Source organism: Tursiops truncatus, chromosome 6, assembly GCF_011762595.2.
Source record: "Tursiops truncatus isolate mTurTru1 chromosome 6, mTurTru1.mat.Y, whole genome shotgun sequence".
NCBI classification, from domain to species: Eukaryota; Metazoa; Chordata; class Mammalia; order Artiodactyla; family Delphinidae; genus Tursiops; species Tursiops truncatus.
Window position 1 is genome coordinate 12794646 of NC_047039.1, and position 288358 is coordinate 13083003.

At 42.6% G+C, this 288358-nt stretch overlaps 1 protein-coding gene and 1 pseudogene across 4 annotated transcripts; one reads left to right on the top strand and one right to left on the bottom strand.

Annotated features, from left to right (window-relative positions):
* The first annotated feature begins 1223 nt into the window (after positions 1-1223).
* EBF2 (EBF transcription factor 2) lies at positions 1224-194543 on the top strand. Of its 4 annotated transcripts, none has more exons than XM_073805827.1 (16): positions 1224-1758; positions 4202-4358; positions 5446-5509; positions 5782-5837; positions 6355-6428; positions 12529-12597; positions 136406-136487; positions 151740-151857; positions 153380-153510; positions 154422-154548; positions 174347-174435; positions 175990-176055; positions 176139-176316; positions 178567-178752; positions 186753-186920; positions 192445-194543. In XM_073805827.1, the coding sequence occupies exons 1-16, from the start codon at positions 1628-1630 to the stop codon at positions 192474-192476; spliced, it is 1728 nt and encodes a 575-aa protein (XP_073661928.1). In that variant the 5' UTR covers positions 1224-1627; the 3' UTR covers positions 192477-194543. The 4 variants fall into 4 exon arrangements, with proteins under 4 accessions (XP_073661928.1, XP_073661929.1, XP_073661930.1 ...); XM_073805826.1 differs by lacking the exon at positions 1224-1758 and adding an exon at positions 1771-3573; XM_073805828.1 differs by lacking the exons at positions 1224-1758; positions 186753-186920 and adding an exon at positions 1769-3573.
* Positions 194544-276770: 82227 nt separating this feature from the next.
* On the bottom strand, positions 276771-277148 carry LOC101317129 (cytochrome c oxidase subunit 7C, mitochondrial pseudogene; annotated as a pseudogene).
* Between the last annotated feature and the right edge of the window lie 11210 nt (positions 277149-288358).

Here is a 288358-nt window from a genome sequence, read left to right on the forward strand (position 1 = left end):
TGTTTTCGCGCTGGTGTTCTAGATTTCAGTAGCAGATCTATGCGCAGATCAGAATACAAAAGGAGAAGCAAGAAAATAACACCCAGCCAGGAGGAGTTTTAATAGGCACTGCGAGCTGCACGGCGTAGTTAAAAAGCCGCCTAGAGTTTCAGCTGTTTAGCGGAGCTGCAGCCGTCTCCCGGCCATCATCAGCCCGCGGCCAGCACCGCGGCGACCGCGCGCCTTGGGCAAAGTTTCCGCGACTCCCCCGCTGCCTCCCAGCAGCTCCTCTGCTGGCTCCCCCGGGTTTCGGGAACTGGGCGGGGGGTAGGGGTACTGGGGACAGGAGGGGGCTCCCGGGACAAGGCAGGGCAGTTCTAGCACTCAGCCTGCCACGATCTGTCAGCAACCTCTCATCTGCACGGGTGCAACTCCCGCTCGCGTCCGCCCGGGCGTATTTTCCTTAGCTCTTTGACCGTTTCCCCCGACACTCTGTTTATTTGAATAGCACTTGAGCCTTGTTCGTCCCCACCCCCGCCTTCATTCATATATCCTTGTCTCTCAACTTGTAAACCGCACACAAAACCTGAGTGTCACCAAGTAACTCCAGGAGACTTGGGAGAGCCGTCCAGGGAAACTGGGCTGCTCTCGGGAACGTTTGCACCAAACATAAGTACATGCGGTCACACTCCGCTTCTTCACAAACCTGCACACAGAACCCAAGCCCCGGGAATGAATACGCCTCCCGCAGGCTACAAAAATCTGCATTTAGAGGCAGGATCCATGGAAGCCTCCCGCTCCCGCGACCAGACTGAGCCGGCGCGTACCAGCCGGCAGGGCCGGGCTACCCCGCTTCAGTGCAGGATTTGCAGGCCCTCATCTCACGCACGCACATGGGGTTCGGGCTAGGACCCAGGGCCCGCAGCTCTCTGTCCCCTTTCACCTCCCGGACTCCAGGCAACGCCGAGCGGGGCGCGCGCCGCCAGAGGACGTCGGCCGGGCCTGCCCAGCGCCGGCCAATCCCGAGCGTCCATGCAAATGAGGCTCCTTATCGGGCCGCGGCTCCGCCTTCCGCGGCCCGGGCCGTAGTAACCCATTCATGGGGCAGGCGAGCGGCTGTAGCCCGGCTCCGCAGCGCTCGCAGCCACCGCCTCCTTTCGGCTCCGGGTCTTCCTCTTCCTTTCACAACTGATCCTGTTGGGGATTTTTTTTTTTTCTAAATTGGAGCGGTGGGGAGGAGCGGGGGGGGGGGGGGGTGGGGGACCAGGAGGAAGGGGAGAGATTAGGCAGCCATCAATCTCCTCCTGTTTCTCCCAGAACAGGTGATGCTTCAAAATTGTGATCACTTTCTTGAGGCAGCGCTGCCACTGGAAGGATGCGAGAGACCTAGGGCGGAGGGCCTGAGGCGGCAGATCTGAACTTGAGGAGGATATAACCCAAACTTTAACTACATCAGTCCGCACCTCACGCGTGGAAGCAAAGGACGGGTTATCTTTTTAAATTTTTTTTTCACCAGAGAGACTCAAACTTCGGCACTTGATCCCTTTTCCTGGATTGCTTTGGAGGAGACGGTTTGGTGACAACGTTGGGAACAGTGAGGACAGCGTTGTAACTCATTTTTAAAGCGACAGTAGATCAGACTTTTTAAATGTTTGGGATCCAAGATACTTTAGGAAGAGGACCAGCTCTGAAAGAGAAATCGCTGGGCGCCGAGATGGATTCGGTCAGGTCCTGGGTCCGGAATGTCGGCGTGGTGGACGCCAATGTCGCTGCGCAGAGGTAACGAGACGGCTGCACAATGATTATGCTCGCAATCTCTCGCTTGTTCGCTCCCTCTCTCTCACTGTCTTTCTCTGTGTGTGTGTGTGTCACCCCCCTCGCTGCTCGCGCTCGCTCTCTCTCCCCCGCATCTGTCGCCCTGGCCCCGCGCGCTAGGGCTCGCCCTCCGGCAGGCAGATCGCTGCAGTTAGGGGAATACTTATCCCGCAGCCAATACTCGAGTTTCTGAACTGCCTGTATGCCCCACTCCTTCCCCACAGACTACTCTTTGGGAGGAAAAATAACAAAGTAGTATCTGATGCCTCTTAGCTCAGCCCCTAGTTCTGCGAGGCGGGCCCAGCCAGGAGCAGAGCGTGAGGACCGGAGCCGGCAGCGGCGGCCGCTGGAGGAGAGCCGGCTTCCCGGCGACTCCCGGGTTTCGCCCAGCTGCTTACGAGCGCCTCTCCTCCCGCATCTTGCCGGCCGATTCTTGGAGGCCGAGAGCCCAAGGCCAGATGGTGGCTAGAGGAGCAGGAGAGGCCGGAGCGCCTGCCTGGGAAGGCAGAGCGGCCGGGTGCCCTGGGAGGAGGGCAGGCTGGAGGGTACGGGTGCAGAGAGAAAACAGTGGACTAGATGCACAGAGGCGGGGCTGAGGGTAGAGAAGAGACTAAAGAGAAAAGACGAAGGAGTAACAGTAGAAAGAGTCACGGAAGAAAGGAGACGCACCGCAAACGCAGGGATCACAAGCCTCTAGTTTTGCTGGTCCCTGAAGTTGACTTTGTTTGTGAGCATTCTCCTGCTGACGTAGTAAACGCCTTGTCTAGGCTGCCACCCCATGAAGACATTCCGCTTCCCCTCCCTCACCACCACTATTGCGCTGAGGTTTGTGATCTCCACGACCTTGTCTGCGAGAGACAGCCCCCTTACCCCCAAGACTTCTACCCAGCGCTGACGCCTCTCTATCCACTCTCCTGGCCATGCCCCTCGCAGTCCCGACATCACGCAGAGAAATTACTCCTTTCCAGGCCAGGACTCTAGGTGTCCCGGGTAGAGCGAACCGGGCCGCCACCCTTGGAGGAGAGGAAGCAAAAGTCGCATCGCTCAGGAGACCGGGGCAGGCGGCGGCTCCCTCCCTCCTGCCCGAGCCCGGGGGGCGCCAGTGTCCTTCAGCAGATGGCACGCCGTGGCGGCGGCTTTCCGCGGCCGTCTGGGGACTCGCTGGGCTGCAGGCTGAGGGAAACCAGGCAGCGCCGCAGACCGGTCTCCACGGCGCAGTTCCCTAGCCGAGCTCCTGAAAGACACCTCCCCTACTTTCCTCCTTTCCCAGATCAAGTAATTGTTAAAGTTGGAACAGGCTGTCCGTTGGGGGAGTCTAGTCAAAATTTTACACCCTTCAAAAGAGGGAGAGTGCTCGCGTCCTGAGGCAGGACGCCCCGCGACCCCAGCGCCCCGGAGCAGCTCCGTCCATCTGCTTGCTCGCCTGGACCCCGAGTCTCCCGTTAAATGTGATCTGGCGGCCAGTTTGTTCCCGGCCGCGACAGGTCGGCAGGGAGGTGTGTGCACATACTCAACACGCTTCAGGGCGCCTGCCGGGTCCTCCAACACGGCTTTCGCGGTCAGCGCGTTTGTCCGGCGCCGCCCAGAGATGCGGCTAGAGCGGGGAGACTCTCGGCCCCAGGCGAGGACGCGCTCTGCCTCAACTTTTCGGCTTCTAGGGCAGGGGTCCTCAGTATTATGTCGCCCGCGGTGGTCCTCGATCACTAGTACTGGTCGAGGGGGATTCTGCCCTGCCACTGTCCCAGGCGCAACTTTTCGGAAGAGCGAGGGAAGCAGGAGGTGAGGCCTCTCCCTGTAGGACCGAGACTTGGCCTCTGGGCTTCCCATCCGCCCCCAGGGGGTTCTCTCCCACCGCCTCTCCGAGATAGCTTGGGGGGTGGTGCGTTGTGGGCAGTAGTGCCAGGACAGGTCACTCCAATGAAGATGAAGGAAAAGGGTCACTTGTTCAAAAATAACGAGGCGCTTAGTCCCCTACCCCTCGGGCCCAGCTCCGAATCCTGACCCGGTCGGCGGCGGGAAGAGGAAGAAGATTGGGGCAGCACAACGACAAGACTTGGGCCGCCGTCTCCGGGGAACCCTCCGGGCTTCGGCCTGCAGTCGCGATTCCTTGGTCTCCACTAAAGGCCGGACATTGAGCTACTGGGCATGAGATGCCCGGAGGCTGGAACGGCTGGCGGTGGCAAAGTCCAGAGTCGTGGGCCCTGCTACCCGACCCCCGTGGCCACTGTGACTCCTCTAAGGAGTCCCTGCTTCTTAATCCTAATAGAAAAAAGTGCCCGAGGGGTTCAGAAGCCTGGACCGGGACATGGACCCTTGACCCTCTGAGATGTTGCGTGGGCGCGTTGGTAACTTCGTGTCTTTCTCTCCTTCCCCGTGTCTGGTGTCCCCCGTGTCTCTTCGTGCGCAGCGGAGTAGCCCTGTCCCGGGCCCACTTTGAGAAACAGCCTCCTTCCAACTTGAGGAAATCCAACTTCTTTCACTTCGTCCTGGCGCTCTACGACAGGCAGGGGCAGCCGGTGGAGATAGAGCGCACCGCCTTCGTAGACTTTGTGGAGAACGACAAAGTAAGCGGAGGTCCCCCTCTTCCCCTCGCGGCCTAATAACTACCTCCTTGCAAAGCACTAAAGATCCCATCTGTCACTCCCGACACTTTTCCGCTCACATCAGCAGGGATGATAAATCGAGGCTTCTCACCCCTAGCCCTTAAATCAGTCGATTTCCCCGCAGCTTCTCCCGCCGGCAACTCTCCGCCCGCACCTCCCGCTGCAGCAGCGCTTGTGGCTCTGCGCACCCGGCTTCTGGATCATTAGCAGAGCCTGGGCACGGACTGACGGCGGAGCAAAGTCCTTCCAACTAGAGCATAGTTTAAACGTATACTCAAAGCCGCCAGTGCCCTTCTCCGGGTTATTTATTATTATTATTATTTTGCACCTGCCAGCGCGGCAGGGTGGGTTACATAGGTACAAGGTTGAAACCCATAGCCCAGCCTTGCCCCTCCACCCCCAGCCTTCTCTTCCACTCTGGTTCCCAAGGCAGTGCCTGCCCCTGCCCAGGCCCCGGTATGGGCGCTGGATTTTATCCCAAACGAAGGTGATGTGGGAGGAAAGGAAAGTCTCTTGCTCTCTGGGCCTCCGTCTCTTCAGCTGCACCGTTCAAGCTTTGGAGCCGGCTCTGCCCAAGGTTCTTCTTGAACCCGGACCTGGGTCCCTGAGCTAGCGGCTCCAAGGCTGCGGTCCTGGTGGGACAGGGCCAAATGCTGCTCTTCCAAGTGACAGGTCCCTTCACCTTTCTGCAGGACGGGCAGAACCCGACAGGTTGGGTGGAGCCTGTTTAAAGGCAGCCTGGACATAGTGTCCGGTGGCCCCAGCTCCGGAGTCGCGCTTCTGAGGGCATTTTGAAGGGGGAGGGACAGACGGTTGGAGAGGGTCAAGTGACCGCCAGCCTTGGAAAGTTTTGGAGCTTGGACAGTGGCAGATGCTCCTGCCCTTTGACCCGGACCTGGGCAGGGGGCTGTTCAAAGCTGGGAGAAAGGCAGTGGGAAGTGGGTTAGGGAAGCCGCCTCTCTGGGAGAAAGGCAGTGGGAAGTGGGTTAGGGAAGCCGCCTCTCTCTCCTTTTCGGGGTCTGGAAAGCAAGGGACTCTGTCTTTTCAGGAACAAGGCAACGAGAAGACCAACAATGGCACCCACTACAAGTTACAGCTCCTCTACAGCAACGGTGAGCGCCCTGAGTGCCCGCGGCGCCCGCTTCTTCCTCTTTTCAAGGAAGGCAGTTGACCTTGTCGCGGTCACCGGCAGGCGGGCTCCAGGCCTGGGGAGAGCAGGGCTGCGGGAGGCTCGCTCAGGGCCGGGGGCGGGGGCGGGCGGGTGGTGTTTGCCCCCAGGACGGCTCCGCCTGCGCTCGGGCCCGGGCCCCACGGCGGGACAGGTTTGGGATGCCCGGGCGGGGCTCCGCGGCCCTCACCTCGCGCCCTCCTGCCTCCCCGGCAGGTGTCCGCACGGAGCAGGACCTGTACGTAAGGCTCATCGACTCGGTCACCAAGCAGGTGAGCCCGGCTGTCCCCTCCTCTCGCGGGGGTGGGGGGTGGGGCCCTCCGTCCTGCCCCCTCCCCCCTCTGGCCTGTCTCTGACCTCCCCCTACCCTCCGCGATTTCCTGGGTCAGTCTTCACAGCCCCTCCACAGAAACCCACACTTTGTCTGCTCTGGAAAAATAAATGTTCCCTCTCACTCCCCAATTGTCCTGTCTTTCTGGCTGGGGAGACTCTGGAGATGGGAGTAGGTGAGCAAAGGGATGAAGAGGGGAAACAATTATTGGGAGATTCAGTCCCCCCCCCCAGATATTCCCTTTTGCAAGAAATAAGTCCTCACCAGGGCAAACTTTTCTCTTACTATTTCGCTCGAGTTAACCAGGCCACAGCTCAGGTTCTGTGCTGCCAGCGGGCGCTCCCGAGGAAGTAGAGGGCAGAGAGAGGAAACCTGACTTTGTGCTTGCTCTTAAGTCCCCTTTTCTTTGTCCCTCCACTCCCTCGTATCTCCCCACCCTGCCCCCGCCTCCTTCGCAGCCCATAGCTTACGAGGGACAAAATAAGAATCCGGAAATGTGCCGAGTTCTCCTGACACACGAAGTGATGTGCAGGTAAGAGCCGTGTTTTCCTGCAGGCTTTGCCGGAGCGCGGGGCAGGTGAGCTGCGCCCGGCGCGCTGGCTCGCATGCGTCTCGGGCGCTGACCTTCGCGAGCGCTGGCGCGCGGAGCGGGCGGCCTCGCTCGGGCTTGCCTCCTTAAAAGACAGATTCTAAGAGCAAATCGGTTGGGAGTCGAACAGGAAACCCAGAACCGCTCAGGATTCCACCCCCAGGCGTCTCAGGAGTTTCCTGTGCTCCGTGGAAGGTTCGCTGTCCAGCGGTCGGCGGCAGCGCGGGGAGGGGCTGGGCAGCCGCGGGTCAAGTTTGGGATCGGGGGCTTTCCCTGAGTCGGTCGCGGTCCTAGGCCCGCCGGTCCGACCCGCTAGGGGTAGATGCACAGGAGGGGCCACTTGTGGAGTTACCAAGTCAAGGTCCTGGAACGACTGGCAGTCTGGGCGGGCGACCACCGCAGGGGATGGAACGGCCCGCTTTGGGGGCGCTACCCCTTGCCCCCCAGCTGAGGCACCTGTCTGTGCCGCAGAAGCGTTTTCTTCCTCCAGGGAAGTTGCTTTTCCTAGATTTCCCGAGCCACGGGAGTTTCTTAGGTCAGGAGGAACTACCGGCTAGAAAGACCAGTCGGGTTCACCACCTGTGGATGGGAGGAAGTGGGGGAGAGGACCCCAACCGGGGAGGTACGAGGTCTGGAGCAACAGCTGGATTCTGAGGGCCAAGTTGTGAAAGGTGCAGTCTAAGTCGAATTCCTGCACCTTTTCCCATCTTCTCTTCTGAGACCAATCCATTTCGAGTCCTTTCTTCTGCTGGAGCAGAAGAAAATTAAAAAAAAAAAATTAACCCGTACATTTATTCATTCTTTCAATAAATGTTTATTGAGTGTCTGATACGTGCTGGTTATGGGGGAATCCCACAGCAAAGGAGAAAAGCTATAGAAAGGAAACTCTGGGAAGAGGTGGTTATTTTATTATAAAAATTTAAATGCTATTCCATGCACGTTTTTCTTCCTCCAAAATCTCTGATTGGAGAGAAAGCCTCAATTCTTCCTTACTCCACTGTTGCTTCAGTGAATGTCTTCCAACTCCAGACTTTGGGTAATTGCAGGCAGTCTGATTTAGTTTGGACTGTTTTATGGGCAGCTCCCGGCAGCCCCGTCTCCCTCCTCATGCAGTCAGGAAGAAACCATAACAATCAGACATGTTTGTTTTGGTTTTGACCAAGTATTAGAAAAACAAACTTTGCCAACTGCAAAGTTCAACTCTGCCAGTGGCCTCAGCTGAGGGGACTCGAGGCTTCCTCTCCTGAGTAGCTGGGTGAGGTGTGGGACAATGGGGTAAGCAAATGGCTACACCGTTATCCCAGGGCCCCTTGATAAGTACATTCAGAAAGAAAATACAATTCCAAGATGAACTTGCATGTAGTACCTAGGTTAAATAGAACACTTTTATTTGGTTGGCTAAGTGAAAAGCAGGTTTTTTTTTTAATTTTTCTTTCTACTTTTAAATGTCTTTGTTTGGAGAGATTATCTTCTTAAAAGAAAACAAAACAAAACGTAAATCTGGCCCATTGTCTGACGAATTATACCTATCACTTTAAATAATACTTGCATGCCCTATCCAGCTGTAGTTAAGGCTGACATTTTTATTTTTTAAGCCCAATCAAATCCTCCTCATTTTATGCTGTTTAAGTAGCAGCATCAATTTTTAAAGCCTCTAGTTTAGTCTGCATTAGTAATACAATATAAAAATTTAATGTACTGTAACTTTTCTGCATTTGAGATGTGGGAAGACGCTCTGCTATTTTCTTCCCAAACTAGAATTTAAAACAAATATTAACTGTGGGTAAATAAATGATCCATGGGATGGGTACTGTGTCTGTAGTGTGTGTGTGTGTGTGTGTGTGTGTGTGTGTGTTTTGGGGGATGAGCTGGGGTGATGCAAGTATTGGATGCATCTAAAAGGGAAGTTCCCATTCAATCTGTCAGTCAGAGCTGGTTGACTTTTTTCAGGGAAAAAAGTTCCTTCTCTCACATTTTAAGAGTCAGTCATCACAGTCAGTGATTAAGGGATGAATCAGATGCTCTGTTTCTCAGTGGGTACTGCACACACTTAGTTTCATTTGCAAGGTGTTCTTGGGCATACCTGGGAATTTTCCTGAATGGTTTTGTGTTCTGTAATCTTTAGTAAAAAAAAAAAAAAAAAAGCTCATAAACTGGTGTTTAGCTTTTAGGCGGCAACAAAATAAATCTCTTTTAGGTACAACTTTTCTCTCCTTTCCCCAATGGTCTCCTCTCCCCTCTTCCCTGCTTTAGTTCATTTTGCCGTTTATTAGCAAGGAGAAGTCTAGTTGTTATGTGGCTGCCAGCCACCCCTGTGCCCTCAATGCTCAGAGGGTTAAAAGATATTATAATTTGAACAGAAGTCGTCTCAAGGCCTACAGCTGGCTAATAACAGAGTTGTATTGAGCGCGAGCAAACCCCACAGCTGTGACTTTTCGCCACAAGGCGCAGGCTAGACGGGGCCCTAATCAGATGGGCCAGCCGGGCAGTGAGGCCAGTGTCTTTATCGGCCAGATGGTGTGAATTTAGACACTTTTGTTATGCAATCGCAGGGAGGAGTTGGGGAGAAGAAAACAAAACAAAAGCCACCATGCTGTGCGCTTATTTGAGTTTGAAATTAGAGACAGATTTTTGAAAGTTGAGGGTTGAATTTTAAAAACGATTTTGGAGGGGAAAGGGCACACTGGCTGGTCTCGAGCAGGAGTTTGGCTGACTGGACACCCTGTGTCCGGGGCTGGGGCTTTTTTCCTTTGCATATCCCCCATCTTGATCCCTTTCTGAAAAGTGCAGGTAAGATTCAGGATTGGGAGAAAATTTCTCGTATTTCCCACCTCCCATCCCCAACTGGCTTGCTTTTTTTCTCTTTCCCTCTCCGAAGACCCCCACGAGGAGACAGGGAGGGTGGAAGAGGCCTGTAAGCAAACTGAGAGTATTTCAGGTAAAAGGTTCTCCAAATAAGGACCAGAATAAAATATGTCAAACCAAGCCAAACGAAGAGCTTTCATTTTCATTCATTAGGAAAAAAAGAGTACTTCTGAGCCTCCCCGTGGTAGTTAGGGACACAGCCTTAACCTAGTGCCAAATTCAGTTGCCTCTTCTCTTTCTTTGTTTCCCATCTTTTCCTATTTTTTCGTCTTGTTCAGTTTTTAAAAATACTTTCAGACTTGGAGAATGGCTTGATAGAAAATAACCCTAAAAAGCCTTTTCACGAAAGTAGCTGAACCTGAAGTTGGTCACTCAGGCTTTGTCTCTATAGCAAAGGAAGGGAGGTTTGAGCTTATTATCTGAGTAATTCAGGGACCCGGTTCTTCATGTCACCTCCCCACATCCTGATCCCAGAGCGATTGTTTGGGGAATGTGGGTTCATGAATGTCTTCTACTCTCCATTTCCCTTTGCTTATGTTACTATTGCTGGCTTGAGGACGGAATGTCATTTAAGAAATGAAATAAAGAATAACTAGGACATCTTGATGAGACCTTTCTTTTTAAAATAGAAAGAAAGAAAGAAAGAAAGAAAGAAAGAAAGAAAGAAAGAAAGAATTAGCTTTGGCTAACCAAGAGAAATTTTACGAAGAGCTCAGATGGGGTGAATACAGTCCACTCCTATAATTTTTATTCCTTCACTATTATAGTCTGACAGCCAAGTGTCTGCTACATCTTTTCTGGGTGTTAAAGTTAGAGCTTATACTTAAATATGTTACTGTTGGAAAATGGAAGATTGGGTCCTAAAGTTTCTCTGCATTTTTCTTGGAGTATCATTTCCTTCCCTGAGTTGATTCCCCACATTGTATTACACTGGCACCAGGCTTACATTTTTATCTGTTTTTCTTTTCCTCCAGAGAAAGTCCCCATGGAAAGCAGCTGAATTCAGCTGAGCAATTTTGCAAACTTACTCGGCCTCCTTAGAATCATTCCTTCTCAAGCTAAATAGATTGCCACGTCCTGAGAGTGCTCTCTTGTAATTAAATTGTACTTAGAATCGCACACAGATTTGGGTTAGGTTGACATGCTGGTGATGTCAAAGAGGAGTCTAGTTAGAAGGTCTTCAGATAACTAGCATGTATAGGGCTTTTTGAAATTGTCTTGCTAAGAAAAAAGGTTTGCCTGAGTTGCAAAGGTATTATTCTGCTGACTTAAGCAATAGAAACAGGAGAGCGGGGAGACAGGGATGGTGGCGGCAGGAGCAACGGGTGGGGTAGGGAGTTGGGAAGAGAGACAAAGGTTCTGGGAGAGCAGCCGGTCAGAATTTTTATTGGTGTTAATCTTGAGATGGAAATTTTAAAAGTTAAGACCTAATATAATTTCAAACGCGAACTTATTTCCGCGTCCCAGTGGCGAACTCTGGTATTTAAAAAACTTGAGACAATTTTTCTTTTACTTCTTACTAACTTGATTGAATGTCTTACAACCTCATTGTGCCCATTGGCTGAAAGTTTTTTTTAGCATCTCTCAAGGATTTTTAACTTTTTGAGAATGGTAGAATCGTTCACTGAATAATCCACACATCCCTGCATGAGGGAGATGGACTTAAAATTTTTAAAAAATATCTGTCTGTTTGTTGGTAATTCTGTAGAGGATGAGAGAGGGCAAGCACACTGCGCAGAACCAGAAAGCAAATCTAAGACTGGGATGGTGTTAGGCCTTTGGGTCCCTGCTGCCACAGTGACTTTGTCTTTTCCCTAATCTGTCACCACTTTGGAATCGAAGGATGCTCAGGGAATCTCATAGCCTGTGCCCTTCTCAAACCTAAAAGAGACTCTGGAGATAATCTAGTCCAACACTTTAATTTTATAGATAAGCAAGGCAAATCCCAGCGGGGCGAAAGAGATTTGACTAAATCCATGCAACTGGTTAGTGACAAAGTTGGGTTAGACGCCAGAGCCCCGATTCCCACTTTACCGGTCCTTCTATCGTGCTGCATCGATCTTAAACTATACAGAAACTATCACGGGAAGGGCAACACTTACATAAATTTGGTTATTGCTAACATTTATGACACATATTCTCTAACTGGTGTGGATGATAATGCTTTTCTTATAAGCCATGTCAAGGCTACATCCTTCACCAGCTCCTATTCATGGTGGACCACATGCTTGGATGAGCCGAGAGGTATTTAGAAGTCTTGTGGTCCTGACAAGCAGCAGACAGGCAACACAGGGATGTGATTTTCCAGTGCTTCCAGCCACCCAGCCTCCCTTGCCCTTTTCATATTTGTTCTCTTTAGGTCCTACGGAGCCCTTCCCATCTGTTGTATTTGCTCTAGGGCCCCCTCTTTCTCTCTTCCTCTCAGATGATTCCGTAAGCATTTCGCGGGTATCTACCTGAAACCCAGCACTTTGCCAGTGGAAGTCTTGGGACGCAGAGTTTGCAGGATGGGGCTTCCGTGCCGAGTCCCATTTCTGTTCTGGACTTGTTGAAAATTATTGGAGATATCACTTTACATCTCTCTGCCTCATTTTTTCCCTATTTGACAAGGCACACCATAGTTCCTGTCTTCTTTCTTCATCTTTAGAAAATAATGGAAATGAATGAATGAATAAATGGTTACAAAGTACACTGAGTTCTCTGAAGAAAGATATTATATAACTAAGGTTTATAGTAATCCAGGCAGCTCCTTGGGGTCTTTTTCATACATTTTCCTCTCTCCTGTTCCTTCAAGTATTTGTTAAGACACAAAGATCTAAAAATATATGATAAGAAATACAATAATAAAATCATTCATCACGGAGCTGGAGGTGACGTTCTGGATCTTAAAATCCAATTGTCCATCATTCAAATTATAAATATAGCTCTCAGAAAAGTTGTGATTTTCTGAGAATGACCCAGTTTATAAGTCGTAGAGGGAGAGTTTGAATGAAGAGTCTGGGTTTCAAGTTTAGCGTTGCTTTCGAACATGGCCATACATTCATGCTTAAGCAGCTGATAGTTGAGCAGTTCCCTAGGACGTACCCGTTTTTGTGAATGTTCTTACATTGTATGCTCATTGTGTTTTCTTGATTTTAACGCATTTCTCTTACTCTTTTGGCCCCTCCCCAATCTACAGTCGATGTTGCGAAAAGAAAAGTTGTGGCAACCGAAATGAGACTCCTTCAGACCCTGTCATCATCGACAGGTAGGGGGAAAAAGTGATTTAAAAAAAACTGTTTCTGGTTTCTTTCCTTTAGAATCTCAACTCTGAGTGTGGATCACTGGGCTTTGCCGTAAGGTTGGTTTCATTTTATCTTCAAGGCTTGGAGCTGGTCCAACATGTATTTTCTTGTTTTGGTTGGCCTTTCTTGGAAGAAGTCAGAACCTTCCTTTTTGAACATATGTCTCTAAATCTATGATGGGATTATTTTCCAGGTGCACTGACTTAAGCCTAATAAGGCGTGTGTGGATGGTAAAAGATGGTAAAGGATGACATCTCTCCCATCTGGCAGGATAGGGTCTCAATCAGTTTCCTAGAAGAGGCAGTATATCCCAAGTTACGCAGTAACTTTCTTATCATTCTCCGTGATTGTGCTGTTGGGCTTGAAGACTGTCAAATTAGATTATGGTTTAGAGGATGATGACAAGCTCTCTGTTGCACTGAGGGAGATTCCTTTCTACCATAGAGGGTTGCATTCTGGGTTCTATGTTTTGTTCAGAGTGGGAAAGATTCTTTGGGACAAGATGCTAATTCATTGAAATGTGATTTCGGCATCCTCAGCTGTATGTTTTTGTGATTGGAAACAGAACTTACAAACCAATGAAGGAATACCAATTTAACTTCCAGCAATCATGTAATTTTTAAGAAATCCCATATTCCCACCCCTCATTTTTTTCTCTTTCGTTAAAAAACGGAATAATTCCCTCTTGCTTCTTTCTCTGGGTTTTTGTGTTTCTAGACAGGTCCTGAAATGGATTGGAGAGACCACAGTCTCCAAAGTTGTTATTCCAATATTCCAATGAACTCTCAGTTGGGAGAATGGAACCTCTGGCATTCTTCCCAGAAAGCCAGCTTGCTTTCTTCGTGGAAAGTATAGCATAACCCTAGGAATGAAGAGGCTGGAATTCTGATCCTGTCCTAGCTTCTGACCTTGGACAAAGCACTCAACATCTCTGTTCAATAGTATCGTGAAGGGTATACCTGGAGGGTATGGCCTGTTGCTGTAGGTTTCAGAAGGTAGCTAAAATATCCATGGCAGTTTTGCAGTATTCTCGGAGATCTTTGCAGGATGATGATAGACAAATAGAGAATGTTTGCTGGATGTATATGCTGCCGGTCTTAGGGGGTTCAGGTGACATCAATTTAGGGAGCTCTGGAATTTTTTTAGTTTTTCTGAAAGCGCACAGAAGCTTAAAATTAATGAGTTGTAAGAACTCTTGGGGGCCAGCTGTCTTTCTCATTTGATGGGTGAAAAGACTGAACTCGGGAACGGTGACACGACTTGCCCGCAGTTGCCCAGCTGGTTGGAGCAGAGCTGGCCCTAGAACACAGCTGTCCTTACTTCTGGCCTGTGAGCCTCTCACTGCCACAAACTTTTCCTCCCAGCACTCTCTGTCCCAATTTATGTGATCACACTTGACATGATTTCCCAACTTCCTAGGATGCACTTGGATCCCCTGGGGAATATGGAGCCCATGAGGGCAGCCTAGACACGGAGGCCGTCCTTTCCAGCGTGTCCACTGAGCTCACTAATCTTCATCTAGTCTTTTTTTTTTTTTTTTTAACTAACTTTAGCTCCTCTTTCAAGAGGGTACTCTAACCTCATGGTTGTTACATCTTTTCTTGTAATCAACAACCCATAAACCAGCTTTAGAAATGTTTACAAACCTGTAAATGCTCACCTGCGCCTTACATCTCATAAGCACACATCCTGAAGGCTCTGCACCTCGTAGCAGTTCTTTCTCTCAGAAACTATGTAGAACCTGAACTCGGGGAGAGAGCCGAACATGCTATACATAATACACACGTTCATGTACATAGGCTTTTGGCATCTCTGGAGAGGAAAGATTCTCAGGTTGTGTACCTTCATTGTTTGTGCTAGAATGCTTTAAATTCTTCTGGGAAGGTGGAAATTGTATTTTAGCTGCGTCTTAAGGAGCTTTATGTGACTGTGGCATTTATTTTTACTAGCCTGTGCACCATAAAACAGCCCAGGGATGTCTCTGCATCACTTGAAATATGTGTTACTTCCGAAATGTTGTGCATCTGCACATGGAAACATACATACCAAAGGGTGCTATAAATTGACCCGGATCAAATTTTTAGAGAACTCATCTTATTATAAACAGATGCGTTGGTTCGGCTTCCTCGTTGTAGGGATCGTGTTTGAAGACACTGCTTGTTTCTTCACCGGAATCTTGCTTCTTGCTCCTGTCTTTTGGGCATTCCTTTGCCTTCTTCCCTTCATTTGTGGAAGGGAAAGGGGATTGAAGGCAGGGTTCCATTTGCCGGAGGTGGGATGGGTGTGTTGTGTCCTCCAGGGCTTGAGCGGTGCCTCTGGTCCCTGGGTTCAACACCTGCCGGCTTCGAGATGTTGAGGTGACCCATGAGCACCAAACGGGTGCTAAGTAGTCTGTTTTGGATTTCCTCTGAGTAAATATGTAACTCTCTTCTTTGCCCTTGTTCCTATAACGTCAACTAATTATCTCCTCCCCCTACTCGCTCCATCTAACCAGATGCAGTTAATTTACACTGTCTCTCTTTGAGTTTTCTCACGCAATAGGCATGTTCCACTCTGGCTCCAGGGAAGCCTGTTTATTCCCTTGGAATTGTGTATGTCCGGGGGAGGGGAAGGGGCGGATCAAAAGTGGTTCCCAAATATTCACCGCCAGGGATCCCTCTTATTTTTTCCTTTGGTGAGCCAGGTTCTGCAAGATTTTGCCTGCCAAGCTGCAATTAACAAGTAATAATCCAGCTGTAATTTCATTTTTATTAACTGAAGACGTACAACAGAATGGGAAGGAAAAAAATCTCATTCCAGAAATGCCCTTGACCTCGGGACTTCCCTGGCGGTCAGGATGGTTAAGGCTCTGCGCTTCCACTGCAGGGGGCAGGGGTTCGATCCCTGGTCGGGGAACTGAACTAAGATCCCACACGCCACACGCCGCAGCCAAAAGAGAGAGAAATACTTGAAAATTAAAAAAAAAGAAATGCCCTTGACCTCATCAATGACCAGTCAGAGTTTCTGATCTGGGCCAGAACCACCAGTGTTACCACACTAACTTGACGGACCGCCAGCTTAAACACGAAACAACTTGACTTTTCATTTAGCCCACGTGGCCATGTCTTGGGCAGACATTCCATCGCCAATAGGCTGTTTGAAATATGAAAAAGAGCTTTCACAACCTCGTGGACCCTTAATTGAAAATCACTGGATTGTACAATAGGGCGTCCCATCAGAGACTGAGTTCTCCATTTCCTAAGACTTAGCCCCAGACTGGGAATATTTTTTCCCCGTCTAAATGACTCCCTGCCTTAATCTCTCTAGAAACATAAATTTAATTTTTATTTTCAATTGTCTTTTCGGCATGCTTTTGTGAATTCTTGGGCAGCCACACCCCTCTCCAAAAACCCAGGCCAACACACAGCCCAGCAGGACTTGCTGCTGAATCAGGGGCCTCCAGCAGAGCCTTCCTTCTGTGCAGAAATGTGCGCCCAGAGCGGCAGTAGGGTTTATTCATTTTGAGTGTAAAAATTCAAAGTTCCTACCTGAAGAAAACTCAACAAAACAGAACAGAACAAAAGCAACAATGAAAACATAATCCATACCGAGGTCTTCAGCCTACACCTTGTGCATAAAGACCTCTGTGTGGTCAATAAAAATAAAAGGGCTCGAACGGATTTACGTTGGTGGTTTCAGAAGGAAGCACTAATTCAACCTTGTTTTTCATGGGCTGTGCTTTCTTTAGACTCTCTTTTCTCTCTGAAACTTCTTCTGAACAGCTACCACATCTCTGGGCTCAGGAGACTTGGTGGTCTGTGGGAAGAGGATTTTAGGGACAATCTCACAGACTTGGGAGAAGGAAAACGAGTCTTCACGGTTCCTGTTCTTGCAGCCCAATGAAAAGTCAGATGGGAGGAGGGGACAAGAGTTCTTTCTGAATCTTTGTAGGCTGTCCCTGCCCATGTGCACACGAGTATGATATTTTCTGTCAAAGGGCAGCTCCAACCTGTTTCTCACATGCAAAATATCCCAGACTTTTGTCTTCGGATCCTGGACTCCTATATTTATGAGCTCAGCTTCCAGAAGGACTGTTTTAAGTTTCTGTAATTTTTATTTTATTTTTCAAGAAGCCAGACAAGCATCAGAATGATCTTCATTCAGAAGGTTTACACAGAAATACCTGGTATTTATTTGCCCATGAGGCGTTTTCCTGATACTATCTCCCTTTTAAAAACAAATTTTTTTTCAATTGTGGTAATATATATATAACATAAATTGAGTATCTTAAACATTTTTAAGCGTACAGTTTAGAGGTATTAAGTACATTCACCTTGCTGTGCAACCATCACCAGCATCTGTTTACAGAACTCTTTTCATCCTCCCATATGGAAACTCTCTCCCCATCTCCCCCTCCCCCCAGTTCCTGGCAACCACCATGCTATTGATACTTTCTCTATGAATTTGACTCCTGTAGGTACCTCATATGATACTGTATTTGTCCTTCTTTGACTGGTTTATTTCACAGCATGATATCCTTAAGTTTCCTTAATGTTGCAATATGTATCAAGATTTCCTTCATTTTTAAGGCAGAATAATATTCCATTGTCTGGTTGTACTACATTTTGTTCTATTTGTCTGTCAATGGACACATGGGTTGCTTCAACCTTTTGGCTACTGTGAAAAATATTGCTATGAATACGGATGTACAAATATCTCTGCGAGTCTCTGTTTTTAATTCTTTTGGGTATACGGCCAGAAGTGGAACTGCTGGATCACATGGTAGTTCAGAGAACCATCATGCCATGTCCATAGCAGTTATGCCATTTTACATTCCCACCAGCAGTGCGCAAAGGTTCCATTTTCGCCACATCCCAAATTACTTGTTATTTTCTTGTTTAGTTTAGTGGGTTTTTTTTTTTTTAATCGTTGCCATCCCAATGAGTATGAGTTTTTTCTTTTTTTAGTGAAGCTTTCTCCTGCTACCATCTTGGAAGGCATCCTCACCTGCTGCTTTCCCCCACTCTGGTCCAGGCTTCTCGTTTGCCCTCCCCCTGCCATCTGGCACATCCTCGTCCTGCTTCTCTCTGCCTCACCAGCTACCTTGTTCTACCAGAGAAGTGTTTGGTTCCTCTTTCGTCTGGACCACACTTCCTATTCCTCTCTCCGTGTATCGCTTAACTCCAGAAAGTGTTATTGGTGGAATGGGAGCTTTCAGAGAATAACTGTGGGTAGTGAAGCCCTTATGGACCTTCCGTGCACGCTAGAGGGTGTGACATTAATCCTGAACACCAGAGTTTTTCTTTTGCTTAATTTATCAAATGAACTCCGTATTGATCTCTTCTTGATTTGTGGTGTAGATTCTGCTTTTAACCCCACTGTCCCTTTCAGCATAGAAGCAGTATTTGGATAGTAGTGAACTGTAGGTCAGATTTATGTTCACAAAGCCCAGTGGATTCTTACCATCCTAGGCCATTCAGGCTGGTTTTCGGTCTGTGACCGCTCCCTCCCTCTCCCTAGAAATGGACAAATCAGATATATCGGTAGTGACTCCTCCTGAACGAAGAATTCTGTCTCTGAGAAGGATGGATAAGAACAATACTCAACATTTATCTAACATTTAACTGGCACTTATGGTATGCTGGGCACAGTGCTAAGCAATTTGTGCTCACTAACTAATCTTCAACAGTTGAGAAAAGTCTTAATTTTACGGAGGAAGAAATGAGTCTTAAGGAGGTAGTTCACAAAGCCAGCTTCCATGGTGAAATTGGAGTGTCGTCAGCGGGTGGAAGTTATGGAGAAAAAGGGTTTGGTGTAATAGAAGGAGAAGCTTCCCAGAATTTAGAGCTGTTGAGGAACAGGAAAACCTGGTGAGCATGGTTTGAAGACCTCCTGATGGGAACACTAGAGAGAGGATCGGTTCTCTGGGAAGTGGTGGGCATCGCCGGCCTCTGAAGTATCATTTAACTCTGAGATTGTGCAAGTCACGTGCAACGGTGTGACAGGTTTGACGGAATATCGGTCCCCAGAGAGACAACATGATGTAGCAGGAATGGCCCTGAACTAGGATCAGGACACCTACTTCTGACCCCAGATCGTTCACTAACTAGCTGTCTAATGTCATGGAGGTCATGAGCCGCCTCTCTGAGCCTCAGTTTCCCTATCTGTAAAATGAAGTGCTTTGGATTAATGGGTGAGCTTTACATTACCTTCCAGCTCTAAATTCTCTGCTTGTAGCAGAGGCCCGGGTTTGGGTGTCAGGCATGCTCATTCATCATCCTTGCTCACCAATAATTTACAGGAGCTATTCACATGTGCCTTCTCTGCACAGACTACTGGGCATAGGGGAGCCCAGTGCTGGGAAGAGTCTACAAAACCCTGGCCTTGGGCTTTTTTTTTTAGTGAAAATTCCATTCCCTCGGAGAGGTTTAGATGTTCTCACTAAAAAACTCAGATTATTTAACCAAAGTGAAAACATCATTCTTTCATGTTCTCCTTCCCTCGTTTTCTAGTAAAACCTTTGCTTGTTTCTTGGCCATGTGGGGGGAGATACAGGTAGGAGAAGGGACTCTTCTAATTTCTGGTGCAGAAGAATGTCCCTTTGGGTTGAGACTCTTCATTGGATGACAACCTGAGGCCAGCGGGAAACAAGAAACAAAATTCCCTTTGAGAAAATCATTCTCCTCCTCCTAATTAAAGAACTGAAAAGTTGTGATTTTCATTTCTGTAATTGGTTTAATTTTTAAGAATTATACTGTCTCCACTAGACTGACCAATCTTCCTAGACTTCAGAACTTTAGCATTTGACACAAGCTAGCCTAGTTGTCTATACATCGATTCACTCCGTCATTCATTCATTGAGTAATTTTTTCTGTTGTTCAGTTATTAAGCTAATATTCGTGAATCCCTGGCACTGAGAGGCCATCAGGGAATACCACAGGCATGGTTCTGCGCTCAAGGAGCTGACAGTTTAAATAATCACACAGAGAAAAATACATTTGCAAACTGTGAAAGTGCTTTGAAGACTAGGTGAGTGAATGGTAGACAGGTTTCAACTTTCTAGTCCCATCATTTCTTTCTCTAAGAATCAACATGGAATCAAAATGTTTGTCCCATCAAACAGACCTCGAATATGCCCCCCGTCTCCCTCTGCACACATCAGTCCAGCCTGGAATCCCCACTGCCAACTCTCTGCCAATGTAAATCTGATTCCCTTTTCAAGACCTTGTTTAGATTCTACCATTTGAAACAAATCAATTCTTGTAGCCAAAGTCTTTTCATTGACACTGTCACATATACTCGCTCTCATTAGGATGTATGGGTATTGTTATCTTTTTCCCTATGTGGGCTTGCCTTACATTTCCAACTATATTATAATTCTTGGATGTCAGACAACATATGTCACTTAAGTCTTGACTCTAATATCATTAGCTCTGTGATGGTGTTAATAGTACTACCTCTTCCATTGAGTTGTTGTGTTAAATCATTAACGTGTGTATGGTGCCCCTACAGTGCATGACAGAATAGATGCTGTTAAAAAAATCATAGCAATTATTCGCCTGTGTCTCTCAGTGTCTAACCAGTGGCTTGGATACCACAGACACTCAGTAAATATTAGTTGGCAGATTAATCTCTGACTGCCAAGCATCAGAGAGTTTGGATGACGGAGTCTTTTGCCAGTTTATACAGGACCTTTCTTGTAAGTACCTGTATTTGACAACTACTTAGCAATCTTACCCCCCAGGGGCAGAGTCCTACAAAACAATGCCAAGAAGAGAGCGCTAGGGTTGTAAGGCAGAATGAACCATTCAGGAAATATTTATCTAGGGTCTGTCGTGTCATGGATGTTGCAAGGTGCTCTTAGGGATAATAAGATTGAGTAGACACAAAGCTCTCCCATCAGAAGCTTACAGTTCAAACGGAAAAAACAAAAGATGTGCAGAAATAACTGTGATGGAATGTAGAGTGTGAAAAGTGCCACAAAAGATGTAGAGATAAAAACTCTGGAAGAACCGAAAGTGGGAAGATGAATTTCATCTAGGCAGCGGTGTATGTGGTGAGAGCTGTAACGTGGACATAGGCAGGTGAGGTCAAAGGGCATTCGAGGAGAAGGAAAGCATGCAGGAAAAGGCATGTGGCAGGGAAAGAATTCCTTAAATCTGCTCGCTATTTTAGAGGTGCACGGATATGTGTAAAGGGGGACAGTAGGAGAGGTTGGAAAGATTCTTTGGGCCCAGATTTCCGAAGACTTTATATGCCTTTACAAAAGTGTGTTGACATTGTTGTGTTAGCAGTGGGAAGATATCAAAGGATTCTGAGTAGTACAATGAGATGAATGTAGGGTAACCTATTCGGAAGACGTTACGATAGTTCACAAATGCGTTTCTTTTCGTGGCTCTTTGGGAATATATGGGTTTACCTGCCAAAGCTTGGGCATTATTTCCATCACCCTATACCATCAGGGATTGGGAAGATGGGCACAGGCTTCAAATTTTGTGAAATAAAATGTTTCGGTTTCTGATTTTGTTTCTTTCAACTTCTTCTGGACATGTGAGCCTTCTTCCACCAGCAGCAGCTGGGAATCAGTTTTTTCCTTGCCAGATACCAGTCACGGAGGTGAAAGGCCCATTTTCTCACCTCTCCACACCCCACTTCCCCTCCCCCAATATACCCACCACTCCAAAGCTTCTGCTGGTGTTGCCACTCGTCCCCATGAGTATGCGTCCTTTGTTCACTGGAAAGCTCAGATCCTTTGCAAAGAACTGCTGTTGCACCATCTGGCAATCTGTGAATTTTTCAGTAGCCTGGATGTTTGTGAGAAAGCAGAAACTCGGAGGCCAGACCTGAACCATCTCTAAGTAATTCTTTAGAAAAGAGGGAGAAAGACCAAAACCAGTTCACCTTTACTAGCATCCTCTCATTCAAAGTACTTGTGCAGGTCCCCTGGATCAATGCCCATTGAAAGTCAGAGGGCCAGCTGGATGTAGGGGGTTGTTCAGAACACATAATGGTCCACTTCAACTTCCAGCTTCTTCCTCATAAAATTGTGTGATGTTGATTAAATGGCAGGTTTGCCAGGAAGTAGATGAGTCCAGAAGTGGAAGAAAAGTACTCTGAAATGGTGCTGTGCTGGAAATAAGAAATAGATATTTGTCTATAAGAAAGGTGTCTGTTTCCAAAGTTGTCTATCTGGCTTTCAGGGGAACAAAGGTCCCGGAACCTAGGAAAGATAAGACTACATGCTTACCCAGAGAGAACTTTCTAGAACTTCCAGTTCTTTTCTCTCCCTTTTTGTTTGAGCAAACAGGGCTGGATAAGTTCTTCTGGGTCTATTTTTGACCCAGCCAAGAGGCTACCAGACCAAATGGCTGGAAAATAGGACACATATCCCAAGGAGCTGACAAGGTCGTTATCCGCAGATGATATGCAGATTTAAGGATTACCCACTAGGGCTTGACTAGATTATCTATTGACTGAAATCTTGTAAAAGTTGTTCCTTTTGTGACTCTGTTCTGTGCTGCACAGTGACCTAGAGTTGCATTGGAGGAGGTATTTGATCAGAAAGGAAAGGTGTTGAGTGACAAGATGCCCAAAGCATGTTAGGCAGCCAAGACCCAAGTCTATAGGGAGTCAGCATCTCATCAGTCTGGACCAGGTAATTAATTAAATGATTGTCCTCCAGAAAAGTTCTGCTCTAATCTTAACCTTTCAGCCCCCTCAAGACCACCAAGGAGCCAGAGCTGGTGAGAAACACTGCAGCTGCTCCCGTGTAACAGGAGCTTTCGAGAAGGAAGTAAGGGAGAAATTCCTAGTCCCACTGAAATAATGGCAGGAATGGAAGACTTTGGAGGGGTGGAACCATTGGATTCAGGCCAACACTTTGGGGTTAACACCTCCATTTTTTTTAAGGCCCATAAGATGATGGGACTTTTAAAAAAAGAGAACTTGCAAAATGGTGGAACGCTTAGGGTCACTGCCCCTCTGAATGCTGTTATACGTAGCCCCTTCAATAAAACCTCTGAGATGGGTCGCCATGGAGACCAAGAATGAGCCTATTTTTTTGTTGTTGGCTTTGGGTCCAATTTGCACGATTGCACAGGATATTTTCATGATTGATTTAAAGCTAAGCACATGACTCATTATGGCTAGGTACTGGCTCTGTCATCCCATTTCAGATGAGAAAACCCACTTGAAGAGCAACTACTCCAGGGGCTGTGTAACAAGCAGGTCAAAGACTCAGTTGGGATTAGAGACAGGATCTCTAGCTCCCAAGACAAAGCTGGGATGGTCTATGAAAGCTGAGGGAGCGGGCGGGAAAAGCTATGGCATTCACGTCGATACACTGCTGCCGTCCTGCAAAGCTTCTAACCAGACTGAGCTTCGGAGGACTCATCCCCTTCCAAGTCAGGGGTCAGACTGATGGCATTTTAGTTGACTTCAGTAGTCAGTTTGTACGGAGCCAGTTTCTTCTGTGCAAAAGGTTTTTTCTTACTCCAGAAGAGGTGAGGTTGTACGGAGGACATAGATTCATGACCCTTGGGTCGAGTGTTTGAAGTGACTATTATTCCTGTCGTACGATAATGACTGTAGAATAATCTCAGACCTGGGTTTGACTACCCTTTTGCCATTCATGCATTCACCCATTCACTCATTCCTCCCTCTCACTGAATCTGGAGTTGCCAGATTTGGCGCATAAAAATATAAAATGCCCAGTTAAATTTAAATATCAGATAAACACGAATGAGTTTTCTTTTTAGTATACATAAGTCCCAGTTAAATTTGAATTTCAGAAGAACAACAAATACTGAGAAGTATGAGCCTTTCTCATGCAATATACTTACACTGAAAAAGTATTCGTCGTTTGTCTGAAATTCAAAATCACTTGGGCGTCCTGTATCTTATCCGGCAACGCTGCCTGAATCCCAGTTTCTTATCTGAAGAATAGGGAAGGCAGGGCTGCCTTACGGTGCTGGGAAGGGGAGAGAGATGCGTGAAGGAGCTCGGAGCCCCAACTGGCCCCAGGGCCAACCAGCACGTGTACGGTCCCTCCTGGTAGTGTGTTTTCTGTCTCCACCTGGGGCTTATCACCTTTGCCCCACATGTCCGTGTGGAAGTTGATTCACACTTAGGAGATTCAGTTTGGAGGCTGAGAGGTGAGCAGGAAGCTTTACTGGGAACCAGCAGCATTTTGGGGGCCCCTTGTCGTTGCCAGTTTCTCCCCCGCAGCCCCGTGTTCTGTCTCTTCTCTCTCTTTTGTCACCTCTCAGTGCCTTGGGCTCATGTCCCATCTAGTCCCTGTTTTATGGACTTGTCGCCTCCCCGGCATTGCTTTTGCTTCGAGTCCACCGTCCAGCGTCTCCTGTTCACTCTCTGCCTTTCCTGAAAGCCTTTGTTCGGTCTTTCCCCGAGTCTCTGTCTTCAATGCTTCACACATGTGGGATTGTTTAGGCTCAAGTGATAAATTGCATGAAGTTAAAGGTAAAAGGGAAGCTCCTCTCTCCCGACTTGGTCTGGGCTGACGTTTGAACAAGAGCCAGACTTTCCTTCGGTTTAACGCGAGCGGTCCACTTGGTGCTTGCCCAAGTCAGCGTAGACTGGCTCGTGCATTTTATCCCAGATGTTGAGTCGCAAGATGAAGTATAACCATCATGTAGACATCTATCTGGGTAATTTAGTGAACTTAAAAAAAAAATCTAACTTTGAAAATTTGATGTCATGTCGAGTCAGCCTGTGTAGAAAAAGGGGCAGCAGATTTAAAAATTCCTCTTCTGCTTCTCTCGCGCCCCACCCTTGTCCCCGTCTACCTCTTTCACCTTTGTTCACGTTCTTTTTCCTTCCTGCCTTCACCTTTAGGGTCTCCCTTGCTTTCTCCCCGCCTGCCTTGCGCTTTTTTTTTTTTTTTTTTTTTTGGCTGAGCCGCGCCGCTTGTGGGATCTTATTTCCCCGACCGGGGATCAAACCCGAGCCCTCAGCAGTGAAAGCGTGGAGTCCTAACCACTGGACCGCCAGGGAAGTCCCTGCGTTGCTTTCTAGTGGTGGGTCTGAACTTGAGTCCAACGCAGGTGGTCAGAACTATTGCCGTGAGCAACTTGTCCCTAATGCCTTTCTTTCTGATCCTGCCTTCCCCCTTTTCCTTCCCTGATGAAGAGTGAAATGCTGGTTTTACTGTAGGTGTTCCGTTTATAACTGTGGCTTGGTGGTTTTCACTTCGAGTGGAGTCCACTGAGCTTGTAAATGGTGTTGGATCAGTGAGCCCATTATGAGACCTCCGAACCCAAACCGTGCCAGTCTGCTGGGATTTTATTGTTTGTAAAGCTCCTTCCCTGGGGAGGGATAGAGTCATTAGGTGTGCACTGTGTTTAATATTTGGTCATGACAGGAAGCAATAATTTTCTATTTTTACGGTGGCTTCTGAGTTTTTAAAGCAATTGTCTAATTCCCATCACTGCGACTGGAAGCAAATAAACCAGACATTGACATAAGCCTATCCTGTGTATGGTTTGGGTTGGGGCCCATCTCCTTTAGCATCTTTCTCCTCCCTCTGCCTGAACTTCTGACCCCTGATGGCCGCCACCACCTACACATGGGCGTGACTCACGTGGAGCCCACCCCCCGCCCCAGCTCTTCCTTGTCAGGTAGAAACATTCTTTCGCTAAAGAGGAAGTGGAGCTGTGGGCTTCTCTTTGAGAAGCCCTGCCCTGTCCTTTAAAACACTCCCCTCTTTAGATGAGAAAAGTGCTTGAAATTTTAGATGAGAAAAGTGCTTGAAATTTTTCAAAACTGGCTCTTCGCTGAGAACGTTCTCCTCCTTTCTTAACCCCGATCAGGTAGGTGGTCTGAGTGTGACGCCTATTGTGAGAATTTCCAAACTAATGCAGCACCAAGGAAGCCCTAAGTCAAGGTGTAAGGTCTCCTTGCTTGGTGAGCGTGGGGATGCTTTAGCTTAGGAACTTCTACCACAGAGCCCAGGTTCTGCAGTAAACCTAAGTACTGGCAGACTAGAGCAGAGAGAGCAAGTTGGTGAGTTTGCATGATTTCTATCCCTTGGGACAGTGCGACCTGTGATACTGGACTACTAGGTGGGAATTTCCAAGGGCATGGGCTCAGCTGCTCCCCAGCTGCTCTATAGTTAAGGCATCCACAGAGGCCTTAACTAGTCGTTACCCCATAGGTCATGGGGCCAATGGTCCACTGACTTTTGGATGGTAGCCTACCCTGACAGCAGGATTCTGCGATGTCAAGGGTTGAGCAGAAGGCCAGTTGTTTTGAGACCCATTCCATCTGTAGACTATCTTGATCTCTTCAGCATTTTTTTCCCCCCTAGTAGGAAACTAAAAATGAGGCGTCAGTGACATGCTTCTTGGGGAAGTCACAGCCTACCATTTTTTCAAGTTTTACAGAGCTTAGCGGAAACCAGCTGGGCAAAACTGTGTTAGAAAAAAAAAAATTGTCATGTTGGATCTGACCTGCAAAACTGTGGAACTAGCTCTCAGCTGTTACTCAGATGCGATGACCTTGAGAAAAACTTCTGAAAGCTCCCTGGCATCTGAAGCCTAAACTTGTCGCACGTTAGAGAGTTCCAGGCGAGGTTCGGAAACCTTGGCCTAAAGGCAGACAACCCGACCCAGGGAGTAAATGAAAGAATCTCCTTTCCAAACTGAAAATTTTGCCCACCTCTCCTCTGAACTATTATGCCTGCAAAGGGGGAGGATGCCTAATACCTTCCCAGAATTCTGGAGTTCTAAACTGCGCCCCCCTCCGCCACTTTGTTTTTTAACCATGGAGCCCACTGATGGTCCAGGGAATCCTGTGGGTCTATAATACCGTTGGGGCTTATTGTCTACATTTAAAATGGAAGGAACTGCTACATTTAGGTAGGGGGCAGTGAAAATAAAGATCTAATGTTTACCCATCCAAGTTCATGGACCTCTTCCACCTCTAGACGCGTGGGAAGTACCGCCAATGGCACTGTCTGTCCTTTCTTTTATCTCATCTCCACCCTCTCCGTTCTCTTTCTTGCCTCTTCACTTTCACCTCACCCTTGTTCTTTCCTCATTTTCTCTTTTTCCTCTCCTCTCATTTTGTGTCTGTCGTTTTTCTGTCCCTCCTTCCTCTCCTCTCTTGTATCCCTCCCTAAGTTACCGAGGACTTCGGCGGGAGCTGGCTGCCAGGTGTTTGTCGGTAACTTCGTCTTAGCCGGTCTGTTGCTCTCAATGGCCCATTTATTTGCTCCTGTGAAGAAGAAGAAGAAAATAACAAAAAAACTTTTCCAACCTATGAGTTCCGTTGTCTCCCTAGGGATCCTTGTTTGAATCTTTGCTGTAAGATTTTTTTTTTTTCCCTATGAAGTACCAAAGAAATAATTGCCTTATCGTTAACAAACAGAACCTGGCTCTTATCACCCCATACCCCAGAGCCTTTGGTGCAAAAGTTGGGCCGTGCCAAGTGCATGCATTAACCTGATACGCGAAACCCCTTTTCAAAGCTAGTCCTTGGAGGACGCTCATTGAGGGCGTTTTTGTCGGGAGGTGGCACGGTGAAAGCACTTCTTACAGTACTGGGTGCCAAAAGAGATTGGCTGGCGTTTACACCTCTGTTACAACAGAAAAGAGTGTATTTTTCTGGGAGGAACATTTTCAGATTGTTCTAATTGTCACTGGCACCGAGCAATCCTTGGAACTTGCGTCTTGCGGGGGGCCTCACTGGAGTTTTAAAGCATCCCTTGGCACAGAGACTTTTTGGTTCTGTGGTTGAGCTTGTAGCCTGTAAAACGCAAACGGATCATGAAAGCCCCAGGCCTGGCTGCCCACCTCGCCCTGTGAGAGGATGTGGCATAACCTAGAACCCCGGCTGCACTGACAGTGTGGATTCCGAGTTTGTTTTTGGAGCCGTGGAGATCTCCCATGAGAGCTCATTTGCATCTCCTAACAGTCTCTTAGCTTCGACCTGTTCATGCTCTGTTTTATAAAGAGTGGAGATCTTCCTTTGGAACCTGGATAAATGGTGGTATCTTCTTCTCCCTTCAATCCATGGTATCATTTTCAGAAAAGCTGAATGTGAAGCTGGCCTCTTTCTGTTCCAATCCAGCATGGGAGCGATATAACTTCGAGTGTCTTTTGGATCTTTAGACAAGGCAGAAGCGCAAGGGACCCGGGGAAATGTTCACTTTGGGGTCAACTCGAATTGCCATCCTTTAAACGAAAAGTTTTCTCTATTGTGTCTTCTTTGTTCAAATAAAATAAATAAATAAGAAAACTGCACAACAAAACACCAAAAAGATATACGATGTTGCGTCGACATCAGATACTGACAGCAAGTCTCAAAAGATCCTTGGGGAAGCTTTTGTTTGGGGTGGGAGAAATCTTTCTCTTAAGTGTTTCCCAGCATTCTTTCAAGACATCTGGTTCTCTCATTTACTCTGCCTTCTGTGCTTTTTTTTTTTTTTAAGATAACTCTACTACTGTCATTATTTTTATTATTTTTACCCATTTAACTAAATGTGCTGAATGGTGATCCCACATGACAGCTTGTCTCAAACTTGTTTGACCTTCAGAAGTGATGACCTTAACCAATTTTTACTGGCAACTGTCGTGACTTTATTACTCAGGAGACAGTTTATTTTTGTTCCTTAAAGAGAGAGTGAACAAGAGAGAGTGAGCTTTTCCTAAGATCAAAGACAAGGAAAGAGTGAGGAGGTTATACTCACCCATCTCTGTGCTGGAGCAAAATTTTTCTCTTTCCTATCCTGTTTTATTATTATTCTCAGTGTCCTTATAAAAGCATAAATAAACAAGGTGGAATCTCACCCATGCCTCCTGCACCCACATTTCCTTCTTAAAGCATTTGGGAATCTCCTCTGTTTGCATTTGGAAATTGGGTTGCTGAAGTTGAAGCATTGTCTGAGGTAACCGTCATATGACTTTCTTTTGACCAATATAAGTAGAGGCCAAATCGATTAAATACAAAGAAAAATAAAATGAAACAAAATAAAAGGAAGCAAACTGGGTTGATCAGTTCTCTGCTCGGACTTGAGCAGACATAGGTCTGAGTGAGAAGAGTTAACTTTGCTGCCACCCGTCCCCCGCTGCCCTTAGCCTATATCACCAAAACCAAATCTACGTAGGCAGAATGGTAAAGAGGTCCCCAAGTGGAATGAGCACAGTAAATGAATTGCTCTTATCCTGGGGACAGGGTAGCGTGAGAAATACCAGAATAGAGCAGGACCGGCTGCTTCACCCGCCCAGCACCAAAGAGCGTATGTAGGTTTCTGGCATCATAAATCTCAAAGGCCTGCAAACCACTGTGAGAAAAGAACATTTACGCCGTAGCATCCTACCTGGAAATGGAACAATTCCCTTCTAGGTTATTTATGGCAGTCGATTGGGGAAAATATTAGGGCTTTGAAGTAGAGCATTCCTTCTGGTGGGAAGAAAAAGGCTTCTAGAGGTAGTAGAGCCATGGAGGCCATCGTGGTGTTGGGAAGGGGTCTTATCGAGTCCCCTATAGCTTAGGAGCTGCTGTCTGCTATCACCAGCATCCACCTATAGTCACTGCCCCCAGGGCTTCCTCTTCCTCGAAGGACTCAGCATGCAGGTGCCATTGGTCCAGCCTTTGCCACACATCAGGAAATTTCAGGACAGTTGTGCAAGGGCTTGACCAAGGCCCCAGGAGTTTGTGAAGAAACCTCCACTGACACACTGGGCTAGGGTGGAAATCTCCTTTATAGATGCAGTTTAAAATTTGGATTACTAGAGCATCAGTACGTACCACTGGCAATAAGAATGAGCGGCTTCGGGAATTCCCTGGCGGTTTCACTGCCGAGTGCCTGGGTTCCATCCCTGGTCGGGGAACTAAGATCCCACAAGGCTGTGCTGCACAGCCAAAAAAAAAAAAAAAAAAGTTCTTTAAGAGGGTAGATCTCAGGTTAAGTGTTTCTTACCACAGTAAAAAACTAAAAAAAAAAAAGAATGAGTAGCTTCTAGCAATTGGAGCCTCTGATGTGTTCTCCATGTTGTCACCCCACCCCACTGCCATGGCTCCCATACCGTCCCAACTGAAGGAAGTCAAGCCATGCTATTGACTCAGCTGATTAATCAAGCACTTGGTCAGCCCACAAACGTGTAGTGAGTCCTTAGTAGCACTCGGCACTGTGGTTATGCCATGGGGAAATAGGAGGACTTCTGGTCCAAGGTGGAAGGGCACAGGCTTGTAGCTGGGGAAAGGTGAGCATTTATACATTCCTGATTCTCTCAGCTTATGCACGCACCAAAGAACTCCTAAAATATGCTGGGTATCCCCAGGGCTCAAACTTAGCAAGCAGTGGGTTCTAGAAGTCACGTTGATATTGTTGCTATATTATTATTTTTTTTTCTTCTGTGGTCACTCTTATTTTCTTGGTCTACCCATCACGGGACAGAGGTCACAGCCTCGTGACCTTTTCCTAGTGGGATGGACCTCTGAAGAAATCACATGGCCAAGTTTGTATCAGGGGTCCACATTTGTTTCCTCCACTCTTTTAATCAGAATGCTCATTTAATTCTATTCCAGCACCTGTTCAGCAATTAACACCCTACGATTTGCATCTTACCCTGACATTTGCTATCTTTCCAATTAGTTTTTATATCAGTATAATTAGGCAGGGTTATTACAGTGCATCAAGCAGGGTCATGGTTATTCCCAAGCCTTTAAGCGCTTTCCCAGATTTGTTTAGGGAAGCCACTGAGGGCAAATGGTTGATTAGGATCGCTGTTTTTCTTCTTCATTCAGATCAGGAGAAAACTGTTTCCCCATGTGGCTCATGAAAGATCAGGGAAAGATGTCAACCTATAAGAATTAGTATTATGTAGTTCATGACTTTCGGGTGAATTTACAGAGGATTATAAGTAAGGTACGTAAGGTGGATGTATTGTGGCCGTTTTCTGTGCGGGGGGCCAAGGCAAGACCGTCACTTCACTTGCTTTGGCTTATCCGTGGCAGGGACAAAAGGAAAGTGAAGGGAAACTGAAACCTTCCAAGTCAGCTTTTTAGTCCGGTGGGGGTCTGGTGAAGAGAGGGGAGGGGAGCTGTTTTCTTCCTAATGGCACAAGGGGATAAAGAAAAGCAGTTTCGGAGTTCAGCCAGTATCTATACTAAACTTAAGCTTGGTGTTGTAATTTTTAACCCACGTTGGGAGTATCTGATGAACCAAAACCCCCAAATTTCTGCTGAAAAAAAAAGTCATTTTAGAAGGCGAGGCTTTGCTGGATCCATTAGCGTGTCTATCTATTGTATCCTTGACACTTGGAACATTGCCTAGATACTGTCTACAGGTGATCTATAAGTTTTCCACAATATGGGTTGGAGGGAATTATTACCTGTCATTAAATGGAATGTCCAGAATAGGAACTAATCTGTGATAAGTTAAGATTTAAAGTATATGCCATCTCATAATATATGATCATATTCTATATTATTATATTATAATGTATATATAGCATTTCTTCACATATGCTTAGGTCAGATTCATAGAGTGTTCTCATAAGTGTATATATAGGTCATACATTAATGTTTAGGTCAAATTCCATTACACCCAATACTAAAGTCCTGGAATTTGGAGAGTCGATCGTGGCTGGAAACCAATGAGGACTTTGAAATCTCCTGAAAGAGTTTAGATTTTGATGGGCCTGGACTTGTTTGTAATGGTATCTGACTCCCCTGCTGAATTGGTAGGATGACACAGCAATATCCAGGTGCCGAGTCTGATACAGTTGTTGGAGAAACAATACCATGATTGATGGGGGATGTAATAATGCCAGGTTCCTCTGGGAGAGAATTTTACACCGTCTGATTTCATATCGACAAGGTTTTCTTTTACCTGTGATACAGAATTGTACGGAGTCATCTTGTTGTGGCTTGCCTTGATTTTTTAATAGCGGGTAGAAATGCGATGTAAAGTCCCGTGTGTCAGAAAACCAGGGAATCTGAATTGTTGTAACCAGAGCACATCTATTTATAATTTGGGGGGGGCGTCTAGAATTTAAAAATTCCAAGTACTGAATGGAGATCCCTGCATGTTTTTGCCTTAAGAAGGAAAAAGGAGCAAGTAGCATGGGTGGGAGCTGGCGGAGTGGGTAGATGATGATGACTCTCGGGGAGAGAGCCGTGTGTGACATGATAGACGCTGCCTCTCGCCATCTTGATATTTCTTCCTCAAAATGTTGACACAGAGTAGGCGCTCAGCAAATATTGCTTAAAGGAATGAGGGAACCTACTGTTAGGACAGCAGGAACCAAATGGTGCAAGTTCAGTGGGAAAAGCAGAGTGTGGGAAATCGCAATCTGGCCTCTGGAAGAAAAATAGGGAGGAATACAGCTGTTTTACCATTGGCTGTGATTGGAATGATAAAAACGGATGGAGAAATTGCTGTCATCAGTTAATTCACATCTACTTTTTAACTGGAACTGTAGGTTTCAGGGTGAAGTTTTTGCTCAGCTGTCCTTTGGGTCGTGGCTTAAATGTCATCTAAGTGGACACTTCCTTCCCAATCCTGCAGTTCCTGGCCCTCTCTCCTGTTTGATTTTTCTCACTGCACTTTTTACCAATTAACATGCTATATATTTTGCTCATTTGTTTGTCAGTTGTCCCTATTGCCCTCCCTGACTCCCGCTACTAAGTCATAGAAAGGCAGAGGTTTTTGTCTTTCTGTTTAGTGGTTTATCCCTAACATCTGGAATAATGCCTAACACACAGTTGGTATCATGACTATTCGTTTCAGGAGTAATCAACAGAAGACCTGCATCTTGGAAAACTTTGCTTAATCTTTCACAGAGAAGGTCAGAGGTATTGGGGTCGCTTTGAGTATATACACCACACACTAAGCAAGAGACAGGGCCACTTCCTTTTACCTGGGTGCCTCACTTGTAGTACCTGTTTGAAATCTGCAAATACTACAAGTAGGGAAAATGTCTCAAAGGCAGAATATATGTATCCAAGTCCAGAATAAAAACTGTCACTATGTCCATTAGTGGAAAGGTTCAGAACCTCATCTGCCCATGTGGGTTCACACTTCATCTTCGTCTGAATTGATTTCATCTCAGAAGGCAAACAGAAATGAAAGGGCCTGTTGAATACACTAGATACATACTTCACACTTTTGGAAGAGAACAAGAGGGAGAATGAGAGCAAGGGGACAAACTTAGTATGTATCAGGAATCGCTTAGGTGATTCTCAATTTGGGATTAAGGCACATTTCTCAGTCTGTTGCAAGTTATTTATTTTTTATTGCATTTTTCTTTGTGTAGTGTTCCTACAGACCATTATTTTTATATGACTAGAAATACACTTATCCTAATGTTTCCTATACTCGTAAGTAGGATATGAAATTTACATACATGCCCTTATGTAAAACTGGCAGAGGCCACCTTCCCTAGAGGGTCCCTTTGACACATCTTCCCTGTGGCTTCCTTCCCTCCTTCCCCTGTGCCCCACCCTACACACACACCCCCTTTGACTTTAAAAACAAAAATAAAATCTCGTTCCTTTAACCAAGACCTACGACACAAGAACTCTAGGAAAATGATATGCCTGCAAAGAAGTGGGAGAAGTAGAAAAATAAACAGGGCATCATTTTTTCTTCTCTGTCTTGGAATGGGAGCAGACGGATTTGGCTCCCCGAGGTGATGAGGTTTCTTTCCTCGCTTCAGTTTTCTGAGCCTTTACTTCTTTCAAGGCTCCCTTTGTAAGTTACCACAGTGAGGTGGGAAAAGGTTACCAGCTCTGGAGAAGGAGCTCCGAGAGGGGGCGCTTGCCTAGGTATCAGTTTTCTATTGATATTATGCCCCTTTTGGCTACGCAAGTGTCCCAGAAATTTGATAACACGTTGGTTAAAAAAAAAAAGTCCAAATAAATGTTACACTCCCCTGAGAATACTGACAGAATGGCAAAACACACCTGGGAGGGTGCTGCAGAGTAGTAGCTATTTGTGGACTTGACTCTGCAAAGATGCAGTGAGGGTTCTTGGGCAGAGTCCTTTCTGTTGATGGTGCCATCCCATGGTCACTTCTGTGTCGTTGATTAAAGACCTTCTGGGATGTGGATTCCTGGGAGTTCTGAGGATATGTAGGCAGGAAACACTTCAGAAGACCTTCTGGGATGTGGATTGCTGTTTGGACTGAGGTGTGTCTGCCTTTGGCATCGTGCATGGGGACAAAATCAGACTGAGAGAGTATCTGGTCATTATTATTTATCCATCGGCAAACTTTAAGAGTTGAGGTGGGCAGAAAGAGAAGTGACCTGAAGACCTGGGTTTATTGGGAATACAGTGGGTGAGGACAGCATTTAGAGCCATTCAAAATGGAATTTAAAATGAGAAAACAAGGAGCTTGCTCGCAGCCCAGAAAATAAGCAAGGAAAATATTTCTTCTACTGTTCCTCCTCCTCTCTCTCTTCTCCTCCTCTTACCAGAACAAGTTGGTTGTTTCAGAAACACAACCTAAAGAGAAGACACTGTAGCGTGTGTGAGAGCGAGATTAGCAAAATAATCAATATAAACAATATCACCAACGGTATGCAATTTCCTTGGGAACCACCCCTGGTTACCAGGATGCAATTTCAGTTGCTTTAATAAATGTAGTTTGCCTTTATCCCTAAATAGCTCAGCTGATCAACTGCTGAGTACTTGTTTAGGGTGGGCAGCGGTGGGGAGAGGGTTAGTAACTTTTGCTACAAATTTGAAGGTGAAGCCTACCTTGGAGACATATATGCGTGTGTGTGTATATATATTTTATATACACACACATGCACATATATATACCTACATAAATACATATATACATGCACACACAGATGCATGAAACAAAGTCAACGTGCTTATTTTATGCAGGTAGTACAACGTTACGGACTTGCTGAGTGTGGGCAGGTAAGTGTCTACACATCAGTGCCTCTGAGCTCTGCATCCTGGGAAGGCATGTTGAGGAGGGACCGTGAGAAACAGCACCCTCAGAGTCTGATGCCTCAGGGAATATCCCCCCCCCCCCCCCCCCGGCGTCTCGCCCTTCCTGCGAGCAGGCATTCCGAGATGTCATAAATAAATAAATAACATTTGCCGTTGTTTAGAAATCAATTAATTTGTAAGTTGAAAGGTCAGGCAAAATATTTCGCGATTTCCGAGGCAGCGCTCAAGCTGCAGCGGGCGCCCGAGCAGTAGCTGTCAGGATGGGGCGCCCAGCTCAGCGCTCAGCTGCTCCGCGCCCAGAATTTTCTGCTGGGGGGACGGGTGACCGCTTGATTAGTCGCTACTGGGTTTTGTTCAAGGGAGAGCTCTGCATGGTTGCATTTTAACACCTTCTCCACGAAGCAGGAGGCCAGCACAGGGTGCTAAATTCCTGTCTGTGGCTGTCTGTGAAATAAATCTGTGTGTTGTGCCGTTCCAAGCTGTCAGCAGTGGTTCACCCTGATGGGCCCCTGAAAGGAGTTTCCTTTCTGTCTGTGGAACAGTGAGCAGCCACTAGGGAGCTGTCTTTAGCTCAGATTTCAGAGTTAGCTCATTAGACCAATAACAGCAGACACTCTCTTCAACATATTCACAAAGTTATATTATGAGAAGGGGAAAAATCGCCCGGGCCACCAGACAATGCTAATATTCGGTTTCCCCTGCCTCCTGGACCAGGCGAGATGGGAGATGGAAGGGCTCCGTCACCTTGGGCACCCCCTCCCCACCGCCACGGCCGTGCAGGTTCCCCCCTCTGCCGCCCCCCCTCCCCCCCACGCCACCTTTCCTTTCTGATGTGTGGCCTATCTCCGTGACAAGTTTATTTATCAAAGTTTCTTCCCTTCCTGGCTGGGTAGCATCTCTCATCCATTTTCTTGTTCCTTCTTAACAGGAGTCTCAGGCATTGGTATCTGAAGTGGAGGGCGGCCAGGGAAATGATTATTCCATGTTCTGGCTTCTCTGGCTCGTTCTTCCAGTGCATGTTTTTCCTCTTGGCTCTAGGATGTCAGCAATCTCCTCAGATATTTATGTGAGATTCATGACACGAAGCCAGGAACGACATTTCTGAGTGGGGTGTTTCCCTGCAAAACAGTTTTGGCCCTATCCTCTCCTGAGCTGTTCAACTCTTCTCCAATAAACATTCCAGGATGGCTATACCTCTGTGCCCCGCCTGTTATTGGCACACAGTTGCTAGGCTCCGTGAGATACCACACGGAGGCCGTTTGCAGAGACGCTCGGAAGCCTTTAATTTGGGGGCAGTATTTCTTAGAGAGTCACAGCTGGAGGACCCGAAACCCAGTCAACATCCAGCTGCCAGGCTTTTGCCGTATTTGTGTTTCAGTAAACGATCTCCTCCTTGTGGATGATTATTTCTGTGTTAAGCGCTTTAAAATAATTGGAAAAGTAGAATTCGTTTTTGGATGATGGATACTGAGTCCATGCTTGCTTTACTACTCCTGCAGTTATTTATCATTATGATGTGCGATCTGATTTGTGTCTGGTAATGCTCGTTTTACGGTTACACGTAGATCTGCCTTCAGAATTCCCTGGTGCCGCGCTCGTGTAGAACACGCTGAATATGTTCATACTTGGCTTTAGCACAAAGGCGATTCTCTTCTTTCCGAAAAATAAAAATCTTGGGTGAAGTATGTTCAGCCATTGTCAAGTAACTCAAGGGAAGGCAAAGAAAGAACAAAATAACTTTTTTCTTCTTTGAGGACAAATTCAAACTCCCACTTCATGTGCTGTTGTGTTTTTTTTTTTTTTTTTTCCTTTTCACTCATGGATAACTTAAAAATGGCTCAACTTGAAATTTTCCATGTGTCCAGGAAAGCTCCTGGGAGTTCTGAGGATATGTAGGCAGGAAACACTTCAGAATATATAAGCAATCCAAAATTTGTTTTTAGTTAGAGCATGCTGAATAGAATATCACAAACTCTGCAGCGTAACTACCTTTGCCTGCAATTTTACACACACACTGTGTGTTGTTTTTATTTTTGTTTTAGTTTAGTTTTGTCTTTGAGAGGTTGATAAATGGGCTTGAGAGTAGTTTGTTTATTCTGGGATGGACAGTTAACTATGTATTTCTATATAGAGTAGCTTTTTTTTTTTTTTCCTGTTCAGTTTCTAAGGGAACAGATGCCTGGGATATGAAAAGCAAAGGTGATAAAATGCTGCTAATTTAATTTCAGCATTAGAATTTCAGGCAAAAGGAAAAAATAAAATGTGAAGCGTAATTCTTATCCTCACTGCACTTTTTTTTTTTTAGTTTCTCTTTTTTTTTTTGGCTGCACTGCGTGGCTTGTGGGATCTTAGTTCCCCGACCAGGGATCGAACCCACACCCTCAGCAATGAAAGCACCGACTCCTAACCACTGGACCACCAGGAAATATCCCTCACTGCACTTTTCTATAGAGGATTCCCTTCCCCCCCCCAACTCTCCATTAATTACAGTTATCTCAGTGAGTATTTGGGTGGTTAACTGAGTAGATTGACGCACTGCATATCTTGGGCACCACCCCAGTCTGTCTCTGTGTGGCACCAGCAGGGTGCCTTTTTGGTCTTGAACAGTGGCTTAAACATCAATTTAATGGGCCTGGAATATGACCCCACTGGGTCCTCCTCAACCAAGGCTTCTCAGGGTGATAAAGGCAGAGCGTGTTTTGCTGTGTTATTGGTCAGATGCAGAATAGGAAGCGTGTGGAGGGAAGTGCGGTAAACGAAGGAGAAAATGTGTGAATACAGCCGTCGTGCACATTGTGGTTTTCCGTATTCTTCCTGAGGACAGGGCCTTAGAAAAGCGTCCCTGCCTCTAGCCGTATGCTGTAAATACCGCTTTATAAAAATAGACCCACACCCGTGTTTCACTCAAGTCCATCTTGTACGCAATTTGTGAAAACGAATATTGACCTCGAAGATGTCCCAGGCCCTGCTGGTCATGATGATTGCATTGGAATTGGGGACACGGTCTCCCAAGTGGATTCAAATATTAGCCCAAATGTAGGACATTTAAAACTATTTCACTTGGAAACTATGCAGCAATATCTTTCTTTTTTCAGGGAAAAACACTGAGATATCTGGTAAAATTATTTTTAAGTGAAACCTGTAATGTGATACTTTTCAAGTTATACCAGGCTGGGCTGAGGTGTGGAATTGGGAGCTCCTTCTCCGTGGTGTGTGTGTGTGTGTGTGTGCGTGTGTGTGTGTGTGCGCGCGCGCACGCGCGCATGCAAAAAGTTGCGAGCATGTGGGAAAGTGATGGTTCTTTAGGGGGTCAAGATCTGAGTCTGATCCAGGAATCCAGGACAATCCCAGTCTTGCAGCCCAGCCTCTGCTCTATGGTTTGGAGGCCCAGTGTGAGCCTGGGACCTCCATGCTGGGATTTAAAAAGTCTTAATGTCTTCTCCATACTCTCAGCATGACCTTTCCTGGCAGCCTCCACTTGCGCTTTTGTTTTCTAAAAGGGACTAATTTGGTATTTATTTCTTTGACTATCTGTTTTGTTGTTTGTTTTTACAAATTGACCCTGGATTAGATGATCTTCGATAAACAGCTCAAGTGAAGTACAGGAGAACAAATAGTAAATGACAATATTGGCAGGAAAACATGATGGGGCAAATTGCATCTCGAGCTTCCCAAAGGGAACTGATACCAAAGTGCCAACCTCTCTCCCTGTTCACCAAGTCATTTAAAACATGGTAATGTGAAATGATCAGATCAGTGAAATGATCAGATCACAATGAAGCCATCTTCATTGAAGAAACGTGGTTCAAGAGAGCAAGGATAAACGACAGTTCTCTAACTTATACTTCATGTCTCATGGAGAATATTTCTTAAAGCTTCTGTATGTTAACTCGATCAATTTCTTTGCTTTTACTATGGCTTCCTTGAAAGGCCTGCTCCTTCAGTAACAGAAAAAAATTTATTTAGCCTTTCTGGTGAGAAAGACTACGCTCTCGTCTTGGGCCACATGAAGGTGACAACATGAAGATGGTCAGAGGAGTGCTTTCTGATGGTAATTACATCAGATTGTGGGCTGCAAAGTATGTGCTGAGTGGGTACTGCTGTGTTCATATTGCTGAGTCCCACGACCTCTAAAGGGAAAAAGAAATTACTCTGGTTCTGAAGAGACACAACTCAGAAGTTAAAATACTATTTCCAGTCTCTTAGAAGCAGAGGGACGAGGCCTTGGCGGGATGCCATGTCCTACTAAAGCCAACATCAGCCTTGCTTGGGGCTTCTGAGTTTTGTTCTGAGAACACCCCTCCTGGGCACTGGCAAAGAGATGGTGTCAAGAAAAGGTAAGTAACCGGGCAATGTAGTTTTCTCACCAGGAAGTATATTCAAGATTGTTGATTTAAAAATAGAATCATTGGGGATCACATAACAGAAAGAAAAACCCTCTATCCATGAAGATGTTCACTACGTCATTTATTATCTAGAATTGCAAGGACCTGGGCAACCTAACTTGTTTCACAAAGAGGAGAATGACTAAGCAGAGGATGACACAGCAGTTTGATGCACTAGTATATAGCCACTGCAAAGAATTATCTGTCTAGCCATGTGGGAAAATGTTCGGTGAAAAATATAGAATGTATATTGTAGGTACCCTGGTGCTCTGTAAAATATGCCTGCAGAAATCAAGGAAAGTAAAAGAGTCAGTGGTTAAGGTGGTGTGATGATGGCCCTGGATCTGTTTTTTATGTTCTGCTTTGATTCTCCTTCCTGATATAATTAAAACACTCCTAAGAAGGGTCGCCTAGACCAGCCCTTTGAAGACTTGACTCAGAGTATGTTTTAACTTTTTGTTCCCACTCGGGACTCATCTAGGTTCAAGGATGCTTAGCTGTTTGTAAAAATGGGTTTTTATCCTGCAGGAAGGACTTTTTTCCCTTGTGCTGAGGAAGAATCAGGATGCCAATGGAGACACGCTACATGGAGGCCCTGACCATTTTAAAGTGGCAAATTAAGTTGTGGCTACTTTGGGGAAGACTCATGCTTTGATGTCACTGCTTATCCAATGGTCCTGTTCCTAGTAACTTTTAAACTCTTCCCGTTAAAAACACACGTAGGATGCTGTCTCTCATAATAAAGTTGTTGCTGTAGACATCAATATAGAAAACACCTCTTACAAAAAAATAGCCCAGCTGTTGTCTAAGTAACTCCTTAGCAACAGTCTGTAGGCTTTTCATGACCTGGTAGAAAACATGATAGATAAGGAAACCCTGCACTTTAATTTGATTTTTGCCATTAAGGTTGTGTTTCTGGGCAGATGGGTCTTCCTCTCTGTGCCTCAGTTATTTTCCTCGTGCCTCTTGTCTGCCTTGCAAGAATACCAGCAGCCCCATGGGATGGTTGTGTATGATCCCGTTGTTCTATAGGTAAATGAGGAAATTAAAGACAATTTCGTTTTCCTCTCTATAACCGGGCTCTATATTCTGGTTGAGGTGGGCTCAGTTTGAGCTATGACAGCTCTCAGCCCTGGTTATGAAGATCCCATTTGGAAAGTTGAGGGGCTCAAGTGCCTTTTAGGGGACAGTTGTGCTTAAAAAAATGATGGTTTTTATTTTGGTGGAGTAGTTTTTATAGCTAGCATTATATAAAGGACCACTTTGTTTTTAGCTCTAAAGAGTTGAAGTAATTTGCACTTGGAGTACAATTTGGAAGTTAGGTATCGATACAAATCATGAAAAAAAATTCTACCTTATTCATTTTTCTTGCAATAATTTTACCAAAAGTATGCTGGTTTAGAGACATTGGGGTTAAAAAAAAAGCCATGCGTAAAGGATTTATAAATGTCAAAGCCAATAGTAACAACAAACTCCACATGTTGGTTTTTTTTATCTTGAGTAGTTTTAATCCCCCCTTCCCCCCCCCACATGTCCCTATTGTCCTAATGCCTTTGAACATGGAGAAAATATTAATTCAACAATTAAATGCCACCTAGAAGCAAAAGTCCTCTGCACAGTGGAAGGAAAACACCTTACGAGATGGCAAACAAAGAGGAGGGAGTTGCAGAGACAAAGAGCTCCAGTACAAACTGGTCCTGGTCCCCTGAGAGTTCAAACTCTTGCTGGCAAGAGAGAACACTTTGGTTAATCCCTAATTGTTCTCTTGGTGCTTTGCCAGAGAGATGATTTTTTCAGGAGGAGATATAAGGGTTCAGATCAGAGGTTTCAAGAATTTGGTGGTGGGAGGGCCAATGTTTGCCTTCTCAGGACAGGGCTGGAAGCAAGCTGTCCATCACCTTCTCCTAGGGGGTCATGTCTGGGGTAGAGGCCAGGGAATCACTCATGCACCTGTACTGATGGCCCAGGGCCCTAAGACTTGCTTGTTATCCACCTGCAGGCTTCTCGCAGTGAGAGTTACCTCTCTGAACACCACCTACTGTTGCTTCTAAGAGGGCTTCAGATTTCAACCTGGGCTTGCCCAGGGTCAGGAAGAGGTCCCCAACGCCCCTGCCTACACCACTGTGCACCTCATAGAAATGACCCCAGCAGGCTTCATCCTCCTGAGGCTGGATCTGATTCTGGAAGTTCAAGTGCAGGAGATTGACCTCCCTGCTGCTTTAACCACATACAGTTGGCCCTCCAGGCCCTCCATATCTGCAGGTTCCACCAAACACAGAGCAAAACTCTCCAAAGAAAAAAATTCTAGAAAGTTCCAAAAAGCCAAACTTGAATTTGTGGCACACCAGCGACTATTTACATAGCGTTCACATTGTATTTACAACGATTTACATAGCATTTACATTGCATTAGGTATTACAGGTAATCTAGAGGTGCGCTGTAGGTTGTATGCAGATGCTACGCCATTTTATAGAAGGCACTTGAGCCTATGGGGATTTTGGTATCTGTGGCGGTCCTGGAAGCAATGCCCCTTGGATACTGGGGGATGACCGTACAAGTACTAATTGTAAATGACACTCATCGCCCTCTTTGGGGGAAAGGATTGGGAGTAGAGGGAAAAGACAGAGCTATCAGGGAAATTGTGAAAATTCTCACCCACAGAAAATCCATTGGCAGCAGTGATTGAATAGGGGTGGGGAAGAAGAGGTAGCAGGACTTTCAGCGCCTTTCTAGAAGAGCCTGGAAGTTTCTGGCCACTTCTGAGCCCGTTTGCCCACAGTCTCAGTGCCTGAGGATAAGCCATACCACTTCTGTATCGATTGCTCAGCACTCCAAACCTCCCAGCTCCATTTTTCTTCAAAGTTCTGAGAGACTCCCAGAGTGGGTGTAAAGGAAAAACCCGGAAGAGTATTCTTTTTTTTTTTTTTTCAGCACGCGGGCCTCTCACTGTTGCGGCTTCTCCCGTTGCGGAGCACAGGCTCCGGATGCGCAGGCTCAGCGGCCATGGCTCACGGGCCCAGCTGCTCCGCGGCATGTGGGATCTTCCCGGACCGGGGCATGAACCCGTGTCCCCTGCACCGGCAGCCGGACTCCCAACCACTGCGCCACCAGGGAAGCCCCAGGAGTCTTTTGCATACAGACTAGGATCAGATTTCTACCTCCCCCCAAAACAATCGGGCATTTCCTTTGTTCTCTGGGCAAAATGAGGCTGGACCCAGGAAGAGACCCTCCCCAGATGAAAGCTGTCTAGGGAACTGTCCCGGGCAGGGCTTCTTCTAGCCACCTGCTCTCCTGCCCAAGGCTGGCCCTCCTGTCGGCTTCAAGATGGAATCCAGAACCACAAGCAGCCACCCTCCAACTTTAGAAGACTCCACACCCAGGGGGAGAGGTGGAGCCAGGAAGAATTGGGCCCATTATTACCCTCATGATTTATTTCTCACTCAGCGCTCCAAAGTCTGCAAGGGAAAGAAGTATAATTCCCTCTGCATTTCAATCCTGCAATATTTACTCCAAGCTGGAGCCTCTGCCCGCTAATGTGCCCTCTGAGGAGCCCCACTGGCTTTGAGGCAAGTGCCGTGGGGAAATAGAGCACAGAAGGGAGAAGGAGGCAGAGGAGGGCTCAGACCCGGGCCTTCGCCAGAGAACTCGGGCTGTTATAATTTACACACCTTGCCTAATGCACAGCACATGTCTCGGCTACAAAAGGCGTTGGGTAGACGGGCCCTGTCTGCCTCGCAGTGGGCCTGCTGGGAGCGTGTCAGCAATACTCTTAACGATGACAAAGTAGTTCATCAATAATTTTTTCCCTAACACCCTTATCCAAGAGCCAAACAACAAAATAAAATCCATCTCCCATCAAGCCCACCCCCCGCCCCCAGCAGACTTCTTGACGTGGCCTCAGGCAAGGAGGCCATAGGCTTGGAAGTGGGGTCCCAGCCAGCTTTCACGCAAGGAGGACCTGAATCCCTAATTTCCTTTTCCTGATCACCTCTCTCACCTCATCTGTGCTAAAGTTGGGTGGTACCGAGGTTCTTCTGGCTATTAATCCTTGGGAAGGGAAGCTCTCTTCTTTTTCATAGTCATGTAGTGAGTTCAGTTTATTTCAGGTCACTTTTATCTGTCATCCTTCCTATTTCTGGGGCCCTTATGTGAACAGCACCATTAGGATCTGGAGGCTGTGTGGGGAACAGGGATGGGGGAGGGAAACCAGGTAGAGATGTTCTTTTTAAAAATTTAAACAAGTTTACTGTCTTTTGTACACATTCCGTGTGTAATGGAGAAAGATTATTTGAAAGTACAGATACTGTAAGAGAAAAAAAAGTCCACAGGTGAGGACTGACCACTAATAACCTTGGGTAAATATGCTTTCAGATATCTAGTCAGATCTCTTTCCGTCAACCTGTTTTCCTTCTTCCCTCCTTCCTCCCTCTTTTCTTCTCAATATATGAACATTTGTTGAAAGGTAGGAGCCAGTGTTAGAAGACCATGACCTATGTCTCCCTTCCCTTCCCTTCTGGTCTTGGGTGAACAGCTTGGCAGGATTTCCCTTTGAGAGGCAACAAGCCATTGTCAGGCACAGTGCCTGGCACTCTGTACGCACTTAGTGCTCATTGAGTTGCATTTTAGTACAATTTTTTAGGTGGCCAAATTGCCATATGGTTGCTTTGCATGCCAGAAATCATATGCTAAAGAAAGCATTAAATCTGAAATTTATGTTAGCGGTCAGGGGCCCTCCCTGAGGTGGGTCTCACTTTGACTCCCGCCTGCCCGCTCTTATTTGAATTCACTGCTCACTTCGCACGGTGGCATGACCATCGGCGGCCTATCCATAATACATGGATTTTTCTTTATTTATTGGATTAGCTCCTCCGCTGGCATTTTTATGGTATGTTGCGCCTGTTGATTGTTGTTGGCTAAAGAACAAACGCCTGGCTGATGTCCACGGGGACGAACAATTTGCACATTTATTTTATCCTTTTGTTGATATTTCAGTTCCAAAAGCTCAAGGTTAGTTTGCTTAACTAATGCGTTATCCCCTGATCCCAGGTGTTTCCATATGACAGTGTTGTCTGAGCTTGACTCCCTGGTGTGACATTCAAGCCTGCTAGAATGTACACATCCTGATGAAATACTAACAATTCCACTTATTAGGGATTACGGAACCAAGGTACAGCCAGTTGATTCAAGGAACACGTGAATAGTGCATTTATTTATGTGTCAACAGAGGCTAGTTATTGAATTGGACTGTCTGATTTTTCTCATGCGATATGGCCTCAGCGCTGGTGAACATTGCTGGTGGTGCCAGTTTGCAGGCTGGAAAGGCTGACACAGTAGCGACCACGACTCTCCATCTTCCCCAAGGCTTGGCACTCGATGCAAAATATGTCTGTGCTTCATAAATGCTACTTGATATGGATGACGGTGGCATAGGTAGCATTTGTGTTGCTTTGTCAACGGGGCGAGCCAAAAATGTGAAGCCTGGTGGCAAGTTATACACACCACCCCTTGTTTCTTTCCCTTGATGACGTAAAGCCGAACAGAAGACTGGGCCCATATCAACGCCTCAGTGGTAGCGTGATGGGGGGTAAGGACTCAAAAAATGCCAGGCTCTCACTTGGCTGTAATTTAGGAGGCTCCAGGACTCCAAAAATATACTGGGACAATACCATTGTGATTTCTGCAATCTTCATGGTTCTGGTTATGAGTTTCTGGCTACTCAGGAGTTTTTGGCCAGGGTGGACAGGCCCTCTGCTATTGCTGAAAGTTTTGAGGTCAAGAGCACAGGGGGAATGTCCGCTTCGAAGACTTTGTTTAGACGTCTTTGCCCAAATAGAGAAGGGTTTGAGCTGCACAGTGGGGGATGGAGAAATTTGGTGGGAGGTGGGAAGTGACAAAAAGGGTGAGAGAACTGAGAATTGCTGAAGAATGGGATGGTCCATAAACTAGACAGAGAAGAACTGGGTGAAAAGACTGAACATGACAAGTAGGAGGAGGGGAGAGAGAGCAGGAACTCTCACGGAAGAGAAAATGCAAGCTCACGGGAGAAGGTTTGGGAAATGAGAGGCAAAGAACCAAAAAGGAGAGAGGAACTCTAGAGTGAGAACACGAGAGAAAGCAGAAGATGCGGGGAGAAATGAAAGAGGAAATTAAAAACCCAGTTGGAGAGAGACCAAGACTGCAGAGGGAAGAGGAAGAAAGGGATGGAAAATGAATCTAGAAAAAAAAAAATTGGGAGTCCTCTTTGAGGGAGATAAATTGGGCATTAGTCAGATGAGACTAATGCATTTGTTAGCCGACTCCAGAAAGAGAGGGCTGAGAAATACAAATACATCTCTAATGAGTTTTTTTTTTAAATAATTTTATTTATTTTGGGCTGCATGGGGTCTTTGTTGCTGCACACAGGCTTTCTCTACTTGAGGTGAGCAGGGTCTACTCTTCGTTGCAGTGCACGGGCTTCTCATTGTGGTGGCTTCTCTTGTTGCGGAGCACGGACTCTAGGTGCACGGGCTTCAGTAGTTGTGGCACATGGGCTCAGTAGTTGTGGCTCGTGGGCTCTAGAGCGCAGGCTCAGTAGCTGTGGCGCACGGGCTTAGTTGCTCCACCGCATGTGAGATCTTCCAGGACCAGGGCTTGAACTCATGTCCCCTGCATTGGCAGGCGGACTCCTAACCACTGCGCCACCAGGAAAACCCTCTAATGAATTTTTAAACCTATTATTTATTTGTATTTTTACTGGCACCAGAACCAGGGGAATGCAGATACCAAGTCATCACGGAAAGGTGTTTTGGGCAGAAGAAAAGAGACAAAAGTGATGGTTGGAATAGATTGTTTTTCATTTTCCATTTCAGAGACAATTTAATAACGATTTGGCTTTGACGCTTTTATTTGTTTTGCTTTCTCTTCTCAAGGGCCTATTGGACCCCTGTCTATTTTGCTTGCTCGTTAGCATCGTTTGTTTACATCTAAGAGGGAACCTAATCTTTGACTTGAGTAACATCAACCTCATTTTCTCCAGGAGACCGAGTTTCTTTCTTTCTTCTCCAGCTCTTCTACAAGAAATTGGCTGCATATCAATCTTTCCTTTTCTTGAAAAGTGTTTTCTTCCCCTTCTGGTTACTCAGTGGTGCTGAGCGGACCCGCTATTTGTTTATGCAAAGAGATGGTGGTGACGAGTGTATTTCCTGTATTGTGAAATCGGAACTCATCTGTACTCTTGTAACGAGATATCAATCTTTTGTGTAATGCCAGGTACTGCGCTTAATTGCCCTCTTGTAATGCGTTATCCCTGAGATGATAATTTGAGTTATTTCTTTGTTAACCTTTACACAGCCAATAACAAATTAAACATCATTATCTGAGTTTAAAATAGGCTGTAAATCTCGAAGCCCTGGTAATACTCAGACACTTACAACCAGGGAGTCATAAAATGACATTAAATGACACTCTGAAACACAACCCAGAAAGTACTATGAATAAATGGGAAGAAAGCAGAACGTCACCAAGAGGAGTTTATGTGGGATGATCCCTCTGTATTAGGATGCAGAAATTCTTCAAATTATGGCAATTATGCTCTGACATGACCGCTTAAAATATACTTTTTTTTTTTTTTTTTTTTTTTTTTTGCGGTACGCGGGACTCTCACTGTCGTGGCCTCTCCCGTTGCGGAGCACAGGCTCCGGACGCGCAGGCTCAGCGGCCATGGCTCACGGGCCCAGCCGCTCTGCAGCATGTGGGATCTTCCCGGACCGGGATACGAACCCGTGTCTCCTGCATCGGCAGGCGGACTCCCAACCACTGCGCCACCAGGGAAGCCCAAAATATACTTTCTTCGTCTTTCTTCATGTTGCCTATGTCTCCTTCAAGACTGGACAATTCCTTCTTCGTGTATTGCTTGAAACAGTGCAAGGAAGCTTGAGTTCTGCTTCAGCTGTGGACTCAGCCTCACTCACTTCCCTGAACCTCCCATTTGGTCCCTGAATCCTCTCTTTTTTCTGCTACTGTTTGACATTGGCAGTCATATCTCCCTCATGACACTGTGAGGCTCTGGCAAGTAGAATTAGGTCTTGCCTGATTTTGCATGGTAGGTGTCCTGTGGTCTTCCAGATGGAAGTTTCTAGCTTATGTCCAGTATTGCCAGTGATGGTGATGGAGGATGAGGAAGGTGAGGAAGGGATGGGGAAGACAGTATAAATACGTGTGCCCAGGGAGCTGCTTTTGGAACTGGTATTGCTGTTCTTCCTTTTAGATTTGTTTGTAAACTAGACCCATGGAATCACAGCACATTCAAACCGAAGCTTATGTGTCAGCTGAGGGCCAGAGAGAGAGAAGCAGTCTTCTCCAAAATAGTTTTAAAACTGTGGTTAGTGGTAAAACAGGATTGGACCTCAAGCTTCTGTCCCCCAGTTTGAATGCTCTTTCTACTATGCTGTAGGTTTCATGGAGATGGTTACAACTGGTCTGTTAAATTAAAATAATTTTTTAAAAAGTTTACTGAGGGGCTTCCCTGGTGGTGCAGTGGTTGAGAGTCCGCCTGCCGATGCAGGGGACGCGGATTTGTGCCCCGGTCCGGGAGGATCCCACATGCCGCGGAGTGGCTGGGCCCATGAGCCATGGCCGCTGAGCCTGTGCGTCCGGAGCCTGTGCTCCACAACGGGAGACGCCACAGCAGTGAGAGGCCCATGTACTGCAAAAAAAAAAAAAAAAGTTTATTGAAGTATAGTTGATTTACAATGTTGTGTTAACATCTGCTGTATACCAAAGGGACTCAGTTATACATATATATATTCTTTTTCATATTCTTTTCCATTATGGTTTATCACAGGATATTGAATATAGTTCCCTATGCTATATGGTAGGACTTTGTTGTTTATCCATCTTATATATACTAGTTTGCATCTGCTTATCCCAAATTCCCAATCCTTCCCTCCTGCACCCTCCTTCCCTCTTGGCAACAAGAAGTCTGTTCTCGATATCTGTGAGTCTGTTTCGTAGATAAGTTTGTGTTGTATTTTAGATTCCACATATAAGTGATATCATATGGTATTTATCTTTCTCTTTCTGGCTTACTTCGCTTAGTATCATAATCTCTAGGTCCATCCATGTTGCTGCAAATGGCATTATTTCATTTTTTAAAAAATGTCTGAGTAGTATTCCATTTATTTGTAAACAATACTATTCTTTTTAAACATTTTATTTATTTATTTATTTATTTATTGGCTATGTTGGGTCTTAGTTGTGGCATGCGGGATCTTTCGTTGTGGTGCGTGGGCTTCTCTCTAGTTGTGGTGCACAGGCTCAGTAGTTGTGGCACGTGGGCTCAGTAATTGCAGCATGCGGGCTTAGTTGCCTCTCAGCATGTGGGATCTTAGTTCCCCAACCAGGGATCAAACCCTTGTCCCCTGCATTGGAAGGCAGATTCTTAATCACTGGACCACCAGGGAAGTCCCCTCCAGTTTAATATATGTACCACATCTTTTGTAGCCATTCATCTGTCGTTGGACATTTAGGTTGTTTCCATGTCTTGGCTATTGTAAATAGTGCTGCTATGAACATAGGGGTGCATGTATCTTGTCGAATTATAGTTTTGCCTACATATACTCCCAGGAGTGGGATTGCTGGATCATATGGCAACTCTATTTTTAGTTTTTTGAGGAACCTCCATATTGTTTTCCATAATTGCTGCACCAATTTACATTCCCACCAACAGCATAAGAGGGTTCCCATTTTTCCACACCCCCTCCAACATTTATTATTTGTAGACTTTTTAATGATGGCCATTCTGACCGGTGTGAGGCGATGCCTCATTGTAGTTTTGATTTGCATTTCTCTAATCACTAGCTGTTGAGCATCTTTTCATGTGCCTCTTGGCCATCTGTATGTCTTCTTTGGAGAAATGTCTATTTCGGTCTTCGGCCCATTTTTCGATTGGGTTGTTTGTTTGTTCATTTTTGGCTGCATCGGGTCTTCTTTGCTGTGCGCGGGTTTTCTCTACTTGCAGTGAGCGGGGGCTACTCTTCGTTGCAGTGCACGGGCTTCTCATTGTGGTGGCTTCTCATTGTGGTGGCTTCTCTTGTTGTGGAGCACAGGCTCTAGGAGCGTGGGCTTCAGGAGTTGCAGCACGTGGGCTCAGTAGTTGTGGCTCGCGGGATCTAGAGCGCAGGCTCAGTAGTTGTGGCGCACGGGCTTAGTTGCTCCGTGACATGAGGGATCTTCCTGGACTAGGGATTGAACCCGTGTCCCCTGCACTGGCAGGCGGATTCTTAACCACTGTGCCAGCAGGGAAGTCCCTGTTTTTTTGTTATTGAGTTGTATGAGCTCTTTGTATATTTTGGAAATTAACCCTTTTTTTGGGGGGGGGGTACATGGGCCTCTCACTGTTGTGACCTCTCCTGTTGCGGAGCACAGGCTCCGGACGCGCAGGCTCAGCAACCATGGCTCACGGGCCCAGACGCTCCGTGGCATGTGGGATCCTCCCAGACTGGGGCACGAACCCGTGACCCCTGCATCGGCAGGCGGACTCCCAACCACTGCGCCACCAGGGAAGCCCAATTAAGCCCTTTTTGGTCACATCATTTGCAAATATTTTCTCCTAGTCCATTAAATAATTTTTTAAGCCACATGAAAAATGGTGGTAATCAGAGAGGATGTAGCTGTGAGACCGGCTGATCTCAGAGCAATGAAACCACAGCATGAAATGGGATGTATTTTAGCATGGGATGGACAGGAGGGAGTGAGCTGTAGGTGCCCTCTCCAGGATCTCACGGAGACCCACCTCTACCCCCTCCATTGTGAACACAAAATCTTTGCTCACGTGATGCCTTTTGAAAACAGTTTTATAACAATCATTGGTCAGTGTACCTTTTCGACTTCTTCTTGAAGAAGTTTTATCCTGAAATTCAGCATTTTCCTACAACTCGTGGATTTAGTCAACATTTTTCATACTCATTAACAAGTAGTTCTCATAGTATTCTACAGTTTTAAAAATCTCCACTTCATCTGTGGTTAAATCCCTGATGTTCCTTGTTTCTGATGAAGTAGGTGCATTTATGTCTCTTTGCCTCTCACTCCCTCACCCTCTCTTCCTATTCTCCTTGGCAGAAGTTCGTCTAAGTTATACTTAGATTATTTATTTAAATTTATTTGTCAGTTCTACTTGATTGGGTCTGCTTTTATCTCTGGTAAGTCCATCTTTTTCCTTTGTGGCGTTATTTAACTTTCAAGTTTCCTTGATTGAAATTTTAGCTTATTTATTTTTAGTTTTTCTTTTCTTTTTCACCAAAAAAAAAAAAAAAAAAAAAGCATTTGGGGCCATGCATTTTTCTCTATGTACAGTTTTGCATGTGAGCTGCCATACTTTTTTTTTTCCCTTGTCATTCATTTATAAGTACTCAAACTGCATTTTTGATTTCTAAGTGAATTATTTTTGTTAACATCAAAGAGATTACCTTGAATTATTGCATTTTGATTAGAGAATGTGCTTTGGACCATTTCTACTTCTAGGGACCTAAAAAAAACCTTTATTAATGTTATTCACATCTTCTCCAACCTTGTTTATTTTTTAGTCTATTTTATCTGCCGAAGAGTAAAAGGGCTATGTTAAAATCGCTAGCTATAATGATCTTTCTGCAAAGTTATTCTTGGCATTCTAATATTTAAAGATTTATATATTTTGATATAGTGCATTTACATTCATGATTACTATGTATTATTATCAATATAAATGTTAACTTTTTATTATTATAAACTTATATATTTTTATTCAGTTTAGAACGTTTTGCTTTTAACTTTACTTTGTCTACTGTTAATTTTGTGACCTCTCCCTTGTTTTTGCTTACCTTTGCCTCATAATCCTTTGCAAGTCCTTTTATTTCTCACCTTTGAGTGTTCTTTTTTCTTAAACAGTTTTATTGAAGTAGAGTTGACATACTATAAAATTCTTCCATTTTCAGTGTTTAATTTATCATTTTAATAATGGAACATCAGAACATTCTTTTAAATAGCATGCAGCTGGATATATTTTTCATTTAATGTGAATATCTCATTCAGTCCCTTAAAAAATTTTTTTTAAGTTGAAGTATGTTTGATGTACAATATTATATAAGTTACAGGTGTACAACATAGTCATTCACAATTTTTATATGTTATACTCCATTTATAGTTATTATAAAATATTGGCTATATTCCCTGTGTTATACAATATATCCTTGTAGCTTATTTTATACATAGTTTGTACCTCTTAATTACCTACCCCTATATTGCCCCTCCCCCCTTCCCTCTCCCCAGTGGTAACCACTATAGTTTGTTCTCTGTATCTGTTTGTTTCTTTTTTTTATGTTCACTACTTTATTGTATTTGTAGATTACACATATAAGTGATATATACAGTATTTGTCTTTCTCTATCTGGCTTATTTCACTTAGCATAGTAATACCCTCCAAGTGCATCCATGTTGTTGCAAATGGCAAAACATCATTCTTTTTTGACGGCTGAGTAGTATTCCATTGTGTGTGTGTGTGTGTGTGTGTGTGTGTGTGTGTGTGTGTGTGTGTGTATAAAATACCACATCTTCTTTATCCGTTCATCTGGATGAAGCCTTAGGTTGCTTCCATGTCTTGGCAATTGTAAATAATGCTGCCATGAACATTGGGGTGCATATATCTTTTCATTATTCAATACCCCTTTAATAGGAGAGTTTAAGTTATTTACATTTATTTTTTTTAATTAAAATTTTTTTTTATTTTATATTGGAGTATAGTTGATTAACAATGTTGTGTTAGTTTCAGGTGTAGCAAAGTGATTCAGTTACTGTTATAGCTGATAATTTTGGCCATAATCTGTCATCTTGTTCCTTTTCTATTTCCTTGCTCTTTCCTTTGTCTGTTCTCTTTTTGTACATAGAACTTGTTTTCTTTGCTTTTACTCTTGAATATTCCTGAATAAATGTATCTTTTAAAATTTTACTATTGGTTAAATTCTTTTCAAAAACCTTCTTAGCCTATATTTTTCTTACTATCAGCCATGAGTGAAATGCATCTTTCTATTTAATACAAGTAATTTAGCACAATTTTGCCTTTACATCATCCCTTTCATCCTCTTTCTCCTTATGCTATTTCTTAGTCTTTTAAAATGATAAATTTGGCTTTTATAACCAGATTAATGTAATTATATAAAAATTTTAAATTACATAGCTTCCCTTTGAATAGCTATTTTTAGCACTTATATTTAAGTTTTGTAGCAATATTTGTATTGATTTTTAGGCTCACCTCTATTTTAATTGATCTCAGCGTTTCCACTCATTCCTTCATATTATAATATCTACACTTTTGAACTTTTAATTTTGCTTCAGTTTTCAGAAGTTGGATTACGTCCTCAATAATCTTCTCATGAAGGGTGCATAGGTGCTATATGTTTTGACACTTTGCATATCTAAGAGTCTTTTTCTGAGGTTTTCACTTTTAAAATATTGGCTGTAAAACTCTTGGGTCATACCCTTTTCCACTTAAAACTACTTAGACATTGCTTAGTGATTCTAGCATTTAATGTTGAAATGGGAAAGTCGGGTAATGCCTTGATTTTCATTGATTATTCCTGGAACACATAATGAGCTTTCAAAATCTACATATATTTCTTCAACTCAGAAAAAACATTCCTCTATTATGTTTTTTAATGCTTCGTCCATTGCATTTCTTTGTCCTTTCCCTCTGTTTTCTGGGAGAGCACCTCAAGCTTGTGGTCCACATCGTGGTTTCAGTTTTCTCCTTGGCTGCTGTATGAAGAATGGACTGGAAGGTAGTTGGGGATGGAAGCAGTTGGGAGAGCAATTAATGTGGCTCTTCTGACTCAGATCACAGAGGTGGCAGTAGAGTTAGAAAGAAGCAAATGAATTTGAGATACATTTTAGAAGGAAATGTCCATGTTGTTGTCAGCTTTCTTTTGTTTTGTTGCCTCTCTGGCTCTTGTAGTAAGAAGATAGCAGAGATGACATAGGGATCTGTTAGCTGGAGGCCATTTGGAACCAGAGGTTGGCTCACAGACTCTTGATGTGCCTATGTGGCAAATTTATAGGGAAGAGGAGTCCTAATTGTTGAGCATCTATGAAAGCCTTTAAAATTTATATAGTAATGCCTTAATTGAGCCTCTTACCCTAGAGTGGTTGACAGTGCAGATGGAGACAATAAAACTAAGACGCTGGGTCATTCAATGACTTGCTTGAAGTCACCACTTTGCGGTCGAATCATGACCTCATGTTCTGTTTTTTAATGCCATGGACTTTCTACTTAGCTAGTATATTCATGGCCTTGGAGATCTGAAGAGACTCTGGAATTGTCACTGGGGTGGGGTGAGGGGCAGTGAGAGGTAGTGGGTCAACTCAGCACCCAGGACCTGGCCCCCATGCTGCCGCAATGACCAGAGCATCGCCCCTTTTGCCTATCATATTCTTGTAATTTATAAGCATGAAATTGTTATCTAGAGAAATTCTGTTGCTGAACAATCGAGTTTGGAAAGCATTTCAGGATACCCTGTCGCCTCTAGTCTTTGGGCTTGATGGGTCAGTGGCTTTAATACAAAAGATGCTCAAATCCTCTCCACACTCTTAATCTAGATTCTGACCAAGTGTATCCCCACGTGGCAGTGGTACGGCAGCTATGAGACCGGTTGTACAAGTCACAGTTCAGCTCCACTGAGCTGGGTGGTTTGGAAAAGACCTGGGCTTCGTTTACCACCAGTCTGTACGCTGTCTTTCTCCATTCTTGCCTGTTTCTCTCACCTCATCTGCCCTTCGTTTCTTACTACATACGTGGCCCCCTTTCTTCTTATTTTTTTCTTCCCTTTCTTGTATATTTTCCTCCCATGATTTCTGTTGGTATTTTCTGGCATCCTCCAACTTGACTTCCTTCCACTTTTCCTTTCCCAGACTTCTCTTCATAACCTTCCTCTCCCATCCTTTTCTTTTCCAAGCCTTTCCTTCACTTTCCTTCCTAGTCTGTCTTTTCTCCCTGTCCTGCTATTTTCCATTTTATTATAAAAATATTAAAATACACAGTGTTGAAAGGATGTTACACTGATACCTCTATACTCACCATCCAGAGTTCATTATTATTATTATTATTATTATTATTATTTGCGGTACGCGGGCCTCTCGCTGTTGTGGCCTCTCCCGTTGCGGAAGCACAGGCTCCAGACGCGCAGGCTCAGCGGCCATGGCTCACGGGCCCAGCCGCTCAGCAGCATGTGGGATCTTCCCGGACCGGGGCACGAACCCGCGTCGCCTGCATCGGCAGGCGGACTCTCAACGACTGCGCCACCAGGGAAGCCCCAGAGTTCATTATTAAACATTTTGTAAAACTTGCCTTATCACATATTTGTTTATCTCTCTATCCATCCAGCAATCTGTATATTTTTGGATGATCTCAAAGTAAATTTGAGGTTATCAGTCAACAGTAGATTCTTTCCAAGTACTTCAATAAGCCTATCCCTAACTAGAATTCAGTATTTTTATACTGTTCCTGTTTTTCTCTTAAGGGAAAATGTACACAAAATAAACTCCACAAATCTTAAGTGTACCATTGGATGAGTTTTGACAGATGAGTACACCTGGGTAATCCAAAGCCCTCTTAAGACAGAGAACCTTCCAATCACCTCAGACGGTTCCTTGATGTCCCTTCTCAGTCAATTCTTGTCCCCACTCCTCCCTTGAGAGTCAGCTTCTGGTGCGATAATTTACCACTATGGGCGAGCCTATTCTAGAACTTCATACAAAAATGTACTGATTTCTGGAAGGCTTCTCTCACTCAGCAAAATATTTCTAAGATTTGTCCAGCTATCAATAGTTGTTCCTTCTTTATTGCCAAGTAGTAGTCCATTGTACGAAGACACCACTAGTCTGTTTTGCCCTTTTCCTCCTGATGGTCAGTGCTCACCATCATAAATAAAGCTGTTATGAATCCTCCCTTTTGTTTTTGCTGCCTTCCCGCCCGGTTACCTCCTCCCCCCTTTTGGGTTCCAGAGTACATTCAGGATGTGTGGGCACAATGGAGAGAATAATTCCTGTCTCATGGAGTTATGGGAGGACGAAGTGAGATAATGTGTAAAAATCTCTGAGATCTGTCCCAGGCACACCGTAGACACTCAGTAAGTGCTAGTTATGATTATACAGGGTAGCCACAAAGGCTTCTCTTTGAAAGACTTTTTACGATTCGATTTCTACATCATTTTCTAGCCCTACTACTTTGCCAACTTATGTCACCTCTATCTGCTTTCATTTATCTCTCTAACATCTTTCCCTTTCCCCATGAGTTACCTAAGGATAAAAATATAAACCTTCCCAGTATTATAGAAAGGGGATGATGAAGAAAAACGATGGCAAAAGAGTTTGCAGGAGAAATAGCGTCTACTTTTTTTTTTTTTTTTTCTCTTCACACTACTCGAGTTTTGTAAGAAATTGCTCCGAGATCCTTGGATGAGGAAACCTTATTCAAAAGCCAAGAGCTACAGTTTGAGGGATATCCTTTTCCCAGACCCATTAGCTGCCATTCAGCTAGGACTTAGTTTCCACTGGAGCATAAAGAAGTTTATTTTACCGTTTTAATTTCGTGCTGCTTTATTCACCCTGTTTGTGCTAACCCAAATTTGGCAGCCACGCTGTACTCCAAGTGCTAATTTAAGTGACATATTTCCGTTCTGCCTGGGAAGAGTACACAGAAGAGCTGAAAGACGTGTGTTTATAATTATAAGATACCCAGTCGGCTCAAACAACATCTCATAGCATATGGGAACTATGTGGGCTAGTTAGCAGAAGTTTATGCTGAAGCCTGATGCTGTTTGGCTGAGTTTTGTAAACTCAGAGTTGTTAAGCTGTGTCTAATAAAACATGGGTTGAGTCAATTTAATATTTCCAGGCGAGTCTACTGATGTGGTAGAGACAGCCCTTTCCCTTTTCTTGGCTTAAAAATGCAGAATATTTGAATTCAGTTCTGGGGATGGCAGATCTTGTTGAGGTAAGAACGACTGGCTATTTTTTTCTGAGGACCTGGACAGGAGGGCTTGGCCCCGAGCTGACTGAATTGAGCTTTTTCTTTTTCATTACAGGTTGACATGGAGGAGGGTTCTCAGATTACTCTCAACGTCGTATACCTTAAGCTTTCTGTTTAAAACTGTATATGATCTTGTAAAGTTTCTACTTATAGACCTTTTTGTTATCAATCTCATAATGCATATTTATTTTATCTTTCCCTTGATTGTATTATTTTTTTCCCTTTAAAAAAAATTGCAGTATAGCTGATTTACAATGTGGTGTTAGTTTCTGGTGTACAGCAAAGTGATTCAATGCATATTTAAACAGGATCTTTTTTTTTTTTTGCGGTACGCGGGCCTCTCACTGTTGCGGCCTCTCCCGTTGCGGAGCACAGGCTCCGGACGCGCAGGTTCAGCGGCCATGGCTCACGGGCCCAGACGCTCCGCGGCACGTGGGATCTTCCCAGACCGGGGCACGAACCCGTGTCCCCTGCATCGGCAGGCGGACTCTCCACCACTGTGCCACCAGGGAAGCCCTAAACAGGATCTTTTAACCTCAGAGGAAAGATGTGCTGTTGTAGGAATGGGTCTAATGATTATACATGTATAGATGTGTGTGTGTGTGTGTGAGTGTGAGTGTGGGGACACCCGGAGCACTGTGCTTTATGTACGCATGTGTATCAGGATACTTATTTCCACAATGTGACTGATTATGTAAAACTGGTTTGGGTGAGATGTTATGTATACCTACTGTGTGCAGAGGAATGGAGATCTTGCTTCTTGACCTTCCGCTTCCTTTTCTATCTGCATTGGGGGCTGGGAAGAGGAGATGACAGGAGAGAGTCCTCGGGGGCTAAATTCCCAGGCTAATCCTAATGCAGCTTCAGGCTCTAGCAGTTGACCCCTAGGCCAAGTGAACTGGCAGAGAGGGAAACCATTAACCCTCAGTGGAAGGCTTCCTGGAAAGTGCGCCCCAGCTGATCACGTGGACTTACTGGTAAGCACAGGAACTGGGCAACCCACGCGCCCTTTTATCCTGAAGCCAAGTCAACCGAGCTTGTGGAAAGGAGCCTCTCAGGCCCTTCTTCTCGTTATTTATATGGAACACACCTGGTCTTTCTGTTGCAGACTGGACCAGAAATACAGGGAGGGTTCTCTGCAAACACCTGCATTGTCATATGTCGGAATCACTTTTACTTCCAAGTGCCTCAGAGATGCGGGGCTGAGTGGCATAGTGCCTGTGCTCTCTGAAACCCCCTGGTCAGATGGATATTTCTTTAAAGAATCAGTTTCGTATGCCAAATAATGTGCTTTGCAAATCGTGTTGTTTTTTCATCTTCCTGAGTGGATCGGATGAGGTCTCGCTCTTCCACGAACTTGCTACAACATCGATCTTTAGAACCCAGATTTGAATGTGCTGTGAGCCAAACGGGGCTCCTCGTGTCACTTGGGAGGCAGCGAAATGTGCTTGAAGGTGGCGCTGGCCCAGGCGTGTTTTTAAAATTAATTTTTATTAGAGTATAGTTGCTTTACAATGTTGTGTTAGTTTCTGCCGTGTGGCAAAGTGAATCAGGTATACGTATATCCCCTCTTTTGTAGATTTCCTTCCCATTTAGGTCACCACAGAGCACTGAGTAGAGTTCCCTGTGCTGTACAGTAGGTTCTCATTAGTTATCTATTTTATACATAGTAGTGTATATATGTCAGTCCCAACCTCCCAGTTCATCCCACCCCCCTTCCCCCTTTGGTATCCATAAGTTTGTTCTCTACGTCTGTGTCTCTATTTCGGCTCTGCGAATAAGTTCATCTCTACCATTTTTCTAGATTGCATAGGCATCGTTTTCTCTGCCGACGTCCCCAGCTGAGGGCAGCCCCTTCCTGCCACGCCACCACCCATACCTAACAAGTCACACTCCTTTGTTCCTATTCTGTCTGTAGAGCATCTTCACAGACATCATTTCTCTTACACCCGACGCCAGCCCCCTGGGGTGGCTGCCGTTATCACCATTCTGTAGAAAACTGAGGCTCGAATTGGCTAAGGGATTTGCGTGATGTCATCAGAGATTCCCCAGCAAGTGACAGAGCATGGTTGTCTGCATCTAAGTCCAGGGTTGCTTTCTCTTCATCCCACCTGTCTCTCATAGTCGGGTCTCACCCGTTAATTTAATATAATTGGATCATATGATACTGTTATTTTAGTTTTCCTGGATTGGTCTTGCTTTGCAGAACCAGCGTGGTTTCTTGGAAAGAGCTGTGGATTTGGAGTTTGAAGAACTGAGTTGAAGTTCTTGCTTTTTCACTCTTTAGTTATGCGATTTGGGACAAATCAATTTTGAGTCTCCATTTCCTCATCTGCAAAATGGGGATGGTAGTAGATGTCCTGTGAGGCATGGGGGATGATGTTTGAGAAAGTGTTCTGTAAAACAGGGGCTATTTTGCAAAATACAAAATGTTATTATTCTAATTCTCTCTCCAACTAGATTGTACATTCCTTGCTGGACTATGTCACATTACTTTTCTATTTCTAGAACTTAACATAGTGCCAGCTACATAGAAGTTACTCAGTATATATAAGCTGATTGATTCATTGATTGAAAGCTGAGATCATGCTTTCCATTCTTTTGTTTCTTTTCCCCACTGCGTTATATGTCTCCATTCAAATGGAGACACCCAAGAGATAATTTTTGCCAGATTGAAAAATGTTTCTTAATCCATATATATGTCAACATTCATGTGTGTGTACAGGGGCTTTTAAAATTCATTTACATGTGTGCATGTATGATCAGGTAGAATATGTCTGCACATGTGTGGGGAGTGCACCATTAGTGGCGGGGGAGCTGGGAGGTGGTCACTAACAGCTGATGCACAGAGGCTAATGGAGCCTTTGCAAGGTCGAAGCTTGTCTGCTGGTCTCTGGTTGTTGAGGCTCTAAGGGCACCTCTTTGATGTGTCCAGGGCTCTCGGAGTGTGGCAAAGGCCCCAGGGTGGCAGTGTGTGTCCCCACCCCCTATCTTCCCACCTACCCACACTCCCAACCTTCCACCCAATGGCTGACGAAATGGATCTACAGACAAGAAGTACCAGGCTGGGAGGGGCAGGCAGTGCTAGGTAGTAGGAGCAACCCTTGAACACGACTGAGTTGTTCATGGAATGTACCTGTGAAAGAAGTCAGTGAACTGTAAGATTCCCTGTAGAGTGAAAACCCTAGTAAGTTGGTGTCCTCAAGAGATTTTTTTTAATTATTATTTTTTGTGTATTACTATAACATATATTTAAGTGGTTGATGATGTGTCTGTAGACACCCAGCTACTACCTGGATCCAAAGTTAGTGCTTGGAACCCCCTGGGAGGAGGGGCTTCCAGGAGTGTAGCAGAAGCTTTCTGGAGGGGCATTAAATGGGTGTGGGATTCTTGTGAAGTCTGGTTTAGGGAAGAGTCGTCTGATGTAGAAGCACTGAACTTAGGGGTCAGGAGATCTGGGCTTTGGTTTGGCTGTGTTATCTGGATAGAATTGAACCTTTGTGAGACTCAGTTGGCTCAGCTGAAGAACTGAAGCCATGATCCTCATACACGATAGTTGAATGTCTCAGACGGGACACCAGGCATAAAAGTTCTTAGAAAACTCTGAAGTGTAGTGCAAATAAAAGGTGGTTTGATTGTTGGTCTTTGAAGGCTTGAATGACCTGTGGAGACAGCTGTGGTGGAGTGATTAAGAGAAGGACTCTTGGGACTGAAAGTGGGATGAACTCCCAGCTTTACTAACTGCCGACTGTATGACCTTGGGCAAGCTACTGAACCTCTCCGTGCCTCAGTTTCCTCATCTGTAAAGTGGGGGCAAATAATACACACAGTTGAATACACAATTAAGGTCTCAATCAATGTTTTGTTTAATATAAAGCACTTATATATGATGTACATATACATATCATATCTTATATAATTTAGATTATTATCCAGTGAATGTGACCACATCATTGATTTCTCTCTCCGTGCCCCCTTCCCACCTCTTTAGCCTTCTCCTCTTCTGCTTTAATGAGAAAGATGAAAATTATTATGGATTTTTAAAAATTTGGGGTAAAGTCTAGAGTAGGGGTTTTGGAGTTGAGGGTCCAAGAGAAGGGCCACAGAGCTGGTGGGGGTGAGGACAGGATGGCCAGGCAAGGGCCTGGGCTCCCCATTTTGGCTTTGTCAGAGCCTTTATCCACATTGGGCTTCTCTGTAAAATTTTATTTGACAGAAGAGTTCAGCTGCTTGAAATAGTTTGAGACCCACTGGCTTAGAGTCAACACAGACTCAGCTCCCGTCTCAGGAACTTTCTCCATCCGTGTCTATTCCAGATCACGGAGCAGTGTTGGTGAAGCTGATGAACCGCAAAGTCACGTGCCTGCCAAACCCCAAAAACGCTAGTTTCTAAAAAATTTGTTTTTATTGATGTGCCCCCTTAAGAAAGTAGCCTACCGATCCTACTTAAAAGGATCAAACAGTAAAGGTTGAAATAAAAATTAACTCTCAGATAACCAGAAGACTGGCCCCTTAATTGAGATTTTCACACAGGTAAGCATCAAAGAACAGGTGTTGAGAAACTACTAAGTTTGGCACCATGGGGGATGTGACAAAAAGGGAGGCACTGTCCCTGTCTTTGGGGAGTTTAGAATCTAGTTAGGGTAATAACTTGGGGGCACTTAACACTAATTCACGAGTGATATGATTTCACATTCAACAGTGCTCGTTTAAGTACTGTAGCCCAGAGAAGAGCGAGGTCAGCGTAGACTGCAGTAATAGAGGAAGGCTTCACGAAGGAACTGGGAGTCGAAATACATGTGGGATTTAAATAGGTGGAGGGCATTGCGGGTGGGGGGCTGCAGAACGACCAAGGCAAAGGAGCTGGACCCAGCCCGGTACGTATAAGCTGGTACGTACCGAGAGGATGCTTGAAAGCTTCAGAGACAACTGCCACGCTGAAACATAAGCTTCAGGAGGGCAAGAACCATGGTGTTTTACACTCCAGTCTGTGTACCCAGCAGCCAGTAGTTGCTTAGCAAATACGTGTTGTATAAATGAATGCATATCTTAGGGCTAGGCAACATCACTGTTAAGCTCATGAAACTTTGCCAACACCTCACTTTGTTTTTCAATAGCGAGAGTCCCATGACTTCCTTTCCCCCTTAACTGCTCTCCCGCTGGACCAAGAATAGCCTTTCCGTGAATGTCAGGGACTTGAGAATGACCTTTAGTGTATACCTTTACAGAGGAGGAAACCAAAACCCAGAGAGGTTAAGTGACTTACCCAGGGTCACACAGCTAGTTAGTGGTAGCACTACAGCGTCATCTTCTGTTCAGAAATCTGGCTTCTCCAGTGAGTGCCTGGCTTTCTCATTAGGGCCACGTTGACTCAGGAAACTTTTCCAGTCCCCTGGACCATGTATCCTGCCTAGCTCTCCAGGGGCCTACCTCCTGGGTTTACTGAGAGAGTAGGCTGAAATTTTATGTGTATATCATGCGTGAAGAAATCTGCGGTGGCACCATATATTTTATATGCAGCCACTGGGTATTTCAGAGAAGATGGTGGCTAAATTCCCAGCCAATTTAAAGGGTACGTCTCATACAGTGTTGGCAGAAAAGAGGGGGCCTGCCACGTGGAGCCCCGGGGCATACCGAGAACTCATTGGCGGCCTGAATTGTACTGGTGAATTCCCATCTTGGTAACTTGCCTCTCCATGGCAGCCCATGCTTTGCTCAGTTCTGTTTTATCGCTTTTCAAATATCAAACAGTTCTCCCCCTTAAGAGCAGAATCTACTGTCCCTGAGATCTGAAGGCAGAAGAAAGATACCTTTTCCTTTGCTTATTGTAGAGGCGTGGGGTTTTTTTGTTTTGTTTTGTCTTGGCAGAAGTCTCTTTTTTTGAGATGTTTCTCAGTTTCAGGGAGTGGGTGGATAATCTTTGAGAACACCCAGGACGGGTAGCTACAGATCTGAGCTTTGCAGATCTCATTCTGTAAAAATCTGACGGCCTCTACCCAAAGAAAGAACCCTGGGCTGTTCCCAAAATCTAGGCATCAAGGAACACTGGGCAAATGTCATCGCCTGGAAACTGGGCGTGTGGGGTGCTGGGTGTTCTGAGGTGCTAGCAGGCTTGATGGAGCACATTGAGTTTTCCCAGGCTCTGTGCCTTGCTTGCTTGTAAATGTAAGCAAACCTGGATTTTGGAGTCTGTTTACATACGCTTTTAATTATATGGCTAATGCAACTGTGTGTGAATCTGACACTCAAATTTAGTCGGCCAAGACTGTTCCAGCGAAACAGACCCTTTTTTTTTTTTTTTTGCGCTGCTCTGTGAAATGCTCTAGCTGTTACAGTCTTCATAAATTTGCAGACCTAGCTCCTCCTCGATTTCACATTCCAGAAATATTTTTGGGGGGGATTCCAGTTTACATCCAAGTACCTACATAAACCCACAAAGTAAACCCACACCTTTTGGTTAGCCCCACACCTCTCCTTGACGCTGGTACCCATTACCACGAGCTCTCAGAGGAGAGAACCCAGCATACGGCAGCGTGGCAAACGTGGAGGGGAAAAAAAATCCACCATTGAAAAGAGTGCTTCGATTTTACTCTGTATTTTTAAAGCAATCATTGAGCAGTTATCCTAAGGTATCTTTTAAACAACACCCCACAGACGTGGAAGGATAAAGTTCACAAAGCAAAGTTTTTGGTTTTTAAATTGACATTGATACCAAGGGGGGAAATCCTTTGTTATGTCTCCAGCCCTCGGGTCTCAGCTGATCCAGATGCACCAGTGGGCACACCCAGAGAGCTTTCATAATTCATAAGCCCAGAGGCCCCTGATGAACGGGGACTACACACAGCCAAGAGCCGAGCCCAGAGCTCGGGAAGCTGGGGCTGAGGGGGTGACCTTGGAGACTGGAACTTGGGAGTCCTGACGTCTCCTTGCTTCCAGCTACCTAGGTAGTGCTGGGAACCCAAAGCCCAGTCCCAGAAAGGGGTGCCGGTGAGCGGCCAGGGGAGTGAAAGACATCTTCCCATGGGGGGCAGCACTGAGCTTGGATCTGGGGACATGTGTTTGATCAGTTTTCTTTTCAGTTATAAAATGAAATAGCAAAGCAAAATAAAAGTCTGGAAAATAGAAGGAAAAAAAATCACTGAGTCTCCGCACTTGAGCATAATGATTTTCACTCTTGTGTGTTCCCTTCAGTCTTCTTTATGGGTGTATTTTTATGCCTGTTAGAGTGCAAGTGATTTTGTATTCCGTTATTTCAACTTTCACATTGAGTGAAAAGCATTTTCCAGGCTCTGATATATTCTTTGTGCTTTTTCTAATGAGTAGATACTCTTCCACTGAGCAGATGAATGTGACGTAATATACTTAACCATTTCAGTGTTATTTTTGAGATCTAGAAGTTCTAAATGTCTTACTTCCAAAAATGCTGGGATGAACATATTCGTGCCTGTAGAGAAGATGAGGGTGTGAGTCCTTGTTCTGCTACGTATTAGCTGGGTGATTTGTAGAGAGCCGTTGAACTACTTTGAGTCTCATTTTTTCACCATAGAATCAAGATTATTAGACCTATCTTACCTATAAATATAAACCTTATAAATAGAAATGTATAAATGTAACATATTAATAATATATAAATATAATATATGGATATATACCAATACATTTATATACAATGTTTATATACATTATAATAACATAATAACATGGTATAACATAAACACAAAAAATTAGGTGCGTATGTCACCCTTGTATGTTTCTGTTGAATTTAAGGACCTGTTCCATATTCTGAAAACTGAAATAAGTTAAACCAATGTTGACTAAAAAAAAAAAGGAACAGGGGCTTCCCTGGTGGTGCAGTGGTTGAGAATCTGCCTGCCAATGCAGGGGACACGGGTTCGAGCCCTGGTCCGGGAGGATCCCACATGCCGCGGAGCAACTGGGCCCGTGAGCCACAACTGCTCACAACTGCTGAGTCTGTGTATCTGGAGCCTGTGCTCCACAACAAGAGAGGCCGCGATAGTGAGAGGCCTGCGTACCGCGATGAAGAGTGGCCCCCACTTGACCCAAGTAGAGAAAGCCCTCACACAGAAACGAAGACCCAACACAGTCAAAAATAAATATAAATAAATCAATACATTTAAAAACAAAACAAAACAAATCTAGAATTTGTAATTGGGCAACTTTCCCTTTAAAAAAAAAAAAAAGGAACAGAACACTTTTTCCCTCCATAGAGGTGGAGGTGAAAGGAGAGTGGCTGGTGAAATCTGACAGCACTAAGGGGTTACCATTCTCAAAAGGTTAGGAGCCACCCAATGGGCCTCTTGATGGTCTTGGAGGGCAGTGTAAACATAGATCAGGGAAATCCACACACAATCCCCCAGCCTCCTTTTAGGTGGCAGTTTCAGGCTCCTCCCCCACGGAGCCTGGCACTAAAACTCTTCTCCTGGCACTGATCTGAGTTTCACCTTGTACTTCTCATACCTACTTTTTGGTGGAGGGTCAGAGGCACTGCGGAAGGGGCCAGGAGTGAGAAGGATGGAGAGGATAAGGGTGAAGTTGTGGAGTCACCAGCTAACTGGGCGGGGGCTTTTGCTACGGAGTCCAGCTGAAGAGGGCTCAGGCTCGCAGCCGCCCAGCCCTTGTTCTGGGAACGGGGAGAAAGTACAGCTCAGTGTGGGTGTTCTGGGCAGTTTTCTCGCCACTTACCATTTAGCAGATGTCTGAAGGACTAGCTCATGGAGTTGGCAGTAGAGTTCAGAGAGTGTAGAGGATGAAGAAGGGCTTTAACTGTTTTTGAAGCATAAACGGGAACTTCAACCCAGGTCTCTGAGAGCAGGAGCTAAAAATGCCCATCCGAATCCCAACTCTAATTGGGTCAGCTTGATATATTAATATGAGGGGCTGGAACTCCTGGGACCTCCCTCTGGGACCAGTGCAGCCAAGTGCTTTTTATTTATTTATTTTCCAAGCTTAGTCCAGGAGCACCGTGAGACTACCTGAAAGTGTTCTGGTCCGTAGAAAACTGTATGAACCAATTGTGAGACTCCTAACTTGCATTTAGTTGCGAGATGATTTTGAACATCTAGATCCTTTGATTTAAGGAAAGGAGTACTGGGTACCTATTCTGTATACTGTTTATTGAATGGATAACTGTGCACATTTTTAAACCAGGAGGATGCAGATAGGTGCTCTCTGGACACACTTGGTTGTGCTTTTCTCCCCACTTCCGTTGCCCTGTACATTTCATTTTGGAACCCAGACTCTTCGTTTTGCTTTGCAACAATCGACATGGATGACAGAGCATCGACTGGGCATCCGTGACGGTGTGAGGTGTGGGAGGGTGGCATGGGGGCTGGGAGCTCCTGCTGGCTAGGAGATAGAAATAGGGAGATGGCCAAATGCATGCGCAGAGGGAGTGGGGCAGGACGGCCGAGCACTGAGGCCACGTGTATGGCTGCTCACAGGATGGTGGCAGCCGGAAGTGAGGGTCAGCAGCGGGTATGAGGCAGAAGGCTTGGGGGCATCATAGGGAGAGGGGAGGGCTCTGCCATGGGCAAGAGATGGAATAAGCAAGAAAGGCTCTTGGAGTTTCAGGCAGAAGATGAGCCATTCCGGGGGCTGGGAGCCCCAAAGAGTTGATACATAAATGAAGTTCTCCACTCTGGGACATTCTACCACTTAGCTGGACAAATCCTCCCAAGGACAAATCGCAGTTAGCAAGGGGGTCCACAGATCGTCCCCCACGCAATGCCGTGGTTGCAGTTTTCTTGTGGTCCCCAAGGCACCCTTCCTCCCACATCTTTCCTCTAAGACATTTGGCATCTTTTTTTTTTTTTAGTGGTGGCCTCCCAGTGTCATTAAGCAGGTCAAAGGTCATTGGTCTAGAAATTGACCCACTTGACCCATTTCCTTTCTGCGCTGGACCTTGAGTCTGGACCCTGCTCCCCCAGGGACCACGTGGAGGGCTTGAAGCCGCGTCTTCAGTCCTTTCTTCCCATGAGGTGTATAATTCGATATTTATTACCTCTCTCCCCAACAAGGTCTATGGTGCCACGGGGATCCATTCGGTAAAGAATGCTGATCCCCTTTATGAATTTTTGATGGTGGAGGAGGAGTGTTTGAGGCCACTAGGGGACCTTGTGAAATGGAAATGTTTTTTCTTTTTGATCTCTCTCTCTCTCACTCTCTCTCTCACTCTCTTTTCTTAATTTAAAGACGCACATACCAGTGTGGCAATGCCCGAACTCCCCTGAATGTGAGTGTGTAGTATCTTTGTAAGAAAGCAGAATCACAGCTCTTTAAAGCCAAAACCCCAAACACCCCCTTACATATCTATCAACTCTGTTCATAAGAACCGTGGAAACTTGATTCAGGAAAAGAGATGTGCAGGCCAGAAAAACAAAAATTAAAAATAAAACAAAGCAACAAACAAGATTCACTCTGGAGTGGGAGAGGATAAATGATGTCCCACCCACCACCCCACCCCTGGCCCCGTTGTTCCTTTTTTGGTGGTCTGAGGGGGTAGGACTCCAGGGACGGGGAGAGTCAGGATCTGTATTTCATTGCTGAGAATTTGACAGCTACAGTGCAAAGCAATACAGTCCTGCTTTTTATTAGCCTGTGTGAGTCCAGCACAGAATGAAGGGTTTTTTTTCCCCCTTTTCATTTTTCAGAGGTAGAAGTTTTTGCCAAACTATGAGATGATTTAACCACAATTTCCTTCCTGAATTTTTTTTTTCCAGAGGGGGAGGGGTTGCTTGGGTGGGTGTTATTGTTTAATAAGATTTAAACAGGGTCTCTATTTTGTGGCCGGAACAGCCTTTCATGCCCTTTATCTGTACTGGGATTTCAGCTGGGTTTTTATTTTGGTGACATATGGCCCATCGTATAATAAAAAGAGACGAACCATTCAGATTTAATTTAAGCAGCTAAGGACGTCAGAAGGGCTGCGAGGGGAGCCTCTACCTGAGCTTTCATTTGTTTAAAAAAAAAAAAATTGTGCAGAGAAGTTGAGAAGGTGACTTTTGGAATTAGTTTGGTTTGGAGGCATTAAGTCCCAGATCAAGAGAGAAGGTCAATTTGAAAGTTTGGGATATATGCCAGCTTTGCTCGCTCTTTTATTGGAGAATTGCCTGTGGGGCCTTTCAAAGTATCTGCCCTTCAGGGGTTCTGCTTTCCACCTGCTTCCCCCTTGAACAGGGAAATGGGCTTTTAAAAATATTACGCAGCATGCCACAGCCGTCTCCAGATCCAAATGCTGTGTGGCATGACACAAAGTGACTCGGGGGCCGGGGGCAGGGCTTGGGTCTGCAGCTGGCACATGGAGCCTGTCCGGCGCGGGGACTGCTCCTTCCCGAGCACGCATTTCCCTCCGAGGACACAGCCCACCTGGCCTCCAAACACCCCTGGCAGCTTTCCCCAAATCATTTACTCTCATTTCACTCCACTGTCGTGGAGGAGATGCCTTCTGCATCTGTGGGATAGACGGCAAGTCACCGGTCATGGTTCTGTGGGATACGGGTGTGAAAATGACAGAGTGAGCGGAGGATTGTACCATGCCGCGGGAGACTCACCATGACTCTCTCGGTGGATCCTTCATGGGTGTGTGTGTGTGTGTGTGTGTGTATGTGTGTGTACAATCCCACAAAGACAGGTTCAGGCCTGATATTCTGAGAACCCTCCACGGCGCAAGAAGATCAAAGGTGCCACAAGGTTTGAGCAGCCTGTTCTCCAGCCAGAAGCCACCGCAAGTTGTAGAGTGAAATCCCCCCTGGCATCAGACCTGTTATTTGCGCTCAGTGTCTAACAAGCGTCCTCGGCATCATCTTCTAAAAGCTTTCATTACGACATGAATTGTGCCCACCGTGCACCGAATCGCCCCTTTGTGCTGCTTCTAATTAACTGTAATGACAGCATTCGGTGCCACTCCAAGTGCAGAAGGGAGGTGCCTTGGTTGTGTGTCTTTGGGCAAAACACTGCCAAGGGGCAGGAGGAGTTCAAGTTCATAGGTGCCCTCCGGTTCTGAACCTGCAGTATACCTTTCCCTTTGACCCATTTGGGCCTCAGGGGGCTGCTGCCCTCTTTCCTTCAGCTGCAAGCTACAGCTCGGCTCGGACCATTGCTGCGATGCCCTTTACCGCCATCACGGAATGACCCGAATGACCATCCAGGCCACTCTCCAGACAGCTGCCAATAGCATTTTTGATTTATTTGCAGCAACTTGGAGATCCCTGCTAACAGCCATCTTGATGGGAAACAGCACTGTAATTGCTTAGGGAGAAAGGCAGGCGTTTAGCAGTCATAAAAGAAAAGCTGCCTTCCACCAGACCAAATGCCGCCGCTCCCCTTGCATGTGGCCGTCTCGTTTTCCTCATGCAAGCCCCCCAAGGCGGGTCGGGGGCTACCCTGACTTCTTAAATCCTCTCCCTTCTGAACCTGGGGGTTTGAGTGATTCTTTTCCACTCCTCCTGGGGGAGGCTGAGTGTGTGGGGTGGCGGTTACAGTATTCAATGCATGTTTTCTGGAGCTTCCAGTGTGACGAGAGTCCAGTGACAGGAGCTCCTGACGGGCTCTGGGGCTGCCCAGCAGCCTGTGACCACAGTTGATCAGCTGGGGACTCTTGGTGCTTTCTCTCCACCTCTTCAAAGTGACAACGGGGTAAGACAAAACAAAACAGGACAGGAAAGCCCAAACCAAACCCAAAACCTAGCTGGAGGGGAAAATTAAAAAAAAAAAAAAAAAAAAATCCTAATTTTTTTCCCTAACTCGGGCATCACAGAGGTAGCATCCTCCCCACATGGCCTCCATTATCTTTAATCTCTGTCCACGGTCTTCATCTCACCTAATATTTCTGTAACCTGAAAAATGTCTTTGACGTGTGTCATGGAAGAAACTGTCAGCCAATAGCGTTTGTACTTCTGCACTTTGGGTAAAGAAATAAAAACAGACTCAGATCGAAGTACCCTGTTCGTGCCAGAGGTCAGGAAGGACCGTCACTCCTTTGCGTGGGAATAAAGGCACAAGCAGCTTGGTGGAATTAGGTGCTCTCTCTATGCCCCTGACCTCCTTTCTGTTTCCTTCTCTTCCCTCGCCCTTCTACTTTCCTTCTTCTGTCGTGGTCCGCACATAGCTGGGGGCCAGAGAGAGAATTGAAGGCTTGTGGACCTGGCAAATCAATCGTCACTCATACTGCATTGATTGAGTGCCCTTCCTCATGCTCGGGTGCCGTGCCAGACAGTGTACAAAATCACATGCCCCGCCCCTTTTAACTGGGGGGAGGAAGCTTGTGTTGGATTGCGGAATTAGCCAGGCTGGGATGCCAGGGCTCCATCCAGGAGTCAGTGAGATAGCCTCGTGGAAGGCCTTGGCATAGGTGATGTGTATAAGAATGATAGATCTGAGCCCGCACCCTCCCCTTTGCTGTCACCTCCGAGCGCCTCTCCCTCGCGCTGAGATGCCTGATGGTCAGAGATCGGTGCCAGGGAGTCAGGGCAGGCTCTGGGTTTGGAAATGCCTCTTTGCTGTATTCCCTAATCAGATCTCAGGCAGATAACAGCTCAAACCTGGGAACATGAGATTTTAATGTGAAATGAATAAGTACCCTGAGACTGAAGCTTGTCACTGCAGAGCATCTGGAATCACTTACAGCTGGGTAAATTCACTGGGAGCTGCAACTCAAGTGAACATGGGGTTTAAAAGGAGGCACACAGCGCGTTCCTTTTAATGTCTAAACAATCTGATGTTGACAAGCCTTTCACATTAACCCCAAAGTGGCAAAGTTTAAACCCTTTATTATCTGGTTCGGCCTGGCAAATCATTTAGAGGCTTACGAGTCCATATTTACAGGGAAAGGCCAACCTTCCTTTCTTTTTTTCTCTTTTTGTTTTTTTCAAAGCAAGCACCACTAATATATGCACAGTTATGTTTACTTGGAAGGCTTAAGAGACCTTCAGCATGAAGTGGGACTCAAGCTAGGGAAAGTAAGTTGATTTTTTGGTCTTTTTCAGGAAGCCCCTAATCTCTTTTTAGAATACAAAAGGCATGAACATTCCAAACCCTGGAAACTATATCAGGTTAACAAATAAGTAGAGAAGAAATACAGGAAATCATTTCCAAATATTATTAGTCTTCAGTAGAAATATATTGTATCTTGGCAACTAACTCTAACTCTGTGTCATTTTCCTAAGGTTTTGCCCAGAACATTACGAATTATTCTAAAGATGGAGAATGGTAGTTTGCGTTCTGTAGGGGACTACAAAATATTATGAAAGTTAGAAAGCTTAACAGTTGAGCATTGCTTAATAACCATCTATGGGACCTGTTGCCAAATTGGCAAAATTTTAGGGATCTCCATTGTAACATGTGGAAAAACATGGAAAAAAAGCTGCAAGTGGTTTTTGAGAACTAGATTTAATAATAATTTAATAATTTTAACCACATGCTTTAAAAGCAATGAAGACATTTTAATTCATCTTTATAAAAAAGCATGATGCAACAGAGTTGCATTTTTAATTTTCATCTGAGGAGAGTTTTAATGTAATCAAATTTACTATTATTTTATTTGCAAGAAGACCCAAACCTTAGAACATGGTAACTCTGACTCATTCTGTGGAAGGAATCTCTGGATAATTTTGGCATTGGTTTGAATCCTATCAAAGAAGTTCATAAAGATTAACATTGCAGCATAATTTTGACCACAGCTGTTCATCCTTTAGATGTAATTTTAACTTTCCTTTGGCAGCTGTGCAAAGTCAGATCTGAAATCACCAGTCATCAGCTCTCCCTAAACAGAATTTTCAGATTCTGTGATGACTTTCCACCTATTAATCCTCTTCGGTAATTGTGTACACAATGCCAGTTTTCACAACTCAGGATAAGTTTGAGTTACTGTAGAAGTGAAAAGAAAACTTTTTTTTTTTCTTTAAATGATGATTGGAAATATAAACACTCATTTAACCTAATCCTGCAGTTTTGGGTTAGGCAAGAAAAAGATGAAAGAAACTTAGAATCTTGTTTATATAAGAACTTTATATAACACACACAAAATATATGTCTTGTTTACATAAAAATATAGAGCACAATTTAAAAAATGAAATAAAAGGCAGACCGTGTATTTCAGATATTTCGTTTAATAAAGTCAGTGTGTATGATCATCATATTAATAATCTGCAGAGCATATTACTTAACTTATGAATGCTTGGATGTCTCCTATAACCCTGTCACATTATTTAACTAGTAAAAAATTTGCATCTGAATTTTATCATAACGAAGCAGTGGGAAAGGTATCTGATATTGCTTCCATGTTTGCCTACGTTACATTGTGTGCCTGTGGCCTGTTTTCCTGGGACCTCACTGATTCTGTACTGACTCTACTTCAGTGAGAATGAAACCTCTAAGGCCCTCTCAGTTTTGCATGATGTAAACTGCTGTAAGTTTTGAAACATGTATCATTTCTTTCATTTTCCCCTGTAGTCCCTGCTCTCAGAGTTGAGCAGAAGATGTGAATTTCAGTTCAGTGGTAATAGAAGCTTCTGAGACCATGACGTAAAGTTTCATTTTATTTTTTCTAACCTGGGCACATGGTGTTTAAGGAACAGTACTTAGAGCTGAGTCTGGGACTGCTGTCACTGCGTCATGTCTCTGATTCATCTTTTTGCCTTGTGTGTCTGGTAGAAAACAACAACAGAAAGGTAACGCTTCCTTGAGAAATGGATGTCAGCTCGTAACGAGAGGGGCGGAGCGCCCAGTAGCGGGATTGTTCTGGACGAACTCTCAGGGTTCTTCGGGGAATACTGGTGCCTTGACCCTGCTGGCCCTCAAAGTGCTGAGTGTGGAAAATGGGAAGTCTCCCTGGACCTCAAAAGGCACAAGATGTCAGAAAAATGCAGTTCTTGGAAAACTGTATTTTTTGGCTGGGGTGGGAGCAGAGAGTGGAGGGGCGGAGAGGGAGAGTGGGAGCTCATAATGTTTTACACTTCAAGTCCTACTTACTTTACTGTTCATATATTTGTGTACCGTCAGATACATATTTTTAAAATATTAATGAAACTGCATATTTAAAGATGCTCGGTTGAATAGCAAATTTTTAACTCAGTTGTTTGTTTAGTTCCCACGACATTCAAAGTTCAAACTAAGATCTTACTCAGTTTCTGGCTCTCGTCACTAGTTATTCTCCAAATCAGAGACCTTCCCAAACCGGCATAAGGGTGGAGGTTTTCACTTTGATAACTAGGATATTTCTCCAGCAATGTTCTCAGCTTGTATTAAGTATAATTGGATGCACTAGGCTTTGATCAAATTTCTTATGTACTCTTGTTTTCTGGTGATCGTCAGGCCTGCAGAATGAAGTCACTGGTTGCTCAAACCACGAGTCGGGTGCTAGACAGTCAGTGGGAGGTGATGGCCAGAGTGCTTGGCGAGGAGTCCGGGGACCGGGTCCTGGCCTCGGTCCTGCCCACTCCATCTGGGAACTGTGCCAGTTTACCTGGGTGTTCAGTGAGCTCACCCGTAAAATCAGGACTGGAAAACATGATCTCACCTACCTCTCCCCGCTGTTAAGTTCTTATCTTTAGCAAGAATTTAGAATCTCTCAAATAGTGTCCATTTGGAAACTGTAATCAATAGACAGAGATATGGCGCTCAGACCTCGCCCTCTTTGGAAAGGAACAGATTCCTGTGCATTTCCTAATGCAGCTGAGAAACTTCGACAAGCTTCAAGGGGGTAAAACAATCTAACTGTGTGGACAGATGTGAGGATGAAAATGGAGGGATTTGAGAGTGTTTTTTTTTTTTTTAAAGTCTGCTTGAATGGAAATAGAGCTCCCCCCCCTTTTTTTTTTAAAGTTAAACTGGTTTCATCAATGATTTTACACACTGTTGGAAATACCACCTTCTCCTAAGTAAATTTTCAACGGGAGGTCAAAACACTGCTTAACAGAAACGGGTTGCTGTGCAGTCAAGCCAGTCAAATGTGGTAAAAAAAAACAAGGTTCAGCCCGTAAATATGGTCTAAATTAGAACAGCGTCAGAAGCACTGAAATTGCGTAAATTATATTCTGTTTAGAGGACTGAAGTCGGGCAGGGGAAAGAAAGGTACTTAACGAAAAAGAATGGAATCAGCATTTAAAACTCCCTAAATACCTCTTTTAATGTTTACCTTTTTTTTTTTTTCTTTCCTTTTTGAGTCTGCCCAAGTTCATATTTACCTGAGAGACCCATTGGCACCGAAGGACGGCCTGGGTCTCACAGGTAAATAACAGACACTCTGCAGACCGCCTACTTGTGTTCCACACTCTGGAAACGGCAGGCCTCTGGGTAGATGGTGTGCTTTGGAAACTCAAAGAAAAAAGGAACGTGAAGACGTGTCTTCGAGTTAGAGCGCAGGGCGGAGCCCAGCAGAGGAGAGGAAAGCAGAAGCTCCCACCCTTGGAGCTGGGCGTCGGGGGGCAGATTTTGAAGCACAAGTCAAGCTCAGACATGATTTATGAAAAAGGTGATTTAACAAACAACACCCAAACGGCATTCTATTGCATATTGGATCCGTTTATTTTATTTATTTATTTATTTTTGTGGTACGCGGGCCTCTCACTGTTGTGGCCTCTCCCGTTGCGGAGCACAGGCTCCGGACGCGCAGGCTCAGCGGCCGTGGCTCATGGGCCCAGCCGCTCCGCGGCATGTGGGATCTTCCCGGACTGGGACACAAGCCCACGTCCCCTGCATCGGCAGGCGGACTCTCAACCACTGCGCCACCAGGGACGCCCTGGATCCGTTTATTTTTATGGGAACATCCTCTCCCAGTCATTGTTTAAAACTCGCACACCTTATAGATCCTGTGATTCTGCACATCCCCGGCACACTCGGAGCCCTGCCACGCCATGCATTCTGCTGGTGGCCGCCCAGGTGGTGCAGCAGAAGGCTGGCCCTCGGTGCTGGATCCACGTCCTCCCTCATGTGACCTTGAGCCTTGAGCAAATCACTTTTCCGCCCTGGCCTTCTTTTGGTCCATCTGTAAAATGCGGGGTGAGTTGCAGGGGTGGGTGGGGACAGAGGCGGTTTCCATAGTTTCTTTAATCTTTTCCAGCTCTGACATCCTAGGAAGTAATCCGTGAAATTCTGTGTCCAGATTGAAAATCTTATGCACCCATTAGAAATGTTCCTGAGCTGCCTGCCTGGGTTCCAAAGTTTTATTCCACTCATGACAGATGTGGGCATCTGACCCTCCCAGGCTTTGCTCCCCCGACCCTGCAAATATCACCTAATCACCCCCAAAGGAATTCACTGTTTATTGGGGAAAGTCAAGTCGGGGTGCGGTGTGTGTGCGTGGGAGCTCTTTTGACCTCAGACTGATGGAGAGCGACTGTCCCTCGCTCCAGCCTTGGTCGTGGGTGGACCAAGGGTGTATTTTTCGGCTTGTCTGCAGGCCCCGTGAAGGAAGGGCCCTGAGACCCATGACTCTCCCCACTTCATTTGTGCAGCCAAGGTTTTTCCTTTGCACTCCCTTGTGTTCCCTTCCGAGGGAACAGCCGCTGCGTCCTCGCTGTTCAGTATCCTTGGCCCCTGTCAGCTGCAGCCACTCGGCCACCCCCTTGCAGAGCGCTAACCTTTTGATTTAACTTTATTTGCCACAGCAGGACTATCACCGAAAAGGGAACAATATGCCCTCGCCATCTGGCCCTGGCTGCCCGAGGCTCCCTGAACAGCCGAGGGCCCTTGGAGGGGCCCGCTGTGAGCAGTGACTGTGTTCCCACCAGCCTCGCTAGACGGGTGCCCTGTTTTTGTTTTTTTGCAAATCAACCTTTTAGAATCCACATACAGGCTACAGCCAGTGACTCAGAAGACCATAAATAATACAGCAGGCTTTGCTCAAGGAAAAAAACAAAGCAAAACAAAACCACAAAACCAAAAGAGGTGTGTATCTACATTATACTTAGCCGGTACCAAGTCGAAGATAAAGCTTGGTGTTTTTTTTTTCCCTGTGACCCTTAAGCAAGTGTGACAGGCATTAACCTATCAATATTAGTGAGTGATTTAAAATACCAACCAACATTGGCCTGCAATAATTTCTGTTGTAAATGACTCCTCCTGGGCCCCTCCTACCACTAATTCAGGGCTCATAAATCAGAACCCAGAGCGAGTTGCTCTTCACTCTCTCTTGCCCTGGGCGATTCTTGAAGTCTCTTTTCTAGTGGGGATCTGGAATCCATTCACGTCGCATTTCCCTCCTTCTCCTGCTGCCATCTTCTCATGGGGCCTTAGAAGGGAGCTCATGTCTGCAAAATGAGGCAGAACCCCGTGCCCCAGCGCTGCCTTGTTCTGGTGACAGGAGGCATCCGGCTTCCTTTTTCATCACTCTTTCTGGACACATGGCCCAGGAGTCAAGCTGGCTTCTAGTGGAGGGGGTTCTTTCTAGATCCTTCCACATTAGCCAGCAGCACGGAAGGTCCACACCAAGGTGGAGCTTTTAGTTTAGGTGAGGACAGTGAAAGGTGAAGGTGTGGAATCTGATGAGAGGTGGGGGGAGCCACAGAGGTGGTCAGGAGATACAGGGAAACAATTTGCGATAGAAAGTTCTGGATGAGTACCAACACAAGTACCAACCTGGCCTGAACCAGCAGGCCTCAGTTCTGCAGCCTGCGTGCGTAACTTGTGACCCCCATTCTGGCCCACAGAGGCAGCTCGGGTCCACACATGCAACCACATAAAATACCCACTTCAAGCAAGGTAATTTCGTTAGAGTTAAAAGATTTATTAGGGGAGCCTGAAGAGTGGGGAGGAGGTGTCGGGGAGGGACCGAGACCCATCTGGTTTGTTGTGGGTCTTTTTTTATTAGAAGGGAGAAAAAAAAATCGCTCTGTGGGTTCATATGTCTAAGGAGAGCTCAATTAAAGTTATTTGCTGGAGCTTAAAATATGCCCGCACCTGCTTCAGCGCCAGGCTCGGAGACCCACACGTGCTCCCAGAGGCGGAGCAGATGAAGGCTCCTGTCGGGCGGGATGGAAGTGCCGGCAGAGCATTTCACTCACGCGTTGGCACCAGCTCAGGATGGGAAAGTCAGAGACCAACCAACAGCTTCCTGCTTTCTATCTGGAATCCGGGACCCTTGGCCTGTCCTGTCCAGGGATCCAAAGGGCTCTTCTCTTTCGAAAGCAGACCAGAAAGGATGGAACCACAAGAGGGAGTGATGTAGATGGGACAGCATCCCCTTACCCATGTCACTCACCTCTTGTGCGGCCACGTCATTCTTGATAATGGGAAGAGAATAAAATCTGTTTCAAAGGCCTGTTGTGAGAATAATAAATAAAATGGCTCACATTCGTTGAGCATTTGCTACATATTAGGCACTGGGCTAAGCCTGTTTTACACGTCACCCCATTGGGTTTTTACTGCAACCTTAAGAAATAGGTAATGACGTCATCCACGTTTTATAGGTGAGGAAAATGGTGCCAGGAGAGCTGAAATTCCTGCCCATGGTTACTCAGCAACCCAGATTTGTCTGACTCTGAAGCCTGAGCTTTTAACTAACCTGCTTCGAATGAGATTCATGGGTGAGAGAGACCTTCCAAGTAATATGGTGGTGACATACATTTACTATGTCCTGAGATGTTCTCGGGTTCTCATTTAAAACGTCCTTTGCCCTTTACAGTCTCAGTTTAGAAAGTGTCTTCCCAGGATGGTTGCTCCACACATGTTTACACTGTATTTCCTGCCAGCCATAAAAGAGACCCAGGCCCGGTGGGACTCAGAGGGGTCCTTAGGCTCAGCCCCTGCCCCTCAGAAGTACGGGGAGACCACCAGGGACAAGAGTCTCAACTGTCTTCCATTTTCTGAAACAGGTGATTGGTTTCAGAGCCTCCTTCCTAGCTCACACTGTTGGATGTATTTTTTTAAATCTCTGATTCCTAGGCTGCCCACCAGAAACGGAGCCAGTTCTAGACACCAGGGAAGCCATTCAAATATGGAATAGGGAGGAATTTGTCAACTTTCAGGGGCGGATTTTTTTGTTAATCAGACTTGAACCTACATCTTCTTAGACAATTCTTTATTCTCCAAGATTTGACTTCGGGATGTCTTCAGAGAAGGAGTCTCTGATACAGGGAGAATCCAGGGACCAGTGACCATAATCTCCATTGGAAAAGGATTTTTTGATCATGTGATTCACTGACATTCTTAAGTAGCTCTCAGGCACCCTGTCTCACTAAATAGCCCACCAGTGTCCAGAAAAATTACCACCTGCAGCCTATATATATATTTAAAAGCTTTTGTCCTGATTTTTTCAGTTAAGCTGCATATTGTGAGTACATAAGTATGTGCGTACATCCTGTGAGTACATGCAGTGTGTGCCAGGCACTGTGAGAGGTGTTATACCTAGCTACCTCATTTTAGCTTCACAATTACACTCCTATGTGGGAGGTCCTATTATGACCCGTATTTTACATATGAGTATATAAGACTTAGATTAAGAAATCGGCCCAAGTTAGTAAGTAGGGAAGCAGGACTCAAACCCAGGCAGTCTGAGGCCAGAGCTGCAATCTGAACTCTTTGCTGCCTCTCATGGAAAGTGGGTAATGATCCATTAAATGTATCCACCCACCCCCAACACACATACACATACATCCCGATTCTCTACCCAAGAAAGAGCTCTATTTTTCTGTTTTCACTTTCAAGACTTAATAACAGATTCCCAAGCTCTTACCTCTAGCCTCTGTCCTTAGCCATGATTTAATAAACATCTACTACCTTTTCCTTTCCAGCCTCCACCCAAAGTCAGCTCCCACCCAGTAACAAGCTGGGTGCACCATTCATTAGAGGTTTGATTTCCCAAATATATAGACTCATCTGCATTTTCCTGCGTCATCACTGAAGATGAATTCGTTGATTAGCCTCCCCACCATCTATTGAAGCTAAATCCACTGCAGCTTATCCATGATCACTTCTCCCATAGGCTGTTGATACTGACTTAAGAAATTATATATATCCTGGTACGGTGTCAGGGCAGGTCATCTACTGCCAGACCACGGAAAAAGATCTCTGGCCAACCATGTGCCAAGAAGGGTGCCAGGCTCTTTGTAGCACCATCTTGGTCTGGAAAACTCCTTTTTATCTTCTCGTGCACTGCAGCACGCTGATTGTCTAGGTTTGCCTTGTTTTATCAAGGCTCTCGTCACCCAAAAGGCAAGAAGGCTGAAGCCGCAGGAAGGAGTGTAGTAGGCTGGGTCTTTTCTGAGGCACACAGGGAGGAGATGGGCCAAGGCAACTTCTCATCAGGATGCTGAGAAAGAACTCTGGTTTTTTTCACAAAGACAGTTCTGAAACCTCCACCTCATACTTTATGTAACGGAATACAGCCCTCCTGTAGTTTGCAGCAAAACTCTCAGACTGCAGTTACCTTCTTGGAACTACTGTTCCCTTTCTTTTTGCCTAGACTGATGCTCTGTTGTTTGGTAAATGGGCGGGTGAGGGCAAAGTCCAGGAAGTGATTCCCTCGGGGTCCCGGAGTCTCCTAGAAACAGGCTTGGGTTGAGAAGAGAGCGGAGGGAAAACAGTGCCTACGCTGCAGTGCTGCGCTTTGCTTTCTCCATCTGCTTGGGGCCAGGGGCAGTTGTCAGTCCCTTACATCAAATACGCCTGTGCTTGTCTTGCCAGGCGTCTCATCAAACTCTCCAGAAGCCATGTGCCCCCCTTCCCCCATTAGAAAGATGTGGCTGTTCCTCAGGCCTCAGGCTTTGAGCAAAAGCCCTCTTTTCCTTTGAGAGGGAGCCAGCCCGACCTGCAGTATGCTGGAATAGGTACCCACACCTGGGTTGCTGGGAGTTCCCCACCCTTATTTCCCTCGGCTCCCCCTTCCTTGCACTGTTTCAACCTCCTCCCCAAAGGATCAGTTAGGGAAACACCTCCTCCGCAGTTAGTCACTCTTCAATGAGTCGTGCTGTGTCAGCTGCAGTCAGTGTAGCTGAGGGCAGGAAACACTTGGCTAAAGCCCTGCCAACGGCAATCTCACAGCCATGCTGCTCTTGGTCAGGGACAGACCTCTGGGTTTCCCTCTCATTTGATCCAATGTTTGCCATTCAAGTAAATGTCCTCCCATCTGCCAGCTGCAGAGCTGGGACAACGGATGGAAGAGGTGACTTTAGAGCCCGACAATGAGTTTGTGGGTGGGATGGGGAAGGAGGTGGGTCCCCTTCGGCAGGGGACTTTTAATGAACACTGTAGCCTTATAGCAGTCATCTGTCCTATGTTTTTAGTTATAATGGTAAGACTCAAACTACCGACAGTTTGAGTTGGTACCATCTCTGATGTCTGTCATCTCCTGCTAAAAGTTGACGAATAGGATTTCTCCCCAGGTGCAGGCTCAGCTTCGAGGCATTCACTTTTCAGTCCATATATTATTTTTGGCAACTGAGGAAAATAAATAGAACTCTTGGTCTCCGAAGGCATTAGCATTTCCACGCATCCTGGGGCGGGACTCAGCATTGCCTTTGCTGGGGAGTGATATGAGATGGAAGGCACACAGGCTCTGCATAGACGCAAAGCAATGGACGACAAGGTCTGTTAGTGCGTGCTTTTAATGTTGCTGAACAAAGTATGTTACACTAAATCTTTATAGACTGAATACGTACTTTGAGTTCCAACAAAGTAAACATGGCTCTTATGGGAAATAAAATTCCATGTGGTTAGGGGCAGGGCTGTGATTAATTCAGTGACAATGAAAAGACCATGGAAATATAGTAAGGTTATTGACTGTCTGTGAAACAATGTAATATCTGCCACACACACACACACACACACACACACACACACACATATATTTTACATATATTTTACATATATATATATATACAAAATTTAATTCCAAATGATGGGTGATAGGAGAGGAACCGGTGTTTCTCATTTTTAATTATAAATTAATGTACTGATGCTCTAGGTATCATATCTCAATCAATTATTAATACTGACCACTGACCTCACTACAGAAATCAGTAAGGAAAACAGAGTGAGAAAAGGCAGCATCGTAGAGCTAAGGACCAAGTTTCTGTAAGAGTCCGTGTGTGTGTGTGTGTGTGTGTGTGTGTGTGTGGACAACTCGGTCTACCTTTACAACCATTATCTACTGAACTGGAGATTTCTCAGAGCTCTCTTGGACTGCAGCCTTGCCCAAAGTGCATGCTTTCCTAATGTGCATTTTAACGTTAAATGATTTTTAATATTCTACATATGGTTTCATGGTTTCCAGTCTCTTCTCTGGGAATGAACAAGGCTGTGGTATTATGATGAATAGTGGATTGTGTCCAGGACACCCACTTACTTCCCTGCATATCAAACATGTGCTGCTCCCATTAAACACGGGCCTGTCTCTGGAGATTACAGTTGTCCTATCTAATCCAGTCCTGTTTTGTTCCCTCAACCCAATTGAGAAGGATACATTGTTCTCATACATTCTTCTTTTAATTAAATGCAGTAGATATGTCACGTCCATGAAATAATCCAGGTCTGTTTTCACATCTGCGGACATTTTCTCCTCCTTTACTTCCATTTGGCTTCTTGGAAAGAAAACCAAATTTAAATGTATACTTGGATTAATTGATGGGTGGTATGCAATTTGCCAGGACAGTTTAGATAGGATCTTACTTTTTTTTGTTCCTAATTGCAACAAAATGTTCTCTGTCGCTGCTCTTTGCAGACACTCACCAAAGCCCACATCATCCATGTCCAGAGATTGGTTTGAACACAATATTCTCATTCAAGTTGGTTCATCCAAGTTCACTTCTACCTTCACAGGTGCTGGGGTTTACAAGAGAACTTTGGGGTGTGGAGGTCTGCCTGTGTGTGCTTTAAGTTTTAATTGCTGGGAGTGATTTGCTAATTGATCCTATTGATACAAAGTACTGTCAGGACTTTTCCATGTACATAGCACTTGCTTCATCGGCAGCAGGGAAACCTGATATCTCGTAAAATTCTCCATTCAATTATAATTTTAAAATACTGGAGTAAACTCCTAGCAATTCACAAGAGGCTAAACTAGAGCCCCATTAGAAGGGTACTACAAGTAAACATTATTAATTATAAAAAAATTGCCTAAATTAGATTTTTTTCACACCTGCTTCTTGCTTAATTAGCTAGCAATCCACATATTCCATTCAGTTGAACTCTTACTATTTATTCAAGCATACTTGACATTAACATACTGTTTGATGTTTGATATCCTCAGTTTTAATTTAACCACATGACAACAAATGGTGTTTATGAAATACCAGTGAGCTGGAAAAATACCCCGTATTGGAGACGCACATGGGACTGAAGAGAGGATTTTTCTCTAGGAAGAGCTTGAAGGCCATAAGAAAATTAGAGTCTAAGTTTCTTTAATTTTCCTGTTTTCATTCGTATTCTCTACCATACCCCTTAAGAGAGCTTTGGAAGATCCTAAAAGACAGCACGAGGCTGTGTATGTTGCAAAATATCCTTGATGACATTAACGAGAGAAGAAGTACTGTCTACATGTTGGTACTTGGGGAGGATCTTACAGAACTGCCCTCATATTAAATGGCCACACTCTGACCATTCTTTAGGGATTTAGGAAGACTGTAGGGACATGAAGATCTTACAGGTAAACTGGGCTGTCTGGTGTCAGGGAGAGTCATTTCCCTAAGTCTTGGCTAAGCCAAGGTGACCAGGTGATTTCTCCCATGGGGGGACGTGGAACTAAGCATTTCCCTCCCCATACTGTTCTTACACCTGAGAGTCCAAAGTCATGCCCTTCAGAGTTATATAAACAACAGGAATGGGTTAGACAAGTTCAACATCGACCTGACAACAAAGACCTTGGACTAGTTATTCCGAGTCTCCCACGTCTAATTGGATTTAATCCTTGAACTTCTCCCCTGCTCCTCCAAAGAGCCGTGTGACGGAGTCCTGGTTGTGATTCCTGTCAGCCACTTTGTAACACGAGTGCCTTGCAATCTAGTGATGAAACGCAACAAAAAACTCCCGGGGCCAAGAGACAAAAGAGAAAATCGTCTCCATAATGTATCGATTCTGACTAATGACATCACTTATTGTAGGGGATTCGGATTGATAGCCCCTGGCCTGTCTCCAGTGAGACACCATTTTACATCTGACTCTGATCAAACTGTCTGTAAATCATTTTTAACTTGGGTTCTGTAGATGTTGTGTTCACACCATGGAACTAGGGCTTGGGCTTGACATCATTATTCTTCATGGGGCTGTCTTTGTTTAAGAGGCACTTAAAGTTTTTGGCTGCTGGAGAATAGAGAAGCTTGTTAGCCGAGGAAAACATGTTGATGTCACACACTTGCAGATTTCTTTCTTGGGGTCAGGCCGTGTGGATCCCAGAAAGTATGTGGTATTTCCCGTGATGGATGGTGGCTTTGGGCTCGGATATGTCTGGATAACAGAAGTGGATCCAAAGGGGTTGCCGTCTCTTGGGACCGGCATGTTTACATCGGGGCCAATACTTCTTGCTTCTGGAGGGGAATGTTATTCTGGGACTAACTTGATATCCGAGGCAGACCTCTTTGAAACTGGGTACCAGGAAACCAGGTGCATCAGAGGGTACCACCCCCGACACCCTGTCCTCATATTGCTCATAATCCTCAAGAAAGTGGGTCTTGGATAGGATTTGGAATCAAAAATTCGACCACCCTCTCGTTTCTTTGTTTTACCCTTCATGTGTGGGGATATACTAACTCACAATACATGTTTGAACGGTGCAGGAGACAAATAGGATTTGTATTTGGTATTCAAGATGCACATCCCTCCCCACCCTCGTTTATTATTTGTGTTTAGATATGACTGTTATGCCCAGGTCAGCTGGGAAATGGGTGGAAGTATTTTTTTGGCTGTGCTGCACGGCATACGTGATCTTAGTTCCCCGACCAGGGATCGAACCCGTGCCCCCTGCAGTGGAAGCCAGGGAATTTCCTGGAAGGACATTTTAGAATTATGTAAAATATGGTTGGCTTATAAATTTTCTAAAGACAGTTTGGATAGACTGTAATCCACAGAAAGATAACAAAAAGTGAGCTTTTAACTTGATAGGAATAATGACGAATGTGTTTTCCATCTCGAGGAGAACACACACTACCATTTGGTTTACCCATTCTCAACTGTGGGCTCCCCTGGTGCGCGGAGCCCTTCCAAAAAGATTCATTCTTTTCCATTCAGAATTTAGAGCAGTTTAGGAAAACCAGCAAAATGAGGAAGAGTCTACATGTTGTTGTTTACTCAAAATGTCCCATAAATAACAAATTATAAAATTCATTTAAATTACTGCAGGGGAGTTGAATTCCTGTCTTCTAAGTTTACATTTTAAACTTTCTCTTTTGGAAAACTTCAAATACACATAAAAGTGGAGAGAATAATATAGTGAATTTTCATGTATCCTATCACCCAAGCTCTTTTCAACTTTCTTTTTGAATTCTAATTGTAACTTTCTGCTATTTCTCTTTTTCATCTGTACAACACAACATAGCATACATTTTTTGCCTCTTTTCCCACCATGTGCCATGCATATAATGAAATGAGTCTTTGGGTTTTTATATTGATTGATATAGATATTTATGAAGACACATATAACATTTAAAAAACATATGTGGATATATATACACATATATATTTCTATTCCAATAGAATTATCCTCATCCACAGTTTTAAGAGTCTAAAGTTGAGGAATTGAAAGAGGTGGGGAAAGATACCTTTAAGTGGATTTAATTAATTACATATTATATTCTGGCTTTCTGAAGAATCTACCAGTGATTCTTCGCTGGTATAAAGAATCCTGACCAACCCAACAACTCCAGCTCTCAGGAGATCTTTTTTTTTTTTTTTTTTTTTTTTTTTTTGTGGTGCGTGGGCCTCTCACCGCTGTGGCTTCTCCCGTTGCGGAGCACAGGCTCCAGATGCGCAGGCTCAGCGGCCATGGCTCACGGGCCCAGCCGCTCCGCGGCATGTGGGATCTTCCCGGACCGGGGCACGAACCCGCGTCCCCTGCATCGGCAGGCGGACTCTCAGCCACTGTGCCACCAGGGAAGCCCCTCAGGAGATCTTTTGATGATGTTTTTGGGAAAGAACAGTGTCGAAGAGTAAAGGCTCTTGAATGTGCAAAATGTTTTCAGAGGACCATTTCTTCTTTTATGGAGTCATCTAGTGTGAGAAACATCTACAGGTATCCTCCAGCAAAGCAGAAAATTTACAGTAAATTGAACCTTCCCAGTGGGGTTCATCTTGACTGTTATTGTGACAAATGATAGCCCCACAAATTTTAATCCCTCGTTCATTTATTGCACCAGTGTAATCTGATGACTATTTATTCTGGCCATCTATTTGTTTATTTGTATGTGAAGTTTGTTTTCGGAGGCAGTCATTTTGCTTTGCCTTCCATTGTTGGAAAATGGGCATTACTGCCTACTTTACAAGCTAGCTTTAGGGACCCTATGCCAAGCTGGGTGAAGAGAGCCACAGGTGGCCCGGGGTGTGGGATTGGTCCTTCCAGTTGGACTCCCACCTCTTTTAAAGTAGGCTGTCCATCTGATGACAGACTTTCCTTCACTCAGGAACTCAGATGAGGTCATGATACTGAGTATTCCTCCATCACGGAGCAAGGGCTGAATCTGCCCGTCATGGGCTGGAGGAACCTAGTGAGGGTGGATGGTCATAATCTTTGAGTTGCCAGTGACGTTCCGATCCTCCTACCGTAGATGCTTGAAGATCATTGCTTCAGGGTAACAGATGGGTTCAAGGGTGGCCCTGCCGGAAACCAGGAAACACAAGTAGGCTGGGATTTGGGTCATTCATGTTTACTCTGCCTTAGACTTGCCCTTGGGTGCAGCCCTGAACTATTGGTTTCTTATCTGCAGAATGGAGTTTTATCACCTAATTATTGTTCCTGTTCTTGAGATGGACTGACCAGACACACAAATAATTTTTAAAAATCGGAGAAATGCTTTCAGGTCTTTGGTGTTATTTAAGTTATACTATTTGAGGGACTGTTGGCCTGGGTTGGATCGGGAAGATAACCCAACTCTGCTCTACTGGAAAAATGACTTTGCTCTTAAAATGTGAATGAAGTAAATCGACAAAAAGTTATGTTTTGGAGACACATCTACACCATAACACTGTGTAAGAAGGTGCCTTCCCTTTGCCCTCCTGAGAAGCGATATTATTGCTATGCACGCTAGGGAAAGAAAGTGTCTGAGAACATTTCAGACTTTGTGGGAGGGAACGTTCTCCTCTTGGACACAACATGTTTTAACTGCAACTTCAGAGAAGGAATGCAGCATAGGAGAACCTGGTATCAGGAGACCAGAGGCCAGATGGACAAAGAAACCTGGGTGTAGCGGGATTTCAGGGAGGCTGCTCTGCCATTTAGGGGCTGCAGTGGGAACAGACGGGAGGAGAGATGATCAGGAGTGCTTGTGACGACGGACGATTTTCTTTCCTCACTTTTTTTTTTTTTTGCGGTACGCGGGCCTCTCACTGTTGCAGCCTCTCCCGTTGCGGAGCACAGGCTCCGGACGCGCAGGCTCAGCGGCCATGGCTCACGGGCCCAGCCGCTCCGCGGCATGTGGGATCTTCCCGGACCGGGGCACGAACCCGCGTCCCCTGTATCGGCAGGCGGACTCTCAACCACTGCGCCACCAGGGAAGCCCTCTTTCCTCACTTCTTGATGACATTTGCTTCTGAGGCGTCTGTCTTTTAACACTTCTATTTTGGATGCCATGTTTTAGACGGGGCTGCAGAGATGTAAATCTAGGTAATGAAACCCAGAGGGAGAGGAAGGGGGCAGAAGCTGCAGACAGAGATATTTGGAGTGATGGTGAAATGGCTGTGATGTGGAGGACCAAGCTGGCAGCTGAGCTCTGGGTTTAGGAAGAAAAAATTAAAAACAAACAAACAAAACCCCTCCCCAAACAACAGATTAGGATCAGTCCCTCTGTGGGAAGAAAAATGTTGGTTACCTTTTCATACCACAAGTCATTTGCTTGTAAGAACATATTTTAAGAATGAGTCGGCCCCTCCCCCCGCCCCGCCCCCACCCCTCAAGCCCCGGAGGCCAGAAAACCAAGCCTACGTTGCTTCCCTCTTTGCAGAACAATCTTGCTTTAATTTTAAATTGATTTTTATTGGAGTATAGTTGCTTTACAACGTTGTGTTAGTTTCTGCTGTGAGCAAAGTTCATCAGCCATACGTCTACGTATATCCATTCTTTTTTAGGTTTCCTTCCCATGTCGGTCACCACAGAGCATTGAGTAGAGTACCCTGTACTGTACAGTAGGTTCTCATTAGTTATCTATTTTATACGTAGTAGTGTGTATATGTCAGTCCCAACCTCCCAGTTCATCCCACCCCGCCTTCCCCCCTTGCCAACCGCAAGTCTGTTCCCTACATCTGTGACTCTGTTTCTTTGCAGAACAATCTTAACAAATCTAAGACCCCCTTGAGCCCAAGAACTCCTGAGTGGTCCTTCCTCCACCTCTCTGTAAAGCTCAGCCTCAGCTTATCCTCCCACAGTGCCTTTCTCCTTGCCCTTTTGCTGCCCTGAGTTGATGAGGCTCCCAAGGACCCAGTCCTCAGAGCAGTTTAGCAGGGGCTGGGGTTGATCCTGCCACGGAGAGCAGGGTAAACAAAGCATCCAGGCTCGATTTTCTTTTCTTTTTCCTCTCGAAAAAGAGATGGAAAGAGGCTACTTCAGATTCTACTGAAGTCATAATAAAACCAGACCCACTGGGTCACCATAGGCGGGGGGAGAAGTTCTCTTGGGCCTTAGTGTACACACTCAGGGAGTGAAACAAAGAAAAGGAAAGGAGCAGTCCTGTTGGCAACTGTTGTTAGGTAGTATAAACAATGGTCAGTCACTGGCATGGAGCGCAGGCTCAGATTCCAATAGCACTCGATGGGGAGCCTTCCTTAAAAAATTAGAAGAAGCTGGGCTGGAGCTGGTCCATGCTGGGAATGGCAGAAGAAGCAAAAACAAGAGTAAATGAATGGAAATTAAGCAGCAGGAAATGGGGATTTGGCACAAAGTTGGAATTTGAAACTGCAGAGAGGTGTCAGTGATAAGGTTGTATAGAGTTTCTGGCCAAAAAAAAAAAAAAAAAAAAGAGAGAGAGAGAGAGAAAGAGAGAGAGAGAGAGAAGGAATGCAGATGTGTTCATTGAATAAAGTGCAGATGGAGAAGGGCTAGGAAGGAAAAAAATATGCCCAGGAAATCATAGTGAGTAGAGGTACATTTCTGTTTCGCAAAGTTTTAAAAATTATTCTCCCCGCATGTCTGGTTGAAATTACAGGTTGGTTCAGATTGTTCCAATCTACGGGAGAGATTAAGGCAGCGTTTATTTACTTTTACCTTTTCCTGCTCTGGACCGACTGGGCTGTTTCTGTCGGGAGGCTCCCGGTGGGGCTGGGCAGGCTGAATCCAGGTGTGATTGCTCTTTGGGGTCCGCTCAGGAACTCCATCCATCAGTTGCTCTTTAGTTAGAAATGAGTGGGACATCTCCGGAGAGCTCGGATCACTGTGCGGGCTAGTTGTCTGTCTGGGGAGCTCACAGGAGGTCTGACCCTCTCTAGCAGTCACCCTCTCGGTTGGCTGTGGCGGGGAGGCTGAGCATTTTGGTTCTGCCCACCCCCCATCTCACCCCCATCTGCAGGTGCTAGGTTGAACCTCTTTGTCTGAGTTACAGGATAGTCCTTGAGTTTAAACATTGTCTTATTTGGCTTAACGAACAGGAAGGTTGACATTGGCCATTGGCCTCTGTACTGTACCCTCTCTCTTTCTTGTCCATCCTTGGGCAGAAGTAAATAATGTGAAGGACCCAGTCAAATACTAGATCCGTAGACAGTGGGGCTGGGAGGCAGTGGGCGTGGTGGAGGCAACCTGCGGGGGAGTGGAAACATCTTCGATTCTGAACTAGGAAGGGGACACGGGCCAAAGTCACTTTGCCACCCTTAAATGTCAATTTCTCATTTTCCCAACAGGACTAACTGTAAGTACCCAATGTATTTTAGAGCATTTGTTTGTTTGGTGAGAGGCTTGTGAGGAAGTACGTATGAAAGGGTCTTGCAGAATATCCTGTGTTTTCTTATGCAAAGTACCACCATCTTCATCATCTGCGGGCGGAAAGGTCTGCTCTTAGAGGTGACATCGCCGTTTTAGCAAAGAGGTAAGGTGTCACGAGGCAGAAGACAGTCTGGACACAAACATCCCACAGTCATCTTTCTTTCAAAGAGTGAAAGTGAATGCTTTTTGATGTGCCCTGTGGCCCCTCTGGTTTGTGTTTTAAGAGCAGTAGAAGATGTAGCAATAAATGTGGTCCTGGCCAAGATTTCCCATCTATCAGTATGGATATTGGCAAATGCACAGCAGTGGGTAATATATCAATCTGGACTTCCCGCTTTCTTCCACTTGATGAGCAGTCTTTCCTTGGGGATATGCACAAATGTCATGTGTTTTATATCAATGCTGTTGACATAATAGTCTGGATTACATTCAATTCTGACTGTGTGTCATCTTGGGAAAGAATACTGTTTAAATGTTAGCATTTAAAAGTGAAAATTGGGTAAGAATTGTAGTGCGGGTGACCATGAAAATTTCCTTGTCTCAGCAGTGCCACCTGCCCCCCGTAGGGCTCCATCCTTGCCTTTCCAACTTCCTCTGATGTTCCCAGATCAGAAGTAATGGTCTCTCTTCCCCATCCATCTGCAGACCTACCTGTACATCCTACCATCTTGTACCTTGCTTTTGGGGAGGAGAAAACGTACATCAAGATTTCAATTTCTTATCTATTCTCACTTATCTGTACGGAAGGTAGCACTTAACTGTAGCCAAAAGGAGACCTTTTAAAGGGCTGTAACCTGGATGGGAACAGTTAGGTGAAAGTGGCCTTGAACATGCCTTGTGAATGCATTTTTGAGAGTATAAACAGTCGACTCTCCCAAGAGCTATCCTTTTTCCTTCCTTCATTTCCTTTATTTCTTCTCCTTTTAAAAACATCAATAGACTACCTAAAAATATAGAAAATGTATTAAAAATAACAATATTTAAAAATATTTTTATAAAAATCCATTTTCATTTTTATATATGTTCCTAAACACATGAATGTATGTATTTTACAGGTTGGCAAGTATTTATTAAATCTCTATTATGCCCTTAACTTTTTAAGACCCCCTCCCCCCAATGCTTAGCATCTCATAATATAAATAATAATCCTACCCGTCAAATGTCTCTGGAACTTTTTCCTCCTCTCTATTCCCATGGCCTCCACCCTCATTTAGCCCCTTATCTCTCACCATGGCAAATATAGTGGTGTCACAGCTGGTTTCCTGTCTCCAGGCGCTTCTTCTGCCCCAGAATTTGTAACTTCCTAGAGCTCAAACTTGATGGCATCTGCACTTCTGCCTAAGGACCCGGCAGCGACTTCTGGTACCTGCAGGGGAAGACCATGCATCAGTCCTTGGTCTCCAGCTCGGCCAGGCTAGGATGGAGCTGAGGCTTTCTGATCTCAGTGATGCACGTGGTTTCTCCACTCTGCTGCAGCCTCAAGTTGTTCTCGAGGATGTGCACTCGGACCCCCTTACCTCTGATCCTCCCAGCGTAGGGCAGTTCTTAGGGCACCTAGTTTACAGCTGTATCACAAGCTGCCACGCTGTGTCTGCATCCTCAGAGCGGAGACCCCAGGTCCCAAAGCCTGCACAGCCGTCACCGTGATGAACAAATTAGGCACAGCTTCTACCTTTGCAGAGGCAGCAATCCATATGGGGAAGACAGACATGGTATAATTAAAAGTGCAATGAATATCAGTATCATTTAGAACTGCAGGATGCTATGACAGCAAATAACCAGGGGACCCAAACCTGTGTAGGGAGTGGGAAAAGCTTCCTGTTGGGAGAGATGGGGACAGGAGGCCTGAAGATGTGTGGGAGCTCCCCAGCAGGAGAGGTGGGTGAAGCTGGCGGTGGGCGGGGACGAGAAGGGAGATTCGAGTAGGTCCTTGAACGGTGTGGGTGACATCTGGATGAGCAGAGAGGAAGAGGCAGCTGAAACCATGTATATATGTATATATTTCCAGTTGACTCCCTCGATGAAGGCTGTGGATCTGTTTTCTTTAGTGCCTCTGAGCACGGGGCATTTGTGAGAACCAAGACCCGTTGGTTGCCCTTGGCTCTTGGGCTCCTTCTCCCTGGACCTGTGCTATCTCTGCACCTGGCAGAGAGCGACTGGGTGAAACAGGAACACTGCCTTCTTGGCCTGGGCGCTCAGGTGGGGCAGCCGAGATGCCGCTGGAAAGTTCCAGACCCAGGTGGCTGTGTTTCACAGCAGGCCACCACCTAAGGCGGCCCTCTGGGACACCAGGGATGCTACAATGGAGGCTCCAGGAAAGCAGTTTGGATTCCCATGTAGCCTGATATCACTCTTCCTCTGCCTGAACTGTTTTGAGACACTCCTGCCATCCTTCTCTCTCCCACACATACCCTTAATATGACTAGAATATAGCTAGTTCGAGCTAACATATGTTCTTATAATTATGTTGCTAGCATGATAGATTATTTATTCTCAATTTTTTTTTTTGAGTCCCAGCTCTGGGTACCAAGACTTAAGGAGGCTGTTTAAATAAAGAGATACGAACACACCTTGACAGCAGCTTATGAAAAAAAAAAAAAAAAAAAGGAAAAACCCCAGCCTTTAAGAGGTCTCAAATCTGCCTCCCATCTGTTTAATATGTAACCTAATGTGCTACTGTGAAGCTCACTTTCCCACCGGGAAGCAGCTGAAGGGAGAGTCAGAGGCTCTGTCTGCTCAGCTGTCAATCCCTGACTGAAGAGAACAGGAGCCCCAGTGCATCCAGCCCTGTGGGGCTGTGTCCCCCTGCCCAGGGACCCTCATTCACCTGGAGGAGTGCTCATTGAGTTGGGGTTTGGGACAGTAAGCACTGGCGTTGGAGGGGCCTCTCCAGTCCTTGGGGTCAGGCTTCTTCTATTTCTGATGGTAAATCTGAAGCCCAGAGCAATGTCTTGCTGGTGGTGCTACAGACCCAGTGGAGGGCAGCTCCCAGATCACTTGCTCTGACTTTGAATTCAGTGCCTTTTCTGCTCCATGGCAGGATGCCGAAAGCCAATGGAAATGGGTTCTGCTAGCCAGTCTAGAAAGCAAGCAGAAGCCAGGAGTCAGCTACCCCCGTCTACTTCCTATGACTTGTCTAGGGAAGGGAAGATGTCTCTTCTCTCCTGACTAAATTTTAGTAATCCGATTAAATCCAATTCGTGCCGGTATTAGTACCTTAAGGAAAACTATGTGTTCATTCATTCCTTCGATCATTCCTTCGATGAAGGTCTAGTATGTATATACAGAAGATGTAATAATCCAGTAGAATTCCTGTCCTCCAAAGCTTTCCGATACGGTGGATGGACAACCAAGTAAACAAGTCATTATGGTCCAGTTATTACGGTAAAGAAATACCACAGTGGTGTGTGCCAGGCAGTGAAGTGCACTAAGTCCCGTGGAGACAGAGCAGGGGACCATACCCCAGGCTGTGTTAGAGCTGGGGGGTGTCTGGGAAGGCGGCGCTGAGCTTCAGGTTCGTGATCTGCAGCTCAATTAGGTGGGCTCTGTGAAGTTTGTTTGCTTGTTTGTTTTCCCGTCTGAACATCTTTTTTTTTTTTTAACACTTTATTGGAGTATAATTGCTTTACAATGGTGTGTTAGTTTCTGCTTTATAACAAAGTGAATCAGCTATACATATACATATATCCCCATATCCCCTCCCTCTTGTGTCTCCCTCCCACCCTCCCTATCCCACCCCTCTAGGTGGTCACAAAGCACCGAGCTGATCTCCCTGTGCCATGTGGCTGCTTCCCACTAGCTATCTATTTCACGTTTGGTAGTGTATATAAGTCCATGCCACTCTCTCACCCTCCCAGATTACCCTTCCCCCTCCCCGTGTCCTCAAGTCCATTCTCTATGTCTGCGTCTTTATTCCTGTCCTGCCCCTAGCTGTCTGAACATCTTGAATAAGGTGTGAGGCTGTCCTGCGGAGGATGCAAGAGAAGCAATAAGACAGATCCCAGCCCTCCAGGGGCTTACAGCCTAATTGGGAAAAGAACTTCATACTCAACACAACAAATAGGAAAAATTCCAAAGCATTCTGTAGGTCAGAGCTGTGTTATATGACATACATAATAAATACTAAAAAAAAAAAAAATCAGAAAAGGAAAAGAACAGAATGAGTTGGAGTAGGCAAAAAGAGCGGTGGGGGAGAGATGGACATTCATTTGGGTTTTAACTAAAGTGTAGGATTTGCCCAGATGAAGGGCAGGTTAGGAAGCATACTCTAGGCATGGGAGTTGGGGAAAATTAACAAAGTCTGCAAGGAGTGAACCTGGCATATTGGGGAAGAGTCAAAAGGCTGAAATGATTTGTAATAGTTCTTAACTTAACGATTGCCCAGGTGGTTTGTAAATTCCAACATGGACTGGGTGAGCATATGCCCCAGGTAGCCCCAGACGGTTCTGGTTTACATGCCTGTTTTCCTGGTGTAATTATTAACAGAGCCCCCTTTGATCACTCTTCGAAGTGTTCCCATTAAAAATGACTAAACAAAAGTATCATTTTTGACGAACCCTGAACGTTAATCTCGACCTTGCCTTTTTGTCTTAGGGTGCATGCTTGAAACCATTGCTCCTTTCTGTGCCTTTGATGACCCAGGAAACGCCTGGTACTTTCATTTCTTCCTAAGAACCTATGGAGCCCAAAGAAATCTTCAACCTCATTCTCCCTGTAGTAGAACATAGCAGTACATCCTTAGAAGCTGCAGAGAGGCAAAAACTCACTCCTTTCTGCTCCAGCAAAGTGTGTGTGTGTCCTCTCTCCTCCCAAGTGAATTTTCAGGCTTTCAAAGATCTGTCTTTGTCTAAAAGCGTTGGAGAACTGAGCTGGATGACTTGGAAAGTGTTTAAAAATTCTTTGGACAGAGGCATCATAGAAATACCAGGTGGCCATTGAGAAGTGAGGGGGTGGATTCCATCCAGTGGTGCCGCCATTTATCATGTTCAATTGGACGGATTCTGGAGCAGAGAATAAAGAGCTGTCCGTCGTGGGATTTGATCTTACTCTCACAGCTGGTAATCCCAGCCTGCATGGGCCTGGGCTCCAGCTCACGTAACCGCTACTCAGGCTCTCTCCCAGCCAGCAGGGAAGAGTCTAGCTGCTGGCACTGTCAATCCAACACCTTTTTATGAGTACTAAATTTGCAAAAATAATAAATGAAAATGAGGTTGTGTGCCATTTCAGCATGTGTTCTATATAATGAAATAAGATGGTGATATCAAATTACTGGCTAATTTAATTGACTGGAAAAATCAATTTCTAAAAATGACAAATAATTTCCAAATCAGATAAATTAGGGGAGCAACATCTATTTTTGGTTTTCATTTGGGGAGAAAGATATACAGCATGCTCAGAGAGATTTTTTTCTTTTGCAAATCTGTAAAAACGACTTTGTTCTAGGTTGGGGTATCAGCTCAGGGTAGGGGTGGTGGGAGGAAGAAAAAACTCTTTTACTTTCATTTCATTTATGAGTTGCACTTATTTTTATTCTGATTCTTTATATCTATTTGTGTTAAAATTGTGGAGGATTGGCCTCCTTTGTTAACTGGCCTGTGATTTATGCATTTCTGATACAGTTTGGAGCACCAAGGCATTAAAAAGATTGCCCGAAAGTTGCCCAAACCCTAAGATTGTGGTTCTATGCCTGAGGTGGATGATGGACAATTCCGGTGACATCTTTGAGCCTGGGTCAACAGTTTAACAGACTTTAACCCATTCCTCCCCTAAGAAGACCCAATCTTTTTGTTATTCATTTAGCTGTAATAACTCTTACTCCCAAGCATTGATACTAAGATGTAGCAATGGAGAAGGTGTTTTTTAAATAAATTTAGTTATTTATTTTTGGCTGCGTTGGGTCTTCGTTGCTACGTGCGAGCTTTCTCTAGTTGCGGTGAGCGGGGGCTACTCTTCGTTGTGGTGCGTCGGCTTCTCGTTGCGGTGGCTTCTCTTGTTGAGGAGCATGGGCTCTAGGCATGCAGGCTTCGGTAGTAGTGGCTCACGGGCTCTAGAGCACAGGCTTCAGTATTGTACCGCACGGGCTCAGTTGCTCCACGGCATGTGGGATCTTCCCGGACCAGGGCTCGAACCCGTATCCCCTGCATTGGCAGGCAGATTCTTAACCACTGCACCACCAGGGAAGTCCCTGATAAGGTGTTCTTAATGGTGACTTTTGTCCCTCTTTGACCAAATGAGATGAGGTGTTCAGGGCAGTGGTCAAAGGTGGCTTGACTACCTGCCTCAGCCCTCAGGAGCCTTCTGGAACCCAGGAGCATGCAGAGTCTGAGGACCCACGTGTTGCAGATGCATCTTTACGCAAAGACTCTGCATGAGCTTTCCAGCCTTTCATTGTAATTGAGAAATGAGACCAATTGTATTGTAATACATCTCTATTATTCTTTTTAATAAAAGTGTGCAAATATGGTATGGGGTGGGTATTGGTGATGGCAGCCATCTTGTTTTAGCAAACTGTGGAGAGGCCATTGTATGAGCTTAATGGAAGAGAGGTCTTTGCAAAAGTAGAGGAACCTAGCTTTCCACTATTCATCAGTAATAAAAGGGGAAAACAGCCAGCTTAGTGGGGTGGCTCATTTCAGATGCTCTGATAAAGGAGGCCGCCCTTTATCAAAGTTGGTCATCAGACGCTATTCGTTAATACATTTCTAGACTGAGAAGCCATGCTCTGTTGTCTTCCTCAAGTAAAGGCTCAGATTTGCTTGGCCTTTTGCCCATTGGTACAGTTTTTATTTCAAAAGGTGGTGAGGTTAATAGTTCTAGAAATAATGATTTAGCCCTTCACTGATTTTAAAACATGTCACCAAAAATGTCATCCTGTGTGGTACTGATGCATGCCCCTAGGCCAGCTCTAGGCAAAACTGTGAAGTAGGCCAGATTTATTTTCGACTTCCCTGACTGCTTCCGGATGTGGTCACTTTCCATCCTTTTCAGGACCATCTCCCTTTTCCCCTTTTCCAACACTCCCAAGCTCCCCTTCCCCTACTTCCCGTAATACCCTTTTAATGTCCTTGATTTTTTTCTTTTCTGCTAATGAAGGAATGATCCAGAAACCTCACTCACGCCTTAGCCTGAGTACTAGTGACTTCTTTTATTACCCTTGTTAGAGTACTTGCATCTTATAAGGACATGAAGAAGGTCACCTTTAAACCCACGGAAGAGATCTCTGATAGCCAACTTTAGGCGTTAGCAGGAGGAATATTTTATCAGGAAGTAGCTCTTACAATATTTTTATTTAGCCCAATGAGTATGGTTCCAAACTATGTGAGGATCCTTGTTAAACAGAAAGAGATAAAAGGAAATCATCAGATTCCCAACATGCTTATGGGGGTAATTTTAACAACCAGTAATTGAGAAATGGGGGAGGCAGCATAATATAGTTAATTGTACGACATGCTGGAACCAGATTGTCTGGCTTGAATGGCAGCTCCACTTCTTTCTAGCTGTGTGACCATGGGAAAGTTACTTGAGCTCTCTGTGCCTCTGTTTTCTCATCTATGAAGTAGGAACAATCATAGTAATGTCCCCCACCTGGGTGGTTGTGAGGATTAAATCAGTTCATGTATAGATAGTGTTGGAAGGTACTGGGCATGTTGTAAGCCCTCAATATATGGTAACGATGACGATGTTGACGATGATGATAATGATGACTGAAAACTTTTGAAAGTAGAAGGTATATCTGTGCAAGAAAGTATATCTGTGCAAGACCTATTTTTTAATTAGCCATGATATCTGGTGTGCGTTAGGATTCCGAGATCCCTTGCAGTAACCCGCCAGCTGCCCAGGAGTCTGCAACCACAGCTGGAGTCTGGGTTAAGGCACACCCTGGTTGGCCTCCTTTTGCAGAGGTAAGAAGAGGCCGAAGCAGTGAGCACCAATGCAGGACTAGATTTTGGAACTTCCCGAGTTCCCAGACTCGGGAGTTCCGTGAGATGCGTTCATCTTTCAGTTAAGGCTCTGTTTATTTCCCTTGTGTTCAGGGCTCAAGGAGGGAACTACTATTTCCTTCACTTTATGAGTCATGGTTCTGTTCTGTCATTTTGGGAAGGGCCTTAGGCCCTCAACAGTATTACCGCTGTACAATTATCTGGAGTGCAGGCACACAGCAAAGAGCATTTCCCTTTTAATGTAGTTATAAATGTCGCTTCAGTTTGAGATTTAGGAGTGCGATCAGGAGCTTCGTTTCCTAGTCAAACAGGGTATAATTAGAGTGGGACTCTGGGCCCATCCCTCACAAGACATTGTAACTGGGGAAGGTAAAGCAACGTGCTGGTTTGCTTCCTCCGGATCAGAGGGGTATCCGGAAAAGGAGCGACTTTTCACCAGTCGTCTTCTAGGCTGTTCTGTGCGGTTGCTTGTTCAAAGTCATAGAATTGGCTTGTTTACCCAGAGTAACAGTGCCTGCTCTCCAGAGAAATAACACGTTAAGAGTTCTCACTCGTCCACAGAACCCCTGAGCTGGGGTGAGTGTGTGTGGCGGGAGACACACTGCACTCGTTGTCATTTTGGTTTCTTCAAGACAAGGGCAAGGAGAAATCGAATCACTGAGAGAACCAGTTCCCTTAGGATTAACCTCTAGTCAGATTCTACCTCCAAAGTAGAGGAGGCTTGTAGAATGACTATGAATGAATGAAAGAATGAATGAATGCTTGGCCAGCTAAGCTCTTTGGAAGAACTTTCTGGCATCATTCATACCCTTAAGAGATATTTATCATGCATCTTCCGTGGAACAGACTTTCTGCTCTATAGGTTGTGTTGGGTGTCACAGTCTCTGTTCTCCAGAGGGTCTTAGTTCAGCTAGAGGAAAAGACAAGGAAGCCAAAAATGACCGAAGAACGTGTGTTTATCAAAGGTCTGTGCCAAATTTAGAGGAAAGGCACCCACTACTGCCTTGGAAAAAAGCAGAATCATGGATAATTTCCCAGAGTGGGTGATGCCCAGACTGGGTGAGGAGTGAAGCAGGGTTACTAGGGGAGGGAAGGAGGGAACAGAATCCAGGAAGAAGGAACAACAGCATGTGCAAAAGAGAAGGCGTATGTGCAAAACTTCCAGCAGGGCTCACGGTGAGGCTGGGGAGGGTGGGATCTGTCAGTTATCAAGGCATTCTTAGGCCGAGTATGGACTCTGGTCTAAATGCAGTGGTGGTGTTGGGGGTGGTTGGAGAAGAATTAAAAAACTTGGGGTGTGTGTGATCTGATTGATTTGCCTTTGACTAGAGGTGGAGTGTGGAGCCAGGACTGCGCATGGGGGAGAGAGACCGGAGGCTGGGCAACCAGCTAGGGGACTATTGGCTAATTTAAGCAAGAAGTGATGGAGGCTTGAACGAAGGCATAGCAGTAGGTACAGAGAGTAGGGGACAATCTTGAAAGCTACTGGTAGATGCAAAAGCAGCAGGATTTGATTGGATGTGAAAGTGAGTCAGAGGGAGAAGCCTGGGCTGCCGTCTGTGTTTCTACCTTGGTTGACAGATTGGATATAGAGGTGGGTGTCAACCTGAGGATGGTTTGGGAGTAGTTCCTGGTTTAGGTTATGGAGATGGGGTGGGTGGAGGGCACAGAAGGGTGAAAATGATACCAACTCTGTAGAAACCAGAAGAATAAATCTTTCCCATGAATGGCTATGGTCCCCCTCTCCACCATCCAGATGACTGTCTGGAAAACTGGGAGGTCTTTGGTACTTTTCCATTTTCCTTTCATTCACTTTTCTCTTAGCAGGCATATTTGTATATGATATAAGATACCATGCTAGGCCTTGGAGAATAAGGTACAGGCCCCATTCCCAAGGTGTTTACATACTGGTCTCGTTCGTATACACTCTCTTTGGCCTGTCCTCCATCCGACGCTCACATTCGCTGTGTCTCACTCTCGGAAAGGGAATTTGTCCTTAGTTAGCTATTGCCTCATTCCAAATACACTGCTGATAAAGGCTTAGGAGATTTGGCCGTTCTAAATGGGTACACTTTGATAGGAGATTCTGGAAGTTGAAGAACTCCTTATCAGAAATGATTTAATCTCATGGTGGCATTTCCCCATCATACCAGACAGTGGAAGAGAAGCTTTCGGTCTGTGAGGACTTCCTGGTGCCTCGGCAGGCAAACCACAAAGATGACGGCTGCTCTGCTTTCCCCTTGGACCAACCTTCCAGTTCCAACCCCTTGTTCATTCTGAGACCACACTTCGGCATTCTTTATTAATAGTAAAAAGCTCTCCTGCATCTGGTATGAAAGAAAGATCATTTTAGGAGGTTCAGGAGTCCTGAATTCTTAGATAACACCAGGAATATAAATTCCCTTTCCCCCAGTCAATTTAGTTACCCCAGCAATTTAGTTACCCTCCAGCAGCATTAAAAATTTAACAGAGCTGGAATCAGAACCACCTTCCTTCCAACTCTCTGTATTTTTTCCCCCTATAATCTCAGTTATAGACCCATTATTCAGCGGCCCTCAAAGGAATGCATTATCAGAAACGAACTCCACTGGCTTTCACTGTACCCCTGAAGCTAAACACAGCTTAAGTTGAAAAAAGACATAAAGTAGGGGAAGAAAGAAATAGTCGATTCTTTATAAATTATACCACTCTCCCCATATCTTGAGTTTTGGGACAGGAGACCCTCAGAATTAGGTGAATCTGGGCAGATTCTCTTTGTTCCTCTAACCAGGGGATGCAAGAAGATTCATTCAGGCCAAGAGCTTGAACAAAATGAGAATAAAATGCAGGAAAAGCACAGAAGAGGGTGGCAGGGTTCCCTTAGTCTAGCTGGCCCTGAAGTTAGCAACACACAGCATTATAGAGGGGAAGAAATGTTAGAAATTCCCTGGTCTGGACCACCACGTAAATATAGACTGAGGGAGTTATGGCCCCAAAGAAACTCATGTGAAATAAGACATAGAAAGTTATTGGGTTTAGCTTTGAGGCCACGGCAGAAGAACACTGATAAACTGGGCCTGTGACAAAGAGAGAATTAGAATCACGCAGGCCCTGAAACTGGGTCATGGACTCATGGTCCAGGTCATGAGTCTGGAGAAGCTTGGAACAGAAGAGTCTGGGGCAGGAGGAGAGGGGGCAACAAAGCAATCTTCACATGTTTGAAGGATTATCACATGGAATAAGGACATGTATCAAACCCTTGGGTCTTAAAATCGAATCCAATATTTTGTTTTGCATTTGAGACACCTGAAGCCCAAAGAGTTAAACAACTTTCTTAAGAGCAGGCCTGAAGACCTGCATCCTTTCCTACCAAACAGAGGCCTCGAGTCAGAATACCTCTAAGGCCCCGACTCCTTAGCTGGATATGCCACTGCGCTTAATCATTGAGTCTCCATCTATAGTTTCTGAAGGCCAACCATGTACAAAGTTCTGTGCCAGATGCTAAGGGGGATTCAAACAGCATGCTTGGACCTCTGCCTGCAAAAATTCCTAGTCTCATCAGGGGACAGAAGACTGACACCCATGGGGAATGCCCTAGCCAAGCAGGCAACACTAGAGGTCTAAAGAGAGGTGGGGTCGTAGGTGTACTTAGGAGTTTAGAGATGAGAAAGATGACTTCATCTGAGTTACAAAGTTGTCTATAAACATTAGGTTGTTAAGTTTCTTGCTAGTTCTGTCATTTACATCTTTTCCTCATGTTAGCTGTGGCTTGTTGGAGAGCTGGAACCCTGCTTATGCTTTTCTCTTATCCCCACAGAGTACCCAATAGAAGCCAAACAAATAATAGTGATTAACATAACTTGAATAAAAAATTTTAAGGAGATGAATTTTTTATGGAGATGTCCTCTTTCTTAAGCTCATGTGTTCAGACAAGTGTTTTCCAAGGGCGAACGAGAGCCTGTTTGGGGTGTGGCTGGGGGCCACGAGTCTGGAGCACAGTGGGGCCCCGTTCTCCTCCAGGATTTTTCTTCCTCTGGCTGAAAGCTGATAAGGACATTTGTGATCCGTCAGGATATCAAGACAGTCATGGGAATTCTCTGGTTTCTTACTCCGCTCTAGTTCCAACAAAGAATGGGGGAGGAAGAGAAGAACGTTCTAGATCAAAATAGGCCTCTTTCATAGTGTTTTGGTGTTTTGGCTGGGAATTATACTGGGAAGACTGCATTTTTCTGGGACTGTCCAGCTTTCCAGCTCAACCCAGAGGGTCCTGTTTTAATAGGTGGAGGGTTATCACCTAATCTACGAGCCAGGTGTCCAGGACTAATGCAGTCGCCATCTAGTTTTTTGAAGGCAACCAGGTACAAGATGCTGCACTAGCAAGATGGGAAACAGGAAGGAACAGAGAGCCAGGAGTTGGGAAAACTCACTTTTAAATAAGATGTTTCCACCAGGTGGCCTCTGGAGTCTAGTTTAACAATTTTATTCCATAGAAGAAACAAATATTTGGCTATTAGTCCAATTCAGCCCCTACCCAGTTGAGACAAGGTGCTCAAGCTTGAAGAGAAAAGAACCCTGTGAAGTTCCTCGTGAAGATCAACTCTAGTTTTCAGACAAGTTTCATGGAGAAAATTCCCGTGCTCGAGGAACTTACCCCTCCCCTGAGGTAGAACGCATACAGTGCACCACGTACACATCTACAAAACGTCCTCCAACCCATTTGCGCCAAGTCCACAAAGCAACCTTGACCAATAGAAGAGCATATACAGTAGTCATTAAGTTCTGTGGCCCCAAAAGGAAGCAACCCCTAGGCTGGAGGTGGTAGGCGGGGCAGGGACAGAGGGGCGGTCCAGCTTTCACAGCCGCTCTGGGCCTCAAAGCCCCAACCTCCTCATTTAATTATCGAGGAAAGGAGATATGTGTAGAATCTCCAATTTAGGCTTAGGTCAAGTTAGAGAAGGCTTTCAGTTTCCAGCTACAGAGCGACTTTGCCATATATGTATCTCTGCAGGCGCCTGGGCAGGGGGCTTGGGCTTTGACTCTGCTCTGAGTGACCCTAGACAGCAGTTAATCTCTCTGGAGCCTCTCTAAAAGGGGGGCTAAGCCCCACAGGGATGGTGTGTCAGTTTACTAATGACTGTAAAAGGCTTCGGAAACCCCCAAGTACTGGAGGAATGCTGCTCCCAGCAAAGAAAAACAGTGTATTTCCAGGACACTGCAGCCTAAAGACTTTCTCTTTGCTGGGTGGAGGAATTTGCAGCTTCTCTCACTCCTGAACCAGACTTAGGTGGACCGATTTTCAGACCATTCGAGGATCCAGGAACTTCTGGGTAACAAAGAGCTCGCCCCTGGAAGGGGGAGAAGAATTCAGATCAGGGATTTTGGGGAGCATTGAGAATACAAGAAAGAAAGGAAAGGGAGGAGACAGTTCTAAAATCCTTCTACCATGTCAGAGCTGCTGCCCAAATCCCAGGGCGCTGGAAAGGCAGTTGCTGTCATTAATGAATATATTGATAAATATATTAATCCAACAGACATTTATGGAGGTTAATATATGTATACATCTTACATAATATTCATTATATATGACATATGTTCTATATAATATTTATTTATATATATAATACATCTACATATTTTTTTCTCATATCAAGTACTAGGACACAGTAAATCCCTCAGAAGAATCCTCAACATTTCCCATGATTGAAGTGAGTGCACACCGACAGATACACCATGCTAGCCATTCGTAGTGTCAGATTGTATCATGTACATACGCCCGAGTGAGGGCCCAGAGTGACTGCAAAGCAGTGAATCCACAAACAGACACTCTTCCAGGACCTGGTGGTCACCCCCTGGGCCCATGCAGAAGGCTTTTTAGTTATCTGTTTTCCAGCATGAAAATGTTCTTTGTTACCAGTTTTCAAAGCTGCATAATATGAATGCCTCCAGAAAAATATCCTGCAAATGAACCAAACGTAAATTATACATCTTAAAAAGGTTCAAGAAATTGAATGCTTGACAACATAATAGGATTTATACCCAGTCCGTCCATTTCCAGATTCCCTGGAAACACCCCCTTTCCTTGGAGGCCTCATTTACTCCACAAATTGAGGACTGACATGGAGCAATATTAGACTGAGGGTGACTGAATTGTACATTCTTCACAAAAAAGGCGCCTGATTTTTGGCTACCATCTAACCACACTTCCATCCTCTAAGACACACACCAAAGTCAGCTGGGAAAAGGTTATATTAGAATACAGGTTGGTGGAGGTGGCTTTTACATGTTTAGTTTTCAGACTGGCAACTATGCTTGAGGCTCATTCTGTGTCCCCTGGTGGGGTTCATTGTTCCTCCTGAGTTTCCATCCTGGGCCCACCTCTGTCCTGCGTCCCGACACATCATCTCACAATTTTCTCTCCAGCGTCCATCTCTTCCACTGGATCACGAGTTCCCTGAGGGCAGGAACATGCTTTTCTCTTTCTAGCCTCCAGCACAGTACTTAGCAAATAATCAATAAATATTTGTTGAATGAACAAGTCATCCATAATTTAGCCATGGTGTGGCCTAAAATGGACTAAAACCCCAGGCCATCTTATGATTGGACATGGTTCACTTTGGAGACTCTCACAACATTTTAACAAGTTTATTGCAGTGTTGCAAAAAATAGTTTGGTGACAGTGGGAAGTTTAGTAAAGAAGGGGAGGAAGAGAGCAGGGCCAGTAGGCGATGCGGACATGGGTCTGGCCCTTCTGACAACAGCCAGTGGTCCAGGTCTGTAGCTGGATCCTTCTGGTCAACCTGGGTGTCTGTAATGCTTCTGCATGGCATAAGGCAGAGACTAAGGGGTCATATGGTGGAGGAGTCATGGTTTCTGAGGCCCCTTCCTTTCCCAGGTTCCTTTGCTTCTTCTGTAGTGCTCTTGTCCCACCCCCGCCACCCAAAAAATGTCAGATGGAAAAGGTGAACATCAAGTATGGGGAGCAGCAGTGACATCGGGGACACCAGTTGTCATCCAGCTCAGTAGCAGTGGAAGCATGGGGGTGGGGAGGCCCCAGGACCAGAAAGGAGTGGCCTCTACCCCTACTATTACTGCCACCTCACTCTTCACACCCTTGAGGTTTGGTGTCACACCCTATCAACTCACCAATGAAATAATGCTTGGAAAAACTATTTTAGAACTAGAGTGCTGTACAAAGTATCATTATAATTGTTATGAAATCTTGCCAGAGTGAAATCTTTCCTTTAGGATGCAGTTGCTTGGCACATGGGAAAAATAATCCCCACTGTCCGCCTCGCAAATAATTGGCAAACATTTACTAGTCTACCATGTGCAGGAGAAGGGGGAGGCGACGGTGGTCGGGGGGTCTCTCTCTACGTACACGTGTTCCACATGCCTTCCCTCAAGAGGCACATGGAAAAACGCAATGGATGAAATCATTCTTGCACTCACCTGGTTTAAATCATCACTTGCCTGGTTGAGGGGGCGGGGGCCTATTTTAGTGTCTTTGAGAAATCAAGGTTTTCATTTCGGAGGGCTCACTAAATGATGACTTCTGCAAGCCTCAGTTTTCTTTTTTTGGAAAACAAAAGAATGGAGGGAAATGACCATAGAGTTTCCTTTCCACCCCTGGTAATTGATGAGTCTCTGCAGCTGATAATACTCACGCGTATCTGCGTGGGTCCTGCAGGAATAAGGAGACTCAGAGAGAAATGCTCAGAGATCTTGGAAAGAAGAGTGCCCAGGAGACAAGGGAGCAGCTCGGGGATGGCACCTGGAGTCCCAGCCCTGACTCTTCCACTTGCTGACTGCCCAGACTTACGCAAGTCACGTAAAATGTACAGTTGGTAGGTCCCACCTCAGAAGGTTGCTGTGAGGCTCAATAGAGGTATATGAAAAACTAGTTCACAAAATACTCTTCAGACATGTCATTGCTAACCCTGGCTCTGCCACCAGCTTCAGAGGAATGTAGGGGCTGCCCCAAGTTTCCCTGCCCCCCAAGGTCTTCTCCAGTTCTAATAGTCTATTCTTCTGTGACTATATTTCCAAGTGTTTTGTGAAGCACCCTATTGACCAGCTATGCATCTGAAATCATCAAAGACACACATATTTTGATTCGAAGGGGCTTAGGTGTCATCTAGTCCAAACCAGCTAAGTCACACAGCAGTTCTCTTTACAGCATCCTTGACAATGGGTCAGTTATCATGATGGGGAAATCTTGCCCAACCTGGGAGCCGATTTTGATTTTGAGCTGTGTTAAACTTTATCAAGTTTTTCTCATATTGAGTCAGATCTGCTCCTTGGTAGATCCTGCCCACTAGTCCTGCTTTCCATCTTCTGGAACCCTAATTGATCTGAAGTTATTCATACTAATTCTATCTCAAACTCTTCTCTTGTCTAGCTTAATAATCTTCTCTCTGCTTCCCAGATAAAGGACAAAGTGACTTGTCCCTGGTCACATCCCTGGGACATGTCAGAGGATGATGAGAACTTGTTGCCGGGGGTGTTCATCACTGCTGCTTACCCTCCCTGAGCCACAGAGAAATGGTCTTGCAACTGATGTAGGGAAGCCCCTGTGTCATTTTCCCAACAAACCACAATCCATTCCTTTGTTTTGGATTCCTTGGTTTAGCTAAATGTTTTCATTACATTAATTGCAAAAGATTTTTCTGGTCAACCAAGACAAACTCAATAACACACACACAGAGGGAATCAACATATAACCAAAGTGGTGCATCAGGAAACTGGAGAAAGCTGTCCCACGTTAATGTTTTTACATTAAACTTGAAAGACTATTAGGAAAATAGATAACACAGAGACACAGAAGAAAGATCTCTTAGTTTTCAAGTACTGCTCTCAACTTGAGTGGGTCCAGTGACGTAAAATAAAGGAACTAGGGAAAAAAGATCACAGAACTGAAAACTGAGGAGTATTTGAGCTTTGTTTTGTTGGAATATGGACTATCACCCTTGGTCCCTCATTTTTTTAGTTTTAGATATTTGTCTTAGGAGTGAACTCACCACGACAGGATGCACAGTAGTTACGTTTTGTGTGGAACAGCAGAAAAAAGACTGAGAATAAAGGTGGGGGCGTCGTTCCAGTCCCTAAACTGCCATGGAGGGGTTGTCTGGTCCCTAAGAAGCTCGGCAGGAATGGAGTAGTCGTGACTTATTGATAGCAACAGTCAGCTTTTTCTCTTAGAGGTTTCGAGGTACCCTCAAAGGAGCCATGGAGATCACTGGGGACTCACTGCCTTCTTGCAATACCAACTGTATTTTGCAGATAAGGAAACTGAGGCCCAGGCAATTGTCGTGACTCAGGTAATATCACGCAGAGAAGTATGTAGAGCCAGGACTGGAGGTCTGGCCCTTGATTCTGAGCTCAGTGCTCTCCCCGGTGCATGACTGAGCAGAGTAGATGACTTAATTCTTACTGTCCAGAAGATGGACACCCTGAAAACAATTGCCCCTTCCATCTTTCAGAAAGCAGGAAGAGTTATGCCTTTCGTTCAGCCACAAAGACAGTCTTATCGTTAGTTCCTTTATCAGAGCTCTAAGTCACAATTGCTTCGGATGAATTTCTCATACTTAGAGTTAGTATCTTACAAGGTTACTATATTTATCTTTCTATGTTTGCTGGAAATGAAGGAAAAGTGTTAACAGCTGTACAACTAGAGGAAAAAAGGAAAGAAAGAAAAAGGAGAGAGAGAGGAAGGAAGGAAGGAAAAGAACAAACTAGGCTTTTTTTTTCAAAGTAAGGGAGGAAACATTAACACAAAGGAACACTCTTACTAAGAGTAGGTGGAGAAAGGCATCTGAAAAATAATACCTCAAGATGCATTGAAACATTTTAGGGAATTAGGGAATTCTGATCTCCTGAAAAAAAAAAGAAAATTAATATTAAAGACAAGCTGTGAGTTTCCATCTGGCCTTGCCGCTTTCGACTAACGCTTCCATGACGGAATTCATCTGTCCATCAACTGTCAAAAATTCTCCTGTCAGTAAATCCCACGATACCCTAGCAAGCCCACCCCGCTCAAAATATTCCATGCCACAAACTATTCCGAATTCTGAATTCTTTTTTTCAGATCTCTGTTCCATAAGACATAAAAGTTGTCGCTTCCTGGCACCCCTTTTTTCTCTCCCTTTCCCCCAAATCTCTCTCACGCTCAACCTCTAGTGGGAGGGGGGGAATGAAGGAACTTGGGTGGAAAATTTAGGGAGCCCTCAGTCATTTGGAGATTGTGTTCCCACCCAGATCCTTCTGAGCTTTTGCACTAGAGTCTGACAACAGACAGCCCACATCTGTTTTAAAACACTGAGTGGTTGTGAAGTGTGAACTCCCCACTGTTTAATGTAACTACATGACTATTTAATGTACACTGTGGTAGAGCAGCTCAGAATGCCAAACTGTTGTGACATGCCTGAAGGACATATATAAACATAATATACTGTAGGTTATTGTGACAAAAAACATCTATGCCACAAACAGGGGGATCTGTTTGTCCACCAGGACCACTGCATGAGAAAGGAAAAATGTTCGTGACATTCTTTCCCCGACCCCATCCCCACGTCAACTGTGAAATCGATACGGGGCTAATGAATCGATAAATCCAGAATGGGCATAACGTGCCCGATTTAAATAGTTTCAGAATTTCAAAACCACTTATCTTTTAAATGAATCTGAATCTATAATGCAGAAGGAATGCGGAGAGAGAGGACCGAGAGGAACTGCTGAAGATTTTGGCCTCTTCCTAGAGACTTTGTGAACTTTTATGGGTGCTAGGGCACATTGGGTCACATTTTGGTGGTACTTTTGGTGGATCTGGGGGCCATCATTTTCTGCAGGTGTCATAGATGGAAAAACCATCTACAGCTGCTGCTAGCGTTAATGAACGAAATCAGAGGGAAGATATTATGGCTTTGCAAATATATTTCATTTTTAATATGTTTCTCCCAAAGGTGAATTCGTGTACCTTCCGACATCTCATTAATCAATTGATCAGAATTTGTTATTTTACATCTCATTGCTACAATTCTAATTAACCTTTGCTAGTTAAATACTCACCCAAAATCAACTCCAATTGTAACCCCCTTTCCCTTTAACCCAAGCATTTCAATAAAAGCTTTTCTTTTTCTCAGTCTTTAACTAGGACTTAAATGGAAAAGCTCTAGACTGTGTAGTATCTATTGCTCTTTAGGGGATTTTGCAAACCTAGAATAAAATCTTTAGGTCTGAAAAACATATGAAGATTATGCTGTGAGTAGGCTTCCAGAGGGTGGACTCGGCTATTCTTGTGTGTACTTTTAGGAAAGTATTATTCTCTTTTTAATTCAAAGTTGCTGTTTCTCAGAAAATAACTATTTCCATGGAAAACAAAACAAAGCAGCCCGAAACAACAACCAAAAATATCCCTTTGTAAATGATACCGAGAAAGAGAAAGGGAGATTTGTTTTGAAAATAAATTTCAAACTGCTATTATTGTTGGTATTTAAGTTATGCTACTTTAATACAGACCAAGATTCTTCATCTATTATTTCTAGATTGAAAACACCCAGGCCAAGGTCCCGTAATTAGGAAAACTTGCTCCTGCCTCCGACTAGTGCGTTTCGGGCTTCCCGTTACTGTATCCCGTGGTCCGCGTGATTTTTCCTGATAACTTAGCAGTCACCGAGGGAATAAATCTGAGAAGGCCTTTAAAACAAAATTGTGAACCCTTTCCTGTTTGCCTTAGACCTGCAGCCTCAGTCCAGGCTGCAGATGGACTGTCCCAGGCACGGAGGACTTTTCTTATATTGAGGACTTTAAAGGGACGGTGTAGGGAAAGCAGCTCGAGAGAGGGGCCGAGGACGGAGAAATCCAGCAACACAGCAGCGAGGGGAAAAACCACTTTTGTAGAGCTGACAAACGGGGAGTGTGGGGATGAGGTCTTCCGAAGCCAATCGTCCCTTAACAATTCGGTGAATTAGTTGGTTTTTGCTTGGACACGCTCCCCTGTCGTCTTCTTCCCCACTCATCTGCCGCCTTTCATCACAGTGAAGAGCCCCATTACCGAGGAACACCTCACATTAGCTCCTAATGCGGGTAAGTTTCTGGTTACATGGCTGCAGATGCTGTGTAATGTTACCACCCTTCCACAGCCAGCGGACTTTTGACGGGCTTTTATTTTAATTTCCTTTATCCCGCTGGTTGCAACTTTGGAGACAGACCGCAACCCTTGCCACGCAAACAGGGTTAGTGCCTCTTTAAGGAATATTTAAATTGCATTTCCTACTGTCAGTTAAGTCTCATCAATCATGTTTTTAATTAAAAAGAAGGACATCTACATCCCACTTTCGACTCAAAGTGCATAATGAAATCCTGGATTGGGGTAGCGCTGGAGAGTTTCCGCGTTGCTCAATGCATTCGGTGGAGAGGCAGGCAGGGGAGGTCAGGAACACTGGTGCATATGCAAGTGGCAAACAAATAACACTCCTGATAGGGCCGGGTGACATGTGTCAACCCTTGTCATCGAGAAACAAGAAAGGCAATGTGCCCAGACAAAGGGTAGGGTGGAATCTCTACACGCTGGCAGAACCTGACCCACGCGTGAGGCTTTGTGTAGCAGATGCCTCTCTCATTGTTCTGTGCCTCCCTCCCCAGTACCCCTGACAACAGCCATTGCCGCTGGCATTCCACCCTGACATCTGTTCAGCTTTATTGATGCGGCCCTGGAGGAATTCCCAGTGTAAACAGGGAATTCTCTAAGGGAACCCCATGTTGTAAAGGGATGAGCTGCATAATGCAAAGATTTAACCACTATTTAAAGGTGTGACACTTGATTGAAAGAGACTTGATTTTCTACCCCCTTTCCAATCCTACCTCCCTCTCCACCCTTAACTGTATTTGGCACACACGGACTGCAGCAACGCCCCCCTCCCCCACCCCATCGCTTTGTTGTCCTGATGCTGCAGAACCCATTAGAAAGGATGAAGGATGTGGGGGGGGTGGGTGGCGCTGGGTACCATCATCCAAAAAAGCCACTTAAAAAAAATTCTGGGTTACAGTCAATTGAGTCTAGTTGTCGCGTTGGGAGCCTGCCCACTGCCCACCCACACTCCTGGCGAGAAGCAGCTTGAGAGTGGCTTGGTCCTGTGACTGAAACTAATGGGGTGGGCTTTGTGCTCCTTGCTAGAAGCAACTGTGGCCGTTTACAGTCCCTGGGCGGAGCCTAGTCAGCCCAGTCCTGGCAGTGCTGGAACTGAGGGGATTTGCCTTTGGAATTTTATGTTTTTGGCAATGGTGCCGTAGGATGTTAATACACGGTTTTTTAAAAGCAGACCTGTTAAGAAACACAATGCATCCATCTTCGCCCCAGCAGATGTACACGCAGTCTAAGGCCAGCTCTGCAATGCTGCAGCCTGGCTCAACTTCCTGGCTGATATTCAAGTACAGGGGGTGTCTTGAGAGCTCAAGTACTCACATTTTGTGGCTGAGGTTAAATATGCAGAGATCCGTCAACGGGGCCTAGGCAGCATGGCTGCGTCTGGTTAGGAGTGAACTTTACTTGTGACAATGCGCGGACGGAGTGTGTTCCGTGAGGCCGTGGGTTGGATCTGGATTTTTCTGAGTCCACGTGGCAACCCCCCCGCCACTCCCCTCCAGTCGACTGGTGGATAGACAAACCCTGAAATGCAATGACCCCCTCCTGCACGGCTTCAAAACAAACGAGGGTCTGTGTTATCACAGTAAGGGCAAAAGAAAACGACAAAATTACCAGAGTATGAGGTCCAAAGTCAGAAAAGGAAATCATTTCTGTAAGGGCCTAAAGTGGTTGCTGACATGTGTTTTCAGAGAAGAGATATCAAAAAGAGGGTTACTGTGTGTGTGTGTGTGCGTGCGTGTGTGTGAAATTAACCGTAATCAGCAGGCTGGCTCTTTACCTAGAGTTTTAGGACTTGCTTTCAGCTGGCCCTTTTCCTTCCCTAGATCATATGTGGCTTTTTAGTCAAGGAACCAACTTGCTATTTGGGAATATGTTTGTGCCCGCTGCTATAGATTGAATTTTTATTTAAAACAACAATAGAAACCCTCTAGAGATTTTTTTTAATTCTAAAAATAATTTGTGTATTTTCTTCTGACTGAAACAATACATGCTAACTTGAGAAAATTTAGAAAATATGGACCAGCAAAAGAGAATTAAATGAAAACTACCCATTAATTAGCCCACCACTCAGGAAGAACCATTAATCTTCTTGGTTACCCCTCTTCCAGTCTTGTCTCTGTTTGTATAGTTAAAAAAGAGTGAATATCCTGTTTTTTCTTTTGTAGTCTGTTTTCTTTCACTTATTAGACTATCTTCCCATATCATTAAATATTCTACAACAGATTTTACATAATTATGTAGTATTCTTTTGTATATCATAGTCAATTATTCATTTCAGGACAAACGTGGTTTCTGCACTTACATTTATTATAAACAGTGCTGCAGGGAACAACTTTTGTAGGTAAAGCTTTAGGTGTATCCGTGACTCTTTCTCTGGGACAAACCCTTGAAAAAGAATTGCTGGGTCAAAGGCTGTATGCATTTTTAAGATTTTTGATCCATATTGCCATATAGCTAGAAAGATTGGACCAACTTGTACTCCCACCAGTAGTGGATCAGAGCACCCCAAAATGCAAGTCTTCTGGGCATATTCGTGTGTGTCCGCAAAATGTAGAACTATGTGTGGTGAAGTTACAGTCCCTTCTCCATAGATTCATGGCAGCATTTCTAATTAATATGTCCATTCCCAAATCTCCTCCCATCTGGCTGAAAAATAATAAGTACAAACAGCTAAGTGTTGATAGAAGGTCAGAATCTGGCAAAGTTCAACTTTCCTTCCTGTCCACTTTAAAGTGAAAAATAAGTTAACTTTGACATTGTTACCAGTCACAGATTTAAAGTGAACTGTAAATAAAATTCAGGCCCTGTTCCGAAAAGGACCCCTTAACACCCAGCACCTCCACCCAGGCCTGTTGGAAGGTGGCAGGTGAGAACAACACAGCTCACAGCTATGCGGTGAATGCGCTTTCATTAGAACGTGGCTATTGATGGGCTGCCCCTTTAAGCACCGTTTTCCTTCACTGACTCTGAACATACCTTTTGGGATTCAAAATAATTTTGCAACAGTGGATACAGACCTTCTTTATGTGTTATTGGTCTGGGAACAGCAACAGATTAAAAAAAATATTACCAGGTCAAATAACAGCTGTTATTATTAAGTTCAGCTTTTATTATCAATTTGCCAGTAGAATCCGGCAGTAAAAAAAAAAAAGTCTGCATCTGAGCTTTTTACTAATCAGTACTCTCATTTTGCTAATATTCTAACGACTGTCAATTTACTTCAGTGCTGCCATTTGCAGAATTTTCCAATTAGCAGCAAACCTGTTCCACCTTCTCCTGTAATTATGGGGGACTCAGTTCAGATCAGCTGCGGCCAGACAGCATATGATGTAGTTGCCAAAATCTGTGCAATGTTGTTTTTAACCTTTGCATGTGCTGGCACAGTTTTAACATCTCTGTTTGTAGGCAGCAGGCTCCCACAGTAGTGGCATGTGTCAAAATATCAAAATTATTTTTAATAAACACACAACGAGGATGAAAACACAAATATGGACGTATTTGGTTTCCGGATCAATTGAACGTCTGTTCCAAATTTGGTAGCATTTCCCCTTCTCTACCCACTCCTTTTTTTTTTTAAAACAAGAGTCTTTTGAAAAGAACAATTGAGGGTTGCTGAACTGAAACAATTTCTCCCTGTTTCCGTTGTCAGTAAAACAACAGTTATTAGAAAAACCCACATTTCAGAATGGAGGGGACCCCAGCAATCATGTGGGCTAACCCTCTCATTTTTAGAAATGAGGAAAGCTAAGGCTCAGAATGGAGAAGAGACTTACCCAAGGTCACACAGCTAGTTATGTGCAGAGCTGGGTCTAGAACCCAGGTCTTTTGCTTCCAGTCCAAGGTTCCTTCCTCTACAGCATTCATTTTCCCCCTTTTCTTGATGGCTTCTAAATGTGGCAGGAGACAGAACAGGAAAGCCTCACCCGGATCCCTCGTTTCCTAGAATGCCTTGCTAGCAACATCAAAACCAATCAAACTCTCTGAAAAGCTGCCTCAACAGCTGACATTGCAGTAAGAACAATAGTGAGGCAATAACTATTATTGCTACGTGAAAAAAATATATTTAATAATAAGCTCATTGATTTTTAACAGCATCTCTGTGTTGCCTAATTGATGGGAAGTTGTATGTTTGTGTAGCCGATGGGGGTTATGAATTAAATATGGCCGTCTTTCCTTGAGGGATGTATGTCAATGCAAGAAAGACGGAAGATCTACATTTCCCCCAAGCAAAACAGTGCCCTCGTAACAGGAGCAGGGAAGACTGAAGTGCGAACAAAAATAAAAACCATCCATCACTGTTTATTAAGTGCTGCTACTTGAAGGTAAAAGGGATATTGAACTGTTTTTAAATTGGAAGGAATGTAGCTGGACAAAATATTGATGGTAATATTAGCTGGGTGACAAATTTTATTCTTTTGTCCACATTCATCAAAGGAGCAATTTGGAGTAAATTATTTTCTCTATGCCCATACACCGATTTTCCTTCCCTTTTTATTTTTTAAGCACACATGTTTATTAAGGAACGTGGTGTAGGAGGGATGATACCTTCTCGTTCAAGCTCTTCAGACCTTGTGTATGAGTCAAAGGGTCCACAGTTGCTTCAGACCAGGCCAGGCATGGGTCTCCAAGGTGCTTATATAAAATTTAATATGGGCTTAAAAATTGAGGCAGACTGAGTCTGTTCCCACAATTTAAAAGAAAAGGGGTGGGTCAGATTTGATTTCATTTTTAGCTGTGGTTTTCAAGTGGAAGTTCTGAAGCATTTATTTATTTTTCCAAATTTATAGTGTACCCCTTCAGTCCAATGTTCACTGGCTGCTGTCCAATGAAAACATCCAAGTTTCTATGGCAAAACGGGCTGAGGCAGGGAAATGAAAATTGAAAATGTCGGCTGACAATGGGGAGAATTTCAATAAAAATTTAGTTTGAAGTTTCCTTCGCTTCAACGCTATTCAACTTCAAGTCGTTTTTGTTTGCATGAGGTCACGGAAGTGCTGAGGTGTTTCACAACAACCTTACCAGGCAGGCTAGCATACTCAGAAATGGATGGACCCAATCAAAGCCCTGGTGTTTTCAGAAACGCCTACTGTGTGTCCAGAGCTGGTCCAGGGTGTTGGCGTCTCTGTCTTCTCCAATTAGATTCTGGGAATCCAGGTCCTTCCAACTTCAAATGTGCCTTTAGCCAAAATGACATTCTCATTTCTTCTGACGAATCTCATCGTCTCCACCAAAGTGCAGTTCATTGAACAACAGAAAGTGATTTGTTTGTAAGTAAATTTATAAACTTAAAAACCCCTTGGACTGGGCTGCTGTAAAGCCAAGTGGATTTTCTTGGATGTCGCTTGACTTACAGAGCTGTCCCACTTCTCAGCTCAATGAGGGATGTTTTAAGGAAGCTGGCCAGAGTTAATCAATCAGTCAGTCAATCAACAAGATTTCAATGAGTCCCTTCCAGGCAGGGAGTCGTGGTAACATTGATGTAGCACTTCATGGTTCCCAGCACACTTCTGCATAGATTGTCTTACTTGCTTCTTATAGGTGGACATTAGTGAGGCTCAGAGCAGTTCAGTGACTTCCCTAAAGTCACACAGCTGTGAAGTAATGGGCTGTAAACCAGCTCTCCCAGAACTTTTCTTCTATACTACTTGGGGCAGTACAGTCGAGAAGTATACATGATCTTGGATGAGCCTTGGGGATGTGAGCTGAGTAAAACCAAAAGCCTGTGTGTGCCTGTCTCAGCATGTGTCACATTCAAGCATTTCAGAAGTAATTGAAAATAATTCTAGTTTTCTTCTAGGCATCTTTCAAGGAGCAGTAAAGTAAGTGAGGGGAATGCAATTCATAAGATTTTTGCATTGTTATTTTGTTCTCCATTCCTTCTCCCTTCCTCGGCTGCCACGAAATCTGTATCCCCTCTCCTCATTCTCATCCTTAAGTTCTCACCCTCTCACTTTTTCCCCTTCTGTCTCCCTGTCTGTCTCTTGCAAACCTTAGCCCTTTCTAACACGATTCCACATCACTCGTCTTCCCACTGGTTATCTGCATCTGGTTAAAGGCCTGCAACTTAGTGATAGGGTAGGGGGGGCGGGGGTGGAGAAAGGAGTTGTAAAGGCTCCCCCAGCACCAGTACGACCTTCCTCATGCACGTGTGCATGTATGCCAAGGAGGGGGCAACCCTGTGGACCGAAGGATCAAGATTTATAAAGGAGATGACCTTTGTGTGTGCCCTGAAAGATGGGTAGAACCTAGGTTTCAAAAGCAGAAAATAAAAAGGTACCCGATAGAAGGGAAGGAAGGAACAAAGGGAATAAATTTTAAAACAGAAACGTTCTCTGCCTTCAAAACACAATGATCACACAATAAACAGCCTTATTGAGTGTCTGCTCTCAATAAACATCGAATTCAGTGCTTTAAATCACCCGATAAAAATGCTTCAGAGGAAAAAAGAAATTGCAGTGATCACTTCTCCCCCTCATGGGAGTTGGATGAGTGCCGTGGTGAAACACGTCAACTCTGGAGCCAGAATTCCTGGGCTCGTATCCCTTCTACATCGTCCAATAGCTGTGTGACCTCGTGCAAGTGCCTTACCTCTTTACATCTCAGTTTCCCCATCTGTGTAAAAGGAGGATGTGAGTGATACTCATCTCACAAGCATTCAGTGCATTCATACGTTACAATGAAAGCAACGCATGAATATAATACAGTTAATGCATTGTGAGCACGCAAATGAATTCATACAAGCGGATCGTTGGTCAGCGCCCAGTAAGCATTAGGTAGTTGTATTATTTGCAGTAGGACTCTGCACAGTTCTTTTTGAGCTGATCACAATAATAACAACAACTACCACTTATGGAGTGTTGATATGGAGGCATCTCAATAAGAACCCCGTAGGGTAGGGGCCTCCCACGTAGAAGGTTCATCTTGGAAGGTAGGGAATATTTCCTGCTCAGTTTGTAGCTTTGCCAAGTCTGATCCGCTTCTTGGTGGAAAAGGGATATCCTCTGGTTCATTTCCACCCTCCGTCTCCATGGTGGAATAGATTTCCATCTCCATGGACTGGAACAAATGAAAGGTTTCTGTGGGTTTCTTACTCTCTTTTGCAGTCAACACATGTTAGGACTTGAGCTCATAAAGACCAGGTTTCTAAGAGGTTCTTCTCTTCCTGAAGCACATGGAAATTCGGCATGTGCATCGTAAATGCCAAACAGCCCCAAGAAAGCAGGGTAAATGTTTTAGGAATCCATGCTAGCTGTGCCTTCCCCCCCGCCCCACCCCCACCCCCCGACTGAATTCACCCTAAAGAAAAGCATTTAATCTACCGGATCCTCAGCCGTTTCTTTTCCCTACTAATTAGGGGAAACCCATTTTGACCGTTTCTGAAAGCTTGGCCACAGTTATGTGGAGGAAAAGGGACAAGCCTTGTTTCCGTATACAATGGGCCTGATTCCTTGTATTTCTGTTTTCACTGAATGGAGTAAATACATTTCCTGAGGCCATACAGGCCAGGTTTTATTCCTGACAAGATTTTCTTATTAGTTATGTAACCCTTCTGGAGACGTAGGGAATTTCTCAGAGAAGAAAAAAAAAACCAACCCACAATACTTGACACACTTTAATTATAGCTGGACCATAATAATAACAAGATCATGTGAACTCCGTTTCAGAGTTAAGTTCCAACTGAGATGTAAAAATAAGTGTTGTAAGGCCATGACAGCACAAATCATGGGGATGTTCCCTCTTCTCCCCCATCCCATCTTCTAACACTCAGAAGGAAGCTTAAATGTCCACCAAGAACAGGACAGCTCACCCAGGAGTTATCCACCCAGGCGAAGAAGTGGCCGCGATTTGGTACTGCCAGGCTCTTGTGTCTTTAAGCGTCTATGATGGAAGTTCTCTCTGGAGAGGAACCAATAGGAGATTATATAGATATGTGTGTGTGTGTGTGTACATATATATAATCCTTTAAATAAATAATATATATAATTCAACAAATTATATATATATATAATGCCTTAAAATAAATAAATTAAGTGTATATATTAATTTATTTATTTTAAGGAATTGGCTCATGCAGTTGGGTTGGCAAGTCCAAAACCCATAGGGCAGCCTGGCAGCCTAGAGACGCAGGCAGGAATTGATGCTGTAATCTTGGGGCAGAATTTCTGGGAAACGTCCATCTTAGCTCTTTAGGGGCCGCCAACCAATTGGATGAGACCCACCCCCATTATGAGGATCGTCTTCTTTACTGAAAGTCAACTGATTATAGATGTGAAGCACGTTCACAAAATACCCTCACAGTAACACCTGGGTTAGTGTTTGATTGAATAACTGGGTACTCTAGCCCAGCCAAGTTGACATTCAAAACTCACCATCAAAGTCCTGAAACCCTCTTCTGTTTCCTGAATCCTGGGACTTCAAAACCCTCTTGCTGGTCCCAAGAGATCAAAGGGACGTTCTTCCTGATCCCAAGAGATTACCTGAACTGTTGGAGAGCCTCTTCTCATACCTTTCAGGTAGTTTAGCGAATTTAGATTGCTTCCAAGGTGATGCATAGAACTTTCTAGGGTACCTCTCAAGTCTTGCTGCGAAATAATAAACTATTGCCTGGGTTGAAGGGGATAAAATCTCATAGGAAATAGCCTGGAAATGTGGACAGGACTCGGGCCTCTGGGAGTTGGCCTTCACTTCTTTACTAAGTAAAACATGTGGGAGGGATCAATGAGCTTCATGGAAACCGGGACCCACGCAGATTTTCTGACGAAACGAAAACCCTCAGTAGGGTGCACTCTGAATCAGAGAAGGTGATGCTGGAGAAAAAGTCCAAGTCGAGGGATAAAGACTGAGAGGCTCAGCTCACAGAGGCAGGAGTCCTCTCCACCTCTCCAGACTATTTCCTAAGAGACTTGATCACCATCCAATCCAAGCAGTCGTGTATTATTTCTTAGCGAGACTTGGGAAGAACATTAGAAAGACAGGAAAGGTGGGGGTGGGAGGAGAAAGTTCATGGGCCAGACAGGATGTTTCCTAAGTACCTTCCTTTTGCAACGGCATCTCCAGTGGGTGAGCCAGGCTGCCTTTGATTCAGTCCCAGAGAATTCACAGAAACCCTTCATTTCTCAACCAGGCCACCACAGGGAGAGGACGACAGGGTCCTCTTCACACGTTGTGGTGTGGTCTGTCGGTACCTGGGGACAGGGAGCCCTCACCTGGTGGTCCTGCCTCACAGCAGAGGGCCTGACACCTCTTCACTCCTCTGAGCTGACTGCACGTCTGAGTCCAGACTCCTGAGAACTCCTGTTGGGTTAGGGAGGGTTGAGGAACAGTTTGCAGCCATGTAAACTGGGTAAGTGAGAGAACCATTATGATCAACAATGCACACACTCACACACACTCAAACACACACACACACACCAACAGAGAGTAGAACCTGGAAGACACTGGCTGATACTTGCAGAAATCAGTTGCACTTCAGAAACATTTCCAATCAGTGTCTGTGAATTTCAAACCCAAATATAGAGATAATCATGCTTGACTTTTCAATGCATTCCCCACATAGGTTATAAGGGCTTTAAAAAAAAATCTTCTTTTGTATCATGGAAATGAAAAGCTGAGTTCTCTCTCCCTTTCCCCAGATGGCCTATGAAGGGATTTGGGGCCCCAAGGCCCATCGTGACTCAGAGGCAGCTGCTCAGACCCAAGGCTCCCGCAGACCTCCAAAGGAGACTTGAGCAGAGGTTTGGCGGCCCCGAAGAGCTATTCTGTGTTTCTGGCAGTCCACACACACACATACACACACACACACACAGACACACACACACACACACACAGACACACACACACACACAGACACACACACACATACACACTTCAAAAGGCAACTGATGAAGTGTTATCACAAGGACTAGCTGGAGTAATGTCACGGTGGGTCAAGGGCGAGTGGCTGCACCTGGGGATTAGAGACAAATGACAACGTGCACAGGGTACCTTCTGCAAGGTCCCAAGTGCTCTGCCAGCGCTGCACATGTCCACATGACACCCTGTACCAGGGCCCAGAGTCCTTGGTGGAGCCCAGGCCCTGACAGTCCCCCAGCTTCCACCCTCACCAGTCACTCTGCTGACCTTCCTTGGCTCTTTTTATACACCCCTGCTCTCCTGCAAAGCCCATTCTTTTCCAGTTAAGCCTGAGAGAGATTCTGACATTCACAGGTGGTTTAGGGATAAAATTTGTCATAACTTTTCACAATCGAGAGCGTTACAAGGAGAAGAGATATGTCCGAATTTCCAAAAAACGGAAATATTCCCAGGGGCTGAGGTGAAAATGCTACCAGCTCTCCACGTGACGGGGCCCCGTTTGGTCCTGTAATCACAACAGGAAAATGCCGGCATTACAGGGCTGCTGGAGAGCTCTGAAAACAGGACTGGTTTTTGAAACCACTGTTAAGATTGTCCCCCCAAGGGCAAAGCAGGTGTTTCCAGAGCACCTCAGAAACAGGTCTGGGAAAAGCCTCAGCCCCGCATTGAAGGGCAAGTTCCTTATTTTCCATGCACCTGGTATCTTACCGAGCTCCAGTGGGCACCGTTGTAGTTGATACAGGTGCTTTAAATGTCACCTTGCTTTTCTGACATCCAGCCTGTATGTTAAAGGAGTCGGATAGCTGGATTCGTAATGTCTTGTGCCAAACTCTATATCGCAAGAGTCAGAATTCATGCTTAGACGTCTGACTATCGAACCACGCAACTTCAGGATTAGTCATGCTAATGAAAACCATTTGGCCCTGTTTTCTCTGTGAACAAAGCTGTCTGCGTTGGTTCATTGAATCGAGCATCTATCTAGCAATTATTGATATTAAATTGATTTCGTGTTTCGAAAGATGTTTCAGACACCAAACACAGAGCTCCCAGTTTATTTGACAGCTGAACACAGAACATGAATTCCTTCCCGAAGTCATCGGCTCTGGGTTTAACCCCTAAAGTGTAAGCGTTGATCCCTTCTTCACGTGGCGACTTAATTACTAGATGTCGTGCCCTCCTTCCGTGTAATTTATTTTCAGGAAATAAACGGAACACTTTGGGGGGAGGGCGCCTGCGTGGGATCGTTTTTTTTTACTGAGGAGAAGGACAGTTTGCTCAATGTGTTCTGGTTCTTCACCAGAAGACCGATGCTGTGGTAGGAACGATATCGCTGTTTTACAGGAAAGTTCTAAAAGGTGTTTTAAGTTGTTTCCCAAAGCACCTCAGTAATTCTCGCAGCATCTCTCAGAGGTATTGCCCAATTTAACAGGGAAGACGTGAGGGAACGTGTACAAGGGGCGAGATAGGCAAGTGAAACACAGAGAGGTGAAAATATTGTCGGCAGTACAGACAGTGATTGAACATGTTCTCCTCCCTCTTCTGTTTTATCCTGTAGGTCAGACTGCATCCTATGTTACGTGATTGGTATTAACATAAACATGGGGGATTAGTTTCATAGATCACGTGGAACGGAGATGACATTTATCTTCACTTTTCAGTGAGTCATCTCATTCGGAGAAGGGTGAAGCCCAGGTTAAAAGAGTTAAGAACAAAATTGGTCCACGAACTACTTTATCTCTTGTTTTATTTTTTGTTGTTGTTTTTCTAAATTGCAATATAAAAGTCAATCTGCCTAGTTTTGTTCACCAAAAAAGGCATTATTATAATCTTGGCCAGCCCCAAGATAGAATATATTCCTAACAAAATCATAGAAGATTAGGACAAACTGTGAAGGACCATGAGTTAGACTTCACTGGGCCTTTCATTCTGACTTATATGGGACTTGAACTAAAAATGCCCCCCTCACCTCCAACTCAAGACCTTAGATAACAAAGCAGAGAGATGGGAACACATTTTGATCAGCTCAAAAACCTGTATTATTAAAAAAATATCTGAAGCAGGCGTGTCACACCAGGAGTGGTGAAATCTCCTTTTCTTTTCGTTTTTCTTTTTCTTAAAAAATAAAGAACTTTAGACGCGGACTAGATGCCTAGCTGTTTGTTCAGTGTGGCTTTGCTGTAATCACCTTGGCAAGCTGAGGGCTGGTGAAAGAAATGGGCCTGATTTCTCTGGTTCTGCTGTATTTCAAGGCAGGATTCTAACGGGAGGGGTGGAGGACTTTTAACTTCAATTCAGGTCAAATGAACAGCCAATACATTCCGACTCATGCATGGGACAAGATGACTTCCCTGGGATTGTGCTGGGCCAGAGGCTTTCCTGGGCCGTTTCTGGGGGTGGCCGTCCTGACCATGGGTTCGACAGGCAGAAGCTGGCATTGGGTTGCTGGTGTCCGAGTCAGCCACTACTGGGCTGCAGGAGCTGCCTTTCTCCCAGCCTGGCCGCGCGACCTTCTGTGCGTCTTCCCCAGGGAGCTGTGGCCATCGCTTTCCCATGCTCCTGGACCCAGTCCTGTGCTCGCTGAGAAAGCCGAACAGGCTCTGTGGCCTCTGAGTGAAGGTCTGAGATGTTTTACTTCCAGGTCAGCTGTTTGACTCCCCGGTCAGCTGTTTGACTCCCCAGAGGAAGTCTTTTATTTTTTATTTTTTTTTCCGTTAATGGCTGTGTTCCGTTGTCCACTGAGTGGGGAGAGACCATGAACCCAACTCCAACGTCTAGGGCAGGGAAGGCTCATTTGGGTAAAACCCAGTCTCGGGTTTTTGCAGATTATCTGATACTGAGCATGTTGTTTTTCCAGGTCTTCCTTTCCCCTCACGATCTTAAAATTTTAGTCATTTATTTAATTCTCTGCCTCATCCTGAAAAGAACTTGCGGTGGTTCTTTTGGCTTATGAGAACTTCTTTCAAAGGCATTTTGGAGGGAGAGAAAGCCAATAGCACTGAGAGTTGCAACTGAGTTTTAGGGACTAGATGCAACGTTTATCTTTTTCTGTGCTACCCTGTCTTGTGTGCGCATGTGTGTGCGTGTTGACGCAATAACGCTATGTGTTCTGGCAGAGGAAATGAGCAGTTGAACTATTTTAAAGTTTAGGATCTTTGTAGATATCAAATACCCTCACAGTCGGTTTCTCAGGAACAGTTTTCTTTATTAGAGTCATCCTGATTATATGGTCTCAAGTGAATACACTATGTACTGCAGCAGGCTTTAAGAACAGATCTCATTTAATGAAGGGTAGGAATAAGTATCAAAGATCAACTTCAATCTTTAGAAATGGTCTGGACTTGTACAACACCAAGTAACATAAAACCAGGTTTAAAAAAAAGATAAAGTCTCATCAGTTGTGACTTCTTTGGACAGCTGGAGTTTGGCGAGGCTCAGTCGAGGACTTTTGAACCCTGAAAATGAACTCAGGGTCTTGTTTTAAGCAAACTGGGGCTGACTTAGGGGCGTCACATGAATCTGCCCCATTCACATCTAGCCTCCTTTTGAACCTGGGGTGAGAAATCCCAATAGCTCAAATGGGGCTTTATGCCTAGCCTCCATTTTTGAAATAAAGTGGTTCAGTTTCATGTCCTGTTTTGGTAATCCAGCGTACTGATCCTATGGTATGGAAGAGAAAGGTTAGAAATGTGGGATGGCCCAGGAAAAGTGCCCAGGGACCGCTTCTGTTCCCCGTGGAGAGGCTGGGGTCTAGATGGTTTCTGGCTCCATCATGAGACTTTTCGCCAGAGCCTTAGTTTTTTGAAAGAGAAAATGAAAGGAGAGATTCTGGTTCTCTACTCATGGGCAGAATGAAAACCGACTAGTTAGTGGTCTTTCTGAGATGACCAGAGTTAATACAAAATGCAATTGTATTCCAGACAATGAAGAAAAGGGGAACAAGTAAAAATCTCTTAAAGGCAGCTAAAAGAAAGGTTTCATTTTTTGGTACTAAGATTTGGAAACCTCCAAAAAGTTAGTCACATCCCACAGAGTGAATAGAGGACTTAGAATCAACAAAGTTTGAATGAAAAAAAAATGGAAATTTTTTTTCTGATTCCTGGAACCTCACGTAGATTATATAGGGCTTGGGTTGAGATTAGACGAATGTAATCATAGTCTGCTCAACTAACAACACTCTGGAATATTATTAGCTTTATCTGAATGTCTTTTGTATCAAATTCTTGACCTGATTTTTGTCCCAGTTTCTCTTTTCTGTCAACTAGGTTTAGTTCTTCCTTTAAGGAAAAAAAAGTTAAAAAAATTCTAATGAAAGCCGGCTGACTCCACTATGAGTAATATAAGGAAATCTGTTTTGGTAAGGGAGCGACAGAATATTGAAATACCTGGTTTTATATTTTTATGTGGGTTTGGCAAATGCAGTCTGAAAGTGGCTAATATGATATCCAACCTGGTGTTAATAGCCAATGATAATTCCATATGTACCACCTGCTACCTGTCAGGTTACACGTTCTTTCTTTTTCCCTTTTTTTGGCATGAAGGTTACATTAGCTGTGAATGTGGGTCTTCATGGCTGGAGTGGAGGCGAGCCGTCATACTCTTCAGATGAAATGGAGCTTTGATGTAATTCTCATCTTGGTTTCTTTTCTGCAGTCACCCTTTCTTCCCAACTCAGCTCTCCCCTGACCCTGCTGTAAACTTTGATGAAGCCCTTAAAAACCATAACACGCCATCCTGAATTTGGAAACTGGGAAGAGAGAGAAGAGAAAGGGAAAGAGAGAGAATGAATCACAAGCACAAACTAGAATGATGTTCGTGGAGGAAAATCCTCCTGCCAAAAAAATTAATTTAGAGAAATTTCCTGGAATATATCTGTGAGGGGAAAAACCCACCAGCTGGAGATGTGGGTCTGTGAGCTAATTGTTTTACACCTTTGTGTTTAAATGCCCCTAAGTAATTTCTCTTTCCCCCTAAGAACTTGTCAGGAATTTCTCAAAAGCTAACTATACGTGGATCACAATTGTTTCCCCTTTGCTCGCTCCCACTGGTACATAGTTATAAATTGACTGGGCAAAGCTGAAGAAAATACCCCCCAAATGCCAAAACCAAACCACCTGCCTGTCAATACAGGGATTTTGACCGGGGGACCTGTCTGCCTCTTTCCAACTCTAAGATGCTCCCCAGAGAGTCAGTAGGATGCTCGGTCCAACACATGACGGTAGGAAGTGGGGAGACCCTTCCTTTCACCCTGAGTTTAACCATTAAACACTTTTTGGCTTTAGAAAAAGAGACCCGCACATGTTCCCGACTACCGAGCAACCAGATTTCCTCTTATAACCACTCACAATGGGGTATGGGGAGTCTGAAAGACAAGCACAATACATTAAAATGATTTTTCTTGAAAGGTGAAGAGATTATTAAAGATTTCCACTGCCATTCGTATATTTTTTGGAAAGGAAATAATTTTAGCCTCTTATTAATATTATTATTCCAGCTGTTGTTATGTTCCTTCTGAGTAACTCAGAAAGGCACAGAAAGCTCCCTTTCTTTTAGGCTTTTAAAAATCTTCCTGAACCATTTAATCTCTTCAGATGGGGACCAACGGCAAAGGCTATGGTTTGGATCAGAAGAACGGTCCAAATGTCTTATGTGTCCAAACTATCCAAGTAATAACATTGCTTCGCTCAGAAAAATTGCAGCAGCTTTTTCCAGGTGCTTTCAAAATATTCTTCTCACTCTGGTTAGTCATTGCACTAGCCCCAGGAGGTAGCTGTTCTGGGTCCTCCTTCCGGATAAGGAGGAGGGGAGTCTAATAAATGCATCTCAGGGCAGAAGCAGAAGCAGCCCCTCCATTTAGCCCCCGGCATCTGCTCCTGGATGTGGCCACGGGCCTCTGAGGGATCAGTGCACTTTTAAACTTTCTTCTCAAGTCTCAAGCTAGCTTATGTCTTAGCTTTGTCCAAAAAAAAAAAAAAAAAAAAAAAAAAAAAAGCAAAGAAATGTTGGCTGGCTAGTAAGGAAGAAGATACACTTGGTTTGGTAATGAACCTGGGAAAATTGTTTCTCATTCTTTTTTTTTAAACATCTTTATCGGAGTATAATTGCTTTACACTGGTGTGTTAGTTTCGGATTTATAACAAAGTGAATCAGCTATACATATACATATATCCCCATATCCCCTCCCTCTTGCGTCTCCCTCCCACCCTCTCTATCCCACCCCTCTAGGTGGTCACAAAGCACCGAGCTGATCTCTCTGTGCTATGCAGCTGCTTCCCACTAGATATCTATTTTACATTTGGTAGTGTATATATGTCCATGCCACTCTCTCACTTCATCCCAGCTTACCCTTCCCCCTCCCCATGTCCTCAAGTCCATTCTCTATGTCTGCGTCTTTATTCCTGTCCTGCCCCTAGGTTCTTCAGAACCTTTTTTTTTTTTTTTTTTTAGATTCCATATATATGTGTTAGCATACAGTATTTATTTTTCTCTTTCTGACTTACTTCACTCTGTATGACAGACTCTAGGTCCGTCCACCTCACTACAAATAACTCAATTTCGTTTCTTTTTATGGCTGAGTAATATTCCATTGTATATATGTGCCACATCTTCTTTATCCATTCATCTGTTGATGGACACTTACGTTGCTTCTGTGTCCTGGCTATTGTAAACAGAGCTGCAATGAACATTGTGGTACATGACTCTTTTTGAATTATGTTTTTCTCAGGGTACGTGCCCAGTAGTGGGATTGCTGGGTCATATGGTAGTTCTGTTTTTAGGTTTTTAAGGAACCTCCGTACTGTTCTCCATAGTGGCTGTATCAATTTACATTCCCACCAACAGTGGAAGAGGGTTCCCTTTTCTCCACACCATCTCCAGGACTTATTGTTTGTAGATTTTTTGATGATGGCCATTCTGACCGGTGTGAGGTGATACCTCATTGTAGTTTTGATTTGCATTTCTCTAATGATTAGTGATGTTGAGCATCCTTTCATGTGTTTGTTGGCAATCTGTATATCTTCTTTGGAGAAATGTGTATTTAGATCTTCTGACCATTTTTGGATTGGGTTGTTTGTTTTTTTGATATTGAGCTGTATGAGCTGCTTGTAAATTTTGGAGATTAATCCTTTGTCAGTTGCTTCATTTGCAAATATTTTCTCCCATTCTAAGGGTTGTCTTTTCATCTTGTTTATGGTTTCCTTTGCTGTGCAAAAGCTTTTACGTTTCATTAGGTCCCATTTGTTTCTTTTTGTTTTTATTTCCATTTCTCTAGGAGGTGGGTCAAAAAGGATCTTGCTGTGATTTATGTCATAGAGTATTCTGTCTATGTTTTCCTCGAAGAGTTTTATAGTGTCTGGCCTTATATTTAGGTGTTTAATCCATTTTGAGTTTATTTTTGTGTATGGTGTTAGGCAGTGTTCTAATTTCATTCTTTTACATGTAGCTGCCCAGTTTTCCCAGCACCACTTACTGAAGAGGCTGTCTTTTCTCCATAGTATATTCTTGCCTCCTTTATCAAAAATAAGGTGACCATATGTGTGTGGGTTTATCTCTGGGCTTTCCATCCTGTTTCATTGATCTATATTTCTGTTTTTTGTGCCAGTACCATACTGTCTTGATTACTGTAGCTTTGTTGTATAGTCTGAAGTCCAGGAGCCTGATTCCTCTGGCTCCGTTTTTCATTCTCAAGATTGCTTTGGCTATTCGGGGTCTTTTGTGTTTCCATACAAATTGTGAAGTTTTTTGTTCTAGTTCTGTGAAAAATGCCAGTGGTAGTTTGATAGGGATTGCACTGATTCTGTAGATTGCTTTGGGTAGTAAAGTCACTTTCACAGTATTGATTCTTCCAATCCAAGAACATGGTATATCTCTCCATCTGTTTGTATCATCTTTAATTTCTGTCATCAGTGTCTTATAGTTTTCTGCATACAGGTCTTTTGTCTCCTTAGGTCGATTTATTCCTAGATATTTTATTCTTTTTTTTGCAATGGTAAATGGGAGTGTTTCCTTAACTTCTCTTTCACATTTTTCATCATTAGTGTATATTGTTTCCCATTCTTCAGAAGACGTTTCTATTGTGTATAGAGTCACTATAAAAAATGAAATTGCAATGATAGAAAGCCAAGCTCATTTCAGGTGGCTCCATCCTTTTGGCCTAACAATCTTTTGGCCGCTGATATTAGTGAATTCGCTGAGTGGAAGGGCCGAGGACCTCTCTGTTTTCTCTAAAATTCGATTTCTCTTTGAAGGTTTAATAACTTCCCTGCCAGAACACACATTTCCCACTTTGTCTTTCTAGAATCTCAATTTATGTGGCTATCTATTAAGCATACCTTGGCCTTCTAGATTCCCATCTTGCTTCGAATTTTCTAACTGGTCATCTACCCATACCTTGAGCTCTCCTGATCCTGGTTTATTTTAGGGGTCAAAATTAAGCTTCATGCTTGGTTGTAAAACTGTATGGTCTCATGTTTTCAAGTGCACAGATGCCTACATTTCTTTGAGACTCTACTCTTCAGCATTAAAGAGGGACCCTTCATTGTAATCATTACCAAATGGATACAGTACTAATGGAACTTAATTGTTTCCACTAGATGGATCTCGGGTGTGTTTGGCAGCCAAAATGAAAATGATTCCAAATACCATCAAAGGGGCTTATAAGCACCCAGCATGCACAGAGTGTTTTGATATACAGTGGAGTGTTAATATCATTATCTCTCCTAATACAACATACGGTTACTTTAATCCTCTCCCGCCTCTGTGATCTTGGAAGAGCCGATGGATAGAAGGCAAAGAATAAAACACTATATACAAGGAGACAAAGGGAGAATTAGTCCCCATCCTCTGAATGTGATTTTTTTTGATTGTTTGAATGTTGGCTTCAAATGTGTACCTTTATCAGTACTGACTTCTGCATCTTCCACGCTAGTTTGAGTTTGTATGCGACATCAAACATACCTTTTCACACATGTTCTTTCCAGATTTTTTTTAACACTTACTTAGCAGTTTATAGAAGGAAGTGAATGATCTCCTCAAGCTGCTTACAAATTAAAAAAAAAAATCTGTGCTTATTAATTATGCAGGATTAGTCTAATTATAATTCAGCAAATTAATTAGCGACAGAAGGTGTTCTGAAACATTGGAGTACATTTGCATGTTAAATGGAGAGGCTAGTCTGTAATATATGTAAATTTATGCATGGCTTCATAGTTTAATTTAAAAATTTGCAGCTGCATATGGTATGGGAGCAGGTGAAAAGTCAGTTTTAGTTTAATGATGCTAACAAACATTAGATGGTGTCCTGTCTTAGCAAGAGAATGCACTCATATCTGCTAATCTATAATTCTGTCATCAGAATATAATATTACATAGATGCTCACACTCAAGGTCATTAGTGAATGGACCCATAGGTGCAATAGGTATAAAGCTGGAAACTGCAGAGCGAAGGCGAGAATAGGAGGAACCCCAACTCTGAGCTTGGTCTGCTACATTATCCAATATCGCATATGGAGTCAGTTGGCCTTGGTTTCGGGAAAGTAACGCTCCAGCCTGTGTAAAGAGGGGCATCTTTTTGTCTGACTGGTATCTATTCTGTCAGGTGTAAAATAGTTGTCCAACCCTGATTCCCTTTCCAAATATTCACATTTGCACTTCATTTCAATTTCCTAGAGCCGTGGGAAAGTTATTACCGAGTTATGAATTAATGGTAGGGTAGAGAGTTTTACACATTGGCCTCAACCATCTGGCAAAACAGTAAAACCAGCAGACCAGGCAGCAGCAAAGGGCTCCTGGTGTAATTGGTGTTCACTGCTCAGCCTAGCATAGATGAGCTTCACGGGGAGGGCAGAAAGGCGGGAGGGGGAGGGGAAGGCTGCAGAAGGGGAGAAGGGGCACTAAGGAAATAGGATAGTAAGGACCCATTAAGCTGATGGCTGGCTAATAACTTCATTTCTCTCCTTCACCCGAGTAGTCATGGAATCAGAAAGGGAAATAGATTCGTAAACTAATTCTGAAGTCTAACTGCAAGACGTTTTCTGAAGTCAGTCTGCAGCATGTTCAGTTTTGCTCAGTCTTTTTTCTTTCTTGGTGAGAAGGGAGAGGAAAGGATAGGGCAAAGAAGAGGATTCGTGTTAAAAACAACAACAAAAAGAGGAAAAGATGGAACCGTGCGCGTTGCAAAGAGCCCTCCAAAGACATTTTATGAGAACAGTTGGAATTACAAACATGCTCTTAGTGTTGTGTTTCATTCCAATTCAAGCCCAAAGAGTTCAATTATTATTTTCCTTAGTGGTGTCAGATTTTCATCTGAGTGCAAAAACAAGGACTTTTCCTTAGAGAATTTTTTCCCTACAAGCTTCCTGGTGCCAAGTGATGGAATTCAGGAGAGTGAAGACATGTCTGAATACAGAAGAAAAAAAAAATCCCAACATATAACACCAGGTCCTCAGAAACTGTAGTGCGTCGCTAGTCAGAAATAAGTGGAGAATCAAAGTAGCCCCTGTTTTTGCACCTCGGTGGCTGTTTACGGTCAATGCCTTGCCACTTGAGCTTGGGAGACCCTCGCTTCGGAAGAAATCATGAAATGACTTGGAAATGAAATCTGGGGCTATGGAATCAGAATTACACAGTGGGGGAAGTCGCTGCCTTCTGGTACCTAAATGAGCACAGCAGATCCCACTCAGGATTTGGTGTTTGGTAACGAAGGGTCTATTGCCAAACTGAAATGCCACTTCCAGGAGCTTGTAATTGGAGTGAATGCTGAACAGAAAATGATTCGGTGGGGCCCACTGCCAGTTAGCGGGTGTACGAGGCTCTGAATTCTTTTGCCTGACCATAGTTTACTGGCAACCGTGATGAGGATTTTTGACCTACCATCTTTTTGTTGTTGTTGTGCTTCTCCTACAATCTGTTGTAATGGATTAATTACATGGGTTTTTTCTTTCCTTTTTTTTTTTTTTTTAAAGTACCTCTCCCTAAAAATTAAGGGAAGTTCTTCAAGTGGAGTATATACCAGTACTGGAGAGATAAACAGTGCAGAGAGAACCAGGTTTGAATTTGTGGCAAGTCCCCTCTGGTATAGTTCTGTTTGGAAAATGGGCCATTTTAAAGTGTGGTGGGGGGAGAAGGGTCAATTCGGGGGAGGGGGGCGTAGCGAGTGGTGACATTACCAGGCATTTACCCAAAGACTTTGCATGGATAACTAATCCTCACTACCGGCCTACGAGGTCATGTTACAGAGGATGACACTGAAGGTCCCTGTTGAAATATTAAGCAACAACGACAACAATAATAATAACTACAAAAGCCTTGACATCATCTGGAAATGGCTTGATAGGGACACCACCCAGTGAGGTGTCACATGGACTGAAATTATCTGCCTTCAAAGGAATTCGCTTGCTGGTCTATTTAAAAATCTCCAGTGTAGCAGACTCCCCTCCGTCCCCTGGGTAATGCTTTCAAATTTTAGCTTTGGTGACTTATTCTCAAAAAAATTTTCCAAGACTTAATTCAACTTCTTATTGTTACACTTTTGACTTCCAGCTTTTTTTCCCTCCATAGTCTTGATGGACGAATGACCTTGCATCTTCCTCATCCACTCAAGCAACGTCTTACACTCTTCTTGTAGAGACTACAGCCATGTGGGCCATGCCCTCTTGAGACCATGTGGGTTCTTGAGGTGTCTTGTTTTCCAAGTATCTGATAGACTTGCTTATCTTCCTCTGCAGAATCCAATACAGCCACAGAACTTCTAGAGAACACAGTCCCTGATAGGAATGATAGACATTGTTGTTGGTTTGCTTGTTTTGTCTTGTAACGTGAGGAGTGACCCCGATTTTATTTACAGAGAGTGAGATGTAGACAGCGACATGATCCCCTGTGTACATCCATGAGGCACTCACTGGTCTCCTGAAAAAAAGAGCTGCTTGGCAACATGTTCCATCTTTTCCTTCAGAAGAAACTTGGCCAAGCTCCCACCTTAACCATGTTTTCCTGAGTCAGACAAACCTGAGGTCCACTCTGGGCTCTTCCACTTACTAGCTGTTTGACTTTGGGCAAGTAATCTAACCTTTATGAGTCTTGATTATCTCCTCTGTAAAATGGAGATGTTATTTCTCCTACTCTCAGAGTTGGGGCGATTAAATGAAACCATACATGGCTAATAATATGAAGTCAATGAATAGGGGCTATTTATTTATTATTATCATCATTATCATAATTAGACTTTGAGCCAAGGGGAGTTAGAGGGATTGAATGTAATCAGAAGTAAGAAAATATATTCCTTAAAAATTTTCTGTAAACTTAAATCTTTCAGATCTGAAATGGGCTTTCATTGGAATCATGCAGGTGAATAAGCTTCTGTGGTAATACAACCCTTTAGGAATGTCTGTAGAGAGGAAAGATGCTGTACTTACTCTGTTTGTGTACCTATATTTACATTTGAAGGAGTCATTTAAATAAGTGGATTGCATGGAAAATCAGCTTATAAAAATGAGTATCTGATTTAAGCTTAAATAAACCAGTCAGTCAAAACGTTTAAATTATCTCCTCTTTCCATGGATCTTCTTGGGTCCTTGTACCAACTGCCATCGTACCAAGCAGATTGCAGGTAGCAAGCATTCTCAGATGTCCCATTGTCACGTTTTTTTTGGGGGGGGTGTAGCAAGAGCCAACTCGAAGTTTGACCTCCCACAGTCTCTTCTTTTTTGTGGACTTGAGTGAGGGTCTTCACAAGGCCTTAAGAGCTTCAGGGCCCTTTCTAATCTTGGGCTGCCACCTCAACAATCCACAGATTGATCAAGGGCACGTCATCTTCTGGCCAAGGCCGGGGCCCACTGCTGTCCTTCTCCTTATTTGGGCTGTCTGAATTTGGATTCTGTTGGTGGCTTTGGGGGGGAGGAAAACGTGTTCCCTCTATTGTCAGAAGGTTCAAAGAAGATGTTACAATTAAGACCTAGATTAAAGCTAGGACATTATCTTTGTGTTTTACACTGGTCTCAAGTGGAAACCGATCACTTAGGGGTTTTCCTACCATCTCAAGCAGAGTGAGCTGCCATGAAGGCTATTCTTAAGAGTAAGAAAATGGCCCCATGGATGTGACCATCCAACACGGCTTCTCCCTCTGCCCGTAAAGACTGTAAGCTTGAAAGAATCCTGGGAGAAGAGAGGTAACTGCCCATTTCTTTCAAATATGATTTTATGATTCAGCCCATCCCAACATTTGGTAGTTCTCACAAATGATATGAGAGAGTGTTCTAAGAGAAAGGATTATTTTCTTTTCAGAAGTATGCACGAACAGTGGAAGGCAATTAGATTTTAATTTATTGAACTCTGGAAAAGGAGGTTTAGCAGTTAATCCAGATGAAATGTGTCTTCCTCAAAAATCAATAGACATAGACCTTTAAGCACCTACATGGTTTATCAACTCTATATATGGCTCAGCCTTTAGTGATCCAACCTGCATATATGGCCGTTGTGGCAGAAAGAGAACCAGATACAGCATCCCCGTTCTTGGCCCTTGGAGAGTGTGGGGATGTTCCCATCTCCATGGTGTATAAGATGTGGCCATGTCATCACAGAAGCTGTTTCCAGGGTAGATGGAAGTAGAATTTTTTTTAAGGGAATAAGGAATGAAATTTCAAAGTGAAAGGTACTTTACATGTTATTTTGCATAGAGTAAGGCTCTGCATAACAGTAGCTGTTACTAGTGCCAAGTTCACATTCTTTTGATATACACTCCTATCTAATTTTTTTCTTGAAAGAAGACTCTGTGCCTTCCACAGTGCTTTCCAAAAGATTTTCTGTATTATAATTTTTTAGAAGGCGCTAGATCTTGGGCTTCTAATTGGAGGTCAATTGAATGGCTTCTTCCACAATTCTGGAGAAATAGTACGCTGCGTTTTGTACTAGATCATTGGCTATAATCTCGAAGTCTGGCATGAATATAAAGTAGTTACCCTTCCTGTGATTTAGAGATTCCCCACTGACCCCACCACTGGACCTGAACTCTGCACCCTACTTGTACATCTAGTTTGAGTCTCAGTTTTTATTTGGGGTGGGCTCAGGACATGTCTAGAGCCACCTAGGAGCTTTTGTGTTCTTGAACAATGCCGAGTGTTCTAATATTCCAGAGATTAGGAGGAGAAGAGATTTCTTGGGTACTAGGTAATCCTCTGGGATCTTATTCAGACCCGTATTCAGGGGTCTCCAGGCTCATCTCAGAAACTGAAGAAGCATTTTTCAAATAGTTTGGTTGTGTGCTCCATGAGGGCAAGATTTTGTCCATCTTGTTTGCCATTCTGCTGATCCTTTCATACTCCACACTTAATAATCGGCCAAATGAGTACATGAATGAATTCATCAGGGGGTTTCAGTGGTAAGGATTTCCTTCCACGCCAACTATCTTTGACCTCATGTTTTCCTTTTGGGATACTACAGTCCTCTCTCTCCCTCGCCAAGAAACCAGAATCCTTCATGGGTTTTTGGGGGTTGTTTTTGATTTTTTTCAGACTATGTTTTCTGAAGTTTCTTTTTAAACAGTTATATTGAGATATAGTGTACATACTATAAAGTTCACCCATTCACAGCGTATCATTCAATGGCTTTTACTATACTGAGAGAGTTGTGCAACCATCACGACAGTGTAATTGGTGCAGGAAACACAGAACGCCCGGTGGAACTTGCTGCCAGAAAGACCCAGGTTCAAATCCTCGTTTCTGCCGCTGACAAGTGGTGTGATCTTGGGCCAAATTTCTTAAATTCTTGGCGCCTTTGTTTTTCCTAGCTGTGAGAGGGTTTGTCACTCGTACAGTTGTGAGAAATAAATGAGGCGTTGGATATCAAGCACATAGCTCAGAGTGTGGCATGGAGCTGACCTTTGGCAAACCTTCTTTCCCGCACTCGGTGACCCCTGTACCCTTCAGCTTCTGGACCACACAGGATGGTAAGCAGGGACAGAGATGGCTCTGATCTGTGATATTCCTGAGCTACCTTCTCCTGCTGCTGAAGCACAGAGAAAGGATCCTAAGAGAGTGGTGCCTCTCGCTCAACAACCGGCCCATCATCCTCTGGGTCCCACCAGCTCTGGCCAAGGCATCAGCCAAGATGCCCCACTTTCCACCCATCAGCTGTCCTCGCTTATTCTTCGATCGGGGGGTTTGTTCTCTCTTTCAGAAGCCCCCCGCACACACCCCCACTTGGACTTCAGTAAGTCACAGACTTTTGTTTCCAGTGGTTTCTTCTTCCAGTGTCCCCATTTCTGGAGGGTTGCCAACTCTACATTTTTCTTTGCAATCATAGAATAATAAGGTTGGAAGAAACCCTAGAGATAATCCAGTGAAACCTTCCTTCTAACAGTCAAAGAAACTGAGGCCTAGAGGAGCAAAGTAACTTGGTTACATAGTTAGTTGGCAGCAGGTCAAGACTAGTACGCTGGCAGCATTTAATAGATATCAGCGCAGTGAAGGACTGCCTTTGGGTCTGTTCTGTTGCCTCACTTGACCCAGGAACCAGAGTGAAAGCTGAGGGCTTGAATTCAGATTTGGACCCCACTCTCTATTCCTCTTTCTCTAATAAAACAAGGACATACCTGGTGCCGTGAGCATTCACTCTTAAGGGACGAGATCAGAAGCCTTGTAGAGTGTACCATGCTAAGTGGTTAGAATATTTCTGGAATCAACACTGTTTGGAGAAAGTGAAAATTACAACTTCCATCCTGATGAGTCTCCGCACATTTGGGCTGAACCTTGTAATTCATTTTGGTTTCCCGTTGCTGAGTGGAGAGAGCTGACATTTTCCAGGCTTCAGAGGGATCTAGACCCAGGAGATTTATTCCCTGCAAGTTACCCTGTGGTTAATGGATGGGATGGTTAGTAGAGGGTTCTGTACCAAGCCCCTGAGCATAGAGGGTGGAGGGGCTGAAGGGGAGGAAAGTGGGAGACATCAGTAAAAGGAAGAGAAAAAAAATGGAGATGTCAGTAGGCCCCAGAATTCCTTTAAATTGATTTCTAGGTCCACATCTAAAATACGCAGGTCATAATTTCTGGTGCTAGCCATTTAGAAGTAGCTACGCCTTCTTTTAGAAAGTACTATACAATGTAAGAGAATTTTCTTTCTCTCTCCCCCTCCTCCCTCCCTCCTCCACCCCTCGCTTCCCCTTTGTGAACAGGATGTTATATCCTTAGTGTGCAGGGGGCTGGGTAGGTTCCAAACTCAGACCCCAGGCCCGCAAAAGAGTCAACACTGGGTGTTTTCTAGCCAAAGAACTGTTAAGGGTCGTAATTTAAAATGAATAAAGCCTTTCAGCGGGCCCCTTCTTCCCCTAAATCAATTTGATTTTGTGTAAACATTTATCTCCTTTGCACTTTCATACCATTCATATAATAATGCCTTCATGAACATTAATGTTTTCAACAGGTACATTTTCGAGAAGGTGAGGGGGGTGGGTAGGTGAGGGGAAGTATAACGCACAGAACGCTTTCTAAGGAGTCCAGTTGTGCTAAAACTTGCCCAAAACCAAGGAATTTGTGAGAAAAAGAAAATTTGGTTTTAGTAGGGGAAAAGATGTAAATCACTCATGGGGGAGGGGCGGGTGCTGGAGGGCAAAGGTGGTGTGAGGGCAGGGGTTATTGTTTGGAAAGAGACCCAAGTGAGGAAAAGGCCAGTTTTAAGTCTTTTGTGAGAGCATCTCCAGTTGCTGAGTTGCTGTAGGTGACCCCCGCTAGGAAGGCACAAGTGAAAGAATGCTTTGCCTTAAGAAAGAAAATGTTTGAATTTTGACCAATCTGTTCTTAAATACAAGCAGCTCTCCTTTCTAACGCGCTCCGGCTGCTCTGGACAGACGCCCCCCTGCACTTTCGAACTTTCGAAAGCAGGGGCAGCCTGTGAATGTGAACACCGCATAAAGCAGCAAGGAGTGCTTCTGCCTTGTTGTTCTCTGCCTGGTACCTCGGATAAAGGCCCTGGACACCTTCATGGCCCAGGAAGCAATGCTTAGCCCCCACCCCCACCCCCCAGTAAGGATGCAAAGAGAGAAGTGAAAAGCAGATGCTATAAACTTATGAAAAGAAGCATTTAGCTATTCTTTCCAGATTCACACCCAACCTTATTTATAGATAGGGGTCAGGAACACTTGGCCAAATATTTTTAGCAAATCTAGAGAAAATGCTCTGAAAGGGCAATTCCTCTTCTCTCCTCTTTCATCATTTACTGTTTATCTCCCCATCAGGTTTTCTTTTTTTAAGTGCTAAATACAATTAATTGGCGTGCTCTCTAATTCTTTCGTGTGATTGTTAAAGAAATAAAAATAAACAGAAGGCCACCACGACGGCATCTCACCAACCGTTGCTTTAAAATAGAATTTTTGGAAGCATTGTTGATTTCTACTTATTTTTGTTGGTAAATCCTGGGGAAAAAATGTATATCTTTTCCTTTAAAGTTCTAATTCAAGGCGTGGATGGTAGAGTTCTGAAGGGACTTTGGGACTGCGGTAAAATTTCGTTGTCATAGTAACAGAAAGGGAAATAGGCCTTGCTCACCTGGGACTTTAACGCTGCAAAAGCTGGTTTTTTTTTTGTTTTTTTTTTTTTTAAGGAAAAGGACTCTGCAAGTGAAATAAATGAAAAACTTATTGTATTTCGAAACAACATTCCAAACATTAAATAGGTAAATGGCTGAAAAGACCACTTCTGCCATTTTTCTTGGTTTCTGTACTCATCTGATCAAAGAAGCCCAATTTTAAAAGTGCACAAAAAAGGTTATCTAGGAGAATATTGGCTTAAAAATATGTCTTACAAGTGATAACCTCAGACCATTATTCTGTGCCTTTGTATATTTCTGGATAATCTATAGAGGGTCTGAAAGGACATTCACACTTGTTATTAATCATAAAACCCCCAGCATATACCTGCACAGACTGACTGTCTTTGGACAGTAACATTATTTTCTGATTTTATATCCACCAGTTGAAAATATCAGGCCCCCTTTGTGTGTGAGGGTTTACGTGTGAGGCATGTGTGCATGAAGATGTGTGTGGCCAGCGGAAAGCCACATACGTGACGAACCCTGGGATTCTGGGCTCAGTCATGCCACTTTTAACCCTCTGGAGCAAGCTAATTTTGTACAGCAGGAGTCACTGCTGCTTGTGAAGCCTTTTTTTCTTCTTTTCTCTCTCTCTGTCTCTGTCTCTCTTTTTTGGAGAGAGCATGCCCTAGCCACTCGGGGGCGGGTGTACAAACCAGAGCCCAGCTTGTGAGCCACTTCGCAGCCCTCAACAGTGATGGAGCCAACTTGGGACCAAAAACATCCAAATTTGCGAACTGCAGTGGGTCAGCTACGTTCCTTCACAGGCAGGGCTGGCTGAAATTCCCCAGACCTGAAATCCAATCACTTTCCAATCCAATCTAATATAATGCATATATAGTCTCTCCTAAAACATGTTTACTTAAAAAGGTAACACCTTGCTTTCTCTTCACAGATTCTTTTTAAAATTTTTCCTCAAGTGCAATCAGAATTGTTTGAAAACAGCAGGAAACCCAAGGGACATGAGAAGGTTTCAGGTAAGGGGCCTGCCGTTCTTTCCTGGTAAATAAGTCATCCTGTTTTCTTTCTCCTTAGCACTCTTTTTTTCTTTTCCTTTCTTTTTTTTTTTCCCCCTTAGAAAACATTATTCACGGATGCCGCTAACAACAAAAAAGATAACTGTAAATGACCGCCCTCTTCAGATAGGACTGAGGGTTTCTTCATTTTGTAGTGTTTAAGGCCTTCTGCCTGCATTGCCAGGGCCCCAGGGGAGGGGCACCAACCCAGGCTGGAGATTTGATTTTAAGCCCTCAGGCTGCCCTTCGCACACACAGCTGCCCACAAGCAGGAACAGCGTTCTTGATACTCAGCCACCTTGGGATTTTTCAAAGCAGCTTCTCTGTGCTTTCTGCAAGCAACAGCCTCTTCCTTTCCTTTGCCACCGATTAACTATTCAGTGGTCTCTCTCCGAGTGTCTGGGAGAGCAGCAGACCAAGCAGCCGTGGTCACTTTAAGATCTCAGCATGACAACAAGACCCACGGGACAGTAACCCAGCTGCCTGGGTTAAATCTGCCACCGGTTTCATCACCCCTGCCACTGATGTACTGGGGATACAAGCTAATAAAAACCCAGAGCGAGGCAAAGTGTGTCAGGTTGGAGATGCGAGGAAAGCAGCCCCTCTTGGCCCCCTTCCTTCGTCTTTGAAGGACCCACATTTAATCCACCAAATGGCTTTCCTGCCACTCACGCCCCATTGAAATACCTCCCGCTCCTTTCCCCATAGAAGAATGGAAAACATGTTAAACAATATGATTCAGGCTTGAGATTTAAAAAAAAAAAAATCCTGGCAGCAACGTGAGAGATGGGGATTATTAGCCTCACGTTTCAGGTGGGGAAAGTGAGGTTCTGGGAGTTGAAGTAACTCGCCTCTAATCACGGGAAGGAGGTGGTGCAACCCCGAGCCAGGAGGATGTGTCGGATCCAACTCTTTCCACCGGACCCTGGGTTTGCACCGTGTGCAGCTGCTAGGGTTATGCCTTGCTGTTGCCTTTTTCTAAATTCTGAATAATTTCTGAACAAGGGGCCGCACATATTCATCTTACACTGGGTCCCACAAAGGATGTAGCTGCTCCTGCCTTTTGCTCAAAGAGCTTCTGTGGTCTAGCAGCAGAGTCATGAAAGAGTTAATAGGAGAGATGGGTACATGCAAGGCCAGTGAGCACGACCTTGAAAAACAAAAATTCCTGTCATGTTTTTTCACCGCATCATGGGTATCAAACTATCTTGCTGCGACCGGGACATTTTTTTGTTGTTTGCTGTGTAGCACTAATACGAGCCTCGCCTGAACAAGTTAAACCACAGCTCTCCATCCTGCAGACTCTTCCCCTGCTGCATGATAAGAAGACCAATAGAAATGAAATGATTTTCTTGGGGGGGGGGGGTCAAGCAGGAACATTGTGCATAGTGGAAGCTTATGGTACTCAGTGTTCCAAACAGAAACATAAATAATTTCAGTCCAAAAACAGAGTGAAATTCAAAAGAATTCCAAAGTGCCCAGATGACCAAAGCTTAGCTTTCACGTCTGGAAGAAACAAGAGGCAGGGAAAGAAGCTAGCAGCTTAGATTCCTATCCCCCCTTATTCTCTATCATCCCTTCCAAAGGGTTTTAAATTTGAGAAGACACTTCTAGGAGGCTTTAAATAGAATGCCTTGTCATTTTATTTATTTTATTTTATTTATCCCAAATCTTAGAAATGTATTCACTAAGCAGATGCACGTAATATTTCCTCTACTTCTCCGGTTATTTACTAAGTGAAATTTTTAATGTGCCTGAATTTTTTAACAGGGTTAGAATAAATATTGTTCATTTCAAAATACAAGGAATTCTCATCCTATGTGAATGTACTTGACTTTTGCAAAGACGAGGGAAAAGATTTTTTTTTTTTAAGTTTGTGGATTCTAGGACTGTCTTATTTCTGGGGTAGGGCTAAAGTCAACTGGAAAAAATTTTTTTGCATTTTTTGATTGAGATAAAATTCATATATTCATCATTTAGACCATTTTAAAGTGTGTGATCCAGTGACTTTTAGTATATTCACAGTGTTGTGCAACAATTACCACCATATCATTCCAGAACATTTCCGTCATCCCAGAAAGAAACCCCATACTTCCCAATTCCCTTTTCTGTCCACCCACTGACAACCACTAATCTACTTTCCGTCTCTACAGATATGTCTATTCTGGACATTTCCTGTAAATGGAATGACACAACATGTGGCCTTTTGTGTCTGGTTTCTTTCACTTAGCATAATGTTTTCAAGGTCCATCCATATTGTAGCATGTGTCAGTATTTCTTTTTTTTATGGCTGAATAATATTCCATTGTAAGAATATACCACATTTTGTTTATCTGTACATCAGTTGATGGACATTTGGGTTGTTTCTACTTTCTGGCTTTTATAAATCATGCTGTTATGAACATTTATGTACAAGTTATTTTGTGAACATGTTTTTGATATCTTGAGTATATACCTAAGAGTAGAATTTCTGGGTCGTATGGTAACTCCAGATTTAACTTTTTGAGGAACTGCCAAGCTATTTTCCACAGTGGCTGCACCATTTTACATTCCCATCACTAATGTGTGAGGGTCCCAGTTTCTCCATATCTTTTCCACTACTTGTTATTTCCTGTTTAAAAAGAAAAAATCCTAGCCATCCCGTAAGTGTGAAGTGGTATCTCATTACGGCTTTGATTTGTCTTTCCCTAATGACTAATGATTTGAGCATCTTTTCATGTACTTTTTGGCCATTTGTGGATCTTCTCTGGAGAAATCTCTATTCAAATCTTTTGCCTATTCTCAAATTGGTTTACTTTTTTATTGTTGAGTTGTAAGAGGTCTTTATATATTCGGAATACTAGGCTCTTATCAGATAAGTGATTTGCAAATATTTTTCTCATTCTATCCCTGGCTTTCCACTTTCTTCACAGTATCCTTTGATTCACAAAAGAATTGACAATTTTTATACCGTACTCAGATTCTATGACAAGTATAGCCTTCCATGAAAGATCTTTTACGTGGAGAAAGGCTTGACTATGTGCTGTAATGGTCAAGTGAAAAGTTTGGATCAAGTTCAAAGTATGAAACAAAACCAGAGATGGTAGATAATCATGAGAGTGATCTAAAGGAATGGTATAGGGAGGGTGGGAGGGAGGGAGACGCAAGAGGGAAGAGATATGGGAACATATGTATATGTATAACTGATTCACTTTGTTATAAAGCAGAAACTAACACACCATTGTAAAGCAATTATACCCCAATAAAGATGTTAAAAAAAATAAAATAAATAAAGGAATGGTAGCTTAGGAATTCCTAGAATATACGTATATATCATTCAGAATGACAAATGAGATAATTTTAAACCATATGGACAAGTAACTTCGATTCTCTACTTTTGTTATATGATCAAACGTAGATTTAATCTGAAGTTTTTTGATTTGTTTTGTTTTGTTTTTGTGTGGAGATTTGATCTGAGCAGGATAAAAATACAAAATATTTCTAACCAAATCATGAATCCAGCCAAACTCTCTCTCCTCTCTCACCCCTTCTCTTTCCACTATCCCCCAAACATCGGTGGAACCTAAATTCTTTTTCCAGAAATGATCAAATGAGAATAAAACCATTATATCAAACTTATTTTCCAATCTGAACCAAACCTCTCTTTCATTCAGTTCAAGTCCTAAGTAACATGGGCATATAAAATATTTATCGAGATGCAAGGGTTTTAACCCTTTTTGCGGGGGGGCTCAGATCCCTTTGAGAATTTGGTATGAGCTGTAGTTTTGTCCCAGTAAAAGGCTACATTTCAACAAAGTTTTGCTTAAAATTTCAGGGGTTCCAAGACCTCTTAAGACGTCTCTGAGAATTCCACGGACCCTTGATCTAAAGAGATGAAATTCATCTAACACCCAATGGGCTCCCTCCATGTAACTTAACCCTTACGATGGGGACCTGTCCACTTAGGACTCATCCTGGTGGTCTTCCCGTTCTCTTGGCTGTAAAGACCACCTGCCCCGGGATCCACATCCTCAGACCTCCCCCTTCTCTGGAGCTGCAGACACCCAGCTCTGCCTCCCTCCTGGGCATCTTCCCCTGGATGACTAGTGAGCACACGCTCACAGCAGAACTCAGTGCTTCCTCCCTGATCTGTACCTTCCTGCTAAGTATCTGTAAAATCCACCTCTCTCTCCTGAAAAACTGCGATAGGCCCTTGCCTCTCCTCCTTCCTTGTCTAACGCATCCTCAGCACGGCTGCCAAAGTGATCTTTTAGAACATGTCCCTCCTCTGCTTCAAGTAGGTTATAAATATCTCCTGTCCATGGACAAAAGCTCAGATTTTAGAAGGCATGGCTGAGAAGTAGCTTCGTACCAGGCAGGGCTTCTGCCATGCGCCCCTCCTGACGCTTCCATACATTCCCCCACCCACCAGGCACACCTCACTGATTTCTATTCCACGGAATATCGCCTGGAACCTTCTCACATGTTCGCCCCTCTGCCTGGGAACCCTTCACTCCTCACCAGTCTGTGACTTCTGCTCGTGCTTCAAGCCTACACCTGAGTGTCACCTCTTTAGTGAGGCATTTTCTGGCAGACCTGTTGGCCAACATACTTCTCTACAGGCTTCTACTCTGCCATTGCTCACATTGTCTTCCAATTATTATTTGTCTAATAGCCTGTGTGCTACTTGAGGATAATCTGTATGTTTTATTTATTTTTGTATTTCTCCCCAATGCCAGTCACTCTGTGGAGCTCAAAAAATTCATTATTAAATGAAGGTTTTAAATGAATTTATTTATTTATTTATGGCTGCGTGGGTCTTCGTTGCTGCATGCGGGCTTTCTCTAGTTGCAGAGAGCAGGGGCTACTCTTTGTTGCGGTGCGCGGGCTTCCCATCGCGGTGGCTTCTCTTGTTGCCGAGCACGGGCTCTAGGTGCGCGGGCTTCAGTAGTTGCGGCGCATGGGCTCAGTAGTTGTGGCTCGCGGGCTCTAGAGCGCATGCTCAGTAGTTGTGGCTCGCGGGCTTAGTTGCTCCGCGGCATGTGGGATCTTCCCAGACCAGGGCTCCAACCCGTGTCCCCTGCATTGGCAGGTGGATTCTTAACCACTGTGCCACCAGGGAAGCCCTATTAAATGAATTTTTAAGAGAAAGAAAGGAAAAAGATAGGAAGGAAGGAAGAAAGGGAGGGAGGGAGGGAGAAAGGGAGGAAGGAAAATAAGAAAAGGGCCCCCAAAGTATCTGAATCCATGGACCATTAAGGAAGAAAATCACTTCTGCCCTCCTTGAAATGGAACAATTAGTTGAAACACGCAGATTAACAGCGCGGTGAAGGCAAGGAAAAGAAATTTATGTATAGTTTAAGCTGACAGGCCTGTTAAGACATAACGTACCCCGTTCTTCATTTCTCTGCATCGTGGGTGGAGAGCAGACAGTTGGAAAATCCAGGAGAAAATCAAGCCACTTTCTTGGAAGAGTCAGGCATGTTGTCATTACCCACATTCAAATCCTGAAACACAGCAGAAGTTGACAACAATCAGGGCTTTTGTTGCCAGTTCACTCTCATAGACAGGCTGGCTGGGTCTGCTCCAAGTCAGAGTGAAAACACAGATGCCCTCATTCATTGATTCATTCACCCACCAATACTATCGAGGAAATTCTGTGAGCCAAGCACTATCCTAGGTGCTGCAGATATATCAGCAAGCAAAACAGAGAACATTCCTCACCCTTGTGGGACTTACATCCTAGCGGGGAGACAAGGAAAGTGAGATAAATGAGTGATTTACGTAGCTTAGCTCTGCTTCTCTGAGGTCTTCAAGTGAACTGACTGGAAGCACAGGGGCCCTAGTGCCAGTTGTCCTTGTATTGCCTGCTGGGACTCAGCGGTGTGGCCAAGTCCAGATGGTATGGGAGCCCAGTGCTACCTGCCATCGTAATAATAGCAAGTGTGGATGCTCTTCCCAATAGCTTTCAGAGTTTTCCACAGCATCAGCTATAATAGGACACGTGTCAGCAGATCACGTACTTGAGACTGGGAAGCTTAGAGGCCTTACCAATTCCCCCAGCCCGCCCTGCCTCAAAAGGACTCTGTTTTAAACAGACCCGACCACTGTAGAAGCCTGCAGTATTTCCCATCCCATGGGCGGCACCGACTGCTACATTACTCTTTCTGGAGTTGGTAGCAGGTGCCTTGCATCTCCAACCCTAGAATCATTTTAAATGAATTCCTTCATTCTAACGTGTAGCTTTCTTGTTATTGGGATAAAGATTCTTCCTAGCATTTGCTGAACTTTTCTGAGTGACTCTCGGGTGTCTCAAGTTCACCCCTAATGATTCCCTTTTTAGATGAGGTCCACCAAAGCCATCATTTTGTTATATAGCTATGTCAGGGAGAGAATAGAGATACAGCAACAGTTCTTGCCATCCTTTGCTTCAAAAGATAAGAATTCAAGAGGTGTGGAGGGGTGCATACATTCTTTCAGGTGAAAGAAAAGTCATTTCCAGGGTCAGGTTGGGAGAGACAGGTTGGGAGTGCTGAATTGATTCCTGTTTGATTATAGGGATCTGTGTACAACCCCAGGAGGGGCCTGCTAGAAGGGCTTTCTGAGGGGGTCCCGGAGGAGGTGAGGGAGGGGTTGGTGCTTTGCAAGGACACGCCTAGCAGGTCTCGCAGACCTCTGAGGAAGAAAGCAGACATGCACGGTGGTGGGAAGACACCAAGATCTCCTCCATCAGAATGGAGAAACGAAGTGAGGCGTGTGAGGACGGACTGACGTCATCAGGGTAGTTGGATAATGTGGGAGGCCTACAGCCTGTTACTGCAACGTGCTGGATGCAACCACTGCACAAAAACAACGGAGAAGTTCACGTGGCCGGCAGGGCCCCTAGTCCACACAGCTGGGTGGCGGCCATTCGTCTATTTGACTAAATGATGTGAGAGCAAAGGGCAGGGCTACTCATGCCTTGGAACACGGCCAGGCTCCATCCAACAAACCCGTATGACTTCTTAAACCCCAGCTCTTATATGAAACGTTTTAATGGCATCACCATCTATTTTCCCTAAATAAAAAAAAAAATGGTGACTATTTCTCTCACACCCGTGAAGAGGGAAACGAGAGTTTAAATTAACTCCAAATGGTAAAGGTTTAATACAGTTCCAGCTGCCTGCAGGTTTCTTCAGTTCAAGTCTCTCAGTTCAAGAGCCACCCCAGGTGCTCTGTGATCTCACCCACCGTGTGAAGGTTGCCGGGCTCCTGAGCCCCACTTTTAAAGCACAGAATGAAAAGCACTTGACTCATGGCTTCTCTGATCCACAGGTGGGTCCATTATCTGCTGATAGCACAAACCAGCGAGTCCAAGTCAAGAAATAGTAATTACCTACCTGGAGTCAGAAGAAAACCTCTGAAGGTCTGAGGATCTTTTGCCCAGTCTAATGCTTTAAGCTTGGGAAAATCTTTCTGTGGGTAACTTCAAGCTCTTGCCTGTTGGACAGTATACCCTTCTGCCCACCCCCATCACCCCCTACTTTTGGCATCTCACATGGGGACAAGAATCGGGGTTTAAGAATTTTGACCAACTCACACAGGAACTGTGTTTTGAATTATTTGTGGGAGAAAAGGAGAAACACAAAAGCAGGTAGTTGCCTATATAACCCTTGGGAAAGGATATGTCAGATTTCAGTTAGGTGGAAGCAAACCCTAAATGCTCCAACATTTTAAGAGACTCCAATTTGGGCACTAAAACCTACCCTTGAACATTTTCCAGGACCATCAGATGCAGAACTTCCTGGAAGGCAAAGCTTTCTTAGTTTCACAATAACAGTGCATAGATTCTTAAGCTGCTTAAGGGGCCTACGTGCTCCTGGGTTTTGATGCATGACAGGGGATTCACGAGGTCCCTAGGGACAGAGTTTGGTGAAAGAGAATGGCCCAGCCAGATCAAGAACGGCATCGAATGTGTTAAGGCTCCGCTGTGAGCCTCAAAATGTTTGCTAGTGAAATACTGCCCTGGGCCGTAACCATCCCTCTTGGCATACGTTTCAGATGGGACAGGCATTGCCCTCAGTGGAATAAAACGATGTAGGGTAGATGTAGCAAGCATCACTGGCCTTTGAGACGAAGAGAAATTTGGTTGTAAAGCAGGTTAATGACCTTTGGGCTTCCTGATGACCTAAAAGGCAGGATAAAAAAATTGCCGCTTGATTTCTGTACATAGTCAACTAGTTTTTGAAAAACAAGCCCTAAAAGGTGTCCAGCCTAAGCCAAACTTGCCAAAACATGCCAGCAGACATGCCCTTTGGCATATGGCTCCACTTACGCCAGTTAGAATTTGTTTTTTTTATTGCCAGAATAATCATTTTGGTACCCTTGAGTTGTGTAAGAAAACTTTTTCAACTCTTCAAGGCCCTATCTCAAATCTCATTTCCTTGATGAAACTGGTTGTTACTGCCTTCAGTTCGGGTTAATTTTCTTACCTTTGGACTCCTAGAGGAGACAGTGGCCACATAATTCAGCCCTCAATCGTGTATTACCACATAGTAATATCTCCTGATTATGCGTAGTGTTTGTTCTGCTTTATCAGTTGCATGGTAAACACCTTGAGGTAGTGACGGTGTTTTCTGTAGGCTTCCGTTGCCTGTGGCATGGTGCCTGGAAGATCACAAAATAACTCTGACTCTCTGAAACACAGCGCTGTCTGGTGACTTACGAATGTATCTTCTCGGGACTTAGGTCATTAATGCCACAGCCCCCTCCCTTGCTGTGAGCAACTCCAGAACGCCCCACATCTGTCTCAGCAGCAATCAACTTTGCGTTCTCTCGTTTGCTACTTGATACTCAAGTGAACAGAAAATGTAACCTTGGGGAATATGAAACACCAGCGATTGCTAAGAATGCTGGGAATTCCTTAAAAAAAAAAAAAAAAGGATGACAAAATCCATACTTACGGGGTAGGTAGGTGTTTAAAGGTAATTTTGGAGACTCTGAAGTCTAGTAACAAAGAAAAATCCGGGCTTTCAATCTGGCTTGAACATGTAATGTGTGCCAAGAATGAAGAGGTAGGGAGAAACAATTTGCAGTAGCCAATTTGCTTGTTCTTTGCCTGGGTTGAATTACGGAGGCTTAGGCTAATTGTTTCATCAGATTCCCCTTGTCGAATGTGAGAACTCGCCAGTGTTGAAAAACATCAATGGAGTATTTCTTCTCACGATATGGACTCCAAACCTGATTGCCCACCACAACCAGAAGTCTGTCTTGATTTTCTCTGTCCCTTTAGTGGTCTCTGTGTTTCTTTCCTCCTTCCACAGGTGGAAAATAAAATCCCACATAATAGTTACGCTTTGGGAAAGCTGAAATAACATATATAGCAACTGAACAGTTATAAGGGAAAAGCACATCATGAATTTAATTCCATTTCCAGATGTAAAATGTCATAAAGAATTGTTTTCCATACTTGGCAAAATAACAGGGATTTTCGAGGCCATTTTATTTAGCGTGGTGTACGCATGTTTGTAAGTAGGTATCGGAGTCTTCCACGTCGAGCGGGCTGTAAATGCTACCTATTGTAAATTTACTGAGATTAAACTACCAAACGCCCCATCTTCAGTTAGAAGGTACGTGATCCTCATTGAAATGGAGGGGAAATGTGTCTGACGGATGGTAGAACTGGGTGTGTTTTCAAAGCAACAACGCTGATCCGTACAGGGAGGTTTCCAACCAACGTGATTATTCTCTAGCAAGTACAGACACTGGGATTCTCGCCTGTTTCAAAGAGCAGATGATTTAGTCATTCCACACCCTTTGCATTCTGACTTCTCTTTTCCTTTTACCCTCCTGTATGAGGCTTAGGGTCTTTGTAGGAACACCTGGGTATGAGCTGAGAAAGCCTGGCTGGCAGTAGTATCCAAGCTGGTCATTCCTCTGATTCAACTAAGTCATACAGCTAGAGCTTTGAGAAGGATGGATTTTTTTTTTTTTTAAGTGTGATGTTGCAAAGAGCCATAGACATTTTGGAGACAGGCGTAAAAATAACCCAATGGTGGGAATAAATCAGGGTGGTAGAAGTCCTCCTGCCACAGGCTGTCATTCTGATGCCAAAGAAACAGCTCCTCTATTGGAAAATTAGTTGTACAGGCAGATTAACGGATGTGTCCACCGAAAGGGTAACTCCCACTGTGGCCTTTTATAGGCAGGAAAGAGCTCTTTACAACTCAGCTCCTGCTTTGTATAAATTATTAGAGTGGGGGACATGGGAGTGCTTTTGGGTAATGAGAAGGAAAATATAATTTGAGGAAGCCAATCCGTTTTCTTGAGTACCTTGAGCAGACTGCTCACACAGTTGTAGCTTTTGTTCTTAAAACTTTCTTGTAGTTTTCAAGGGGACATACAAACTTTTTACTCACGTTTCTACTTCTGTATAATCAGCTAAAACTGCCGTTTAATTGGATTGATTCAAAAGGGAACCTACGCTGTCACGCACCAATCGGTCTGCGTTTATTGATCTGGCCTCACCAAAAATTAGAGATCACGCTAAACAAAATGAGGAATGGCAAAACGTGAAAAACTACTTTCGCTTACAAAAATGCAAGCAGATCCTTACTTCTCCTTTCTTGACACCTTGAATGAAAGCTACCTTGTCATAAGTGATATTTGCGTGAATATGATTGGTTGTTGCGTCTGCGTTGAGTTGAAGCGTACCAGTTGAGGAGAGCTCTAGTCTACGATGGCTTAGTTTTCAGATCCGCAGACCCTCCTACTGGAGCTTTGAGCTGAAATACAGATACACCAACTTTGAGAAACAAATGAAAGCTGTCACCAGTGTCAACAGCAAAAGCTGGGGGTCCATCCCACACAAATTATGGACATCTGTATTCCTAACTGGCATCCTTTCGGGCTATGCCAGCAGAGCGGCAGTGCCAAGAGAATCTGACAGCTGTATAAAAGACTAGGTATCAGGTTTAGGTGATAGGAGACACTGGTGAGACAGAGAAGTCCTTTTGGATGGGATACTCTGCATATGTTTATTATAATACTCGAGATTTTTAGTTTCAGGTACCTCAAACTAAAATACAAATGGTATTTTGTCAATACTAAATTCGCTACTTCTAAAACAGATCAGTTTCTGATCTTAGGAGAACAAGCGGTATTGATGAGTCTGTGATCAGAAGATCGTTGGCAAAGATGCCTACAAATAGTTAACAAGGTAATGGTAAGAAATGTTGACCTTGATTTGTTTAGCTAAGATGTAAAGATTTTTGAAGGTCAGAGGTGTCCTTGTGTAGTGTTTTGGAGTCTAACTGTGTCTGACCCTCTAACATTAAGCTGCTGTGGCCTGCAGTTTTGAAGAGTGAAGCAAACCAGGGGGAAAGAGAGAAGGGGGAGAGAACAGGAAATGGAGTGAGGTGTTTCAGGAAGTTGTCAGGGGCTGACTGATTGATTCCAGATGGAAAAGGTCAGCCTTCGTGACCCAGGAAATACTCATTGGGGGAAAGAAGTTGGCTTGTGGAAGGGGAAGGCCTGGGAGGGAGACGATGCTGGAATGCACAGTCTACTTCCTTCAGTCTTCAAACATTCAGAAACTTTAACTTCTCTGAATAGAATAATATCAGTGTTGTCATCGTTCATCAGAAAACAGTGAAGGACCTTAAATTCGAAGCTTTGAATGTACCAAATGTATCTTCACCTCCATAATGTAGTTCACTCTTCCAGAAGGAGAGTGCGTGTATGGAAAAGTCAATATTTGTGTGTGTCTCCATGTATAAGAAAAACAACCATTCCTAAAAAAAGGAACAACCACCAAACATGTCTGGTTTCACGTGGTGGAGTTTCAAATCCTTTACATTTTATAAATTCAGTTAAATTGGCAGGCTCTCTTAGATCCCTCAGAGGCTAAGATATTTGGAATATTAAAAACGGGAACTTGCCTCGCATCTATATATACAGGCACAGGCACATACATTTGGACATAATTTAAAATCTTGTAATAAATTTTGCAGACACTGAAATAATTCAGGTTAATTCCCTTGCTGTCATGAGAGGCCAGCGCTAGCCAGCAAGAGATTAAAATTTATTTCCATTGTGAATAGAAAATAATGAAGTGCATCTGAACCATCAGGGTATGTCATTCGGGAAATGTTCTCTTTGGAACCAAGTCTCACTCCACCCAAATGGAGAATGATGAAATCAGCTGGCTCAAGAAAGCCCCATATTTTGTGGCAGGAATGCACGAGGAGCGTTCAAGTACAGTATAACAAGGAGCTTGTGGAATGAATTAACGTGGTCTCGGAGAGAACGCTCTTCACATCCACATAATCTTCACACAGGTTGAGGTTCCCCTCCTTGTGCCTAGCACAGCTCGTTAGCAGTTAAAGCCTGAAGCACCCTCCCGTTTTCGGTTTTTTCCAGGGATGACAGCTATGTCTTTTTTTTTTTTTTTTTTTTAACTTGTGTGTTGAAGGACGGGAACAGTGTTCCTGATCAAGGGAACAGCAAGTATTAAGCTGAGGAGTGGATGTGGTATTTTATGCATATAAACTAAGGCATACTCTTTCTTTGGTCTTACCTGAATAATGTGATGAAATCAGCATCCTTCCAGTTACAAAGCCAAAGACTAAGAGCGATTTTGGAGCCTACCTTCTTTGCCACCCCTGCATCTTAACAGCTACGTCTTTGAAAATCCATTCACGCGCACGATTTATAAAAGTGATCCGATTCCTCTTTCTTTTACTCCTCTTTGTCCTATTATTTTCTGCGGGTAAGCAGAAACAGAGGTGATTGCTTTCAGCCTTCGTGTCCATCTTAACCCCAGGACTAGGAGACTCAGCCCCTCTCTCCCTTTGACTGTGATTCCATCCTGTGCTCTGCTGAGGGGCCCTGATAAGAGCTTGTGCCTCGTGCCCTTGCAGGGAGTGATGGATGTCTCTGTCTTACGGTTGCCACCGCAGGATAGGAACTTTCTGGAAGGCCTTTCCCCAGACTCTTACCATGTTAACATGGACACAATTGAAAACAGACCTGGAGCTAGACAGGCTGCATCCCTGACTTGTGAGCAATTACACTGATACAATTTTCTGAATGACAACGGAGTTTCCTTTAAGTTCATTCTGGCGTCACAGCGAGGCAGGGGCACCGAATCGGTAGTGCCTTCCCAGGTGAGGAGCTGAAGTGTGGGAGAGACACTAGCCAACCAGGAACACATTGTTCTGTGGGCTTAGGATCTCCAGGGCCTGACATAATAATACCCAATACATACCAGGAGCTCAGTGAATGCTTTTGAGTTGATAACTGCAGCCATTTATGTCCATGTAAAAATTCCTGTGTGCCACTGTTATGCCATGGTGCCAGGCTGGGTGAAATACTTTGTGGACTCATGATTTTAGGGGTTCTCCCAAACCCTTATTATATTACAATATATATAAAAATTCTTTTTAGAGATACCATCTGAAATCCTATTTGAGGTTAAAAAGATTCAGGAGAGTGTTGCCTTGGCAAGGGGTAGAGGGTAGGGTGGACCGAAAAGGGGCACCAGATAACTTTCTGGGGAGATAGAAATGTTCTGTATTGTGATATGGTGCGGACTACCTAGTTGTATCCGTTTGTCAAAATTGTGCGGCTAAGATTTGTACATTTCAATGCGTGTAAATTTCACTCTAACAAAAGCGGGTTCATTATATTTATTTTGTTTACTTGAAATAATTCATAGTAAAAAAAACTTTAAGTGCTGTGGAGTGAATCTTCTCTCATGTTAAGAGGTAAGGCAGGGTCAAGGTTTGTCCCCACTTTGTTTAATAAGTAAGGAAGGGATGGCAGAAAAATTCCAGGTAGAGTATCAGTGAATTTAATTTGGGAGTGGACAGGAAGAGCCATTTTTAGACACAGCTCTTCATTATGTATCTATTCAATGCCTTTCCTCGGGTCTATACATATACATGAATATGTATGTAACAAGTTCCTTTCTCAAAAAAAAAAAATGCCGTGTGTAACTAACAAGTAGACTGGTATCTAGGATGACTCACCTTTCTGGGTCAGTAAGTAGGTGGTGGCTATGCCCAAGTCAGTGCGTTTCTGCTGTGCTTTCCCACGGTTCCACCTGATCGCCACCTCTTCGAACTTCTCCTGCACCCTGATCTGCAGCACACGCATAGAAGCCAATCTGACCTCATTCTGTGTGCTACTTGTTTTGCTTGTTTGCCATGTTTCTCCAACCTGAAAGTAAGCTCTTTGAGGGTAGGGACTGTGCCTTGTAACTTTTGTGGTTACCGAGCCCCTGAGTCCCCCTTGCTGAAGCCTCCCCTCCAGGGCTTAGACTATGGGAGGGGCTCAATGAGTAATATCCTCTGTCCTATCGACTGGCCAAACAAGGCAGGGGCGAGGCAACTAGGATGGGAACTCATCCATAAATGCTTTACATTTATTTTCTCATTTTATCCTTATTTTATCTCATTCAGTCCTCAAGATAGGCATTGTTGTGTATGTTTTACAGATAAGAAAAGTGGACATCCGAAAAGGTTAAGTATAATTCGTCAGAGGTTCTAAGTTAGGAAGTAGCAGGCATGGAATTTGAGTTCCGTTTTGTTGGACTTTACATCATGCCCTTCCACTACTCCACACCCATCTCTTCCCTTTCGTCTGGTTAGATGCTAAATGTCCTACATTTTCAACACTGAATTCCGAAACCTTACCTTCTCACCCAAGGTCTGAGCATCTCCACCGCTGCTGTCCAGCATGGGGGACACCAGGTACATCAGGACATCAGGCAGCATGTCCATACCCCAGCGTTACTTTGGCACACGTCAGATGTTCAAGAACCCATTCCCGAGAAATGAGAAATGACCTCCCAGCTGGTGTTGCCGTCTTAGCTTCCTGACCACACACAATCTGCTCCTTGACTGCAGTCCGAAGGGTCACCTGGGAATGATCGTCCAAGTCCTTTGATAGAGATGAGGTTCCTAGAACCAGCCAGTCAGATTGCCATCTTCCACACTTCATCACCTGGGCATAGTTGGAGCACAAATACGTGACAGCACATGGGCGAAAGGCGGCCTCTTTTTCCATGATGCTCTGCTATTGTTACAGGAAAAGGCTAACCCGTTGAGATGCCAGGAGCATGGCTCATCCCAAAGTTCTGGTCCGTCTCTTGTTAGCCATACGGAAGTCTGGCAAAAGAGTTTTGCAACTTTTACGACTTTCTGAGAGATTAACTCAACCCCCCCCCCCCCCGCTTATCCTTGAAATCTGCAGGTCGTGTTGTCAACAACGGTGAACGTGGATGGACACGTGCTGGCTGTTTCCGACAACATGTTTGTTCATAACAACTCAAAGCACGGGCGGAGAGCGAGAAGGCTGGACCCATCGGAAGGTAGGGCTCTCTGCTGTCCAGGCTGAGCCTAGCAGACAAATGATGTTCTCCACAAATTTCCTTGTTTGAGTTTCAAATTGATGTCTCTGAGTAGGAGTGGAGAAAGTACACAAGACCATGTGGATTTAAAAATGAAGCTGTAAACAGTGACTTCTGCCTGCTTTCATGTAAGCCCCACACATCTCCCAGCCAATGTTCAGGCGCCCGTGCCTCACCGGCTCTTTCATTCAGTTCAGTGGGGTTTTCTTTTTTCTTTTTTTTCTTTTTTTGCTAGAGGGGCATTTCAGGCAAATGTAGGCCTATGACATCTTAGTTAAACAGGAACATTACCGTGCCAGACGTGTATGAATAAGTGTCAGATGTGCCCTTAAACAGATTGTGGGCAAAACAAAACAATGTGCAGAATGAAACTGACACTAATTGATTTTTGTTTGCTTGGACAAGAAGAAATCATGGTCTGCTCTGGGTAGTTTTCCAAGTACGTTCAAGTAATTAGAAATACTGGTAACTGTTAAACTTCAAGTTGTCCAAGAAAATAAAGTATATCGAGGAAGATAACTGACAAACCTAAGTAAATCCCATCTACATTCTTTTTTCCCCACTCCTCAACTCATTAGTGTACAACTCAACTCTTGTAATATAGAATGAATGGCTAAATGGGGCTCCTATTTTAGTGTGATGTCCTGCTGTATACTGCCCACCAGACCCCACCCCATCTTGGCCCTTAAAATGTGTCTTGTATCGTTTCAAACAGGAATTAATGAACTGAAAGAAAATGATTGAATCACTAAAGAATTTGGAGTGGTGTTAATTCTCCCACAGTGGGCACTGAAAGGGGAGAAGAAAATCCCAGGGTTCAGAACTAGGAACCCATCCAGTTTCTTTTGACTGATTGGATGTGATTGACTAGCTGTTCAAAGGGGGTTCATGTTTTTGGAGTCCTGCCAAAGTTCTCCTCCACCTTTGACCCTGTCAACTTTGGAAATGGAGTGATGGATTGACTTTAGTTATGGCCTGAAAACCATATTGGGTTCCTGTTGGGATGTAAAGTCCAGAGGCCTTGAACATATGGAAGAAGGAGGGAAAATCCTTCCTACAAAGTTAGGAAAGTGATTAGAAATTGTCTCTTGATAGAGATGAAAAAAACCTTCAACTCTGAGAGATTTTGCTTTCTCCTTCTCTCTCTAGCACATTAACAGACCTTGTAGATCTTAACATCTCGGGACAGAGGCGGTGGGGAGAGAAAAGGGATTTACCCATTTGTAGTGTGATCAACTTATAAAAAGACGGTGAGAACAACAGAGTTTTAAAAGCACCTTTTGCACAATTAGCCATTTTCATATGTAGTGGTCAACTCATTAGGCTTTAATGACCTGGTGAAAACCAACAACCAGTTAGGGAATGATGGCAAGTCAGCAAAGCTCAACTTGAACTTCTGAGATGACCAAGAGCACCCAGCCCCCAAACTCCAAACTTCAACCACCAAAGGGCAAACCTGATTCCTTCTTTCCTATCTTCTTAGCTACTCCATGCATCAAAGCCATTAGCCCAAGTGAAGGCTGGACCACCGGAGGAGCCATGGTCATCATCATTGGGGACAACTTCTTTGATGGCCTCCAAGTGGTGTTTGGGACTATGCTTGTATGGAGTGAGGTAGGCAAAGGCAACTCGCTTCCCTGATTTTCTTTGCCCCAAAGATTGTTTTGATCTGGGGAAACTAGTAATTCTGCAATGCCAGCAACATGAACACACACTATTGAGTACCTATTATAAGTGGGGCACCAGGATTAAAAGACATGGAAGCCACAATTTACTGCAGGCATGGATCCCTTAAAAAGATAAATATTCACTGCAGTACTGTTTATAATTGTTAAAAATTAGAAACTGGCTAGATACCGGCTAATAGGAGAATGGTTCAATGATGAAGTGTCATCATTTATTTAAAACTTTTATTTGAAATATTTTTAATGATACAGGAAAAGGGAACACATGCTATAATGCTAAGCGAAAGAAAACCAGGACGACAGTATCTATGGATGTAAGATCTAATTATATAACACACAACCATAGAAAAGTACTGGAAACATGCCAAAGATTAATAACGGTTGTCTCTGGGTTATGCAATGTTAACATTTTTCTTTTTTTCTGTAATTTCCAATTTTTCTACTGTGATAATGAGAAAAACAGCAAAACAGGTTACCAAAAGATATGTAACAGTGCTAAGTTTGTAATGGAAATTGCCAAATCAATTTGTGAGGTCATGGCAGTGTAGGAATGAGGGAGGGGAATGATGACAGGGATGAGGGTTGGGGGGGGGCACAGGAGGTGAGAGGGACTTGAGCTGGGCTGATAGGAAGGGAAGCGTACACAGGTTGGGTTGAAAGGAAATTCCAGGGTGAGAGAGAGAAACACATGAGACACGGGGACAGGGCATTCAAAGCATCTGGGGTGTCAGTTTGCCCTGGATGGGGATGGGGGTAGCAGCAGGAGATGCTCCTGTGCTCAGTATCTCTATGATAACTTGTGTAATAGGTATTTTATTTCTCTGCCTGTTCATTCCTCAGCTAATAACTCCTCATGCCATCAGAGTGCAGACTCCTCCTCGGCACATTCCTGGAGTAGTAGAAGTGACATTATCTTATAAATCCAAACAGTTCTGCAAAGGAGCTCCAGGGAGGTTCATTTATACAGGTGGGTGAGAAAATGATTCCCAGGGAGACTGGCTCCTGGTTCACCTTTGCTCTAGTTCCTACTCTTTACACTTTATAATCATTCTAACTCTTCTAGGTCTTTCTACTGGTGTAGGAAGTGTGGACTGGGTGACAGGCATTGAACGGGGACATGTGAACCTGATTCTAAATTTGTATTTTATGTAAGCAATTTCTGCAGTCTGGGAGACGGTCATGGCATCTCATTTCAGGAGTCCATCCTTATGAATTTAATTCAGCTGGAACCATGCTAGAATCGATTTTTATCCAGGCAAATCAGATTAAAAAATTCAACAAAGTTGCTGGCTATAACTAAATTTTCTTGAAAAGGATTCAAGAAAGTTGCCTAATGATGCTGCAGAGCGATTCAAATTATTTAAAAATTTTTTGAAAATAGAAATTATCTAATTGGTTCAATATTTGTTGAATGCCTACATTGTATCTACTACTTTTTTCCAGGTTAAAGGGACAACGACATAGAAAACATGGTCCCTATTTGGAAATTTAGGAACTATTGGAAGAGGCAATGCTATATTGCACAGAACAGCAGGAGAATTAGAGTGTTCAAAAATGTTTAGTATTTCCAGTGAATGGAATACGAGTTTCAGGAAGAGTGACTTTCATGTGGACTAGAGTAGTGGGATGAGGTTTCAAGGAGGAGATGAAATTGAAGACCATTTTTAAGGACAGGGAGGATTTGGATAGGTAAAGAGAAAAAGGAAGAGAGTTTCAACTATGGGACTCTTACGTGCAAAGGTGCAAAGGGTGACGTGTGCCTGTATCTGGAGGAGAGAAGGCTGGTTCAACAGCTGTGGGGATCCATTTAGGTAGAACTTATACCAGATCCATTTAGGTAGAACTTATACCAGAACTTAGCTGAGATGAGCTAGGCGTGGCAGGGAAGGAAACCGTAAAACAGCTCAAAAGTTCTGTATGGTGCCTAAAACAGGGTCACGTGATATCAAACAAGGTCACGTGATGAAAAGCCTGGGGAATAGACGTCAAAAAAAAGCCTGCGGAAGTGATGTAAAGCAGGGTCACATGAAGTAAAGCCTGGGGAACTGATGTAAAGTTCACGTTCATGGAGACAGAGAGTCGAATGGTGGTAACCGGAGCTGGGGGGATGGGGGCAATCGTTTAACGGGCACAGAGTTTTAGCTCTGCGCGATGCAGAAGTTCTGGAGGTTGGCTCAAGCACAACAAAGTGAACGTACTTCACACTACTGACCTGCACATTTTCAAGTGGGCTAAAAGGGTAAATTTTGTTATGTGTATTTTACCGCAGTTTTAAAAAATGAAAAAAAGGCCTTGTACGGGAGCTAGGACTTAATCTGGCAAGATCTAAGATGACATTGAAGGTTCCTATGTGAGGGAGAGTAACTCAAAGCTGTTATCTTAGGAAAAACGAATGCTGTTGATATATAAAGACTGAGTTAGTCAGGGGAACAGCTGAGGGCAGGGAGATCAACTAGAATATTGTTGTTTTGAAGAGAAGATAAGGGGAAAGAAAGAAATATAGAAATCAAGAAACTATATCAGACATATTATGAATTTCTAATAATATTATTTTATAGTGTATTCTTTCTCATTTGGACTTAACCTCCTGTTCTTGTTTAAGCGTAAATGTCGGGTTAGGTATCAGTTAGGAGTAGGTGGAAGAGGGTGATTTTTAGGTATATATTTAACATTTTGCCTTTGAGGTTTTCTCTCTGTGATAGGCACATCTTGGTTGGGTTACCTTTTTTTGTGGATCTATGGAAGACTCTATTGCAGTTGCAATAAAATATTTACTATTCTAGCTCCAAAGGGATATTGTTTTTGAGTCATTTAAATGAGCATTTATTACATGCCTACCATGGGCTGGCACAGCTCTGGGCTCTGGGATATAGAAGCGGGCAAGATAAAGCCCCCCATCTTAATAAAGCTTGCATTCTAGAGGGGGAGACAGACAACAAGAACATACATGATGTAATTTCAGATAGTGACAAGGACAGGATAGAGAATGAGGGAGGGTCTCTCTGAGGAAGGGGCATTGAGCAGAGACATGTATCGCAGGTGTGGAAATCTGTCTGCCTCCGTCCTTATCTCTTTGACCTCCTGTCCTCTCCATTCACATTTCCTCTGTCCCTGGACCTCCTCGGGGCTGGGTTTTCTGTTTGGTTCACCAGTGTTAGCTAGAATAGCACCTGGCAGTCAGTGAATTGGGGGTAAGTGTCTCAGGTAGAGAACAGATGACAGCCTGAGAGGTGGGGATAAGGCTGATTTTTAAAAAAAGGAGCCCACATAACAGTAAAAATAATAGATGTTTTGTTACATGTAAATCCAGAAATTTTAGAGATAATGAGACATCGAAGAGCATCTGACTCCCTCTGTTGCAGGTGAGAAAACTGAGACCCAGGGAGGAATGACTTGCCCATTGAATTCAATGTGGAGTCAGAACAAGGACTCAGGGCTCTGGCCATCCTGTCTGGTGACTTCTGTTTAACAATGCAGTGTCGGCAAATAGTTCTGTTTTCCTGATGTGCTGAGACATCGTTGACTTATTCCTGAAGCAAATATCAGTTGAATGTGCCCATTCTGCTCAGCCCCGTGCTCTGTGCTGGGGACGCTGCAGACCAGTCAGGCCAGGGGGCACCTTCCTTCCTCAACGTTATGATATAGTGAAATAAACGTGAACTGCTCATGCTTTGGGGTCAGACTGGCTGGACGCACAGCTTGGCTGGCCTCTACATAGCTTTAAATCTTGCAGGAGTGCCTTAACCTCTTAGTTTCCCCATCTAGAAAATGGGCTACCTACCTTCCAGACCTGTGATGATGACTAACTAATACAGTGCATGGCAACAGTGGTGTGCCGGTAAAGGTTTAACAGCCAGCTCTCCAGGGAAAAGGGGCAGGGGAGCATTGGTTTGTAGCATTTGCTGATTTCCATGGTGCAGGTACTCTCACCGTGGCTGATTTCAAGCTACCAGTATGACATCAGCTAGCTCACAGCATTCCTGAAAATTTAACAACCTGCTCTCATGAGCTGGTACACACCAGGTCTAGAGCACCTCTGCACGTAAAGCATTTGAAATAGAGAGCAACTGTATCTTATTATTCAAAAGGTGTATATTATTAATATTATTATTGCTATTACTGTTATCATCACGGAGGCTGACTTGAACAAGGAATTACAAATGTGACGAGTTGTATAGGATGCTGGGGATGTATGTCAGAGGAATCTTAAAATGATAGGGAAGGTTAAGGACAGTTCAAACACATGAAACAGTATGTGTGTGCAAAGGCCCTGTGGTAGGAAAGAACATGGGATATGTTTGATGGCAACCATGAACAGGGAAGAAAGAATGTTAAAGAGAGGTTGGGTTCAAGCTGGAAGAGAGGGTTGAGCCTGCTTGTTTGGCTCTATCCCAAGTGCCATGGGGACGCTGTTGGAATAGTTAAAGTTGGGAGTGCCATGATCAGATTTGCCTTTTAAAAGAGTATTCTGGTTGCAGCAGTGAGAATGGCTTGGAAGCTAGGGAGGTCGGTTGGAGGCCAGTGTGGTGGCCCCGGCCAGAAATGATGGCAGCTTGGACTAGAGTGCTGGTGGTGGGGACAGGCAGAAGTGGATGAAATTTAGGAGGTAACATTGACGGGACTTGTTGATTGATTGGATGGGGTGAAGGTTGGGGAAGGAAGGGGAGGGGACGACTCTCGGGTTTCAGGTTTGAAAAATTGGGTGGGTATAGCTTAGAAAAGTGATTTTTAAAAAGGTATAAAGTGCTAAGGGAGTTCAGAGGAAGGACAAAATACTTCCAGCTGGCGGTGAGGTGGGAAGATTTAATATTGTAAAGATGTCGATTAATGAATAAATTTAACACAGTGCCAATCAACGTACCAACAAAATGTTTGGGGAAACTTTACAAAAGTTCACCTGTAAAAGTAAAGGTGCTAAAGTAGGACCCCGCATTTTGAAAAATGAGAGGGCCTTGCCCTACCAGACTTGAAAACCTATTTTAAGTTTCAGTAATTAGAAGAATATGGGGTTTTGCAGGAACATATAGAAATGTCATGCAACAGAAGAGAACACTTAAAAATAAACAGTTTTTGTACACACGAATAGTATAAATACAGAAGTATTTGTTTGGGTGAGGAGACATCTCAAGTCAATGTGGAAACTATGGCATGTTTAACAAACGGTGTTGGGCCAACTAGTTAAGCATTAAAAAAAAAAGGTTAGATATCTAATTTCATATCATAAACTGAAACATATTTGAATTAAATATTTTTAATTAAAAATGTAGGCATTTCAAAAAATTATTATAATTGAGCCTTGCTTGTCTTGATCCCAAAGACAGAAACCACCAAGCATAAATATGTGATTACATAAAAAGAAAATTTTTGCATGTCTAAGTTTCCCTCATTAAATCAAAAGGAAAAGGACAAACTGGGAACGTATTTGTTACATATGACATATTATCTTACATAGAAAAAGATTCATTCATTTGTTCAGCAAACTTCATTTTATGCCTACTCTTGATCAGCCATTATGTTATACATTGTGGATAACCAGGTGAAGATTAGATATCTCATAAATTAAGTAGAAACCCCCCCCCCAAATTAAAAGCTAGCAAGGTACTGGGGGGGAAGGGAGGGTGGGATGAACTGGGAGATTGGGATTGACATATGTACACTACTATGTATAAAATAGGTAACTAATGAGAACCTACCGTACAGCACAGGGAACACTTCTCAGTGCTCTGTGGTGACCTAAATGGGAAGGAAATCCAAAAAAGAGGGGATACGTGTATACGTATAGCTGATTCACTTTGCTGTACAGCAGAAACTAACACAACGTTGTGAAGCAACTATACGCCAATAAAGATTAATTTTAAAAAGCTAGCAAGGGGGCTTCCCTGGTGGCGCAGTGGTTGAGAGTCCGCCTGCCGATGCAGGGGACACGGGTTCCTGCCCCGGTCCGGGAAGATCCCACATGCCGCGGAGCGGCTGGGCCCGTGAGCCATGGCCGCTGAGCCTGCGCGTCCGGAGCCTGTGCTCCGCAACGGGAGAGGCCACAACAGTGAGAGGCCCACGTACCGCAAAAAAAAAAAGCTAGCAAGGAACATCAAGAGTTAATTCAGGAAGGAATATAATCAAGCAATAAACATGTTTTAAAAAATCCCAACCACATTAATAATCAAATAAAAGCAAATTAAGGCAACGACAGGAAGGTAGATGGCTCCAGGAGAGTACCCTAATGCTACTAGCCTTAAAAAAGTGTATGTACCCTTTAACCCAACAATTCTACTTTTAGGAATGTATACTTGGGAAGTAATTGAGTTTACCTGAAGGTTGTTTATTGGAGCACTGTTTATAATCGTGAAAAATTAAAAGCATTCTTAGTGTCCATTAGGGAACTCATTAAATAAATAACAAAACACCCTTACACTGAAACACATTTTAGATATTAAAAGTAATGCTGTGGATGGACATTTAATTACATGAAAGATGTTGGTGATTTTTTTTTAAAAAAGCTTAAAAACTGTATGTACAGTATGGTCCAATTATATATATATATATATATATATATATATACGAAAAAGAGTAGTTGCATTAAAAAACCCAAGGTATGAAAGAAAGCCTGCATACCAAGGTGTTAACAATGGTGGCTTTTGGATGTTGATATTATTATTTAATTTTTTTCATTTTCTTTACTTATATTTATTATTTTCTAACAAAATGAAGTAATTTTAAACCAAAAATTAAATGAAGAAAATATATAAGAAATTAGCATCACACGTTTAAATACTGAAACAGCACACATCGGCAATCTTGATTCTTTAGGTTCAAAGAAAGTATTTCCAGATGAAGCAGTGAAACTTCATCCTTCTCGCCTTTGAGAAGGAAGGACCTTGGGAGGCAGTTAGGGGTGAGAAGAGTAGGGATGCAGGAGTATACGCTTTCACAGTCAGAGAAGAAAACAGAAATACAAACACGGTCCAGGATAGCTCATGAGCCTGGTCACTCTCCCTAAACACTTCCACTTTGAGGTTCCTGGGCCAAATGCGACTCGGGTTGGTGGAGACAAGCAGCTGATGTTATCCAAAGAGGGGACCAGACACCACAGGAAATGGATGGGTGGTCCCTTTTCTGGTCCACTCAACTAGCAGCCACTAACATGTAAAGCTAATTTACAACCCATTGGGAATCTTAGACCAACAGCTGGAAAGGCAGTGGCTTCCCCTGGTGACTGAAGATGGGGCTGGGGCCTCCTCCAGGGAGCCTGCAGGATCGTGGTGGCCTTCTCCCTGCGAGGCATTCCAGCCAGCCTGGCCTCAGAGCCACACGTTGTGAGCCCCTTGGGAGTCAACTCCTCCAGTCCCAACCAGTGCTACTACAGGAAGATGCTTCAGAGACCACTGAAGGCTAAGACACAACACTCAGCTCCGTGGTGAGGTGGAAATATCACATTGATTCCAGAGGAAAGGGAAACCCTGAACCTAGAGGGTTTTAGTGGGGACGGAGTGAGATTCCGGGATGGGATGGAATCTAATAGGAGGGGCAGCGGACTCAGCCACAAGACCTGCTTTTGGATGTGGGCTGTGTCATCCATGTCTTGTTTGTCCTTTTGTCAAGTCCCCTAACCTCTCTGAGCCTCATTTTCTTCATCTGTAAAGCTCTGGTGCTAATTATACTGTGACCCATAGATGTTTCCCGAATTTGGCCGAGGATAAGAATCATGCTGGGCCCCGCTCCAGACGTATCGAATTGTACTCTTCTGGGAGGGTCTGAGAATCTGTGTTTTAAACAAAGAAATGAGTTTGGGAAACCTGAGTCCTGCTCATCAGGCTGCTGCAGTGACTTCCTGGCTTGTAAAGTATTCGACAACATGGGGCAGTTCTTTTGAGACTGAGTCATTACACCACAGACACAATAGTAGTATTTACTCTTTGGTGGAATCTTCTAGAAAGAGACTCAAAAAGCAGGAGGTAGGAAGGCAGCCTCCAGAAAACCTCCCCTTCCTCAGCCGCCACCCCACCACACACATCTTATGGTTCCTGGTCCAACTGTTGATGGTTCCTGTCTCCAAGGAGGCACCACCACAATAAACCCAAGCCCGTTAGATGGAACTCACCTGGTATAATTAGACAAAATGCAGTAATCAGCTTCCCACAGTTGTTGCTGCCAGGTACAGCACGAACAACACCAGGGCTCTGAAAAGCAACACGTCTTCTTCACACATGTGACTCTGCAGGTCTATTTTCCTCTGACCACGATTTGCTAAAGTGCAGCCTGCTGCTGCAGAGTCAAGAGATCCACCCCAGAATCTAGCTCATCAGGAAAGGTCCCATTGCCTCTGTCTGGTCTGAGACCTAGAGATGGTACCAGCCGAGGCTTAGTGGGGAAGAGATCTCCTACACCCCTTGCAGACTTTTCTACAAAAAACTGGCAGTGCAGAAATATAATCCTGGTAGGGGCACCCAATGGGACCGTGGTTACTGGTTGTTCAGTGTACTTCTTGTCTGTCTTGAGGATGCAGGGAGAGAAAGTCTGGAACAAGGCATTTGGGGGTCGAATTTCCACCGTCTACAATTGTAATACCTGTACCATCCACAGAAACCAGTGAAAAATCATGATGCGTGAGTGGAATGGCAGGTCACTGAGGGTATGGGGGTAGATGGGCACAGCTTTTCAGTATCTTCCTATGACCTTTTGCAGAGTCTGAGTTTCACATTTGATTGCTGGTTAAGTTCGGACAGAACTTATAAGAAAAAAAAAATGATGCTAGTACTTCGGTGATCACGTCTGTCGTCTGTTGAGCACATAGGGCCAGGCTCTGTCTTTTGAGCTCATATAATCACCACCTTTTCCCGTGTTAACGGTTCCATTCGTATCTCAACTTTATAGATGAGAATCCTGCTGCCTAAGGTCACCAAGCTAGGTCCAAACATAGCAGTCTTATCCCAAAGTCGTGCTCTTAACCACTGAACTGTGCTACTTACCAAGAGTGTATAGCTTCTTCGAAGAAATGACGCTAAGGCCATCATTTGGCTTCATCCGCAGTTTTACCTGGCAAATGCCAGTGGCCTTGGCTCTCTGGCCGTTACTCTGAGGAAGTGCATGGGAGACAGGCCTGGCCAGTGAGCGTGGAGGGAGCTCAGAGGATGCCTTACCCGTGCCCTGGTGTTCCAGATTGCTAAATGGATATTTCTATTTCAGCGTGATACGTAGGCTTAGGGCCCATGAAGCGCTTTGAATTCCCTAGAAGTCATAGAAATTATCCTCTTCATGAATAACTGAAATTGCAGAAGGCCAAAAAAGTATGAACGCCACTTGGTTATTAAACTTGAGACAACTTAGCATTGGAATGGAAGTCAGGGACACAGAGTTTAGAGGCCTGAATTTGAGTCTGAACTTGCCAGCAAATCCCCTAACTATTCTTCACCTTAGTTTTCTAACCTAAAAAACAGGAAGATACCTGTCTTACTGGGAGGATGAAATTACGTAGACATGCAAATGTATTTTGTATAGGAATATACAGACATGAGCAAAATTTACTGTTCCAAGTGTTTGGCTGTGGGATACAGAGCTCCTGGGATGAGTTCTTGGTAGCTTCCTTCCTCACTGCTGTTTGATCAAGGGCGGACTTTGTTTTGCATGCCTTCTCTTCTGTAAAAGGTGGCTTCTTCTTGAAAGACCCACCATATCATGCCTTTCATATCTGGGTCGAGATTAGAAATCAGGGTTTTTAGGTGACAGAGAAGGCCAAGGCAGCCCGAGAGCATGGGTGCTGTTTGCAAGTGGGTTGAAGGGGAAACAGGTTTTCAAAGGAGAGGCCGACAGGGCCCAGCTGGCCCAGGTGCAGGCTCAGGAGCTGCCTCCCAAGGTGTGCACTGAACTTAGAAGCTGACAAAACCCCCTGGCTGTGGAGAAACAAGTAGAAGCCAAAGCATCCACGTCAACTCCTTCCCAGAACAATTCTTATGTTTTACTTTTTTTTTTTTAACATATTTATTGGAGTATAATTGCTTTACAACGGTGTGTTAGTTTCTGTTGTATAACAAAGTGAATCAGCTCTATGTATACATATATCCCCATATCCCCTCCCTCTTGTGTCTCCCTCCCACCCTCCTTATCCCACCCCTCCAGGTGGTCACAAAGCACCGAGCTGGTCTCCCTGTGCTATGCGGCTGCTTCCCACTAGCTATCTATTTTACATTTGGTAGCGTATATATGCACATGCCACTCTCTCACTTCGTCCCAGCTTCCCCTTCCCCCTCCCCGTGTCCTCAAGTCCTTTAGCACAAACAAATGCATTTGATTTCCCTGTTCATTATTTGGGCGAAAGCATTAATCAACAAGAAAATGGCCCAAACCTGGCAGCAGTTGGGAGGAGAAATGGGAGGCCTAGATGTTTCCACAGCCCTGCCGCCCACATCATACCCTGCACGGCTTCCTCCCCGAGGCTGGGCACGGGCCGTGGGGTCCTGCTTCCACTGAGCCACACTGCACAGGTGTGCACGCTGGATGGCAACTGTTAATAGCTCACCCACTTCACATTTCTTCTTTTTTTTTCTTATAGCATTATCCTGAAAAAAAATCTCATTTAAGAAATGAATCTGATTTTTAGTTAAAAATACCCAATTCGGATATCATAAAGGGGCCCAAGTACCAGTTGTTCCTGGTTTGCACTAGAAACAGGTTGCATGAAGAGCCCTCCTGGTAGCCTGTAGCTTTACTGAAGTTAAAACTCCCACTGCCTGTAAAATTCAGATCCATCATTCAGCTGAGTCTGAGGAATGATGTCTCCGTTGGAGACCCCAGAATAGGGGGCTGTTGTTTCACTAGAGACATCACAGCCTCTTAATGGCCTGGTAGTCTCAGCGATAATATTCTAAATACACATTACAGAGAGCAGAGCATATTCATAACTGCTCCGTGGTGGCATTTAGATTTACCCTTGAAATTTATTTTTAATTTTTACAGTTGTCTCCTTAACCATGTATATTACTCCCTTCTTCAAACAATCTGTCTTGCTGCTGCAGTTTTTCTTGAAACCAAAGCATAATTAAATATTAAATTAATATTTCATTTAAAATTAAATATCAAAGGCTTCCGTCTAATCTTTCTCTTGTGCACTGCTATTTCTCACCTTGTGTTCTCATTCCTGTATCCACAAAGGCAGGTACCACCTCTTAATAATGTGTTCCTCTATTATCTTTGTTCTTTTTTTTTTTTTTTACATTGGTAACACTGAACCTTTGCTACATTGAAACAAATGGATGTAGGGAGAGATTTCAGTGTAGCAAAGGTTAAAGACAACTTAATTCAACAGCCCATGGCCTCAACTCCACCCATCTCCACTTCTCAAGGAAGAATTTTACGGCACCAACTAAGTAATAGTCTTAGAATCATATAATGCAAGAGCTTACAAGGGGTCTTAGAGGCCATTTAGCCCAACCTTTTGTTTTTGCAGAGACATAAACCAAAGTCCACCTGCCCTTGAAGGTGGTGTGATTGGTCAGAGTTAGGAATTAAGGCATCCCAGGAAAAGGCCAGCTTTATCTCCACCACACCATCAGATGCTATGAAACTCTTTAACTTGGGAGCATTATAACGCCAATGGAACATAGCCTTGAATCTTGGACACCTGAGGAGTATGGCAGAAGGTAGATGAATAGATGAGAAAATTGGAAGGGTTGGGAGAGAAAGAGAGGAATGAAAATCATAGCACAAAGAAGGCAGACCTCACAGGAATCAATACGTTAATATCAAAGCACTTTGAAGTCATAGACACTGAGGGAGGAGCAGAATGGAGACATCCTAAAGGTGGCATGAGGGCAGGAGCTAGTCTGTGTGCATGCAGATTCCTCCCCAGGCAAACAAGGCTGTTTTACTCCTTCCTGTCCCGTCAATAGAGAGTAACTGTCTGACCAGAGCCGTACGGAGAGGTGCTCCTCATGCATGTTTTCTCCTCAGCCTGCACATCAAAGTCCATCTTTTGATCTGGCAGTCGCGTTACATAGATTTTAGTTTTCTTGAGCAGGATTCTTTTTCCATTGCTTTCTTTATTCCTGGAGAAGGTTGGAATTTAGAGTTAGGACTGGAGAGATCCTCTAGTTCTGTGGCCTGAACCCGTTAGTGGCCCGTGGTCTCTGTGATAGAAGTGAAGATCCTTTGCTGCAGATAAATGCACATAGCTGCAGACACACAACTAGGCTCGGACTTCTAGACTTTTGTCGGCCTCTTGATGGCCATCCATAGACTCTGCAGTGTCCTAGGCTCCAACTGAAGACTTACTAGTGAGGAATGCTGCAACCCAGGCCAACATCCCAGAGTGGCAGCCTGACAGAACACTCAGATCTCCCTCACCCCATCATCTTCTTGGTCTCCTCTCCAATTTCTGTAAAGGAACTCAATCGGCCCTTGATATTGCCACCTTTTCTGTTGGTCAATGGCAGAAATGACCACCTACCTATAAAGTCAACACTGTCTTTGTTGAGGTTTGACCAGAACTCTAACCAAGAGTCTCCTTTCCATGTTAGCCAGTGTTCCCTCTATTTCTGGGAAACAGAAGTAGAGGCATAAGCTGGGGTAAGCATTATATTCTCTCTGTGACTCCTCTTAAGGAAAAACAATCATGTAGAATTTATCCATCTCACCAACGCTTTGGGAAAATTAATACTGAGCAACAGCCAGCTTTTTTTTTTAAATGAGTGGCTCCCAGTAGATATTTTTAGTTAAATACTATTTACTTATAAAAGGAACCCTTCACACATTGCTTATAGTTTATATCTAGTCGTTGGGTCCGAGATACATAAGTAACCTCATATATTATCCCTGCAATCAAAATAAGAAATGACACGTGAGATCCAAGCTCTCAGGAGAAATATTATGAAATCTCAAGGTATTGATGAAAGTTTTTCCAAGGCTGATCCAAAGGGGATTTAGATTCTGTGGCAGTTGAAATGTGTATTATTAAACTCCTTAAGCAAACCCGAATGACTCCCAGTGGAGGATTAAGACATTCTATGTATAGCAAAGGCGAAATTCTCATGTCTGAGTTTTCTCTATTGAATTCCCCCTTGATTAGCTTCTGTAATATTTAACTTCATGCCATGCCATAATTATTTAATAAAAGGTAAATATAAATTATATTTCAGTGGGGATATGACCTTTTACCTTCATGTTATGTTACTAAAGAAAGACATAGATAAATAGAGCCTATACATTGAAGCATATTTTTAATTTACTGTGTCTTCGCCTTGCCAGCATTTCTCTATGTCCCCGTCAGCCAAGGGGTTGGCAGGACTTCACACCATCCCCGCACTCCACGTGGTAGGAGAGGCTGTAAATTCACACTGATGACGGCAGCTCATGATCTGGTTGGCCCTGAGAGACAGTCTTGGTGCTGGTCTCGGGCACCTCATTAGCTAATTGAGGTTTACTTGGCTCACACCAGGCCTGAAAGGTCAGAGAACACCCAGGGAGAGGGGAGGGGGCAAGTTGGGACTCAAGGTGAGGCCGAACAACTGGTCGGATGCGACGTGAGTTTGGAACCAGAGTAAAAGTTGTCCAATGCAATCCTGATGTTTTGAAGGCTGAACCCTTGAGGGACTGACTGATTTTTCCTCTTACAGTTTGGTGTTGAGTAAACGGTTTGGACTTCATGATTTTTACTTCACAATAGCACTTAAGTGGCATGGTGTGTGTGTGTGTGTGTGTGTGTGTGTGTGTGTGTGTGTGTGTGCGCGCACAGGCACATCCGTGTGATTATTCCCTGTCCATATACATATACATGACGGTGTGTGTGTCACTGTCTTTCTCATCTTGGCTACACACAGAACCCATCCACAGGTTATGCCTGTGAAGTTTGGCCAGAGCCTCCAGAAAACACTCAACATGAGAAATAGATGAGTATGTCTGTTTTGCTTATTCAGTTTAAAACGTGAATTGCTAACCCAGTGTGGTCAGGAGAGTCTGCTATTTCTGACTTAGGTGGGGAGCGAGGAGGGGAGGGAAGACAAGATGAACCAGACGTCACCCTTGTGTCCTGGGGGTTTTCATCTAACAGGGACAACGGTGGGTACCACTGTGTGATAAAGTCTGTGAGAGAGAAAGCCTTATGTGTGCCGATTAGAGCCCAGCTTTAGCAGATTCCTTTGTGAGCAGCAGTAAGGACCCAGGAATAAGGAGGTTAGTGGCGGCTAAGGGTGGACCGCTAGAGCTCTAGTGAGAGGGAGCGAGAACCTGTTACCCATGCAGATGGAAGAGAAGGGCCAAGGACAGTCATGGAGACAGCGGGGACCTTGGGGAGGGTGGCTAGATTCTCTGCCTTATGGGATATTCCCGTACTTTTTGCTCAGCACAGTGTGAGTATACCCATATTTAAAATTTCCATTTTCTGGGCTTCCCTGGTGGTGCAGTGGCTGAGAGTCCGCCTGCCGATGAAGAGGACACGGGTTCGTGCCCTGGTCCGGGAAGATCCCACATGCCGCGGAGCGGCTGGGCCCGTGAGCCATGGCCACTGAGCCTGCGCGTCCGGAGCCTGTGCTCCGCAACGGGAGAGGCCACAACAGTGAGAGGCCCGCGTTACAGCAAAAAAAAAAAAACAAACAAACAAAAAACAAAATTTCCGTTTTCTCCATGTAAGAAAATCAGCATCTTAGGTAATGAAATGGTGCATATTTGAGAAAAGATGAGGCTATGATTGATTTAGACCATTTTTTCACTAAGTCTGCTCACCCCGCAGCGCTGGGACGCTGTTTGTGTTTGCTGATTGATACCAAATGGGGCTTCTCTCACCCTCAGTGTTCTGGGCAGGGCTGCACTCTCTGATCTGTCCTTTGCTAGAAGCTGCAGAGGGAGCCTGGGGAGGGGTGGAAGGGGGTGCAGGGAGTAGGTGAGTGGAAGCAGAGGGTAGCATGGCCACTTTCAACACTCTGCCCTTGGCCAACTCCAGTCCAGTAGCGAAGGACAGAGGGGTAGCCTTTGGCCCGGGGGCTGCTGGCATATCTAGTGGGGACTTGGAATGACATCTCTGGTTCTACAGCAGAAAAGGTGAAGAGCACAGGCCTTGAAATTATAGAATCCAGGGTACAGATCCCACCTTTACTGCCTGGAGGTGCATTTAAAATGGGGATAAACTCCATGTCTTAGGGTTGTAATGAGGATTGAATGAGCTAATGTATGTAAAAGGCGTTAGCATAATGCCTGTAACACAGTAAAACCTTCATTCTAACAGAGATCGTAACAGTTTTCATTATTGAGTATTATAGTCACTAAAAATCCTACTATTAAAGAAAAAGTCTTCAGAAATTGCTGACATTATAGTGCTAAGTGGAGAAAAAAAAAAACAGTTTACGGAATGATTCCAATTATACACACAGCTATTCTTACATGTGTTTCTGGGTAAGATGGTAATCTGAGTACAAGTGTTTAATCGGCCCCCATCCCCAGGATATATTGGAGAATATTTTCAAGAAAACATAAAAATAAGGGAAATCTGGTATTCGTGCGTGAAGCTAGGCTAGTCTCATCAATATGCCAGAAATTTTGTGCCATTGTGCTGATGTGTGCAGATGGGGTTGTGTTGGAGGATGTGTGACATTCCGCTCGTGGGAAAAGAAGAGCTGGGCCAGGAAATAATGGGGGAAACCCTGACAAAACCTCCCAGATCCCTCCCCCAGTGAGAACAAGCGACACAGCAGAAACTAGATCTTGAATGGAAAGAGTACACTCAACAATTCCATGTCCAGAGAAGTTGTCATTAATATGTGAGGAAAACAGAAAGACAGTCTCTTATTTCAAGGGCCCCGACAGAATTCAGTTCTTATTCCTACTGAGGTAAGCTGACTGCTGGAGCACTGATCAGTGAGGAAGGCAAGAAAGGAAAAGTTATGGTACCACAGGACCACTGGTCAGAAGAAAAAGCGATTAAACATATAGTATCTGAATTATTGTTAATATGATGACAAAGCTTAACAGAAACATGAAAGTTAATGTCTTAAAGGGACAGATCATAGAAAATCTAATAATAGGAATATTAGCTGAAGAGGATGAACCATCAACAAAAATGTAGAAGTACAGAGAATGAGGTGGGGAAATTAAGGGTAAGCAACAGTTTTTTTTTATATGTAGAGGGGCTCCATAGACTCAAACAATTAGGAAAAATAAAATACTTTTATAGAAAGCCAGAGGGACTATTTTAAATTAAAATAGGATGTGCATCTTCCTAATCACTAGAGAAAAACATATACATTAAAAACCTATTAGACATACAAGGAACATGTGGAAGGATAAATTTATAGCAGCAATTATGTATAAAAGATGTTAAATAATATGATCAAAAAGATACATTAAATAATACATTGAAAGCATTTCCCGTGGAACACAGACAAGACCAATATGAATTCACAAAAAACTTAATACATTTCAAAAGGCAGATATTCTGCCGGCCACCTTTTTGAATCCAGTGCAATTAATTAGAATAAATAATTAAGAGTTTAATACTCAATCACCTAGAAATTTTAGGATATTCTCTTTGGAACTAAAGGAAGACAAAATTAGAAACAGGACTATTCAGAATGTTGTAACAAAGTTGGTGCGGGGTGAGGGACTGTGTGGAGAGTCATAAATAGAAGAGTAGAAATTTTAAACAAATACTCTATTAGATTCTATGCTAAAACATTTAAAATCTTAATGAAATGCATGATTTCTTGATGGCTCATGGCCATTCAGTGTGAGTAACATGAATACTACTGGGATAGTAGTTGGGGTATCTTGAAAGGGAGGAATCTATGGGTCATCCAGGTGGACATTTCCAGCCAATACTTGGATAAATAAGGCTGAATCTTGGGCAAGCTATCTGAACTGGAAGTAAAGATTTGTCATAGCATGTGGCCTGACATGGGAACCCTGGGGGCACTAATGAGGTTGCTGAGGAAGAATATATAGGCAAGCAGAAGACTGCCTTGGTAACAAGAAGCATCAGACGGACAGAGGAAGCTGAGCAGTCCTCAAAGTAGGTTGCGATTGCCTGAGTGGAGCGGCAGGGGTGAAACAGGGCAGTGTGCATTCAGGAAAACCAGTGAGGGCTTCCCTGGTGGCACAGTGGTTGGGAGTCTGCCTGCCGATGCAGGGCACACGGATTCGTGCGCGGTCCGGGAAGATCCCACATGCCGCGGAGCGGCTGGGCCCGTGAGCCATGGGCGCTGAGCCTGCGCGTCCGGAGCCTGTGCTCCGCTGCGGGAGGGGCCACAACAGTGAGAGGCCCGCGTACCGCAAAAAAAAAAAAAAAAAAAAGAAAGCCAATGAGTTGAAGTATTTCCAGCAGGAGAGTTTTTCCAGTGTCAAATGCTAACTTGAGTTTAAGGTAAGAATGGAAAATTTCCTCTTGGTTTGGCTAAGATGTTATTGGTGACTTTGACAAGAGCAGTTTCACAGGGGTTCTTTCAAACTTTGAGTCAAGAGATAATATCCATGCAATATAAGTTTTATAGTGCATAGGATAAAATATAGAAAGCTTCTCAATTTATTTTTTCAAAGCTGGTATAAAATAAAATTTCAGAAGCCAACAACACCATGCACACTGTCCCAGTTACTAACATGGGCACACAAATCCCCGGCAACAATAATAGTAACAGACGCGTGTTGAGGGCTTAAAATGTGCCAGGCGCTATTCTCAGTAATGTAATTGATTTCATCCTCCCACCAGCAATCATAAGAAAACAGTAACAAATTGTATTCAGAAGTATACTAAGCAAATTATATACCACATCCATGAGTCAAGGATTAATTGTGAAATATTGAGAAATCTACTCTAAAATACAATTTAAATTGGTCCAGGGAGAAAATTCATATGACTCTAATTTCCTAAAATTCTAAGAAGTCCTGATAAAAGCCCTTATCAAAACATGATAAGTAGGGCTTCCCTGGTGGCACAGTGGTTGAGAGTCCGCCTGCCAATGCAGGGGACACGGGTTCGTGCCCCAGTCCGGGAAGATCCCACATGCCGCGGAGCGGCTGGGCCCGTGAGCCATGGCCGCTGAGCCTGAGCGTCCGGAACCACAACAGTGAGAGGCCCACGTACCGCAAACAACAACAACAACAACAAAAACATGATAACTAATATCTATCTCAAATAGCCAACATCACATTTGGTGCTGAAGTGTTAGTGTCATTCCCACTTTAAAGGAAAAAAAGTCATCCTCTTTTCAGACACTTTTTGGGAAGTTTTAGCCAATACAAGAATGGGATTCAGAGAACTAAACAGAATTAATATACTTATCAAAAGGAGACAAAATGATCATCACATATAGATGTTCTGAATGTACAAACCTAAGAATGAACAGAACAAATAAGTACATCTGTCAGGGGTTTGGTTACAAAATAAGAGACAAGTACTATTGGTTAAGATCTTTTACCTGCAAAGAACTGTGCTGGGGGCATGCTACACATTGTTTTGTTTAATTTTGACAGCAAACCCATGAGATGGATTTTAAACAGACGTTCACAGAAGGTAATGGCGGAGCTGGAATTTAAACCCAAGATCTACTTGACTCAAAAGCTGATTCTCTTAATGACTATAGTATATACCACCACACACTCCCCTCACACACACTGCCTGTGCAGACACATAACAACCAAAGTGTTTCTAGGTGCTAGTAAAACTCTTAGAAAATATGATGAGGGAGTAATCATATTCACAATAAAATCAACAAAAAGTGAAATACATAGCAAAAAATGAAAACCAAAAATCTTATTACCTGTACGATGAACAGTACACATTTTACTGGTGGACCTAAAGAATTCGTATATGTATGTATAAGCAACACCCCCCCCCCATGTGTGTGTGTGTGTGTGTGTGTGTGTGTGTGTGAATGTGTGAATGTGTACTTGCCAGATCTTGCAGTTGGGATGGTCTTTCTACCTGTAATACCTAAGGACAGATTTGGACATAATGTTGTAACATGGTGACAGAGTGTTAAAAGTATTAATATGTGAAGTGTTTTTACAAGTAAAAAAAAAAAGGCCTAATTCTCAAAAGAAAAGAGTGCAGAAAGTATTATAAGCAGTTCATAAAAGAAAAAATTAAAATGATCAGCAAGTATAAGAAAAAAATGTCAGCCTCACTGATGAATAAAGAAATGTAAGTTAAAATGACCACATGCCTTGCTGGAGGGAGTATAAATTTATATGTTCTTCTGAGGAGTGGTTTGACAGTATGTGTGAAAGGCCTTAAATATAAATCATAATTTTTTCTCTGGTAATTCTAATTCTTAGAATTTTCCAATCGAAAGAATTAAAGTTATGCACAAAGGATAATTTTTGCTCTGATTTTTATAATAGTGAGAAATTAGGACCACATTAAATGCCAAACATTAGGAAGCCATTTAAATAAATTATAGACCATGTCATGGAAAAATATGCAGGAATTTTAAATAATGTTATAAAAGAATATTTAATGACCTGGGGGAAAATTTGATATATTTTTAAATGGATAAAAAGTAGGTTATGGAATGGTGTGAATAGTATGCTCTGAATAATTTTAAGTATGTGTGTGTGTTTAAATCTTGGAGGATATAAGCAAAAATGTCAACCCAGATCATCTCTAAAATGGTGAGATTATGGATGATTTTATCTTTGCTTCTATATTTAAAAATTTAAATAATTTCTTTAAAGGTGTTGCTTTGAGAGTTCAAATAAAAGAAAAAATATTTATAAAACATATACGCAAAAAGTAAGATTGGGCTTCCCTGGTGGCGCAGTGGTTGAGAGTCCGCCTGCCGATGCAGGGGACGCGGGTTCGTGCCCCGGTCCGGGAAGATCCCACATGCCGCGGAGCGGCTGGGCCCGTGAGCCATGGCCGCTGAGCCTACGCGTCCGGAGCCTGTGCTCCACAACAGGAGAGGCCACGACAGTGAGAGGCCCGCGTACCGGAAAAAAAAAAAAGTAAGATTAAAAAGGAAATACACCCTCCTGTGTTTACTGCTGCCTAATGGGAGTGCAGGTGATTATTATTTTACCCTTTATATCTTTTTTCTTTACTTTGATCGTGTATTAATTTTAAAACCATAAAATATAAGCAACAAAATTTTAAAAAGTAAAGGGGGAGAGGAAAGAAGGATAAAGGAATCAACCCCCAAAACTCTTTAGCACAGTAGAAATGCCAAAATAGGTCCTTCATTCATTCATTCCCTCACTCACTCATTTTACAATTGCTGACACGAAGTGCCTATTATGTGCCAGGCTCTGTCTCCAACAATGAGAACACAGTGGCAAAACAGAATAAGTGTGAATTCTGCTCCTATGGAACTTGGCAGTATCTGGTGAAGCCTGACATGAAGTGAATGTATGTGTAACAAAACATAATTGAAAATTCTGAAAGTCTATTATGCATAAGAAGAGAGTTTTATGAGAATAAACTCACAGAAGGTTTATATATGTATGAACGTAAATATTTAAGAGCATGATTAAGAAAAAGTGATGTTTAGGAGAAGAATTACTAGATGATGAAGGTATACTGGGGAAGGAGGCAAAGAGGGAAGAAGGGAAAAGCATGTAAAGGTACTTTATCGTCTTCCGAAGAAACTGAGATGGGATATGGTTGATTGTGTAATGTTTCTGATTATTTGGGAGTGAGCAGAGAATGATAAGTGTGTGTACTTAAGGCAGAAATGATAAAATAATTATAATAATCCTGAAATTTGGAGACCTTTCTATTACCCATGGCAGACTTAATTAGAAGCTTTGCTTTATGGCCAGTTTATATACTCAAAAAGAAGACTTTTGTTTTTCAGCATTAAATGAACCCACCATAGACTATGGCTTTCAGAGACTGCAGAAAGTCATCCCAAGGCATCCTGGAGATCCTGAGAGATTAGCTAAGGTAAAATGCTTTGGAAAATGATACGTGAAAACCTTCTTGGAGAATTTCAGCAAACTTAGATAAATCTAGCGACTTAAGTCTCTTTAAAATTAAATTAGGCATTGAAATTTGGCTAAGCTGGAGATACAAGATGTGCATAAAATATCTACTAACTGTGAACTATGTTATGGTCAATCTCTGAGGAAGTATGAAATCTGAAAAGTTGGGCCTATGAAACAAACACACTACAATTATTCAGCTTATAAAACATTGCCAACTTTATGAAAATAAATAATTATATAATTGCTTAAAAGTATAAGTTCCCATTCCTTTGTATTTAAACGTAATTTTGTTTACCCGTAATTACAAGGACATAGTAATCCACAATCAAGTATTCACTGAAGGCCTAGTACGTACACAGATATTTAAGGAAGTGAAAAACACATCCATATATAATTTCTATGAAATGTATCTGTTTCAAATGAACTTGCTCACAAAAATTATATAGTGAATCTGGCCCATTATTTTAGCTTTCTTTATTTAAAAATATGTCAGGGCTTCCCTGGTGGCGCAGTGCTTGAGAGTCCGCCTGCCAATGCAGGGGACACGGGTTTGTACCCCGGTCCGGGAAGATCCCACATGCCGCGGAGCGGCTGGGCCCGTGAGCTGTGGCCGCTGAGCCTGCGCGTCCGGAGCCTGTGCTCCGCAATGGGAGAGGCCACAACAGTGAGAGGCCCGCGTACCGCAAAAAAAAAAAAAAAAAAAAAGTCAATTTATTAGGTATTAATTAATGAGAAATTACGGAATTTTAACATTTTATTTACATTTTAAGTACATACATTATAAAATGCCATGTTCTCTTTTCTGTAGTGTGAGTGAAATTCAAGTACAGCAGTTGCTTCTGCATAGCACCTTTGTTTTCCTCTTGGAAAAATCCCCAGCCCCACCATTAAATTAGATGATATCCAGAAAGTAGGTTAATAGCAATTTAAAAGGCTGTTAAAAACAGAAGGTGGAAAAGACAAAATGAGAGGAAAGGGATTACTGATTACTAATTCTCTCTGGTTAAAGTGAACAGGGGGAAATATTACTGAAAGAATTCATCTTTATTAGAGTAAAATTTTGCAGAAGGCATTGCCAGGATAATTTCAGTACTCTGGACAACTCCTTGGCAGGCAGCTAAGCTCAGGTCAATCAATCATTTTGAGACTATTTGGTTAATTAGAATACCAGATTTTTTTAATGGAATGGTCTGTAAGTAGTTTTTAATGGAACTCCCATGACGTTATTAATTTTAGTCAACTTTACCCTTAATTTGGTTGTGTTTTGTTTTGGTAGCCAAGCTATTTGTGGAGCCCTTTTATCGAGAAGTATTTCACATAGATATGCATTTATAGGGGGATTCATACGTGTGATCATATTCTACCTGTCAAACCAAATATAGGACCTCTTGGCTAGTTACTTACACTTTAGGGGGATGCCTGGACTTTCGATTTTTATACGTAATTTTCCTTTGTGTTGGCCATTTTGGGTTTTACCTTTGCTTATATCCTACCCTTTCTTTTCTTTTTCTAGGAAATGCTGTTGAAAAGAGCTGCAGATCTGGTGGAGGCGCTCTATGGGACACCACACAATAACCAGGTTAGGTGCTCCCATTTTGCACTCTCTTGAGTTCAACTCCTATTGCTCGATAAAAACATTCACCTCAACCTGCCACTTTGTAGGACATCATTTTGAAGCGTGCCGCAGATATTGCTGAAGCCCTGTACAGTGTCCCCAGGAATCCCAGCCAGATCCCAGCTCTCTCCAGCTCTCCAGCTCACAGTGGCATGATGGGCATCAATTCTTATGGCAGCCAGCTTGGGGTCAGCATCTCAGAGTCAACACAGGGAAATAATCAAGGTACTACCTTTCTCAGAGTCAAAAGGCAAACATCTTATACATTTAAAAGGCTGGTTCTGCTGGAGTGGAAGGAGTTAAAGCTTGATTCTTATAAGAGTGTGTCCCAGGGCTTCCCTGGTGGCGCAGTGGTTGAGAGTCCACCTGCCATCGCAGGGGACGCGGGTTCGTGCCCCGGTCCGGGAAGATCCCACATGCCGCGGAGCGGCTGGGCCGGTGAGCCATGGCCGCTGAGCCTGCGCGTCCGGAGCCTGTTCTCCGCAATGGGAGAGGCCACAGCAGTGAGAGGCCTGCGTACTGCAAAAACAAACAAAAAAGAGTGTGTCCCAGATAAGCAATGCAGTCATTGGATTATCTCAACATTAGGTGTATTGTTAGACTTTGAGCTCTTTAGGTACCTGGCAGAATCCTTTAACTGGAAACATTTAAGTATTGTGAATTTAGAAGAGTTTAGGCTTACTAAAACTAGATTTACGGGTATTGTTTGAATAAAATCTACACTTCTGCTATTGTGGTCATCAAACTGAATAATGGAAAGGAGCTGAGTTATTGCTATTCTTGTTAATTACACCCAAATTCCTAGTGCCAAGGGTGAATGGCTTAGTTTGGTAACTTCTATTTGTGTATTATCTCATATATATATATATGCAAATGTATACAAATATATAAATACAGCAACACAGTTAACAGTGCTTCTACACGTAAAGCATATTGAGTAAAGGTTTTTGTCATTGAGGTTGATTTTATTAAGGTGCTAAATTTATCATAAATCATGTTTTAAAAGGAGTAAATGTTTCTGCTGATGTACCTCACCTTGGGATAGTTTTATTTCTAATTCTATCATCCATTGCAAGGGAATTCCTCAGTCTCATGCTCAGGGTGAGTTCTTCTTACAGAAAGATGGGTGGGACATATTATTACCTTTTTTTTTTTTCCCCTAAATTTGGGTCATTTCTTAAATAGCTTTAGAGACAGTTATCCTATGTGGTTATTTCAGGATAGATTAGGTGAGGTCTCTGTGCTGGGGTTTCAGAAGTGTGGGGAGGACTCATCCCACTCTGGACTGGATCTCCGTGCATTCAATTGCGGATGCTTCCGAGTCTTTGGTCAAAGAACAGCCCATTTATTTATTTTTTTAACTTATTTTTTTAAATTGAAGTGTAGTTGATTTACAATGTGGCATTAATTTCTGCTGTACAGAAAAATGACTCAGTTATACACATAGGTACATTCTTTTTTATATTCTTTTCCACTATGGTTTATCCCAGGGGATTGGATATAGTTCCATGTGCTCTACAGTAGGACCTTGTTGTTTATCCATTCTAAATGTAACAGTTTGAGTCTATTACCCCCAAACTCCCAACCATCCCTTCCCCTACTTCCCCTCCACCTTGGTAACCACAAGTCTGTTCTCTGTGTCTGTGAGTCTCTTTCTGTTTCCCAGATTGGTTCATTTGTGTCATATTTTAGATTCCACATATAAGTGATATCATATGGTATTTGTCTTTCTCTTTCCAACTTACTTCACTTAGTATGATAAGCTCTGGTGTTATCCATGTTGCTGCAAAGGGCATTATTTCGAAAGAACAGCCCATTTAGATGAACTTATCAATGCATTTTAAACGAAAATGTTCCCCACCCCACCCAGCAGGGCATGGTAACAACTTCAGACTTCTATAGCTGTGATCTTCAGAGTGCTAGTGCCTCTTGAAATGTTATCAGGATGCCTTTTCCCCATCACACCCAGAAAAGATGCTATGTTATGTTAAATTTGGGAAACACTAGGTTAGCAAAGTTAAACCGGTTTGTTCATTCTCCAGGCCCTTCATATACGAATCTTCAATACGCTACGGTACGCACCATCTGCCAAGCTTTATTTGACCACAGAACGCTTTTCTCAGTGATACCCATCAGTATCTCAGAGGGCTCTAGCGTTACATGAAGTAGGATTTGGGAGATGTCACTGCCGTTAGTCATTCACTCCTTGGTGTGAGTTGGAGATGTTGACTGCCAATGGGAAAGAGGAGGAAGGGGGGAATTACAGGGATATGGTTTTGTGCGAGATGGGAAAGAGACAGGAAGGTATAAAAAGTTTGAAGACAAACTGCAGACTTTTCCACTGCAGCCCACAGTCAACTTGGAATTCTATAGACTGGGGGCCATGTGGACCTATGCTGCCATATTTTTGTGTGTGTGTGTGTGTGTGTGTGTGTGTGTGTGTTCATTTATCTGCACTTTCTCTCTGTTGTCCAGGATACATCCGCAACACAAGCAGCATCTCTCCGCGGGGCTACTCTTCCAGCTCTACCCCTCAGCAGTCTAACTACAGCACCTCCAGTAACAGTATGAACGGCTACAGCAACGTCCCTATGGCCAACCTGGGTGTCCCAGGATCTCCAGGATTTCTAAACGGCTCCCCCACAGGCTCCCCTTATGGAAGTAAGTGCCCTGTCCATCCCTCCAGCTCTCCCTGTCTCTCTGTCCCTGGGTTTTACTCTTCAGCCTTTTGAGGGAGAGTAGCATTCCAGCATCTTACTGACTCACGGAGGAGTGGTCCTTCCTGCCTTTTGTACTTTTCCTTGAGTGGACTTGGGCTCATCTGGTTACTCAAAGCTTTTCAAGGGAGAGAAGAGGAGTGAAACGATTCCCTTTTTACAGGGAAACAATAGATGTGGCTTGTGTAGACGAGAGCAAGGAATTAAGATTCCAACTCAGTTAACATTCTGTACACTCTTCATTAGGCACTTTCAGATGTAGTGTTTCATTTACTCTTCACAAGAATTCTCTGAGGTCAGTATAGGCAAGGAAGTTTAGGTGTCCAGCAGTTAACTGACTTGTGCAAGATCAGACAGCTAGAGTGGAGAAGGACAAGAATCTGGACACACAGTTGATGACTCCAGGTTATTCTGTGTAACACACCATCTCCCTTTTCACTTTGTTACATGGCTCTCCCCTCCCTTACGTACCTCCAGAGAGACGGAACTTGACTGCCGGTGACAGTGTAATATATGGGGACAGAGGCTCTTAGTCCTAATCTGTGGGCTAGCAGCAAGCTAGACGTTCTCGGAAGTTACGAAAGCTCGTTCAGGTGGCTTTGGGGGCTAAGCTGGGACCTCGCACAGTGAGGCCAGGAGCCTCAGAGAAGATGAGGCTACTTAGGGACTATTTCAGGCTGGGGGAGAAGCCACCGTGGAGAGGCTGAGTGATTGAGCGGAGTGTCCTTGAAATGCTGTACCTTGCTGCAAGGCTCTGCTGCCCAGAGCGGTTCCCTCGTGCCAGGAACAAGGGGGAGTCAAGGCCATTTCTACCGCAGCTCGGGAAGTGGTGCCAAGGGTCTGGAGGCCACCGCTCTCAGCCTTTGGGCCTGTGGTTCCCTGGGGACACACATCCAGGAGCTACTTCTGGGTTATCTGTTCAATTCATTACACTCAACACTCATACTAAGTGTGGTGAAGATATAGTTGCCAAGCAGCAGAGGTTGGTTCTCCCAGGACAAATCTCGTTGCTGCAAAGACATGCGTTCTTCATGGTGTCCTGTCTGTCAGATGGCCAATTAGATCAATGAGATCAGAGGGACCGAGGAAAACAAACTGTTGCTTGCTTTATTTATTTATTTATTTACTTACTTACTTACTTGTTTTTAACCTTCTCTTGTTCCAAAAATGTTCTGGGGGAATATTAATAGTCAGATGGGCAGCATGAAAGTGTAAAATAGAGAGAGACTATGAGAAACATAAAAGAAAAAAATATGTATCAGAAAATGAGATGAATCCAAGGGTTAGAATGGATGCCGTCTGGTCTATTCAAGGGAGTCATTAATTTGGTTTGGAGGCTTCCAAGATGGTAAAGCAAAGAGACAAACACTATTTGTTATAAAATTTTATGTCCACACATTATTAATTAGTAGTAGCAATAGTTGTAGTAGTAGCAGCCGCTCAAGAGAAACCTGATTTTTCTGTGGCTGAGACCTTGGAGAGATTTCTCCCATGCATTCTTGTGGAGAGGGTATCCTATGTGCAGAAGGGACCACGTCTTCAATAGCCCCTGCAAGTGATACAAGGACAAAAGAGCCATTGTGTAAATAATGTCACATGATAACGGTCACAACAGTAAGAGTAATTTACAGCCACATTCTACCTTACAGCTTAAAAAGCATGTTCACACATAGAGTCCAATCAGATCCTCACAACCATATAATATGGATATAATAATCATAATAATTTATTATGTATATAATTTACATGTTTATATATTTATTAATTAATATAATTTATTATACTAGTATCATCATCATTTTCCCTTCTAAGATATGAAGGGTTATTAAATGACTTACTCAAGGGTTCATTGCCAATAAACAGTAAAAATGTGGCTAGATCATATGTCATCAGATTCAGGATATCATGTTTTTAAATTATTCAGTAATATTAAAAATATCTCATGTCTTTACATCACATTATTAGGCTGAGCCGTATGAAACCACCTCTTCTTTATTTCCAAAATGTGTAATTTCATATGTTCAATCATACATACATGGTTGAACCATGTGAAATTCTCATTTTTGTAGATCAAAAATGGTTAATATAACAATATAGTGTTTAGTGTGGTGATGGGTGAGGGAGAGAGAAAAAAAAGACAGGAAGGAGTGGGTGGGGTGTGGGTGGAGAGACAGAGAGAAAGAGAGAGACAGAGAGAGAGTGAATGGATGAATGAAATTGCCCATCTGGTGTGGATGGCTTGATGTTTCTTACTAGATAATTCATTCGGTAGAAAGGGACACTTCCCACTCCAGCAAGTGACAACTTCCTTCCACTACCCTTTCTTGATCAGTCAATCCCACTGCCATAAGAAAAACAGTAACACCCTGTCTTCAAGTCACCCATTAAAACAAGAGAGCATGCACAAAATAGAAAGAGGAAGGTACCCTGCCCAGAGGGAGTGGGAAACACAGCAGAGAATGTCCTCTTGTTTCCTGCTGGGTCTGTGAGACCCCTTGCACCTTCCTTTTCTGAGGAACGGTCTGAAGGAATTGCAGACTGGGACTGGAATTCCAAACAGTGCATTCATTACAATAAAATCCCCTACTGCAAAAATACTGAATACCCTATGGAGTTCATTACAATAGCACGTGACCTGTATTTCTACCCAGCTAAGTCTCAAATTCTCTGGGAAATACAAAAAAATTGTTTTAAATTAAAAAAATTAAAAAGCTCAGGGGGATACCATTTCATCAGTTCAGTTGCTTGTGTCTGAAAACACCCTTCTCTGATTTTTCATTTTATTTTTTAAACTAGTCTGATGTGGCTGGGCCATGCCACGGAGCAATCACTTGCCAGAGACGTTAAAAAGAAATAAAGTCAAACCTCTCAGTCAAGTTGACTTGCATGACGGCCAACGCAGAGTATCAAAAACCTGCATCTTTACTGTTTTTGCTCTCACACCACTTCAAAAATGGCCAAACAGATGTTTTTTCAATTCCACATACAAACTTCACTTCCTGGCGGTAGCAGTATGTGCCAAGTTCCAGCTCAGTGCAAGTTTTTATGGCTGAATTCTAAACCCCTGACAATAGGAGGTTATAATGAAACGCTGACAGACCCCTTAGCGCCAACAAATGCAATGGCTCGATGCAAAGGAGGATGTGTGCCTGGTGAGTTCCAGCTGGGACGGTGCAAAGCCAATCAATCCTTAGAAGAAGAAAAGTGGTTTTTCCTTAACTCCCCATGTTCACAGAGATTTCTGGGCTAGAAGTGCTTGCCTTTACTTTGGCCTCTATCCACAGAGAGAGGTGTCCGGAGAAATTTTCAATTTCAAGTATGTGTGATCCACTTTCCTAAAACAGTACACGCTGGTGTCCCCAAAGATGTTCTACTCAACAAGCCTGCAACACCCAAGGGACCACTTCTTCCAAAGTAGAATAGCCACCAAGCACATGCAAAGTTTGGAACAGGATCCATACAGACAGAATCCTTCATCCCTGGCCTCAGGGATTCCTACTTCAGTTATATAGTCTTAGAGTCTGTCCCAGGCCTCAATATTTTCATGTTTTCAAAAATAAATATCAAGACGTTTTCTGTTGTAGAGTGTTAAATGATTATGGTAGAACATTTAGAACATGTGGAAATAGTTTTTAAAAGAAAGTACACTCCCATCGTAAAAAAACACCTTGTTAGTATTTTGGTGTATTTCTATTGTCTTTTTCTTCAGAAAGGAAAAAAAAAATATCCTATGACAATTGTAACATTCTCACTGTAGGCGCATTGAAAAGCACGCCTATGTAAAAAAGAAAAGAAAAATGACACTGTTTCTATGCAGAGATAACCACGGTTAACTTTTAAAGTATAGCCTTGCAGTTATGGATAGATACATCCTGAAAATTACAGCGTCTGCTCTGATGCACAGCTGATGGGTTTCAGCCATAAGATCAATGAAGAAGAGAGCAGAAGAAAGATGGCAAAATTCTCAGTCACAGATACGAAGCTAGGCGCCATAAAAATCCATCAGTGCAGGCCTGTGTCCTAAGAACGGAGAACAGACATGAGGAGTGGCGTTTGCATTGCAAAGTTAACTACAGTCAACGAGCTTCTCCCAGGAATCTGTGAAAGAACGGTTAACAGACAACCTTGTTTACAGGCAGTTAAGCCTTAGATCAAAGAGGCACATTAACGTCCAGGAAAGCTATTATGCCTATTGCTCAGGATTATATTCTTTTTTCCCAAAGAAGCAGAGATTTTCCGTTTGTTTCTTTTAACAGCTTTTGCTGCTTTCTGCTACATCAAAAGTAATACACGGTCATTGTAGGAAATTTTGAAAATACAGACAAGTGAGAGAAAGAAATGTAAGAATCTTCACAATTCTGTCAGCCAGATATCGTCATTAAAAATTTGGATGTGTATCACATCCTTCTAGACTTTTTCTTTGTGTATTTTTAAAAAACTAAAAGTGGGCTCATTGTCTGTGTTATTATGTAATCTGCTTTACTCATCTGAGGAGGTGTATCTTTCCATGCCATTAAATATTCTTCTCCAATATTAGTTTTAATGTTTGCATAGTGGTGCATTTTATGGACCTAATATAGTTTACCCTATTGCTGGTCACTTCACTTATTTCCCAGTTTTTCAAGACTATAAAAACGCCCTTGGATTTTTTTTTTTTGCACATTTATGATTATCTCCTTGGGATTAATTTCTAGAAATTAAATTACCGGGTTAAAAATATGCACATTTTCAAATACTTTGATACATATTATTGAAGTCCCTCCAGAGAGGTTAGTACTCCCCTTAGAAAAGGAATAGTATCTGTTTCCCCGCCCTCTTAAGTTTTTCTTAATCTTTATCAATTTGGCAAGTGGAAAATAACATCTCATTACTGTTTTAATTTACATATGATTACTAATCGGTTTGACCATTTATAGGTCTATAAAGGCCTTTTGGTCATTTTCAGTTTTCCTTCTGTGACATTCCTTTTCACTTCCCTTGCCCATTTTTCTAGTGGGACGTTCTCTGATTAATTTATAAAAACTTATTAGCTACTGAGAATCTGAATATATCTAAATAATGATGACAGATATTTTTCCTAATTTGTCATTTGCCTTTTCTGTATGTGTTATAGAAATATTTTTGTCATGTCTTACGATGTTCTGTTTAGGTTTGGGGGTTGAAAGGATTAGGCAAATTACATAACTTCCTAATTTTTCTACTAGCTCCTTCATAATTTTGCTTTTACAAATAACTGTTTAATCCACTTAGATTTACTTTCGTGTTTAACACGAAGAAGCACTCTAAATTTTGTCTCCAAATGGCTAGCGTATTGTTCCCATGTGTTTATTTCCCAACTAATTTGAAATGTCACCTTTATTAAGTTCTAATTCTCATGTACACTCAGGTCTGTTTCTGGACTCTATTTTCGCCAAGGATTTGTCTGCCTATTTCTATGCTAGTATTACACTGATTTCATTTGTGTAGGCTTATCATAAGTTTTAATATCTGTTAAGACAAATGCCTCCTTAAAAAAATTTTTTTTAACAAAACTTTCTGGCTCTAACAGTGTGGTGGTTGTTTTAAATAGATAAATCTAGACGTTATGTTTGTTGACACACAGATTAAAATTTCCTTTAGGCTTTTTATTATAGCCGCACTAAATTTTAAATTTGGATGTAATTTGACATTTTACAAAAATTCTGTTAAAAATATTTTAAATGGGCATGTTACAGCTCTGTGCTTATTCAGCTCTGTAACAATTCTTTTACACCACCTGGTGAAGCCTGAAGTGACTCCTTTCCCACTGAGAGGTGGTGGCCATGCTAATGAGCATGCTTTTAGATCTGTTACTAAAAAAGAAGTATTTGTAGAAGTGAGTCATATGCTGAATATACATGGAATTGAGTGTGTGTGTGTGTGTGTGTGTGTGTGTGTCTAATTCACATTATAAAAACCCTCCTCTACCATGGTGTATGAGGGGAGATTCTGCTATTGCAGACTCAGAAACCAAGGTGCCATTCTGGTGCTCGCATGGATCACACAGTATGGCAGAGATTTCATGGTGGGCAGAATCAGGGGCTCCTGATTCTCAGCGTTCCTTTGGCCTCCGATTCTGTGCCTTACAGAAAGAGGAGAGGACTCACCCACCCACCCTGCTCACACACACACATTTCACTGACGCTAAAACCAAGGCTAGAAGAGGAGATTGACTTGGAACTATGAATAAGATCCATTCTCAGTGCTTAAACCTGTATCCTCTCCCATAGCAACAGTGAATTAGCCAGATTTCTTCTTCATTTGCATCTTCAAGTATTACATGAGATTCTTTAAGGATTTTTTCCTCCTTTCCAATTTTTTCTCTTTTTTATTGACATATAGTTGAATTACAATGTTGTGTTAATTACTGCTGTATAGCAAAGTGACTCCGTTATACATATATATATGTTCTTATTCATATTCTTTTCCATTATGGTTTATCATAGGATATTGAATGTAGTTCCCTGTGCTACACAGTAGGACCTTGTTTATTCATTCTATATATATCGATACCACCATTTTTTTCTTTTGATTCATATTACTTGTGGAAAGACCGAGATGTATTTGGATGCTTCCTTCTGCACTGCCCTTTAAATCAGGACCACTTCAGGATAAGAAGTTTTTAGATAAAGCTCTTTTTTTTTGAAGTCTTTGGTTTGTCGTACGGCTGTAAAAGACATCATATTGGAGGTACGCTGTATGATTGCTTTATATAGGCAATTTGTGAACACAGCCCAAAGTCTATCTTTATATGGAGAGGGGGGAAATGGGGATGGAGTCTTCCACAGGATATCAGAACACTGGACCTTCAATTCACCTCGTACTTGGTCTTTGAACCATAACTCGCACTCATGTTCTCACTTTCAGATTTACTTTGTGGAGTATCTGGACCACTGATGATATGAAGTAGAGGTCAGCACTCTTAGCCTTTGTCACGGCCTTTGCCATTACATTCCAGTAATCCTTTTACCAAGTCATGTGACTTGGACAGTTCAGAATTCTGGACAGTATGCTAAAATGAGCCCCTGAAACTTGACCTCATACTATAAAATGCTATCTCGAACAATTCTACCCTTGTGAACTCAAGTTTACCCCTTTCTCGAGCAAGTTGGACCTAGGAGGAGATTATCTTCTTGTATGATGTGACTTGGTGGAGTGTCTGACATTAAGACATGGGGCCCTTCGTTGTGTAAATTGCCTTTGTTTTTCCTGGAAATCCACAACACTTAGTTTTTGGCTTCCTTTAAGTCACTTTAATGTTAATATTGGTATTTTTTCCTACACATCACATCAGAGGAGGCTGACTTGCAGCTTTATTTCCCAGGAGCTCTGAAAGTAGAGGAAGAAGGAGGTAATCTCTTAAATGTTAATAAACTTTTACATTTAATGAGGAAGTGGCCCATAGAGATGGTGCACTCAGAGAAGATGCCAACCCGACAGATCAAACCTCTGGTGCCCTGAGAATTGCCAGGGAAGCACATGGCTCCCAGACAGGACTACTTTTTAGGGTAAAAAAAGAGGTTTCTGATTTTTAGTAGACGGGGTGATTTTTCAGTTGTTGGTCTTGGCCTTCTCTTGTCGAGCTTCTACTTGTAGATTGAGACCTATCACAATTTCACCTCCTGCTGACACTTTCCTGACTCTTCCAGGCAGAAAAGCACTCTGCCCGCTGCATCTCAGGGTCGTGGACACTCCTCCAACAGGACAATGACCCTATTAGTCTTTTTTATTTGTTTATTCCTCCCATGGGGACAGGGCAGGGACCTTGTCACATTCAACTTCTTTTTGAATCCCTGGAATCAGGAACAATGCCTGGAATAAATTCGTAATTTCTCAAGCGATGTGTAGAGGTTGTATGTACTGAAGAGAGAACTTAACTCCTAGATCCTTCTCTTTCTAAAAAAGGATTGTGCATTTGCTTTCCAGTCATGTCATCAAGTCCCACTGTTGGATCTTCCAGCACGTCCTCCATCCTCCCATTTTCCTCTTCAGTTTTTCCTGCTGTCAAACAGAAGAGTGCCTTCGCCCCCGTCATCAGGCCCCAAGGCTCCCCTTCACCTGCTTGCTCCAGTGGCAATGGAAATGGATTCAGAGGTAAGCAAAGTAGCACCGTGGGTATCGGCATGATACGTGTGCCACAGGGTCCGCAAAGTAAGAGCAAACAGCTCAGCATCCTTCTGTATCTCTAGTCATTTACCTACAAGGAGATGCTTTGGTGTTTTCAACATGAGACCCGAATGACTTGTACAGCTGGGCTAGTTCTCTATCCAAGAGCAAGATGGGGGAATAACAGAGAAGTCGGACAACTCTGCAAGGACACAAATTAACTGTGGTGGGGTCACATACACCCTCTAGGAGCATCGGACTCCCCAGACCTCTGCTTTTCACAAGGCCATGTCACTATTTCCCAGAAGGTGCCTGGCCAACCACAGCAGATGCTACATGGTGACTACTGCTTACCGAATCAGCTTGCCATCTGCAGTGCATTCCCAGTCCCATGGCACGAATGGACAAGATCCGTCAGGAGCCACGAGCAAGTTCTGAGAATTCTGGTTACATGCTGGTCAAATTGATAGCAGGTGCCTGATCAGGGGTGGGGTAGGGAAGAAAGAAAAAAAGACATACTGGATCTAAGAACCAACATTAATATCCCCCGTCAAACCCATTTTTGAGCAATGTCCTAAAATATAATATGACATGACATAGCACGAATGTGATGAGTACATGAGAATCTAATCATCTCATTGTGAATGGGAGGCAGCTGATGGCAAAAGAGCAAATTGGAAACTGCTGAACGCCAGGGAGCTTAACGACCCACATTATTTTTAGGCAGCTCCCTGCGTCTTGACATGAAAACATTCACGACAAGCAGTGTTGGATAGAACCAAAGAGGGCAGAGGTTTGGTTTGGTTAACCCCTCGTGGATCAAAGCCTCTGAGGTCAGCAGAGCCTCGAATGGGCTGTGCTGTCCCTGGAATGGCATCTGCCTAGTGGCTTTATGATTGCGCAGGGGTTCCCGAGCCTTTGGGGACACCCGTGAGGGTGCACTCGCCCGTTGTGGCCAAGCACGGCTCTGGGAGGTACGTCAGCTTCCTGACACATCCTACCATTAGAGCGATGGTACCTCCTTGAAGTCAAGTGACTTGACAGACAAACTGTGAAATAAGAGTTGAAAGCCCAGCCCTCAGAAGAGCCCCTAAAAATTCTTTTGCTTCTAACTAGACAAAGCAGCTGGGTCTACATGCCGCCCAGCATGGGAATAGTTGGAAACATCTGTATATTTGAATGAAAAAAAAAATATATATATGTATTTGCTTTTTATCCAGATGTCAGATCCAGAGAGAAACAGGCTCAGCCTGTAGCTGAGCGTCTCCACCTGCCGCACCTCCCAACAAAGGCCAGTGGTTTCTAGCCTGTCATTAGGGGACATGCCCAGAACTTTTCCCATGATGGCTTCACCTCCAGACTGGGATAGGAAACAATTGCTGAATTTTTGCTGCATGTTCCCCTCCCCTATCTCCCCTTCAGCAGTATGACTCCCCTTTCCAAGTACTATGGTTTCAGTCACGTCCCTTAAACCTGGCAGGGTTGCAGCAACATGGATGGACCTAGAGATTGTCATACTGAGTGAAGTCAGTCAGACAGAGAAAGACAAATATTGTATGATATGGCTTACATGTGGAATCTAAAGAACGGGTACAAAGGAACTCGTACCTATCTACAAAACAGAAATAGAGTCACAGATGTAGAAAACAAACTTATGGTTACCAGCGGGTAAGGGGAGGAGGGACAGATTGGGGGATTGGGATTGACATATACACACTCCTATATATAAAACAGATAACTAATAAGGACCTACTGTAGAGCCCAGGGAACTCTACTCAATACTCTGTAATGGCCTATATGGGAAAAGAACCTCGAAAAGAGTGGATACATGTATATGTATAACTGATTCACTCTGCTGTACAGCAGAAACTAACACAGCATTGTAAATCAACTAAACTCCAAGAAAAATTTTTTAAAACCTGGTGGGGGCCACACAGGTTTCGTTGGGGAAATGCAGCGTGAGAGGCCCAACAAAGACTAAGGGCAAAGGGCAAGCGCAGGTGCAGGAGGAGAACAGGAGGGGTACAGCCCTTCCTTCATTCCAGGCAACTCCTGCAAATATTTTCAGCTTCACTTGGAGGAAGAAAAGTGCAACTTGACTGCCACTTGCCGCCCCTCCCCCAGCCCCTCTCTCACACAGGGACTGAGTCAGGGGAGCAGAGCTGGTTGACTCAGACCCTTCTGGGTCTGTGCTGTCCAGGGAGACCCATCTGTGGGGCCTGTCCAGCTTGCAGCCCTCAGGGAGGCCAGGACAAAGCTTTCACTGGCAGCCATGGCCTGGAATCCCCACCCTGCTAGTGGCTGCAGGCCCAAGGGCCCCTGTGGTGTCACCTGGTCAGGGTGCAGTTGTCCCAAAGAGCTGGGACGGTCTGTGTGGTCACAGCAAGGTTTCCTGGTGGAGGCAGCAGCAGCTGAAGTAGCCAGAAGACCCCCCTAGGGTCCTCAGCCATGCGAGCTTCTGGCACTACCAGTGACAGAGTGAGCAGCACATTCTTAACTGTGTGTGCAGGAGTGACAACTGAGTTGGTTACACACGGACACAGGTCCTGGGCTCTAGTTCATTTCTACAGAATCACTGAGAAGTCCTGAGCCTCTCTGAGGTCCTACAACTCCTCCGAATTGCCCTGGTGATTTTAACCTTGAGGAGAAGGATGGGGGCCGGGATGGAGGAGGAAACGGTGGAGGGGAAGCAGACAGCAACACTTAAATTAGAAGCTGGAGACTGAAAAACAAAGAACTATGAAAATACAAAGTAGTGTGTGGAGAAATAGGAGAGAATTCCGAGGGGAACCACAAAGGCTACCAGCTGTGGGAAGAACACGGAACTTGACTTCAACAGACACTGCAGGCTGTACCAGGGCATCCCTACCAGTCACTATCATCGGAGAACCTCAGTCTCCTAGCCTGTTAAACAGGAGAACTGATCGCTCTATCCCAAGGTGGTTGAGAAGCAACGTGTGCGAAGAAGTAGGAAAGGTGAAGGACATTTCATACATAGAGCTGACAGGGGATGCCTTCCAGAAGCCTTCACTCTGGTTCTTCCTCATTTTGGACCAGTGACTAAGCAGTTCAAGGTCCAGCATCACCAGGTGTCCCGTTGGTGCAGAGAGGGAGAGAGCCACGCTGACCTTGAATACGCTGCCTGCAATCACTGAATGAAGGGATCCCGGGGTGACGGGGGCTGAGTGGCAGGACGCTCCATCTCTTTAGGGACAGTGGGAGGGTGTAAATGTGGCCCGAGGCGGAGGGTGATCACAGGCTGAGAGGGAGTTTCTTTCCGCTTGCTCTAAGCTGAGGTGGTATTAGTCACCTGCAGAGGGACTGTGCAGCCAACACTCTCCGAGACTCGCTGACTGTGCCTTGATCCCACGTGCAAGATGCTGAACCAAGTGCCTTACAGGAATTATCTCGTTCCAGCCTCTCGTGCGACCCAAAGGCGAAGGTCATACTGGCATCACCATTTTTAGTTAAGGAGCTTGCCCAGGGCCACACAGCCAGTGACTGATGACTTGAACTCAGACATTTTGACCCCAGAGCCTGCACTCCGACAGCCCGCTGTCTCTCTGGGGACAGAAGTAGTATAGGTCTTCTCTTCACCGTTCGCCCGTACCACCTTTCCACCTGGACCGAAGAGGGATTATTACATTCCCATGAAATGTCAAAGGTAAAAAGAAATTGGACAAAGTGCAGTTAAGGATTCTCCCAAATAACTGCTGCTTTCTGTTGGCTACGGTTTCTACAAGCAAAAAGTCAGGGTCACCACGGCGCAGAGTGCAGCCCACGCAGTGCCTGGTGGGAGACCAGGGAGAAGGAAAATCCATGAAATCTGTTCTTCAGTCGTGCAGTGGATCTTGTTCTCGGAGAGGCTCTGCCCTTTTAATAAGCTCCTTAGATAACTCTCTGAGGACGCAGGAAAAGGAAGGGGCTGATGAGTCTGAAGTGTAATAGACAAGTTAAAGTTGAAAACGTGAGCCCGAAACCTACTGCTGGGGAGCTATACATGCAGTGTTCATTTTCCCCACCTTCTACCTCATTTATCAGGCATTCACAGTTGATGAGTATAGATCGTCGAGATAATAGTATACACTGTGCCAGATTCGTTTTCCAGCTCCCTCCAGGAAAAAAAAAAAAAAAAAAGAATAAAATAAAATACCTCCTACACTCTGGGATAATTACCAGGGTTGCTATATCTCCAAATCATTGGGGAGTGTCCAGAATTGAACTGCCTTTATTGAAAAGTTACATCGATTCAATATATAGTAATACAGGCAAAAATAATTAAGGGTTTGCTCGCCGCTGTGTAAGACCTTAATCTGGATCTCACAAACATTCAATAAAGGCTGTATGGTCAGGGAAATAGATGGCTGACAATTTTGCCTGAGAAGACTGGCTGGCAAGGAGAGAAAAGGGAAGAGGAGAGGGATAGGGGAAGGGAGGGGTGGGGGAGAGAGGACGGAAGGAGTGGGGGAGAGAGGAGGGAAGGAAGGAGGGAGAGAGAGAGAGACGTGTTGGAAGAAGCAGGAAGAATTTTGTCCATTTGCTTATCAGGTTAGTGAACACCATTCAGCAAAATGCTTCTATGATGTTTGATAAGCCCTTTAGATGAGGCTTAGACAATAAAACTCAAAGGATCAAATTCTAGATGCAGTGTGAAGTTTGGACACAAGGAAACTGTTCTGCCAGTTTCCAAGAATGTGAAAATTCGATGGGTTCATCACCCGAAAGCCAAGGCCAGAGGGTTGCGTTTTGCTGTGTGAGTTTTCCACATTGTGCTGATGCTGCTTTATTTCTCATATCGAGGGGAAACCTTGGACCTGATGCCACCCAGACAGGCATTTGCAGTATCCTCTTGACAGAGGGGCGCTGGACACTGCGCTTGGATTGGGGGTGAAGAGTAGAGATTGGGGTGACTCCCAAATTAGGAACTCAATTAAGTCTTTTGTTCCAGTGGATCAGCATCCCTTAGTGAATGGACATCACGTACAGCCGTGAGCCCCAAAGGAAGATGAGCTAGTTAGGAAAAAAAAAAAACTCATCCAATTTCAGCTAGGATGGACAGAAAGTCCGATTTGTTATAAACCATGCCTAGTAAGTAACTCAATAGGCTTGGCACCTGGAATATATTTTCCTCTTCCAACCATATAATCTAGAAATTATTTTAGTCTAAGAGTGAAAAATATATTAGACATATATTACAATTTAGTTGACATGTTTATGTCTCTTATGTCATGTGTACAACCCATTAATGTAAAGCAAAACATAATTTCTGGCCTCCCAAGCAAAACTTCAACAAGCGTTGTTTATGCTTCAGTGATTCAGTAAGGCTCTGGTGCCTCTCATTGGCTGTCTGCTAGACCAGACCTGGAGAAAATGGGTTTCCATATCAGCTGAGGGCACCATCTCCCTGGACGGTACCAGACTGTCCATCCCAGGCCCCACCCCTCTCTCTGGTTTCTAGCCCTTAATGTAAAGAATCTCTAAGTCTCATGCCTGTGCCACTCTTCCCTTGCAGCCATGACCGGACTTGTCGTGCCCCCAATGTAAAGAAGAGGAAGAACTGCTTTCTTATAGCACAAAACTGCTTACTCTGATGGACCAATAATGAAGAAAGCACTAGGAGCTCTCTGGGGAAAGTTGTGCCCCAGGTGAACATGATGGACAGATCTGGGTTTGCAAGGAGCTGCCTCTTACCTGGTCTCACGTTTCTTGTGTAGCTCTGATGGTAACTACACAAACTGACCCTCTTGGGAACAAGGACAAAAGATGTCATTGACGTAGTCAGTGCTAAGAGCAGAAATGCAATTCTTTGTTATGAACATTATGAGAACCACCTTCCTATGTTTGTAAAATATTTAAGAAAAAAAATTGGCAAACGATTCATGCTTAATATTTTGGATACTATTTGTTTTTCTTTGTAGGAAAAAAAAGTTGAAAGTTTCTATTTTCTATGAAGCCTTTCAGATACCAATTTAGTTTATGCAGAAAAAAAAATTGAACAAAACAGGGTACCAGCATGGAAGACTTTCTTAAAATGAAACCTGAATTGAATGATGAAATGTTGTTGTATGTGTGTTTGCTTATAGTTTAATCTCTTTAAAAAACAAACAAACAAAAAAAACAAAAAAAGGGAAAAATTTTAAAATGTTTTACAATTATTTAAATAAATAAACGTGTAACTTATTGTAAGTAGAGGTAGAAATTAAGACCTTTTTGGAAGAGAGAGGAATTTCTCTTCCTGATGTAAAATGGAAGTGATGCAAACATGTAGTAACAAGTTTAAAAGGTGTGTGATTATTACTGCAGTTACTTACTAGACTCTTATCCCCCATCCCGCATCCCCCTCTTTTTCCATCATTTTACTGACCCACAGGCAAGAACATGTATCTTATATAGAACCACCCGATGCAGAAACGATGCAAGTCCATGCACGTACACAAATACTCAAACCCATCAATCCACTCCCAGCTCCGTCTGCTTTCTAAATAGTCTACATGTCCCTTTAGGTATTCACTCTTTGTGAATACATAATTTTTAAAATTTATATTAGCGTTCAACATTCTCCCCTGAGCAGTGCAGAGAACTCCCATGTTTTAGTGTGTCCCCGGCTTTGCATCCCAGGGAAAGACGGGTCTCACCTTAAAGACAGCCAAAGCCATGTGACTTTCCCAAACAAGTGGCCTCTGTGGAATCTCCCTTTCAGAGCCCCCCCCCCCTCCCTCCTCTTTGGTTACGTGGTTCAGCACAGAGATTTAAGCCCCACAGAACTTCAGAAACTGGATTTGAAGACGGTGACTCTGTTTCTTGGACTCTTCATCGTCAATCTTAGGATGTTCACATCCTTTCTTCTCGCTGCAGATCTCCCCTTTCATGGCATTAAACTCACTTGAAAAAAATATGTATTCAACTTGACACCGTTTCCGGGCAAGAATGTGATGGGGTGCAGAAGAGGCATGTTAAAAGCCCTAATCTCTCTTCTGATCTTCAAAGAAATGGAAACCTAGATTCTTAGCAGGGTCAGAGAGTAGGGGCACCTGTGTTCCAAGCAACGCATTTCCTCAGGCCTGCAACAGGCACTCGTAAGTTCTGGGACTAGCTCTTAGCAGGAGAAACCTTGCAGGAACTGCTAACATGGAGTAAAGTCTTGAAAGCCTGTGTGATCCTGGAGATGTATCCAGAATTATCTGGATTGCCAACAAGGATGTCATTTTTGTCCAGACCAGGGTTCTCCTTGCTGACTCATTGGCACCACAGTATAGTCTATATACAGACTTCAGTTTGGGCTTCTTGGTTGGGGTTCTATTAGAAATTGATGCAGCTCTGCTGGAAAAACATGTTTAGTGCATCTGAGCCAATTCTGGACAACTTCATAAATTCAGCCTCCCTTCCATTTGCTCACACCTATTCAACCCCCAATGGTCTTACTTGCCTTTAATCTATTCTAGAACTACCCAATATGACCCAAATATTATTTCTACGCACATGATAATCCAAGGGTTTGGAAACCTGGCATACTCGTAATTCCTGCTGACCGTCCCTGTCCCTCCTAGTCAGGGCTTAAAGCACCAAAAAAAAAACAGGGAAACACACAAGAGAACTTTCCCCAGTGAAAAATCTGATGGGAGAGGAAGAGTGTGGATGACAAACATCACCATCCAAAAGTGAAAGCAGAACAAAATTAAGCATGTTTAGACCTGGATTTGAGCCAATCCAACATAAGGAAATGTTTTTTTTTAAGTAGCATCGCTTTTAGAATCTGTGAAGTTTGCTCTTGCATGAAGATGAGTGCAGTACTGTCTTCAAAATGATTGTAGAATTTCTTGGTAGCTTTACACCGAAAAATGTGTTTAACTAAATACCAGACATCCTTGACCATTCAGCTAGAACCTCAGCAGTGACAGATCTATTTAAGTGTACAAATGTGTGTAAGGATGATTTTTAGTGTACTAATAAATTAAAAACAAAGCTACTCTGTCCTCTTTAGTCATTGCTGTTAAATCATTCCGGTCCCAGGCTATTTTTGTGCCACTTGGAATAAGTATTTCTATAGGTAACTACAAATTCTATCCTATCTTTGTAAAAGGAGCTGTGTTAAGATTTTTCACTTAAAGGGACAATTTACTTCATTATTTATCTCATTTTTTGTTATATCATCGTATTTTCCCCCAGTTTTTCTTTGCACATTTCAATATGCATGGTTTAAAAACCATCCCCTTCTCTACCTTTTGTACAGTAAGGTCTCATTTTCAAACTGTATAGTTTCATTTTATCGTTTTGCTTTGTCAGTTATATACAGTATAAAGTTGCTATGCACAGAGCTTTTTGTAAAGACAGCTTTTTTGTTTACTGTTTTTAATGGTCTTACTTATGAAAGAATATCTTGTTTGTAAAATGAATATGTCTACTTCAGTTTTAAACTTTAAATTATCCTAACAAAAAATAAAATTTTTGTACTGTAAAAATAATTGGAACTTGGCCTTTTTTTAAAAAAATTATTTATTTTATTTACTTTATTTTTGGCTGCACTGTTGCTGCACACGGACTTTCTCTAGTTGCGGCGAGCGGGGCTACTCTTCGTTGTGGTGCGCGGGCTTCAGTAGTTGTGGCTCACAGGCTCTAGAGCGCAGGCTCAGTAGTTGTGGCGCACGGGCTTGGTTGCTCCGCGGCATGTGGGATCTTCCCAGACAAGGGCTCGAACCCGTGTCCCCTGCATTGGCAGGCGGATTCTTAACCACTGCGCCACCAGGGAAGCCCGGGCTTTTTTTTTTTTGAAGTGGAAAAAATTGAGTTTGGGACTTATTCTTAAGTTTGGGGATTTTCTCATAGCTGCGAGTCCCCGAATTCTGGTTGAGGAAATCTTGCTATTATCTTTTGCTTACATGGAAAGTGTTCCGAGGTGCTTACCTGGAAGAGGAAATGCGTATTACTTTAGGCCATTTTTCTGTATGTATGTATTTATGTATCCATCTGGTCAAATCCCTTCATAAAAACTCAATGATCCTACATCCAGTGTTGGACTTTTTGGGGTAGCTGGGTAGTCTACTTAGATTTGAAACTGCAAAATTGAACAGATGTTAAAGGCTGATCCATCAGACACTGAGGCTGGACACAGACGTGATGCTTATTTTTAGATCATAGGAAGAGAACAAGACACGTGCCTCTGGAAGGAAATAATTTATAGAAAATAGCTCATACAGGAAGATGGAAGCGCTGTAGGAGCTCAGAGAAGATGGCGATCACAGAGAGCTGGAGTGGTCAGAGAAGGTTCCATGGGGGAGGCAGGGCTTGATGGGGCCTTCAAAGGATGGTAGAAATGTTGCAGTAGAGGTTGGCAGTGAGCACTGCAGAGGGGAAGGCCATCATGAGAAAGGCAAGTAAAGGGAAATTCACAAAGCACCTTTAGGAGAATGTGATTCTGAGCACGATTTTTCCACCAGACTATTCACAAGCACACTCATAATAGGACTATCTGATTTCTTTTACAAGGGTATAGAGATCTGCAAGGAACACATAAATTGTGCTCCTTGCATAAGTGGGTGAGACGCTATTTCTAAGCACTATTCTGAGAAAGCCACTGTGGTTTTGCTTTTTTCCGTGTTGACCGGCTCTCTGCGTAGACTGTGCCTCCCCTGGGTCTTTGCCTGGTGCCTTCTCAGCCTTCAGGCCACAGTTTAAGTAGCTTCTACTCAGGGAGGACTTTGCTGACCTCCGACCGTGCAGATTTCCCACCTAGTCTCTTTAGCTGGCCTCTGTTTGTGTCCTTGTAATTTGTATTCATTTGTGGTCCACTTTCACTCGAAGGCTCATAAGAACAGGGCCCTTATCTGTCACAATCCTGGATGTGGAGCTCAGAGCCCAGTGCCTGAGATGCCTCACGAATACTTGTTAAATGAGCAAAAGAGAGACTGAATTCTGCTCCCTAGAGGCAGCCCTGCCTTGGCATGTGGGAGAGGTAGCTGATCTGTCACAAATGATAGGAAACAGTATCACTTTGAGATTCCACTCTTTAGGGACTATCTTGTCAGTCAGCTAATCCAAAAAAAAAAAAATGATGGAGTGTGTCTATAATATAAAGTGACTGGTTGTTTAATAAACATAGGAAACTCAAAATGAGAAGGAAGTGAGGAATAAGAAAAGATCTGTGGCTGGTATCCTGTTGGGTAGGTCACTTTGTCCCTTGGCCCTGGAGCTTCTGTGGCTTCTCCTGATGCTCAGATATCATTCCAGAACCAGAAATGGGGTCCTTTGGGGGAATGTACATTCCATTCCTATTCCAGATATGCCACTTGACTTGTCCACCGCAGACCTGAATCTCAAAGAGCTTATGGTGCCTTCACTGAACTGCAAGAAGTTCAGAGTGGCTGTAGGGCACTGAATGTGAGACTGTGAGGAGATTGAAAACTTTAACAACTAGGTGGGGACTAGGTCCTAAAGGACCTTGTTCATCAAGCCAGAGAGTTTAGTCTTCATCCATAGGACTACGCTGTAGGTAATGGAAAACTATTAAAAGAACTTGAGTCAAGGAGTGACACGATCCACTTTATGCCATAGAAAAATTACAGTGTGGATTATGGATTGGAGCAAGTGGATATTGGAGGCGAGGAGACCAATTAGGCTAGGGATAAAAGACAGCTGACAAGGACCAGTGTGCTGGACCATCGCTACGACTGGTGTCATTCTGGCTGGTCAGTGTCTGTGCCATGCCAGTTGATAAATGTTTTAAAATTACTCTGCAGTTAGGAGACTATGGCCATAATCCAGACAAGAGAGGGTCATACCTGAACTAAGACTGCGCAACAGAGATGGAAAGTAGAGGAAAGGTTTGAGAGAAAGCTTTGCAGTTTGACGGGACTTTATAACTGGTTAGATGTGAGAATGAAGGAGATGGGGTGACTAGGATAACTCCCACTTTGCTAGTTAGGCTATTGGATTTTCTGGTAACATTAGCTGAAGTAGGGAATAAAGAGAGAAACCTGTTGCAGGGAATTGAAAGATATGATGATTTTAAATTGGGGCATATCTGTTGCAGTTCCTCCTTTTCTTTCATGGTTACTCGATGATTGCTTTCTACAGTTTATTCAGGAAGGACTCAGGAGAATTATGCTCCCTGGTTCATACATACAAAAACAAATGGCTACTCTATTTCTATTTGATTGGCTGTTTAGTTGGGTATAAAATTTTCCTGAGTTACACTCTCTTTCTTTGAGGACTTCATAGGAGTTTTTAAAAACTCTCTTCTAGTGTTGAATGTTTCTGTGATGATGTCTGAAGCATGCCTCTTTTTCTTTTTTTTATGCCTCTTTTTCTTTTTTTTATGCCTCTTTTTCTCATTCTCTTCTTTTATTGCTCTCATATAAGCAAGGCAATCCTATAATTTGTTTTCTAAGTCAGGACACTTTTGAGAGTGAAAAGGCCACAATAATTATGCCTGGAAAACAGAAGTAAACTGGCACTTGGTCACTCTACTTATAAATGACTTCGTATTTTTGTCTGCTTGCACAAAGGAGTCTTTCTTTGTATTTGAAGTCCAGTAACTTTATTGGGATGTGTCTTAGTGTTGATTGTTCTGTTTAATTTTTCCCCCCCTGGGGTGCAGCATTCCCTCTCAATGTGTAGATTCAAGTCTTCTTTCATTTCTGGAAGTTTTTCTTTAAATACAATATTAAAATATTTTCTCTGTTCCTTTTATTTTCGCTGTTCTTACTAGAGACACGAATTATGCGTTTGCTGGATCTCTAGGGTCCACCATTCATCTCTATCACATTCTCTCCAGCCACTCTTGACTCTGAGGTCATTTGTATGCTTGCTTTTCTCACTCTTGTCCTCCTCTGTATCCCTTCTCATGTGGCCTTAATTTCTCAGATAGTTTTATTTTTCTCTTTCACTTTTTCATAAGCTGTGCCACCTTATATCCTAGCGTTTTCTATCGTGTTGCTTATTTTCTTTGAGCTATTGCATCTCTGCTCTGAGCTATTGTTTTATAGAGAAATTATTTTGTTATTTTATTATTATTATCATCATAAAGAACTTGATCAGAATTACCATCTGCTCCATGAAAATTGATTTTTTTTCAGGTAAGTGTCTTTACCTATCATTTGTTTACTTTTTCTTTTTTCCCTTCATGGTCTACGTATATAAATCATATTTAGATACCTCTTTGAGAATATTCATCTTTGTTTGAGGTGAGTTTTTCCTGGATCAGCTATTTGCCAGAAGTTTGAGAGCAGAGGGTCTAGGACCATGTACCAGGCCAGCAGGAATTCTTATTTCAGAGATGTGCATGTGTTCGTATACAAGAATAGTGGCAGGGTGGGGGGGCGGTGGGGAGACTTCTTTTAGCTTTTACTTCTTCTTGGGCAAAATAAATCAGCATTTCCACAATTGCTCACAATACATACTACTCTTCCTCACCAACTGGCTGCTTCTTACACATCTGGCTTGTTTGGGCAATTCCCTCATCAGTCTTGCCTTCTGTGCTTCCTGCCTCTGTCAAATGGGGTCCAGAGATATGTCCACGGCCAGATTCTGTTTGTTCCAATTGTTTCAACAAGAGACTGTTGGTTTTGACCCTTAGGATAGCCACATTTATCCCACCAGCTTTGTCTGACATTAGCATCTGAAGCATCCTTTCTCAGTCTCTACCCATTCCTGTTTGACTTTCACTGCCATTGCCATCCCTTCCTCATTAATTGTGTTTTGGGGTAACCAATTTTCCTAGTTTCATCAAAGATGAAATTCATGCCTCTCCTTCTCCTTTCCTTGTTTTCTTTTGAGTGATTCTGAGTGGGAATTGATGGAAAAGGTCTTATGATAGCATTTTCATCTGATGTCTTCATATTCTCTGCCTTGCATCTTGGTAATTCACGAAAAAGGGATTGCTGCACAGGGCTATGAACTCCTTCATTCTACCACCATTCTGCCTTTGACCTTGGAGATCACCCTTGATACCCAGCTCTTGGGGCCCAGCTCACTGGCTACATTCTTCGCTTTCTCCATTGGACTCCGCCAAACACAAATAATAAGATACACGTAATTCCCCAAACGACTACTAAAATGATTGTCCAGCTGAAATTTGTCACAATGAATAAAACACAGAAGGGACCCATAGCTTGACTCTTGGAAATATGATGAAATGGCACATACTCTGTCATGCCATCAGTGCTCTTGGTTATTCCCCCAAAGATGATCCCACTTTAAATAGTAAAACTCTATTTTCCATAAATCATATGCATAGAAGGCAGTATGATAAAATGGGAATGGCTAGAATTCAGAGATCTTGATTCAAATTCAAATTCTACTATTCTTATCTATGTAATCTTGAGTAAATCACTACATTGTCTTATTCTTTTCAAATGTAAACCAAGAACAACTATACATCTATATGTATATGTGTGTATAAACACATGGATATCATATGTATATTATACACACACCCATATATACACATAGTGTTGTTCTTTTCCTTGTTTTGCATTTGAGAAGACTGAGACCCAGTGCAGCAATTTATTCAAGATCACATAACTAAGGATGTACACAGCTAAGGATCGGTATCATTATGTATGTATATATGTATCATTGTTATTATGATTAAAAGAAAACATGTATGTACATTAAAGGATGTAAGCTCCATGAGTGATAATTTTCTGGTTTTGGTCTGTTTACTACTCTATTCCCAGCACTTCAAATAGTACTGAGCAGGCAGCCCTCAATAAAAAATTAACAATTAAATGAATATGTAAAATGCCTACATGTGGTAGAGAGGCTCGGTGAATTCAAAACCGCAGCTTCAGCATGGGCTTTCGAGTTCTACAGACTCAGGTTTGCATCCTAGCTCTCCCATTTGCCAGTAAAAGGATGGAATATGCACCGGAACTCAGCACTCTCTGGTTCATCACCTTTGAAAGAGCCAAACTATCGTGCCTGGTCCTGCCTTGGAATCACTTAACGTCTTCCTCTCACACGGTTCCAGCTGCTTCTCAGACAGGAGCTAAGAAGGGAAGCAGTGAGAGCACAAGGCTCACTCCAGTCTGTTTTGGGGATAAAAGAGTGAAGAGCAATGAGACCATTATTTGGTCATGGATACCCTTTGAGCCAACAGTAAAAATTAGGGTAGAACAATAGGCCCCATGCCCGGGAAATAGTTCTCCAGCACTCTGCATCCTTGGGAGTGGTATACCCAAGAGAAGCCGCAGTCCCAGTTCTTTTTAAGTGATAATAAAAAAAAGAGTAAAGGATGTGTGTCCCAATCACCAGTCTATGTTCTCTTCCATTAAAAGTTAAGAAGAACTTTTTATCATAGACCAGAACATCTGGTGTGTCATGAATCTGACTTTTGAAGACAAAGCAAGCATTGTTTTCGATTCCAGATTTTTGCAAGTCCAAGAGTTTGAACCCATGAAAAATTGCTTTTAAGACGGGAATGAGACCAGAATGACTTATAATATCAAATCCAAATATCTACCATTTCTGCACTGAGCAAGGGCAGAAGAGTTGCATAAAGCTTTTAGGGCCTCAAAGATTGTGACTACATAAATTTGAAATATTAGTCATCAAATATTAATAACACTTGTTGTTAGCAATAATAATGATAATGACTAATACAGTGAAAATGCTAAACTTCCATTCTAGACGCTGTGGAGTGGCAGAAAGAGTGAGAGCACTGGAAATGAGCAGACCTGAGTTCAAATCCCACTTCCATCCCTTACTGTAACTGTATGACTACCAGAAAATTACCTTAAGGAGCTACAGCTTCTTCCTCTGTAAAAATAGTGATAAGAAGACCTTTACGCCAAGATTATTTTCCCGCCAAGGTTGAGGTTTAAATTAAAAAAATGAATATAAAAGTGTCAGCTCTATACATTTTTGCTTCTTTCTCCTTAGCCTGGGGTAGAAATTAACATGTGTTTATCTGGAACACCACCATCGCTCTTTCTGTACAACTCCTCCCTGGCAGCCCTGAAAGTGGGATTATTAATTAGTCAGTGTTTGTGAAACACTTAGAAGATGAAAGTGCTGGGTGTGGAACAGCACCGTTTACATCACAATACATGAGTTGGCTGCTCCTTCAAGTGGATCTACTTACAGTGTAAGTGAGTCCTAACAAATGTGCTCCCTCATTCAAAAATCAATGTGGAAGTCTTTGGAAGAAGACGTGTGTCTGCCTGCCATGCTACAGCCAGTTCTGTGCAGTTGGCAGGCATTTCTGGAGATGCAATATTATAGATGATCCTCTAATAGCCTGGGTGATGAGAAACCAACGAAAAGAGGTCAAAAGTTTATTTAATTGAAATTTACAAATCACTCTATGTTCCCTTTAGTGACAATTTTTACCAACAAGAAGGATATCTGAGCCATTTTGGTTTCACATCGTTTCTTAGCCCTTGCAGATCTTGGAAAATAGGAATGGAAAAAGAAACTCAATTCTACATGAATAAAAGAAGTACTCCTCAAGCTAGGATTTATAAATCCCTGGGGGAGGAGTGTGATGGCCTATGGGACGAGGCGGGAGTTGCAGATCTCTAAAACTAATCTCTACTATTTGGTTCATGTCTGCTTCTGGTCACAAGGAAAGAATTCAGCTGAACAGCATCACCCATTACTGGGAATTAATGGAGTTAATATTCCATTTATGGATTTCACAATGTTGGTTGTTTTTACTTTATGAATTATTTTTATTTAAAACAGCGTCTACAAATTTAATCTTAAATTTTAGTTTAGCATAAGAAATATAATATTAGATCTTACAGTTCTGTGTAAATTTTAATACAATTATCATATAAGTCATTTAAGAAACACTGTGACCTTTTAAAGATTTTCTTCTAAATACATTACTTGACTTTGAAAAGTACCGTACTATAGCAACAAGAAAGAGGAGGGAAGGGTTTGGTAAACTACAAATTGGGTCATCATGCCTTGAATAATCAAGACTTGGCTGAATGTTAATTCCTGTTTTCTGCAACTCAGCATTGATAACAGAAATCTCCATGTATTATTCCAGTATTTCATTTTTGCTTCTGAATTATGTTCATATCCACAAATCCCAGCCAAGGACCTATTGAATAATTGTCCCCACATGTAACATTTTCCTGGTGATGTTTTCCTTTCTTTGGTTCTATGAAATATAGAAATGTGTTTCTAATTATTAGCAGAACCACCTGGTAACTGCACTGTATCCTCTCAATAATATGACTCATTTAGCATATAGTTTGGTAGAACTCAGAGGCATCTTTGACACCACCCACGAAAAATTAGTTCCCAAAGTGACCTCACATAGCACAGGCTCACCTATAACCAAAGCGATCATATTCTGTAAGCCAAAAATCAGTATGCATGACTTGACAGCTATAAATGTGTCTAAAGCTGGGTTGTCCTGGAAAATCCAGGACGTACAGAGTTCTAAGGCATAAGCCACAAAATCACCTACTAAGTGATGCCCTGGTGCTTTCATTGTCTTACTTTTGATAACTTAAAGCAACTGGTTCTTGTCTCCATAGTCTTTATGTTATGTGTGGGCTGAGACCCAAGGATACATCACTTTCTGGAGTTGAATGAGTGTGCAAGAGGTGAGAACAGAAACTGAACCAGCTCTTCTGGGAAACTTACCCTGGCTTTGCAGGAAAACCAAAAAGAAATTTCATCCTGTATTATAAGCCGCCTAAAAATCGACCCTTTCTGCAGGCTTCACAGGGTAGGCATATTGAGTAGAGAAAATGGTGTGCCTGGAAGCCTGGGGAAATGTTCATGTATGAGGCTAGATTTCTATTCTATGTTGAATCATACTGTACTCACTAAGGGTCCCAAGTTTGAGAGCCTACGCTAATTTGCATGGTGTATAGTTTCCAGTCTAGTTACCCTCTCTTTCCTTTTTAATTGTTTGACTGTTCTGTTTTGTTTAAGTTGGAATGTCAGGAAGCAGAAGAAGAGATAAAGCAAAGAGAGGACATGATATGTATTTGATCTTTTTTTTTTTAAGTGGAGGTATAATTGACACATAACATTATGTGAGTTTCAGGTGTACAGCAGAATGATTCAATATTTATATATATTGTGAAATGACCACCACAACCGTAAGTCTAGTTAACATCCATCACCTACATAGTTATGAAAATTTCTTTTTCTTGTGATGGGAACTTTTAAGATTTCCTCTCTCAGCAACTTTCAAATATGTAATAGGATATGGATTTGATCTTAAAACAAAGAACAGAAGAATTTTCTAGCATGGCGGTGTATAATGGCAAGGAACTGAGCACCACGCTGAAGAAAAGTTCAGCTCAGTAAATTCTCAGAGGTCTTAGGCACAAGTAAGAGAAGAGAAACAGGAAGTAACACCCGAATTCTGTCCTGTAGGACATATTTTGATGTGGGAGTGAAGAGGGGGCTGTTCCTTTGTGAGAACATAGGAGATGTGACTGACGGCATCCATTCCTGGGAAATGACAGCAGAACATGGAGCTTCACCTTGGCATTCCTCAGAGTGACAAAGGAGAAGGAGCCTGAGGCAGAGGCTGCAGCTGGAGGAGGCAAGGAAGAAGCAAGGAGATGCAAAGCCTTAGGCAAAAGGTTCCAGGTCCCTCCTGTAAGCACTGGTCCTTGCTGTCTAATAGAGGACTCTGTTGGTAACAGAAAGTCCAGAGGGAATCAGTCTGGGAAGGATGCTTTCTCCAACGCGCTCTAAACTAGTTTTCTAAAAGCCAAGAATTTCAACAGTTGTAACAAAGAAAGCTAGGTAAATATGCTAGTGCCCTTTTATGGTGGCCTTTTCGGGTGTGCGTGGAAAAATACCAGGTGAAGTTATATTCTCAGGTTCTAATCAAGCTTCCTGCCCTCAGGACCTTCACAAGGTATTTCTTTATCCTGACAAAGTCTAGTCATGTGCATGTGATGCTATATCGGGCTCTTTAAAGAACACAGAGCAGGCAATGTCTAATGGAGGCCGCTGGCCTGCAATGGGAGGACACAGAATCAGAAGGCCTCTTCAAATCTCAGTGTGTCTGTTGATTCATTGTGTCAGCTCTTGGTCTCTATGAGACTCCATTCTCTGTTCTGCCAAATGGGCTGAACCCTAATTACCTCGTGAGGTTGTGGTGAGAATCAAGCATGACGACTCCCGTGAATGCTCCCAGCACAGAGCAGAAGTCCATACCCATCCGTGGGATTCAGTGCTCTTGACTGTGAATCAAGGAATTGGCCCTCATTAGAGAGTGACTGTTTTACAATTCTAATATATTGATAAGTCATAGATAATCAGTAGGCAATTATGGAAAAGCCTTGCTAAACTTCGTTAGGTCAGAAGATCTGAAGAATTAGACTAGAGGTAGCTTTGGTCCCTTTTCCACTGATGACCTTGATGACAAAAAAGAGACATAGAAAGATAAATCCAAGGGAGAAAGTGTTGAAGACCCTGGGTGATGGACCTGTTCTAAAATTAGGTTTGAGGATGGAGCAGAACTTTAGTAAATAAAGAGACTAAAACTAGTGAGTTGTACCCTGTGATGGTTAGTTTTGAGTGTCAACTTGTGGGTGAAAATATCTATTTATTGAATCAAACACTAGTCTACTGTTGCTGTGAAGGTATTCTGTAAATGTGGTTAACACCTACAGTCAGTTGATCTGAAGTAAAGAGGATTACCCTCGATAATGTGAGTGGACCTCACGCAATCAGTTGAAAGGCCTGAAGAGCAAAAACAGGGTTTCAGGAAAAGAAATTCTGCTTTAAGACTGTCACATCGACTTCTGCCTGTTTCCAGGCTACTGGTCTACCCTACAGATTTCAGACTGGCCAGTCCCACAATTACATGAGCCAATTTCTTAAAACAAATTTCTCTCTCTGACATACATGTATATATTCTTTTTCTCTGGAGAACCCTAACACTACACTTAAAACCAGCGAATTTCACTGTACGTAAATCATATCTCAATAAATTGTTTTTCTTTTAAAATGACGTTCTTTAATGATCCCCTTTTTATAAAATTCTAGAAACTGCAAACTCACCTAACAGTGACAGCAAGCAGATCAGAAGATTATAAAGGACACAGGAGAACTTTGGAGGGGGCTGGGTGGATTCACTTGCTTGATTAGTGACGGTTTCATGGGGGTTTGCATATGTCAAAACTTTCAAAGACTATGCTTTCCTTTGTCTTGTTCTTTTTTTTCTTTTAAATTGGGGTATAGTTGCTTTACAATGTTGTGTTAGTTTCTACTGTACACCAGCATTCATTCCGGTGCTGTATAGTTAGTTTCCCTGTGCTACACAGCAGGTTCTCATTAGCTATCTACTTTATACATATTAGTGTATACATGTCAATCCCGATCTCCCAATTCATCCCACCCCCCTTCCCCTACCTTGGTGTCCATACGTTTGTTCTCTATGTCTGTGTCTCTATTTCTGCCTAGCAAACAGGTTCCTCTGTACCATTTTTCTAGATTCCACATGTATGTGTTAGCGTACGGTATTTGTTCTTCTCTTTCTGACTTACTTCACTCTGTATGACAGTCTCTAGGTCTATCCACTTCTCTGCAAATGACCCAATTTCATTCCTTTTTATGCCTGAGTAATATTCCATTGTATATATGTACCACATCTTCTTTATCCATTTGTCTGTCAATGGGTATTTAGGTTGCTTCCATGACCTGACTGTTGTAAATAGTGCTGCAATGAACATTGTGGTACATGTCTCTTTTTGAATTATGGTTTTCTCAGGGTATATGCCCAGTAGTGGGATTGCTGGGTCATATGGTAATTCTACTTTTAGTTTTTAAGGAACCTTCATACTGTTCTCCATATCAAGTTACATTCCTACCACCAGTGCAAGAGGGTTCCCATTTCTCCACACCCTCTCCAGCATCTACTGTTTGTAGATTTTTTGATGATGGCCATTCTGACCACTGTGAGGTGATACCTCATTTTAGTTTTGATTTGCATTTCTCTAATAATTAGTGATGTGGAGCCGCTTTTCATGTGCCTCTTGGCCATCTGTATGTCTTCTTTGGAGAAATGTCTGTTTAGGTCTTCTGCCCATTTTTGGATTGGGTTGTTTGTTTTTTTTGATATTGAGCTGCATGAGCTGCTTGTAAATTTTGGAGATTAACCCTTTGTCTGGGATTCATTTGTAAATATTTTCTCCCATTCTGAGGGTTGTCTTTTCATCTTGTTTATGGTTTCCTTGGCTGTGCAAAAGCTTTCAAGTTTCATTAGGTCCCACTTGTTTATTTTTGTTTTTATTTCCATTACTCTAGGAGGTGGGTCAAAAAAGATCTTGCTGTGACTTATGTCAAAGAGTGTTCTTCCTATGTTTTCCTCGAAGAGTTTTTTAGAAAGACTACGCTTTACATACGGGCAGTTTACTGTATGTCAATTATGCCTTCGCAAAGTGGTTTTAAAAGAGAGACAAAAAGACACAAAGATAAATCCAAGAGAAAAAAAAGTCTAAGGCTTACAGCAGAGGTGGTCTACGTTGCCTCTTTTGTTTAGCTTCCTCCTGCCCCCACCTTGGCGGCCTCCGGCTGTACAAAGAACACAGGGGGTGACAAGGAACACCCCACCCCCACCCTCGAGGATTCTAGAAGCATCCCATTCCTCTTCCAATTCAGGTGAAGATGACAGCCAAGATCTGCTCCTTGGACACATGGTGAGCCCATCCATGATTGGAGATAAAATACAAAAACTGTAAAAGTTCCGTCTGTTTTGATCGGAAAGAATGTTGACAACATGTCCTGGTGTCCTTGCTTTTGTCCACTAGGGAATAAATTTTAATCTTGGAACCCATGGTTTGTCCAAAAGGAGTGGACAACAGAGCGTCCATTCCCTTCACTATAGCACAAGCACAACTGGTCAGAGGACGCAGAGCTTCCAGAATCAACGGAGATGTAAAACTACAGGGTTGAGGAAACAGAAAGAGCTGTTTCCTTCTCCCTGAAAGGAAGAAGCAACAAGCATTCTGATCAGCACATGGGAGTGGACCAACCTTCTGCTCAGACAGACCCTTGAGCAAGTATGCTGGCAGAGGATGAAGAAGAGCATCGGGTATATCCCAGGATAGACAAGACAGAACAGTGAACACAGTAACCCAGGAAAAGAAATTTGGTCACGATCAGCACAGACGACCACCCCGCCCCCCGCCGCCCCCCCCCCCCCTCAGCCAACCTTATGTATACTTGCTAATCATTTTGGCAAAGAGGAAGTAGGACTTAATAGGACTTAAGACCAGAAGCTGCAATAAGATATTTATAGCCATTGCCTATGAATCTGCTCAACTGTGTGGTTTTGACCATTCTCAGCTACACCTTTTTTGTCTACATGATGCCTGGAGTTTAAAACCACTCAGTGTGTCTTTGTAGATACTACAGAACTATTCCAAGCAAGATTCTGCTGCACAGAGTAAGCTGAGCAAGCTCCCAGGACAGCCTGGTGCTCTTTGGGCGGGTCCCCGTCAAAGCCCGTTCCTCCATCAGAGATACCCGGCAACTCGAGTACTACGCTCCTGGAATTCACAAGCCTGGGGATTATCTGAGCCTTCAGCCTAGCTGGGGGTGGTTTAACCTCCAGGCCCGGAGAAGCGCGTTGAGTGTATGTGCGTAAAAGGGACAGCAGGGAAAGCAGGAAACAGAGAATGCCAGGGCAATAGGACAGAGAGGCCGCAGAGACACAAAATAAACTGTCAAAAGACTGAGATTCTGCGCTTCCCTGGTGGCGCAGTGGTTGGGAGTCCGCCTGCCGATGCAGGGGACACGGGTTCGTGCCCCGGCCCGGAAGGATCCCACGTGCCGCGGAGCGGCTGGGCCCGTCCATGAGCCATGGCCGCTGAGCCTGCGCGTCTGGAGCCTGTGCTCCGCAACGGGAGAGGCCACAGCGGTAAGAGGCCCGCGTACCGCAAAAAAAAAAAAAAAAGACTGAGATTCATGTTCAAGGTACTTTGTTCATAAGCATTTTTTAAAATATTTTAACTTTTTATAAGAAGCATGGATTTCATATATATAAAATGTATATAATTTTCAGCTCTTCCCCCCCTTTTTAATGTGATAAAATATAGATAACATAAACTTTACCATTTTAACCATTTTTAAATGTACGATTCACTGGCATTAAGTATAGTCACAGTATTGTGCAACCATCACCACCCTCCATTTCCAGAACTTTGTCATCATTTCAAACAGAAACTCTATATCCATTAAACAAAAATTCCCTAGTTCTTGAGCATTTTGATGGTAGAAAAATTACGTGGTCACTCTGAGCACGTTTTATCAACCGTAAAATGGGCCCAAACAACTAGCTCTTGGGCTGTTGAAAGGATTTAAATGAGATGAGATGAAAATACATGTGAAAGTGATTTATAAACCGGGAGGCAAGTACCAATGTGCTGGGGACGCACAGGTGAAATGACGCTCCACATTTCCCGGAGGACCTCACTATCCACGAAGGGGCAGATTTATAGACACACAACTCCAGCATGGTCTGTTAGGTAGGAGAGCATGAACCATGGGCTGTGGGAACTGGCCAGGAAGGTCCAGCTCTGTCTAAGGAAAGGAATCACAGTGAGAACTGCTCCTGTTTTTGAGACTCACGGGCCTGTGTGAATTCATTAAAAGGCAACAGGTTTCAGATATTTTTAAGTTTTCACTTTAAGAAATCAGTACAAGGTTCTATATCTAGTGTCTAATACTCCCACCAAGCCTGAAATTGACTATTGCAGCCCACATTTTAGAAGTGACTTAACTGAGGCTGAGAAAAGTTAGGGACGCTCGCCAGAAGTCTGACAGCCAGGCAGAGCCAGAATCCAACCCTGCCTCTAATTCCCCTGATTTCCCATCTGAATTTTAAGATAATATAAGCAAGATGTCATTTTTTTGAATTTAAAAATCTTTTAAAATAAGATTATTGTTTCCCTGTACAAGATTCAAGCTGGGCCTTGGAAACAAAGAAGGAATTGGGAGAACTTGGAAAGGTTGGGGAAGGACATGGCCAAAATGGACAAAAGATTGGGAGAGAAACAAGAAAACTTTTCCTGACAGGGAAAAAAATTAAAGAATTTGTTCACGAGATGGTAAGTTCTAATGAGACCAGGAACTGTATCTTATAACTTCACTCAGTGGCCTCCTCCTGTCCCGCTGAGGTTCCCAGTTGGGAATGTAGTATTTTCTGGTTGATCTATTGATCATTTCAGTCTGAAAAAGGACAAGCCAAGGGGGTGGAATTCATTACAACCACCAAGAACCATGTGTAAAAGAATCAGAGGGGAGTGGTAATGAAAAGAGGGTTTATGCTCCGTGACAGCAGAACAAGAAAGTTCTACAATGCTTTTGAAAAATAACTATCTTTTTCCATCTGAAATAGGTGTGAGACACTTGAACACACCAGCCAAGGATGTAAAACTTCTTGCTTTGCAGACCTCGAAAAGATGTTCAATTGCCCAAGTTTTGAATGAATTGTAGTCGTGGGGTGACCTCTCCATGTGACTCACAGTCTGAATAAAAAAGGACGCCCCTGACTTCTCCCATAAGAAAAGGCTAATTCCAACATGACTCTGCAGGCTAACATGGCTTCTTCACCCATGGTCTTGCCAACACCCAGAGAATGCCAGCAACATTGGCTCAGCCTCCAGGAAGATCGGGAAGAGATTTTTCAATATCTTTCGAGGCTTTGCAGGAGAGCAAATGTCAAGCCTATAATAGATGCTTTCTGACCCTCCTCACACTGCATCTGGCTCTCCTAAGTATTGGTCCTATTACGTTTTTAAGAATAGCTCTGAAGTAATTTGTGTGCTGAACTGTCTACAGGATAAAAAAAAAACCCACCTGAATAAATTCTACTTGTTCCTATCAGCCAGAGACCAAGAACTGCAACAGCAGTTTCCTTGAAGCTAATTTTCAGCATTAGGGTTTATCAGAACCTAAATTCCATTCTAATAAACGATGAAACAGCAGCCACTCTTTCAGCCACTTATTTGGGCAACCAGGGACTTGGCAGACGAGTTAAAAATTTCCATTGGTGACAACACACAGCTGTTGAGGTGCAAAGATCTGAGACTCTAATCAGACCAGGTTATATAAGTAGCACTGTCTCATTATCTCTGCTTGGGGGACAGGGTTCCCCGGGCAGCTGGAGCTATACGGGGTGTCGACAGAATAGCTAATGGGACGTTGACACAGAGATATCAACTTAAATGAGAGGAAGTGGGTAACCTATGCCCCTTTCCAACCTTGAAGAAGAACACAGAGTGTTCACAACTCTTCCTGCATAAGGCTGTGACCATATCAAATATCACCTCTTTTCTGTATTTACGAGAAATGACATCCAGCACCTCCTGTTGGCATACATTCATCCTTCTCTACATCCCGCCGCCCCTACTGCAGGAACTTCGTATTTTTCCCAACATTTGGAGGAAAGTTGTGATGTCCATTAAGCAAGAAATGCTCAGAGTGGGAAACTGTCTTGAGCGCCTAGCACAGTCAGTAGGTGGTGACTCTTCACTCTTAATATACTACAGTGAGCGGTGCCCTTTTAAATTCTGAGTTGCAGAATAGGGGATGGTTATCTGAGACCTAATGAAAGTAACAATGATCACTGGCTGAAGTACATAACGATTAGCAATTTACAAAATATTTTCACATCCATTATCTACTTAGACTTTCCATTCGAGATTGGCTGGAAGAGGTGCTTATTACTCACCCTTTAAAGGTGACGTTTTGGGGGGGCTCTATAGAGTAAACAAATAATACTCCTGTTCTTGCCCAAGTTCAGAACCTAGGGGAGCCAGGCAAGTGAAGAGGAAAACGTCAGCTTTGTTACTGATAGAAGGTATCTGGCAGCGTGACTGAGACATGCGATGAGTCTGTTAATATCCCCAGAGGCACACACACAACGCACGCCAGGATAGACCTTGAGGCAGCCCATTCAAGCACAGGTTTGAGTCTTCACAGCAGACTCACTTACTAAGAATCCGGGGTGAGGGGGAACAGCACGCATCTCTCGTGCTTACTGGCTTTTGGAAGACATGCCCCATCCCACTGAGAAGCATCTACAGACAGCTGCCACTTAGTGATCAGGGAACCCCCTCCTCTTCTGGGGGACAAGTGGGGGACAAGGGGTCAGGAGAGCCAGTAGTGTTACCCATGGAAACATCAGGAGAGGAGGGGGAGCGATTTCTCCTAATGCACCCCACTCCTTTGTTCTCCTAGCGCACTGGGTGTAACCATCAACATGACGGTCATCCCAGGGGAGTCTGTTTTTCCTGAGGGAACTTTTTCTCTTAGCAATGCTGCTCCCACTTGGGGAGCTCAGCCCCCCAACCTCAGCCACAGCGCCTTCAGCGAATCCTTCTGGGATCGCACATGGACAGTTTAGAATGTGCCCTCAGAAGACTGAATGGATGCAAAGAATACATTAATTTAACTAAGTACAAATTCACTCAAATTTTCCTCCCCCTGCCCCAGACCAAAACTGTTCAGCCACATTCTCTAATATAATGCTTTTCAGAGGTTTGACAATAGGGTTAAATAACAATATAAAGATAGTCAATTATATAAACAAGCAACATAGAGGGGACCGAGTTTGAATATAAACTCCCTCCCATTCGGAAATTCCAAGGAAGATACTGAAATCCAAAAATTAAATAATCCTCGTCTAAGGCAAGTCCAAAGAAGTTTCAGTCCAAAACAATTAAAGTCCAAAATTAAATTTCCTCAACTTGTGGAGTTAAAAGTCCAAGAAATTAAATTCAAATTTTTAGTTTTTCCTGTGATTTGATATGCAAAGAAATTCATGTCCAGATTTCATTTTCCAATTTCCAGTCCTGCCCAGTCTCAACCAGAGGGTCTTGGCCTTTAGCAGCTGCAGACCAGGCTGCCTTCCATGGGAATGGGTGTGGCTCCTTCATATCCTCTCAGGAGCCCCATGTTCAAGGAGTTAACAGAACACATAAGATGGAACCACAAGAAATCTCCAGTCACCAGAGAACTTATCTGAGCACAATTATCTAGTGTTTAGTGTGACCAGAGGCCCAGTAATATTTGGGGGAAAGGAGAAAATCTGTGGGTTAAGCCGCAATTTGGGTCCTGAAATCTAAAATCATGGTCAGTGCTTATGTGCTTAAAGAAACTCAGAACCAAACAGGGGTGAATTTTGGAATGTGTGAACAAGCCACGTGAATCCAGCTAGATTTTGAATTCCTCCATGGTTCCCTCCCCTCAGTGCCAAAAGAGATCAAAGCAACACAAGGTCATCTGGAACCTCCCATCTAGCCCTGCTTTACCTATGCCTAGCACGAGACCCCTTCGGGCTCTGCAGATCATGCACTGTCTACATGATTTAAACTTTTCGCCTGCACACTTGACTGTGAGCCACGGTCAAAGCTGCAAGCACAGTGCTGCCTGCCAGGGCCTGACACTTGTCAATGCCCTGCTGCAGCCGCCACACGTGAAACTGGGCTTCACTGAGACCCCAGCAGCCTGCTCGTGCAAGTCTGGCAGCTAGAGTCTGCGAAAGTCCACTTTTACTTGAAACGGTATAAAAATATCCATTTTCCCATGGACAAAGCCGCCAGGAGTGGGCTGACCACATCAATTTATTGTTTAAACTAGGACAGTTTTGAGAGTGAAAAGCAAGAGATGAATAAATACTATGAGAAAAAAGCATTAACTGTCCCGGGCAAATTGTGATGCATGGTTACTTGAGCCATGAGGTCCAATGTCACGCAAGGTGGAAAGCCCTATTTCTCCAGGGAAGCCCCTCCATGTAGGAACGTGAGGAGGGGGGAATAGTAGTCTCCCCCAAAGGAAACTAAGGCTCAGAGAGTTAAGGGATTTGCTTGGAGTTAACATGCTTAGAAGTAACACAACCAGAAATGCATCCAGGTCTTCTGGTTGCAAAGTCATGGTTCTTCCAATATATCCCAATGCCTCATACCCCTTTGGTTCTGCCAACTTCCTGCCAGTCACATCTCTCTTGCAATTTGCAAACCTCTCCTCCCCTATTTGCCTTCTGCTCTGAAAAAATAATGATTTTTTTTCTAGTACATGGGTAATAATGTTCACTGTAGAAAATTCGGAAGTAGTTGGAAAGCATAAAGAAAAAAACCCAGTTGTCATTTTGCTGTTGAGAAATAAGCCCTGTTATAATTTTCTCCAAATTTGTTTTCTCTTTGTGTGTGTATTGTGTGCATGTGTAATATTTTTGAGGTATTCCCAGTTTTTCGGTTCTTTCTTCCCACTATACTTCCCTTTTCCTTCTCTCCCTACTTCAAGCAGATAGAAGGCAACGTGCTTATTGCCTCAGGGGAGAAACGAGACAGGGCAAAACGCAGAAAATAAGGACAAGCTGGTTTCCAAAAGCCCAAGCCCATCAAGGATAGTATTCTAGTCACCTCTGAGGCAAATAACAATTTTTCTCTCCTATCCAATATTTATACTTCATATTTCTTTTTGTTGACGTACTGTTGACTAAGAGTTCCAGAAAATGTTAAAAAGTCGTGATGATAGCAAGCTCACATGTCTAGGTCTGACTTTAATATCCAGGTTTCCTCATTAAATATGATATTGGCCAATTTGACATAAATATTCTTTATCTGGTTAAGGAAGTCTTCTATTCTTTGTTGCTAAGAAATTTCTTTTTAAATTTTGTTTTAATAAAAATCAAGAATGATATTGAAAATTATCAAACGCATTTTGGGCATCTAGTAAGATAATCATGTGACTCCTTTGATTTATAAAGATGATGAATTATATCAATAGATCTCCTATCAGTAAACCATTTTTGCATTCTACGTTCTGCTGTGCTCTTCATTTAAATAAGCCGCTGGATTTGATTTGTAGTCAAGTCAAAAGTTGGTTTATATATTTTTTATATTTATATTTTTAGCAGTACAAAGCTTGTGTTCTTGAGTAATATGTAGAATCATAAAATAAACTGGAATACTTTCATTATTTTTTAGCTTACATAACAGGAGAGAATTATTTTTCTTGAAAAAAAATTAAAAATTGCCTCATAAAAACTTCTGGGCTTGGAGCTTTTGTTGGAGATAATTCTCTGACAGCTTTTTCTCTGTTATTCATAATTACTGATTAATTAAGGATTTTTACTTCATCTTGTGTCAGTTTTATTACTTTAAATTTTTCTACATGAATGACCATTACATTAGGAATTTCAAATTGATTAGCATAGAATTATGCATAATTCCTACTTTTTTGTGGCCTATTTTTTTGGGGGGGGTTAAACTTTTAGTAATTTGGTACTTTATTATTTTTTCAAAGAACCAATTCTTGCATTTATTACTAATTCTCCATTAAACTTTCAAAGTTTACTTTTGCCATTTTTTTTCTTATCTCTTTCCTTTGGGGGAATAGTGTTGTGATATGTTTTCTTTTTTAACTTCAGTGAAGTTTATTTACCTTTTTATTTATTAGAAATACAATTTAATGTTATTTAAATTCTCTCTGAATACAGATTTGACTCCAACCCACTGTTTTTAAATTGTCATTTTTCTCATCTGTGGAATCATAATAACTATTGTCTTCATCTACTGAACCTACTTCTCCCAGTTTTAGCAGCAGCCTAGGTGAGGCACCATTAGCTCCCACTGTGAGAGGTCCTGGAACAACCGTGGTTGGACTTTCCTGAGATTTCTTTGCCCATATTGCCGTTCAATTCTTTGTGTTACATCAGGATCCTTTCAGTACATCTTTCTATTTTGCTTAATGTGATCAATTTTGTTTCTTGGTTTTTTGCTTAACCATGGAGCTGACAATATTCTTAATTTTGGTTTTGCATTTTTGACCCAAGTATTATTTCATGTGTACTTTTCTAATTTCTAAGCAATGGGGATTTTTACTACATAACCTAGTCATTAATTTCTACTTTTCTTATTTATTTAAATTGAAATATAATTGACATACAATATTATGCTAGTTTCAAGTGTACTACATAGTGATCTGACATTTGTATACATTATGAAATGATCACCACAGTAAGTCCAGTAACCATCTGTCCCCATACAAAGTTATTAAAATATTATTAACCATATTTCATATGCTGTACATCACTGTGGCTTATTTATTTTATAACTGGAGGTTTGTACCTCTTAATCTCCTTCACTTATTTTGCTCCCTTTCCCCTCTGGCAATCACCCATTTGTTCTCTGTATCTATGACTCTGTGTCTGTTTGCTTTGTTTGTTCATTTGTTTTTTTTTAGGTTCCGCATATAAGTGAGATCATATGGTATATGTCTCTCTCTGTCTGATTTATTTCACTTAGCATAATACCCTCTAGATCCACCCATCTTGGGATTGCTTGATCACATGGTAGTTCTACTTTTAGTTTTTTTAAGAAACCTCCATACTGTTTTCCACAGTGACTGCACCAATTTACATTCCCACCGACAGTGTATGAGGGTTCCCTTTTTTCTACATCCTCACCAACAATTTGTTATTTGGGTTCTTTTTGATAATACCCATTCTTACCAATGTGAGGTGACATCTCATTGTGGTTTTGATTTGCATTTCCCTGATGATTAGTGATGTTAAACATCTTTTCATGTGCTTGCTGGCCATCTGTATGTCCTCTTTGGAAAAATGTCTGTTCAGTGCTTCTGCCCATTTTTTAATTGGGTTGTATGGTTTTTTGATGTTAAGTTGTATGAGCTGTTTATATATATTGGGTATTAATCCCTTAACGGTCATAACATTTGCAAATATTTTCTCCCTTTCAGTAGGCTGTCTTTTCATTTTGTTGATGGTTTCCTTTACTGTGCAAAGCTTTTAAGTTTAATTAGGTCCCTTGTTTATTTTTGCTTTTATTTCCTTTGCTTTAGGAGACAGATCCAAAAAAATATTAAGGGAAAATCTAGAGAAGCCTTTACTCCAGAGGTAATTTCGTCCTCCCATTAAGACATGACCTTTCTGGGGTCTCCTGAATGCCTAAGGGTTCAACGATGTCTCTCCACTTTGGCTGGCTGTAACTTGGGACATCTCTCAGTTCTTGGGGAACTCTGACAATTGTTCAGGTTTACAGTTCCCATCAGTAGATTCTGTATGGCCTCGTGGAATTGCATCCTATACGTGTATGGCTTACTATTCAGTATCAGACTCTAGGAGGCTCTTATGCAGACTTCTGGACATCTCTTTCTCTCTCTCTCTCTCCCCCCGCCCCCTTCCTGTTGCTTCTTTGTCTCCAGCAGTTTGCCCCACAAACTTCAATCTGTTTCCTCAACTCAGCAAGATTGCCGTGCCCTGCTTGCATTCCTCCTCCCTGTGCTGAGGTCCAGAAAGTGCCTCCAGGCAAGAAGCCACAGCAACTGTAGGGTTCACTACTTTTCTTTCCTTTTTCTCACTGTCACAGTTCTGCTCTGCTTGCTTCTAATGTTTGAAAGGAGTTATTTCATATATTGTGTCCAGTTTTCTTGTTGTTTAAGGAAGGAGGGATTAACCTGGTACTAGTTATCCATCGGGACTGAAACTTTTTAGAACTTTTAATTTTGATTTTCAATCTGCAATTATATATATACATTTTTTCTTGTTATTTAAAAAATTCCAGCCTAACATTTTAGTCGGTTTCTTTTTCCTCTAACGTATTTATATATTGCTTCGTTGACTCCAAGTTTTCGTGAAGTTTTAAGATTATAATGAAGATGTATAAAATTTGTTTTTCTTTTGAAAAACCTTTTTTCAAAACCATATGCGGTTTCTCCGACTCTTGGGCTCTCCACGCTTTATCTATACATTCACAGAAGATCCATGTGGTCATTTTCTATTTACTCATTCATGAGCAGGAAGGGATCCTTCCTAGTCTGTGTCTGCTGGGTCAAAGTGTGCATAGAGCATCTTTACTAATCTTCAGTATCTGTCTGGATGCTATCATTGTTCCTTTCCAGGTATTCATCTGCAATACCATTTCACAGTATTTTGCCATCTTTTGCTTAGTGTCAGTCTATTGGTCTGAGAGCAGATGTCTTGGTTACCATACATGAGAAGAACAGTTTTCCCTGCATAAGCTAACGTATTTGTAGTTCTTACCTTGTATGAGACAATGCATAAAACACTGCAAGCCTCACATTACATTTCTTCTATGGGTTGAAGTTCAGTCTGTCTTTATTGTATTGAATTATTTTTAAGTTAATATGTGTTTTTTTTTTTTTCTTGAAGAGGCAGTATCTTAACATGGTTTAAAATTCAAGATAGTCAAAAGGTACAGTGAAAAATTTCCCTCAGACAACTGTCTCATAGTCACCCAATTTCCTTCTTTGGAGGATACCAATATTACTAATTTCTTGTGTATTTTCCCAGAGGTAGTCTATCTATCTATTTATCTATCTGTAATTTCTCTTTTTCTCTCTCTTTCTATATATTATATATATATATAATCACACATATATATATAATCACACATATATATATATATATATATATATATATATATATATATATAATCCCCCACCAAAATTTTCTACAAACAGTAACACATGCTACACAATGTTTTGGACCTTGTGGGTTTTTAAAAAATATATAATTATACAGTTTGAAGATTACCATAACACACAAAGAGAAGCTTATTTTTAATCACTGTATCATATTCCATTTTTAATGCAAATATTTTATTTGACCATTTCCCTATTCTTGATATTGACATTTTTATTTTTTGCTATTATTAATAATGTAATTAATATTTAATAAATTTGTTGTTTTGCACATATGTGAGAATATTTGTAGTATGTCTGAAGGATAAATTCCCAGAAGTGGGTGAATGAACATATGCTTTTGTAATTGCCAGATTACCTCCTATAGAGAGAAAGCCCGATCGCTCTAGTTTGCCAAGGGCATTGCCTCAATGTAGTTATTAGTAATAATACCTCTTGCTCTTAAGTATTGGGTTCAGATGATAAATGACACGGTTCCCCCATCTGTAGAGGTTGTGTCAATTTATACTCTCACCCCAAGCCTGGCTTTTAGTACCTGCTTCTATGTTGACATCGCTCACATCTGTATTTTCTCTTTTGAGGTTCAGAGAGATGCCAACTTGGATATTTCACAGAAAGCTCAATTCACCATGTCGAAAATAAACTTTTGAATCCCCCCCAAAACTATCCTCCAATCCAAGTTTTTCACATCAGCAAATGGCAATAACATGCACTCATTTGTTCAAGCCAGAAAGCTGGGCTCCATACTTGATGCTTCTATTTTCTTCATTAGCTGAATAACCATAAGCAAGTCACTAGCCTCAATTTCCTCACTAGCAAAGCTAGGATCACATTACCTGCCTCATAGTGGCGCTGTGGTGATTAAATGAGGTGCCTTAGGGGAAAGGGAGAGGCCACAACAGTGAGAGGCCCTCGTACTGCAAAAACAAAACAAAACAAAAAAAACAAGTGACGTCTCGGGCTTCCCTGGTGGCGCAGTGGTTGAGAGTCTGCCTGCTAATGCAGGGGACACGGGTTCGAGCCCTGGTCTGGGAAGATCCCACATGCCGCGGAGCAACTGGGCCCGTGAGCCACAACTACTGAGCCTGCACGTCTGGAGCCTGTGCTCTGCAATGGCAGAGGCCACAACAGTGAGAGGCCCGCGTACAGCAAAAACAAAACAAAACAAAACAAAAATACAAGTGACGTCTCGGGCTTCCCTGGTGGCGCAGTGGTTGAGAGTCTGCCTGCTAATGCAGGGGACACGGGTTCGAGCCCTGGTCTGGGAAGATCCCACATGCCGCGGAGCAACTGGGCCTGCGCATCTGGAGCCTGTGCTCCGCAACAAGAGAGGCTGCGATAGTGAGAGTCCCACGCACCGCCATGAAGAGTGGCCCCTGCTAGCCACAACTAGAGAAAGCCCTCGCACAGAAACGAAGACCCAGCACAGCAAAAATAAATTAATTAATTAATAGACTCCTACCCCCAACATCTTCTTAAAAAAAAAAAAAAAGAAGTGACGTCTCGGGGAAGGAACCCACAAACCTCCTTTGTCTTCCCTAAGGACTTGACCTATAGACAACAAGCAGGCTGCCTACTGCCCACTGTACTCTCTTAGTTTCTGTTCACGACTTATTCCCCAAACTATGGAAATGGAAAATGTGTGGACGATGTGAACCAGAGGGGCTGCCGCCGCTGATGCAGAATCCTCACCAAGCCTCCCGCCCTCACCATGGCAATAAGCGACTTCCTCCCTCCTCTCCCTCACCTCCACCAGGTGAAAGGGAGCCCTGAGCCGGCAGCTTGACGTGACTGAGAACAGGCGTCTTCAGCCAGCCGTTCAGGATGGGCAGCACTGCATGACCAAAGAGGGAGAACTGGCAGGGGTCAAAGGTCTTGCCGGCTCTTCCTGCTGTTCTCTTCACCTTCCCCTGAGATCCAGCTAGATTCTGGGGCGCTGTCCTCGTGACCCCTGTAGCTCGAGTCTACTCACTTGTAAAAGAGGGAGAATGAACTGCCCTCTGACTTCCCTCTTCTGCCAGGTGGGATGCCCAAGAGAAAAGGGGCGCTCTGAGTTCTCAGAGTACCCCCATTCTACATGGATGACTAATTAAGATGGAGGTATGTACCTCTCCAGAAGTTAAAACGCATGTTCTGACCAAAGTTTTTATTCCAGGGAATTTATTTTTGAGAAAAGTCCAACAGAGGCTTAGTCATCAAATGACAGTTAAGAATTTAACAGATCACTTCTGTTGTAAAGAATAAAATTACGTGAAAATCCAGGCCGTCTTGGAAAACATACACCATATGGTCACCATAGGTATAGGTGACGAGCTACCCAAGAAAGCATGTTATAGGCTTGCCAATTTGCCACCTAATTTTAATCAAACACTTGGGTGAGTTGAAGAGGAAAGCCTTTCCTGTGTAACGGTCATAATAACAACAAGCAATACCTTGGGTAGCCCTCTGAAATTTTCAAAGTGCTTTCGCATAAATTATTTCATCTGATCCAATCCATATGTTTAAGAACGGTTGCACATACCAAGGCAGAAATGTCAGGACCGATAAAGTTCAAATTCTCTCCTACACAACTTGCTGGCCCAGACAGGCCCTGTTTTTCTCATGTGCGTGTTCTCAGTAAACAGAGGAGGGTGACCCAGGGCCGTGGGGGTGGGGGTAGGGGTGGGTGAAAGATCAGGGGGACAATCCCCCTCACACCGTCTGGGGAACTTCTCCAGTTTCAGGTCGCCAGGCTGGTTTCCCAGGATCGAGCATCGACTGCTCCCTCCTTGCTTTACCCGTTGCCTCAGCTCTCTAGAAAGCTGTGGTCAGGCCAACGGCCAGGACGCCATGAAGTTGTATAGGGACGTGGTGTTATTTCTTGGAGGTTGGAACTAAACCAGGAGAGCATCCAGGGGCCAGCCTGGATCAGGTAGGGAAGCAGAAATAAAGCACAGAAATAAATAACAGACTAGTGGGAGCCATTGAGGGAGAGAACCAGAGTCACCACTAGAGAAACACAATGGGCTTCAGGCTTGGGAGGCGGGAGCACGGCTGCTTTATACCGAAAGTAGGCGAGAAATTTGAAGGGTGAGGGGAAATAATTTGGGAGTGAGTCTGGACCAAGTTTAGGGAACTGAGGGAGCCATTCTAATGTGTCCTAGCTGAGTAGGGCATGACGGGCTGGTACGCTTATAAGCGTAGGGCTTGGGGGGGGATACAACACAGTCCAAACCTGGTTAGGTGTACAATTTTTAGATGGTGCAATTTGGAGGTCTATCCCCCAGGTTAATAGATTTAGGCCTTATCAGGGTTGGAAAGACCTTACAGACATCTTGTCTCCTCCTCTCCAGGGCTGCAAACACCCTGTCCATGTCTGTACTATCTAAATGTATATCTCTAAGCAAGACTTCTCTCCTGAATGCCAGACCGATGTGTTGACATTTGACAGGATGGCTTGAAGTCTCCAAGGCAATTCAGATTTACATGCCAAAAAGGAATTCTTAGCTCTGCCGCTCTCACCTGGTCCTGCTCTCCTTTTTTTTCTTTAATTTTAGTAATTGTAATTTCTAGAAACTGAAAGTCATCTTTGATGCCCCTCTTTCTCTGCCTCCAGAAAATTACTCATCACCAAGCCATGTCAATGTTACCTCAAAACACGTCTGGAGCCTGTCTTCCTCTTTTCATTTTCCCTTCCAGGCACCAAGACAAATCACTGTCATCCCTCCCATCTGTCTACTCCTATGAACTCTTGAGAACATTGCTGCTTCTACTCTGACTCCTTCCTATCTATCTCCCACAGATCAGCTTGGGTGAGTTTTTTCAAGTGTAAATAAGATCATATCTCTTTCCCTCTTAAAACCTTCAGTGGCTTCCCATTGCATTTAGGATCAAATCCAAAATCCTTAACGTTGCTTACAAAGCACTGGAAATCTGTTAGTTTCCCCCATCTCCAGCTTCATCTTGTGTCATGTTCTCCTTCACTCCACAAGCTCCGCCTTGACAGGCTTACTTATGATTCTCAAATACCACAAGCTTTTTCTACCTCAGGGCCTTTGCACACATGATTTCCTCCAGTGCCTTAAAAACAATGTTCCCGCTCATCACCTGGTGAACTCCAACTTATACTTCATCAGCAAAATTGCCGCTTCCTCAGAGAAGCCTTCACTAAACCTCACAATCTAAATTATACCCCTCTATCAATTAGGGTTCTTTGGTGCAAGCACAGAAACCAACAGGTTAATCTAGGAAGAAAGGAAACTAATTGCAACATGAGGTCATGCAGAGATTCAAAGGGAAAGCTGAAAAAATGGCTCCGGAAGGACAGGGACCAGGGCTCCAGGGCTCCAAGTGACAAGAACTGATAGTGGGTCTATCAGTTTATGGTGCTTTCATGGCAGGGAATCAGATCCTATCTTTCCTTGTCTGTGTGTCCCTTGCATGTGATGGACACATGGATGAGTTTACGGTCCAGGGAGAGAATCGGTCCAGGGAGAGAATCTGACTGGCATACCATGTGCACAAGCCTGCTAGGGATGGGGTGTGGCGGCAGGGAAACTTGACTGACAGCTCCACAATAACTACACACAGTGAAGGAGAGTAATTCCCTTATTCAGCAATAAGGGCACTCTTAGCAGAAGGAGGAGGAATGGGTACTGAATGCAGAATCAGTGACTGCTCCCATTACATGTCCCCATTGCTCTACAGGCTTTTCCTTTATAACGCTAGTCACCATTTGTAATTATCAACTGCAGCAGACACTGGGTAAGGGCTCATTTCTTCCTTGGAGGGTGTAGGAAAAATAATGCTACCCTGCCAGGCCTGTTCTCTAAAATCTCCCACAAGATCCTCAACTCTCTTTTCTGTCCACACAGCTGGGAACTGAGACATCCGGAATGATGGGGCCACACCACAGAAGAGACTGGACCCCTGAGTAACCCGTTGGAAAGAGCTGACCAGGATGTGAACAAGAAATACAATATTACTGTATTAAGTCTCTGAGACTTTGGGGATTGTTTGTTATAGCAGCTAACAAGCATTACCCTGACCATTACAGATTTATTTTAGTGTTTATTGCTTACCATCTGTCTCCTCTATGAGATTATAAACTTCACAAAGTCATGGATGAGGTCTGTAACTTCGCATTTAACATAATAACATTCAATAAATATTTGTTGAATAAGTGAATTAATTGTTTTTTTATCCAAACCTTTCTCTCTCTAATTATTTTGTAGAAAGAAAATGAGGCTCTGAGAGGTAAAAAGACTTGACCCACGTTATCTCTGCCTACATGATGGGCTAACCACTGGGCAGTGGGTTCATGGGTAAGTCTCAGGTCATTTCTTCAAGTTGCTGTCACAAAACTCCCTAGAACTTGTTTCAGCACATCATGGACACATTAGAAATGTGATTGAAATCTAACAGCAGGTTACCTGTGACACTGAAATTGCTTCAGTCATTTCTTTGTCCTTAAAATGCCATATAATTGCTAATGTAATTAGTAATGTATACAGAGGGGGCTGGTGCAATTACTGAGTCCTGAGATCAAGTAATTAATGTTCTGTCAGCAAAACAACAACTGTTTCATTAACAACCGCTTGGATCTGGAAACAAGCATAATCAGATGCAGAAAGATCAACCTAAACATTATCAACTCAGCTGATTTTTTAGTCACTAAAATGTCAACCCCACAACAGTAAGCACAATGGAACTTTCAGACCATCTTTTTCCAGTTCGAACAAATATACAGTTGGATCGATAGATGGATGGATGGCTAGAGATAGACGATAATGATAGATAGAGAAAGAGATACTAAATTGACAAAACCAAATTGCCTCGTTTTTTTCATCCTCAAGAGCAATAAGAGATTCATGCTTAAATACCACAGGAAACTGAATTCTGAAAGTCAGGAAGGATACATGGATTTTAACTTGGGCTATGCCTCTATGTTTTCCCATGGCACCCTTACAGAAAGCATTTAATCTGACTGGAAGGCAATTTTCTCATCTTGAAACATGGAGTAACTCTCTGAACTTCTGCACTGCAACGTGAAAAGTGAGGGCAAGATGTGAATACCTAAGGAAAGGTCTGTTTGAGTGCATTAGCTTGTGCTCGATGATCAAGAGTGCCCCCCCCACCCCCCGCAAATCTCCATGGTTTCCAAAAGCAAACCTATATCCTTGCCTGTGGGTTGGTGGGTCAGTACTTCAACAGCCCCGCTCCAGGCTGGGTTCAGGGCTGTCTCATGTCTTTCTATTTTAGGACCCAGTATGAAGGAACAGTAGGAAGCTGGAGCGTGTCCTTCTTATGGTAAAGGAGAGGCACACAGGACCCAGACCACAATAGCACACCTCTGTTCAGATGTGGAATTTTTGTATCTGGTCATATTTCCCTGGACAAACAAATCGTTATGTCTAAGCCCACCAATGGTGTGAGGACATCTACTTTTTTCATGAGAAATGGAAGAGGAGAGGGAATATTTGTTCAACAATAACAGCCAATGAGAAATCATTTTCCATTTCTCAGTTTGTATCATAAGTCATGAGTTCCCTGTTTTCAGGGAAAAGTGACCAACTGACCGTATCTGAGCAGAGGGGTGCTATTATGTTACTCATTTAAAAAACGTTAAAAAAAAAATTCCACCACAATTGTCTGGACAAGATGGGATGGTATTTGGAACAACAGAGCACTAAGCTAGGAGTCAACGGACCTCTGTCCTATTTCAGTTTTACTATTAGCTAATTATGACTTTCGGCAAATCACTTCATAACTCTGGGCCTCAGTTTCTTCACTATTAAAGTAAGAGGTCTTGACAAGGTGATGTTTAAAGTGCCTTTGAGCTCTAAAATCCTAATCTCTGGTGTCTTACCTTTTAGGGTAGATATCTGGCACTATTTGAGGTATAAAGCCACAGTCAACTAATACTTGTTTATTAGAGAACAGCTCAATGGAAAGGATGCAGATGTAAAAGGGAGCCTGCTCTGCTGGAGAAATGTATATGTTACCAGCTGTCGCCACACCTACCCCGGCATCAGTTGGGAGAATCATAGTCTCATTAACTGTCATATAAGTAAAGCCCGGGCCTCTCGAGATAGAGTTGCCCATGCAGAAAGTAGCTCACAGTGTATCAATCCAGAGCATCTGCCTTGGAGGCTTCTAACTCGGGACTCATTACTTGAAACTTCCTTTTCTCCTTCCATGGAATCATAACATGTAGATCAGAAGTTACAGAGACGTCTCAAGTGAGCTCAGTTTCAGAGTTCACTGAAGGACAGCAGTGAACTGGAGGACAGCAATGCTTTGGAGGACAGCATCCAAAGAAGATGTGGTCTGGAAGCACAGTCTATCTAAAATAAAACATCAAGTTGCTGTCTGTGAGCATCTAAATACATCACATATAAACACGTGGATGAATTTTTTGCTAAATTTTGAGGGTATGTGTAGGATGGTCTGGTTTGAAATCTAAGCTATGTAAAGTTTGTGACATTTACTTTGTGAGGGGGGGGGCCTTTGGAGGCACCTCAAAGGGAGGGACACCTGTCCTCCAGAGCATCTGAAACTGAGTTCACTTGAGATGTCTCTGTAACTTCTGATCTACATGTTATGATTCCATGGAAAGAGAAGAGGAAGTTTCAAGTAATGAGTCCCGAGTTAGAAGCCTCCAAGGCAGATGCTCTGGATGGATACACTGTGAGCTACTTTCTGCATGGGCAACTCTATTTTGTGAGGCCCAGGTTTTGTTTATATGACAGTTAATGAGACTCTATGATTCTCCCAACTGATGCTGAGGTAGGTGGGGGCAATGGAGGGCATGCCATTGCATGGGAAGCTGGAGAACAAATGTTGTGTGCAAACTTAATAATAAAGCAATCCGCCCCCTCTCTCCTTCTCCGAAATAAAGAAATTAAAGTCCGGGGTTAACGCCTGAAAACATTTTGAAACATTCTTCACAACTACTTTAGAAAGCTGTACCTCCATTACAGCAAGCTGCAAGTCCTTGGGAATCATGCACCCCTGTTTCAAATTTTCCTGTCAAAGAACTCCAACATGACTGGGGTGTTGAGAGTATGGTCTGAACACCTGTCGCTATACATGCTTATTTTGCAGGTATGATTTTAATCTTTACATATTTAAGTAAAATTTGCATTCATTTTTTAAAAGTATTAAAATCCACCCCCCAAACCACTTTGAGTAAAACTGAGGCAACATAAGTGCTCTGCTTATCATGTCCTTATCATGTCCTAGCCTCACACACAATTTCATTGTGACTTGTCGTTTGACAAATCAGAATTTTTTTCAGAATTTCAGAATTAACTTTTGATTGGTATATTGAGGTTTACTGTACTTATTCTATAAAAGAATTGTGGGAGGTATAAAATGAGACAACTGACGTAAGCACAGCACCTGGCACTCTGAGGTGTAGCTGCTGTCATCCACACCGTCCCACTTTCCCACCTCCACGTCCACTGCTAGCCCTGCTACCCATCACAGTGTTGGTTTTCAAAGCTGGAGAACAGCTTTGTGCTCTCCAGTGTGGCTTGCGTTTCTGTATCTAGTGGAAGGTACCAGGATTGTTCCCCGGGGAAAGTCTTGGAGATCTTTCGGAGCTTTCAGAGCAAATGAGAGGCTCTAGAATTCCATCTTCTCCCCAAACCAGCTCCTGCCCATAAAAACTCTTTCACCACATCTCCTCCTCTGTGCACCACTCCCTGAAAACCCCTCGGGAAATAACCACCCAGGTGCAAGATTATGTCTACAAGGTGGGAGATTGGGCCTTCTCCCATAAAGGAAGGTGGCTTCATCACCAAAGCCAACAGCAAAGGCAATCTTCATCGCTGAACTATTTTTACTCATACTTCTGACACCAAACGTGTCGCTTCCTTCCTGCCTGCCACCCCCCTTCCCCAACATCAACCAATTCTGACACCAACATGGTATCCTACAATTCAATTCAATTCAATTCTCACATGAACTACCTGATGTTAGCACCAGACTCCACAGGTTTAAGGGCTCAGTCCCACAAGACTGACCTCACTTCAGTTGCCAGTCTCAAATGGGGTGCCCCGATGATCCACACTTGTCTGACCTGGAAACAAATTTGGGGTTCCCATAACCCCCCCTCAGGTTTGATGATTTTCTAGAATGACTCACAGAACTCAGAAAGGCACTTCACCTACTATTATCAGTTTATTATAAAGGATACAACTCAGGAACAGCCAAATGGAAGAGATGCAAAGGGAAAGGTATTGGGGATGGGATGTGTGGAGGTTCCATGGCCTCTCCAGGTGCACCACCCTCCCAGCACCTCAATGTGTTCACCAACTCAGAACCTCTCTGAGCCCCATAGTTTAGAGCTGTAATGGAGGTCTCATTATGTAGGCACGATTGATGAAATCATTGACCACTGGTGATTAACACCATCTCCAATCCCTCCCCCCTCCCTGGAGGTTGGATGTGGGGGGCTGAAAGCTTAAATTTTCTAATCAAGGCTTGGTCTTTCTGGTGACCAGCTCCCACCTGAAGATATCTAGGGGCCTGAAAGAGTTGCCTCATTAGAACAAAAGAAGGCTCTTATCAATCCTATCACTCAGGAAATTCCAAGGATTTTAGGGTGTTGGTGCCAGGAACTGAGAACAAACACCAAATATCTTTCTGTGATACCACAGTAGTCATCATCTGCTTCCAGTGAAACAGAAGGTAATGGTTCCTGATTCCTTTCCTCCATGCTTGTTGAGGGCTCAAGAGCAAGGAGGAATAACACTAACATCTCCCCCTCCCCCTGCCCTATACATTTCCAGACCTGTGATTAATATATATTTATGAAGCACATTAAGTAGACTATCTCTTCTAGGAGCCTCAATTTTATTCAAAGTAAATAAACATTTATTGGCGTCTATTTTGTGCTAGCAATGTGCTAGGAAGGTGTTAGGAAGGTAAACAAAGAATGAAAGCCCTCAGAAAGCTCCGAGTTTTGTGGAGGAGACAATTAAGAAAATGTATCATTGCAACAGAGGTAAGTGTGGGAGAAGCACTTCACTTGGCCTTGGCTGACGAAAACTCCCAGGGAGGGCTTCCTGGGGAACGGGATGCTCACACTGTGTGACTTACAGGGGAGCAGGAAAGAAAAGGGAGGGGGCCTACTTCTGAGCTCACATAAATGATAGACAATGCCGTGTAGAATCAAGCAATGTCAATGCTGGAAGGAGCCTTGTGCATCTTTTCTAAATCAAGACACTGAGTCTGCTTGTGTGTTGCTCAAGGTCACATAGCAGCAAACTTGACTTCAATTAAAAGATTTAAAGTTTGCACCCTTTGACCAATTTGACCCATTTCTCCCCCTCCCTTCCTCCCTCCACCCCCACCCCTGGTAACCACCAATCTACCTACTGTTTCTATCAGTTCTACATTTTTAGATTCCAGTATAAGTGAGATCATAATGTATTCATCTTTCTCTGTCTGACTTATTTCACTTAGCATAACACCCTCAAGTTTCATCCATGTTGTCACAAACGGCAGGATTTCCTTCTTTTTAAAATTTATTTTTGGCTGCATTGGGTGTTCATTGCTACACACGGGCTTTTTCCAGTTGCAGAGAGTGGGGGCTACTCTTCATTGCAGTACGCAGGCTTCTCATTGTGGTGGCTTCTCTTTGCTGTGGAGCACAGGCTCTAGGCACACGGGCTTCAGTAGTTGTGACACGCGGGCTCAGTAGTTGTGGTGCACAGGCTTAGTTGCTCCGCAGCATGTGGGATCTTCCTGGACCAGGGATCAAACCAGTGTTCCCTGCACTGGTAGGCAGATTCTCAACCACTGCACCACCAGGTAAGCCCCCGGATTTCCTTCTTTTTTTTGGCTGAATAATATTCTGCTATATATATGTATATATACCACTTTCCTTTAGCCATTCATCCGACAGACACTTATTGTAATCATTTTGCAATATACATGTATATCAAATCATTACAGTGTACACCTTCAACTTACACAATGTTATGTGTTAATGCTATCTCAATAAAGCTGGAAAAAAATTTAATTTAAAAATAAAAATAAATTTAAAACTTTTTAAAGGTTCAAATGCAAAAATACATCACACTGCCATGAGAAAATAGAAATGAGCTACTTCCTCACCAACAAATCCTACCATACTTTTACTTAAAACGTGATTGTGCTTCAAGAGAGATTTTTGTCTTTCTGTCTCTCTGTTTTGGTCACGGGATCATTTTGGTTATCTCTAACTTTCCATTACAAGGGCACCTACAATTTACTGACATTTTATACTTTGTTTTCTATAAGTCCTTTTGCATGCTTTTCCTTACCAAAGACTTAGGAAGAAGAACCACTGGGGCAGGACCCATGACTACTGAGTGTGCTCCCACTGAGTCTCCACACATAGGACTGCTACCTCAATTCTACTTGATGTTGGGCAGGACACGAACTATAAAGAACCAAGTTATTCAACTAACGTCCAGTGAACAAGAACTCCAAATTCTAGGCACCATCCACACCAACAAACAGCACGCAGTTTAGCAAGGGATCAGATTACAAACATGATGATAATATATTTATATACAGTGTACCCTGTGAAATCTAGAGGCTTGTGGTATGGGAGTTCAGAGGAGGATAAAACATTAGTATGTCCCTGGCTAGTCCTGGCTAGACATTAAGCTTCAAGAGAGCAGGGACCCGTATCTATCTTATTTGCCATTCTATCTTCTGTCCCTGGCACATAGGAGGAACTCAATAAAGATTTCTTAAATGAATGAAGGAATGAATCAATGAACAAATATGTTTTACAAATGAGGAAAGAGAGGCCCAAGAAGGTAAGTGATTTGATTTGACTAACATCCCAGGGCTAGCTGGAGAAATCCATACCCAGGTCTCCAAACTCCTAATCCAATGCACGTTATAGTGAATGAACTACCAAAGGTTCGGTAAAACTGTCCCAGAATCTTGGGCTCACTGCTTCATAACCAGGGTGGATAAACTTATAATAACATACATCCTGGCATTGGACATGGCTGACTGTATAATTAGCTTATTTCCTACCCATATGGAGCAGCTCAGCTCCTGTGCCTCAGTGGGGAATTCCTCGTATGTTGCTAGGGGCGCCTTCTGGGATTACATCTTCAGAGGTGTGCCGGAGGAAGAGTGAGCTGTGCTGATAAATGAATCAGAGAGACAGGAGGAAAGCTGGCAGAGTCCCTGCAGGCGAGATGGATGGGGGCTGAATCGTGCTCACGGCTGCTCTGTTCCCTCGGCCTCTTCTCCCTCTGACCTCAAGTGGACCCAGTGGGAAAATAGTGCCTGCTTCTCCAGGACTTATTGCTTAGTCATAAATCTCCGTCTCAGGGCTGTGAGTGTGGGGTGGGAGCGGGAAGCTAAACGGGTGGAGCATGGGGAGAGAGAGGAAGAGAGAACCAGCAGAAGGAATACGGGAAGAGGAAATAAAATAAGACAAAGATGTCTGGTAAAAGTTGAAGGGCCAGCAAAGCCTCTTTAACTCGGGTTTCATAAGTCGAGAAATATTTGATCACCCTTGTGAGTCAAACCTCTGAAAATCAATAGGGCTTGAGAGTTGCCTATATTGATCTGGAAGCCTGAGATGTATTGAAATATTCATGACTGGATGTATGTGTTCAGAGAAGGCACGGGGGGAGGGGGCTGGTGCAGAGAGAGGGAGACGGATAGGTAGATTTCTAAGTAAAAGCCATTCGCATTTTCATTAAAAATAGATTAATTCTATTAGTCGGACTAAAACCTCATACTTAAAAGGAAATGAGCTTGTTTGTCAGACAAATAAGCCACTGGCAAACCCAGAAAAAAACATTTATTTATTGCTATTTAATAGCAGAAGAGCCAGGGAGAGTTGATAAAATTAGCACGGTATCCCCGGGGGGATGCAAGGGGCTGCTTTGTTTGCAAAGGCAGTTTGGACACTGCCGCTTTGATCTTCACTTTGAGCATTTGAACAGGCGTGTTAGTATCACTCATTCCACAAGAGAATTGGGATTCAAGTTTCCCCAACAATCTAAAAAGCAGTACATTAGAAGGGGGCTGTCTGCCCGTAGTCTCAGAGTCTCAATACCCTTGATACTAATTTGATGTGATGCATTTCAACAGATGTGTCTACCTGAACGATATCTGATGCCCAGGAGACTGTGGCCCTGCTTCAGAGTATTAGACTTGGATTTTTCCCCCTTCAAAAATGATTGGATGAAGGCATCCATAATTTAAAATCTGCATATAGATATGACATATGTTACAAATATTTGAGAAAATTCATGCAAGGAATTTAACAACAACAACATATGGGAAATCAGTTCCAAATAACAAGGCAGAATTAAAAATAAGCTGTTACCTGTAGCTACCCTCCTCTTATATTCCAGTGCAACCTATGGAGATGGTGCCAAAACCCGGCTCTTGAGGGGGAAAAAAAGCTCAAATCCAACATGACATCACGCTGTGGAGCAAGCATTTGGGGACCTGAAGGGAATGTTGGATTCTGACCGGGATCGTCATTCCCACATTTTTCAGGTGTAAGGCTGGTCCAAAGGAAAAGTCAGCAGGCACGGAATGGGATGGGCGGGCATGTGGGTCTGCCACAATGTGACTTTGGGGAACCTAAGCCATTCTGAGCAGTTCTGAGCAGTTTAGTGGGGACAGCAAGCGCTATGAGCCCTCTTGGCTTTGATGAAATTCAAACCCAAGCTTGTTAAAAACATCCACAATGTAGCCAGCCCTGGTTTCCCCAGGCAGCTATTTCAGAGATGAGGCAGACTGGACCTTTCAACCTTCCCCCAGCCTCTTCACACTCTCCCTTCTCTGACTCCCACAATAAGAAAAAGAAAGGGCTGCAGAGCTCCTGCCCTTCTCAGAGCTTCTGGGAGCACCTTTTCTGAGGGGAGAAATCAAGTCTGCCAGAAAGTCAAGGATGGCTATACTCCTGCTGTTTCTTCCACTGAACGCAGTTATCCACCCCTGCTGCATCACCTTCCTCCTGTATTTACAAAATGCTTTATCATCTCCTCCTCCATACTCCTCCCAGAGCACGTTAGCATTTTTATTGTTATTCCCATTTAATAGATGAAGGAAGAGGGTACAGAGACACTTTCCCAGGCTCTCACAGGAAGAGTCAGGATTAAGTTCAGATCCCTAAACCCCTCCTCCACTGCTAAACAAATGTGTTCTTCCCTCCCCACCACCCTGCCCCTCTCCCCAAACACAGAACAACCAGGAGGGTCCTGCTGCCTAGAGGCTTCCAGTGAGGTACCACTGGGGCTTTTAGAAGCAGACAGTTTGCTCCAGGAACACGTTCTCAAAGATGAACTTCCCGGGTGCGATCCTCTGTGATCTGTACCCGAGGGGCTGGTGACACCCCCTGTAGATTACAACTTCTCTTCTTACCCTCCCCTTGCCTTCCCGTACCGGCTTTAAGGCCATGGGCACCTTCCTCAGAAAGGATGGGGTGGGGCAGACAATGCTGAGTCCAACAACTAGATTGTGCATCTTGCCCATCACCCCACAAGTGAGAGGAGATTGAACGAAACCACTGTGTCTTCTAAACTCGGATGACAGGCTCCTCACCGTGGTCCCATTTTCCCTGTCTTCGGTCTGTGTTTCTTCCAGTCCATCCTCTGTGTTCCCGATGGACACATCCCTGCTCAACATAAAATCTTTCACTGATCTCTACTTCTTTTAGGTGGGGGGTTTTAACTGGGTACCAGGGGGCCCAGGACCATCCCTGAAGTTGAATGTAAAACATAAAAGTGTGTGTGTTGGGCTTCCCTGGTGGCGCAGTGGTTGAGAGCCCGCCTGCCGATGCAGGGGACGCGGGTGCGTGCCCCGGTCTGGGAGGATCCCACACGCCGCGGAGCGGCTGGGCCCGTGAGCCATGGCCGCTGAGCCTGCGCGTCCGGAGCCTGTGTTCCGCAACGGGAGAGGCCACGGCACTGAGAGGCCCGCGTACCGCAAAAAAAAAAAAAAAAAAGACGATAAATTCCACTATAGTTTGCATCTCAGGAAAGGTTAAGAATTATTCATATAAGCACAAAGTTCAAGCTCCTTGTCATGGCACTTAGGGTCCTTCGTGACTCTACCTTTCCTCGTCTCGTCTCATATCACACTCTCATGCTCTTCCTCTTCACTTCCGGGAACAAACCATGCGTCCTCCAGGCTGATGCATGAGCTGCTCCCTCTGCCTGAATGCCCTTCCCATCCTCCAGTTCCTCCTCCAGGGAACGGTTCGGAATGTCTCTCCTGCATTTCCCCTGCAGTCCCAAGGCACCCTTTGCTTCCCACTGTGGCAGCACTTGTCACCCTATATTGCAATTGCTTGTTTATCTGCCTGTCTCCCCACTGAATCACGTGCTCCTAGAAGGTAGGAACCGTATTTTTTTCTTTCTGAATCCCAAGCACATAACATATGCCCCCAAATAATTGATATTCAACCTCTATGGGAAAACCCACAATAACATGGTAAGTGATGTCCAAAAAATCCTATTGTATAAAGTGCAGTCCCTCCTTAGTCCAAAGTTAATGAAATGACCATGTGGACTTTGTACCTGGGACCAGTCTAAAATTCTAAAGGCATTCCAGGGGTCTGGCTATGCAATCCATGTCCTTTCTGGTGGGCTGTGGTTTGATGATTATTCTGCAATCTGGCTTAATTATTGATGGAGACGATTCTGGATCTGCAGACTAGAATTTCTAGGACAGTGGAAAGGATTCCAAGAACTCCCAGTTAGAGTCTGTATTGTTGCCCAATATATGGGTAGTGTAGGCTGGGAGAATACCGAGGATGTAAGCACCCACCCCCACCCCCAAGATGGGGTTCCATACGGTTTCTAGTGCTGCCTTATCCCCCTGCTTCCGTATCATCCGTCTATGGCATACTCCAAGGTCAGAACTTCAGCTCCATTTGAGACTATGAGTGGGTCAGAGGACACGAGCTAATCACCAATCCCATAACAGCTAAACTTGCGCATGGTATGGAGTTATTTACTCTGTTTGCAGAAAGCATAAAGGATTAGTGGAAGCAATGTCAGTCTCATTTTCCTAGGTCATATCCCCCTTGAAGAGAACATACAAGGACAGAGGAACAATCCCATTAGTTCCTGATTCTGAGCATGCCCCATGTGCCCTTCCATGATCTCACTGGGACCGCAAGCTGGTGGGATGCACATGCTTGGTGATTCTAGCCCATAAAGCCAGCCTCTTGCATCATGTCTCATTCCAAAGACCTTAAGCCTCTGGCTTCTAAGGATTCCTAAAGCAAGGATGATGTAGGTGTGGGGAAATTAGTTACCTCCCTTGTTTGCTGTATCAAGAACTTTAGGCACATTAGTTTACTTAATCCCTACAAAACTCTGTGAGTTAATGCCCATTTTGCAGATGATCAAATGGAGACTCATAAGCATTAAAGGATTTGTCCTGTGCCAAGGGCCAATGATCAGGATTTGCACAGAGACCAGTGTGATGCCAAAGCCCATGCTTTTCCACTAGGAGGGCAGAACGGCATAATGCTACGCATCCCGGGCTCTGGGGTTAAGCTGTGAGACCCACCACGTGTGCAGACTTGGCCATACTTCTGACCTGCTTGGTGACTCCATTTCCTGAGTAAAATGGGGGAAATATTAGCATTTACCTCAAATTACTATAGGGACGATTGCGTTAGTACATCGAAAGCCCTTGGAACTCCCTGTCAGGGCCTCATAAATGGGAGCCTCTGTGGTGATTGTGACGTGTGCCTGATAACTCAGTGACCACATTTTCCTAACAAAGCTTCGGACAAGCAGTCTGACAAGTAAAGGTGAATTGAGGGGTTGGACAGGGTGACAGGCCAGAATATTAGACTCCATCATGGTCCAGAAAATGATAACCATACCTCCGTTTTAGGGACCACTGATTGGCCTTTTCCCGCCACTTGTGGCCCATACCATATATTCACTTTTTAAGCTACAGAAAAGCATTAGGATAATAACTTGTAGAGGTTTTTTTTTTTTTTTCCTACAATAACCTCTAAGTCCCTCTCCTCATCAGCATGCTGGTAGACACATCTATTTAATATGTATTCTTTCTCTTTTTTCCCCTCAGTGCTTCTCCCCAACACTCAGACTGATTATCCTGTGTTTTCATTAAGAACATTTTCCATTTGCCAGTCCGCAAAACAATTCTCAATGTGATGGCCTCATTTCCTGCAGAGAGAAGTCTTTCCATTTGCAACCAATCACAAGGCTGGATTCACACAAGAATTAACTTCCAACCCTTATTCCTAAAACGTAAGTGGGAAGGTGAAAAGCCAACCCCAGAGACAGCCCTCCTGCCCACTTCGGCATCTAAATTCCAGAGATTTTTTATAATGTCTTGCTGGTGAATTTTCCCTCTGTTTCTGTGTTATTCCTCTCATGCTCTAATTTGGTAAAAAAAAAAAAAAAAAAAAAAAATTCTAGCAGCTTCATAAATGTCTCTTGAGAATCTTGCAAGGATAACATTAGAGGTCATGCCTGAGAAATCATGGTGTGATGATTAATTTTATTAGGACGCATTATTCTGATAGAGATACCTTACTTAATAGACGTGTATTAAGAACCAACAAAGAGCCACAGACTAGATAGAAGATGAGTTAGGCTAGGTCCGTGCCTTTGAGAAGCTCAGATCAAAAGTCTGGGGAGTAAGTAGACATGTTCAATGTCCCCTGGAGAGAGCTGAATGAGAGGTAGAAACTGCAAGCTGTAGGAGACAAAGGAGAGAGCCACTCACTGCACCAGGAAAAGAAGGAAAGCTTCTGTGACGCTGTGATGTAGAATAAGAAATATATATTTGGTCTTCCCCCCCTTTCTGGCTCGCAGCTCCTAACATCCTTGGGATTTCCTAAGCGATAAGAACGATGGAAGCATCTTTTGCTTTAGTCTTTTGTCTTTGGTTCTCGAAATAGCTCCAGAGCCATAAAGGTGAAAGCAGTGTGTTGTTACTGATAACAAATCCACTTCAACCACACCTGAGTTCACGGTGATGAGGTGACTCTTGGAAAGTCACTAAGGATGGGGGCTGCTTGCCAGGGGAGCCAACATTGATTCAAGAGTTGGAACTTGCAGCCCCATCCTGGACCTCTAGGCAGGGAAGAAGCCCTGGAGATTGAGTTCAATCACCAATGGCCAAAGGTTTAATCAATTATGACTATGTAATGAAGTCTCCATAAAAACCCAAAGAGACTGGTTCAGAGAGCTGTCAGGTTGGTGAACCAGAACACATCCACGTGCCAGGAGGGTACCCCAAACTCCATGTGGACAAAAACTCCTGTGTTGGGGACCCTTCCAGATCTCACCCTGTGTATCTCTTCATCTGGCTGTTCATTCATATCCTTTAACACTCTTTGTAATAAACTGGTAATCTAGTAAGTAAACTGGATTTCTGAGTTCTGTGCATCACTGTAGCTAATTAATCAAACCTGAGGAGAGGGTCTGGGAACCTCAGAGCTACAGCCAGTCAGTCAGAAGCACAGGTGAAATCCTGGACTTGTGATGACATCTGGAGTGAGGACAGTCTTGGACTTGAGCTCTTAACCTGTGGGATCTGACTCTGTCTCCAGGTAGACAGTATCAGAATTGAGTTAAATGTGTGGGACACCCAGTCAGTGTCTGCTGATTGGAGAATTGCTTGGTGGTGTCGGAAAAAAAAAACAAAAACACATCAGAGCTTCACAGAAGAGGTAACCTTCAATGAGCTGGGCTTGAAACAGGAGCAGGAATTTGCCCTGGTGGATGCAGGAACACTGAGGGAAGTTGAGGAGTGGAGAGGCAAACGTAGGAAATGAGAACCAAGCAGACGATATTACAACCTATATTTAGGTGAACAAGATGGTCGCGTTTTCTTGGGAATTACTATGGAGGATTCTGCACTGAGACAGACCCATAAACACTGAAGAATCATCTCTGTAAATGAGGGCAATGGGCAATGGACTAGATTTGTGTTACACAAGGGTTTCATATACAGACTCCTTGCAATGGGAGAAGTTTTTCTGCAGACCCACAGTGTCGGCAACGTATTTTTATTATGTTTTACATGAATATAAAATTAGGTATAACTTCTTATAAATATTAAACAACTATAAAGTCATATTCACCAAGTGAATAGACACAAAACTCAAAAGGCAATAAAATTCACTAATTTAAAATAATAAGTAATGTTCTTTGGCCGAAACTAAATTGCTATCTCCAACACAAAGAGAGTGTTGAAGGCTACAACCCACTTACTCTGGAGTTTGAGATGTCTATACTTCGGTGTGTTATGTGATGATGAAAGTCTCATATCACTTTTCTCTTTTTAAATTACTGGAAACTTTTACTCATTCAGTGTGCCATGATAGTATTTCATCTTAACTTTATGAAGTGCATAAATTCATCTATTAAACCTGGCTCTGTTCTTTTTCATTAGCCATCTATTTTAGTATGTCATTTCCATGATGTCAAATCAAAGTCTTAATTTATTAAAAAACTTTAGAACAAAAATCATAGTCTACCAAAGGGTCATTCAGTTGTAAAATATCATTGGAAAATAAGCCTTACGTTTATTACTGGTAAAGGATTTAGTGTGAGTACAGAGAGGACCTGGCTTGGTTGCTGTCATTGTGACATTAGGACTTAACCTACTCCCAGCCAGATAAGACCAAGTGCAAGTTCCCTTTGGGTGGTCCCTTCAGCCCCTATCCTGCAAACATAAACACAGTCCTAGGATCACCTGGCTCCAGGTTTGCATTCAGATGCCCTGAATATTTTGCTAATATATTTATAACATCATCAAAATGAGAAGACAAAATTTTAAATCTAAATAAGTTATAGACTATTATATGTTTGTGGCCCCCAGGAGTCTGCTGAACCCAGTTTGAGAAAAGCTGGACCAGATGATCTTGAAGATCCTTTCCAACTCTGACGCTCCCCCATTATTCTAAAAGTCAGGAATGATAAGCACTAACCTAGACAACTAGGGTGAGCCTTTCACCCTCGGGTTATCCGAATTTGTCTTCTTTGCTCCCCTCCTTGCCTTAATGCCCGTATCGTCCTCACTCCCAGGGATCTCAGAACTCTGTCCTCACTAAAACCTGCTCCTGAAAAAGAGAAGGATCTTGGCCCCTTCCTTCATGTCTGCGTGTGGATTTAATCCACATCACTTCTTCCAAAGGTGACACACATTAAGCCCGAGTCTGCATTTTCAGGGTTTCTTTTTCACCTCTTTTATTTTTAAGCCCCTGTGCAGGCATTTTGAATATCAATAAATAAGTACCGGGGAAAATTGTTTGGTGGGGAAAGAAAGAGGCTCGGAGGCATACCAGGGAGGGGGTGAGCCCTGGGGACATTTCAAACCTGAACATCTGGTGCTTGAATCACATGAGTGATGACAGTGAGAGTCGCACAATTATAAACTGGGCAGATTTGAAAATTGATCCTGAATCAAACAACCACTAATTTTCCTGGTCCCCTCTGGCAATCATCTTTTCAAACTGTTCAGGGCTTTAAAATATGAAAATAATAAACTCCTGGCAACCTCCCTCCTTTTCTCTTCCCTCTCCACCAGCTTCCCACCCCCCTCCTTGTAGAAGCCCTCTGGTTGGCCATCTATATTCAAATTACACTTTTCAAGCTGTCCCCTCAGTAAGTTCAAGTAGAGTTGATTTCCAACCCCCCCTACTGCTGCTAAACTATAATTGCCTGCTGTATCTTTTGCCCCCTTTTTGAATAAGTGGTGTTAGATTTGCCACTTTGGCTAATCCTCAGGAATCTGACCTGTCATTATACAAAGTTCTAAAAATATCAGCTTGCACTTCACAGTTTCCGTTTTGGTTTCATGTAATTCCTCTTCACTGCTTTATTTGAACCTGCTAACCTGCTTTGAAGGGGGAAAAGTTGCTAGCTAGCATTGCCTGTCATCTGCTGTGTTTGCTTCCTTCTCGAAAGGCCTCAAATGAGAATGCTGGTCTCTTGGTAGCTGAATAAAAATGAGAAGAATGAAATGGAGGAAAAACATTGACACACACATTTCCCTTTGGTCTCTGTGATCACAGCAGAGCACACACCTCTCTTCCATCTCTCAACTAGGACACTCGGGAAAGGCGAGAGTAACAGAAAGAATCCAGCACCTACCTAAGTGCCAGACACTGTGCCAATGGTGGAAACTGTGCAAAAGTTGGCCGGTGCAGAGAGATTCTTGGTAGGGTCGGGGGTAGGTGGGAATGGCAGAGTTGCAAATAAAAGTCTGAAACCAGGCTGGGCAAACAGAAGGACAGCTCTTTACGTGAAAACAACAGTCTGCACAATTTGGCTGTCCATAGTGGGGATGAGGCACGCCCCTTCAGATGATGAGGCTGCTTCTGTGAGAGCAGATCAAAGCTGGGAAGGGGACACACTGCGAGATCGAAGCTGGCCATCACTCTACCCACGTATGTGGACTACCTATGGTTCTCTATAGCCTCTTTCTGGTCATAACTACAAAAGTGAAGAAATGGGGGCACTTCAGTCTGTCCTGAAGAAGCTCACTGAATGACTCCTAGCCTGGACTCTGCTTTTTCAAGAGCAATTGTCTTTGCCAGCCAACTTCCCATGTGGATTAATCCACTGCGCCTCCACTGGTCTCCACAGCAGCGTGGAAAGAGCTGTCCAAGGTGGGATCTGGAAGTATGCTGGCTCCCTAGGCCAGGTTAAACTCACTCTGCATGTTCTGGGCTGCATAATGGGCAAGACCACTGTGTCTCTCTGACCCACACCATGCCTGAAGACCCCACCACATCTCACAAGGTGCCACACTACCTAGCATCCAGGTATCCCAAGTTCTGACCTGAAGGCCTTGCTATGGCTGCCTCCTTCTCCAGGTCCATCCCTTCTCAGTGAACTTACCCACGATGGGTTGTCCACATGGTTGGAAGGGCCCAGTGTTTTTATCTTTTATATTCAGCTCAATAAATAATTTCTGGCTATCTCAACATGGACAAGCACTAGGTAGGCTAAATATAAAAATACGGTGAGTAATGGACATTACAACCAATTTTACAGAAATAAAAAGGGTTATCAGAGAGTACAATTAGGGCTTCCCTGGTGGCACAGTGGTTGAGAGTCTGCCTGCTAATGCAGGGGACACAGGTTCGAGCCCTGGTCTGGGAGGATCCCACATGCCACGGAGCGACTAGGCCCATGAGCCACAACTACTGAGCCTGCACGTCTGGAGCCTGTGCTCCGCAACAGGAGAGGCCGCGATAGTGAGAGGCCCGTGCACCGCGATGAAGAGTGGCCCCCACTTGCCACAACTAGAGAAAGCCCTCGCACTGAAACAAAGACCCAATACAGCAAAAATAAATTAATTACTAAAACTCCTACCCCCAACATCTTAAAAAAAAAAAAAAGTGCTGGATATTTATTTTTTAAAAAAAAGAGAATACTATTAAAAAGTACAAATTGGATCACCTAGATGAAATGGACAAATTCCTAGATATGCACAAGCTACCAAGACTGAATCATGAAGAACTAGAAAATTTAAACAAACCAATAATCAGTAAGATTGAATCAATAATAAAATACCTTCTAACAAAGAAAAGCCCAGTACCAGATGGCTTCACTGGTGAATCCTAATAAGAATTAAAAGAAGAATTAACATCAATCTTCCTCAAACTCATCCAAAAATTTGAAGAGCAAGAATCAACATCTACATTCATCCCATGAGGTCAGCATTACCCTCATACAAAAGTCAAACAAAGGCACCACAAGAAAACTATAGACCAATATTCCCATAGATGAATACTGATACAAAAATATTCACCAAAGTACTAGAAAAGAGATTTCAATAGCACCTTAAAAGGAACACAACCAGAACTGAGTGAGATTTATTCCTGGGATGCAAGGATGGTTCAACATATGAAAATCAATCAATGTAACATACCAACCAAATTAACAGACTGAAGGAAAAAAATGACTTGATCACCACAATTAATGCAGAAAAAAAATCTGACAAAATTCAACACCCTTTATGATAAAAATACTCAACACACTAAGAACACAAGCAAATTATGTCAACATAATAAAGATCATATATGAGAAGCCCACAGCTAATATCATACTCTGTGGTGAAAGTCTCAAATCTTTCCCTTTAAGATAAGAAACAAGACAAGGATGCCTACTTTTGCCACTTCTATTCACATAGTACTATAAGTCTTAGCCAGAGCAATTAGACAAGAAAAAGAAATTAAAAGCACCTAAGTTGGAAAGGAAGAAATAAAATTATCTGTTTTCAGATGACAGAATTTTATATGTAGAAAACTCTAAACACTATACACACACACACACACACACACACACAGTTATAACTAATAAATTCACCAAAGTTGCAGGATACAAAATCAACATACAAAAATCAGTTTCTGTACAACTCACAATGAATAATCCAAAAAGAAAATTAAATTTCCAATAACATTAAAAGAATAAAGTGCTTAGGAATAAACTTAACCAAGGAGGCAAAATACTTACATACTGAAAACTACAAAACATTGCTTAAAAAATTAAAGAAGACATTTTAAATATTTAAAATGGATAACCAACAAGGACCTGCTGTACAGCACAGGGAACTCTGCTCTATATTATGTAACAACCTAATTGGGAAAAGAATTTGAAAAAGAATAGATACATATATATGTATAACTGAATCATTTTGTTGTACAACTGAAACTAACACAACATTGTTAATCAACTATACTCCAATATAAAATAAAAAGTTAAAAAAAATTAAAGAAGACACAAACAAATGGAAAGACCTCACATATTCATGGACTGGTAGTGTGGTTACTACTACCCAAACTGATCTCTAGATTTAATACAATCCCTATCAAAACCCCAGTGGCAATTTTTGCAGAAATAGAAAAATCCTTCCTAAAATTCACATAGGATTTCAAGGAACCCTAAATAGCCCAAACAGTCTTGAGAAAAAGAAGAGCAGAGTTGGAGGTCTCACACTTCCTGATTTCAAAACTTATTACAAATCTACAGTAATCAAAACAGTATGTTACTGGCATAAAGACAGACATATGGGCCAATGGGCCCATAAACCCTTGCATATATGCAAAAGAATGAAGTTGGAAGCTTATCCTACACCATACACCAAAATTAATCAAAATGGGTTAAAGACCTAATTGTAAGACCCAGTACTATAAAACTCCTGGAAGAAAACAAAGGTGAAAACTTCATAACATCAGATTTGGCAATGATTTCTTGGATATAACACCAAAAGCACAGGCAGCAAAAGAAAACTAGACAAATGGGACAATATTAAACTCCAAAAACTTTTGTGCAACAATGGACACAATCAATCAAATGGAAATGCAACCTAGAATGGGAGAAAATATTTGCAAACCATATATCTGATAAAATATATATACATTTAGAATATATATATAACTCAGCAATGAAAAATTAAATAATTTGATTAAAAATGGACAAAGAACTTGAATAGACATTTCTCCACAGAAGATACACAAATAGCCAATAAGCAAAATGAAAAGATGCTCAACATCACTAATTAATAGTGAAATGCAAATCAAAAGCACAGTGACATACCACCTCTCACCCATTAAGGTGGCTACTACAGAAAAAAAACAGAAAATAAGTGTTGGAATGGATTTGGAAAAATTGGAATCTTTGTGCACTGATGGTGGAAATGTAAAAAGGTACAGTTGCTATTGAAAATGCTACAGCAATTCCTCAATTCATTAAACATAGAATTACCATATAATCCAGCAATTCAACTTCTGGTATATACCAGAATTGAAAAGAATTGAAAGCAGGGTCTTGAAGAAATATCTGTATACCTATGTTCATACTAGCATTATTAACAAAAGCAAAAGGTGGAAGCAACCCAGGTATCCATCACTGGATGAATAGTTCAACAATATGAGCTATACACAAACAGTGGAATATTATTCTGCCTTTAAAAAGAAGGAAATTCGTACACATGCTACAACATGGATGAGCCCTGAGGATATTATGCTAAATGAGTTAAGCCCATAACAAAATGACAAACACTGCATGATTCCACTTATATGAGGTCCCTAGAGTAGTCAAATTCATAGAGACAGAAAGTAGAATGGTGGTTGCCAGGGGCTGTAGGGAGAGGAAACGAAAGTTGTTTAACCGTACAGCGTTTCAGTTGAGAAGGTGAAAAGAGTTCTGGAGATGGATGGGGGTGACGGTTGCACAACAATGTGAATGTACTTAATGCCACTGAACTGTACACTTAAAATGGTAAATTTTATGTTATGCGTATTTTACCAAAATTACAAAATTTTAAGAAGTCTATACTCATAAAAATACAATAAGATATAAGCTGTGTCCTTGAGAAGCTTATGATAGAGGAGACAGATGAAAAACCAGAAAATTCCAATAAAATGGAGTAACAAGTTGTTAAGAGGGGATTTTTCCTAATGTCCTAGGATTATGGACTAGGCCCCCTAGACAAAGTCAAAGGTACCAGGAATCCCAGACCCTAAAGAGATCCACAAGGAGATGCCCATGGCTGGGACCAGACACTACCCCATGGAGCTAATCAAGAGGTGTCAGAAAAAATATACATGCAAACAAGAAAAAAAAAAAAAAAGAGGTGTCAGAACAACTCCCGTGGATTCTGTTGAGGAGAGGGAAGGAGCAGTAGTCAGCCTTGTGAGGATGGTGGGGTTTGTGGAGAGAAGCTCTTCCCTCCCCTTTGGAGAAGAAAGAGGTGCTTGACCTCTTGTAGGCTAGACCTACCTGATCCTGAAGAGTCTCAGATGTGTATGCTGAGAGAGCTTGCAAAGCAAAGGAGTCCTGCCTCTTGCCTCCCAGCTGGGTATTTGGGACCTGCAGGTCCTCTCTGGAGCTGCCACATGGGCAGAACACGGAGAGAGCTGTATCTGCGATCTCTAAAGTGCAGAGCATATGGAAATGTATGAAGGGCTGCCTGCTTCTCATCCTGAAATTTTGAAGGAGGTCCCTTCAAGACACCTGAGCCATCAGAGTTTGAAGGCAATGTGATGTCACGTGCCCAGAAAGAACATGGAGAAAATTCTTCCTTCTCCCCGTTCTCATAGAGACTTGGAGGGTGAGGAAAAGGGCGCAGTGGTACCTGTAGCTCCAGGTGAAGAAGCTGAGAGCTTAGCAGAGAGGCAGAAGTGATGGGCAGCCCGGGCTCTCCTGAGCCAACCCAGAAGACAGGTGGGGAGTGCAATGCTAGCAGGGCTGACAGCCAACATGGGTGCCCCAGAAGGGATGTCCTCAGCAATGGAGGGGGGCTGGGGTGAGCATCCCCCAGAAAAGAAATGCTGCCATCCACCTATTCCAAGAGCACAACTTCAGCAGAGGCATGCAGCAGGAGACTGAAGCAGATCAAAGCAGACCAAGGCGAGGGACACATCTGCACCACGGCCGACAGCAGGCTCTTTCAGAGCAGTCTGCTCCCTCTCTCCTCCTCCCTTGTCCCTGACGTCAGAGAAGACACACTTTGATGAGCGCAGAGGGGGCGAGTAAAGAGCAGCGCAACCCCGTTTCCGCCCTTGGTCCCTGAGCCACAATCCTCACCTCTGCGTGTGTGAGGGGAGGTGGGGCGGGGATGGGAGGAGCTTTGGACCATATATGAGGAGGCTAAAGTTTTAAATGGAACCAGACTAAGTCTTCATAACTAAAAATGATTAGATTGTTGTGAGATTTTGAGACAAAATGCCACTAACGGACCCATTTCCCAGTGAGAAGAGGCATGGACATTCAATACAGAATATTTGAGAGCAACAAGTGGGGAAGAGGTAACATCATGTTATGTCTCTCCTCAAGGGAAGAATTTACTTGGTTGACCAATTATATTAAGATAGTGTAATGCACAGCGTGCTGTAGGATGCAAACGAGGGTTACTTAGGATGCTTGGGGTGGCAAGAGAAGGGCCAGTGCTCAGACCCTGAGGTGTTTGGCTTAGGGCAGTCTGCATGGGTCTGTCAGAGCCCCTCTTCTTTTCCAACACCTGGCGCCTTGTGCTTTGGGTCCCCTCGACAAAAAGGGTGCACCCCTCACTCTCTGTGCAAGAGCCTTTACTACCCCTAGTGCAGGGTTAGGCTGCCCACACCAACCACACTACTCATAGCACCTTAATCTTAAGCACTCTGCCAGCAGTATTACCCCCGTCTCTTGAATTTTCTCTATGGCTCCTGGCCATGTCCCATGTCACACAGACATGATAACCCCTCCACACTCCCTTTTCCAGCTCAAGCAGCCTTTCTTAGTTATACTCACAAGTATGCACAACTCCTAATGCTTAGAGGCGTAGAAGGAGCCCTCTTGAAGGTGTGCGTCCTGTCAAGCTCCTGGGTTCTGCACACATACGGGAAAGTATAGCATCATGTGATACGTGAACAAAGCACTGCTGGGGCCGGGTAGGGAGAGAGAGCTCTTATCTGAATGCGATCTTGAAGGACAGTAGCCAACATAGGAGTTGTTGTCACAGTAGTAGAAACGACAATAATATTAATCTTAGTAGCTCACCTTTATGGGAGAGCTTCAATGTGCCAGGCATGGTGCTAAGTATTTTCAATATAGCATTTCTTATTTCTCAGAACAATTAGCTCCCTAAAAGAGACAGGTAGCAAATAACTGCAGGTTATTTATACACAACACTCACAGATCCTCTTTCCCAGCCTAATGTTAAGTATTTTATTAACCTCTTTTTATTGATGAAGAAATTTGAATTTAGCGTGATTGAATAACTTGACCAAACATTACTCAGATAAAAGAAGTGACTTGTCCTTGATCACGAGACATTAATGTATCATAGTATTTTGGCTGAAAGCAGGAAGTCATTTATAAGCAAATATTTAAATTCTACCATGTAAACCCCAAATTAAAAACATGAGTTGAGGAAGACATTTTCACTTATCTGCAAGACCAAAAATCCTACAAAGTTTTCTAGAATGTTCTCTGGAAAAAGAATTTGCAACCATTTGCTTCAGTTTCGAATGCACTTACAGGGGAAGGTCCATGTAATATGAATCTTCTGCATTACCTCTATGATAATTTTTAAAGCATTGGTAAATATTAAACCTTTTTACATTTTCAGAAATGCTCTGACTAGGAAAAAGCTAACAGACAAAAATGGACTTTACAAATTCCATCATTTAATCATTATGTTCTAAAACTGAGAACTGGTATCACCGAAAAGAAAACAGGCATTATTGTTATAATCTAGCTTGTGTATAGGGAGTTTTAAAAGTTTCACACTCTTACACTTTGTTCTTTGGGCATTTTCATATCTCACAATCAAGATTTTTGTGCCAATTAAATAAAATTAAAATTCAGAACACCCGCCCTACCTATTTTATAGTGTGGTTTGGGAAATAATACTACTAATAATGGTTACAATGAACATTTGTTGAGTGCTTGCTATGTGCAATGTATATATCTTAAATTCACTTGATACTCAAAAAAATCCTGTGACGTAGGTACATACGTCATAATAATATGGGTATTATTATCTCCATTTTACAAATAAAGAAAGCAGATTCTAAGAAGCTAACTTGAGCTAAGTAAGCAATGGAGACATCTGAATGCAGGCAGGTTGGCTGCCAAGCCCAGGTTCTTAACTATTAACCATAAAATATGATAGTATATTTTTTAAAAATCAAGAGTTTCTTGACCAGTTCTCAGGCAATCAAGGCACCAAGAAAATATCTCAAATATTAGTTTAAGTCCCTCTCTTTAACTACACCTGACAGGGTTAAAAATCACTGCAATCAAATATTGCATCTTTGGAACTTGGTAACCACGACATGTGGGTTCCAAAGGCTCTCTGAAAAGTTAAAAGCATTGCACAAATGTTAGTATTACTAATTTTATTGGCTTGAAATACTGTTCTTTTTTAATAGTCCCTGAATAAGATGATATTGATACTCCAAATTCAGAACTGAGTTTAGATTGTCCAAATATCATTCAGTATAAGTTCTTTTGGAATGCCTTACATTATTTCTCCTTACCCTTCCAAAACTAAAATTCTTAGACTCTATGATGTAAGTCAGAGATCATGCTATGGTGGGGCGGGGGGGAGGTTTTATAATTATTTTCTCCCAAAACTATAATTCTCTGCCAAATCACCTACCATTCAAGATTGAGGTCATTATGACTTTTGGCTCTTTCCTCAAACCCAATACATCCTCCAAGAATGAAGACTCACCATTGATGATATGCAAAGGAATGTGACCAATCTCCCAAGACCATTTCCAAAGATGAGTTCCAACAGAAGCATGGTCACTATTAAGATCAAGATGGCGTCAGCATACAGCTGGCTTCAGTGAGTAAGTACATTGAAGTCAGTGGTATTCATCCAAAATCTTTTGTTATTTCATTTTGTGAAAAGAATTCGTAGTACTTAACATACACACATATGTCCCCACATAGCCCCGTTAGTAATTCAGAGTCATGCCACCTTCTTGTACCAAACTTCTTGGCAAACGATCAACAGTATGCTATACTCAGAGTCAGAGCAGCAGGCTGACCTGGTGAACTCCCACCCTCCCCCAGCTCCTCGACATTTAATATCCTGAGCTACAGGACAGCTAATGGTGCTTGTGTTAGAAACAGCCAGGACAAAGGTCAGCTAGTGAAGAATGTCCCTAGGACCCCACTTAGCCAGCTCAGTGCACTGATGCAGAAGGGCGTGATGATGAGAACGTAAGACCACAACTGTTTGAGCCCTGTTATCTGAGCCAATGTAAACACCCAGCCACAAATACTTCCCCTTCCTCCTCCAGGATCCAAATGTCAATTGCTTCCAGCTTCAAAGTTCTGAATTTCTACCACACCTCCCTTTGATTCAAGCCTGCTTGGAAAGTGAACAACATGCCTGACTCCATCTGTGTGGCAAAACTGAGTCTCTCTAAATGAGTTGTTAGGAGGTACTAGGCGTGCCCCAAACCTGGATCCCTGCCATTCTAACGCACCCTAGAGAAAATTTTGGCCATCTATCAAATGACCACACAAACAACAGGTCAGCCTCTGAAAAGGCCATCCTCTAGGTGGGCAGGACCCAGGACAGATCAGACCTAGTCCCGGGGTCTGACTAGGTGGGCTCCAAGGCACACGGAAGATGCCACTCTGCTGAACTTAGGGGTTGCTCACATAAGGGCTTTACCTAGGAACTGTGACAAAGACAAAAAAGAATACCAGCTTTTCCCTGTTCCCTTCCCAGCCTCACATTCGTTCGGCCAAATAATATTGAACAGTGCTGTATTTCCATCCTTTTTCATTAGTAAACGTATCCCCAGACCTTTAACTTAAAAGCAGTTGGTCTAATGATCCATTATAACCAGCTTGCTTAATAGTCCACACCCTCTGAGTGCTTTTTACATTGGTATGGATGTTCCAGAAAATGTTTTGGCCATCTTTTCTTTTTGGCATTTTAAGGACTCTATATCACTCCTTTTGTTACCAGTGCTGTAAAGCTTCAGTCCAGCACTTGAGTTTGTTTTCTGTGCAAGGTATCTCCCTTTCCCTACCCTGCTCCAGAGGAGATGCCCTGTTCCCAGGCTCTGCCAGTGAGGACACCCATGATGCTTTTCACGTGGGTGCTAGGTTTGGATGGTTCCTCCTAGCTGTTTAACAGATTGTTAAAGGGTGGAGGAGGGACAAAGCTGGAGGTGAAAGTGGAGGCAGAGCCCTTTAAGTTAATAAAACTGGGCTGACTCATGACCCTTCTGGGTGGCACCTTCCAAGTCAAGACTGAATGCTTCACCTTGTGCACCTCTCCTCCACCCAAGTACAGCCTGTCTCCAGCCCCATCCTTCTTTCCACTGTTCTAATTCTTGTTCCCATAACAGGCTTTTTTTTTTTTTTTTTCGGTTCCAGCTCTCAGGCCATATTTTCATGATACATAATTCCCCTTGGGTTCATAGGTTGGAATTTGACCTCTGGATTCAGAGGGCTCTGGTTCCTGGCAAGTACGAGAACGCTGCTTGTGAGAGCAGCTTAGTGAGAAATCATGGTGTTGTGGCTGACCATTCCCAGGATGCCTGCTGATCTGCATGTTAACTCCATGGGTTCTCCTTTTCAGAAGTGAGAGACTGCCTGACCCCAGCCACTTTTATAGGCGAATGGAAAGTAGCACAATAGGAAAGGATTTAGCTTTTAGAGTCTGTTGGGCTGGGATCCCAATTCTGTTTTAATCACCAATCAGCTGTGTGCCACTGGGAGCATGATTTCGATTTCCTCATCCATGTGCCATTGAGAACATGGTCTTCATTTCCTCATCCATAAAGTGGGATTAATCACAGCCTCTTCAAGAGCTGCTCTGGAGGAAGAGTGGGACGATGGACATACGATATTGGGCTTGTCTACTTTTCTTCAGTGTTAACATGCTTTTCTCTGGTAGCATGTGGATCATCCCATATGCTACCCCTTTGTCTAGAATGTTCTCAGCTTGCTCCCAACTCAGAACCCACTCTTGTGCTGACTTCTAGTCACCTTTCAGGCTTCAGTTTCTATATTGCTTTTTCAAAGAAGCCTCTCCTCCCCCACTCACCAGACTAAGTCAGGTATCCCTTGTTCTATTCCTAGAGTGATCTACATATTCTGTATTTTATTCAGATCTCCTTAATTTTTACCTTATGCCCTTTTTCTGTCCCAGGATCCCATCTGGGAAACCATATTACATTTGGTCGTCGTATTTCCTTAGGCTCCTCTGGACTGTGATGGTTTCTCAGACGTTCCTTGCTATTCATGACCTTGACGGTTTTGAGGAGTACTGGTTAGCTATTTTAAATACTATTCTTTAATCTGAGTGTGCCTGATGTTTTAATCATGGCTAGACTGGGGTTATGGGTTTGGGGGAGGAATTCTCATCACATCTTCTCAAGGGTACATGCTATCAATATGGCTTATCGCTCTTGAGGGTGACCCTGATCACCTGGCTGCAGTAGTCTCTGTCAGATTTTTCCATTGTAAAGCTGTTTTCCCCCTTTCCATACTTTACTCTTTGGGACGAAGTCACCACGTGCAGCCCACGCTTAAGGACTGAGGAGCTATGTTCCACCTCCTTGAGAGGTGAATTTCTACATAAATTATTTGGAAATCTTTTGCACGAGAGAATTCTCTCTTCTCCTCCATTTATTAATTTATTCAATCATTTATTTATATCCGTATGAACTCATGAATATTTATCTTATGCTTTATGTTATAATCTAATACTATATTATTTATTTTGTTGCTCAGATTGCTCCAGTTTTGGCCCAAGAGAACCCTTTCAGGTTGGTTGCTGTGTTCTTTTGACATGTCCTTATCCTTTTGTGTGTGTGTGTGTGTGTGCGCGTGCATTTCATTATTTACTGGCACTACTACATACTTCAGGCTACATATTCCCCGCCTGAGTCCTAGAATCAGCCATTGCTCCAAAGATCTCTGATTCTTCTTGATTGAGAAGGTATTAGATACCATGGTCTGTGTGCCGAATGTGTTCACTGCTTATAGAGCAAGGAAATATACATGTGTACACTAATCCATGTATATACATATAGCTATAAATATTTCTATCTTTATAGATAGTCACTCCTACCTATATGAACTAACATGAGTTTGTACTGATGTCTCCAACCCGAATTCAGTACCACATGGCTCATTCTAGTCTCTTCTCCTTCCTTGCTTATCTGAACCTTCCAACAGTGAGAACCTGGATCACACTACCTGCCATTCATTCACTTAATTGTTCAATTCTAGTGTACAATGTATAGTGGTTTCAGAATTATTAACCCATACCCTTGTGGGAAACAACTTTACCAAACAGATGACGGTGCTTATGTGCTGTTCCTTACTTTTACAGTCCCCACTCACTTCCAAAGTTACTCAGGTCAGCACCTCCCCACCCAACTTGCCTCAGTGAGGTTATTTTATACATTTATAATATAGTTAGACCCTTTTGTCCTAACTTGCATTCGATCCTAGGACACCTTGACCTCCCAAGTAATTTTTCTAAATTTGCATACATTAAGGTTCACTGTTTGTACTGTAAAGCTCTATGGGTTTTAACAAATGCATACTCCCACATGTTCACCATTACAGTATCACATCGGATAGTCTCACATCCCCCCGTGCTTTGCCTGTTCAGCCCTCCCCCTTCCCCAAGTCACTGGCAACCACTGATGTGCTTACCCTCTCTACTTTTGTTTTTTCTAGAATATCGTATCAATGAAATAATACAGTAGTTAACCTTTCCATACCAGGTTCTTTCACTTAGCACTATGTTATTCTGTAATCGTTTGTTCATCATTGAGGGCCATCTAGGCGTCAGCTAATGCTCTTGCCAGACTGACCACACGTTCACAGTTTGCCTCGGGTAATCCATGTTTACACCTGTTATCCTTGTATCCAATCCATCTTAGTATTTTAGTGCAAAACGAGTGTCCCAGGTTGGAAACTAAATTATACTGTCACCCTAGTTCTAGGTTATGGCAATATGTCAATGAACAACACAAAGTCTCCACCCTGAGGAACTTATATTCTAATGGGTGGAGACAAACAGTAAATAAATAAGATAATGTCATATAATATTATGAAGGGAAAAAGGAAAATATTTACAGAACTAAATAATCTGGGGGATAACTTACATAGTGTGGCCAGAGAAAACATCTTTGACAACGGTATAGTTGAGTCAAGACCTTGCAAAGACCCAGGGAAAGAACCTCCCAGGCAGAGGGAACAGCAAATATAAAGGATCTCAGGCAGAAAAAACCTGCCATGTTTAAGGACTAGAAAAGAACTGGGGGAGAATGGAATAAGATGAAGCTGGTGAAATAAGCCATGTTAGGAGGAGCTACGTTACGTGCTTTTTTCTAAAGGCACTGGGAAGTGATGATGGGCCTTAAGCCAGGGAATAACATGATGTGATTCATATTCTAAAAGATCACTTTGTCTGCCATGTGAAGAAGGGACTAGAGTGAAGCAGGCACGAAATCCTGAACACCAGTGAGAATTTGCTGTGGTAAAGGCAAGAGGTGATGGTGGCTGAGACTTCAGTGGTGGCAGTGGCAATGGAGAAAAGTGGATGGATTGGACATTGGGGTTAAGGAAGAGTGAGGAAATATTCGTAGACTTCTAGCTTAGCAACTGGCTGGTAGAATCATTTACCAAGGTAAGGTAAGGGAATAATTGAGAAGGGACAGTTTGGTGGGCAACAGTTCATGGTTTGTTTGAGTTGTCTATTACATGTCCATATCAAGTGGATATGATGTCAAGTAGGCAATTAGACCTATGAGTTTGGAGCTTAAAAGAGGATTCAGAGCTGAGGATTAGCTTTGAGATCCTCACTGTACATTATTTAAAGCTATGGGACTGAATAAGATTTCATAAGGAGAGAGTACTAGAAGAAATGGAGATTCAGGAACAAGCCCTGGGAACTCCAATATTTATTAGTCAGATCACAGAGGAGCAGCCAGGAAAACAGGAGGAAAACCAGGAGTTTGGTTTCATCAAAACGAAGAGAGAGGAGAAATTGCTTCAAGATGGCAGAGTAGAAGGATGTACACTCACTCTCTCTTGCAAGAGCACTGGAATCACAACTAACTGCTGAACAATCATCGACAGGAAGACACTGGAACTCACTAAAAAAGACACCCCACATCCAAAGACAAAGGAGAAGCTGCAATGAGATGGTAGGAGGGGCACAATCACAATAAAATCAAATCCCATAACTGCTGGGTGGGTGACTCACAAACTGGAGAACACTTATACCACAGAAGTCCACCCACTGGAGTGAAGGTTCTGAGCCCGCCAGGCTTCCCAACCTGGGGCTCTGGAAACGGGAGGAGGAATTCCTAGAGAATCAGACTTTGAAGGCTAGTGGGATTTGATTGCAGGACTTTGACAGGACTGGGGGAACCAGAGACTCCACTCTTGGAGGATACATATAAAGTGGTGTGCGCATCAGGACCCAGGGGTAAGGAGCAGTGACCCTATAGGAGACTAAACCAGAACTACCTGCTAGTGTTGGAGGGTCTCCTGCAGAGGTTGGGGGGGCTATGGCTCACCACAGGGACAAGGACACTGGCAGCAGAAGTTCTGGGAAGTACTCCTTGGCGTGAGCCCTCCTGGAGTCCACCATTAGCCCCAACAAAGAGCCTCTATGCTCCAGTGCTGGGTTGCCTCAGGCCAAACAACCAACAGGAAGGGAACCCAGCCCCACCCATCAGCAGACAAGCAGATTAAAGTTTTACTGAGCTCTGTCCACCTGAGCAACACCCAGCTCTACCCACCACCAATCCCTCCCATCAGGAAACTAGCACAAGCCTCTTAGATAGCCTCATCCACCAGAGGGCAGACAGCAGAAGCAAGAAGAACTACAATCCTGCAGCCTGTGAAACAAAAAGCACATTCACAGACAAAATGAAAAGGCAGAGGACTATGTACCAGATGAGTGAACAAGATAAAACCCCAGAAAAACAACCAAGTGAAGTGGAGATAGGCAACCTTCCAGAAAAAGAATTCAGAATAATGATAGGGAAGATGATCCAGGACCTCGGAAAAAGAATGGAGGCAAAGATCGAGAAGATGCAAGAAATGTTTAACAAAGACCTAGAAGAATTAAAGAACAAACACCTAGAAGAATTAAAGAACAAACAAACAGAGATGAACAATACAATAACTGAAATTAAAAATACACTAGAAGGAATCAACAGCAGAATAACTGAGGCGGAAGAATGGGTAAGTGATCTGGAAGACAGAATGGTGGAATTCACTGCCATGGAACAGAATACGGAAAAAAGAATGAAAAGAAATGAAGACAGCCTAAGGGACTTCTGGGACAACATTAAAAGCACCAACATTTGCATTATAGGGGCCCCAGAAGGAGAAGAGAGAAAGAACCTGAGAAAATATTTGAAGAGATTATAGAAAACTTCCCTAACATGGGAAAGGAAATAGCCACCCAAGTCCAGGAAGCACAGAGAGTCCCAGGCAGGATAAACACAAGGAGAAACAGGCTGAGACACATAGCAATCAAACTGACGAAAATTAAAGACAAAGAAAAAATACTAAAAGCGACAAGGGAAAAATGACAAATAACATTCAAGGGAACTCCCATAAGGTTAACAGCTGATTTCTCAGCACAAACTCCACAAGCCAGCAGTGAGTGGAACGATATATTGAAAGTCATGAAAGGGAAGAACCTACAACCAATAGTACTCTACCCAGCAAGGATCTCATTCAGATTTGACAGAGAAATCAAAAGCTTTACAGACAAGCAAAAGCTAAGAAAATTCAGCACCACCATACCAGCTCTACAACAAATGCTAAAGGAACTCCTCTAAGTGGGAAACACAAGAGAAGAGAAGGACCTATGAAAACAAACACAAAACAATTAAGAAAATGGTAATAGGAACATATATATTGTTAATTACCTTAAATGTGAATGGATTAAATGCTCCACCAAAAGACACAGTCTTGCTGAATGGATACAAAAATGAGACCCATATATATGTTGTCTACAAGAGACCCACTTCAGAGCTACAGACACAAACAGACTGAAGGTGAGGGGATAGAAGAAGATATTCCATGCAAATGGAAATCAAAAGAAAGCTGGAGTAGCAATACTCATTTCAGATAAAATAGACTTTAAAATAAAGAATATTACAAGAGACAAGGAAGGACACTACATAATGATAAAGGGATCAATCCAAGAATATATAACATTTATAAATATATATGCACCCAACATAGGAGCACCTCAATACATAAGGCAAATTCTAACAGCCGTAAAAGAGGAAATCAACAATAACATAATAATAGCAGGGGACTTTAACACCTCACTTACACCAATGGACAGATCATCCAGACAGAAAATTAATAAGGAAACACAAGCTTTAAATGACACAATAGACCAGATAGATTTAACTGATATTAAATTTATAGGACATTCCATTCGAAAACATCAGATTACACTTTCTTCTCATGTGCACACAGAACATTCTCCAAGACAGATCACATCTTGCATCACAACTCAAGCCTTGGTAAATTTAAGAAAACTGAAATCATATCAAGCATCTTTTCCGACCACAATGCTATGAGATTAGAAATCAATTACAGGGGAAAAAGCGAAAAAAACACAGACACGTGGAGGCTAAACAATACTTACTAAATAAGAGGTCACTGAAGAAATCAAAGAGGAAATCAAAAAATACCAAGAGACAAATAACAATGAGAACACGACCATCCAAAACCTATGGGAGGCAGCAAAAGCAGTTCTAAGAGGGAATTTTGTAGGAATACAATCCCACCTTAAGAAACAAGAAAAATCTCAAATAAACAATCTAACCTTACACCTAAAGGAACTAGAGAAAGAAGAACAAACACAACCCAAAGTTAGCAGAAGGAAACAAATCATAGATCAGAGCAGAAATAAATGAAATAGAAAGAAAGAAAACAATAGCAAAGATCAATTCAACTAAAAGCTGGTTCTTTGAGAAGATAAACAAAATTGATAAACCTTTAGCCAGACTCATCAAGAAAAAGAGGGAGAGGACTCAAATCAGTAAAATTAGAAATGTAAAAGGAGAATTTACAACAGACACCGCAGAAATACAAAGCATCATAAGAGACTACTACAAGCAACTCTATGCCAATAAAATGGACAACCTGGAAGAAAAAGGACAAATTCTTAGAAAGGTATAACCTTCCAAGACTGAACCAGGAAGAAATAGAAAATATGAACAGACCAATCACAAGTAATGAAATTGAAACTGCGATTAAACATCTTCCAACAAACAAAAGTCCAGGACCAGATGGCTTCACAGGTGAATTCTATCAAACATGTAGAGAAGAGCTAACACCCATACTTCTCAAACTCTTCCAAAAAATTTCAGAGGGAGGAACACTCCCAAAATCATTCTATGAGGCCACCATCACCCTGATACCAAAACCAGACAAAGATACTACAAAAAAGAAAATTACAGACCAATATCACTGATGAATATAGATGCAAAAATCCCCAACAAAATACTAGCAAACAGAATCCAACAACACATTAAAAGGATCATACACCACGATCAGGTGGGATTTATCCCAGGGATGCAAGGATTCTTCAATATATGCAAATCAATCAATGTGATACATCATATCAACAAACTGAAGAATAAAAACCATGTGATCACCTCAATAGATGCAGAAAAAGCTTTTTATAAAATTCAATACCCATTTATGATAAGAGCTCTCCAGAAAGTGGGCATAGAGGGAACCTACCTCAATGTAATAAAGGCCATATATGACAAACCCACAGAAACATCATTCTCAATGATGAAAAACTGAAAGCATTTCCTCTAAGATCAGGAACAAGACAAGGCTGTCCACTCTGACCACTATCATTCAACACAGTTTTGGAAGTGCTAGCCATAGCAATCAGAGAAGAAAAAGAAATAAAAGGAATACAAATTGGAAAAGAAGAAGTAAAACTGTCACTGTTTGCAGCTGACCTGACACTATACATAGAGAATCCTAAAGATGCCACCATAAAACTACTAGAGGTAATCAATGAATTTGGTAAAGTTGCAGGATACAAAATTAATGCACAGAAATCTCTTGCACTCCTATACACTAATAACAAAAGATTAGAAAGAGAAATGAAGGAAACAATCCCATTCAGCATTGCAACAAAAAGAATAAAATACCTAGGAATAAACCTACCTAAGGAGGTAAAAGACCTGTACTCAGAAAACTATAAGACACTGATGAAAGAAATCAAACATGACACAAAAAGATGGAGAGACATGCCATGTTCTTGGATTGGAAGAATCAATATTGTGAAAATGACTGTACTACTTGAAGCAATCTATAGATTCAATGCAATCCCTATCAAATTACCAATGACATTTTTTACAGAACTAGAACAAAACGTCTTAAAATTTGTATGGAGCACAAAAGACCCTGAATAGCCAAAGCAATCTTGAGAAAGAAAAATGGAGCTGGAGGAATCAGACTCCCTGACTTCAGACTATACTACAAAGCTACAGTAATGAAGACAATATGTTACTGGCACAAAAACAGAAATATAGATCAGTGGAACAGGATAGAAAGCCCAGAGATAAACCCACACACCTGAGGGCAACTCATCTATGACAAAGGACGCAAGAACATACAATGGAAAAAAGACAGTCTCTTCAATATGTGGTGTTGGGAAAACTGGACAGCTACTTGTAAAAGAATGAAATTAGAACACTACTTAACACCATACACAAAATAAACTCAATATGGATTAAAGACCTAAATGTAAGACCGGGCACTATAAAACTCTTAGAGGAAAACATAGGAAGAACACTCTTTGACATAAATCACAGTAAGATTTTTTTTGACCACCTCTTAGAGTAATGGAAATAAAAACAAAAATAAACAAATGGGACCTAGTGAAACTTAAAAGCTTTTGCACAGCAAAGGAAACTATACACAAGATGAAAAGACAGCCCTCAGAATGGGAGAAAATATTTGCAAAGGAATCAACGGACAAAGGATTAATCTCCAAAATCTATAAACAGCTCATGCAGCTCAACATTAAAAAAACAAACAACCCAATCAAGAAATGGGCAGAAGACCTAAATAGATATTTCTCCAAAGAAGACATACAGATGGCCCAGAGGCACATGAAGAGCTGCTCAACATCACTAATTATTAGAGAAATGCAAATCAAAACTACAATGAGGTATCACTTCACATCAGTTAGAATGGGCATCATCAGAAAATCTACAAACAACAAATGCTAGAGAGGGTGTGGAGAAAAGGGAACCCTCTTGCACTGCTGGTGGGAATGTACATTGATACAACCAATATGGAGAACAGGATGGAGGTTCCTTAAAAAACTAAAAATAGAATTACCATATGATCCAGCAATCCCACTACTGGGCATGTACCCTGAGAAAACCATAATTCAAAAAGACACATGCACCCCAATGTTCCTTGCAGCACTATTTACAATAGCCAGGTCATGGAAGCAACCTAAATGCCCATTGACAGACGAATGGATAAAGAAGACATGGTACATATATACAATGGAATATTACTCAGCCATAAAAAGGAACAAAATTGGGTCATTTGTAGAGACGTGGATGGACCGAGAGACTGTCATACAGAGTGAAGTAAGTCAGAAAGAGAAAAACAAATATCGTATATTACACATATATGTGGAATCTAGAAAAATGGTACAGAGGACCTGTTTAATGGTACAGAGGCAGAAATAGAGACACAGACATGGAGAACAAATGTATGGACACCAAGGGGGGAAAGTGGTGGGCGTGTGGTGGTGTTATGAATTGGGAGATTGGGATTGACGTATATACACTAATATGTACAAAATAGATAACTAATAAGAAACTGCTGTATAAAAAAATAAATAAAATTTTAAAAAATAGACTAAGAGAGAAAAGTGATTTTTAGAAAGATAGGTGGTTAACTCTCTTGAATGTTGTCAAGTAAAATATGGTGAAAGGCTAATGGATTTGGCAACATGGAGGTCATGAGGGTCTTTGAGAAGAGCTATGGAGATGAAAGACAGAATGAAATGTGTTGAAGGTGAACTTGCAAAGGAACTATAGGTGATTAAGTTTGTATAATTAGACCATAAATTCCATGATGGTGGAGACCATCAGGTTTTGGTGTTTGCTCTATTTCCAGTGCCTGTGAATACTTTACATTTAAATATCTCCACATCCTCATGAGCTTTTCCAATCCTTACTGGGTAAGCTATTTACAATAAGGAAATAAGCTAAAAGCTGCTCTGAAAAAAGAAGTTAACTGTTAGAATGACCTACAAAGAACGCCTATTTTCGTTATGCTACTTTTGTTTTCGTTTCTTTTGCAATTGTCACTTACATAGAAGAAAATTGGCAGTCACCCCCAAAATTATATTCTTCATGATCACCAGTGCTCCATTTATGGAGGCACAGAAAATCATGGGTGTTCCTACTGTATTACATTGGAGCATTCCCATTTAAGAGGGAACTGGCTATTTAAAAATAATAAATTGAGAGCAATAATCCTGATTTAAATTCCCAAATCATATCAGCAAAACCAAGAAGTACAAGAGAAGGAGGAATTTATATGCTAAATTCCTCATCTAAAGTGGGAGGAGACAAGTGATAATGTTTCACTTTTGACTTTAACAATTAAGGAAATATAAAATAAAATATATTTTTAGGTTGAATTTCAGGCCTCCTAACTGTTGTTGCCAAATGTTTCCTGGGCTAAGGAAGGTAAGACAAAGCAGAGCTTTAAGACGAAGAAAAGAACCAAGCCAGGCTGACATCTCCAATTTCACTGCAGAGCAGGAGTTCTAGGCCTCCCATGTAAGACATGTTCCTGGATGGCCTAGAGACAATTATTTCAAGGCCACTAAATGGAGAATAATCCCAAAGAAAAAGAATGAGAGAAATATCCACCCATTCAAGATGAGCCTAAATATATAAATTCCAAAAAAGTCCACAAAATGTAGGAAAAAAGCCAACAAAATCAACTATCAGAATATGAATTTACAACAGATAGAAATAAATAACAGAAAAATCTGAAAAAGACTTCAAAGTAAGTATGTTTAGGGTTTTCAAAGAGATAAATGAAGAAATAATATCTACGAATAAGGATAAAATTATGAAATGTAAGTGGATATTTTTAAAAATGAAATAATTAAGTTGAAAACTACGGTTGTCAAATAAATTCAATAATGGGATAATCTCTTGACTAGATATAGCTAAATGAAGACTCAGTGAATTGGAATAAAGTATAAAAATGTTTTCTCCAAATACACATAGAGAAATAGAGAAACCTTAAGAAAGAAAGAACTGTTGAAAGATAGATAATATATTGAGAATTTTCAACTTCCATTAACTAGGAGCTCTGTAAGGAGAAATTAGAGGTATAGATGGAGAAGCAATATTCAAAACAACAATCACTGAGAGTTTTCCAGCAATGAAGAAAGACATGGGTCCCTGGATTATAAGTATTCACCAATACTGAGCAAAATAAAGAAAATAAACCCAGCAAAACTGGAGAGTCCAAAAATAAAATTTCTAAGAATATAAATGTCAAAAGTGAACCTTTATAACTTTTAGAAAAAAAATGTAGATGAATGTCTTTCTGGCCTTGTGGTAGGGTAGGACTTCTTAAATAATACACTAAAAGCACCAACTTTAAAAAGAAAAGATTGATAGGTTCAACTACATTAAGATTGTTAAAACTTCTGCTCAGAAAAAGAGACTTCAAAAAAGTGAAAAATCAAACTATGAACTGGTAGAAAATACTCATACAACCAACAAAATATTACAACTGAGAATATATTTTAAAATTTCTACCAGTTGATAAGAAACAAACAAACAACTCACTAGGGGGAAAAAGATTTTCTGAATTCCATCAAAAAGGAAATCATATGGTTAGTTAAAAAGTAAAGAGATATCTGACCCCACTAGTAATCAGGGAAATGCAAATTAAGACAAACTGAGATGCCATTTTTTACTAATTTGATCTTTAAAAATTAAAGAAATCTGATTATATTGAGTTTTGGCAAGCGTATCAATGGCATCCCCATGTGTAATTTTGGGGAGTGTAAATTGATAGTTATTTTAAAAAGCAATTTGACATTATCATGTAAAATTGAACATCCTTATACTCTGCAACTCAGCAATTCTACCCCCAGATATATATGCAAGAAAAAACTTTAGTATATGCGTCTCAAGAATTTGTACAAAAATGTCATAGCAGCACGATTCATAATATCAAAAAATTAAAGCATCCTAAATATCCATTGATGGGGAAAGTTAAATTGTATAAATTTATACCATGGAAAAAATAAATAAATAAAAATAAATTTATACCATGGAATATTTCATAGCAAAGAAAATGAAAAAACTACAACCACATACAATGGCCTGGATGAATCTTAAAATATTACATGAAAAAAACAAGTTCCAGAGAACTATATCTAATAAGATACCCTTTTTATAAAATTTAAAACCAAGCTACATCAAATAATATGTTGTAAAGGCCTAGATAAATAGATGACAAAACATGTATTAAAGCAAGGGAAAAGTAAACACAAAATTCATATTAGGGATTATTTCTGGGAGGGAGGGAGACGGAGGGATGGGATAGGAAAAGAGCCCATTAAAAGATGTATGTTTTTTGTAATAATTTAGTTTTTCATTCTTAAAGATTCCTCAAATGTTAGATATTAAATACAATATACCTATATCAACTATATCTATATATCTGTTTCTGAACTGATATTGATATATACTGATATTTACCTTTATAGAGATGGAAAAGACAGACAGATAGATAGGTAGACAGATAGACAAAAATATATAGTACTTAGTGATCATGAACCATGAATGACGATCACTCCAAATCTCTATCCCAGAGATCCAAAAGGAGAAAAAAAAAAAAAAAAAAAAAAAAAAAAAGAGTAGAAAGCTTCCAGAGAAAAGTGAGGAGGAAATAAGACATTTCCAGTCATACAGAGACTCAAACTGTTCTCATCTCTCAACCCATGTTGAAGGAACCACCAAAGAGTGACAAGTGACCCTAGAGAAATGAAGTGAGTTATAAGGAACAGTGGTGAGCCCAGAAATTGATGAAGTATGTTTATAAATTTAATAAAACAGTTGACTTAATTAATTTTTAATATTTTTTAAAGGTGAACCTAAAACTGCAGACAGTTAATAACAAAGGAGACGGTGGGGAAGGTGTGCAGAGTGGATAACTCCAGCAATCTAATAACTTTTGGCTAAGGATTCCTGAAGAGTTTTCATTAGAAGATGAATAGGTATACATATTTAAAAGAATAAGTACTAAAAGGTTATATACAAAAATTATAACTCCAAGTCAGAAAGGAGTTGGGGCAAGAGGAAGAGAATATATAATGGCCAAAAAAAAAGGTTATAAAGAAAGGTTAGTAATGTATAAACAGGGCATAACTACATATATAACAGAGATTTTAAAAATCATGAGAACATTATGAATGACTTTAACCAATAAACTGTGAAACAGATGAAATGAAAATTTTCTAGAAAAATCTAAATTCTCAAAATTATCTCAAGAAGAAATTAAAAAAAAACCTGTTAATATCTTTTAAAGTAATTTAACCAGTAAACGGTTTCTTCCACCTCACAAAATATTACCAGTCTTAATAGTTTTACTGCCTAGTTTTTCTAGTTTGAAGGAATAGGTATTCCCTATCTTACATATTGGGTTGGCCAAAAACCCAATAAATAGTTTCATCGGGGAAGGTAATCCAACTCATTTTTTAAGATTAATATAAAATTGACCCAAACTGGGCAAAAATAAAAGAACATGTAACACAATCTCATTTACGAGCACAGATGCAAAAATTTTGAACTATTAGCAGGTCAAATCCAAGTACATATTATTCCAAGAACATAAGGATGATTCAATATTAGAAAATCCACTTATGTATTCCTGCCACATAAATTAACAGATTAAAGAAAGAAAACCAAAAACAAGGAGAGAATGAAAAAAAGAAAAGGAAAGAAGGAGAAAAAAGAAGGCAAACCATATGATCTTAGCAATAAATGCAGAAAAAGCACTCAACAACATTCATGATTTAAACAAAAACTAAAAACTCTCCGAGTTTTAAAACTAAGGATAGAAGGAAACTTTCTTAAGCTGATAAAGGACATCTATCCCAAACCTAAAGCAAATATTATTTATATTAATGTCAAGAGCAAGACAATAATTCTCAATATCAGTCTTACTCTTAATATTCTATTAGAGAATCTAACAAATACAATAGGACAAGAAAAAAAGAGTTTAATAATCGCAAAGGGAGATACATCACTGACGTTATTTCTACAAAGACATAATTCTCCACATAGAACATCTAATCTACAAATAATCAAGATTCGCCATGAACACTAGGTAAAAGACGAACATATAAAAATCACAGCAGACAGGATAACAGCACTAGGAAGTGTTTCTGGCCTCCCCTTGTGAATGCATATGCCATAGAAGCTAGGAGGAGATTCATGAATCAAGGTAGTTAACGTTAAAAACAAACAAACAAGGACAAAAACAAAGCAAACCAAAAACCCTTCTGGGCAACAGTATGTAATTGGGTCCTGGTAGTATGAGAATAAGCAATTAACATTAAAAAAGAGCTGGGTACCACAGGTAGGATTAGGGAAAGGGTTTTTTCAGCTTCTCTCTCTTTTTTTTTTTCTCTCCAGCATTAGTCTCTTCACTTCTGCAAGGCAGAATGTCATATATGATGTCATATATAACAACAAATATAGCAGCATCAGTCAAGCACCAGCTCCAGCAATGAGGGGAGAGATTAAAATCAAGGTAGTGCATCTACCTGTCAGGAGTGGAGTGCAGCTAACAACTAGGGCTTGTTGTACATTAGAATTAGATCTCCAAAACTGATTCATTCTGAATGACTGAACTTTTTTTTTTTTTTTGCGGTATGCGGGCCTCTCTCTGTTGTGGCCTCTCCCTTTGCGGAGCACAGGCTCCGGACGCGCAGGCTCAGCGGCCATGGCTCACGGGCCCAGCTGCTCCGCGGCATGTGGGATCTTCCCGGACCGGGGCACGAACCCATGTCCCCTGCATCGGCAGGCGGACTCTCAACCACTGCGCCACCAGGGAAGCCCATGACTGAACTTTTGTACTCTTTAACCAACATTTCCCTGTTTCCCTGCTTCCCCGTCCCTGCCAAACACCATTCTACTCTCTGCTTTTGAATTTGACTTTTGTAGATTCCACATATAAGTGCGATCGTGCAGTATTTGTCCTTCTGCACCTGGCTTACTTTGTTTAACATAATGTCCTCCAGGTTCATCCATGTTGTAGCAAATGGAAGGATTTCCTTCTTTTCTAAGGCTGAAAAATATTCCACTGAAATCTGCTGAGAGGGTTGATCCTAAGTGTTCTCCCCACACACCCAGACCCCAAAATCGAAACTATGCGAGGTGATGGATGTGTTAATTAACTTGATTGTGGTAATCGTCTCACATTGTATATATATATATCAAAACATCACGTTGTATACTTTAAATATATACAATCTGTATTTGTCAATTACACTTCAATAAAGCTGAAAACCAGAAACAACTGTTTGTCTCTGAGCTTTGTTGCCCCATGCTCATTCCCATCTCAGCAGCTAGGTGATTACAGTTCCTGAAAAGGCTGAGCAGGGCAGAGATAGAGACAACACAGAGCTGAAGCATTTTCTCAGCAGGAAGGGCACAGGCTGGGACCTGAGCTTTAATCACAAACCAAGGTGGTTGAATCAGAGCCTTCAGGAGGCTGGGAGGTGGCTAGATGACAGTTAACATGCCATCTTCACAACCTTTATAAAAAGGAGCGCAGCGGCTCCAACCAGTTAAAACAAGAGAAAGTGGTGGGACAGAGCAAGAACTTAAAGGCATTAATTATCATCAGTGGGATAAGGGTGGCCGTTCACAACACAAAAGAGGAACATGAAAGAGAGACTATTCAACGCTGGAGGAGGAAGAAGTCATAAAGGAAAATTATCTAGACATGTTAGGTATGAAAATAAAATGGAAAGAGTTCAATTGATATCGTAAATAGCAAAAGGCTTATCATTTTAAGGAGACTGTATTAAAGAACTCTCCTAGAAGACACCAAGAATGTATTAAGAAAACAAAAAATTATATATAAAAGATACTTAGAAACGCCGGAAGAAGAGAAAAAAGAGTTGAGAGGAAGAAATTAAATGACTGTGAATTTTCCATATTTCAAAGAATGTAACTTCAAATTAAGAGGAAGTGCAGAATAAATATAAAAACACCCCACACTAAGCACCCACATCTTAAATTATAAAATTTTAAAACATCAAAACCAAAAGGTTATTTACAAAAGCTTCCAGAACAAAGAAGTAGATCACCTACAGAGGAACAAGAATCAGTTTGACATCAGACTTCTTAATTGTAGCACCAGAGGCAGATGGCAAAGGAGAAATATTTTCAAAATGTTAAAATTATTTTGAAGCTTAGAATTTTATATCTACAGAAACCATCATTAAAGTATAAACATGTAATAAAGATATTTTTATGCATAAAGGGTTTTGCTACAAATATATTTTTGGAAACTCTCTTAGAGAAAATATTCCAGCAAAAAAAAAAAAGTTCAAGAAGATAGTGTAATATAAATGAAGGACTGACTGAAATAGATTTACCATATATTGTTACGATCCAGAATTAAAATTCTAGATAATGCCAACAAAGTTAAGAGGGGAAAGGAAAGAAAGAAAAAAAGTATAAACAAGTTTACATATAAGCATAGATGCACAAATTCTAAAGAAAATATTAGCTACCTAAACCCACAAGTGTGCCTCTAAGCAAGAGAGTTCATCCTAAGAGGTAAGGGTGATTTAACATTAGAAAGTCTATCAATGTAACTTACCACATTAAAAGTAGATGCAGAGAAAGTACTTTATAAGGTTAAATTAAAATATTTATTTTTTATTTTTTAAAAAGCCTCTTAGAGGATTGAGAATAAAAAGGACTTCCTTAACTTGATAAAGATTTTATGCCAAAACCCTAAGCAAACATCAAACTCAATGGAGATTCGTAGGAACATATTCCCTTTAAGACTAGGAAGAAAACAAGCATTTTCTTCATTACTACTACTTTTAACATAGCACTGAATGTAAAAGGTGGAAGATTAGAAAGGGAAAAATTAAAACTTCTATTCTTTTCCTTTGATATGATCATCTATATCAAAAACCTAATAGGAGCTGTTAGAACTAACAAGAGAATTCAGCCAGAGTTACAATATTCCTCTATGACACCAATAATGAAACTGAAAATAAATTAGAAAATAAAGTATCATTCATAGTAACAACAAATTTTATAAAGTATCTAGAATGCACACAACTTTTAGAGAGAAAAATTTACAACTCACAGGATAAAACGGAAGATTTCAATAAAATAGAAAGACAACACACTCATGGATGAGATAGCATTCCATGATATAAAGATTTTAATCTGACCAAATCAGTCTATATACTCCATGCAAGGCCATTAAAATTCCAGCAGAACTCTTTTTTAGAAGCTCAACAAACATTTAAAAACTTATATGGAAGAATGAAAGTTCTTGAATAGCTAAATTTTGAAAAATATAAAGGGTCATGAGGGAATTTACTTTATCAGATAGCAAGGCAAATAGATATAAGTAGAAAATAAAGAGCTCAAAATTTTACTCTTTTATACATGTTTTTGATTTATCAAAGAGGTGATACCACAAATTGATGTTGAAAGGATGGATTATTTAATCAATGAAAGATGTTAGAAAACTGGTTTACAATATGGAGGAATCCTACCTCATTCTGTTTACAAAAATATATTCCAAATGGATTAAAGATCAAAATGTGAAATGCTAAACTATAAAGTTAATAAAGAACAGCTTGGAGTAAATTTTACCTAAGGGTGGGGGAAAGCACCTTAAATGGGACCCCCCAAACCACAAACTTTAAGGTGAAATTTTGATGACTTTGTATTAAAATTAAAGAATTCTGTTAAGTGAAGTACACCATGCATACAGTTAATTGCTGGGTGACAATTGGGAGAAGATATGTATATATTCAAAATCCAAAAGATCAATATCTAGAATAAAAAAAGGACTCCTAAAAATCAGGAAAAAAAGAATAGCAAAACCAATAGACAAATATTCGTAGACGATATATAATACTTAAGAATGCCGAGAAGTAAGCGCCTTATGTCTTACAGGAGAGTTCACCAAATTGGCCAGTTACAAAATAAATAGACAATATGTCAGCAATATTCTGTTAGAAAATATAATGAATTAAAATTCCATCCATGTGTGGAGAACAGTATGGAGGCTCCTTAAAAAACTACAAATAGAATTACCATACGACCCAGCAATCCCACTACTGGGCATATACCCTGAGAAAACCATAATTCAAAAAGAGTCATGTACCAAAATGTTCATTGCAGCTCTATTTACAGTAGCCAGGACATGGAAGCAACCTAAGTGTTCATCAACAGATGAATGGATAAAGAAGATGTGGCACATATATACAATGGAATATTACTCAGTCATAAAAAGAAACGAAATTGAGCTATTTGTAATGAGCTGGATAGACCTAGAGTCTGTCATACAGAGTGAAGTAAGTCAGAAAGAGAGAGACAAATACTGTATGCTAACACATATATGTGGAATTTAAGAAAAAAAACGTCATGAAGAACCTAGGGGTAAGACAGGAATAAAGACACAGACCTACTAGAGAATGGACTTGAGGATATAGGGAGGGGGGAAGGGTAAGGTGTGACAAAGTGAGAGAGTGGCATGGACACATATACACTACCAAACGTAAAATAGATAGCTAGTGGGAAGCAGCCGCATAGCACAGGGAGATCAGCTTGGTGGTTTGTGACCACCTAGAGGGGTGGGATAGAGAGGGTGGGAGGGAGACGCAAGAGGGAAGAGATATGGGAACATATGTATATATATAACTGATTCATTTTGTTGTAAAGCAGAAACTAACACACCATTGTAAAGCAATTATACTCCAATAAAGATGTTAAAAAAAATTCCATCCATGATATCAACAATAAAATGAGATTCCTATACATAAATGTAATAAGAAAATTGCTTGATGCATAAAGAAAACTTAACTGACGAAAGAACAGTTGGAATAAAATCATGTTTCTCATTGGGTAGATAGGATTTTGCAAGTTGTCAGTTCACCATTATTTAATTTAGTAATCTTATTGAGACACCAATCAAATCCTAAAAGGACTTTTTTGGGACTTGAGTAAATCCTTTGAAAAGTTTATCTGGAAAAGTAAATAGATAAGAAGAGCCAATAAATCTTCTAAAAAGAAGAAGGGTGAAATTACATTAGTAAATGTTCATACACATTATAATTCTACAATAATGAAAAGTGTCCTCTCAGAATATACAGATAAATGAAATAAAATAGAAAGTCGAGAGCCGAAAATGGTGTAAGAATTCAATATATGATAAACGTAGTGTTTCAAATTGTTCAAAGAAAGTGATTATTCAATAATAGTACTAGGAGGGTTACCTAATTATTGGAGGGAAAATAAAGTCATAATCCTCTCTCTCAACGTCTTCAGTGTAAACTATGAATTGACTGAAAGATTAAAATATTAAAAATGAAATAAAAGAATAAGCAAAAGCACATTAACCTGTATATATGTAAAGGCAGTATTCATAAAGGAAAATGACGACATTCTGACAACATGAATGGAAGAAGTCTATATGTAAAAAATCAACATAAATAAAGTTCACAGGCATACAAAAACTGGTAAATTGTTATTGTAATGTATGACAAAAGATTCACATTTTTAATAAATAAATAGCTATTACAAACATCAGTACAATAAAAATACAAGGGATATAGACTGTCAAGTGAAAACAGAAGAAATTAAAAGGGCTTACAAAAGGGAATTCCCTGGCGGTCCAGTGGTTAGGACTCAGCACTTTCACTGCTGTTGCCCAGGTTCAATCCCTGGTCGGGGAACTGAGATTCTGCAAGCCACGTGGCAGAGCCAAAAAAAAAGTGGTGGGGGGGGCTTATATAAGATAGGAGAAAATTGAACAAACATTCTCAGATAAATGTAAATGAAACAATGAAGTATAACTTTTTACCTATAGAACTGGTGAAAAGAGTAGGGGTAAATAGAAATTTTCACAGTGTTGATGAGGGTATAAATTTCTTAAAAAACAAAACAAAAAACCTTCTGGTAATATGTGTTTAAAAATCGTAAGACTGTATACACTCTTTGACCCAGTAATTCCATGGCTAGACTTTACCAAACTATTGATATAATGAGAGAGATGCTAAAGCTTTGGCTACAGGGCTGTTTATCAGAGTCATGTGTAATTATGAAATGTTCAAAACAAGCTATATGTCCAACAATAACAAACTGACTCATGATATGAGGATATGATAGAAGATGTACAACCATCAAAAGTTATGTTCTGTTAAGAATGCTTAATTACATAGAAAATACACCAAGCATATTAAGCGAAAGAAACCAAATTAAAGATGGTATTATCCCATAGTTAGGAAAAAGAACCCGTAAGAATATATACCAATATATTAACAGATTTATACTACGGAAGGAAGCTTATAGGTGCTTTTAATTTCACCTTTGGGCTTCTCTTTGTGCTTCCCTCTGTGCTTCTCTTGTGCAAATTTTCTAGAATGAACACATATTTGTTTTGCAATCAGAAATATGTAATAAATGTTAGTTTTATAAATTACATTGGAGCAATGGAAATATAAGTGTATTTTCTGCTTCCATCAATGTATTCACATTTAAATAGATTCAGGGAAAATGTAGTATCAGGAAGCATTAATAATTTATTATGTAGTGAACCTGGAGAAGTATAAACATTTTACTTGGCTATTTTTATTGTCTATTCTACTAACTGGCACAGAAGTTCCACGTGGGACCAACAGCCACAAACTCCAAGCTATGGATTAATTAGCCCAAACTTTGAAAGTCCTTCGGACAAGCTGATTTCCTGGCCTCTTCCTTCAACACATGCTTCATTCAGTGTTGGCACATTCGGTATAGTTATTAAGGATTTCCTGAAGGGTATTATGTAAAAGCAACTGGAGAAGAGTTATTCTCAACTACTTCATCCATTCATTCATTCTTGCCTTCAGTTATTCATGCATCTCTATTCTATTGTTTCATTTTATAATAATTTATTAAGCATTATTATATGTCATATGATGGGCTTGGAACATGGAAAGATTGAAAATATAAGTGAAACACAATCTCTACCCTCTTAACACTTTAACTCTCGTAGGTGTAATAAAACATATATGTGAATAGCAACAACACGAGTTAAGAAGGAATGTTATATGATCAGTACATATAATGAGATTGATCTGTCCTCAGAGGTATAGGTCTTTCTGTCTGGGTAATCGGAAAAACAATTCTAATTGTATAAAATGCTATTTGAGTTGAGTCTTAAAGCACGGATGGGATTTTCACCGGTAGGCTGGAGAAGGAGTACACTCCAGATGGAAGGAATGGCTCAGTAGGTGGGACTGTCTGACGCATGCCCAGGAGATGAATAGCAGATGTTTGGTAAAAGGGAAGGATGTGAGATCATTTTGGAAAGCTAGTAGTGGCCAGATTGTGGAGGATCTTAAATTCCAGGACAGACTGATACAGATTTGGTCAACAGTGACGAACTCTTGAAGGTTTTTGAACAAGGAAGTCATGTCATGATTAAACTGTGTTTTAGGAAGTTTACTCCAGTATCTGTACACGGCTGGGATTTCAAACTCAACATGCTTAAAATTGTATGTAGAATTCTTTTTCTTCTTCCTCCTCTTGTACATCCTCTTCTTTCTCCATTCCCTATCTCAGTTAACAACCATCATCTCTGCAGTAGCCAAAATAATGTTACGGGTCATCCTTGTACTTACCATCTACTCACCAATAACATCCAATAAATCACCAAATTTCACACCCACCATATATCAGACACTATGCTTGGCACTGTGCTAGGCTCTTGGAGATACAATAGTAAAGTTTGTTGCCTTTAAATGAGTTGGGCTTCAAGGGCAGACTTACTGATCTAAAAGCTGACAGGACTAGAGTTCTAGAATGAGGGTAAGGTGTGAAGATGTAGATTTAAATTTCCATATAGAAATGATAGTTTAGGTTAGGGGATTATATATGATATTAGCCTGGAAATGAATATACGGAAAGAAGAGAAGATGGCCAAGAACTAGATTTACTTAGCAAGTGGAAGCAAAATCATAAAGGGGTCAGAGAAGAACTAACTGGAGAAACAAAAGAACTAGGTTGTGTAGTGCTGGACTGAGAGAAGAGCATCAAGAAAAGGGAAACAAGCAACAGTGTGAAATACTCCCTAAAAGTTCAAGGAGAACAAGGAAATAATAAAAAAAAGTTCATTCAATGTGCGATTAGGAGGGCATTGACTGTCACCCACCAAGACAGCAGTTTCTCTACAGCAACAGCTGCAGAAGTCATGCTGGAGGGGACAAAATGATGAATATGAGGAAGCAGAAGAGCCACATGTCTGTGAAGCTGGTGGTGTTCTAATACAACTCTTTAAAAAATTATGGCTTTCCTATGAATTTGACTGGAATTCATTCAATGCTCCCAAAGCTTACATCTGTAATTTTGAGAGTCCTCTCTGTATTTTGGGCCATTGTTGGGTTGCTTTGGGGACAAGGCTCTCGCGGCTCTTAAACGTCCTTTGTCAAGGTGAGAGGGTCTTCTAGGCACCACTTTAAATTGTCCTGAGCTCTTACAAAACTATCTTATAGCCACACCAATAGTTTGATCTTTACCCAATTTCCTACTTCAAGACTCCTTGCTGGGAAAGACTGAGAATAAGAAATAGTTTTATTTTCTAAGTTAGTTTTATTTCCAAGTTAGTTTTCTTTTCCATTACTGAGCCTAATTTTCCATTACACGTCCTAATTTCTCCTTGAAAGCCAAGCAGTTCCTTCCTCAGTTCATTTATCACTCCATGTATCTTATGTATAGCTAAACATAGGCATTGATACTTTCAACGTTCTGTCTGGAAATCTCCTTGTTCACACCTACAAGTTAATTAACTACATTCCTAGCTTCTAAATTGCTACAGGTATGAAATTTGCCAGTCTTTCCACCATTACCTAATGTGAGTCTTTCTCCAGCCTCCGAAAGAACTTTCCTATGACCGTTCAGTCTCCATTATCTGTTCCTTTCTTCATCCTTCCTGCCTCCATCTGCCATCTGGTCCCCAAGCTATTGGCACATGTTTAAGGCTTTTTTTATACAGCACCCACCTCCAGGTAGCAATTTCTCTTTCATTTAGCCTTTGCTGTATTACAAAGCACCCCCAAAAGTTCATGGCGTAAAACAATGATGATTTATTCCTTCTCACAATTGCATGGTTTGTCTGAGCATCTCCTCTTCGGTTTAGTCTGGGATTATTCATAAGGCTTGATTCAGCTGGAAGGTTGACTGGGCTGGGAGGTTCAAAATGTCCTCACTCACATGTGTGGAAGTTGGCTCTGGTACTTGCAAATATCACTTCTGCCACATTCTCTTGGTCTGAGCAAGTCACAAGACCAGGCTTTATTCAAGGGACTGAGAAAAAGGCTCTGTCTCTGGATGTGAGGAATGGCAAAATCACACTGCAAAGGGGTAGGCATATTAGGATGAGAGGAAAACAGTCAACCACATTTTTGAAAAACAATTTTGAATTCTGATAAAGTCCTATTTATTTATTTTTATCCCTGGTGAATGCTTTTTGTGTTATGTCAAAAATACTTTGCCTGTCCCCAGGCCAAAAGATTTTTTTTAATAAAAGTTTTGTAGGTTTCAGTTTTATGTTCAGGTCTATGAACTATCTTGAATTAATTTTTGTGTACTGTGTGAAGAAGAGATCAGAGTTCAATTTTTTCATGTGGGTATCCAGTTGCTCCAACACAATTTGTTGAAAAGACTATCCTTTCCTCATTCAATTAACCTGGCAACTTTGTCAGAAATCAATTGCCTGTACATGTATGGACCTATTTCTGGACTCTCTATTCATTTCCATTGATCGATTTATCTGTCCTCCTGCCAATACCACACAGTCTTGATTAGTGTAGCTTTATAGTAGGTCTTAAAATCAGGTAGAGTAAATCTTCCAACTTTTTTTTTTCAGGTTCTTTTTTTGGCATATTTAGATCCTTTACATGTCCATATAAAATTTAGATTTATATTGCCTACTTCTACATAAAAATACTGTTAAGACTTCATTGGAAGTGTGCTAAATCTGTGTGATCAATTTTGAAAGAACTGAAATTGTAACAAAACTGAATCTTCCAGTTTACAAATGTAGTATATCTCCCCATTAATTTAGGTTTCTTTTTCTTTCTCTCTGCAAATTTTTTGTTTCGTTTTGTTTTCAGAAGGGAGGTCTTGTACCCTCTGCATTAAATTTATTCCTAAGTATTTTATGTTTTCTTCCATGCTATTGAAAGTGATTTTTAAAATATTTCATCTTCCACTTGTTTGTTACTCATATATGAAAAAGACAATTAATTTTTGCATATTCATTTGTATCCTGAGAATGCGCTAAACTCACTTATTATATTCAATTTATGTAGCTTTTTTAGAATTTTCTATACAAATACAGTTTATTTTCTTCATAGACAAATAAATACAGTTTTATCTCTTCTGTTCTAAAGTGCATGCTATTTATTTCAATTTCATGTCTTAGTGCATTAGCTATGACCTCCAGAACAATTTTGAACAGAAGTAGTGAGATCATACATCCTGCCTATGTTTCCAATCTGAGGGGAAAAAAACCTTCAATACAGCATCAAGTATGTGATGGCTATAGGCTTTTCATAGGTGCCCTTGATCAGGTTGAGAAAATTTCTTTCCCTCTCCAGTTTTCTGAGAGTATTTATCATGAATGGGTGCTCTTCTATATCAACTTAAATTATTACATATTTTTGTCCTATATTCTGCTAATGTGGTAAATTGTACATCAATAGATTTTTTAAAAGCTGAACCAAAGTAACATTTGTGAGGTAATTCCCACTGTTTCATATTGCCTTATCATTTTTATATATTGATGGATTAGATTTGCTAACATTTTTTTTAGGACTTGTCCATCAATGGTCATGGAGCACACTGGCCTGCAATTTTCTTTCTTGCATCTTGTTTGGATTTGATATTAAGATAATCCTGGACTCAATAAATAAGTTGAAAATTATTCTCTCCATCTCTATTTTTGGAAAGAGTTTGAATAGGATTGATATTAGTTTTCTCAAATGTTTATAGAATTTACCAATGAAACCATCTGTCCCTGAAGCATCTTTGTGTAAAATTCTGGTTCTAAGGAATTTATAAACTTCATCTAAGTCATCACAATTTTTGACACACAGTTGTATATAGTATCCCTTTATTTTGAAATCTGAGGGTCTGTAAAGCTATCCCATTTAAAAAATTCCTGGTATTTTTCTCTTTTTTTCTTCATCAGTGTAGCTAAAAGTTTATCAGTTTTTTCAAAACTGCAACTTTGGTTTTGTTTATTTACTCTATTATTTTTTCCCATTATATTTATATCTGTTTTCATCTTAATTACTTTTTTCTACTCATTTTGAATTTAATTTGCTCTTTTTTATCCAATTACTCATGGCAGAGGCTTAGGTAATTGATTTTACCTCATTCATTTCTAATATGAGTATGTATTCAAGCTATTTATTTCCCTTAAGAATTATTTTAGTTGCAGTCACACATTTTGATATGTTTTCATTATTATTCAGTTCAAAATATTTTCCAAATTCTCTTTTAATTTTTTCTTTTAAAAATGGGTTTTAAGAATTTATGAAGGGACTTCCCTGGTGGCGCAGTGGTTATGAATCTGCCTGCCACTGCAGGGCACACGGGTTCAAGCCCTGGTCCAGGAAGATCCCACATGCCACGGAGCAGCTAAGCCTGTGCGCCACAATTACTGAGCCTACACTCTACAGCCTGCGAGCCACAACGACTGAGCCTGCAAGCCACAACTACTGAAGCCCGCGCGCCTAGAGCCCATGCTCCGCAACAAGAGAAGCTCCCGCACCACACTGAAGAGTAGCCCCTGCTCGCCACAACTAGAGAAAGCCCACGTGCAGCGACAAAGACCCAACGCAGCCAGAAGTAAATAAACAAATAAATAAATAAATGTTTAAAAAAAAAAGAATTTATGAAATGAAATGTTTCATTTCAAAATTTTGATGAATTTTCTAGGTAGTTTATTGTTATGGATTTCTAGTTTAATTATGTCATGTTCTAGAAACATACTCTGCATGATTTTAATCCTTTAAAATGTATTGGACACTTTATGGCCCTGTATACATTCTACTATTGAAAATTCCATCTGCACTTGAAAAGAATGTGTATTATGTGGTTATTGGATATAATGATCTATAAATTTCAATTAGGTCAACATGGTTGATGATGTTGTTCAAATTTCCCATAACCTCACTGATTTTTTTCTACTTGTTCTAGCAATTACTAAATAAAGGGATATTAAAATATTTAACTGTAATTGTAACATTTTGTATTTTTTCTTTTAGTTCTGTCAATTTTTGTTTCTTATATTTTGAAATTTTGTTGTTAAGTGTGTACATGCTAGGATTGTTATGTCATTTTTTTCTCCTATGGTAAGAACTTTTCATTTAATCAAGATAATAATATGACAAAATATAAAGGTGGGCATATTTTGTTACTTTTCAAACATATTATAAAGATGAAAATGATATTATATGACCAAAACTATTTAAAATACCATACATAGTATAACTTAGATAAAGAGATGAATAAAAAAATGAAAAGATGAATAGACACATAACATCAGCATGGTCATCTCTTAAAGACTGATGCCTCTAGAAATAAACATTTGACTATATATATATATATATATATATGAGCTTTTTTTTTTTTTTTTTTTTTTTGCTGTACGCGGGCCTCTCACTGTCGCAGCCCCTCCCGTTGTGGAGCACAGGCTCTGGACGCGCAGGCTCAGCGGCCATGGCTCGTGGGCCCAGCCGCTCCGCGGCATGTGGGATCTTCCCGGACCGGGCACAAACCCGCGTCCCCTGCATCGGCAGGCGGACTCTCAACCACTGCGCCACCAGGGAAGCCCTATATATGAGATTTTGACTAATTTAATTCAACACATTCCATGACTAACAGAAAAAAATGGCTGAACCAATGGGACTGTGATGTAGTATATTAATCAATGAAAATCATTTCAATAAACTTCTTCTTAATAGCTTCATTGAGATATAATTTATCTACCATATAACTCTCACATTTAAAGTATACAATTTAATGGGTTTTAGTATATTCAGATAGTTGTGCCAGGATTGTGGTTTTTTTCTCTGTATAAAATTGCCCTCTCTATCTCTGGTAATACTCCTTGTGTTTAAGTCTATTTATCTGATATTCATATAGCCAAACCAACTTTCTTAGTATTTGCATGGTGTATCTTTTCTCAACCTTTGCTTTCAGCCTCTCTGTGTCTTTACATTTAAAGTGCCTCTTATGTAAACAATATAGTTGGGCCTTACTTCTTCAAGCAGTCTGAAAATATTTTCCTTTTAATTGGAGTGTTTCATTTAATGTATTTATGAATATGGCCAGGTTTAATTCTACAATTATTCTAATTTGTTTTATTTGTCCCTTCTGTTCTTTGTTTCTTTTCTCCTCCTTTCATGTCTTCTTTTGGGCTAACGAGTGTTAGCCCAATCAGTTAGTATTTCATTCTATCACTTCTACTGGCTTTTCAGCTATACTCCTTTGTATTTTTTTTAGAGTTGTTGTTTTAAAGATTATACTATGCATCCTTAACTTGTCACAATCTATTTTGAATTAATGACATTCTACTTCCCTTGTAATACAAGAATTTTACAATATAATTTTTTTTATGCTATAAGTTTATTTACAAACATATCTAGGATGCTGAGTTCAAGAGTTTGATCCTTTTTTCAAAGAGACTGCACATCTTAAAATGCTCCTCTTCGTATCTGTCTCATGGATTATTTTTTAAGCAGTTGGTGTCTTACTACATAGAAAGATGCAGCAAATCCAGACTCAAAGTACAAAGCCATCATAGCTAGTAACCGCCACTTGTTTTCCAATGAAAATGGTAAATTCTTCCCCGGACCCTCCTCATAGCGGCTCCTACGGACCACAGAGGTTGTGAACCTCCGGATGCTTTGTCCCAACATAACGCTGTTGGAAGCCCTGCGAAAGGCGCAGAAACTGAAGGCGGAAGAAATGGCGGCAGCACACCCAGCACTCCTTTCCTCACGACCTTTACAATATTATTTTAAATGTATATCCTCCTCCTTTTTAATAGTGTTGTAATATATTTTTCTCTTTTGATACTTTATAAATCCATAATGTTGTTATTATATTTCCTTTAAAAATATATATTTCCTTCCTAAATTTTAAAGAATTTAAAATTTTAATTCCTGTTTGAAAATTACCCCATGGCTTAGCTATTTTGGTTTATCTTTCCTTTGTATTCCTGTAGCCTGTCAAAAAGAGTAGAAGAAATGAAAGCGATTACAGGTGCTTTATAAATACTGGAGCATAACAAAGGCAGCTGGTGGGAGGTGGGGATGGGGTGAGGTGGAAAAGACTTGTTTTGAAGACATCAGTTATTTATAAAGTTTTTCAAATTCAAGATGTAGCTTCTTCCAGGTTCCTTAGTCAGTCTAATTAGGAACAAAGATATTTTGAGTTTCCAAATTCTCATTGAGGGTCCTTCCCCGAGCCCTGGTGGGCATTCTTTGTCCTCTGAGCTTTCCTACTGTATCCCTTATTCCTTGTCTAGTGGAATTTGAATTAGTAACATAAAACCCAGGGAAAGGAACCAGTTTTTAATACCCAAACCACCAAGTCTGAATCTGGGTTTGTAAGCCTCCAAGGCTTCATAAAATTGGAGGATAACGTCAGCTTAGGACTTACCACAAACCACGAGACATTTAAATTCTGATTTATGATTTAGGCTGGACCAGCACAAGCTATCAAGAAATCTCATGTTCCACCGTTATTTTTTTTTTTTAATGTAAAGTAGAAGTAAAAGGACTGAACTTGCTCAGTTCCTTCCTGCTTGGTTAATGGAATTGATTGTGGAGCTGGCAGAGATAGTTACAGGTCAAAGGAATAGAACGGACCAACTTGTGTTCCTTCTCAGATTTGCTATCAATTGATCAAATGATCACAGTCAGCTTCCTCTTACTCTCTGGGAGTCCAACCTTCAGCCCCAGTCAGGAGGAGACTCTGCCCTGGACTCTGCACTTAGAGGGACATGTTCTTGCTTTCCTCCTGCGGAGGAGGACACAGGGTCAAGGGGATATGCCCACCTGGAACCCATGCCTGCCCTCTAGACACTTCTCCATGGAACCCTGCAATTCCTTGCACAAATGCCCCCTAGACCACTTTCAGGTCTTGCACAGAGTTCTGTTCCAAGACTGTCCTCCCAAATTTTGACTGGGCCACAAATATGCTTACCATTTTCCCAACCACTGGCCAAAGGGCACCTGCATTCAGAGCACATGAGCAGAGCTTGGTCATGGGGCTGTGGTGTCTATGTACCTACGTGTGTGCCAGCTGAACGTCTCAAAGACGAGGCAGATCTGAGCTGCTAAGGAATCCCAGAATTTAAATGCAGTCTAGCTTTCCAGGTCCCGATGAAAGTACACTTGTTAAGGTATGTGGCTAGAGCATATTTTATTCAACATTTTTAAAGGTTGAGTTATAAATTTTAAATATTTAGACATATGTATGCGGGTCACCATTTATACGCTTGTTTTGGGCCCCACAAATGTTAAAGGAGGGCCTGTCTCCATAACATTTCCTTTTCCTTGATTATAAACATGCTGGCTATAAATAACAATGGATGTTCAAAGGTCTTTAGAAACCTCAAGAACCTCAAACTATTTTTGTTTCTCTCCTTTTAAGTTTCAAGTGGTTGTGGAGAGCAGTCTAGAATTTGTTCAGGTTGATAGCAAAATCATTCACTACAAAGAGTTAAAAAATGTATGGAAAAGTGTAAAATCTCTAAAGTCGAGGTATATTTTCAGAAATCTAGTACAATTCTAGCCGCCATTAATTTTTCAGATATTACATACTATGTTTCTATGTCCATGCTGTCAGAAGATCACAAGTAAACTTTGTTTTCATTCATACAACAAAAATCAGTTGAGCTTCCATAATGGGACATATTATGCTTATGCTAGGGATATACACAACTAACTATAAAACAATATAGTAAGAGCTGTCACAGCAATACGCCTGTAGAGCTGTAAAAGAGGAACATTAAAGTACTCAGTTAAAAACAGCCAAGAAGAAGAGGCTCACTAAACCTCAGGACTGGAGAACGTAAGGACCATCTAGTCTACTGCCCAGCACTAGCACAATAAATGAAAATAGACCCAGGCACATCACCATGAAATTCTGGAACACAAAGGGAAAGAGAGGATTATAAAAGTATCTCAAAAGAAAAATCAGGAAGATACAAAGGATCAGAACAGCCCCAATCATTTTAGTGTAATACTAGAGCAATGTCATCAAAATTATAAAGTTATGAAAAATTATTATCAACTTAAATTCCAAACCTGGTCAAACTATTAACATAGTATAAGGAGAGACTAAATATATTTCCAGACAGGTACGTTCTTTTTTTTTTTTTTTTTTTATTCTTAAGATATACGTTAAAAAAAAAAAAAAGATATACATATTTCAGAGAAAGTTACTGGAGAAGGTGCTCCATTTTAAAAACAAGCGAATAAGCCTATATGGATGTAGACATAGGGCCCAAGTAATAGGGAATTCAATAAGAGAGAGGTCAAAGAAAACCCCCAGAATGATGACAAAGAGTAATCCCAGGATGGTATCAGGCAGTAGGACTTATCGACCCACAAAACCAGATCTTTTGATGAGAAGGTTCTCTCGGTGATGTCTCCAAAAAGATAAAATTGGTAAAAAATATTTAATACATTGAGACATAGTGAGAGAGAATTTGGGGCTGAGTTAGTAATAAGACCACAGAAAATGCAGCAGATAAACAAAACAAAACAACTGTTAAATCTCGGGGGAAAAAATACTTGTGAGAGGAAAGAAAAAAATTATAGTACTCTATGTGGCTCTGCTATGAATAGCATTTATGTACTCACTTTAACTTAAGGACTGATGACAGAGCTAACCAAAATTATATTACAATATGTTTGTATTGAGAGAACAGAAATATTAACACTATGCATGTATTTTCTGGTGGTAGAGTGATAGGGATGAAAATCCTCATCTCCCATGATTGGTAGGTCATTATAAATGCCTAAAACTGAAAAATCAAAAAATGACACTATGCACAGAATATTTAGATACGTGGAGGTAAATATTTAAAAAACAAAAACTTAGAGTTGAAAGTGGTTGCCTCTGGGATAGGACATCAGTGGCAGTAGGGAGAAGGGGCATAGAACCATGTGTTACATAGGTTCTGTATAGGTAGTTGATGCTTTAAACTATGAACGTACATAACTTTGATTAAAATGACATTTTTTAAAAATCTGGATTTTTCTTTTTCTTTTTTTTTTTTTTTTTTTTTTTGCGGTACACGGCCCTCTCACTGTTGTGGCCTCTCCCGTTGCGGAGCACAGGCTCCGGACGCGCAGGCTCAGCGGCCATGGCTCACGGACCCAGCCGCTCCGCGACATGTGGGATCTTCCCAGACCGGGGCACGAACCCGCGTCCCCTGCATCGGCAGGCGGACTCTCAACCACTGCGCCACCAGGGAAGCCCAAAAAATCTGGATTTTTTAAAAAGCTCTTATTTGGGGAAAAAAATAAATGCATGGGCTTTACTAGATGATAGTCAAAATATTTAAAGGTATACAGGGTTTCACAGTGTAAAAAGTTTTACTTCCACAATCTAATAAAATTCTACCAACCTTTCTCTGTGGTAGGTTATTATTATCATCCTTTTATAGATGAAGAACTTCAAGTTTAGGGATGTTAAATGCCTTGCCAAAGTCCACACAGCAAGGATGTGGCCGAAGTGAGACTGGACTGCAGGTCTTCTGACTCTAGGTCCTTCCTCTGTGCCATGGCTGCTTTCTAAAGCAGCTCTCTGAGCCTGGGATATTTTGTAAATGCAAGGCTGCCTTATTCGTAGGATATTTGTGGAAGTGCAGTAATTTGGCGTTACAGATGGGAAGGACTTTGGAGATAATCTAGCTCAACCCTCTCATTGTACCTATAAGAAATGTGACGCTCACAAAAGATTTTTCAGGCCACCAAGATATTAAGTGTACGGGAGAAGAATTTGATCAGTAGAAAGCATGGCTTAAACTTTCTTCAGTTGCTAAGGTCCAGAAGTCTTTGTATCATTCTGACAAGGTAGGACTTATTCTTATCTTACAGATGAGGAAACTGGAGCTCATCGAGACAAAGTGCATAGTCTGATTCTACAAAGAAATGGAATTTTTCTTTGAGCAATCACTCCTAGTCTACTCCTTCAAGGTAGGGTCCTCATGGATTATACAATATAAGGGAGGTAAGTTTTTTCCTGTATGAATCTGGTCCTGTGTCACTTTGCCCCTCTTGAGCACGGTTGCAATGGAATCCTTCCACGGTAACTGATTCAATTCAATTTCTGGAATAAGCAAGCCCAGCGAAAGTAAATCCTTACCACATTTTATAGTGTCTCTCATTATCAAAGTGACCTCATAGACTTGTTTCCCAAGCATTTAAAGCCTGGTGACCTGACAGTTTTCTACTCAGAAATGACCATGTAAAACAGTCCAGCAAAGTTCCCCACAAGGCAAGAACTGAGGAAAGTTTATTTTGCTGGCAGTGCACACAGCTTTTCGAACAAGTAAGTTCTTCCTCAGGTCAATTAAACCTGTGTTCAGTAAAATCGCATGGGAGGCAAGAGGGCTGGGAATGTCAGTTATTGATTACCTCTAGGTTATACCTGGAGAGAGACTCTCCTGACTGAACTTGATTAAAAATCATTTCCAAATCTAAATTTCCACAACATCACATCATTTTCCATTATTTCCATCCATCTTCTCTCCTCCCCGCCCCCACCCCTCTGAGCTTGCAGACTGAGGGTTCTGCGGAAGGTGTTCCAGTCATGTGTGCTTCTCAAATTGTACATCATTTAGCTGAAAGACAGCCTGACCCTGGCATGAGCCAGGGCACCCCAGGGAAAGTAATGGATGCTTTCCTTGTCAAGGTAAACAGAGAATTACGGCAAAGAACTCTTAACACTTCATTTACTAGCATCATCATGGAATGAGATCCTCAACACAAGTGCATTTTCCAGGGCTCAAAGCCTAGCTATATTTCCTACTTTACATAAGTTACTTAAGCTCACAAAACCTCCATTCCTCAGCTATAAGACGGAGATAATAACGTTTGTCTCACCCATTGTTTTGAGTATTAAATGAAAGAATACATGCAACGCCACTACCTATAGTTCCTGCCACATTGTAAATACACTTTGAATGTTAGTTCACTTCCCTAAACTCTGAAAGTGTCAAAACTCCAAAGGAAAAAATATATTATCTCTTACTTCCCTGACTCGTTGGTAAATATGCTGTACTGATGCCTCAGCCATGGGCTGGCCTCATTTGCTAATAAGATGATATCTTGTATCTAATGGTAGAACATTCCAATCATTTACATAGATAAACTCAATAAAATAGAGTTAGATGCCAAAACTGGACAAAAATGAAATTATACCCCTGGGGTGTTGAAGTTTTTCCAGAGAATATATGAAAATAAGAATTTTTAAAATTTGATCATGGATTCAGTTCTATTGTGAACCAAATAATATGCCTATTTGCAGCAACAGTCTATTTCTGTCACCATAAGATACGAAAACGACAAATATTTGTGGCAAGGGAGGAACTGGGTTCAAATGCTGGCTCTTCTACTCATTAGTTGTGTAACCTTAAGGGAAGATCCTCTCAATTCTGAGCCAGAGTTTCCTCATATGTAAGATGTGTATTGCCTTCCTTAAGGGACATGCACCTGGTTCATACTAAGTCAACAAATGACAGCTTCTTCAAATTGATTTATACTACTGAAAATGAGATTCATTCCACTGATACATTCTTCCAACAGGTTCCATTATTTACTTATACTGATCATCTATGATTATCAAGTTCACACTATTGGATAGATGTAAGGGAAAAAGAGAAGGGGCCCCAACATTTATTTTCTACTCTATACAAGGCACTGGGCTCCATGCTTCAGCACATATCAATTATGTTATTTGTTCCTACTAAAATCCGTATGAAGGAAGAACTAGGCTGCCCATTTTATTAACACCTAAGGAAACTGAGGCTTGCAGAAGTTAAATGCATTGCCAATGGTAAGTAGCAGAGCATGGATTAAAATCAGGGCATGTCAGATTTCAAAGCCCACATCCTTCAGTTCATCAGACATGGAGGTATTCCTTAGGGATTATAAAGGATGGGAAGCAACCTGCATTTTAAGAGCATTTCTTTTTCAGAATCCTGAGAGAAGCAAAGAATCTCTGTGTGTACTCTAATGAGAGTAATATTTTCCCCAATTTATTGGTTCCCTTTTATTTAGCATTTCCCAAATCCTTGAAAAAGTGAATAAGGATAAGAATTTTTCTTCTAGTTGACTGTGAAAAATGGGTTCATCAAAATGCACGAATGTTTCTTGATTACAATGGCATTTTCTCTAAGTCTTTTGTTTTACATATTATCTGAACCTATCACCTTCACTAAGTTGTGGCTCTTTTCTCTCTCATTCCTTTCTTTCTTTTTATTCGAAGGGTACCCGGGGGTTAAAAGATGTACCTACTTGTAAAGACAGAAAATCAAAAGTAATACTTTTATGAAAACATTTCCATTGATCAGAAGGGGAAAATGGATGCTTTTCCCCTTCTGAGACCAAAACAAGCATTCTTTTGAGCTAAAGTGAGCCCTTCACACCAGGGTAATACCTATTGGAAGTTTGTTCTGTGAAAAAGCAACACATCAGGTAAAATTCAGACATGTCCAGCAGAGTATGTCTTTGTCCAGAAGGTGGAAGAGAAAGAACGTTTGTTGAGAGCATGTGCAACTGTCTTATACCCTGTCTGAGGTTATAGTTTTCCCATGACCTTACAAGATAGGGACCTTTGTCCCCATTTTACAGATAGGAAAACTTAGGCTCAAAATTGGTTAAGTAAACTTCCTTTTAAAAAGTCCTAGGAAGTGGAAGAACTGGGATCTGAATCCCATATTTGACTGACTCAAAATGAAAGTAATTTTCATTTATTGTATCCCTGTCACATGCCAGGTAATTTACATAATGATCTCTAATGCTCACAACAATATTACAAGGTAGGTGCTGTTCTCTTCATTTTTAAACATCAGGAGACTGAGGTTTAGGTAGGCTAAGAAACTTTCTCAAGGCCACATGGTTAGGAAGAGGTAGAGAGCCAAGATTTTAACCTCGGCTTACCTGTTTCCAAAGCCATCCCTTTTCACAGCGCCATGCAATCTCCTGCCAGAGTTAATGACCATGCTGACCTTAATTAAGACAAATTGGGGGACTTCCCTGGTGGCACGGTGGTTAAGAATCCGCCTGCCAATGCAGGGGACACGGGTTTGAGCCCTGGTCCAGGAAGATCCCACATGCCGCGGAGCAACTAAGCCCATGCGCCACAACTACTGAGCCTGCGCTCTAGAGCCTGCAAGCCACAATTACTGAGCCCACGTGCCACAACTACTGAAGCCCACGTGCCTAGAGCCCGTGCTCTGCAGCAAGAGAAGCCACTGCAATGAGAAGCCCGTGCACCACAATGAAGAGTAGCCCCCACTCACTGCAACTAGAAAAAGCCCACACGCAGCAATGAAGACCCAATGCAGCCAAAAATAAATAAGTAAATAAATAAACTTTAAAAAAAAAAGAAATTGGTAGTGGATGTGGAAGCAAGAAGAACCTACAAGAGAATGCCACTGTATTCTTGGAATTCATGCCAATTAGGAAGCAAATGAAAGGCATGGTGAATATGTGTCATGCAGTTTGAGAAACAGATTTTTGAAAATGAAAAAAAAAAAGAAGGGAAAAAAGGAGTCAACCCATGGGACAGAGAAAAAGAAGAACTACAAGTTCCTAAAGTAAAGTTGTTACAATACAGTCATACCTAATGTCAGATAGAAATATAAGTGCAATAATCTAAAGAAATCCATAACCCAAGAAGGTCTCTGATATTAAAAGAATAGGAACAAATGAAGGGAAAGTCTCTCTGAGAACCTCGGGCATGTTCTCACTGATTAAAAAAAAGGTACTCAAAATAACAAAATGATCCTTTTGTAGTTAACTCTGGGTAAACATTAAAAATATAAAGAATATGAAGTATAAAAAATAAATAATAATAAGTTAACAGTCAGCAGACACAACACCTGCCTTAGTTGCATTTACAGCTGTATTGTCATTCTGGGAAAAAAAAGGATTCTCTAGTGATTGGTTCCTAAGAGCCCCACACAGCTGTGTGGGAGAATATGTAGGATCCCCAAAGTCACCAGCCTTCGAGTCCCAAGTTAAATGTTAAAATATCTTATGGAAGGAAATTGGTGAATAGAATTAAAAGGATGCAGGAACTGGGGGAGGAAGACGGCAAGAGGATCTAAGAATGATGGAAAAAAGAAGACAAGAAGTGTAAAGTAAACCGCATCTGTATATACCTATGGTTGAAATTGGAGTTAGATTAGAAATTACTCAGAGGCTAATTAGTGCTCAGAGAGAATGCCTTTGTCACCGGCTTGATCTAAGTACTTTGTTATAACCATGAACAATGAGGGTTGGGCTGTGCTGCCTCAGGGTAGTGAGTAATGGCCTGCACCATCTGTGGCTGTTTTCAGGCACCTGAACCCAGGAGGATCCACCCTCTGTAGGAACCATCACACACTGGGTATTGAGTGTGTGCTGTCTTCACTGCCTGGGCAGACCCCTTGCAAGAGTAAGGAGCCCTGATCTTGGAATAAGGGAGATTGTTACTGGGAATAACCTGAAGTCACTGTCTTGGAAAGGTTCTCTTCTCTAATGAGTCCTTTCTTTTCTTTTCCTTGTCTCTTCTTTCTCTTCTTTTCTTTTTTAAACGGTGTAAGAGTAATAGATGTTGTACTACTGTTCTTCAAAGAAGGAAAAGGAAAAGGAAATGCAGAGTGGAACTGCCTGTGACAGAGGGGAAAGAAGATGAGGAAAGTGGCCGTAGATGAGAAATATGGAGGAGGAGGAGAAGAAGAAAAAGAGGAAGAAGAGAAAGAGGAAGAGGGGAAGGAAGAAGGAGAAGCAGCAACAGGATTCAGAAAAAAAAGGTAAAAACAGAAAAATGTTTTTGAAAACCTTAAAGGTAAGTATGAGAGACCACGGATTAGTGTTAGGTGTTGGTGTCATACCTGAGAATCACATTTTCTCATTTATAAAATGAAGGTAAATGTACACAGTCCTTGCATGGTTTTGTCAGATTAATAATACCAATTATTTCATGAAGTGTTGACAGAATTAAGTGAATTAATGCATGTAAAGTGCTAAAAGCATGTCCAGCACACAGAAAACGTTGAATATTGTTAGCAATCATTGTCATTATTGTTGATGTTGTTAGTAATAATATTAGTATTATTGGAAAGTGTGTAAAGTGCCAAACATTGCCAGATGCATGTAAGTTTTTAATAAATGACTATTATGACAATAATAGAGTTATTGTTACTATTGTTATTACTATTTGAATAAAAATGGGACGTAAACCTAACTAAAACATTAATGAAGAAAACATACCATAAATGAAAAGACAGAAAACAAGAAGGCCATGGGAAAGCAAAAAACAAGATCAAAGTAACGTTAAGTTAGACAAAAGTTGAACTTTCATACAATATAGCTATATATCACAAATTAAAAACAGAAAGTGAAACAAGGAAAGAAAACAATTTCATGTTAGAAATGGGGAGAAAATATAATTTGCTGATACTATGATTCTATGATAGGAAAACATGAGAGTATCAACTGAGATAAAACTGATAAGAAAGTTCAGAAACATAAGTTGAAAGATAAGACGGCAAAAATCAAGATTGTTTCTCTATACAGAGATATAAACAACATGTAAAGAAATAAAATCTCATACACAATAGTGTATAAAATAAAACTAGATTTAGAGCAAGAATAAGAGCGAGAGAGAAAGATGTGGATATACTGATACACTCATGATATCTAAGGAATAAACTAAATAAGAAGTGTGCAGACTTTGACAAAGAAAGTCATAGTCTTTGCTCTTGGACAAAAGGCTTAAATAAGTTCAGAAATAAAATATATTTATTGTGGGGAAAATAAAATGATTCTTAAATTTATTTAGAAGAAAAAAACCACATGAAATTTAGCACACACACACAAAAATAGAAGAGCAATGAGAGCTAATTTTCCCAACCTGTATTAAATAAAATATAAAGCTGTACTAAGTGGAATACAAGGCACAACTGTTAAGTGCTTTACATGCATTAACTAATTTTATCTCATACATAACATTGCTGTGAGGTAGGTACTATTTTTATCTCCACCCAAGACAAAAGCAGAGCAGTCAGCTTAAGTAACAACCATCCCCATTCACACAGCTGGTAAATGTGGGACTGTATTCAAATCTAGGCTTCCCATCCCCAGAGCCTGTACAAGATGTTTTAGAACTTAATATATGATAAAGTTTTAATCATGTACATAACTTAAAATGTCAAATGATACCTCAAAGCTTCAAATGAAATGCAATGTCTCACTTATACACCAAATTCCCACACCCCAGAGGCTGCCACTTTCAATTATTTTAGTGTTGCTGTTACTATCTAACCTTATATTTCGAAGTGTAAAGCTTACATTGCTATTTCTTGATATTTTCAACTTTAGACCTTATCTATTGACTTCCAAGTCGGAAAGATGAGAATTTATCTCTCTTTGGCACAACAGTTTCCTATCCTCACCTTATGGTAATTAAACAACAGTTGGTTAAAACAATACTACGTTATAATAATATAAATATTATTCACAAAGTCAGGTGTGGACCATGATCATATTTTCCTTCTTGTAACAATGCCCCACCGCTTCTTGGAGTTAACTGTTGTCCCATTTTCTTAGTTGTTTTGTCTTCCATGTACCTATCACTAATTAAGTCCCCCAAATCTCCTCTATAATTATAAATGTCCTCTTGATATAAATCAAACACATCAATCAATTCTATTAGTTTCATTTTCATTTTTCCTTGGAAATATCTTGATGTGTGCCATCTTCCTGCTTCTATCCAGAAAGAATGGTCTCTAGACAACCTTCACAGATGCCATCTGGCTAAATCACTGTAATTCCAATTCTCTCTTGTGTTGAGTTTCTTCTTCCTGGATCTTGTGTTTTTCTTTCTTTCTTTTGTCTTTTTTAAAATAACCCCCTCATATTGGTGACACATATCCTCAAGTGGCTTCCTGAGAAAGTGTCTAAGG

Coding starts and splice junctions, on each gene's coding strand:
- EBF2 (XM_073805826.1), top strand. CDS start 3,383: ATGCGGCTAGAGCGGGGAGACTCTCGGCCCCAGGCGAGGACGCGCTCT. Junction 12,598..136,405: donor GACCCTGTCATCATCGACAG/GTAGGGGGAAAA, acceptor TTCTCTTCACAG/ATTCTTTTTAAAATTTTTCC. Junction 153,511..154,421: donor CTATGCTTGTATGGAGTGAG/GTAGGCAAAGGC, acceptor TTCATTCCTCAG/CTAATAACTCCTCATGCCAT.